Here is a 288,358-nt window from a genome sequence, read left to right on the forward strand (position 1 = left end):
GTGAGCATGTGTTGACTGCATGTCTGTGAGCATGTGTTGACTGCATGTCTGTGAGCATGTGTTGACTGCATGTCTGTGAGCATGTGTTGACTGCATGTCTGTGAGCATGTGTTGACTGCATGTGTTGACTGCATGTCTGTGAGCATGTGTTGACTGCATGTCTGTGAGCATGTGTTGACTGCATGTGTATGAGCATGTGTTGACTGCATGTCTGTGAGCATGTGTTGACTGCATGTGTTGAGTGCATGTGTATGAGCATGTGTTGACTGCATGTGTATGAGCATGTGTTGACTGCATGTGTATGAGCATGTGTTGACTGCATGTGTAGGAGCATGTGTTGACTGCATGTCTGTGAGCATGTGAGTGGCTCTGTGTTTGTCAGTGTCTGTGTATGTGGCCATATGATGCTTGTTGTGAATTCTGGCAGCTGGTCCCCAGCTCTACCATCCATAGTGTGGAAGTCATCCTATGTGATCATGATTCCCGCTGTAAAATAAAGTGCTCTTCCCTATTCTTTCTTCCTGTGTGCCATTTTACCATCTCCCCCTTCCGTATTTCCACTCCTCCCTTCTCCCTTCATCTCTGCTGTGTTTGAATTGGTCCATGGCTTCATGAAATATTTCAGACATTCTGCTGTTTTGAAACTATTGTTGTTATAATTAATTAATAACATTTTGTGGATCCATGATATGATTAAAGATGCCCTGGATTTAACAGAGTGTTATACAAAGTTATTCACATTTACGAAGGATAGAAGGACAAACATTTACCCTAACTACTAGTAAAAAATACAATTTCATTATCTTGTAATATTCTCTCTAAAATAAAACAATGTATTGAAATGCAAATATATGAGTTTAGCATAATTAATTCTTCTAATATACCAGTCTAAAAATATATTTTAAAAATATAACTTTTTGTACAATGAGTGTGTTCTTTTTTCATGTTCTTGTTGAGTTATATGCTTGTACAGTATTATCAATTGTACAAATGTGGAACTTTAAAAAATGGAAAATCTGAGTGTTTTCAGTACTTTCAATCCAGCCTAAATGGATGCTATTATCCCCTCCCCAGTATCAATGGTGATTGGATATGAAGTATGACAATCAACCACAAACACACATCTGAGAGAGTATTAAAATATAAAGGAGAGCGGGTTAAACCTAACCCTAACCTGTCTGGATAAAACACACACAATCAAAAACAAACAAAATAAGTAAACAAACAAAACAACAAAGAATACCCTGTACAGAATTGAAAATATTCGGTTAATGCGGTTAGTGCTACCCAGGAGGCGGGAGGTGGGAGGCAGAGGTGTGATGGGAATGAGGAAACAGACAGGAAATCAAAAGTGGCCGTTACCTTTCTAATGGCTGAACCAAACTGTTGATAAACAAGGATGAAAGTTCACCTCTCAGATAGAGTCATAAAATAACAGACCAAAGAAAATATACTATTTATATTATAAAAAAGGAAAACAATATACATAAAATACTGCATAACTGTGTGTGTATGTTTATCTGCCTATCATCCTGCATACACATACACCTACAGACATACAAACACTCGTGCACGCTATGCATACACATAGTCACATATAACTAAGGCCAGTTTTGAGGAAGAAAACTCAAGGAAATCAACAAAATTTCTTTTAGCACAATGCTGATTCAGTAATGCCTAAATCTACAGTGTGTGACCAGATCTGCAGAGTTATGCACAATGTCCTCCTGTTTGGGTCCTGACTGTACTATCTATTCCCTCCCCTACCTCACTTGCTCTCATTATGGGTGTTTGAACGACTCCTCTCTCCCCGGGAGAGCACATGATTCCCCTGTCCCCCACCTGACTGGGCCTCCAAGGGGAACACACTGTTACCCAGCATTCTCTGGGAGCCCTCCAGGTGGTTGGCCACGCGGTGGTGGCTGCTGTAGGAGCTGAGCTTGGGGCTGGCTTTTCCCAGAAGCCTCTGGGAGGCGTTTGTACCCGAGCTATCATGGAGGTGTTCCTCCTCGTCCGTGTCAGCATCAATGAACTTACTGATGGACGCGTCATGGAATGTGAAGACTGTCGGGATCAGGGTCTCATGGGGTGGAGTCTTGCTACTGGCAGTGGTGTAGACAGACACCTCAGGACTCATGAGGGAGAGGGCAGAGCTATCTGAGAGGGCCCCGCCCCCTGGCCCCTGTGGTAAGGAGGAGGAGGAAGGGTCTGCGTCCCCGCCTTTGAAGTTGACCTTGAGGGAGCGGTTCTTTAGCGGGTTGCTGAAGCGTAGGCCCCGGGGGCTGTCAGAGAACAGGCCGTGCTTGGAGCCTCGTCCTCCAGGGACCTTGGTGGCGCTGTGGGGGGACACCATGGCCTCGTGCTCCAGGGTGGTCTCGAGCACGGGGTTGGTGCTAACCCTCCCTGGAACAATGGTGCTGGGGCTGTGGGAGAAGCGAGCACTTTCGTTGAAGTCAGCAGCACAACTCATGAAGCTGTCAATACTGGACATGCTCCTCATGTCTGTGGTTGGGGCAGGCTCTGTGGGGATGATACCCATCTCTATCTCGTCTCTCTTCTTGGGCGCTTTAGACAAATGCCCCTTGTCCTTACTGTTCAGGTTAGGCTGAGACTGGGTCTTAGCCATCTTGTTGTACATCTCCTCCAGTTTCTGAGCGCTGAGTTTCTGAGGGCTGGCGGGATGGGCTTTGTCTGGTGAGCTGGGCTCTAATGACTGAGTGAAGCCCAACTCTGAGGTGGTCCTCTTGGGAGTCTCTTTCCTGTGGCTAAGAGACAGGTGGTTGTCCTGCACCTTCCCCATGTTCTCTCCATTATTTTCTACCACTACGTCCATGAGCTCAACACTGCGTGCAAACGCCTCCTTCATGTTCATGGAGATGATGCTGCCGTTCCTCTTGGCCCTCTCCAGGGCCTCCCGCCGTTTGATGGCCTTCTCCTGCCTCTTCTGCTCCTTGTAGAACTCTGAGAAGTTGTTGACGATGATGGGGATGGGCAAGGCTATCACCAACACTCCAGCTATGCAGCATAGACCCCCAATAATCTTACCCAGTAAAGTCTTTGGGTAGATGTCCCCATACCCCACCGTAGTCATAGTAATGGTAGCCCACCAGAAGGAGGCCGGGATGCTTTTGAACTTGGTGTCCTCCTCGTCCTTCTCGGCAAAGAAGACAAGGCTGGAGAAGATCATAATGCCCATGGCCAGGAATAGGATGAGCAGGCCCAGCTCATTGTAGCTCCTCCTCAGGGTGAAGCCCAGAGACTGAAGCCCTGTGGAATGCCTGGCCAGCTTCAGAATACGGAGGATACGCATGATCCTGAAGATCTGCACCACCCTCCGGACGTTCTGGAACTGTAAAACGCTCTTATTGGATTCAGTCAGGAAGATGGTGACGTAGTAGGGCAGGATGGCCAGCAGGTCTATTATGTTTAGTGGACCCTTGAAGAACTTCCACTTGCTGGGCGAGGAGATGAAGCGGAGCAGGTACTCCATGGTGAACCAGGCAATGCACACCGCTTCCACGTGAGCTAGCTGAGGGTTGTCTGTCACCTGGCCAAACTCGTCTATGTCCTGCAGCTCCGGGAGGGTGTTCAGAGACAAGGCAATGGTTGACAGCACGATAAAGAGGATGGAGATGATGGCCAGGACCTGTTGAAACACAACCAAGACAACATGCAAATGTCAGTGCATTGACATGTAGAACATTAATGCCAAATCATTTCAACACTTTTTTGTCTGAATCCAACTGTGGGACAAAATTACTTTTCAACGACGCTTTAAACTTCTTGATTATGGCTGCGGCAAATAATAACAGTCATTTTGTGAGGCTGACACCTGAAGAATATGATTAATTCATGACCCATTTAGCTCTCTGACTGATTCCTCCTGAACATTATGAAAAGGTTACTGTTATATCAGGACTACCAGCTCTTTAAGAGAAAAAAGGTCAAAGATAAATGTGATTTAGATTGCCTGGTCTGACCCACCTCCTCCCTCGAGCACCCCATTTGTTCATGCATGAATTCCCCCCCCCCCTTTTGCACGTCATCCTCATGCTTGTATGACACTTTTGATGTTCTGGATTTCCACTGATATGCGATTAAAATATTGGTATTATCTGAGTTTTTCGATGGCAAATGCCACTGTCTGCTGGTGACCTAGTAAGACAGACACCGGTATCACCCCCACCTCCCACCTGATGTGTACCACAGTGTTAGCTAGCAGACAGTGTCCTTCGCTCCTGCCTGCTAAGCACCTGGCCTCATTATCAGAACTGCAGGAAAGCAGTGCCCGAAAGGCGGGGCGAAGGTCACTGTTTACCGGTATCCTAGCTAGCCACCTACTGTACTGGAGCGCCCCTGCCTCCCGCCTTTGTACGGTAGTCTTAGCTTAAAAATGGACTCTTCTCGTCTTTTATGTGGCTTGTGATTGACAGAACACACATGAGATGAGGGTGCACATTGATCCAAAGATGGTGTGTGTATTACCAGCATTCCCTATCTGAGCAAATTTGCGGGCGTTAAACTCTTGGTGTTGAGGTAAAAAAGTGTTGTTTACATTTTAGTCATTTAGCAGACGCTCTTATCCAGAGTGACCTTCAAGAGCAATTAGGTTTAAGTGCCTTGCTCAAGAGCACATCGACCAATTTTTCACCTAGTCGGTTCAGAGATTTCAACCAGCAACCTTTTGGTTACTTAACCACTAGGCTATCTACCATCATTGAGTGTTGATGCTAGTGGGGTTAGTGGCGCAGCGGTCTAAGGCACTGCATCTCAGTGCTAAAGGCGTCACTACAGACACCCTGGTTTGATTCCAGGCTGTATTACAACCGACCATGGTTGGGAGTTAGAAATCATGAAACTTGCTTTAAAACTGTAACATTTGCTCTACACCCCATGGCAAAAATGAGTAGAATTGCTTGAAATGTGTTATAAAATTGCTAAATCTTCTCTCTGGCCCATGGCAAGATGTGTAGAATGCAGCAAACTTGCTTTAAAATTGTAACATTTTCTCTACACACCATTGCAAAATGTGTAGAATTGCCCAAAATTAACTCTAAACATTGAGTCATGCAAAAATGTTTTCTCTCTGTTTTCACTGTCTAGAGGGGGGCCATTCATATTAAAAACTGCAAACATTTCACTCCGCCCCATGGCGAAATGAGTAGAACTGCATGAAACGTGTTATGAAATTGCAAAATCTACTCTCCGCACCATGGCAAAATGTGTAGAAATCATGAAACTTGCTTTAAAACTGTAACATTTGCTCTACACCCCATGGCAAAAATGAGTAGAATTGCATGAAATGTGTTATAAAATTGCTAAATCTTCTCTCTGGCCCATGGCAAGATGTGTAGAATGCAGCAAACTTGCTTTAAAATTGTAAAAAAAATTCTACACACCATAGCAAAATGTGTAGAATTGCACAAAATTAACTCTAAACAGGACTGCAGCGTGCCTATTGAGTCATGCAAAAATGTTTTCTCTCTGTCTAGAGGGGGGCCACTACAATGTTTTGCTTGCAATGTGGAGGCTTTGGATGTGGGTACGCAAACCATATATATTTTTTGTGTGGCCTCCACCCCATCAAAGTTTCCCATCCCTGCCCTACAGTGTTAAAACAACACCCCAAAGCAAGTTACTGTAACACCATAGGTGTTAATTCCCTGACACTGAGAAAGTGTAACAGCATCAGCTCTAATAAAATGTTAATTTAAGTCGGATGTTGCCCATGGTTTTAGGGACCAAACATTCTTAGGGTGTTAGTTCATCAACACTTTAAAAGTGTTAGTTTAACACTATTTCGGATGGTCACATATACAGTACACACTAAGAGACTCTTAAATTTAACACTGTGGGTGTTACGTTTTTTTATTTCAAATTTGCTGTGCAGCTGTAAATTGTGGTGTCATATCCCTGTCAAATGTGTGACTTTGTTCCTCTCCTTCCTTCTGCCTATTCTCTCAGTCCCTCCCATCTGCCTCTCACCTTCAGACGGACTGACTCCCTCAGACTTATTGTCCTAGTTCTTCTACAAAGCACCTTGCAAAGTGAGTCTGTCCTACTAGCAGACTACTAGAGACCTAGATTCACAGCACAGCCTGTGACTCCCCTGCATGATAAGAGCATTTGAACCTGTGTGGAAGTTACAGGGGACAGGATGATGAGTACTACATGCTGAGTACATCAGGATCTGGACGAGGTGTTGTGGATTAACAGAGCGCATTCAGATCAGGGCCATGTACGCTGGGTGTGGCACACCTATTAGTCCTCTCCCAGCTAGTGTGTGTGTCATCTCGACACAAGGTCACAGTGGAGGTCCCTGTCCCAGTTCAGTGGAATGCAGGATTACTCCCTGGCACCGCTCAGCATTCATTAGCTTTAATTCATCCTGGCAGGTGAGGTGCCTGCAAACCCACCCTGGCCTTTAGGGAGAGGCTGAGCGAGAGAGAAAGAGACAAAGAGGTAGAGGCAGTCTGGGCTATAGTGTTCCAGCATCAGCTCAATGCCCCAGCTAAAATAGAGTGAATTAAAGGCCAGACAGTTCAAACTCAATCAGAGCCACACCTAACATGTTCTTCATCTTGTCAGGATCCTGAGGGACCAAAGTGATGTATAAAAATCTACAAACACATTAGATCCAAAGGGGATTTGCTCCCATTAACGATTCTCTCAACCAATCACCGTTAATGACTCAAGTTCACACCATTTCAAGTGTAAACTGCACTTTACCTATTGGCAAGGATGAAGTCTATCTGACCATTGAATATTGTCATTGTATGTCTCCTTATATTTCCAATGTGTTTATAAGGATACTGTGTAGAGGTTGATCTATTAATCGGAAAAAATTATTTTTTACACCTTTATTTATCCCTTATTTAACTAGGCAAGTCAGTTAAGAACACATTCTTATTTTCAATGACGGCCTAGGAACAGTGGGTTAACTGCCTTGTTCAGGGGCAGAATGACAGAATTTTACCTTGTCAGCTCAGGGATTCAATCTTGCAACCTTACAGTTAACTAGTCCAACCTCTAACCACCTGATTACATTGCACTCCACGAGGAGACTGCCTGTTACGCGAATGCAGTAAGAAGCCAATGTAAGTTGGCTAGCTAGCATTAAACTTATCTTATAAAAAAACAATCTATCAATCATAATCACTAGTTAACTATACATGGTTGATGATATTACTAGTTTATCTAGTGTGTCCTGTGTTGCATATAATCGATGCGGTGCGTATTCACGAAAAAGGACTGTCGTTGCTCCAACGTGTACCTAACCATAAACATCAATGCCTTTCTTAAAATCAATACACAAGTATATATTTTTAAACCTGCATATTTAGTTAATATTGCCTGCTAACATGACTCGTTGCGAACTGTGAAGACTATTTCTTCCTAACAAAGACATCCAACTTTGCCAAACGGGGGATGATTTAACAAAAGCGCATTTGCGAAAAAAGCACAATCGTTGCACAACTGTACCTAACCATAAACATAAATGCATTTCTTAAAATCAATTCACAGAAGTATATATTTTTAAACCTGCATATTTAGCTAAAAGAAATCGAGGTTTGCAGGCAATATTAACCAGGTGAAATTGTCACTTCTCTTGCGTTCATTGCACACAGAGTCAGTGTATATGCAACAGTTTGGGCCGCCTAATTTGCCAGAATTTTACGTAATTATGACATAACATTGAAGTTTGTGCAATGTAACAGGAATATTTAGACTTAGGGATGCCACCCGTTAGATAAAATACGGAACGGTTCCGTATTTCACTGAAAGAATAAACGTCTTGTTTTCGAGATGATAGTTTCCGGATTTGACCATATTAATGGCCTAAGGCTCGTATTTCTGTGTCTTATTATGTTATAATTAAGTCTATGATTTGATAGGTAGGCACCAGCAGGCTCGTAAGCATTCATTCAAACAGCACTTTGGTGCGTTTTGCCAGCAGCTCTTCGCTGTGCTTCAAGCATTGAGCTGTTTATGACTTCAAGCCTATCAACTCCCGAGATTAGGCTGGTGTAACCGATGGCTAGCTAGTTAGCGGGGTGCGCGCTAATAGCGTTTCAAACGTCACTCGCTCTGAGACTTGGAGTGGTTGTTCCCCTTGCTCTGCATGGGTAACGTTGCTTCGAGGGTGGCTGTTGTCGATGTGTTCCTGGTTCGAGCCCAGATAGGGGTGAGGAGAGGGACGGAAGCTATACTGTTACACTGGCAATACTAAAGTGCCTATAAGAACATCCAATAGTCAAAGGTATATGAAATACAAATGGGATAGTAAGAAATAGTCCTATAATTCCTATAACAACTACAACCTAAAACTTCTTACCTGGGAATATTAAAGATTCATGTTAAAAGGAACCACCAGCTTTCATATGTTCTCATGTTCTGAGCAAGGAACTTAAATGTTATATTTTTTACATGGCACATATTGCACTTTTACTTTCTTCTCCAACACTTTGTTTTTGCATTATTTAAACCAAATTGAACATGTTCATTATTTATTTGAGGCTAAATAGATTTTATTGATGTATTATATTAAGTTAAAATAAGTGTTCATTCAGTATTGTTGTAATTGTTATTATTACAAATGCATAAAAAATAAAATTGGCCGATTAATCGGTATCGGCTTTTTTTGGTCCTACAATAATCGGTATCGGTATCGGCATTGGAAAATAATAATCGGTCGACCTCTAATACTGTGTAGTGTTTGTGGTTCTTGAGTATTTCACTGACACACTTAAACTGACACACATTGGCTGATGTGGTCGTTAGGTATACTGTACCTCATGCATGACACATTACGTGTGCACATTACGCCTGACATCCAGACATGCAATACTGTAACTCTGCCTGTGGACAAAACATAAATGACATTCCACAACATTCCACACACTTCAAGACATAACACACCATATCACGTGAACATTATCACATCTTTAAATGTATTATGTTATAGCATTAAATAAAGCAGAGATATCTGCTTGCCCTACTGAAAGATTCATCCAACCTGCTCTCTGTGTCTCGTCTACATGTAGATGTTTATCTCTCACACTCTCACACTCAGTGTTGGGTTACAACGCCGGGATGGGGAGAGCTTAAGTTTTAGAACGTGGACCATGTAAAGCCATAGAGCCAGCTCCACGCACTGAGAATCCAGGTCAATTACACTGTACAAAAATATAAACGCAACATGCAACAATTACAGAGTTACAGTTTCTATAAGGAAATCAGTCATTTTAAATAAATGTATTAGGTCCTAATCTATGGATTTCACATGACTGAGAATACTGACATGCATCTGTTGGTCACAGATACCTTAAAAAAAAGCTAGGGGCGTGGATCAGAAAACCATTCAGTATCTGGAATGACCACCTCATGCAGCGCGCACATCTCTATGGGGTCAATTTCACGCCATATGTATTGAATTCAAAATAAAATAAATTGAGAACATGAAAAATAAAGTTGAGAATGTAAACATATTTTCGAGAATGGGTGAAATAATGGATGTCGAAATCAAAAACCAAACAATTGAAAGCAAAATGGATAGAATTGTAAACAAAAATAATACATCAAAAGCAAAACCCCAAAACTTGTAAGCAAATCATTTAAAAGCGAGAGCAAAACTGTCTGGCAAATGATTAAAGAAAATATTTGAAAACAAATGCAAAAATAATTTTCTGTTAACCTTCCCAGCAACCAATCCTATTGAATCAATTTTGCCTATGCTCTTGCCTGCATGTACAACCTTTTGGTTACACTACACGTATCTTTGCTTTAAATGTCTGTTTCTTTGCTTTCACTGCCAGTCTTTTCGATTTCGAGTTTTGGCATTATTTTTCCATGAAGGGCGGGGTTTAGAGGGAGGCGTAGACAATGAGTCTCTATTGGTCCGCTAGTTTTCGAGTGACGGTTCATCTTAACCCATCAATGAACATGATAGACAGGCTTTTTTTCTATTGCCTACTTAAGTAGACGTTCTGACGTCACCTTGTTTTAGTGTTTTAGCTAACGTACTTCAAAATTGTCAGTCACGTGTCAATAATGTATGGATATTAGAAGCATGTCTATCTAATACATTTAATGACAAACCATCTAACTACTTAGGTAGACATATGAATGACCTGTTTCACAACGTTCGGCGCAGGTGTATGGCGAACCAGTCACCAACACCTGCGCCAAACGTTGTGCAACAGGTAATTCATGTTCACGATTTATTTAATTTTGAATTCAATACATATGGCGTGAGATTGACCCCATACATCTTCTTCGCATAGAGTTGACTAGGCTGTTGATTGTAGCCTGTGGAATGTTGTCCTCTTCAAGGGCTGTGCGAAGTTCAATCCATTTTAGAATAAGACTGTAGCGTAACAAAGTGTGGAAAAAGTCAAGAGGTCTGAATACTTTCCGAAGGCACTGTATTGATATTTTTGACAACTTTTACTTTTCCCTCACTACATTCTTTAAAAAAGTATGAACTTTTAACTCCATACGTTCCTGACACCCAAAAGTACTCTTTGCATTTTGAATGCTTAGCGGGACAGGCATATTCACACACTTATCAAGAAAACATCCCTGGGTCATCCCTACAGTGGCTGATCTGGCGGACTCACTAAACACATGTTTTGTTTGTAAATGATGTCTGAGTGTTAGAGCGTGCCCCTGGATATCTGTAAATAAAAAATTAAATGGTGCCGTGTTTGATTAATATTTGGAATTTGAAATTTGTTATTCTTTTACCTTTACTTTTGGTACTTAAGTATATTTTAGCAATTACATGTACTTTTGATACTTAAGTATATTTAAAACCAAATACTTTTAGACTTTAAGATTCTACTGGGGGACTTTTACTTTTTCTAAAGTATGACTATTGGGTACTTTTTCCACCACTGGTGACAGTGTCTGGTGAGTATGCAGGCCATGGAAGAACTGGGACATTTTCAGCCTCCAGGAATTGTGTACAGATCCTTGCGACATGGGGCCATGCATTATCATGCTGAAACATGGGGGGATAGAGGTGGATAAATGGCACGACAATGGGCCTCAGGATTCCGTCACGGCATCACGGCATCTTAAAATTGCCATTGATAGCATGCAATTGTGTTTGTTGTTCGTAGCTTATGTCTGCCCATACCATAACCCCACCGCCACCATGGGGCACTTTGTTCACAACGTTGACATCAGCATACCGTTTTCTCACACAACTCCATACAGGCGGTCTGCCATCTGCCCGGTACAGTTGAAACCGGGATTCATCCATGAAGAGCATACTTCTCCAGCGTGCTAGTGGCCATCAAAGGTGAGTATTTGTCCACTCAAGTCGGTTACGACCCCGAACTTCAGTCAGGTCAAGACCCTAGTGAGGATGACGAGCAGATGAGCTTCCCTGAGACAGTTTCTGACAGTTTGTGAAGACATTCTTCAGTTGTGCAAACCCACAGTTTCATCAGATATCCGGGTGGCTGGTCTCAGACGATCCTTTAGGTGAAGAAGCCGGATGTGGAGGTCCTGGGCTGGCGTGGTTACATGTGGTCTGCGGTTGTGAGGCCGGTTGGACATACTGCCAAATTCTCTAAAATGTCATTGAACGCGGCTTATGGTAGAGAAATTAACATTACATTCTCTGGCAACAGCTCTGGTGGACATTACTGCAGTCAGCAGGCCAATTGCACACTCCCTCAAAACTTGAGATGTATGTGGCATTGTGTTGTGTGACATAACTGAACATTTTCGAGTGGCCTTTTATTGTCCCCAGCACAAGGTGCACCTGTGTAATTATCATGCTGTTTAATCAGCTTCTTGATATGCCACACTTGTCAGGTAGATGTATTATCTTAGCAAAGGAGAATGGCTCGCTAACATGGATGTAAACAAATTTGTGCATAAAAATTTAGATAAATCATTTTGTGCGTATGGAAACTTTCTGGGATCTTTTATTTCAGCTCATGAAACGGGACCAACACGTTACATTTTGCATTTATATTTTAGTTCAGTGTATATCAACTACAATCCAAGCAGCACAGTGTGGTGTGAATGGGAACTGTATGCACATCTCTCTGGCTAGAGTGGGTGAGTAAAGTAGCATACAAGGGAACAGGGAGCTCTTGGCTCCTGAGCCCTGGTTCTAAAACGGGCCTTTGAGGGGAACTCACACTGATCAGATCATGGCTAATGTGGCCTGACGAGCAGACAGGGCTGCAGCGTGCCTAATGACTCGTACTAAATACGAACGGCAGCCTTGAAACTGACTCCAGGTGTGTGTGTGTGCTAACTATAGAAGAGCAGCCGAAGCATGACAGCCCCCCTCCCCCTCAATCTCTCTCCCATAATGCATCTTCCCACTCCAGTCTGGGCGCAGTGCCAGTCCCAGCCAGCCAGGCAGAGAAGAGATCACAGTGACATGGATTCACTCAGAGAGAAGTATACCCAGGCCACTCATAGCAAAGACAACACTCTACAGAGGTGGATGGGTTAGACTAGAGTTACTGACTGAAGCAGGGAATCAGGCAGTGTGGCAGAAACGTGTGAGTTTCCTGGAGGAGGAAATGTGAGGTGTGTGTGTGTGGAGATGGCATCAGGGTCCCACAAGATGGCGATTTGTGTGGGTGTGGGAGCCAGGCAGTTGCCGGATCAGTGATGTGAGAGGAGTAGGGTTGATTTGTGGTAAGTGGGAGTGGGAGGTATTCTCAAGGTGACTGAATCATAGCGTGTGTGTCTGTAAGGTGGCCAGGCAGGGCAGCGGTGAAGGAACAGCAGGGTTGGATGTGTCCGTAAGGAGGCCAGGCAGTGCAGCGGTGAAGGCAGGGTTGGATGTGTCTGGATGTGAAGGAGGGTTGGATGTGTCAGGCAGTGCAGCGGTGAAGGAACAGCAGGGTTGGAATGTATCTGTAAGGAGGCCAGGCAGGGCAGGGGTGAAGGAACAGCAGGGTTGGATGTGTCTGTAAGGTGGCCAGGCAGGGCAGCGGTGAAGGAACAGCAGGGTTGGATGTGTCTGTAAGGTGGCCAGGCAGGGCAGCGGTGAAGGAACAGCAGGGTTGGAGGGTTGGATGTGTCTGTAAGGTGGCCAGGCAGGGAAGGGGTGAAGGAACAGCAGGGTTGGATGTGTCTAAGGTGGCCAGGCAGGGCAGCGGTGAAGGAACAGCAGGGTTGGATGTGTCTGTAAGGTGGCCAGGCAGGGCAGCGGTGAAGGAACAGCAGGGTTGGATGTGTCTGTAAGGAGGCCAGGCAGTGCAGCGGTAAAGGAACAGCAGGGTTGGATGTGTCTGTAAGGTGGCCAGGCAGGGAAGGGGTGAAGGAACAGCAGGGTTGGATGTGTCTAAGTTGGCCAGGCAGGGCAGCGGTGAAGGAACAGCAGGGTTGGATGTGTCTGTAAGGTGGCCAGGCAGGGCAGCGGTGAAGGAACAGCAGGGTAGGATGTGTCTGAGGAGGCCAGGCAGTGGGTAAAGGAACAGCAGGGTTGGATGTGTCTGTGGCCAGGCAGGGAAGGGGTGAAGGCCAGGGTTGGAGGCAGTTGGCCAGGCAGGGAAGGGGTGAAGGACCATCAGGGTTGGATGTGTCTGTAAGGCGGCCAGGCAGGGCAGGGGTGAAGGAACAGCAGGGTTGGATGTGTCTGTGAAGGAACAAGGGTGGCCAGGCATGGGAAGGGGTGAAGGAGGAACAAGGGTTGGATGTGTCTGTAAGGTGGCCAGGCATGGCAGGGTTGGATGTGTCTGTAAGGCGGCAGGGCAGGGGTGAAGGGCAGGGTTGGATGTGGAAGGGGCATGGAAGGGGTGAAGGAACAGCAGGGTTGGATGTGTCTGTAAGGCGGCCAGGCAGGGAAGGGGTGTAGGAACAGCAGGGTTGAAAGGACAGGCAGGGCAGGGGTCTAGGGTTGGATGTGTCTCTGGTGCAGGTCTAGATGTGTCTCTGGTGACTGAGTGTTACGCAAACAGGAAACGGGACGATATGTCCCCATGACCTCACTGCCTGTCATTAGGAGTAAATGATGAGGTAAAGGAGCTTGCGGATCCACTGCCGTTCACTACTGCTACATCTGGCAGATATTCACATACAAGACAGGACAAACATTAATTCAGGTGAGATGTAGACACATTCACTCCTGTTCACTTGTGTGCATACCACACACACAGTACATGTCTATAAATTCAGTAGCATACAGACACACACATGCAATCCTCCCCACCCTGCCCACATATACTCCTGTTTCAGTAAGCGCTAGCGGCCCCTCCCCTGTCTCCTTGGAGGCATTGTGAATATTTAATATGTCCTGAGGTGTGAGCAGAGCGATCCTCCTGTCCTGACCAAGGTATATGTGAGTGGGTGCTTAGTGGGGTGCGCAAAGAGGTAGCAGTTCAATCAGCTTCATCAAGCTTCATGGGGGTTGAAGGATGAAAAGAGGGAGGAAGTGGGAGAGAGAACTCCACTCCCCACCAGAGCAGGTAGTGTAGGAGCTCTGCTGTGGGGTTGTATGGAGATCTGTGCTATCATGTACTGTCTGCACCCCCCTGGGCGTCACATCTAGTTTTACCACCAGTCTGATGGGAGCTGAGGCCAGCCCAGGGCCAGGGGGAGATGTGAGAGAGGGGGAGGGATGGAAAAGAGGATACAAGAAACATGTCTGCCACCTGGAGCAGAGAGGACAGAGAAGGATAAATGTAATAGGATTGTATTGCTCTATAAAGCCTGCTATAAGATGGGAAGTTTTCTATCCCTCTCTCCTGGGCCACACAGTATGGACTCAGTTTCACTGCCCTTAATCATGGCTCTGCTCTCCCAGTTCACCACCTGATCTTGTCTGTAGAGGGAACGTTCTCTCTCTCTATTTATCTCTCTCTCTGGGTGAAATTGGCACACATAGGGTATTTCTGATCCTGTTATGTGTAGCGGTGCTATGATCTATGTACTGTTTGCGTGACCTCCTTCACTCCCCGCTTATTACTAGGTCGTACAGGCCACGGCTGGAGGATTCAGTGTCCCTTGTTTTTGTTTCTATTAATGACAATATAATGGAAAGGATGGATGGAATTACCCAGCCACTGCCAATAAACACTGAGTCTTCCTCAGGCCCGACGTGAGAATAGTATGGGGTAGAGAACAGTGTAGACAAAAACACCTACACCAATAGGGAACAGACTGGTCGGAAAGTTCCATGTTGGGAGTGACCCAGGTGTTTGCAAGTCTACCCTCAAACTCCCCCAAACTTGTCTCCCTTCCTCACCTACTCCTTTATCACCTTCCCAGAACCACTAACAAACAGCCTTATATGAGGCAGGTGGGAAGTGGAGTGGTAAAGAGACAAAGAGAGGCACAGAGAGAGGAAGAACACATAGAGAGGAAGGACACATAGAGAGGAAGGACACATAGAGAGGAAGGACACATGGAGAGGAAGGACACAGAGAGAGGAAGGACACATAGAGAGGAAGGACACATAGAGAGGAAGGACACAGAGAGAGGAAGGACACAGAGAGAGGAAGGACACATAGAGAGGAAGGACACATAGAGAGGAAGGACACATAGAGAGGAGAGATGGAGTAGTAAGAGAGAGAGAGAGGCTTGGATGCCAAACAAACAGTACAGCGAGACAGTTTCCTCTCCTCAAACCTCCTCTCTCCTCTCCTCAAACCTCCTCTCTCCTCTCACGTCCTCTCTCCTTTGTCACATTGAAGAGCTGACTGTGATTATGCAATCATGGGGAGATGACAGCAAATGTTACCCACCTTCCCCAACCTTCCCCTCCCACATCTGGGCCTGTCCTGATAAATGGGGTGCAGAGTGTAAGACAGAGAGATGGATGGCTGGTTTCCCAAGCAGTGGGCTGTGTCCTCTGAAGCTGTGAAGGTGGTGTGTCACCGGGAAACAGGTGTGTGTAGGTTTAGGTGGGTGGGTGTAACTCTGAGCTCATGCCTCTGCCTCTCAGCTGTGCTAAAGCACACTAGCTGGTTTAGACAGGTAAGAGAGAGAGAGTGTGTCTGACTGTGTGAATGCATAAGCATGGCCCCTTGTGGGTGGGCGGGTACAAGAGGGGAAATGGCTCCCTTGCGTGTCACTGGCCTCCACTAGAAGAGCTGGCCTTTCTCCCAGGACATCTGGCAGGAAATACTCTCTCTTCTGCAAGCATCAGGAGCATCTACTGGAGCAGGGTGGACATTCTCTAATGGGTGTCACAACTTTTACTTACACATGGGTTGCTATGTGGAGAAGGAATTTTAGAATGGTTTACAGCCAGAGAAAGAATTACAGTGCCTCCAGAAAGTATCCACAATTTGTCATGTTACAGCCTGAATTTTTTTTTTGTCTCTGGCCTATACACAACACCCCATAATGTCAAAGTGGAATTCTGTTTTTCAAAATTTGTACAAATGAATTAAACATGAAAAGCTGAAAGGTCTTGATATCACGTTCGTCATAAGGATAAGACCAAGGCCCAGCGTGGTATGAGTACATTTTCTTTTTAATGAATGAATGAACAAAAACAACAACAACAACAAAACAAGCGGACCGTGATGCTATACAAACTAGTGCTAACAGGCAACTAAACATAGACAAGATCCCACACTCGGAAAAAAGACCGGCCTAAATATGATCCCCAATCAGGACAACGATAAACAGCTGTCTCTGATTGGGAACCATATCAGGCCACCATAGATATACAAAAACCCCTAGACCTACAAAAACCCTAGAAATACAAAAACCCTAGACATACACAAACTAGAGTACCCACCCTAGTCACACCCTGACCTAATCAAAATATATAGAAAACAGAGATATCTAAGGTCAGGGCGTGACACTTGAGTCAATAAGAATTCAACCCTTTTGTTATGGCAAGCCTAAAAAAGTTCAGGAGTAAACATTTTCTTAACAAATCACATAATAAATTGTATGGACTTACTCTGTGTGCAATAATAGTGTTTAACATGATTTTTGAATCACTACCTCATCTCTGTACCACACACATGCAATTATCTGCAAGGTCCCTCAGTCAAGCAGTGAATTTCAAACACAGATTCAACCAAAGACCAGGGAGGTTTTCCAATGATTCGCAAAGAAGGGTAAAAATAAAAGTATCCCCTTGAGCATGGTGAACTTATTAATTACACTTTGGATGGTGTATGAATACAGCCATTCAGTACAAAGATGTATTTACTTATTTTCATTTCACCTTTATTTAACCAGGTAGGCAAGTTGAGAGCAAGTTCTCATTTACTATTGCGACATGGCCAAGATAAAGCAAAGCAGTTCGACACATACAACAACACAGAGTTACACATGGAGTAAAACAAACATACAGTCAATAAAAAAAAAGTCTATAAACAATGTAAGCAAGTGAGGTGAGATAAGGGAGGTAAAGGCAAAAAAAGGCCATGGTGGCGAAGTATTAAATACAATATAGCAAGTAAAACACTGGAATGGTAGATTTGCAGTGGAAGAATGTGCAAAGTAGAGATAGAAATAATGAGGTGCAAAGGAGCTAATTAAATAAATAAAGTAGGGAAAGAGGTAGTTGGACACCTATAGTCCACCTATAATTTAGGTGCAGTGATCTGTGAGCTGCTCTGACAGCTGGTGCTTAAAGCTAGTGAGGGAGACAAGTGTTTCCAGTTTCAGAGATTTTTGTAGTTCGTTCCTGTCATTGGCAGCAGAGAACTGGAAGGAGAGGCGGCCAAAGGAAGAGTTGGTTTTGGGGATGACCAGAGAGATATACCTGCTGGAGCGCGTGCTACAGGTGGCTGCTGCTATGGTGACCAGTGAGCTGAGATAAGGGGGGATTTTACTGAGCAGGGTCTTGTAGATGACCCGGAGCCAGTGGGTTTGGCGACGAGTATGAAGTGAGGGCTAGCCAACGAGAGCGTACAGGTCGCAGTGGTGGGTAGTATATGGGGCTTTGGTGACAAAACGGATGGCACTATGATAGACTGCATCCAATTTGTTGAGTAGGGTATTGGAGGCTATATTGTAAATGACATCGCCGAAGTCGAGGATTGGTAGGATGGTCAGTTTTACAAGGGTATGTTTGGCAGCATGAGTGAAGGAGGCTTTGGTGCGAAATAGGAAGCCAATTCTAGATTTAACTTTGGATTGGAGATGTTTGATGTGAGTCTGGAAGGAGAGTTTACAGTCTAACCAGACACCTAGGTATTTGTAGTTGTCCACATATTCTAAGTCAGAGCCGTCCAGAGTAGTGATGTTGGACAGGCGGGCAAGTGCAGGCAGCGATCGGTTGAAGAGCAAGCATTTAGTTTTACTTGTATTTAAGAGCAATTGGAGGCCACGGAAGGAGAGTTGTATGGCATTGAAGCTCGCCTGGAGGGTTGTTAACACAGTGTCCAAGGAAGGGCCAGAAGTGTACAGAATGGTGTTGTCTGCGTAGAGGTGGATCAGAGACTCACCAGCAGCAAGAGCGACATCATTGATGTATACAGAGAAGAGAGCCGGTCCAAGAATTGAACCCTGTGGCACCCCCATACAGACTGCAAGAGGCCCGGACAACAGACCCTCCGATTTCACACACTGAACTCTATCAGAGAAGTAATTGGTGAACCAGGTGAGGCAATCATTTGAGAAACCAAGGCTGTCGAGTCTGCCGATGAGGAAGTGGTGATTGACAGAGTCGAAAGCCTTGGCCAGGTCAATGAATACGGCTGCACAGTATTGTTTCTTATCGATGACGGTTAAGATATCGTTTAGGACCTTGAGCGTGGCTGAGGTGCACCCATGATACAGCTTTCTTTATAACTCAGTTGCCTGAGAGGAAGAAAACCGATCAGGAATTTCACCATGAGACCAAATGGTGACTTACAATCAGATACAGAGTGTAATGGTTGTGATAGGAGAAATGGATGGATCAACAGCATTGTAGTTACTCCACAATACTAACCTAATCAACAGAGGGGAAAAAAGGAAGCCTGTACAGAATAAAAATGACAAAACATGAATCCTTTATGCAACAAGGCACTAAAGTAATACAACACATTACTGAGTACCACTCTCCATATTTTCAAGCATAGTTATGGCTGCATCATGTTATGGGCATGCTTGTAACCGTTAAGAACTTTGAAGCTTTCAGGAAAAAAAAGCAATAGAGCTAAGCACAGAGGAAAACCTGGTTCATTCTGCTTTCCACCAGACACTGGGAGATGAATTCACCTTTCAGGAGGACAATAACCTAGAGCACAAGGCCAAAGAAGACAGTGAATATTTCTGAGTGTCCAAGTTACAGTTTTGACTTAAACCTGCTTGAAAATCTATGGCAAACCTGAAAATGGTTTTGAAAAGGAAAATGGGCAAATTTTGCACAATTCAGCTGTGGAAAGCTCTTAGAGACTTACCCAGAAAGACTCACATCTGTAATCACTGCCAAAGATGATTCTATAATGTTTTGACTCAGGGGGTTGAATACTAATGTAATCAAGATACAGTATATTAGTGTATTATTTTTCCTATGTTTTCTACAATTGTCTACAATTCGTTCCCCACTTTGACATAAGTGTATTTTGAGTAGATTGCTGACAAAAAAATAATTCAGAATTAAATCAATTTTTATCCCACTTTGTAACACAGAAAAATGTGTCAGAATACTTTCTGAAGGCACTGTACATGTTTAGCTCATCGGTGAGGGTCACGATTCCAGAGGCTTCTTTATGTGTATGTTATGTGGTGTGATAGTATGCTCCTTTTTCACCTTCTACCAATGAAGAACTGCAGTACTCTTACAATGGAACGGGTCAAGGTTGTGGAGTGGGGTCAGCAGGTGTGTAGATTGATGGCCCCGAGCACTTAGCTGACCATGGTGCCCACTTATACTGAGGGTCTAGAGTCACAAATGAAAGACTCTGACACAGGGATAAGACAGGGATGAATTCATGTGCTCCTAAGACAACAAATGACATCATCATGATAGATACAGATAGTCATGGCAGGAGACATGTTACATATGACTCATGGTTTATTAAGAAGCTATTTCAGCCCACATGCTCTGGTTTTCTATTAGCTTTGAGGGTGTTTTCTATAAGTTTTGACTGGTGAGTGGTTAAATGGTGTCTTTCTCTTGCTTTCTTTCTCTTTGCCTCTTTCTTTCTCCCTCTCCCCTCTCATTATTTCTCACCCCCTTCTATCCCCCCTCTCTCTCTCCTTCTCCCTCTCTTTGTGCGCTATCTTGGTATGGAGGAGGCACCTCTCGTTTTCTCTGAGTTCCTGTTTGGCTGCGTTTGCAGTGGGAACCCTCAGTTGACTGTCAGTGAGGCTTTCCTCAGGGCAGTGGAAAAACAGACAGATTGTGAGGCTCCCTCTAATGGAAGAAGTAGTGTGGCTGTGATCCTGATCTACGTGTGGTGGGCATGTGTCTGAGTGGGCCAGGAACACACAACACCAGGAGGCTCACAGCACTCACACTTTTCCTACTGATAAAGATATCTCACACCGCTAACATGACAAGTACTTAAAGACTGTTCTTTTTTCTTAATTCATGCATAAAGTCCAGCTCTCTTCTCTTGTTATGGTTTTGACACACGTACGGTATACCAGGGCTGGCAGTAGTGTCTATTGCCAGGATTTCTCTAGTGAACTAAGTGAGGACTAGGATATCTATGAGATTTGAGATTGCCACCCAGTAAACATATTTAAACAACACCCAGTGTGGGCCATCTGTCCTTAGTTGGCGGGCCGAGTGTGTAACATGGGGATTAGCTGATGGACAATATGAGGATTTGATCACGATTAAAGTAACTGAGGCATGTTGAAACTTCTGGAGTGACAGGAGGGCTATAAAACAACCATTGAGCTAGAGATGGCCACAGGACAATAAGAGGTTGATTGCAAACAATGATTAGGATCAGAGAGAACATACTGTACAAATCAGAGATTAAACTACACAGGGCTAAGGGCAAGGGTCATGACCCATGTTCGCATTAGTTAGACTGAGGTGAGCCGGAAACGTTGGTGTGCTCAACGTCACATGAGATACAATACAGACTCTTAGTGACAGCTAGATCTTTGCTGTTCTGCATCGATGTAAATCTCAAGATTTCCTGTGGCTAAACCCTGTTGTTTGATTGGTCATCTCCAATGTTATCGACCACAACCTGAAGCTCAATATCAGCCACTGCTGAAAGCTGGGTACAACAGGAAGCGATAAGATGCCTACGCTGGTCAGTTGACCACTAATTAACAGTCACTAATATATCCCGCTCCAGTGACCCTAGCGACCTGTTCAGTCCTGTTTTGTGTTTACCACAAAGAGAGGTGTCACTTGATGCAACAGCAGGTTGTCACAGCAAAACGTAGGTGGGATGGACCCACAGGTTTTTTTTCCTGAAACAGGAGAAGGCTTTGTGCACTCAGATCAGCGGGTCCTGCTGTCGGCAGGTCCACTATATTTTCCTCTAGACCTCTGACAAACAACAGCCCTGATGAGAGGTGGAGAAGGGTTCTCCTGTCCAGAAAGCTGTAGCCTGTAGAGGGCGTATTTAGAACAGTAGAAGTTTACCCACATAAATCCTTTAGAGCTTTCTTGACCCGTCAATTCACCAGAGACAGTGTCTCTATAGTCGCCTTACGGTCCAGCTGTGACCCACTCTTTGGGAAGCACAGGTGTAGAGCTCCCACAGTGGTCTGTCACTTGTGGGCACATCACCAGAAAATAATCATACTGTTGTTGCCACCCGACCCATCGCTCATTGTGGTCATGACAACCTACTCAGAGCTCACCAGGTGGTGATTATAGAGAGTTCCTGGACCATTACCAGTTTGACAAATCACTCTGCTCTTTCTATCTTTCTTTTTCTCACCACTTTTCTCGCCTTCCTATCCTGATCGCATGTTTTTGTCTGTTCTGTCTCAGATAAACGTTCCTTTTCAAAACCATGACCTGTTATGGTTGATATTGAAGCCATGGCGGCACTTACCTCTAACTGTCACTTTGGCAGCCATTTATAACATTTGTGATGTGAAAGAAAAACGAGCAGACATACAAATTGCCTGCAGTCTGTTTCTGACATCTAACAGCACTGACAAACTTCTCCCTTGGAGTATTATACATTCACCCGACAGCAGAAGACCTCACTACCTCTGGTAATACTTATTCTGAACTAAAGACACATTTTATCATACGACTAAAATCTCCTGTTACATGCAGATAAATGATTCCATGTGTCTCTCACCCAGTCTCACACATCTTTTTGCCATACTAATAACTCTTTCCCCTTATTTCACAATGAATATTAATATAAAATTATCTGTCCACAACTGCCAGCAGTTGCCTTCTTTCCTTGGCATGATGTGTTATAAATTGCAGGGTAATACCAAAGCAAAGAGCAGTATTTGCCATTTTCATTTGTTAGTTTACTATACTTCTCATTTATGCTATTAATACATGAGCAGTGTAATTGCTGACAGTGTAACAGAGTTCAAACTGCATCCTTTCTGTGTCTTCCATTAAGATACCAGTTGTATTTACAAAGAGATGTAGGTTCTGCATCAATCACATTACATACTGTGTTTGACAAGTAGCCCACGTCTTGTTATAAGAATAAATGTGAAAAGCAGCACTGAAATTGTTTGTATCACATGAAATGATTACCTGTCTTGTAATATATAATGATGGAACATGATCGATGTATGATGTAGGGTAATACAAATTATAAAAAATGACCATGAGATTGCTAATAAACACATTTTATTTGTATTATTTCAAATGCCACTTTTGAATGAATAAATAACAGCTTTAAGAATACATTTTAAACATATTTCCATGTTCATATTCACAAGAGGACCCAAATGACATTTAGCTACAATTGATAAAATGCTAAATAGTTACATTTCATTTTTAAGTAACATTTAATTTTTAAGTAAAACTTCTTCAGTGCTCTTCCATATCACTCCTCATCCTCAGCAATGCTGTTCACAGCCAAGTCATTCCAGAACTGCCTTCGATTTGCAGGCATCAGAGGACACAGCTTGGTGTTGATGTCCATCTTCTTGGACTCTTCTATCCCTCTATCCTATATACATAGTGTTGAGGGTGTCTCTAGAGTGACTTTCTTCATGATGAAGTCAAGCTCTGTGAAGTCCTTTTCTTCATAGGAGACTTTGTAGAAGAGGCTCCTGGATCCACGCCTCAGCTGGATCTCAGCCATCTCTGCCAGCTGTGGTGCTGCTGCCTTCTTCAGCTTGACGATGGAATGGCCAGCTTTCCATGCCAGGATGATTTCCTTTTTCATTTCGACCACCTCCACCTTGCCTGCATTGGAAGTGGCGACCACATGGAGGAAGTTCCCGAAGTCGTACACCACACCTCCAGGTCGAGCTTTCATTTCCTGTTCCATGCCATGGTGGAAACTGTCTGCACTCATGAATGTGTGTCCTGGCTCCAAGAACTTGAGGGTGATGTTCTCCATCAAAGTTGAGTCAGCATTGACAACACTCACCAGTGATCTTAGGAGGTACCAGTTTTTGTTTTGAGAAGTGCAGTTATCCACCCAATACACTGCATGCTTGACATCTCTCTCCCTCTCCAGTGCTGTTGCGTAAGATTGAGTAATCTCCTCTGCCTTCCGACCAGCTGTTCCTTCATGCCATTCCACGGAGATTGTTTACTTCTTCTTTTGAGACTCTTTTCCAATGGTGGCGAATGTCTCGTGATAGGCAACGATTCTTCTTGTGAACAATGCAGTTTTCACACCTGACATGCGAGGGAGCATGATGGCTTTTTGCATATCAACGCTCCTCACAGACCAGTCCTCAGGCCAATCTTTCTGTGCATCAGCCTGGTAATGGCTTCTGCTCTGCCCTGCAGACTTCTTATGTTCCTCATATTTTCTACATTGCATGCAGTCGGGGTTGGTGATGGTGAATTCAGGTGCTGCATCGCTGTTGTCTTGGCAGACTTGGGTTTCCATGGCCTCATTCTCCCTGTGCTCCATCTTCAGATGATGACCCTGCACCAAACAGAGCTCGCACTCCTCCTCTCCAAGCTTCACAAAGCTGATGTTCCTTCCCTTTACCGCCTTGCGATAGGTTTCATAACCGCAGCTGGCATCTTTGTTCTTCTCCTTGTAGTCATTATGCTTGAACCGAATATTGACGTCACTAGGGAGGTAGAGACAATGTGGGGCCTGCTCTTATCTGTAGTGGATGATTTGGGGATGGAAGGATTCAATGTGTTGCAGGATTGGATTCATGTTCAATTTGCTTGCTAAAGCTTTCTTTCCCTTCTGATCCTTTGGTGGAATCAGTTTGGTGGTGATTGACTTGCCCATCATTGTGACAATCAACCTATCATTTTTGAGCTGGTAGCCCAATGTTGTCAGAAAAAACACATTTTGCAAACCTGTTGTGCAATACCGCTCTGGTTTGGAAGATGGTACAGAAACGACCTGCTGCGTTGACTGTCCGCACCAACAGTGCTGTACCACCATGTGGAAGATCCATGTCCTCTTCTCTTTATACTTCATCTCCCAATACTTTTCCCATATTTCCTTTCGCCTAACCTCTGAAATATTACATTGCCTCTTGCATTTGGGACCACAAATGAGTCTGAACGCAGAGTGAAGGAAAAGCAGACAACAAGTGCTCAGCATATGTGGGAACTCCTTCAAGGCTGTTGGAAAAGCATTCCAGGTGAAGCTAGTTGAGATAAAAAGATAAGAGATAAGAGCCAAGAGTATGCAAAGCTGTCATCAAGGCAAAGGGTGGCTCCTCTGAAGAATCTAAATTTGTTCACTAGTATTCTTCAATGTAGAAAATAGTAAAAAATAAAGAAAAACTCTTAAATTAGTAGGTTTCTAAAACTTTTGACCGGTGGCGTACACACACACACACACACACACACACACACACACACACACACACACACACACACACACACACACACACACACACACACACACACACACACACACACAGTTAGCAGAACAGAACTTTTGACCGGTGGCGTACACACGCGTGCGCACACACACACACACACACACACACACACACACACACACACACACACACACACACACACACACACACACACACACACACACACACACACACACACACACACACACACACACACACACAGTTAGCAGAACAGAACTTTTGACCGGTGGCGTACACACACACACGCGCACACACACACACACACACACACACACACACACACACACACACACACACACACACACACACACACACACACACACACACACACACACACACACACACACACACACGCACAGTTAGCAGAACACACAAAACTTGAATATTACATTGTCGAGAGGGGACACACTTCTTCCGTGCAGCAGTCAGTCTGTGGTTGAATAATTCAGTGGGTAAGGACTGAGGAGAGGATAACTGGGTCTATATTTGAACCCTCCTGTCCTAGCAAATGGTCATAAATAGAAAGGGGATGTCTCTCTCATGGGTCAGTCTGAGACCACTGTCTCATTCGCATTCAGTTCCACCAGCTAGAGAAGAGCTCAGCTGCTCTCAAGTTAATATCTAGTTAGAATCCTGCAATTAGAAGTGCACACTTGGTGGCTACAGCCTCTTTATCAACTTTACGTTAGTAAGAACGACAAGGACTGCAGTGAGGACATTGCCATTTGTGTGTGTCTCTGTGTGCATGTGTACATCAGTGGAGGCTCAGAGGAGGAAGGGGAGGACCATTCTCCTCAGTGAATTTCATAAAATAAAAATAGTGAAACATTCAAAAAGTTATCATTTTAGATAAAACTATACTAAATATATCCACGTCACCAAATAATTGATTAAAACACACTGTTTTGCAATGAAGGTCGACAGTAGCCTCAACAGCACCCTGTAGGGTAGCACCATGGTGTAGCCAGAGTTTTTCACAAATGTATTTATTCAAAAATGAAGGAGAAGCAAGAGAGAGAAAGCTATCTATATTTCGTTGTATATCTTTTTTTTTCACTTTCACTTAGCCTTAGATAGTCGACCATTAGGGTCAGGGTTGATCAGGGAGGCCACCGCTCCTCTGGGCATGGTGACGCTGGGGGGTCACAAGGAGAGAATTAGTCTCTTCCTTAATGACTCTCCTGCGTTTCCCGTGGTGTTAGGCCTACCCTGGTTAGTTTGTCCTGACCCCTCCATGACACCTACAGCACACGATGTCACAGGAAAGCCAAAAAGATCATCAAGGACATCAACCACCCGAGCCACTGCCTGTTCACACCGCTACCATCCAGAAGGCAAGGTCAGTACAGGTGCATCAAAGCAGGGACCGAGAGACTGAAAAACAGCTTCTACCTGAAGGCCATCAGACTGCTAAACAGCAATCACTAACTCAGAGAGGTTGCTGCCCACATTGAGACCCATTCACTGGCCACTTTAATAAATGGATCACTAGTCACTTTATACAATGTACTCTAAATCATGCCACTTTAATAATGTTTACATCTTACATTACTCATATCACATGTATATACTGTATTTTATACCATCTATTGCACCTTGCCTGTGTCACGACTTCCCACGTCCCTCTCCTTGTTCGGGCGACGTTCGGCGGTCGACGTCACCGGTCATCTAGCCATCACCTATCCACCTTACATTTTCCGTTTGTCTTGTCTTGTCTTCCCACACACCTGGATTCAATTCCATCAATTACATGTTGTGTATTTAACCCTCTGTTCCCCACATGTCCTTGTCCGGTATTGTTTATTGTAAGTGCTTGTGCACTTTATGTCTGGGGTTTTTGTCCCATTGTTTATATGGTATTTGTCCACAGTGATTGTTATCATTAAACTGTGCCATTGTAACACAGTCTTTGCTCTCCTGTGCCTGACTTCTCTACCGTCAGTACGCATGCCTTACAGAATACCGGACCAAACTTATGGAGTCAGCAGGAGTAGGTACCCCGTTTGTAGGGGTGGAGGAGCGCATCCGATGGCACGCAGCAATGCTCCATCATCTTGGCACCGCCATGGACCGCATTGTCCAGACAATGGACCACTGGAAGAGACAGGGAGTTCTCCCAGCACCTCCACCAGCACAACCGGGGTCACCACTGCGCGCCCCTCCTTCTCCTGGTCCCAGTGGGATTCGTCTCTCCCTTCCCCAGGAATATGATGGGAAGGCTGCGAACTGCCAGGGGTTCCTATTACAGCTGGACCTATACCTTGCCACCGTCCACCTGGCTCCTTCGGGCCGTGAGAGGGTGTCCGCCCTCGTCTCGTGCCTCACCGGGAAAGCCCTGGAGTGGGCCAACGGCGTGTGGAGAGAGGGAGATGCGGTGTTGGACCAGTTTGAGGATTTCACCCGCCGTTTCCGGGCAGTCTTTGACCACCCTCCGAGGGTAAAGCGGCCGGTGAGCGCCTCTTCCATCTGAGGCAGGGGATGAGGAGTGCCCAGGAGGTGCGCTCACCCCAGGTGAGCCGGCACCATTCTCACCCAGAGCCCTCTGTCGCACATATGATTGTGTATGTCACTTTTCCTGAGTTTTCACCGCATTCCCAGCATAAGGCACTCGTCGATTCAGGCGCAGCTGGGAATTTTATAGATAGATTGTTTGCCCATAGTTTAGGGATCCCCATTGTTCCCGTGGCTGTGCCCTTCCCCATTCACGCCTTAGATAGTCGACCATTAGGGTCAGGGTTGATTAGGGATGCCACCGCTCCTCTGGGCATGGTGACGCTGGGGGGTCACAAGGAGAGAATTAGTCTCTTCCTTAATGACTCTCCTGCGTTTCCCGTGGTGTTAGGCCTACCCTGGTTAGTTTGTCATGACCCCACTGTTTCTTGGCCACAGAGGGCTCTCACGGGGTGGTTGCGAGAGTGCTCTGGGAGGTATTTAGGGGTTTCCGTTGGTGCTACTACGGTGGAAAGTCCAGACCAGGTCTCCACAGTGCGCATTCCCCTGAATATGCCGATTTGGCTCTCGCTTTCTTTTTGGAGAATTACTCTTCTTTTTTGGTAATTACTCAATTACCACCCCATCGACAGGGCGATTGCTCAATACATCTCCTGGTAGATGCTGCACTTCCCAGGAGTCACGTGTATCCCCTCTCACAGGCGGAGACGGAGGCAAGGGGGTACATTCATCAGGGGTACATTCAGTCATCCACATCCGCCTCCTCAAATGTCTTTTTTGTGAAGAAGAAGGAGGGAGGTCTGCACTGGTGTATTGACTATCGGGGTCTGAACCAGATCACTGTGAGGTATAGTTACCCGCTACCGTTCATAGCCACAGTGATTGAGTCAATGCACGGGTCACGCTTCTTCACCAAACTAGATCTCAGGAGCCCTTACAACCTGGTGCGTATCCGGGAAGACAGCTTTCTGTACCACCTCAGGGCACTATGAGTACCTCATCATGCCATACGGGTTGATGAATGCGCATTCAGTCTTCCAGCCTTTTGTAGATGAGATTGTCAGGGACCTGCACGGGCAGGGTGTAGTGGTGTATTTCAGACGTGCATAATTAGCCGACTCCCACCACGGTACAGGAGGTGCAGTGGTTCTTAGGGTTTTCCAACTACTACCGGACGTTTATCTGGGGTTTTGTAGCAGCTCCCATTACCTCACTGCAGAAGGGGGGGCTGATGCGTTTGCACTGGTCGGCTGTGGCCGACCTGAGGACTCTGTTAACCTCGGCTCCCGTGCTGGCTCATCCGGATCCCTCTTCGGCGTTCATAGTGGAAGTGGAGGCTGGGATAGGAGCTGTGCTCTCTCAGCGCTCAGGTATGCCACCGAAGCTCCGCCCCTGTGCCTTCTTCTCGAAAAGCTCATCTCGGCAGAGCGAAACTATGATGTGGGGGACCGGGAGCTGTTGGCTGTTGTCAAGGCTTTGAAAGCGTGGATACAGTGTCCCACTGGACATCTGTACGTCCCGTCTGCTGTTCGTGACCGATTGATCTATTGGGCCCACACATCAGCCTCCTCTGGTCATCCTGGGATCGGTCGGACAGTGCGCTTTTTGAGTGGGAGGCCTACCTTAGCTAAGGACGTGAGGGTTTATGTTTTCTCCTGCTCGGTGTGCGCCCAGTGTAAGGCTCCTAGGCACCTGCCCAGAGGGAAGCTACACCCCATACCCGTTCCACAACGGCCTTGGCCGCACCTGTCAGTGGATTTTCCAATCGATCTACCCCCTCACAGGGTAACACCGCGATCTGGGTCGTTGTGGATCGGTTCTTGAAGTCCTGTCGTCTCCTCCCTCTGCCCGGTCTCCCTAAGGCCCTACAAAGATGCCTGATGCCCTACAAATATTCAGGCACAAAAAGATGCCTGAGGATATAGCGTCTGATCAAGGTCCCCAATACACAACTAGGGTCTGGGAGGCGTTCATGGAACATCTGGGGGTCTCGATCAGCCTTACTTCAGGGTTTCACCCCAAGAGTAATGAGTAGGTGGGCGAGGGGCCGGCAGTATCTCGTGGAGTGGGAGGGGTACGGTCCGGAGGAATGTTTCCGTTTGTCTTGTCTTGTCTTCCCGCACACCTTCCCACACACCTGGTTTCAATTCCATCAATTACATGTTGTCTATTTAACCCTCTTTTTGTCCCATTGTTTATATGGATTATGTTCATGGTGATTTTTATCATTAAACTGCGCTGTTGTAACACAGTCTTTGCTCTCTTGCGCCTGACTTCTCTGCCACCGGTACACACGTCTTACAGCCTGTGACGCTCGGCCATCGCTCACCCATATACTTACATGTACATATTCTCATTCACCCCTTTAGATTTGTGTGTATTAGGTAGTTGTTAGGGAATTGTTAGATTACTTTTTAGATATTACTGTACTGTCGGAACTAGAAGCACAAGCATTTCGCTACACTCGCATTAACACCTGCTAACCACGTGTATGTGACAAATAAAATTAGATTTTATTCAATTTTACAAGCTTGGCACACCTGTATTTGGGGAGTTTCTCCCATTCTTCTCTGAAGATCCTCTCAAGCTCTGTCAGGTTGAATGGGGAGCGTCTCTGCAGAGCTATTTTCAGGTCTCTCCAGCAATGTTCAATCGGGTTCAAGTCCGGGCTTTGGCTGGGCCACTCAAGGACATTCAAAGACTTGTCCCGAAGCCACTCCTGCATTGTCTTGGCTGTGTGTTTAGGATCGTTGTCCTGTTGGAAGGTGAACCTTCGCCCAGTCTGGGGTCTGGAGCGTTCTGGAGCAGATTTTCATCAAGGATCGCTCTATACTTTGCTCCGTTCATCTTTCCCCCGATCCTTACTAATCTCCCAGTCCCTGCCATTGAAAAACTTCCCCACAGCATGATGCTGCCACCACCATGCTTCACAGTAGGGATGGTGCCAGGTTTCCTCCAGACCACGACGCTTGGCATTCAGGCCAAAGAGTTCAATCTTGGTTTCCTTAGACCAGATATTCTTGTTTCTCATGATCAGAGTGTCACGCCCTGACCTTAGAGAGACATTTTATTTCTCTATTTTGTTAGGTCAGGGTGTGATGTGGGGTGGGCATTCTATGTTTTGTTTTCTATGTTTCTTTATTTCTATGTTTTGGCTGGGTATGGTTCTCAATCAGGGACAGCTGTCTATTGTTGTCTCTGATTGGGAATCATACTTAGGTAGCACCTTTTCCCTCCTTCAGTGTGGGTAGTTAACTTTGTTAGAGGCATTATAGCCCTGTTAAGCATCACAGTCATTTTGTATTGTTTATTGTTTTTGTTGGCAACATTCCATAAAAAAGGAATATGCACACTCACCAAGCTGCACCTTGGTGCGCTTCTTACGAAGCCCGTGACACAGAGTCCTTTAGGTGCCTGTTGGCAAACTCCAAGCGGGCTGTCTTGTGCCTTTTACTGAGGAGTGGCTTTCGTCTGGTCACTCTACCATAAAGGCCTGATTGGTAGAGTGCTGCAGAGATAGTTGTCCTTCTGGAAGGTTCTCCCATCTCCAAAGAGGTTCTTGGTCACCTCCCTGACCAAGGCCCTTCTCCACCGATTGCTCAGTTTGTCTGGTGGGCCAGCTCAAGAAGGAGTCTTGGTGGTTCCAAACTTCTTCCATTTAAGAATGAGGGAGGCCACTGTGTTATTGGGGACCTTCAATGATGCAGAAATGTTTTGGTACCCTTCCCCAGATCTGTGCCTCAACACAATCCTGTCTCAGAGCTCTACAGGAGCTAGAAGCAGAACTGCCCTATCTGTCGGTGCCATCTTGCAACCGCAGGTCTCTCCAGAGGGTGGGGCCAAACACATCATCGGGGCCACACTACCTGCCCTCCAGGACACCTACAGCACCCAATGTCACAGGAATGCCATAAAGATCATCAAGGACAACAACCATCCGAGCCACTGCCTGTTAACCCCTCTATCATCCAGAAGGCAAGGTCAGTACAGGTGCATCAAAGCTGGGACCGAGAGATTGAAAAACAGCTTCTATCTCAAGGCCATCAGACTGTTAAATAGCCATCACCAGGCGGCTTCCACCCAGTTACGTAACTATGCACCCTTAGAGGCTGCTGCCCCAAATACATAGACTTGAAATCACTGGCCACTTTAATAACAGAACACGAGTCACTTTAGTAATGTTTATATATTTTTTGCTCTACTCATCTCATTTGTATATACTGTATTTCATTCTACTGTATTTAGTCTATGCCACTCCGACATTGCTCATCCTAATATTTATACATTATTTTACTTTTAGGTTGTGTGTTTTGTTAGATATTACTGCACTGCTGGAGATAGAAACACAAGCATTTCGCTACACCTGCAATAACATCTGTTAAACATGTGTATGTGACCAATAACATTTTAATTTGATTTACAGACAATTACTTCACCCTCATGGCACACAACTGTGGGGCCTTACATAAGCAGGTGTGTGCCTTTCCAAATCATGTCCAATCTATTCAATTTACCACAGGTGGACTCCAATCAAGTTGTAGAAACATCTCAAGGATGAGCAATGGAAGCAGGATGCACCTGAGCTCAAATTCATGTCTTATAGCAAAGGGTCTGAATATATATGTAAATAAGGTATTTTCTTCTCAAATATTTCCAAAAACCTGTTTTGGCTTTGTCATTATGAGGGAAAAAATATGTAATTAATTTTAGAATTAGGCTGTAACGTAGCAAAACGTGGAAAAGGTCAAGGGGTCTGAATACTTTCCGAATGCACTGTACTGTACATGTGATAATGTAGTCCTCTGTGGAGATCTCTCCTCAGGCAGGAGGCAAACAAAAACAACCTTTGAACAAACTGTATAAAATTATGGGTTAAGAATTAACATACCAGACCAGAGAAACGTAGAGCTGCAGCTTTACGTTTAAAAATGGTTTGAACTTTGAATATCAACACGAGGTAGAGATGATAAACTCACCACCCGGACAATCACTGGTACAGCTGACTAGCTGTCCTAAGGAAAGTATCTTCGAAAGCGAATTTAAGTAGGATCATTCTAGTACTCTGTTCAAACCATCATTTTACTCTACTCTCCTCACCCCACTGGGAACCATCGACACAGCTGGCTAGCTTATCAAAGAAGCATCTTCGAGAGCGATTGGAAGGAAAATGAACTCTGTAGTTCTGTTCAGGACAACACGACAAGTCACCGGCAACTAGACATTTTTTTTTTTTTTTTTTTTTTTACATTTTACCTTTATTTTACTAGGCAAGTCAGTTAAGAACAAATTCTTATTTTCAATGACGGCCTAGGAACAGTGGGTTAACTGCATGTTCATGGCAGAACGACAGATTTGTACCTTGTCAGCTCGGGGATTTGAACTTGCAAATTGCCTTACCTCACTACTATTTATTGCTTTACCTCCCTACTCTTCTACATTTGCACACACTGTACATAGATTTTTCTATTGTGTTATTGACTGTACGTTTATTTATGTGTAACTCTGTGTTGTTTTTGTCGCGAAAAGGCCCAGCCCCCTTTCCAATGCGGCCCGGTTCCAAGAGAGATACCCTGCAACCCTAGGCATTTCATGTAAATACATTCATGATTTCTCATGTCCCTCTCTCGCCCTCTCCATCTCTTTTGTAACAAGCAGCTATATTGTTGTTATTCCGCTAGGGACCTGTTTTTAACGTATTAAGTGTGTATGTTTATCCTGTGTTACCATTTAATTAGCTAGTAAATAAACAATTAAACAAATTTGTGTAGTACATAATCATAAGTAAGGTTCAGGTTTTTGCATATGCAAGGAGGTTACGACTGTTCAGGATGATGATGTGATACGAGGTTATTAATAAGTTGACTGTTTATAAAGGTGATAGGTAAAGACATTTTAGAGTTTCATTCGGGAGATGGTAACTCTTTAAAAACTGCTCTCGTGGTGCCCCAGACCCAACTGAGTTAACAATTATTGTTACATGATTAATTTAATCGGGTAACAATTAAACATAGTTGATTAGATAAATAACAGTCATCAGATTAATGTTAAAGTCAAGTCATGACCTATATAACCTTTAAACATGAACAGTCATTCTTGGCTTAGAGAGCTCGAGACACATAAATGTAGCCATTCATTACAAATAACACTTTAAGATGTACTTATTCCACACAGCCAGTGACTGTTCAGCCAGTAAAGCATATGGGACACAGAACATACACAATCAGCTCTTATACACCATATTTACACTGTGTTGCTCCAGTTTAATGTCAAGGTGACGTGTTTTCAACATATAAAGTAAGGACATGATGAATGGATGTCAATGTTTTCCCCTCCTATGACCTGCACAGGACCTCTCCCATAGGTTCTAGGGGTGCATTCCGATTATCTCCCTTTCTGCTGTAGTTCACACCCTTTTTTCACCTATTAAGACTCTCTCCAGGTAAGGTTTGTGCAGTCTGTGCATTCTGTAATTTATTTGATTTATTTCACCTTTATTTAACCAGGTAGGCAAGTTGAGAACAAGTTCTCATTTACAATTGCGACCTGGCCAAGATAAAGCAAAGCAGTTCGACACATACAACGACACAGAGTTACACATGGAGTAAAACAAACATACAGTCAATAATACAGTATAAACAAGTCTATGTACGATGTTAGCAAATGAGGTGAGATAAGGGAGGTAAAGGCAAAAAAAGGCCATGGTGGCAAAGTAAATACAATATAGCAAGTAAAACACTGGAATGGTAGATTTGCAATGGAAGAATGTGCAAAGTAGAAATAAAAATAATGGGGTGCAAAGGAGCAAAATAAATAAATAAATTCAATACAGTAGGGAAGGGGTAGTTGTTTGGGCTAAATTATAGGCGGGCTATGTACAGGTGCAGTAATCTGTGAGCTGCTCTGACAGTTGGTGCTTAAAGCTAGTAAGGGAGATAAGTGTTTCCAGTTTCAGAGATTTTTGTAGTTCGTTCCAGTCATTGGCAGCAGAGAACTGGAAGGAGAGGCGGCCAAAGAAAGAATTGGTTTTGGGGGTGACTAGAGAGATATACCTGTTGGAGCGTGTTCTACAGGTGGGAGATGCTATGGTGACTAGTGAGCTAAAGGGGACTTTACCTAGCAGGGTCTTGTAGATGACATGGAGCCAGTGGGTTTGGCGACGAGTATGAAGCGAGGGCCAGCCAACGAGAGCGTACAGGTCGCAATGGTGGGTAGTATATGGGGCTTTGGTGACAAAACGGATTGCACTGTGATAGACTGCATCCAATTTGTTGAGTAGGGTATTGGAGGCTATTTTATAAATGACATCGCCAAAGTCGAGGATTGGTAGGATGGTCAGTTTTACAAGGGTATGTAATGGACGTGTGCATTCTGTAATGGAAGTCCCTGCTGACTCTCTGTCTGTCTGTGTGTTTTACTGTGGAGGGGAACTCTCCTGCTGTAGCAGAGCAGGACAGCCAGTCCAGTGGGTCTTGGTCACACTGTGATCAGTCTGGACAGGGCTGTAAAAGGACTGGGGAGCATGGCCAGCTGGCTGTCACAGTCCTTATGGCATTTCTAAAACAATGCCCAGCCACCTGATAGGATGGGCATGGGGACATCATGGCATGGGTTTGTTGTCCAGTGGTTCCACTGGGCAAACGGTGGTTGAATCAACGTTGTCTCGATGTCATTTCAACTGAATTATTTTGAACCAATATGAAATAGATGTTGGGGTGTTTGCCCTCTGAAGATCATTGATAAAATGGTAGGATCTAAGCGATGGCTATTTTTTGAATGATGCGAAAACTAAACACAAGCACATGCACTTACCACATGCTCCAATTTGGAGAGAGACTGCAGCATCTTGGCTATAACTAAAGTAATAGTTTCCATGGTGACATGAGGCTTTTTTTTGCATAGCAGAGACACAAGGCATTCACAAAAACAGGACAAAACAAAACACAGAGGGAGGAGGATGGCCTGGAGGAATGACATCCCAACTTGGCTGTGAGACAGAGTGAGACAGGGAGAGAGACAGGGAGAGAGAGAGAGAGAGAGAGAGAGAGAGAGAGAGGGGGAGAGGGGGGAGGTGGGATATAGCAGTGAGAGTACATCTCTCAATCTCTACAGAAAAGCAATATGGGCTAAAAGGAGTGGAAAGAAACTCTCTTTTTAGTGGAGGAGTGATTACTGGGAACTCTGGCTTCAGGGAGCTAGTATAGCGCTCTGATGAATGGGAGCTAGTGAGTACGTCTATCACTACCGGTAAGATCAGTTGGACCTAAGTGGCCCAGAACACCCTGAAGAGACTGTGTGTCAGAGTGACTTCTTGATCACCTCTCCCAAACCTCCTTTCAATCTCTCAGGCTGCAGAGACAAAGAAAAAAAGAAAATGAGGGAGGGATTGGATTTCTCCACTCAAGTAGTGCCCTCAGTTGAATAATTAATAAGGAAAAACCTGAAGCTTCTGCTGTGAAGGAAAGGGAAATATACACACACACACACACACACACACACACACACACACACACACACACACACACACACACACACACACACACACACACACACACACACACACACAGAACAGCAGAACAGAACTTTTGACCGGTGGCACACACACACACACACACACACACACACACACACACACACACACACACACACACGGACACACACACACAACACATCACACAGTTAGCAGAACAGAACTTTTGACCGGTGGTGTACACACACACATGCGCACGCACACACACACACACACACACACACACACACACACACACACACACACACACACACACACACACACACACACACACACACACACACACACACACACACACACACACACACACACACACACACACACACACACACACAGTTAGCAGAACACACAAACTTGAATATTACATTGTCGAGAGGGGACACACTTCTTCATCTAAGTTGTCTACACTCCGTTGCCAATCCCATTCTGGCTGTGTTATATTGTTGTGAGAGTGATAAGGCAGGGGGCCAGCGGAGACTGTGGCTGGCTGCCCGTCTCCAGTCTGAACGGCCAGCGCATCCCGCTTGTATAAAGAGAGAGTGACAGGCAGGGTGATTTGCAAGGGGAATGAAACCTTAAATCACAACAGGAAGTGTGTAATGCAGTTGTCATTCCAAGGATCCTGGAGCTGCTGAGATAGAGGATGGGAAGGAGGAGAAAAAAGAGAGAGAGCAAAAGAGAGAGGGGGGAGTCTCTGTTTAAAAGAGAGAGATACATGTCCTTGAACAACTATGGGCATCTATAAAATAGGGATACAAGACAGAGGGGTATAGAAAGGCAAGGAGAGAGAGGAAGCCAAACATAGAGAAAATATCTTCCCAGTTCTCCAGCCATAGCTGTAGCTCTCCAGTCTCGCAGGCATGGTTAGTGAAGTGGGTTCGACACACTCCGGCAGAGGGAAGGCTAAACAGACGTCAGACTGGGGGTGACACACAGCACACTGCTTACATCCATCCAGCAGCAAGTAAACAGCCCGTCACTCTGGCACGCTGGCCCAGACAGCCCCTGCCATACATGGAGCCGTAACACTCCCTCACCAGCCTCCCCCTCTTCCTTTTCCTTCTCCTTCTCACCCCCCTCCCTTCAGTAAAAGTACATTACTGCCTCTCTCTAATGAGGACGCAATCACAGCCCCAAGCAGCCGAGACCACAACCATTCACTTTATGAAGTGAATCAATCATGGAGCCATGCTGAGACTTTTAATTTGCGGCTGTTATCCGCCTCTCCACCCCCTCCCCTTCCCAACACAATCCTACCCTGTCTGTATGTCTGATAGTATGTCTGATAATATGTCTGTAACTGTGTCTGTTTGGTATTGTATCTGTCTGTACACTGTTAGCTGTTGTTTTGTAATTTTAGTATTAAACAACAGTATGATACTTTATAAACAGAATACAGTAGATTACCATAGAATCCACAGTAAAATACAGTGCCTTGCGAAAGTATTCGGCCCCCTTGAACTTTGCGACCTTTTGCCACATTTCAGGCTTCAAACATAAAGATATAAAACTGTATTTTTTTGTGAAGAATCAACAACAAGTGGGACACAATCATGAAGTGGAACGACATTTATTGGATATTTCAAACTTTTTAACAAATCAAAAACTGAAAAATTGGGCGTGCAAAATTATTCAGCCCCTTTACTTTCAGTGCAGCAAACTCTCTCCAGAAGTTCAGTGAGGATCTCTGAATGATCCAATGTTGACCTAAATGACTAATGATGATAAATACAATCCACCTGTGTGTAATCAAGTCTCCGTATAAATGCACCTGCACTGTGATAGTTTCAGAGGTCCGTTAAAAGCGCAGAGAGCATCATGAAGAACAAGGAACACACCAGGCAGGTCCGAGATACTGTTGTGAAGAAGTTTAAAGCCGGATTTGGATACAAAAAGATTTCCCAAGCTTTAAACATCCCAAGGAGCACTGTGCAAGCGATAATATTGAAATGGAAGGAGTATCAGACCACTGCAAATCTACCAAGACCTGGCCGTCCCTCTAAACTTTCAGCTCATACAAGGAGAAGACTGATCAGAGATGCAGCCAAGAGGCCCATGATCACTCTGGATGAACTGCAGAGATCTACAGCTGAGGTGGGAGACTCTGTCCATAGGACAACAATCAGTCATATATTGCACAAATCTGGCCTTTATGGAAGAGTGGCAAGAAGAAAGCCATTTCTTAAAGATATCCATAAAAAGTGTAGTTTAAAGTTTGCCACAAGCCACCTGGGAGACACACCAAACATGTGGAAGAAGGTGCTCTGGTCAGATGAAACCAAAATTGAACTTTTTGGCAACAATGCAAAACGTTATGTTTGGCGTAAAAGCAACACAGCTCATCACCCTGACCACACCATCCCCACTGTCAAACATGGTGGTGGCAGCATCATGGTTTGGGCCTGTTAAAATTGATGGGAAGATGGAAGGAGCCAAATACAGGACCATTCTGGAAAACCTGATGGAGTCTGCAAAAGACCTGAGACTGGGACGGCGATTTGTCTTCCAACAAGACAATGATCCAAAACATAAAGCAAAATCTACAATGGAATGGTTCAAAAATAAACATATCCAGGTGTTAGAATGGCCAAGTCAAAGTCCAGACCTGAATCCAATCGAGAATCTGTGGAAAGAACTGAAAACTGCTGTTCACAAATGCTCTCCATCCAACCTCACTGAGCTCGAGCTGTTTTGCAAGGAGGAATGGGAAAAAATTTCAGTCTCTCGATGTGCAAAACTGATAGAGACATACCCCAAGCGACTTACAGCTGTAATCGCAGCAAAAGGTGGCGCTACAAAGTATTAACTTAAGGGGGATGAATAATTTTGCACGCCCAATTTTTCAGTTTTTGATTTGTTAAAAAAGTTTGAAATATCCATGTTTGTGTCCCACTTGTTGTTTATTTCTTCACAAAAAATACAGTTTTATATCTTTATGTTTGAAGCCTGAAATGTGGCAAAAGGTCGCAACGTTCAAGGGGGGCGAATACTTTCGTAAGTCACTGTATTTTACTGTGGATTCTATGGTAATCTACTGTATTCTGTTTATAAAGTATCATACAATTGTACTGTACCGTACAATTGCTTTACAGCACACTCTAAGACCTTTCTGTAATTTCAACAGTGAAACACTAAAATGCACAGTAAAATACCGGCAATGTGTTTTACGGCGTTAACTATGGTGCATTGTGGGAAAATGTTGTCGGCATGGAAACATATTTTAGCATATTTTAAGGCGTTCCGTGTAAGAGGCTATATTTGTTGCACTCGTGAGTGAAAATGCTGTACACAGAATATGGTAATATACTGTTTAGGAATTCTATAAACTGTGCACTGAAACGGCATAGTATTGTCGTTTTACATTCATTAACAATTTTGGAGGTGTGTCTTGTATGAGGCTATATTTGTTACGCCTGTTAAAGAGAGTACTGTACCAATTAAAGTGATATGTGGTAGTGGTTCCATGAAAAATATTATATATGGGACAGATCTGAGTGGCAGCAAGTCTCAAACCTTCAATGGTTGAAATCATGTATTTCATGAAATTGGATGATATTTGGATGAAACCAGATCAAATTATGATGACCAAGGTAGGAAAAATGACTTTTTCTTCTACATTGCTAAAGTTTGATCATAAAGGTACTGGTCACCTCCCCAATCTCAAACACTTGGATTCAGGAGGGGGATTTATTAAGGAGGAAACAGGAGCCATTGCATGCATTTATCTAATCACTTTTTACCATTAGACTCAGAGAATCCAGGATCAGACTAAGATTAGAAAGCAAATCCTGGGAGATTTTGTAACTCTGTGGCCATGCACCCAAGGTTTCCATGGAATAGACCCGGGGGATTTCCCTGTTAATACTGAGTTTGATCTGGGCTAAGGGGTGATAAACACTCACTTTCTAATCACCAGCCTCCTCATTTCCTCAGACCCTTGTCCTGTCCTACTGGAAACTCTGTGCCAGTGGCAGAGTGTACAGCATTACACAATGACATTATCAAGCAATGTCCTCAGTTAAAGTCCTCAGTCTCAAGTAAACCTTCACTTTGAAGTGACTATTCAGTCTTGAGGAAGAGTAAAAGAGAGAAGAAGAGGGAGATTGACATGAAAGTTTGATGAAGGTATTTTTGTCCTTTTGGGGGTGACAAGGTGACAGTGGAATGTCCTCTCACAATCATGGCCTTAATTAAGAGGTACCTCTCCAGTCTCCATGTGGTTACTATGGGCTCTGTCTATGGACGACTATGTGGTGTCCTGATGAAACTACACATAGTATGGGCCAATATGCAGAGACATTAAGTAGCAGCAAACAATGAGCAGGCATTCACAAAATAGTGTTGTTCCTGGAGCCTGTTGCAGTAGTGATAACCAAAAGATACCTGTGTTCTGGGATCTTTATGTATGTATGTGACTATTTAATGACAGATAAATCATCATCAGATAAATAATCAAATACTGAGAAATGTAATTTGTCAATTCTGCCGTAGTTGAGCAGTCCCTCAGCTCTCCATCTAACCAGATTGCTTGCTCTCTGGGCTGCCTCAGGAACCACAAGTGTGCTTATGTAATGGTTGGTGAGGGTGTCAGGTTTCCCACAGATCACTAACCCGTTCAATTGAAATCACACTGCTCAGTTTAGCTAAGGCCCATCCGCCCCTGAGCCCTCATTCTCCTGGGCTACAATACAAAGAAAATAAAATAAAATTTTATTCGACACATGCTTCATAAACAACAGGTGCAGACTAACAGTGAAATGCTTATTTACGGGCCCTTTCCAACCATGCAGAGAGAAAGAAAATGGAGAAATAATAGAAAAGTAATATTAAGTACACAATGAGTAACAATAACTTGGCTATATACACGGGGTAGCAGTACCAAGTCGATGTGGAGGGGAACGAGGTAATTGAGATATCACGAATATTACCGATGTTGGCTCCCCTTCTGGTTCGGGTGGCGCTTGTCGGTCGTCGTCGCCGGTCTACTAGCTGCCACCGATCCTTTGTTCTGTGTTCGTTTGTTTTTGTCTAATTGGTTTCACCTGTTTCTTGTTTGGTTGTTAGGGTGGGGTTATTTAAGTTTGTTTAGCCCGCTTCTGTTTGTGCGGGCTTGTTCTACTGTAATTGTGAGAGGTGTTAGTATTTGTGTTGGGTTTTTTCACTGTCCTAGTATTTTACCAAAAGGGTACTATTTGTTTTATAGTTACGCCTGTAAATACTATTTTGATCTTTTGATTTTGGACATTAAAGCGTTTTTTTCCCGCATCCTTTGCTCTCTGCGCCTGACTCCACACACACTCACTCATTGAGCGTTACAGAAGCCCGCACCAGATGAGATGGAGTCAGCAGGAGCAGCGACCACCCCTCTCCCCACCATGGAGGAGAGAGTCCTTCATCACACATCCATTCTCCATCGCATCGGATCAGCGATGGATCAAATGATGGAGAGGACGGATCGTTGGGAGAGGAGCGGTCTCCCTACTACCCCACCTACCCTCCCACCAGCAACTCTACCATCTCCCCCAGCGGAATCCGGTCCCAGCGCTCTGCGCATTACGCCTCTGAGGGAGTACGATGGAGCAGCGGCGGGGTGCCAGGGATTCCTGCTTCAACTAGACCTCTACCTGGCCACCGTTCGGCCGGCTCCCTCGGACAAGGAGAGCGTGAGTGTCCTCATCTCTTGCCTTACGGGTAGAGCCCATCTCAGGCAGGGGACGAGGAGCGCGCAGGACTTCGCGCTGGATTTCCGGACCTTGGCCGCTGGAGCAGGGTGGAACGACAGGGCCCTGATAGACCATTACAGGTGTAGCCTGAGAGAGGACGTCCGCAGAGAGCTGGCTTGTCGGGACACTACGCTTAGCCTGGATGAACTGATAGACTTGTCGATCCGGTTAGACCATCTGCTAGCTGCTCGCGGACGTTCTGAAAGGGTCCTGTTAGTTCCACCTCCTGACCCTCCCGTAGACCCCCCTTTTCCCATGCACTCTTTAGATAGTCGACCATTAGGGTCAGGGCTGGTCAAGGAGGCCACAATTCCTTTGGAGATGATTACGCAGGGGAATCATAAGGAGCGGATTAGTCTGTTTCCTTATCGATTCACCTGTGTTTCCGGTGGTGCTGGGGATTCCCTGGAAGGCTATTCACAATCCGACGATTTCGTGGAAACAGGGAACTCTCCAGGGGTGGTCTGATGAGTGTTCAGGCAGGTGTGTAGGAGTTTCCATTGGTGCGACAACGGTGGAGAGTCCAGACCAGGTTTCCACCGTGCGCATTCCCGCTGAGTATGCCGATTTGGCTATCGCTTTCAGTAAAAAGAAAGCGACCAAATTACCACCCCATCGACAGGGGGATTGCGTGATAAACCTCCAGGTAAACGCTGCACTCCCCAGGAGTCATGTGTATCCTTTATCCCAGGAGGAGACGTTGGCTATGGAGACATATGTCACGGAAGCTCTGGGACAGGGATACATTCGGCCCTCCATCTCACCCGTCTCCTCGAGTTTCTTTTTTGTGAAGAAAAAGGATGGTGGTTTGTGTCCGTGTATTGATTATCGAGGTCTCAATTCCATCACGGTGGGTTTTAGTTACCCACTACCTCTCATCACTACGGCAGTGGAATCATTTCACGGAGCGCAGTTCTTCACGAAACTGGATCTCAGGAATGCGTATAATCTGGTGCGTATTCGGGAGGGAGATGAGTGGAAAACCGCGTTTAGTACCACATCTGGCCATTATGAGTACCTCGTCATGCCGTACGGGATAAAGAATGCTTCAACTATCTTTCAATCCTTTGTTGACGAGATTCTCAGAGACCTGCACGGACAGGGTGTGGTGGTGTATATTGATGATATTTTGATCTACTCCGCTACATGCACCACGCATGTGTCTCTGGTGCGCAAGGTTCTTGGGCGACTGTTGGAGCATGACCTGTACGTCAAGGCGGAGAAATGTGAGTTTTCCAAATGATCCGTTTCCTTCCTGGGTTATCGCATTTCCAGCTCGGGGGTGGTAATGGAGGGTGACCGCGTCAAGGCCGTGCGTAATTGGCCGACTCCGACCACGGTAAAGGAGGTGCAGCGGTTCTTAGGGTTTGCCAATTACTACCGGAGGTTTATCCGGGCTTTTGGTCAGGTAGCAGCTCCTATTACCTCACTGCTGAAGGGGGGGCCGTTGCGTCTGCAGTGGTCAGCAGAAGCGGGATGGAGCTTTCCGTAGGTTGAAGGCGCTGTTCACTGAGGCGCTGGTGTTTGCGCATCCGGACCCTTCTTTGGCGTTCATAGTAGAGGTGGACGCATCCGAGGCTGGGGTTGGAGCAGTGCTCTCACAGCGCTCGGGTACGCCACCGAAGCTCCGCCCCTGTGCTTTTTTTTCGAAGAAGCTCGGGCCAGCGGAGCGGAATTATGATGTGGGGGACAGGGAGTTGTTGGCTATGGTTAAGGCTCTGAAGGTATGGAGACACTGGCTTGAGGGGGCTAAGCACCCTTTCCTCATCTGGACTGACCACTGTAACCTGGAGTACATCCGATCAGCTAGGAGACTGAATCCTCGTCAGGCAAGGTGGGCCATGTATTTCACCAGATTTCGTTTTACAATCTCGTATCGACCAGGTTCCCTCAACACTAAGGCCGACGCGCTGTCCCGCCTCTATGACACTGAGGACCGGTCCATCGATCCTACTCCCATCATTCCGGCGGCTAAGCTGGTAGCACCAGTAGTATGGGAGGTGGACGCGGACATCGAGTGGGCACTAAGGGAGGAACCTGCGCCTCCACAGTGTCTGGAGGGTCATAGGTACGTGCCGCTCGCTGTTCGTGATCAATTGATTCGATGGGCTCATAGTCTACCCTCGGCGGGTCACCCGGGTATTTCGAGGACAGTGCGAAGTCTTAAGGGGAAGTACTGGTGGCCCACCTTGTTGAGGGATGTGCAATTCTATGTCTCCTCCTGTTCGGTGTGCGCCCAGAGTAAGGCTCCTAGGCACCTGCCACGAGGGAAGTTACAACCCCTCCCCGTTCCACAATGGCCGTGGACCCATCTATCGGTAGATTTTCTTACCGACCTTCCCCCCTCTCATGGGAACACTATGATCCTGGTCGTTGTGGATCGGTTCTCTAAGTCCTGCCATCTTATCCCGTTGCCCGGTCTCCCTACGGCCCTGCAGACTGCGGAGGCTCTTTTCACCCATGTCTTCCGGCACTACGGGGTGCCCGAGGATATTGTTTCTGATCGGGGTCCCCAGTTTACCTCCCGTGTGTGGAAGGCATTTATGGAACGTCTGGGGGTCTCGGTCAGCCTGACCTCAGGGTATGACCTGGAGAGTAATGGGCAAGTGGAGAGAGTTAACCAGGAGGTGGGTAGGTTTCTGCGGTCATATTGCCGGGACCGGCCAGGGGAGTGGGCGAGATACATCCCCTGGGCAGAAATGGCCCAGAACTCACTAAGCCACTCCTCTACTAACATGTCACCATTTGAGTGTGTTAGGGTACCAGCCGGTCCTGGCACCATGGCATCAGAGCCAGACTGAGGCTCCTGCGGTGGAGGAGTGGGTGCAGCGCTCTAAGGAGACCTGGAGGGCCGTCCAGGAGTCATTACGCCAGGCGAGTGGACGGCAGAAGAAGAGCGCTGACCGTCTCCGCAGTGAGGCCCCCGTGTTTGCACCGGGGGACAGGGTCTGGCTCTCGACCCGAAACCTGCCCCTCTGCTTGCCCTGCCGGAAGCTGGGTCCGCAGTGTGTAGGGCCATTTAAAGTCCTGAGGAGAATAAACGAGGTTTGTTATCGATTATTACTTCCTTCGTATTATCGCATTAACCCCTCGTTTCATGTATCTCTCCTCAGGCCGGTGGTAGCTGGTCCCATGCAGGAAGGTGAGGTTCTGGAGGTCACTACAGACCCTGGTTCGATTCCAGGCTGAATCACAACTGGGTGTGATTGGGAGTCCCATAGGGCGGTGCATAATTGGTCAAGCATCGTCCGGGTTTGGTCGGGGGTAATTAGAGTTTGTCCTTAACTGACTTGCCTAGTTAAAAAAAGGTGGCCTGCTAGAAACATGCGGCCTTGTGAATGTTAACCTAGCTAAAGTTCTTACTCACATTTGCTACAGAGTGCGTCACCCGGAACAGCTGATGCTCTCATGCATGGTTCATTGTTACTTGCCTCAAAGCCAGCATTGAAGAGCGAGCAGAGAAGGCATTTAGCTCCACTGGTAGGTTCATGTCAATGGGCAGCTCGCGACTGGGTTTTCTTTTGTAATCCGTGATAGTTTGCAATCCCTGCCACATTCGTCGAGTGTCAGAGCCGGCGTAGTAGCATTTGATCTTAGTCCTGTATTTGCGTGTTGCCTGCTTGGTGGCTCATCAGAGGTTGTACTGGGACGTATTATAAGTGTCCGGATTAGTGTCCCATAGGGATGCTACGTTTGTCACCGGAGCTCTGAGGCATGCTTCAAAATCGGTAAGCAGTTTGCTTCGAAACAGTGTGCCGATGCTTGTGTCACTTTATCAGAAGCACGTGATCAATGACGTCTGTTTTGTCGAACAACCACCTGATTGGTTTGGTATTGGTTTCAGTAGAAGACAAAAGGCTACCCTGTGCATGCTCTACGGCGTGTGCGATGTCATCCATAATAATGTGGCTGTTCTAAATTCTTTTGACCAGCACGTTCCACTAGTGTACACTGCGTTGATCAAATCCTTGACTAATGAACCTATTTCCGACACAATTGGCTGGAAATACTCAATGCTTCAGGGAGCTTCGTTTCAGCATCAATCCTGTCCCACTCCTTGAAGGCAGCAGCTCAAGACTTTAGCTCAGTGCGGATGTTGCCTGTAATCCATGGCTTCTGGTTGGGATAGATATGTACGGTCACTGTGGGGACGACGTTGTCAATGCACTTATTAATGAAGCCGGTAAACTCCTCAATGCCATCGGATGAATCCAGGAACATATTCCGGTCTGTGCTAGCGAAACAATCCTGTAGCTTAGCATCTGCTTCATCGGACAACTTCCGTATTGGGCGCGTCACTGGTACTTCCTGTTTGAGTTTTTGCTTATAAGCAGGAATCAGAAGGATAGCGTTAAGCTCAGATTTTCCAAGTGGAGGTTGAGGAAGTGCTTTGTGCTCGTTTCTGTGTGTGGAATAAAGATGATCTTGAGTTTTGTCGCATCTAGTTGCATAAGTGACATGTTGGTAGGAATTAGGCAAGACAGATTTCGGTTCCCTGCGTGTTAGAATCACCGGCCACAAGGAGCACTTCCCTGGATAAGCATTTTCTTGTTTGCTTATGACATTATACAGCTCGTTGAGTGTGGTCTTAGTGCCAGCATCAGATTGTGGTGGTAAATAGACAGCTACGAAAAATATAGATTAAAACTATCTTGGTATATAGTACAGTCTACAGCTGATCATGAGGTATTCTAACTCAGGCAAGCGTAGTAACCTCGAGACACTTCCCCCCTTGAGCTTACCCGACAGAATCGGGTAAGCTCAGAGGCTGCCGTTCGATCCTTCCGATGCATAGAAAAACTAGCTAGATGTGCAGTGCATTCGGAAAGTATTCACACTCCTTGACTTTTTCCACATTTTGTTATGTTACTTATTCTAAAATGTATTAAATGTTTTTCCCCCCTCATCAATCTACACACAATACCCCACAATGACAAAGCAAAAACAGGATTTTAGAAATTTAGCAAATTTCTTAAATATAAAAAACAGAAATATCACATTTATATAAGTATTCAGACCCTTTACTAACTACTTTGTTGAAACATATTTGGCAGCGATTACACCCTTGAGTCTTGGATATGATTCTACAAGCTTGGCACACCTGTTTCTCCCATTCTTCTCTGCAGATCCTCTCAAGCTCTGTCAGATTGGATTGGGAGCATTGCTGCACAGCTATCTTCAAGTCTCTCCAGAGATGTATGATCAAGTCCAGGCTCTGGCTGGGCCACTCAAGGGCATTCAGAGACTTGTCCCCAAGCCACACCTGCGTTGTCTTGGCTGTGTGCTTAGGGTTGTCATCCTGTTGGAAGGTGAACCTTCACCCTAGCCTGAGGTCCCGAGCACTCTGGAACAGGTTTTCATCAAGGATCTCTCTGTACTTTGCTTCATTCATCTTTTCATCGATCCTGACTAGTCTCAAAGGCCCCACCGCTGAAAAACATCCCCACAGCACGATGCTGACACCACGCTTCACTACAGGGATGGTGCCAGGTTTCCTCCAAATGTGACTCTTTGCATTCAAGCCAAAGAGTTCAATCTTGGTTTCATCAGACCAGAGAATCTTGTTTCTCATGGTCTGAGAATCTTGTTTCTCATGGTCCTTTATGAGCCTTTTGCCAACCCCCGAGCTGGCTGTCATGTGCCTTTTACTGAGGAGTGGATTCTGTCTGGCAACTCTACTATAAAGGCCTGAATGATGGAGTGCTGCAGAGATGGTTGTCCTTCTGGAAGGTACTCCCATCTCCACAGATGAACTCTGGAGCTCTGTCAGAGTGACCATCAGGTTCTTGGTCACCTCCCCAATCAAGGCCCTTCTCCCCTGATTGCTCAGTTTTGCCAGGTGGCCAGAAGAGTCTTGGTGGTTCCAACTTCTTTCATTTAAGAATGATGGAGGCCACTGTATTCTTGGAGACCTTCAATGCTGCAGAAATGTTTTGATACCCTTCCCCAGATCTGTGCCTTGACACAATCCTGTATCGCAGCTCTACTTACAATTCCTTCAATCTGATGGCTTGGTTTTTGCTCTGACATGCACTGTCAGCTGTGGGACATTATCTAAACAGGTGTGTTTCCACACCTTTACTACAGGTGGACTACAATCAAGTTGTGGAAACATCTCAACAATGATCAATGGAAACAGGATGCACCTTGAATGGAGCTCATCCAGTTTGTTCTCCAATGATTGTACGTTCACCAATAGAAAGAAGCGTAGAGGCGGTTTATTTACTCGCCAACGTAGTTTCATCAGTGTTCCAGCACATCAGCCTCTCTCTATTTCGTCTCTTCCTTTTTCAAGTCTCAGGGATTAGGGCCTGGTCCGGTTTGAGCTGTAGCACCGCCGACTCGTTGAAGTAGAAATATTCATTCAAAACGCGGTTAGTGATCGCTGTTCCGATGCTCTTTTCGGTCACAGGAAACGATGGTGGAAACATTATGTACCAAAAAAGTTACGATCAGTACAAAAACACACAAGCTCCACCCACATCAGACTGCCAGATAATAACTTCTGGTCATTTATGAGGGCAAATAATAATAATAACACCAAATCAGTCTCTGTAAACACATGCCATGTGAGAGAGCTGCAGAGCAACGATATTCGGTGCATGTTCTGAGTCAGCAATGTGGCAGTGTAATCTTCATTACATAACTGTCAAGATTTAGGATGGGCTGGGAGGGAAAAACAGAGGAAAGAGAGATGTAAAAAGGATTAGGGAGGCTGGGGGGTAGAAAGAGGAAGGGGAGACACAGGGGAAAGACATAAAGAAACATAAAGAAGGAGCATAAGAGACAAGACAATGACAGTGAGAAATGGTTGGGAGAACAAAGAGATTCAGGAGGAGTGTACAGAGCACACGAGGATGTGAGGAAAAACTAGGGGAAGGAGGGAGAGAAAATAGAGAGGTGAAGGAAAAAAAGAAGGAGAGGAGGATAGTGTTAGGAGTGTGCCCACAGTTCAGGATCTGTGGTTGGTCAAGTGTCTCTGACCTGCTGCGTTGCATCTCCCCTCTCTTCTCCTTTAACCACCCCCCTCTCTCTCGCTCTGTGCCCAATCTCCTTCCCTCATCCCCAACTTTCACCTGCTTGCCCCTTCTCTCTCTTCTCACCCACTCTTATACCACATTTTCCTCTCTTTCTCTCCTCTTTTTTTCTTTGACTTCCTACACTTTGTCTTTCATCTTTCCTTTCTCCCTCCCTTTGTCTTTCATTGTCCTTCCCCGTTTCCCCTTCACTGTCTATCCTTTCTTTCTTTCTCTGGAGAGGCAGTCTATCTCGACTCAGCTCCTGATCCTTTTTGGGCTGTATATAGCACAGTGGCGGGAGCTGGCATGGCCCACTTAGCTCTCCTCCTAGACACAGTCAAGGAAACAAGCAGAAATATTCCTGTGTCCCGGCTGTTCCATAGTGACATGGGGAGAGGGGGTGGCGGAGGCTGGGGATGGGGGGTAGAGCAGAGCCTGAGTGGGATGGAGGCTACCCAGCCGTCTGCTTGGGAAGGGAAGAAAGGGGACTACTGGGACTCCTGCCTGCCTGCAGGAAATGGGATTGTGATTGAGACTCACACAGTCAGTCCACCCACACTACACTGTAATAGAGTCACACCGACACACAGCACTGACTCACATACAGGACACTACAGCAACAACACCTTTCCCACTGTTTCGAATAGGCAGCCACTTTGATTGGTTAGAAGAGCAGGACTCAATCAGTTAGATAATTAGAGAACATCCTTTAATGAGAAACGCCCTCAGATGTCAATCATTCCTTGTGCAGAGTTGTCATAGGGCTTCAGGTTGGTATTAGCCTACTGCATTGTAACTACAGGGTACTCCTCCCTGGAGATTGCCCTAGTAATGTCATGAGAATAGAATAGACTCCAACAGCTTTAATTGAGTGGGGATGAATGAGCCTCACACAGTCCACTTACACTACTTAAGTGATATGACACTATTCAGGTCACCGCCATTAGTACCATAGGCTTTAGCTCACATGTAGCCGGTACTGTAAGAGGCAGAGGGTCCTTGTTAAACAAAATGTCACGAGATTCAGAAGTACCACAGATATTAGCATAGAATGACCCCAGGGACACAACCTATGCTCCTCACTCCTCACAAATCATGCTCACATATGGCCCTGGCACTTTCGTAATGTATTTCTCCAGTTATTTCTCTATCTCTCCAAAGCAGTTCTAGCACAGTGAAGAAAATGTACAGAACACACACAACTCTAGAACACAAATACTATATCTGTTAAATGAGCATTGCTCCTTGGGAATGTTAGCTTACTGTTGGCTGAATGACCTCTGTTCTTATTTTCTCAAGCCCAAAATTTTAATCTGAATTACAGTATACCAATGTGAGGGCTTTTGCATTGCGAACTCATCCTGCCACAGAACCAATTCAAAACAAAATAAATGTGTGTCTTCATACAGTATGCTCCGTTTTAAATAGAAATGGAACCAGATACAACGCTTCCCTGTGCTGACCTAGAAAAGTCTCGATCTCATTCTCTCTCTCCCCCCTCTCTTTCACACATAGGTACACACACCACACACAGGCACAAACACACACACCCTCCATTCTTCATCCTCTGAGCAATACATTGTGAGATCCTAAGCGAATATGTTATCAATACAATTACATTCTTTAAAACGATAAATTACGTATTTCATAAGGCCTTATTTTGATGGCCTAGTTTTACACTAATGCCTGCTGTGGAGTTTTTCTGTTAATTGTCAGTGATACACTTCGAATTTTGGCCAACGTGTGCCAGCCAGTGCAGTGTGATGTTGGATATCCCTACTCTGTAGTGAAGGGTTGTTTGTACATTTTTGCAAAATTATTTTTAAAAATATATAAAAAATATTACATTTACATAAGTATTCAGAGTCTTCTTGGGTTTTCTTGGGCTTGGCACACCTGTATTTGGCGAGTTTCTCCCATTTGTCTCTGCAGATTTTATTGAGCTCTGTCTGGTTGGATGGGGAGTGTTGCTTCACAGCTATTCTCAGGTCAGGTCTCTCCAGGGATGCTCGATTGGGTTCAAGTTCGGGCTCTGTCTGGGCCACTCGAGGATATTCAGAGGCTTGTCCCGAAGGCACTTCTGCATTGTCTTGGCTGTGTGCTATGGGTTGTTGTCCTATTGGAAGGTGAACCTTCACCCCAGTCTGAGGCCCTGAGTACTCTGGAGCAGGATTTCATCAAGGATCTCTCTCTCTCTCCCAGTCCTTGCTGCTGAAAAACATCCCCACAGCATGATGCTGCCACCACCATGCTTCACCGTAGGGATGGTGCCAGGTTTCCTCCACATGTGACGCTTGGCATTCAGGCCGAAGAGTTCAATTTTAGTTTCATCAGACCAGATCATCTTGATTCTCAGAGTCATTTAGGTGCCTGTTGGCAAATTCCAAGTGGCTGTCATGTGTATTTTACTGAGGAGTGGCTTCTGTCTGGCCATGATACCGTAAAGGCCTGATTGTTGGAGTGCTGCAGAGATGGTAGTCCATCTGAAAGGTTCTCCCATCTCCACAGAGGAACTCTGGAGCTCTGTCATAGTGAACATTGGGTTCTTGGTCACCTCCCTGACCATGGGCCTTCTCCACCAATTGCTCAGGTAGCCAGGCAGGCAGCTCTAGGAAGAGTCTTGGTGGTTCAAAACTTCTTCCATTTAAGAATGATGGAGGCCCCTGTGTTCTTGGGTACCTTCAGTGCTGCAGAAATGTTTTGGTACTCTTCCCCATTTCAACCTCACGGCTTGGTTTTTGCTCTGGCATGCACTGTCAACTGTAGCAGTTTGTATAGACAGGTGTGTGCCTTTCCAAATCATGTCCAATCAATTGAATTTACCACAGGTGGACTCCAATCAAGTTGTAGAAACAGATATCTAAGAGGTATCTACCTCAATTACCTTGTACTCCTGCACATCAACTTGGTACTGGTACCCTGTGTAAACAGCCAATTTAATGTTACTCATTGTGTATTTATTATTACTTTCATTATTACGTATTATTATTTTAATTTTATTTCTCTATTTTCTTTCTCTTTGCATTGTTAGGAAGGGCCTATAAGTAAGCATTTCACTGTTACTCTTCATCTGTTGTTTTACGAATCATGTAACGAATATAACATTTGATTTATTTTGATTTGCGTGTCTGTTTGTGTGTGTGCTTACCTTCTGTGTACGCGTGTATATGTGGGGGAATACATTAGCTAGATCTCCACGTGTGTGTTCCTGTCTACGGCTATATATTTATAGAAGCCACGAGAGAGAGTGTGTTACACACACACACACAGCCCTCTACACAGACACACACATACTCCTTACAGAATCCCAGTCTAACTAGAAAGAGAAGCACACAGTATAATATTTACAGTACCAGGGCTCTCCTCTCCGGCATGGTCCTTCTAAATCTCCCTAAAACACACATCACATTATGTATTGGGCCAGATCCCCCAGGGAATAGGAACTAGGCTCACCACACTGATACATCCCAGGTCCTCCAGGTCAGAGTTTCCTGAGTGCACTATCTGGAATGTGATCTGTCAATACAGAAGCCATCAGACATGCAAACACAGGCAGATTTTGTTCCTGTTCTCTCTCTCCCTCTTTCTGATTTTTCATTTTGTTTTCTATCCATCGTTATTGACTGTCATTGTTTGAATAGGTCATTCCCCTGAAGAATTTAAGAGGGGTTAAAAGAGGAAACATTGATTGAGAAATCCAGTTGAACTCCCTCTTACGGGTTCCCTCTCACCAGCCGGCCGAGCATCGCCTTGGATACATAAACCCATCTCTGTGGCAACCACTGTTCGTCCCCCATTGGTGTAGGAGAATGAAAAGTCAGTAGATCAATGGAGGCCTACACACAGGCACCCCTGGATTCCCTTATCACCCATACTGGCCTTATCTAGATCAGAGCTGATCTATAGTTCTGGGAGGTCCCCTGACCTCACTCTCCTTCACACACAATCAACATGAAGACCACCATTATCCCACTAAAGTCTGCATCTAGCAACAAGTTATCAACAGCTCCATTAATCTTGTCATTAATTAACTGTTTTCACTTTGCAGGGGATAAAGGAATCATTATATGTCCAAGCACCATGAAATATATTTCTGGAAGCAATGAAAATATTTCTCTCCAAATCAGATTTGACTGTGTGACAGACCTGGGATAACTATAGTTAGATGCTTTGTGGAAAGTAACAGTTTTCTGGGCAGAAGAAATATTTACGTTAGAGGTGACTACAACTATTTCAATACAGAACCCAGTAACTACTTTTTCAAACTATTTGAATACAGATCTGAGAAAGCAAATACTTTAAAACATATATTTGAATACAGATCTCAGAAAGTGACTAGTTTTTAAAGCTATTTTAATACAAATCTGAGAAAGCAACTACTTAAAAATATATTTTAATACAGATCTCATGAAGTGTCTACTTTTCAGAAACTATTGGATATGCTGCCTTCAATTAATGGCAGGGCTGCATCTGGAACTGCATGTTGCAGATAGAAATTTGATGTCCGATAGATTTAAATATTATAGGACATTGTGTTTCTATCTGACAATAGATCATATTTGATCTACAAAATACATTTCTGTAAATGTCCATTCACCTGAACAGGTTTATATAATCAAGTCAAACCAATCAACCAATGATATTGTGTACAGATAAGTATAAACAAGTTGTGACACTATAAAACAAACAAATGAACACTGACAATTTTGATTCTGTGGACCCTTATAGACACTGGAATAGTGTTAAATTAACACACTGCTAAGTGTAAAGCCTTATTATTTATTTAACAAAACACCATACATATTTCATAAGGCCTAATTTTAAGGGCCTCGTTTATCCCACATGGAGCCCCACAGTGGAGGTATCATAATACCCATAAAACCTAGCGGTCAGACAGGGAAATGGTTCCAATTGTTTTTACACAATTTATTTTTCCCACTGGGGATTTTAGAAACACTTAAAATAAGGGATGTGTCTTGTGTAGGATCACCCTGGCGTGATCCTACCGTGTAAATCTCTCTCGGACAAGGTGACTTATCAATACATGACTTATAGATATATATGATTCTATTTATACTGAACAAAAATATAAACGCTAAAGGTGTTTGTCCCATGTTTCATGAGCTGAAATTAAATATCCCAGAAATGTCCATCTGCACAAAAAGCTTATTTCTCTCAAATGTTGTGCACAAATTTGTTAACATCCCTGTAGTGAACATTTCTCCTTTGCCAAGGTAATCCATCCATCCAAGCTGGGTAAACAGCATGATCATTACACAAGTTCACCTCGTGCTGGGGACAATACAAGGCCACTCTAAAGTGTAATGTTTGGTCAAACAACACAATGCCACAGATGTCTCAAGTTTTGAAGAAGCGTGCAATTGGCATGCTGACTGCAGGAATGTCCACTTGAGCTCTTGGCAGAGGATTGAATGTTAATTGCCTCCAACATTATTTTAGAGAATTTACAGCCTCACAACTGCAGACCACGTGTAACAACTCCAGCCCAGGACATCCACTTCTGGCTTCTTCACCTGCGGGATCGTCTGAGACCTGTCACCCAGACAGCTAATGAAACTGAGGAGTAGTTCTGTCTTTAGTAACGCCCTTTTGTGGGAAAAATCTAATTCTGCAGCGGAGCAGACATTGGTGGGCCTGGTAGGGCATAGGACCACCCATCTGGGAACCAGGCCCACCAATGTCTGCGCCGCTTCCCCAGTCATGTCAAATCCATAGATTAGGGCCTAATGAATTTATTTCAATTGACTGATTTCCTTATATGAACTGTAACTCAGTAAAATCATTAAAATTGTTGCATGTTGCATTTATATTTATGGTCAGTATAGTCTCAGATTCGAAAATGCTAATTAGCATCAAAGTAGACATCATGCAAAACTACGTCTGACACCTTTGCTAACAGGTATTTAAAACTTGCATAAGACAGTTCACATAATTGTCAATTTTAAGAAATGTAGCCAATTTATTCATTACTACATTTAGCTAATATTAGATAGTTAATCCAGAGATTTTTTTACCTTTGCCTCAATTTGACAGTCTCGTCCAGATCATCCGGACATTTGGAGTTCTTTATAATAGCCACATTAACAGATAATGAGCATTTCATTTTTGAGGGGTAAATACAGGCGAATATATTGATAAAAGTCACCTTTTTCCATGGTTATCAAAACGTCACGCCGGGGTAGGCCTATATGAAACACAGTCCTTATTTTAAGTGTTTCTAAAATCCCCTATGGGAAAAATGACTGGTGGGAAAACAATCAGAATCATTTCCTTGTTTGACCGCTAGATTTGATAAGTATTATGACTCAAACTGCGGTACTCTATGAAGGGACCTGAAAGTCATACACAGCACTTTGAACCAAAACCACGCCCATCGTTATCATATTTCCCATCAATATCTATGTTTGTGCATGTACATTGATTGATTAATTAATTAATCTTATGCTATTTAAATATAAATTACCAACAGTTTCTAAACTAATTCAAGATGTTACTTGGACTTATTGCAACCGTTACTAAAATGGTTGTCCCAGTTTATATGCTTTAGCTAGTATCATAGCTTCATCTACCAAACCCTGGCAGGCGTTCTGAATACAGGTGGTGGGTGATTAGAAATTCCAGAAAACTGTATAGATTCCAATAGGAATTAGACATCACTTTGCAAGCCAGCACAATATGACTTGCAGGCCTTTTGTGGCCTATAATTTGTGAGTTCCAGGACATTGTATTAGACTCTAAGAAAAAAGTTTTAGATTTGTTTGTAAAGGGGTACGAACACTTGTCACTGTAGTTGTACCCAGTAAAGTTATCATTTGTACCTTTAGTATTAAGTGCATCATTGGCCTGCAAGTATGGTCACAAAATCCTGTTTGAAGAATTTAGGATTTTCTGCTTCTTTTTGCTTTTTGTAACCTTATCTGCGAGTCACATTATGCTGGCTTGCAAAGGAATGTGTAATTCCTATTGGAATCCAGCCAGACTATCCAACAGTTGGAATTGTATTAACCTGCATTCGGAACAAGTGTCAGGGTTTATAACATTGTGAGGAGACTACCTAAGCCATGTAAACTGGAACAAACATTTCAGTAAGGATGCAAAGAAAATCTAACTAACTCATTGTATTAGTTTAGAAAAATGTATGTTATTTATCTTTGCGTAGCATATGATTAATCAATCAATAAATGTACATGCACCAACAGAGATAAACAAACAATTAGAAAACATCTACCTCCAATAGAGCCTGCTAGGAAATATAATAATGATAGGTGTGATTTTGGTTCAAGTGATGTGTATAAGTTTCAGGGCCCTCTATTAGGGTAAAACTAGGCCCTCAAAATAATGCCTTATGAAATATGTATGGTATTGTATTAAAAATGATACTTTTTTGATAACATATTCATTTGGGTTCCTGGATCCTTTCACAGCATTATAAAGCTTTGTTGAGACAATGACTTATCAATGACCCAAGCCCAGCTCAGTTAATCCCTACCATTGTGATGCTAAATTGTCATAATCCTTCAGCAAATGTACATTATACGAAGGGTGTTGGTAGACATAATGTAAGTAACCTATTTATGTCCCTCTAACTGCCCTGAATGTCTCTACTGATCCTACAGCTACTGTATGCAGCAATCATATGCCTATGAACCAGATGTATACTGTTAGCACTGAGGCGGTGTGCCCTATCAGGAAGTCCACTGTGTGCAGCTCACTCTGCACTAACATGAATATCATGAGCATATTTACTTACTGCTTTGCAGTAAAGTAATGAAAACAAGTGAGTATCCCAGAAAAGTACTCAAAATAGCCCACGTTAACATATGTAGCTTAAGAAACAAGGTTCATGAAATCAATCATTTTCTAGTAACAGATGACATTCATATTCTGACTATCTCTGAAACTGACTTAGATAATACATTTGATTGTACTGTACAGTGGTAGCAATGCAAGGTTATAACATCTACAAAAAAGACAGAAATGCCAATGGTGGCGGTGTTGCTGTTTATATTCAGAGCCACATTCCTGTAAAGCTTAGAGAGGATCTCATGTTAAATACTGTTGAAGTAATATGGCTACAGGTTCATCTGCCTCACCTAAAGCTCATTCTCTTAGGAAGCTGCTATAGACCACCAAGTGCTAACAGGCAGTATCTGGATAACACGTGTGAAATGCTTGATAATGTGTGTGATATCAACAGAGGTATATTTTCTGGGTGATTTTAATATTGACTGGCTTTGATCAAGCTGCCCACTCAAGAAAAAGCTTCAAACTGTAACCAGTGCCTGCAACCTGGTTCAGGTTATCAGTCAACCTACCAGGGTAGTAAAGAATTGCACAGGAATGAAATCATCAACATGCATTGATCACATCTTTACTAATACTGCAGACATTTGCTTGAAAACAGTATCCAGGTCCATTGGATGTAGTGATCACAATATAGTAACCAAAGGCTGGACCTAATATAGTGTATAAGATGTCTTACAATAAGTTTTGTAGTGACTAATTTGTTGTTGATGTAAAGAATATTTGATGGTCCGTGGTGTGCAATGAGGAGCAAACAGATGCTGCATTTGACACATTATGAAATTGCTTATTCCAGTTAAAGTGCCTTGCGAACGTATTCGGCCCCCTTGAACGTTGCGACCTTTTGCCACATTTCAGGCTTCAAACATAAAGATATAAAACTGTATTTTTGTGTGAAGAATCAACAACAAGTGGGACACAATCATGAAGTGGAACGACATTTATTGGATATTTCATACTTTTTTAACAAATCAAAAACTGAAAGATTGGGCGTGCAAAATTATTCAGCCCCTTTACTTTCAGTGCAGCAAACTCTCTCCAGAAGTTCAGTGAGGATCTCTGAATGATCCAATGTTGACCTAAATGACTAATGATGATAAATACAATCCACCTGTGTGTAATCAAGTCTCCTTATAAATGCACCTGCACTGTGATAGTCTCAGAGGTCCGTTAAAAGCGCAGAGAGCATCATGAAGAACAAGGAACACACCAGGCAGGTCCGAGATACTGTTGTGAAGAAGTTTAAAGCCGGATCTGGATACAAAAAGTTTCCCAAGCTTTAAACATCCCAAGGAACACTGTGCAAGCGATAATATTGAAATGGAAGGAGTATCAGACCACTGCAAATCTACCAAGACCTGGCCGTCCCTCTAAACTTTCAGCTCATACAAGGAGAAGACTGATCAGAGATGCAGCCAAGAGGCCCATGATCACTCTGGATGAACTGCAGAGATCTACAGCTGAGGTGGGAGACTCTGTCCATAGGACAACAATCAGTCATATATTGCACAAATCTGGCTTTTATGGAAGAGTGGCAAGAAGAAAGCCATTTCTTAAAGATATCCATAAAAAGTGTCGTTTAAAGTTTGCCACAAGCCACCTGGGAGACACACCAAACATGTGGAAGAAGGTGCTCTGGTCAGATGAAACCAAAATTGAACTTTTTGGCAACAATGCAAAACGTTATGTTTGGCGTAAAAGCAACACAGCTCATCACCCTGACCACACCATCCCCACTGTCAAACATGGTGGTGGCAGCATCATGGTTTGGGCCTGCTTTTCTTCAGCAGGGACAGGGAATATGGTTAAAATTGATGGGAAGATGGATGGAGCCAAATACAGGACCATTCTGGAAGAAAACCTGGTGGAGTCTGCAAAAGACCTGAGACTGGGACGGAGATTTGTCTTCCAACAAGACAATGATCCAAAACATAAAGCAAAATCTACAATGGAATGGTTCAAAAATAAACATATCCAGGTGTTAGAATGGCCAAGTCAAAGTCCAGACCTGAATCCAATCGAGAATCTGTGGAAAGAACTGAAAACTGCTGTTCACAAATGCTCTCCATCCAACCTCACTGAGCTCGAGCAGCTTTGCAAGGAGGAATGGGAAAAATTTCAGTCTCTCGATGTGCAAAACTGATAGAGACATACCCCAAGCGACTTACAGCTGTAATCGCAGCAAAAGGTGGCGCTACAAAGTATTAACTTAAGGGGGCTGAATAATTTTGCACGCCCAATTTTTCAGTTTTTGATTTGTTAAAAAAGTTTGAAATATCCAATAAATGTCGTTCCACTTCATGATTGTGTCCCACTTGTTGTTGATTCTTCACACAAAAATACAGTTTTATATCTTTTTGTTTGAAGCCTGAAATGTGGCAAAAGGTCGCAAAGTTCAAGGGGGCCGAATACGTTCGCAAGGCACTGTACTATTAAGCATCCACCTATTAAGAAAATTACTGTAGAACTGATAAATCCCCGTGGATTGATGAGGAATTGAAAAATTGTATGGTTGAGAGGAATGAGGCAAAAGTGTCAGGATTTGGCCAGGGTTGTTCCGGGTTTTGGTCAAGGCACTTTTTGACCTTACTTGTTATTAAGCATCCACCTATTATTTAAAATTAGTTCTGTGCTCTGTAGAACTGGATAAATCCCCTTTTTGTGGATTGATTTTTGAGGAATTAAATACAAAATTGTATCTTCTGGTTGAGAGGAATGAGGCAGGTTTGTAACCGGGTCCTGACAAAAAGGAGTGGCAAATAAGTCTGTCTGGCAAACGATTGGCAAACGTATTGCAAATTGAGAAATCATGTGACTAAACTGAATAAAAACAAGAAACTACACTATGAAACAAAAATAAATAAAGAATGATAGTAAAAAGCTTTGGAGCACGTTAAATGACATTTTGGGGGGAAAAGCAATCTCAGCTCCATCGTTCAAAGAATCAGATGGCTCATTCATCACAAAACTGACTGATATTGCCAATATTGCCAACTACTTGTTGAAAGATGAGCAAATTTAGGCATGACATGCCAGCAACAAATGCTGACACTACATATCCAAGTATATGTGACCAATTATGAAAGACAAGCATTGTAATTTTTAATTCCGTAAAGTAAGTGTGGAAGAGGTGAACAAATGATTGTTATCTATCAACAATGACAAGCACCCGGGGTCTGCTAACCTGGATGGAAAATTACTGAGGACGATAGAAACTACAATATGAATTAGCTAATGACAATTATTATTTATAATTTATCACATCACGGGTGAGCTCACCATTGATCGAAATAATTGAGTAATAATGCGCGCCGCCATGCTTGTTTTTTTCCGCATCAACCAAAGATAATAAGAGGAGACTAGATGAGTCTGGTCTGTTTATAGTATGCATGTTGAAGGGGGTGTGTCGTAAATGATCATCCACTTCCCTTCATTTATTTCCGAAGGTTTAACCAAAAAATGAGTGAACCATTCCTTCACCTCATTATACCATCTTTGGTCTGGCAGATTACATGGCACCCTGAATGCACTGTATAATGTCAACAAACATGGTGCCACACATGGATGGCAAATAGCTTAGCTCATTATAATCAGTACAACCTTCAAAAAAGTATTTTACACACATCATAGGTGTCCATTACAATATATGCAATAATCAGAATGCATTATTTGTCACCAGTAATTGAAAACATGTGAATAAAACTGTAAATACATTATGTTCCATACATACTGTATGCGCCTACAGTAGAAATGACAACACAGAAAATAAGGAACATGTCCAAAGTTATTATGTGTAAGGAAAACAACAAGGAAGACAAAGTGAGTGCCAGCAAGACAATTGTCCAATTCTTGTAAGACTGTGCAAATATATGCATACTTGATCTGCACAAACATGAGTGAAGTGTAGGGGGTTCTCCTGGAAGAGAGAAGTTTACCCAGCTCAGTAAAGCCACAAACATAAATTGTCCGCAACGCTGAAATGAACTACTTCTATGTGAATTCATGAGGAGGCGGAACACATCTCAATTCAAACTGTTGTTAGAAATTGCAACTTGTTGGAAATTATTTGAAATTGACAAGTTGAAACATAGCCTATAGATAATTAGCAGGCAACGTGTTAACTGTCCCATTGTGTAATAATCACATTTTGGAACAGTGAGAGCATTCTGACATCACGTGCATAAAACAACTCACGCTGGGGCGACCGAAGGTTAAGCTTACTGGAAAGTTTGGATCCCCAGGCCTGGGGAGAAGCAAAAGTCACTCTGCTACCTAAGAATAGTAAAGCCCCCTTTACCAACCAATCAGCCTGTTACCAACCATTAGTAACATTTTGGAAAAAAATGTGTTTGACCAGATACAATGCTTTTGATACAATGCAACTGACTGATGATACAATGCAACTGACTGATGATTGGCTGAGAGAAATTGATAAAACTATTGTGGGGGCTGTTTTGTTAGACTTCAGTATGGCTTTTGACATTATCGACCATAGTCTGCTGCTGGAAAAACGTATCCATTATGGCTTTACACCCCCTGCTATATTGTGGATAAAGAGTTACCTGTCTAACAGAACACAGAGGGTGTTCTTTAATGGAAGCCTCTCCAACATAATCCAGGTAGAATCAGGAATTCCCAAGGGCAGCTGTCTAGGCTCCTTACTTTTTTTAATCTATAGCAAATACATGCTACTGGCATTGAATAAAGCCAGTGTGTCTATGTATGCGGATGTCTCAACACTATACACTTCAGCTACTATGGCAACTGAAATGACTGCAACCCTTAACAAACTTCTTAAGCGCTAGCGGGACAACTTCAGGTGAAACTGGAGGATGAGCAATTCAAACAAATAATCCTAGAAATTAAGGATATTAAACATTTAGGTACATACAAGTGTCATATCGGTTGAAAGCTTAAATTCTTGTTAATCTAACTGCACTGTCCAATTTACAGTAGCTATTACAGCGATAGCATTCCATGCAATTGTTTGAGGATGGTGCCTCACATCAAAATATTTTTCCACCGGCACAGGTTTAATAAATTCACAAATAGTGATGAAATATTCAAAATATCCAAACTTTAACATGTATTGCCATTTTGTTAGATAAAATCCTTCTTTATATCCCAAAAAGTCTGTTTAGTTGGCGCCATCGATTTGAGTAATCCACTCGTTCAACATGCAGAGAAAGGAATCCAAAAATCTACCACTAAACTTTGTTTCAACAAGTCAAAATAAGTTTCTATTTACTCCTCAGATACCCTGAAATGTAATCAAACTATAATATTTCTTACGGAAAGAAGTATGTTCAATAGGAAAGGTCCTTTCTTCATGCCGTGCGCAAACAGTAATTTCCAAGTTTCCCTGTACTAAAACTGATCTTTCTTATTCGTTTTGGAAGTTACACGCCTGAAACCTTGAATATAGACTGCTGACACCCTGCGGAAGCCATAGGAATTGTATCCTGGGAGTTTGTAAGAGCATGGTCTATCTCTCTCAAAACGTTGGTTTTTCTTTGGATTTTCTCCTACCATATCTATTGTGTTATATTCTCCTACATTATTTTAACATTTCTACAAACTTCAAAGTGGTTTATTTCCAATGGTAACAATTATATACATATCCTGGCTTCAGGGCCTGAGCAACAGGCAGTTTACTTTGGGCATGTCATTCAGGTGGAAATTGAGAAAAAAGGGCCCTAGCCCTCAAAGAGCTGCAATTAGTTACAGAGTGGGTGGCAAGGAATAAGTTAGTCCTAAACTTTTCTAAATCCAAAAGCATTGTATCTGGGACAAATCATTCACTAAACCCTAAACCTCAACTAAATTTTGTAAAAAAATAATGTGGAAGTTGAGGTGACTAAACTGCTTGGAGTAACCCTGGATTGTAAACTGTCATGGTCAAAACATATTGATACAACAGTAGCTAAGATGGGGAGAAGTCTGTCCATCATAAAGCGCTGCTCTACCTTCATAACAACAATATCAACAAGGCTGGTCTTACAGGCCCTACTTTTGTCGCACCTGGACTACTGTTCAGTCGTGTGGTCAAGTGCCATAAAAAAAGGACCTTCTATGTGCACAGAGAGCTAACATTAATAATATGCCTGCCAACATCTCCTGGCTCAACGTGGAGGAGAGATTGACTTCATCACTACTTGTATTTGTGAGAGGTATTGACATGTTGAATTCACCGAGCTGTCTGTCTAAACTACTGGCACACAGCTCAGACACCCATGCATAACCCACAAGACATAGTACAAGAGGTCTCTTCACAGTCCCCAAGTGCTGAACAGACTATGGGAGGCGTACAGTACTACATAGAGCCATGACTACATGGAACTCTATTCCACATCAAGTAACTGATGCAAGCAGTAAAATTAGATTAAAAATACAGATAAATATACACATTATGGAATAGCGGGGACTGTGAAGCAACACAAACATAGACACATGCATGCACATACACGATAACATACGCACTATACACATGTACACATGGATTTAGTACTGTAGATATGTAGTAGGGATGGCCTGACTGTACACAGTGTGTTGTGAAATCTGTGAATGTATTGTAATGTTTTTTTAAATGGTATAACTGCCTTAATTTTGTTGAACCCCAGGAAGAGTAGCTGCTGCTTTGGCAGCAGCTAATGTGGATCCAAAATAAATACTAATAAATACAAATTCAATTGGTGAAATGTAAAAATGTATGACATTTTACATGTTTTAAATTTAGCAGACGCTCTTATCCAGAGCAATTTACAGTTTGTGCATTCATCTTAAGATAGATAGGTGGGACAACCACATATCACAGTCAAGTACTTCTTCACACAATAAAGTCAGAGCGAGTAAGTATTATTTATATTTTTTTATAATAAAAATAATAATCAATACAAGTCAAGTGAATGGGTTAGTTCACCAAATGCATTTTGAAAAGTATCTTAAATACAGTCATGGGGGGTAATATTTGAATGAGGCTTTACACTAAGCAGTGTGTTCATTTAAAACTTTTCCGGTGTCTATTTGGGTCCAGACTCCACACTTTGAGTATTGGTTTAACCCTCTCAGTGTTAATTATTATTATTATTTGTTTAAAAAATTAACAAAAATATGTCTTATCATAAGTCCATGTCCCAGGCCATTTGCTTGTAGTTCCATATACACTTAGTGTACAAAACATTAGGAACACCTTCCTAATATTGAGTTGCACTCCTCTTTGCCCTCAGAACAGACTCAATTCGTTGGGGCATGAACTCTACAAGGTGTTGAAACCATTCCATGGGTTTGCTGGCCCATGTTGACTTCAATGTTTACCACAGTTTTGTCAAGTTCGATGGATTCTTGATACACATGGAAACTGTTGAGCAATAAAAACCCAGCAGCGTTGCAGTTCTTGACACACTCAAACCGGTGAGCCTGGCACTTACTACCATAGCCCGTTTAAAGGCACTTAAGTATTTTGACTTGTGACATTAACAAGGGATCATATCTTTCACCTGGATTCACCTGGTCTGTCTATGTCATGGAAAGAGCAGGTGTTCCTAATGTTTTGTACACATGCCTCAATACTAAATGGAAAGATAAGTTTGATATAATTCCATGGTTTCATTATGTGCTTATCTTTTCCATTCGTTTGGGAATGAGGGATATACCTGAACCCACTAACTGTTCTGTCTTCTGCATGTGTGTGTTTGTCTAAGAGCAGAGGCCATAGAGAGAGACCCATCTGGATAGCTGCAGGTTTCCCTCTCACCCATCTGTCTTCACGCCTGCTTTGTTCTCTCACTCACTCACTGACTCAGTCAGGTGCGGCTGTAAATGCTGTTCTGCTCTACCTAACTCTGGTTGGTTTTCCATTTTCACTTTAGGAACTGCTTAGTGAAAGGGAAAAAGCATCAACAACAAAAATCTACTGTATATTGCTGCCAACTGAATTTGACAGAATGTAAGTGAAAACTGGTGAATTTATATTTATATTGTGCCTATACATAGCTAGGAGAGTATGAGAAATTGCTGAAAGTATGAGAGAATTGCTATAGTCAGTTGTTATAGTCTAAAAGCAACTGGAGTCTAACAGCACAATGGATGATACAAAAATCAGTCCACAATAAAGCTTTATTTAATCTAAAGTGTCTGCACCAGAAACATGACTCCCTGCAGCTTTATGCTAAGTCTACTATCTTGGTTCGTCGCTAGTTACCACAGTCACAAATGGCTAACCCCTGCCTATTTCTACAATTTACCTACTTAAAATATGATTTTAAACCTAACCCTAACATTGACCCTAACCTTAACCACACTGAAACCCATATGCCTAACCTCAATCTTCAATTAAGATCAAAAAGCACATTTTTGTTTTTATGAATTGTAACGATATATCCAATTTTGACTTTGTGGATGTGGTAACAACCATGATCTTATGTTAATTGAACATTTTTGTTTTATACTCCTCCATGGAGATTACCGGTGTTGGGTTGTGTACCAGCTTCATGTAATTACAGCTGCCAGGCTGGCAAGCACTGCAACACTATCCCCAACATGGCTGCCACACCTCTCTGGGTGATAGCAGGGAGGGACAGCAGGACAGAAGAGAGGTAAAAAGGGAAAAGCAAGGGGAGAAATATTGTGTGATTTCAATATGCATCCATTCAGCCTTGTCTGCCACAACACACCATGTGATCTTCCCCATCCGCAGTACAGAACAGAACAGAAAGAGGCAGAGTACTGTTATTCTAAAATAACATTCTGGTCAGTGGTCATCCACTGGAGCACAGTATCTGTCCTTGATAATAATGGCGCCGGAGGGGATGGCTGCCGTTTTACGGGCTCCTAACAAACCGTGCTATTTTATTTGTTTTTTTTTGCATTGTTTGTAACTTATTTTGTACATCATTTTGCTGCTCCCGTCTCTTATGAACGAAAATAGCTTCTAGATATCAGAACAGCGATTACTCACCTCGAACTGGACAAAGATTTTTTCTTAAATGAGTTTGACGTGAAGGATATACTGCTTTCCCAAAACCAGGCCCAAATCCCCATAATTCGCGCAGAGAAAAGACATAAATACAGGGGGCGGAGATCGGGGTACTTCTGAGAATTCGGCAGCGAGTGGGTAACCTGCCTCTGTTCTATTGGCCAACATGCAACCACCGGAATATAAACTGGATGATCTCCGTTGGAGATTATCCTACCAACGGGAGACTCAAAGCTGTATAAATGAATGTTTCACCTAGTCATGGCTGAACGATGACACGGAAAATATAGAGCTGGCTGGGTTTTCCATGCATCGGCAGGACATAACAGCTACGTCTTTTAAGACAAGGGGTGAGGGTGTTTGACTATTTGTCAAGAACAGCTGGTGCGCAATGTCTAATATTAAAGGATTCTGAGGTATTGCTCGCCTGAGGTAGAGTTCCTCATGATAAGCTGTAGACCACACTATCTACCAAGAGAGTTCATCTATATTATTCGTAGCCATCTATTTACCAACACAAACCGATGCTGGCACTAAGACCTCACTCAACGAGTAAAGTAAAAAAATATATATGAAAAGTAACACAAGAAAATGACATAACAATAACGAGGCTATATACAAGGGGAACCGAGTCAATGTACAGGCTAGTCGAGGTAATTTGTAAAGTGACTATGCTTAGATAATAAACAGCGAGTAGCAGCAGTGAAAGGCAAAGAGGGGGGGGTCAATGTAAATAGTCCAGGTTGGAATTTAATTAATTGTTCAGCAGTCTTGTGGTTGATGGTAAAAGCTGTTAAGGAGCCTTTCGGACCTAGACTTGGCCTCCGGTACCACTTGCTGTGCAGTAGAAGAGAGAACAGTCTATAACTTGGGTGACTGGAGTCTTTGACACTTTTTTGGGCCTTCCTCTGACAATGCCTAGTATATAGGTCCTGGATGGCAGGCCCTGTTAAGTGATGTACTGGGCCGTTAGTGATGTACTGGGTTGATCACAGCCTGGTATGGTACTGAGCCAGTGATGCACTGGACCGTTTACACTACCCTCTGTAGTGCCTTGCAGTCGGAGGCCGGGCAGTTGCCACCCCAGGCAGTGATACAACCAGTCAGGATACAGGATCTCGATGGTGCAGCTGTAGGACCTTTTGAGGATCTGAGGACCCATGCCAAATCTTTTCAGTCTCCTGAGGGGGAATAGGTGCTGTCATGCCCTCTTCACAACTGTTTTGGTGTGTTTTGGACCACAATAGTTTGTTAGTGATGTGGACACCAAGAAACTTGAAACTCTGGACCTGTTCCACTACAGCCCCATCAATGTTAATGGGGGCCTGTTCGGTCCTCTTTTTCCTGTAGTCCACGATCAGCTCCTTTGTCTTTCTCACACTAAGACAGAGGTTGTTGTCCTGGCACCACACTGCCAGGTCTCTGACCTCCTCCCTATAGGCTGTCTCTTAGTTGTCGATGATCAGGCCTACTACTGTTGTGTCGTCAGCAAACTTAATGATGGTGTTGGAGTCGTGCTTGGTCACACAGTCGTGGGTGTACCGCACTTTGAGATATCAGCTGATGTACGAAGGGCTATATAAATACATTTGATTTGATTTGATTTGTGTACAGGAGGGGACTAAGCACAGAGCACTGAGAGGCCTCAGTGTTGAGGATCAGTGTGGCAGATGTGTTGTTGCCTGGCCTTACCTCCTGGGGGTGGCCAGTCAGGAAGTCCAGGATCCAATTGCAGAGGGAGCTGTTTAGTCCCAGGGTCCTTAGATTAGTGATGAGCTTTGTGGGCTCTATGGTGTTGAGCGCTGAGCTGTATTCAATGAATAGCAATCTCACATAGGTCTTCCTTTTGTCCTGGTGAGAAAGGGCAGTGTGGAGTGTGATTGAGATTGTGTAATCGGTGGATCTGTATGCGAATTGAAGTGGGTCTAGGGTTTCTGGCATTATGGTGTTGATGTAAGCCATGACCAGCCTTTCAATGCACTTCATGGCTACTGACGTGAGTGCTATGGGTCGGTAATCATTTAGGCAGGTTACCTTCACTTTCTTGGGCACAGGGACTATGGTGGTCTGTTTGAAACATGCAGGTATTACAGACCCGGTCAGGGAGAGGTTGAAAATGTCAGTGAAGACACTTGCCAGTTGGTCCACACATACTTTGAGTACACGTCCTGGTAATCCGTCTGGCCCCACGGCTTTCTGAATGTTGACCTGTGTAAAGGTATTTTATGCTCGCTTGCCTCGAAGCGAGCATACAATTATTATTATTAATACGAATCAACACTGAGAGTGTTGAATCAACAACGAAAGTGTGCAGTCTGTGGACCCATGTAGACACTGGTTAAATTAACGCACTGCTTAGTGTAAAACTTTATTCAAACATTTCCCAAATGTACTATACATATTTCATAAGGTCTTTTTTTAGGGCCTAGATTCACCCTATTATGTAAATCAAATATGATCTATTGTCAGATAGATTGAAACATTATAGGACATTGTGCGTGCTCTATTCATAATATTTCTATCTGCAACATGCAGATCGATAGCCAATTCATGCTTACTCTGTGAATGCGATTCCGGACGATGCATTTCGATGCAAGCCGGAGCTTCCGGAGGCTTGCAGAGGCCCAATTAACCTCCGTACCCCATCGCCATTCGCCACATACATTTTGTAAGAATACAGAGGGCTCCGTATATAGCTCCGTAAGGCTCCGTAAAGCTCCACATTGACTTGATTGGTTGACGGTAGGTGGGTGCAGGAGGTCCTGTATAAACATCAACTCACTTCCTTGACATCTTCCTTCACTACAGCTGTGCTCTGCGAAGCGCATAAGTATGAATGCTCTGGCTTCTGCGGTGGCCGCATCGCTGTAAATGCTGTACAGCCACTGTAGACGGCAGATTGGTCATGCAGAGCCTTTTAGTTGAAGGCAGGAAATCCAATAGTTTCTGAAAAGTAATCACTTCCTGAGATTGGTATTCACATGTTTTTTTTAAGAATCTTGCTTTATTAGATTTATATTCAAAGATAGTAAAAAAAAGTAGTCACTTTCTGAGATCTGTATTTAAATATTTTTGGAAAGTAGTCATTTTTTCAGATCTGTATTCAAATAATTGTTGTCACCGCCAACATAACTATTTGTTCCGACAAAAAAGTGTTACTTTCCACAAAGCATATTTAAAACTATGATTGTCCCAAGTCTGGTGTGGTGTGTAGTTGTTGTGAGCAAATAAAAATGATTCAGCCATCCCTTTATTCTACTATCACAGGCTGATAACAATTAGGTTGAATTACATGTATTCCATTCACTTACTGTACACTGTCAAAACAACTTCCTGTAATTTTTACAGTCAATTACAGGCAGCACAGTAGGTTACTGTCAATTTACAGTAAAATACTGGCAGCACAGAAGCCAGTAAATCACTGCAGATTTACAAGACCTTTACTGAAACTTACATTTACAGCATATTACTGTAAACCCTGACTAGATTGTACCGCCCATTAGTGGAAGCACAGTCGTTAGTAAACTGTTGCAGATTTACAGTGCTGGCAGCTAGTCCCAATGATGGGCAGTACTTCTGTCACATGTATTTACACTGTGTCACGCCATGGTCTTAGTATTTTGTGTGTTCTTTATTTATTCTGTCAGGCCAGGGTGTGACATGGGGTTTTGTATGTGGTGTGTTTTGTTTTGGGGTTTTTTCATAGGTATTGGGATTGTAGCTTAGTTGTCACGCCTTGGTCTTAGTATTTTGTGTTTTAGATAATTAGTTGGTCAGGCCAGGGTGTGACATGGGTTTATGTTATTGTGTTGTTGTATTGGGGTTTTTGTAGGCATTGGGATTGTGGTTGATTAGGGGTGTGTTTAGTATAGGTTTGGCTGCCTGAGGCGGTTCTCAATCAGAGTCAGGTGATTCTCGTTGTCTCTGATTGGGAACCGTATTTAGGTAGCCTGGGTTTCACTTTGTATTTCGTGGGTGATTGTTCCTGTCTCTGTGTAGTTTCACCAGATAGGCTGTATTAGGTTTCACGTTCCGTTTTGTTGTTATTTATTTATATCAGTTATTTCATGTACCGCGATTCATTTGTTTCATTAAAAAACATGAGTAACCAACACGCTGCATTTCGGTCCAACTCTCATTCAACAAACAAAGAAGGCCGTTACACTTAGTGGGGTGTTCTAGCTTAGTCTATGGTTGTCTGAAGTGGTTCTCAATCAGAGGCAGGTGTTTATAGTTGTCTCTGATTGGGAACCATATTTAGGCAGCCATATTCTTTGAGTGTTTCGTGGGTGATTGTCCTTATGTCCTTATTTCTATCGTGTGTTAGTTTGCACCAGTATAGGCTGTTTCGGTTTTCACGTTACATTTATTGTTTTGTAGTGTTTCGTGTTTAGTGTGTTTTTCATTAAACATGAATCTCAATAGCCACGCCGCATTTTGGTCCGACTCTGTTTCACAAATAGAAAACCGTTACAGAATCACCCACCACAACAGGACCAAGCGGCGTGGTAACGGGCAGCAGCAGGAGCAGTGAAATAAGGATTTCTGGACTTGGGAGGAAATCCTAGACGGAGAAGGACCCTGGGCACAGCCTGGAGAATATCGCCGCCCCAAGGAAGAACTGGAGGAGGTGAAAGCAGAGAGGCGCTGGTATGAGGAGGCAGCACGTCGATGTGGTTGGAAGCCCGAGAGTCAGCCCCAAAAATGTCTTGGGGGGGGCTCACAGGAAGTATGGGGAGCCAGGTAGGAGACCTGCGTCAACTTCCTGTGGTTACCGGGGGGCTAGAGAGACCGGTAAGGCACTGTGTTATGCTGTGGTGCGCACGGTGTCCCCAGTGTGGGTGCATAGCCCGGTGTGGTACATTCCAGCTCCACGTATCGGCCGGGCTAGAGTGAGCGTCGAGCCAAATGCCATGAAGCCGGCTCTACGTATCTGGTCCCCAGTGCGTCTCCTTGGGCCGGCTTACATGGCACCAGCCTTGCGCACGGTGTCCCCGGTTCGCCTGCATAGCCCAGTGCGGGCTATTCCACCTCGCGCACTGGCAGAGTGACCGGGAGTATTCAACCAGGTAAGGTTGGGCAGGCTCGGTGCTCAAGAGCTCCAGTGCACCTGCACGGTCCGGTCTACCTTGTACCACCTCCACGCACCAGCCCTCCGGTGGCAGCTCCCCGCACCAGGCTTCCTGTGCGTGTCCTCGGCCCAGTACCACCAGTGCCAGCACCACGCATCAGGCCTACAGTGCGCCTCGCCTCTCCAGCACTGCCAGAGCCTTGCCTCCTCTCCTGCACTGCCGGAGTCTCCCGCCTGTTTAGCGCTGCCAGAGCCTTCCTCCTCTACAGCACTGCTGGAGTCTCCTGCCTGTTCAGCGCAGCCAGAGCTGCCAGTCTGCATGGAGCAGCCAGAGCTGCCAGTCTGCATGGAGCAGCCAGAGCTGCCAGTCTGCATGGAGCTGCCAGTCTGCATGGAGCTGCCAGTCTGCAAGGAGCTGCCAGTCTGCAAGGAGCTGCCAGAGCTGCAAGTCTGCAAGGAGCCTCCAGAGCTGCCAGTCTGTAAGAAGCCGCCAGAGCTGCCAGTCTGCAAGAAGCCGCCAGAGCCGCCAGTCTGCAAGAAGCCGCCAGAGCCGCCAGTCTGCAAGAAGCCGCCAGAGCCGCCAGTCTGCAAGAAGCAGCCAGAGCCGTCAGTCAGCATGGAGCAGCCAGAGCCGTCAGTCAGCATGGAGCAGCCAGAGCCGTCAGTCAGCATGGAGCAGCCAGAGCCGTCAGTCAGCATGGAGCAGCCAGAGCCGTCAGTCAGCATGGAGAAGCCAGAGCCGTCAGTCAGCATGGAGCAGCCAGAGCCGCCAGTCAGCATGGAGCAGCCAGAGCCGCCAGTCAGCATGGAGCAGCCAGAGCCGTCAGTCTGCCAGGATCCGCCAGTCAGCCAGACTCTTCCAGATCCGCCAGTCAGCCAGACTCTTCCAGATCCGCCAGACTCTTCCAGATCCGCCAGTCAGCCAGGATCTGCCAGAACCGCCAGCCAGCCAGCCAGGATCTGCCAGAGCCAACTACCTGCCTGAGCTTCCTCTCGGTGCTGAGCTTCCTCTCGGTGCTGAGCTTCCTCTCGGTGCTGAGCTTCCTCTCGGTGCTGAGCTTCCTCTCGGTGCTGAGCTGCCCCTCGGTCCAGTGGGGCCCTGGGTGGGGACTACTGGGCCAGGGTCGGCGGCGAGGGTCACCTATCTGGGGACGCGAGGAAGATGGACTGGGACTTTGTTGGAGTGGGGTCCACGTCCCGCGCCGGAGCCGCCACCGTGGACGGACGCCCACCCGGACCCTCCCCTATGGGTTTATTTCTGTCGTGTGTTAGTTTGCACCAGTATAGGCAGTTTCGGTTTTCACGTTACGTTTATTGTTTTGTAGTGTTTTGTGTTTAGTGTGTTTTTTTTCATTAAACATGAATCTCAATAGCCACGCCGCATTTTGGTCCGACTCTGTTTCGCAAATAGAAAACCGTTACACACTGCACGAAAATATAAACGCAACATGTACAATGTTGGTCCCATGTTTCATATGCACAAAAAGCATATTTCTCTAAAATGTTGTACACAAATTTGTATACATTCCTCTTAGGGAGCATTTCTCTTTTGCCAAGATAATCCATCCACCTAAAAGGTGTGGCATATCAAGAAGCTGATTAAACAGCATGATCATTACACAGGGGAACCTTGTGCTGGGGACAATAAAAGGCCACTCTGGGCCTCCCAGGTGGCACAGTGGTCTAAGGCACTGTGCAGTGCTAGCTGTGTCACTATGTTAGAGCCCAGGCTCTGTTGCAGCCGGCTACGACTGGGAGGCCCATGGGGTGGCACACAATTGGCCCAGCGTCGTCCGGGTTAGGGAGGGTTTGGCTGGCAGGGATATCCTTGTCCACCCCTTGGTGTGCTCAGGACTGGTTTGGGAAATGCTGCAGTAAAGGTTTAAGACTTCAACCACTCTAATTTGTCCACTATACTATACACTCAATTGTTAGAGCACTACTGCAACATATCAGTTCAATTGGCACAGATATAGGACAGATACTTTAAAACAAGCTTCCTTTTGATTTATTTTTGACTATCTGTTTTTGGTTTTTGGTACTTGACACCCAGTTACATTACACGGTCATATTTTTCATTTTTTTATTTCACATTTATTTAACTTGTCACGCACTGACCTTAGATATCTCTGTTTTCTATATATTTTGGTTAGGTCAGGGTGTGACTAGAGTGGGTACTCTAGTTTTGTATGTCTAGGATTTTTGTATGTCTAGGGTTTTTGTATATCTACAGTGCCTTGAGAAAGTATTCGGCCCCCTTGAACTTTGCGACCTTTTGCCACATTTCACGCTTCAAACATAAAGATATAAAACTGTATTTTTTTGTGAAGAATCAACAACAAGTGGGAAACAATCATGAAGAGGAACGACATTTATTGGATATTTCAAACTTTTTTAACAAATCAAAAACTGAAAAATTGGGCGTGCAAAATGATTCAGCCCCTTTACTTTCAGTGCAGCAAACTCTCTCCAGAAGTTCAGTGAGGATCTCTGAATGATCCAATGTTGACCTAAATGACTAATGATGATAAATACAATCCACCTGTGTGTAATCAAGTCTCCGTATAAATGCACCTGCACTGTGATAGTCTCAGAGGTCCGTTAAAAGCGCAGAGAGCATCATGAAGAACAAGGAACACACCAGGCAGGTCCGAGATACTGTTGTGAAGAAGTTTAAAGCCGGATCTGGATACAAATAGATTTCCCAAGCTTTAAACATCCCAAGGAGCACTGTGCAAGCGATAATATTGAAATGGAAGGAGTATCAGACCACTGCAAATCTACCAAGACCTGGCCGTTCCTCTAAACTTTCAGCTCATACAAGGAGAAGACTGATCAGAGATGCAGCCAAGAGGCCCATGATCACTCTGGATGAACTGCAGAGATCTACAGCTGAGGTGGGAGACTCTGTCCATAGGACAACAATCAGTCGTATATTGCACAAATCTGGCCTTTATGGAAGAGTGGCAAGAAGAAAGCCATTTCTTAAAGATATCCATAAAAAGTGACGTTTAAAGTTTGCCACAAGCCATCTGGGAGACACACCAAACATGTGGAAGAAGGTGCTCTGGTCAGATGAACTTTTTGGCAACAATGCAAAACGTTATGTTTGGCGTAAAAGCAAAACAGTTCATCACCCTGACCACACCATCCCCACTGTCAAACATGGTGGTGGCAGCATCATGGTTTGGGCCTGCTTTTCTTCAGCAGGGACAGGGAAGATGGTTAAAATTGATGGGAAGATGGATGGAGCCAAATACAGGACCATTCTGGAAGAAAACCTGATGGAGTCTGCAAAAGACCTGAGACTGGGACGGAGATTTGTCTTCCAACAAGACAATGATCCAAAACATAAAGCAAAATCTACAATGGAATGGTTCAAAAATAAACATATCCAGGTGTTAGAATGGCCAAGTCAAAGGCCAGACCTGAATCCAATCGAGAATCTGTGGAAAGAACTGAAAACTGCTGTTCACAAATGCTCTCCATCCAACCTTACTGAGCTCGAGCTGTTTTGCAAGGAGGAATGGGAAAAAATTTCAGTCTCTCGATGTGCAAAACTGAGAGAGACATACCCCAAGCGACTTACAGCTGTAATCGCAGCAAAAGGTGGCGCTACAAAGTATTAACTTAAGGGGGCTGAATAATTTTGCACGCCCAATTTTTCAGTTTTTGATTTGTTAAAAAAGTTTGAAATATCCAATAAATGTCGTTCCACTTCATGATTGTGTCCCACTTGTTGTTGATTCTTCACAAAAAAATACAGTTTTATATCTTTATGTTTGAAGCCTGAATTGTGGCAAAAGGTCGCAAAGTTCATGGGGGCCGAATACTTTCGCAAGGCACTGTATGTTGGCCTGATATGGTTCCCAATCAGAGACAGCTGTTTATCGTTGACTCTGATTGGGCATTGACATTTACATTTAAGTCATTTGGCAGACGCTCTTATCCAGAGCGACTTACAAATTGGTGAATTCACCTTATGACATCCAGTGGAACAGCCACTTTACAATAGTGCATCTAAATCATTTAAGGGGGGTGGTGAGAAGGATTACTTTATCCTATCCTAGGTATTCCTTAAAGAGGTGGGGTTTCAGGTGTCTCCGGAAGGTGGTGATTGACTCCGCTGTCCTGGCGTCGTGAGGGAGTTTGTTCCACCATTGGGGGGCCAGAGCAGCGAACAGTTTTGACTGGGCTGAGCGGGAACTGTACTTCCTCAGTGGTAGGGAGGCGAGCAGGCCAGAGGTGGATGAACGCAGTGCCCTTGTTTGGGTGTAGGGCCTGATCAGAGCCTGGAGGTACTGCGGTGCCGTTCCCCTCACAGCTCCGTAGGCAAGCACCATGGTCTTGTAGCGGATGCGAGCTTCAACTGGAAGCCAGTGGAGAGAGCGGAGGAGCGGGGTGACGTGAGAGAACTTGGGAAGGTTGAACACCAGACGGGCTGCGGCGTTCTGGATGAGTTGTAGGGGTTTAATGGCACAGGCAGGGAGCCCAGCCAACAGCGAGTTGCAGTAATCCAGACGGGAGATGACAAGTGCCTGGATTAGGACCTGCGCAGCTTCCTGTGTGAGGCAGGGTCGTACTCTGCGGATGTTGTAGAGCATGAACCTACAGGAACGGGCCACCGCCTTGATGTTAGTTGAGAACGACAGGGTGTTGTCCAGGATCACGCCAAGGTTCTTAGCGCTCTGGGAGGAGGACACAATGGAGTTCTCAACCGTGATGGCGAGATCATGGAACGGGCAGTCATATTTAGGCAGGCCCTTTTCCCGATCGAGAGCAACCATGCCTGCCAAACTATAAATTACGTCTCCGTAATCTAGCATGGGTAGGACGGTCATCTGAAATTCCTTTAGTTTGAAAGTTTGTTTCTTAAATCTTTTGTTGTTATTGTAATGAAATATTCACAGTCATGACTTTTTTAAATCATATTTTAAATAACTTGTAAATACACTCTTATCTGTAACAGAATTAACCAAAAATCTGTAACATAATGACAGAATGACACTATACACTTAAATACACATGGATTTAGTACTGTAGATATGTGATAGTGGTGGAGTAGAGGCCTGATGGAACACAGTGTGTTGTGAAATCTGTGAATGTATTGTAATGTTTAAAAATTGTGTAAACTGACTTAATTTTGCTGGACCACAGGAGGAGTAGCTACTGCCTTGGCAGCAGATAGTGGGTATCCATAATAAATACAAATACAAATACTGAAATTGAAATGGCTAAAAACAACAGTTCGGTCACCTGCTACTGTCCTCCCTCCCAATGGCATACTGCATTATGACCCTCCTGTGTCACTTTGCTTGGACTAAGAAAATGTACTTTATGATACTGTCAAGAAGCATTATGATCATCATAATCATAAACTGTAAGCCAGATAGGCCTATCACGTGCATGCCCTTATATCAGTCATCAGTCAAAAAGAGGATGTCCTGTCCTGCTCCTGAAATCTTCTCCTGCATTCATTCCAGTCATCAACAGCAGAGCATTGGGGTCGGTGCATGTCTGACATCAAAGGGTGCGCAATTACAAGGATAATTTAATATGGTCAATTTAAAAATATATACAGTACCAGTCAAACGTTTGGACACACCGAGTCATTCCAGGGTTTTTGTTTGTTTTTACTATTTTCTACATTGTAGAATAATAGTGAAGACATCACAACTATTAAATAACACATATGGAATCATGTAGTAACCAAAAAAGTGTTAAACAAATCAAAATATATTTTATATTTGAGATTCTTCTTGCCTTGATGACAGCTTTGCACAGTCTTGGCATTCTCTCAACCAGCTTCATGAGGTAGTCACCTGGAATGCATTTCAATTAACAGATGTGGCTTGTTAAAAGTTCATTTGTGGATTTCTTTCCTTCTTTAATGCTTTTGAGCCAATCAGCCTTGTTGTGAAGGTACGGGTGGTATACAGAAGATAGCCTATTTGGTCCATATTATGGCAAGAACAGCTCAAATAAGTCCATCGTGACATTAAGGCATGAATGTCAGTCAATATGGAACATTTGAATAAAGTTTCTTCATGTGCAGTTGCAAAAACTATCAAGCGCTATAAAACTGTCTCTCATGAGAACTGTCACAGGAAAGGAAGACCCAGAGTTACCTCTGCTGCAGAGGATAAGTTCATTAGAGTTACCAGCCTCAGAAATTGCAGCCCAAATAAATGCTTCACAGAGTTTAAGTAACAGACACATCTCAACATCAACTGTTCAGAGGACACTGCTTGAATCAGGCCTTCATGGTCAACTTCCTGCAAAGAAACCACTACTAAAGGACACTGATAATAAGGAGACACTTGCTTGGGCCAAGAAACATGAGCAATGAACAATGAGCAATGAGTCCAAATTGGAGATTTTTGGTTCCAACCACCGTGTCTTTGTGAGATGCAAAATAGGTGAATGATGATCTGCGCATGTGTGGTTCCCATCGTGAAGCATGGAGGAGGAGGTGTGATGGTTGGGGGTGCTTTGCTAGTGACACTGTCTGTGATTTATTTAGTATTCAAGGCACACTTAACCAACATGGCTACCACAGTATTCTGCAGCGATTTGCCATCCCATCTGGTTTGCGCTCAGTGGGACTGTCATTTGTTTTTCAACAGAACAATGACCCAAAACACCTCCAAGCTGTGTAAGGGCTATTTGACCAAGAAGGAGAGTGATGGAGTACTGCATCAGATGACCTGGCCTCCACAATAACCCTACCTCAAACCAAAGCTGTCAAGGCAAAGGGTGGCTACTTTGAAGAATCTCAAATATAAAATATATTTTGATTTGTTTTAACAGTTTTTTGGTTTCTACATGTGTTATTTCATAGTTTCGATATCTTCACTATCATTCTACAATGTAGAAAATAGTAAACATAAATAAAAACGCTTGTATGAGTAGGTGTGTCCAAACTTTCGACTGGTACTGTATATATGACATAAAAATACTGTTAACACGTAGGCTATGGTGTAATGGTATGTTTTGCCTTGTGTGGTAGGTTTTGTGGCTTTTGACACTGTTATGTAGGTGTCATAACCAGCCATAAAATAATGCAATATATGTCACAACAGGTCTAAATACATTATATGTGTCATGACAGCGTTATGACCATATTATAAAAGCTTATGACAAGTTATGTCAGCTATTATGACTTCTTATGACATGGTTATGACTGTGTCATAACGTTTTATAGTGCTAGCAGTCAAGTAAAGTGTTTCCATTCCAAATCATATTGCTAAATGATCCTTGATATGCCCATCTTAAAACAATTCCAAACAGTTCCTCCCCTCTGGCTTAGACTCTTAAGGATTAACTGGGTATCCGTCTGGGCTGAGGTTGACAGTTTTATGTGCTCTGTCAAGGTGAAGCCATCAACAGAGTTCTACAGCTCCCGCCAGGTCCCATATATTTACACCCAGTATGGGTTGACAAGCAAATTGTTTCTGCGGAGAAAATCGATGACAATTGCATTAAGATGAAAAGCAAGTTGGGTCAGGTGAGGACAGTCAGGACACACACTGGACAGACAGAGAGATAGAGAAAGGCTGAAAGGCAAAGTAACGTGCATGGACCGCTGGACCACTGGCTCAGCATGACTTGACGATGGATGGCCACACTAGAATTACAGTACATTAGCAGGCTGGGGTTTGTGTTATATAAATGATTGACACCGCAGATGCTTTATGACTACTAGGACATAAGATTAGACTAGGGATGGGTGGGTGGGGGTGTGTGTGTGTGTGTGTGTGTGTGTGTGTGTGTGTGTGTGTGTGTGTGTGTGTGTGTGTGTGTGTGTGTGTGTGTGTGTGTGTGTGTGTGTGCGCGTACCAATGATCGTGTGAACATGTGTGAGGAGTGGAGTATGCTGACAAGATGTGTGAGAGACTGTCCTATGATCTGTGTTGAAGGAGATGTTTTTGAGGGGTCGATGCTGGGTGATCGTGTCTGGCTGTGGTGCTGAGGTGCTTTCTGAATGCCTATAAAATCCATGGCACACAGCCTCTTCGCTGCCTTGCTGATTCAATTGCCATATATCTCCCACTGGCCTGACACCGCTATGCACAGTGACAGACAAACAGCACTGACGCACATGTTATCTTCCAGTCTCTCACGCTCTCTCGTCTCTCCATCTCGGCTCTCTCTCTCATCTCTCCATATCACCTCTCTCTCTCTCTCTCTCTCTCTCTCTCTCTCTCTCTCTCTCTCTCTCGTCTCTCCATCTCAGCTCTCTCTCCCCCTTACTCTACATCATTCATTCTCGTCCTTCTCTCTCCTTCCCTGTTTCTCATTCTCTCCCTCTCTCCGCTCTGATTACTGAGGTGAAAATAACTTAATCAGCATATTAGCACGTATTACCAGAGATAATGATATAACATTTCACCTACAACTGAGATGAAATAATTTATACAAACCATTTCATAGATATGAGGTAAATATACAAACATGCGCAATTATGCAAAATCACCATAACACTGGATCTATTACGAATGTCTTCTTCCTCAGTCAGTTTGTTTGTTTTGTTCCGATGTTTGTGGGATTTACGGTGGGGCTCAAAATACTTTATTGCTAATTTAACCATTCTCCAATTTGTTTCAAATGCAATTTTGAACTGCTAAAGTGTTACATAATAATGAAGAAAAAAAATGTTCCAAATTTAACAAACACCCCCACCTCTCTGTCATGTTTTTAAAAAATTTATATTCCATGTGGGTGCACTTTTCATCCTGGGACAATCCCGTATTTCAACCCCTTTTCAGTTGTCACAACTTTCTTTTTAACAAAAAAGGTTAATTTGTCATAAAGACGCATCAATTAATTCAGTCTACAAGAGAGTAGGCCTAATGACAATAGCTGAATGTCACTACACTTTCTGGTGTTCCATTCATCAAATGGCGGGTGCTGTTTGGATGCTAGAATTATTTTGGAGTGGGTGAACGTGCGCAGGTAAAGGTATGCTATCTTAATTTGAATAGTTTCTCACAGCAGGAAAATAATCCGGAAAATAAACAGGAAATGTGAATTATTATGTGGATTATAATTAATGGACATTTTAAGTGAAAATTATAAACTTTAGAAGCCTTTTTAAACATTGAATACACTACAGGTTTGTGTTTGCTGTTGTGCAGGCATGAACACAACCATGACAGGTTCATGCCACATTAATAATTAATACATTTTTACCGTTAAATGACATCTTTACAATTAGGCCCATATTTTTGTTTCAAACGCGTGTGCACCCGATAGAGGCCCTCTTGAATGTCATGGTATAATTTCCACTCTGTTCGATGTTGTTGTTTCATTTAATTATTCATGTAATTTCTTATTGCTCACTCTCAGTGCTTTAACAGACCAGAAATGGGGTACAGATGTTTAATTCACCTGCAGCACCCCACGCACAGCCAAGCCTATTGCCCCTGGGTATACTGTATAGATATGGTCTGAGAGACGCATCTTTCATATTAATCAACACTAGCATTTAGCTTTCTTTGTGGTGGTTGCCCCTGAGACCATTGCAATGCATGTGCATCAAGTGCATTGATTATTGATTTATACTATAAAAACATTTTATAACCCATTGTCTCTCAGAGTGAACAAGACATGGGAGGGGTCTTCATTATCATATTTCCCAGCATGCTTTGTTGCAGGTAGTTTTTTTATTATCCAATGATTCCTACATTAACATTTTAGCCATTTAATAAATACTTCTGCCATACTCAACAGCACACTAATAGATTGCAAGAACCATGTCTCTGTCACTAACAACACAGTCATGGGTGGGTATCTCTCACATTCACTTGAAGGGCATGCTAGGAAATATGCAAATACAGGTAGTAGTGTTTAAAACCTAAATGCCTTATGCTGAATAAACTGTTCATCTGTTTAAAGTGTTACAGTGAATAAACATGTTCTGGTGTTTACAATCTTAACACCGTGACGCGTTTTCATTTAAATCCTAAATGCCTTGAAGCTTTTAAAAGTGTTACAGAAAAAAATTGTTTTTACAGTGTATGGACCGTAGTATCAGTGAATTATTAAAAAAAAATCCCAAATAACATCAAGCAATCAAAAAATACATCCCGAAACAAATAAAACAGCTTTGTATGTTTAGTCACATGCTCAGGTCAACTCAAAGGCTGCCCCTGAGGAGCATAGTGAGCCAGGCAGGAGCTGCTGTCCATACAGGTAATAGATGACCTCCATCAATGGAGGAAGTTATTTATAGGTCACATACCCTGAATAGTGTCCCAGGGAACCACCTTCTTCACCACTCATAATCTCTATGGAGAGGAAACCGTAGCCCAAAGGTATGACCTCAATTTCAACACATTAACAACACATTTCTCCAAGACCCTATTCTGCCAAATAGCCACAAGGTTGATTTCAGAGGCAAGTTAATAAGGGAATATCTCGTACTGAATGCATCTGATTGACAGCAGAATATATGTTTCTTGCTGCCTCAGTAGTTTACTGTGATTTCAAAGAGACACAGTCTTTGAAGGCTTTAAAAAATCTACCAGGCTTAGAAAATATGGCACATATGGGAAACACTGGCAACAACACAAACAATTTAATCCTCTTTTCAGCAGCACACTGATGGAGGAGATTTTCTCCATCGATTACAGGCTCCTCTCCTTCTCCAGCCATGTCCTGACACACATTGATCAAATGATATCAAAGACGTGAAAAATCGATAATGTAAATGTTGGTTTGTGAAACAAGATGTGAAGAGGAGCATCTCTGAAGCCTGTGGCTTGGATGTCTCCCTGTGGTCGTGGATTTCAAATCTAAACTAAAAATAGACAAGGCTTAAAGATATGTCAGTAACAGGCTAAATCAAAAAGTTGTCTAATTGTCTGTTTATTTCTTTGAGCTATGCCTTTGTTTCAGCCACAAGCCATATTTTTTTCAGGGGGCCGGAACATAAATACAAATCATTTGAAGACTGCAAATTGACCACAAGAAGCCCAAATAGATATAATATTTGACTGAAACATAATAATTTCAAACCTTGCTTACATACGTATACGATTACAAATATTTCTCTATTATGCGCGGGAATACTTGGGAGCTGATTTCCTGGTGTTTTTACAGTCTTTATGTTGAACAATAACAAATTGCAACAAACAAAAAAAAGACTTGTTTTTTTTTGCTCAGAAAACATTGGTGGCCAAATCAAATCACCCGCGGGCCACCAGTTTGGGTACCCTGTTTTAGGGGCATATAGGGGATTACTGACACAATGAGAGAGTAACCAACAAGAACCACAAAGCACTTTCACCAAGGCTGCACATTTCTCTAAGAATATTGGTTAGGTCTGATAGCAGACAAAATATGTAAACGTCTTTGCTTCGGATTTCAAAGAAGATTCACTTTAAATCCTTGCAACACCATCTGGAGAAAGCATTGGAGAGGTTCTAAGGATAATGCGGTTCTTGGTGGAAACAGACAAACATTTACATAGAGAACAATACAAACAACATGCAGAGGATAACATGATAACATGTATCTTATCTCTATGGAAAAGCTAACATAACTACTCACTATCATAGCATATTGTAAGTTAATTACGTATATAGGTTATTACTTTCCTAAATGCACTTTCTGATAATGAGCCAAAAGTCCTTCCTAATATGGAACTGAGATCAGAAGAGAAAAGGACTAATTGACTGTTAGGCAAGGGTTTACCTTGCAGGATATAGGCTAGACACAGGCTGATGTTCTGTAATACCTTTGGACTGGGAAGGCTTCCCTTACAAATGTGGGGTTTCTTTCACATTTTAATGAGGACATCCAAATTAGCCGACAACAACTGACTGACTGTAGATACCTGTCATCATGGCTGGATTGATCCTCTATAAATGGAACAGATCCATCCTCAATGGGACGGATATTTTTGTACCGCTACAGTAATACACCATAGGCATCTGAATGTAGTAAATTAAGTAATGGGTTTAAAATAGCTTAATAAGTCTCTGCTTGCTAAATATTGTAAGGTCTGGACAGGTATAAATAATAACATCCAATTAACAAGGTAATCTCATTTGACCATAGGGTAAGTGGAAGAGACATCTGCTTTCTGTGCTTCCACAGTAGTCTGCCAAGATCAGTTTGACCCACTTGGGTTTGGAGCGGAACTAGGCAACACTGTACTACTGGCACTGGAGGGTATCCACCCAGAGAGGTGATCTACATAAGCTTATTGCCTAATGGAGGGAGCCACTAAGCCTACTGTATCAGAGTAACACTACTACCACAACTACACACAAACACACACACACACACACACACACACACTGACCAACCCTCTTATAATGCAGAGTGTGTTCTAAGACAGCCTGAATACCTTACAGTATGTAGCAGCTCCAAGCCGTTACTCACACACAGCCAGTGTACCCCAGGAGCGTGTCCTCAGCCCTCTGTTGTACTCCCTGTTTACCTACGACTGTGTGACTTTGCACGAGCCCAACTCCATCCTCAAGTGTGCTGATGACACCACGGTTGTAGGACTGATAACCAACAACGACGAGTCAGCCTATAGGGAGGAGGTAAGTGAACTGGCATGGTGATGCCAGGACAACAACCTCTCCCTCAACATCAGCAAAACAAAGGAGCTGATTGTTGACTTCAGGAAACAGAGGAGGAAACATGCTCCGATCCACATCAAAGGGATTGCAGTAGAGAGAGTCAGCAGTTTAATGTTCCTCGGCGCCTACATCACCGAGGACTTGTCATGGACCAACAACACCACCACTCTTGTCAAGAGGGTGCAGCAGCGTCTCTACTTCCTAAGGTGGCTGAAGAAATTCGGCACGCCACCCTGGGTCCTCTCCAAATACTAATGCTGCGCCACCGAGAGCATCCTGACCAGTTGCCTCACAGCCTGGTATGGGAATTGCTCTGTCCACGACCGCAAGGCCCTCCAGCAGGTGGTGGAGACAGCCCAGTACATCACTGGGACCGTCCTCCCACCCATCCACGATATCTACTCTAAACAGTGCCTGAGGAAGGCCTGCGCCATCATCAAGGACTACACACCCTAGCCATGAGCTGTTCACTCCCTTACCATCAGGCAGATGGTATCAAAGCATTAGGTCTACAAGCCACAATCTTCAAGCCATCAGACAGCTGAATACTTAAACCGGACTGACAGCCTGCTCCGATTCTGACTCTGATGCCCCCCCATCCCCCGTTCCCCAAAAGACGTGTAAATATTGGACTAGAAATTGAGATTCCTGTAATATACTTATCCTAAAACTATATTCTACTGAACTGTTTACTGTATGTTCATATTCTTATCTTTTATTATTTCTTAGTGTTGTTGCTTTGTCGAGAAGGAACCTGCAAGTAAGCATTTATTTGGAAGGTGTATACCGTATGTATCCTGTACATACAACTAATAAAACTTTTTAAAAACTTGTGTGGGTAGAAAAGTCAACTACTGCAGATAAGTTCCAATGGTGACATTTAAGAAGTGAGAGGTCAAATGTGAGGAGATGTGAACAGGGCCGCTGTACTGTAGGCTGCTGGAGTCCCTCATTCATTATTTACAGAGGACCTGTCCACCTGGCCATAATGTAGGCCTAATCATCATCACTCAACCAGAGACAGAGATGGGGGTTGAGTAAAAAACATGTTTCTGGAAAATAGGAGATAGAACCTAGAGCAGGTAACCGTAAATAGCAGTGGGTGACTGTAACTAGCACAAACCCATTCAGGAGTACAGCCAAGAGTTTACTGTGAGGGTCAGGGTTCAGGGATGCTCAGTCCTGTATGAGGAAAGTCCAACAGAAATATACTGTGGTAGTAAATCTATACATTAGCATTCATACTGAACAAAAATATAAACACAACATGTAAAGCGCTGGCCCATGTTTCATGAGCTGAAATAAAAGATCCCAGAAATGTTCCATACGCACAAAAAGCTTATTTCTCTCAAATTTTGTACACACATTTGTTTATATCCCTGTTAGTCATCATATATCCTTTGCCAAGATAATCCACCCACCTGACAGGTTTGGCATATCAAGAAGCTGATTAAACAGCAGGATCATTACACAGATGCACCTTGTGCTGGGGACAATAAAAGGCCACTCTAAACTGTGCAGTTTTGTTACACAACATAATGCCACAGATGTCTGAAGTTTTGAGGGAGGGTGCAATTGGCATGCTGACTGCAGGAATGTCCACCAGAGTGTTGCCAGAGAAGTGAACGTTAATTTCTGTGGGCCCACCCTTGTGAAATCTATAGATTAGGGCCAAATTTATTTATTTAAATGACCTGATTTCCTTATATGAACTGTAACTCAGCAAAATCTTTGAAATTGTTGCATGTTGCGTTTATATTTTTGTTCAGTATAGTTATGAAATAGTATTAACAAAATGGCTTTTTAACTACAGCTGAATGGTGCATATGGATCACGGCCAAGCACCACTGAATCATGGCTGTAACAGCATATACTCTGATTACAATGTCTGACGACTGATTTTCCAAGCCATTTATTTAATACCATACTAGCATCCTTTTTGCATAGCTAAAGTCCAATTCTGGGTCCAAACTGCAGTAGTTTTAGGTTGCTTGCCTTTCAGGGGATGGGGAGGTTGGAGGTTGGACTGGGGAGAGTGCTGTGATTGTATGTGGAGACGGAGAATCAGGGATGTCAGTGGAACAGGGCAGAGTGGACATATGGAAATATCACCAACAAATCACAACCGATAGCCACGACCAGGTGACTCAACAACCTGCTTGCCCCTGGTATGTTTTATCACCCAGCAGACATATCCTGATGTTGTATAGGGAAAATAATGCTGCCGTAGGACAATCAATGAAATATTGAATCAAACTAGTACTATCATTGATAGTAGCTTTGTAATCTGATCCTGTCTGTGTGTGATCTTCTCTTTAAACAGTGTTCCAATGTAAAGTAAGATGGAAGTGTACAGGCTACAACCCTCTGATGCACTGTGAGCCTGTCATATTGTATGGCCATGGTGCTGAGGGCACTGAGAGTGAACTGTGGTCTATGAGGCAGAAACATGCTGAGACAGGCTTTAGTGCAGCATCAGCCAGGTCTTCCATTCACAAGCTGCTTTCCATTTCCTCTCAGTGAATACACACAGTACACGCTTTGCAGACATACTGTAGGTATGAAAGGAGAATCATCTATAATGGATGAATTAATGATCTCCAACGTTTTGTTTCCAAGAGATTCTATATTTTTTGGGTGAATTATTCAGAATGAAAAACCCCAAATATGTCGACATGGAGACTTCTGAGAGTCTACAACCACATGAGAGCGTATCAAAAATACAGTAGTTCAATCAATGTTTTTCCCACGTCATTTCAATGAAATTACATTGAACCAACATGGAATAGATGTTGAATTGACGTCTGTGACCAGTGGGGAGGCTTGTGCATACACAGTGCCCTTCATTGTACAGCAGGTCTGACTATGAGGAATGTCTTGTCTCAGAGCCCATTTTCATATGTGTATTTTGTGGAGGTTATAACGCCAAAGGTCCAGGCACAGCCAGGGTGACGTCTTTAGTTATAGATACTGCAAATCGCACCTTCCCTTAACCCATCACCTGACACAAAGTCAAGAGTAATTCATGTGCAATTTAAAATGTATCTGCACTGAAAAATAAATTACGTGGAATCTGTGTTTAGAAACAACTTATTTTAATGATGCCACCCTTCAATTAAGCATGGGAAAACAAGGCCGTATCCGTCACCTGCCATTAGACCTCAGCATGACACTGTTATCCCCCTCTCCCCCGTTACGGAGGGAAAACAAGGCTGTATCCGTCGCCTGCCATTTCAAATATTAAGTAATGGAGTACAGAGCCAAAACAACACAACATGTACCACTGCCAAAATACTGTATTATATAATAGTAGGCAGAGCAGGTGAAAAATACTGAAGGTAGAAATCAGAGTGGGCATGATCCATGAACTCTACATGGTGCTGTCTTGGTTACAAGTAAGCAGAAAAAGGTCAACAACAAGAAAACAACACAACACTCACATTTACCAAGCCAGCTATATCATGATACCTGTGTAATATTGACCCCCACTCTCCCAATTATTACTCAATCTATTTACAGATGTAGTATTCAGAACATGTTATTGGCCTGTTATTAATCATGCTAATGAATTATTGACATAGTCAAACAGTAGTGGAAACACTTCACTTAAAATGCTGTTAATGTGACTGAATATGCCATTGATCCAGCCTAGTGAAATGGCCTTATTGCAGCAGCGTGATCAATGAGCTCATAAATGAGAGAAATTATGAGAGAAAATGCAAAGCTGGAAATGAGGCAGAGCGAGAGAGAGAGAGAGAGAGAGAGAGAGAGAGAGAGAGAGAGAGAGAGATTGAGAGAGAGAGAGGGAGAGAGAGAGAGAGATTGAGAGAGAGAGAGAGAGAGATTGAGAGAGAGAGAGGGAGAGAGAGGGAGAGAGAGAGAGAGATTGAGAGAGAGAGAGGGAGAGAGAGAGAGAGAGAGAGATTGAGAGAGAGAGAGAGAGAGAGAGAGAGAGAGAGAGAGAGAGAGAGAGAGAGAGAGAGAGAGAGAGAGAGAGAGAGAGAGGAGTGGGTGGGTGGAACCAAACACTGAAAATGTCATCAGGAATAATTTGCCAACAACAGACACTCATTATGAAATCCAAAGACAAGAGGGTGGGAGCAGAATAAGTTTAAATACTTGATAAACTCACTATAAATAGTTGAAGAGTTACATGTATGAAGTGGTTTTGATTCTTGCATCTATTTTCTCCAGTGCCCTGAGATGCATACCTCCAGTAAGAGATATTGCTCTCTCTCCTTCCTCTCTTGATTTACCTATACAAATATGAACGACCGATGTGTTCAAGAGACCTTTATAGGAATCACACTGGGTTTAACATCAAAGAGACTGTTGGAGTTTGAAAATGAAAAAGAGGGACAAGATAATTACAAAATGCATGTGTTCAATCACACACTGATCACAAACTGGTCTTTGTACCTGTGCCTTCCCACTTCCCAGTATTGCCCACTTGTCTCCAGACAAAACTCAGGTTTCTAAGTATTCAATATGAGGGCAAAATCAGCTGCATTGCATAGTATCAGATCAGTATGTCACGATGGAGCTAATGCTCTGTTGACACCTTCACCTCTCTATTGGTATTGACAGGCGACCTCTCAGTGACAGGCTACATTCATTCATTGGTACAGGAGAAGTGGAATAGTGCTTTCCAGGAGCTCTCCAGAGCCATTGAACATGACAGATTAAAAGCACTGGATCCGAGATATAGGGAGCCAGCCAGGCATCAGAGGCCACATGATGGTTTATGTCAACTTCAGTGAAGTCAACCTACAATGACATGCTTCCTCACAAATACACTCAAACTGTGAGTCATAACACTTACAAGTCTATAAACTTAAAGTTATGCTTGTCTTTAGTTATGACTTACCTCTTTAGAACAACTCCCACTTTTAAGGACAGGACATGTTATTGTTTAAATATGAACAATTTCAGCAAATGACGTGTCATAAACAAATGTCATAAAGAAAATGTAGCACCTTTTTATTATTTGTTGAGTATAATGCAAATGACTAAATTTAACTTTTCAAAGTGGCGGTATAATGTTTATCTAGGAGGACCTAGGTGAAGTTACATTAACTGGCGATCCACTTGCAGCAAGATGACATGCAATCCCATGACAGAGCAGTAAGACCATGCAGTGAAAAGTTCAGACAAACTTGAAGAGGTATACCTGACTTTGCTTACCTTAGCAGCTAACGATGAACTCGGCTTCTCCAGGAGATCCCACAGTTTCTTTTGTTTCTCAGAACAACATGTGGTATCAAAATCCTCGCCTTCCCTGCCCCTCATAGTTTCGGCCTCTCTTTTGAGCTCCTCGTTCATTTGTTCCTTCTTCTGGTGGTACCTGGCCTGACAGCAGGACTCCAGGTAGATCTCATCTATACCCCAGAAGTCCAGCTCCTGACTAAACGACAGGGCACACATCTCCTCCATCATGTGCAGTTTTCCCGTGCGGTAGAAATTCAGAATGGACGTGAAAGCCCCGGGGTGTCTGTCAAAAAAGTACTCATTATCATCCAAACTGTAGTCGTCGCATATCTCCATGAGAGACTCGTGGGTGTTACAGTCTCGTAGTTTGCCCAGCCTTGTTCGCGGCAACCTGTCCAGCGTTCTCCATAGAACTTCGTGGAGGAGACCACCAACATTGAGTCTAACCCGACGGTAGTGCGCCTTGCTCCGGATTATTTCCACCGGCTCCGGTGGTAGCGAGGTGGTCGACCGAGAGCCCCCTTTAATCATCCTCACTCAAGACGTTCAGTCACTTGAGAATGAATAATGTCCGAAACTATATGGCCAGACAGGTCCAGAAGACACGGTCCTACATTAGGGTCTGTTCTCCCCTATTCCAATGGCTACAAAAGGGGAAAAGCGAAACATCAGGGGTAACTATATAAAATTGCCATCGAGCCCGATGACCTACGGGCCTGATAGAGAACGCAATGTCAGGTGGTTTATCCACTCATCAGATAACCAAATAGATAATTTAATCCGCACAGCCGCTTTCCTCGCTGATGAGTGAGCATGGTGGGGGATGCGCAATGATAAACTCGACAACACTCGCGAGCGCTGTCCAGTGCTGAAAACGCCTATATGTCAGTATAGAAAACCATCTCATTTCCCCGCTGTGCGCAGTCACTATACTTCGGCTCTGAAATCATTTAACTTTAGCACCACACAGAAGAGCGGTGTTTCACAAGAGCGAGGCAGCCACGGCCTGACATTTGAAGGTGTTCTTGAACTGATCACCTTAAAGAGATTTTAGCCTAACACCGATAAGTAAGAGGGTCCAAACTCGGTGAAATAGTCTTCTACAAAGTGCATGTAGTTGTAAAAAAAGCTCAATGGTTCATAAAAGGGTGACGAGAAATGATGCAGTTGCTTTCTCTTTGTGCACCACTCTTGGCATTCTCTCAACCAGCTTCATGAGGTAGTCACCTGGAATGCATTTCAATTAACAGGTGTGCCTTGTTAAGGGTTAATTTGTGGAATTTCTTCCCTTCTTAATGCGTTTGAGCCAATCAGTTGTGTTGTGACAAGATAGGGGTGGTATAGAGAAAATAGCCCTATTTGTTAAAAGACCAAGTTCATATTATGACAAGAACAACTCAAATAAGTAAAGAGAAACGACAGTCCATCATTATTTTAAGACATGAAGGTCAATCAATACGAAACATTTCTAGAACTTTGAAAGTTTCTTCAAGTGCAGTCACAAAACAATCAAGCGTTATGATGAAACTGGCTCTCATGAGGAACGCCACAGGAAAGGAAGACCCAGAGTTACCTCTGCTGCAGAAGAAACATTCATTAGAGTTAACTGCACCTTATATTGCAGTCCAAATAAATGCTTCACAGAGTTCAAGTAACAGACATCTCAACATCAACTGTTCGGAGGACACTGCGTGAATCAGGCCTTTCGTGGTTGAATTGCTGCAAAGAAACCACTACTAAACGATACCAATACGAAGAAGAGACTTGCTTGGGCCAAGAAACACAAGCAATGGACACTAGACTGGTGGAAATCTGTCCTTTGGTCTGATGAGTCCAAATTTGAGATTTTCTGTTCCAACCACAGTGTCTTTGTGAGATGCAGAGTAGGTGAACGAATGATCTCCGCATGTGTGGTTCCTACCATGATGGTGTGATGGTGCTTTGCTGGTGACATTGTCTGTGATTGATTTAGAAATCAAGGCACACTTAGCCAGCATGGCTACCACAGCATTCATATATATATATACACTACTGTTCAAAAGTTTGGGGTCACAACAAATGTCCTTGTTTTTTGTCCATTAAAATAACATCAAATTGATCAGAAATACAGTGTAGACATTGTTAATGTTGTAAATGACTACTGTAGCTGGAAACGGCAGATTTTTTATGGAATATGTACATAGGTGTACAGAGGCCCATTATCAGCAACCATCACTCCTATGTTCCAATGGCACGTTGTGTTAGCTAATCCAAGTTTATAATTTTAAAAGGCTAGTTGATCTGTCAAGCCTGCTCCCGCTCTTCCCCTCTTCCCCAGACTGCCCTGCATTACGTACTCCTGCCACCATCATTAAGCACACCTGCCTTCCCTCGTCATGCGCATCAGCAATTTATTGGACTGACCTGGACTCAATCACTTGTTTATTAACTCCCCTATATTTGTCAGTTCCCCAGCTCTGTTCCTTGCTGCTGCATTGATTGTCATCTATCTTTGTGTTTCCCAGTTCTGACGCTGTTCCTGTCCTGTTGCATGTCCATTCCTAATTAAATGTCAACTCCCCGTACCTGCTTCTCTTCTGCAGCGTTGTTTCTTACAAGAAAACCCTATTGCAATTATGTTAGCAAAGCTGAAAACTGTTGTTCTGATTAAAGAAGCAATAAAACTGGGCTTCTTTAGACGAGTTCAGTATCTGGAGCATCAGCATTTGTGGGTTCGATTACAGGCTCAAAATGGACAGAAAAAAATAACTTTCTGATGAAACTCGTCAGTCTATTCTTGTTCTGAGAAATGAAGGCTATTTCATGCAAGAAATTGAAGATGTCGTACAACGCCATGTATTACTCCCTTCACAGGACAGCGCAAACTGGCCCTAACCAGAATAGAAAGAGCAGGAGGCCCTGGTGCACAACTGAGAAAGAGGACAAGTACATTTAAAATTTTTATTTATTTATTTGACCTTCATTTTACTAGGCAAGTCAGTTAAGAACAAATTCTTATTTTCAATGACGGCCTAGGAACAGTGGGTTAACTGCCTGTTCAGGGGCAGAACGACAGATTTGTACCTTGTCAGCTCGCAACCTTTCGGTTACTAGTCCAACGCTCTAACCACTAGGCTACCCTTCCGCCCCATTAGATTGTCTAGTTTGAGAAACAGACACCTCACAAGTTCTCAACTGGCAGCATCATTAAATATTACCTGCAAAACACCAGTCTCAACATCAACATTGAAGAGGTGACTCCGGGATGCTGGCCTTCGAGGCAGAGTTCCTCTGTCCAGTGTCTGTGTTCTTTTGCCCATCAGTCTGAGATATGTTTTTTTCTTTGCAACTCTCCCATGATGCGCAGCTCCAGCCACACGACAACGCCGGCCAGAGTGGCGGCTCCGAGGACGAGGAGCGGGCCGGTTTGGGTTGCAAACATGGAGATCACGGATGATGTTGTGATCCAGAATGTCCTCCACCAGAACCCAACACTGCTCCTCTGGACTGTATCCCTCCCAGTCCACCAGGTACTGCAGCCGACGCCCACAATGTCGGGAGTCCAGTAGGGATCTAGCGGCATAGGCGGGACCTCCCTCGACATCCACGGGGGGTGGAGGGGAGTCGTGGGGGACAGCCTCAGCCAAGGGACCAGGAGCCACCGGCTTGAGAAGGGAGACATGAAACGAAGGTGAGATGCAGTAGTCACTGGGGAGCTGTAATCTATATGTCACATCACTGACCCTCCAGAGAACCTTGAACGGCCCCACAAACTGGGGGCTCAGCTTTTTGCAGAGCAGGCGGAGTGGGAGCTTCTTGGTAGAGAGCCATATACGATCACCAGGATGGAACACTGGAGGCTCACTGTGGTGGCGGCCTGCCTGCTTCTGACAGTGGATGGCGTGCTGGAGTCTCAGGTGAGAGTCGCTCCACACTTCTGTGCACCTGAACCACTCATCCACCGCAGGAGCGCTGATCTGGCCCTGGATCCACGGAGCCAGGAGTCAGGACCGGTTGATAACCCAGAACACACTGGAAGGGAGTCAGGACCGGTTGATAACCCAGAACACACTGGAAGGGAGTCAGGACCGGTTGATAACCCAGAACACACTGGAAGGGAGTCAGGACCTGTTGATAACCCAGAACACACTGGAAGGGAGTCAGGACCTGTTGATAACCCAGAACACACTGGAAGGGAGTCAGGACCTGTTGATAACCCAGAACACACTGGAAGGGAGTCAGAACCGGTTGATAACCCAGATCACACTGGAAGGGAGTCAGGACCGGTTGATAACCCAGAACACACTGGAAGGGAGTCAGGACCGGTTGATAACCCAGAACACACTGGAAGGGAGTCAGGACCGGTTGATAACCCAGAACACACTGGAAGGGAGTCAGGACCGGTTGATAACCCAGAACACACTGGAAGGGAGTCAGGACCTGTTGATAACCCAGAACACACTGGAAGGGAGTCAGGACCGGTTGATAACCCAGAACACACTGGAAGGGAGTCAGAACCGGTTGATAACCCAGATCACACTGGAAGGGAGTCAGGACCGGTTGATAACCCAGAACACACTGGAAGCGAGTCAGGACCGGTTTATAACCCAAAACACACTGGAAGGGAGTCAGGACCGGTTGATAACCCAGAACACACTGGAAGGGTAGTCAGCCCGGTGGAGGAGTGATGTAGCAAATCTATTCTATTTTCTACATTGTAAAATAATAGTGAAGACATCAAAACCATGAAATAACATATGGAATCATGCAGTAACCAAAAGTGTTAAATAGATTTTATATTCTTCAAATAGCCACCCTTTGCCTTGATGACAGCTTTGCAAACTAGTGTACACATATATATTTTACAAGACTTACAATCTTGGCAAGGTACAATAGTTGCTTTGGTATCCCCTGCAGTAGGCATGATCAACGGCGAACATGTAGTACAATATGTATTTATTTTATTTCACCTTTATTTAACCAGGTAAGCTAGTTGAGAACAAGTTCTCATTTGCAACTGCGACCTGGCCAAGATAAACCATAGCAATTCGACACATACACCAACACAGATTTACACATGGAATAAACAAAACATACAGTCAATAATACAGTAGAACAAAAGAAAACAAAAAGTCTATATACGTGAGTGCAAATGAGGTAAGTTAAGGCAATAAATAGGCCATGGTGGCGAAGTAATTACAGTATAGTAATTAAACACTGGAATGGTAGATGTGCAGAAGATGAATGTGCAAGTAGAGATACTGGGGTGCAAAGGAGCAAGATAAATAAATACAGTATGGGGATGAGGTAGGTAGATATATGGGCAAGTTACAGATGGGCTATGTACAGGTGCTGTGAGCTGCTCTGACAGCTGGTGCTTAAAGCTAGTGAGGGAGATATGAGTCTCCAGCATCAGAGATTTTTGCAGTTCGTTCCAGTCATTGGCAGCAGAGAACTGGAAGGAAAGATGACCAAAGGAGGAATTGGCTTTGGGAGTGACCAGTGAGATATACCTGCTGGAGCGCGTGCTACAAGTGGGTGCTGCTATGGTGACCAGTGAGCTGAGATAAGGTGGGGCTTTACCTAGCAGAGACTTGTAGATAACCTGTAGCCAGTGGGTTTGGCGACAAGTATGAAGCGAGGGCCAGCCAACGAGAGTGTACAGGTCGCAATGGTGGGTAGTATATGGGGCTTTGGTGACAAAACGGATGGCACTGTGATAGACTGCATCCAGTTTGTTGAGTAGAGTGTTGGAGGCTATTTTATAGATGACATCACCGAAGTCAAGGATCGGTAGGATGGTCAGTTTTACGAGGGTATGTTTGGCGGCATGAGTGAAGGATGCTTTGTTGCGATATAGGAAGCCGATTCTAGATTTAATTTTGGATTGGAGATGCTTAATGTGAGTCTGGAAGGAGAGTTTACAGTCTATCCAGACACCCAGGTATTTGTAGTTGTCCACATATTCTAAGTCAGAACCGTCCAGAGTAGTGACGCTGGACGGGTGAGCAGGTGCGGGCAGTGATCGATTGAATAGCATGCATTTAGTTTTACTTGCATTTAAGAGCATTTGGAGGCCACAGAAGGAGAGTTGTATGGCATTGAAGCTCCTCTGGAGGTTAGTTAACACCGTGTCCAAAGAGGGGCCAGAAGTATACAGAATGGTGTCGTCTGCGTAGAGGTGGATCAGAGAATCACCAGCAGCAAGAGCAACATCATTGATGTATACAGAGAGGAGAGTCGGCCCGAGAATTGAACCCTGTGGCACACCCATAGAGACTGCCAGAGGTCCGGACAACAGGCCCTCCGATTTGACACATTGAACTCTATCAGAGAAGTAGTTGGTGAACCAGGCGAGGCAAACATTAGAGAAACCAAGACTGTCGAGTCTGCCAATAAGAATGTGGTGATTGACACAGTCGAAAGCCTTGGCCAGGTCAATGAATTCGGCTGCACAGTAATGTCTCTTATCGATGGCGGTTATATGATGTCGTTTAGGACCTTGAGCGTGGCTGAGGTGCACCCATGACCAGCTCTGAAACCAGATTGCATAGCAGAGAAGGTACGGTGGGATTCGAAATGGTCAGTAATCTGTTTGTTAACTTGGCTTTCGAAGACCTTAGAAAGACAGGGTAGGATAGACATAGGTCTGTAGCAGTTTGGGTCTAGAGTGCCACCCCCTTTGAAGAGGGGGATGACTGCGACAGCTTTCCAATCTTTGGGAATCTCAGGCGATACGAAAGAGAGGTTGAACAGGCTGGTAATAGGGGTTGCAACAATTTTGGCAGATAATTTTAGAAAGAGAGGGTCCAGATCCTTACCACAGGTCTACTCTGGAAACCGCAAATAAGTTAAAGGTATTTTACAAGATTTACAGTCTTGGCAAGGTAGCTGCTTTGGTGTCCCCTGCAGTAAGGCATGATCAATGGCCAACGTACATGATGACACAAAAACATAGAAGAACAAATCAAGCAGCAATAATGGGGTTCAAAAGCACTATTGTGCGCAACGGAGAGCAGGTGTCTATGTTACATAATTATTATGATATGCCTTCTATTGAATAGTATTGTATTGTATATCCTATTAGGCTGTTATAACAAAGTTATACAATCTGGATATTTGAGGGTCTCCAATGTTTGTCATTTGAGGAACCCTCATTGCACTTGGTACAACCAACGATGTGTACAGAACAAACCCTGAATGACTGACGGGGCGCTTTATTGAAGAAACCACACAGTTATCTTGGTACTCCTCCTCAATTGTAAAAAAGATTTTGGAAGCAATAGAAATGCATTTATTAATGTCTACATTCGTTTTTGACACCTTTATTATATTACAGACGCCTTAATGCATTCTTTGAAATTATATTACATGAACTAAACATAATTTTTTTTTTTAAATTCAAAACATTTTCCTTAATGTATTTTCTTTAGAGAGTACAAATAAAACTGTCCCCACTACAACAAACAAATACTTAAATACATGTGATTTTGTCCTTTTAATTAAAATACTGTAGAATTCCATTAATTCCTATGGAGGACTGCTCCTACTTGGGAGTGCCAATATGGCCGACCAGTGGTTTCCAAAGCCTCTCAATGGGCAATACATTGCTTCAGCAAGCCAGGGTTTATATACATCATGCTTTACAATTGCAACCTCTTTGTACATGCATAAGCTTACCACTCAATGTTATGCTGCTGGGATCCCCAGAAACCTGTTAGGGGGATATGGACTCAGCAATGTAAAGAGTGACTAAAAAGTAGGCCAACTCTTATTGGTCAACTGGGCTATTAATTATTTTCAAATGACATATAAATCTAAACTTTCCATTCACTCTGCCTCCGACCAGCAGGGCAATGTCAGTGTGACGAATGTGTGGTTAGCTCTGTTTAAAGAGTGGCCAGCCACCCCATTACTCTCAAAGCATCTACCAAATAGTTCTCTGATGCAATGGACACAACTGTCATGAGACTGGAGGGGATTTATGACACCAATGAATCACTGGGATAAGCTCCAAATTTGTTGTGAACATTAAAAAAAATATATATAATTGTAATTAGGTGGGGCAAGAGTTTATATGGAAAGCACTTTAAACACATGGGGCTGGTATTATTGAGCCAAGCTAATCATTGATACAGCATATTGTATAAACAAAATAGTGAAGAAAAAAAACAAACACTTTAAAGTGAAATATACAAATTATAATTCAAGATAAATAGCACAATAACATTACACTGTACATTTGTGTTGGTACAAAAATACATACAAGACTTTATATTGCCATATGTCAAACACTTTGAAATGAGAATAAATTGATGTCTGGTTTGAGAGATCTCCGCACCCGTCTCTGTCTTCAATGTGACCGTCTAGGTTGATATCTGATGGCCAGGTCTCCTTCGGGCTGCAACATTCCAAACCCATAGCGACTGGAGTTCACCTCTGGCATCTGAGCCTCTGGATCACACAGCTCCAGTTCTAGATGAGACAGCACCAGGTACACAAACCTGAACACACAGAGAGAGAGACACAATAGGTAAGTTGTTGACATAATACATTACAAACATGTCTAAACTGTAACATTTTCTATTTGCATATACCAGTTTTTGCATACCCCATTTGTATTTTCCTTTGGAATGGGCAATTTGCATAGACACCTGGAGGAGTCTGCGTAGTCACAAACAGCTGCTAAGCCTTCCATCTCCCCAAATCAATTGTCTGTCCCAGAATTTAGTTTGTCCCTGACTCTGGTAAGGTGGGGACCTCTGACACCCCCCCCCCTGATTCCTCTGCCCTCCCCTAACACCCACAGGGAACATCCAGACACTCACTGTCTGATTGAGCTGATAGCAAAGCGTTTGCCCACACAGCCATTGGTGCCCGCGCCCCATGGCATGGTGTAGTACTTGAGCCGTCTCCCTCCTTTAAAGAAGTCCTTCTTCACAGAACCTTCCTGGTTGAGGAAGCGGTCATACTTGAATCTCTATGACAGGAAACACAGGCAGGTAAAGCAGTGAATCCAGCTCATACTGACAAATGATGATCAAACATGACTGTTCCCCCACGCTTCCTGCAACACGCAACCATATCATATCAGATGGCAATATTAGCCTATTATTTCAATTTCCCTGAATATTCCACTAATTGGATGTTACTGTAGGGTGGAGAAGGACAACAGAATGACACAGCCGTGTAACTAAATCCCTTCCCATACAGGCTAATCCGCAGATGGACTTGAAAATAATCTTTATTGTCCATCAATTAGGGAGCTATTCTTTTATAATGTGGGAGGGACAAGTGACATCCATACTTGTGGTTCCTGGTGGATCTCAGGGTCCATCTGAGGGCTTATGAATGGAAACAGACACACTCTGTCCCCACTCCTGAGTTTGTACTCCTGCCCATCGGCCATGTGCAGGGTCTTTGCCTGCACTACCTCTCTGGTAATGAAGGGGGCAGCACTGAGCCTCAGCGTCTCTTCTAAGGCACTGTCTGGGATGGGGAGGGCAAAGAAAAGAAGAGGATGAACACTAATGTACTCATTAGGCATATCAAATCAAATTGTATTGGTCACATACACATATTTAGCAGATGTTATTGCGGGTGTAGCAAAATGCTTGGGGTTATGTAAGGGTTATGTCCTCATAATAGATTCACCAAGATCATTCTTATTTGATGACTCCCTGCAGAGGAATTGCACATTAAAAAGGGCTAGTCAGGTTACTATATTCAGGTTAGTGTCATTATTTGCACTAGAGGTTAGACCACCTGTTGATGGTGACATGGGAGCCATTAGCTAATTGAGAGCCTCTTTCATAGTCGGAGAAGGTGGATCTGCCCTGGTCTTTTAGTCATTGAGCTCATGGGAACAGTGTGTATGCGGTTGTATGTGTCTCTCTTTTCAATTTTCCTCTCCCCCTCTCAGCACCTCTCCATCTCTTTCCCCCTCCCCTCCCTCTATCATGATTTTAAACATAAATACCCTGTTCATTAGAGTACATGTGCCCATAGGGATGAAGTTCCTTGTCTTTGTGCAGATTACCCAGGAAACAAGTAACCCTCACCAAACACAGGTGTGTGCTGTAGCCTGTCCAGTAGGGGACACTGTGCTGAGTCCTGCCCTGAGATCTTGCTGAACTCCTTCTTCACCGCCCTCATGGCCTCAGGATTGGTCAACAGGAAACCCAAGAGCCAGAATGCAGCAGGTCCAACGTTACCCTGGCCACAAATGAAGATTGACATGAAGGCAATGACAGTGAGTTCCCTCTCCGATAGTTCACAGAGAGATTGTACAGGTAGCAATTATGTAATCGGAGAAGAGAACATTACACACTACATGACAGCTCTTATTATTTTCTCTCATAGTCGTGTAGTTCACACAAAGGGCAACCAACACTTGTCTGTACAGTTAAATCCTTTCCTGTGTTTCTATGATAGAAAACCACATTCTGGCTACTGTCAGGAAGTAAGTGCTGTAATGGCTTACTTCAAAAGGAAATACATTAGACACCAAACAGAGACTCAATATGGAGTGTTTGAGGGCACACTGGCCTGTCCATGGCCATCTCTCTGTGTTTGTACATGACTGGAAAGACCACAGAATTTACATTGCCTCTAGACCAAACAATGTTTGCTATGTAACAAACTGCACACAATATAATACCACAAGGAGGAGACCGGCTTTGGTGAGGATATTGTTGGTAACACCTTTTGTTTTTACTAAATTATTAGTGTTACTGAAAAAAGGGAACTGAAAGATGGCAATCAAGAGTTGCATGATGATGGTAGATCATGTGTCTGCGGGAAATGTTAGAGGCAATTATCAGTTCTCAATGGGTGAAGTAATGTCTACGCAGCAGGGTTGGGGTCAATTCCATTTCAATTCAGAAAGATAACATTGACCCCAACCCTGCTATGCAGAGTGTACTCAGAAAGTACTCAGTCTCAGAATGTGTTCAGATGCACTGGAAGACATCTGTGTTTACAGCCTACTTTTTCCATCTTGGGATTCAAAGGGTTCATTTAGCTGACATCATACACGTTTCTCTACATAAAGAGGCTACCAGTGCACTCTTGTGGTAAAGATGAGTATTAAACTCATGTCTGTCTTTCTGTTGTGAAGTACTTATTAGACCAGGAGGAGCAGACTGCAGTGTCACTGTGACAACAATTCCAGCACGGAAGAGAAATACAGCTTGAGACAATCCCACTGAGGCCATGTACCACTGGGACTTGCAGTAGTCTAACTTAGGGCAGATATACTCTCTTAGATAACAAAACTAAAATAAGGTCTAACTGTTCTGGGGCTTTTCCATACACTCCAGTGGTTCAGAATACAGAGTTAGTATTAATCTTAAAGCACTGCAATTATTTATAGTCTTTCAAGAATAATCACTTATTATAAAATCATTCTACAATGGTTGGACAAGGCGTAAAATGTGGCAGACAAACAGGCACAGTAGAATCAGAATTTGAAAGGCACACTGTGTTGGAAGCCGAATTTGACAAAGGCTCACCCTAACCAATCGAGACGAGCATCTGACATTGGCATGTGAGTGTCTTTGTATTGGAACATTGTCATGTTTAAGATGGCTGCTAGCCAGAAGGGTGTGCTGCTAAATAACTTGGTGTCATTGTTGGCCCACCTCCAAAAAGCTATTGAATAGAATGGAATTTTTCTATCTATGGATGTAATGGAACAACAGGGATTTTACCAATCGTTCATGACAACCGTTCATAACAGCTATAAATAGCTGGGCAGCTATCTTTGTATTGGAACATTGTCATGTTTAAGATGGCTGCTAGCCAGAAGGGTGTTCTGCTGAATAACTAGGGGTCATTGTTGAACCACTTCTAAAAAAGCTTTTGAATTGAAATACATTTTTCTATCTACAATGGGGAGAACAAGTATTTGATACACTGACGATTTTGCAGGTTCTCCTACTTACAAAGCATGTAGAGGTCTGTAATTTTTATCATAGGTACACTTCAACTGTGAGAGACTAAAATCCAGAAAATCACATTGTATGATTTAAGTAATTAATTAGCATTTTATTGCATGACATAAGTATTTGATCACCTACCAACCAGTAGGAATTCAGGCTCTCACAGAACTGTTAGTTTTTCTTTAAGAAGCCCTCCTGTTCTCCACTCATTACCTGTATTAACTGCATCTGTTTGAACTCGTTACCTGTATAAAAGACACCTGTCCACACACTCAATCAAACAGACTCCAACCTCTCCACAATTGCCAAGAACAGAGAGCTGTGTAAGGACATCAGGGATAAAATTGTAGACCTGCACAAGGCTGGGATGGGCTACAGGACAATAGGCAAGCAGCTTGGTGAGGAGGCAACAACTGTTGGCGCAATTATTAGAAAATGGAAGAAGTTCAAGATGATGGTCAATCACCCTCGGTCTGGGGCTCCATGCAAGATCTTACCTCGTGGGCATCAATGATCATGAGGAAGGTGAGGGATCAGCCCAGAACTACACGGCAGGACCTGGTCAATGGCCTGAAGAGAGCTGGGACCACAGTCTCAAACAAAACCATTAGTAACACACTACGCCGTCATGGATTAAAATCCTGCAGCACATGCAAGGTCCCCCTGCTCAAGCCAGCGCAGGTCCAGGCCCGTCTGAAGTTTGCCAATGACCATCTGGATGATCCAGAGGAGGAATGGAAGAAGGTTATGTGATCTGATGAGACAAAAATAGAGCTTTTTGGTCTAAACTCCACTCGCTGTGTTTGGAGGAAGAAGAAGGATGAGTACAACCCCAAGAACATCATCCCAACCGTGAAGCATGGAGGTGGAAACATCATTCTTTGGGGATGCTTTTCTGCAAAGGGGACAGGACGACTGCACCGTAGAGGGGAGGATGGATGGGGCCATGTATCACAAGATCTTGGCCAACAACCTCCTTCCCTCAGTAAGAGCATTGAAGATGGGTCGTGGCTGGGTCTTCCAGCATGACAACGACCCGAAATACACAGCCAGGGCAACTAAGGAGTGGCTCCGTAAGAAGCATCTCAAGGTCCTGGAGTGGCCTAGCCAGTCTCCAGACCTGAACCCAATATAAAATCTTTGGAGGGAGCTGAAAGTCCGTATTGCCCAGCGACAGCCCCGAAACCTGAAGGATCTGGAGAAGGTCTGTATGGAGGAGTGGGACAAAATCCCTGCTGCAGTGTGTGCAAACCTGGTTTAGAACTACAGGAAACGTATGATCTCTGTAATTCCCAAACAAAGGTTTCTGTAGCAAATATTAAGTTCTGCTTTTCCGATGTATCAAATACTTATGTCATGCAATAAAATGCAAATTAATTACTTAAAAATCATACAATGTGATTTTCTGGATTTTTGTTTTAGATTCCGTCTCTCACAGTTGAAGTGTACCTATGATAAAAAAATTATAGATCTCTACATGCTTTGTAAGTAGGAAAACCTGCAAAAACAGCAGTGTATCAAATACTTGTTCTCCCCACTGTATGTGTGTAATGGAACAACAGGGATTTTCACCAATCATTCATGATACCTGTTCAGAACAGCTATAAATAGCTGGGCAGCCCTTGCTTTGTAACAATGACAGAACTCACAGGGAGGTGAGTTCAAGGATTGAATGTGACTCACCTGTGTGGCCCAGAGCTGCAGCAGCAGGGCTCTCCTCTGTGTCTCCTCGTCAGCTCCCTCCTCCTGCAGAAGGTGCCTGTAGCATCTCAGCCAGGTGCTGGACCCCGAGCCCTCACCCAGCCCTGCCGGGGCCAACAGATCCCACAGACGCACCCGTACACTGTGGGCAGTTCTCTTCTCCTCTGACCGACAGACAGACACCCACACAAAAACACACAGGCACAGACAGTCAAGAGTAAACACAAAAAAACACACACACACACACACACACACAGGTTAAACAGAGTTAATGTGATTAGTGCCATGAAAAAGTATTTGCCCCCTTTCTGATTTTCTCTATTTTTACATAGTTTTACTGAATGTTATCAGATCGTCAACCAAAACCAAATATTAAATAAAGGGAACCTGAGTGAACAAATAACAACATTTGGATACTTTTTACATTTATTTAATAAATAAAGTTATGCAGGAGGAAACCTGGCACCATCCCGCCGGTGAAGCATGGTGATGGCAGCATCATGCTGTGGGGATGTTTTTCAGCAGCAGGGACTGGGAGACTAATCAGGATCAAGGGAAAGATGAACAAAGCAAAGTACAGAGATAGATCCTTGATGAAAACCTGCTCCAGAGCACTCAGGTTCTCAGACTGGGGCGAAGGTTCACCTTCCAACAGGACAACAACCCTAAGCACACAGCCAAGACAATGCAGGAGTGGCTTCGGGACAAGTCTCTGAATGTCCTTGAGTGGCCCAAGCAGAGCCCAGACTTGAACCTGATCGAACGTCTCTGAAGAGACCTGAAAATAGCTGTGGAGCGACACTCCCCATCCAACCTGACAGAGCTTGATAGGATCTGCAGAGAAGAAATGGGAGAAACTCCACCAAATACAGGTGCGCCAAGCTTGTAGCGTCATACCCAAGAAGACTTGAAGCTGTAATCGCTGCTAAAAGGTGCTTCAACAAAGTACTGAGTAAAGCCTCTGAATACTTATGTAAATGTGATATTTCAGTATTTATTTTTAATACATTTTCTAAAATGTTTTTTATTTTTTTATTCTTTGCTTTGTCATTATGGGGTTGTGTGTGTAAATTGATGAGGGGGAAAAAAGCGGTTTAATCAAATTTAGAATAAGGCTAAAATTCAAGGGGTCTGAATAGTTTCGAAATGCACTGTATTTTACTAATGTAAATGAGCATGACATAAATATGAAGCAATGAGTGAGTCATCGATGTGACATGAAACATCAATGATATCCACATGTCATGAATGGAAAGAGGTGACAATAGAGACACGGGTGGGGCAGACACTATCAGAAACAGGAGATATGTGGTAGTAACTCTGGAGGTAAAAACATATACAGTATGTATCGTGAGAAAAGAGTAAAATCATAGATAAGGGGATGGCAGGGACAGGTGACAGTGAAATGGTGAGAGAAGACATAGGTGTGTCAGGTGACATCAGATAGAGCCTGTAAGAAACAGGTGTGACAGGAGACATTTACATTACATTACATTTAAGTCATTTAGCAGACGCTCTTATCCAGAGCGACTTACAAATTGGTGAATTCACCTTCTGACATCCAGTGGAACAGCCACTTTACAATAGTGCATCTAAATCATTAAGGGGGGGGGGGTGTGAGAAGGATTACTTATCCTATCCTAGGTATTCCTTGAAGAGGTGGGGTTTCAGGTGTCTCCGGAAGGTGGTGATTGACTCCGCTGTCCTGGCGTCGTGAGGGAGTTTGTTCCACCATTGGGGGGCCAGAGCAGCGAACAGTTTTGACTGGGCTGAGCGGGAACTGTACTTCCTCAGTGGTAGGGAGGCGAGCAGGCCAGAGGTGGATGAAAAGGGCCTGATCAGAGCCTGGAGGTACTGCGGTGCCGTTCCACTCACAGCTCCGTAGGCAAGCACCATGGTCTTGTAGCGGATTTCAACTGGAAGCCAGTGGAGAGAGCGGAGGAGCGGGGTGACGTGAGAGAACTTGGGAAGGTTGAACACCAGACGGGCTGCGGCGTTCTGGATGAGTTGTAGGGGTTTAATGGCACAGGCAGGGAGCCCAGCCAACAGCGAGTTGCAGTAATCCAGACGGGAGATGACAAGTGCCTGGATTAGGACCTGCGCCGCTTCCTGTGTGAGGCAGGGGGCGTACTCTGCGGATGTTGTAGAGCATGAACCTACAGGAACGGGCCACCGCCTTGATGTTAGTTGAGAACGACAGGGTGTTGTCCAGGATCACGCCAAGGTTCTTAGCGCTCTGGGAGGAGGAAACAATGGAGTTGTCAACCGTGATGGCGAGATCATGGAACGGGCAGTCCTTCCCCGGGAGGAAGAGCAGCTCCGTCTTGCCGAGGTTCAGCTTGAGGTGGTGATCCGTCATCCACACTGATATGTCTGCCAGACATGCAGAGATGCGGTCGCCACCTGGTCATCAGAAGGGGAAAGGAGAAGATTAATTGTGTGTCGTCTGCATAGCAATGATAGGAGAGACCATGTGAGGTTATGACAGAGCCAAGTGACTTGGTGTATAGCGAGAATAGGAGAGGGCCTAGAACAGAGCCCTGGGGGACACCAGTGGTGAGAGCGTGTGGCGAGGAGACAGATTCTCGCCACGCCACCTGGTAGGAGCGACCTGTCAGGTAGGACGCAATCCAAGCGTGGGCCGCACCGGAGATGCCCAACTCGGAGAGGGTGGAGAGGAGGATCTGATGGTTCACAGTGTCGAAGGCAGCCGATAGGTCTAGAAGGATGAGAGCAGAGGAGAGAGAGTTAGCTTTAGCAGTGCGGAGCGCCTCCGTGATACAGAGAAGAGCGGTCTCAGTTGAATGACTAGTCTTGAAACCTGACTGATTTGGATCAAGAAGGTCATTCTGAGAGAGATAGCGGGAGAGCTGGCCAAGGACACACGTTCAAGAGTTTTGGAGAGAAAAGAAAGAAGGGATACTGGTCTGTAGTTGTTGACATCGGAGGGATCGAGTGTAGGTTTTTTCAGAAGGGGTGCAACTCTCGCTCTCTTGAAGACGGAAGGGACGTAGCCAGCGGTCAGGGATGAGTTGATGAGCGAGGTGAGGTAAGGGAGAAGGTCTCCGGAAATGGTCTGGAGAAGAGAGGAGGGGATAGGGTCAAGCGGGCAGGTTGTTGGGCGGGCGGCCGGCCGTAAGCGAGATTTCATCTGGAGAGAGAGGGGAGAAAGAGGTCAGAGCACAGGGTAGGGCAGTGTGAGCAGAACCAGCGGTGTCGTTTGACTTAGCAAACGAGGATCGGATGTCGTCGACCTTCTTTTCAAAATCATCTGCAGAGAGGGAGGAGGGGGGGAGGGGGAGGAGGATTCAGGAGGGAGGAGAAGGTGGCAAAGAGCTTCCTAGGGTTAGAGGCAGATGCTTGGAATTTAGAGTGGAAGAAAGTGGCTTTAGCAGCAGAGACAGAGGAGGAAAATGTAGAGAGGAGGGAGTGAAAGGATGCCAGGTCCGCAGGGAGGCGAGAAGCACTGTTCTGTGAGCTCGCAGTGAGTCGTCGAGCCACGGAGCGGGAGGGGAGGACCGAGCCGGCCTGGAGGATAGGGGACATAGAGAGTCAAAGGATGCAGAAAGGGAAGAGAGGAGGGTTGAGGAGGCAGAATCAGGAGATAGGTTGGAGAAGGTATGAGCAGAGGGAAGAGATGATAGGATGGAAGAGGAGAGAGTAGCGGGGGAGAGAGAGCGAAGGTTGGGACGGCGCGATACCATCCGAGTAGGGGCAGTGTGGGAAGTGTTGGATGAGAGCGAGAGGGAAAAGGATACAAGGTAGTGGTCGGAGACTTGGAGGGGAGTTGCAATGAGGTTAGTGGAAGAACAGCATCTAGTAAAGATAGAGGGAGAATTCAATCTGACGACATAGCGACCATGAGTAATATGCCAGTGTGAATCGGAATTAGGATTCAAACATATGACCCGCTCAGATTAAATAATTCACTGCAGTGATCGCACCATGGCAACCGGGAAACAAACCTAAAGTCCTTTCACTGATGAGGTCTCCACAGTGAGTCCATGGACAAATGACATATCAAAAACAGCCAGACGACTCAATGATACAAAAGCTGTCATATAAAGTGATAATAATACAGATTGAATTCTCCCTCTATTCAATCTTTATAATACATTCAAAATCAGGATAAAACATTCCATCTATAATACCACATTCAAAATTAATTGAGCCCTAAGATCGGACACAATTACTCTTTATTTTTATCAACTCACATCCATCTGCCATTGTACTTTTACACAGATTTAAAACCTTGTGGTTCATAATGTTTCTTTCAGAGACCATGTTTCATTTAGTCACCTGGTTTTAGCATGGTCCTGGCCATTTTGGTCAGGAGGTTGTCAAACTTCCGGTACTCCGCGTAAACGGCAATGGGGTCTGTTCTGTTACTTTTCTGCTCCCCTTCGAAATGTGTGAGGTACCCTGCCCTGAGGGAGAGAGAGTGGGTAGGTGAGTTTGTGGGTGTAGGGTAGTATGTAGTTTCCCTAGTCAGACAGGTTGCCTCCCACAATGTAACAATGTTCCGGCATGTTACCTGAGGTCTCGGATATACAGTGGGGCATAAAAGTATTTAGTCAGCCACCAATTGTGAAAGTTCTCCCACTTAAAAAGATGAGAGAGGCCTGTAATTTTCATCATAGGTACACTTCAACTATGACCGACAAAATGAGAAAAAAAATCCAGAAAATCACATTGTAGGATTTTTAAAGAATTTATTTGCAAATTATGGTGGAAAATAAGTATTTGGTCACCTACAAACAAGCAAGATTTCTGGCTCTCACAGACCTGTAACTTCTTCTTTAAGAGGCTCCTCTGTCCTCCACTCATTACCTGTATTAATGGCACCTGTTTGAACCTGTTATCAGTATAAAAGACACCTGTCCACAACCTCAAACAGTCACACTCCAAACTCCACAGACTGAATCTGCAATAGGTAAGCAGCTTGGTTTGAAGAAATCAACTGTGGGAGCAATTATTAGGAAATGGAAGACATACAAGATACACTGATAATCTCGTCGTGTTTGGAGGACAAAGAATGCTGAGTTGCATCCAAAGAACACCATACCTACTGGGAAGCATGGGGGTGGAAACATCATGTTTGGGACTGTTTTTCTGCAAAGGGACCAGGACGACTGATCCATGTAAGGGAAAGAATGAATGGGGCCATGTATCGTGAGATTTTGAGTGAAAACCTCCTTCCATCAGCAAGGGCATTGAAGATGAAACGTGGCTGGGTCTTTCAGCATGACAATGATCCCAAACACACCACCCGGGCAATGAAGGAGTGGCTTCGTAAGAAGCATTTCAAGGTCCTGGAGTGGCCTAGCCAGTCTCCAGATCTCAACCCCATAGAAAATCTTTGGAAGCAGTTGAAAGTCTGTGTTGCCCAGCAACAGCCCCAAAACATCACTGCTCTAGATGAGATCTGCATGGAGGAATGGGCCAAAACACCAGCAACCTTGTGAAGACTTACAGAAAATGTTTGATCTCTGTCAAAAGTCGCCTTTGACAATGGTTGACATTTTGTTGATGAGATTGTTCAGTCCCAGTAAGAGACTTTCCAGACTGATTTGAGAAACCATTGTTCCTATCATACTCAATCTGGGGATGCGGTAGAACGGGAAAAGCAAATCCTAAAAAATGTATTGATTAAACTGATTGGTGAAACAAGCCTGACATGGGTGAAGGTGCTTCCTTTGGCACTAATGAGCATGAGAGGCAGATCCCACACAGTGACTGGTCTCTCTCCCCATGAGGTGCTGACAGGGCAACCCATGAGACTAACACGCCATTTCTTCAAAAGAGGTTGCCGTTGCAAGGAATGGAAGAAGACTTAGGAGCATACTGAGTCTCACTTAACAATGTTCTTAAGACTCTTCCCATAGGTGAAGACTTCTCTGCCCAACCTATCAGGAGGAACTGAACATTGTCAGTGCCCTGAAGACTTCATGGTGTTAAAAGACTACAGAAGAAAGAGCTGGAAGGATCCTTGTTGGAGAGGACCATATCAGGTTTTGCTGACCACCCCGAACTACTTATTTTCCACCATAATTTGCAAATAAATTCATTACAAAATCCTACAATGTGATTTTCTGGATTTTATTTTCTCATTTTGTCTGTCATAGTTGAAGTGTACCTATGAAAATTACAGGCCTCTCATCTTTTTAAGTGGGAGAACTTGCACAATTGGTGGCTGACTAAATACTTTTTTGCCCCACTGTACAAGACTAGGTGGTATGCCAAACAAACCGAGCTTGCTAGTTTAGGTAGCAATTACGCATAGGAAGCCATGTCAAAGAGTAGTCATTACATTGATTGACGTTGCCTTAAGTGATGGCCAAGATTCATTTCCTATCAATGTCCTCCCACTTAAGGTCAACAGGTACACTTCCTGTGTTCCACTGCTCACCCACAAGATTAGTGTTCACAGCGTGGGCCATTACTAGTATAAACTTCTCTCACGCGAAAAGTTGTAATGGCTACATTATCTGCGTCGCATTAGGACGCTGAGTGTTTAAATGACCAACTCAAACATCTCTGGCATCGCTATAAATAAAAAGCCTTCTACAGTGTGTAGGTGTGTAGAGTGCTACAGGAAGGGCAGCCTAGAAGCATAGTTTTTGTGTGAGAGGGAGGCTCAAATAAGCATGGGTGGCACTACTCTTTCATTAGATGCCTCTTACGTGCCACTCAACATTCTTCCTGGTGTAACATACAAACAAAGTGGCTCGTGGAACGGGCTTGTGCGTAAACTGTTTATCCCAGGTGTTTGACGTAGGCCCTGGTTGACACGTTGTGAGTGAATGAGTGAGTGAGTGAGTGAGAGAGAGAAGAATAGTGTTGGACATTTTTTGTGTCCTCGGTGTCTCTGCAAATGCGGGACTACATGTAACGTGTTGAGTCCTGATTATTGTGTGAGGATGTTCTGTGACTGCTCTCAGGGAAGGGATAGAAGAACACAAAGAGGGGAATACATTGTTACTTTGCCCAATGCCCAGAAACAGTGTGTGCAAGGTCATTATCAGCCTATTTAATACTTACTTAGTTCTGGGATCTACATGGAAGTTCTGGGAACTCCGTTTAAGGATTTTAGAGAATTAGAGAATAGTACGTGATTGAGTGGAATGGAACAGCAATGGAACAGTAAAAGTATATATAAAGACCCAGATTGGGCACCAAAGGGACCCAGTAAAGTGATGGCAAAGAAATTTGGTAAGGGGCTACTGTGTCAGACAGAAGATTGGACAGCATGGACTGACCCTGCGAAAGATGCTGTGAAGTTTGAAGAAGAGGTGAGAGCAATCATTGCCATGTATACCCCCCCCCACCTGTGAAATTGAGGAAATACCCTGTCGGTGCTAGAAGTTCAAGTGGAACCAGTGTAAGGTAGGTTGGAACAGTGATGCAACCAGAGCCAACTGTGCTGACCAACTCATTGATGTGTTTGATAATGTAAAGACAACATACCCAAAAGCACACAGACTGGCAGAAATACATTCCACCATGATGAAGGCCGATGAGAGCTTTGAGGAATATCAGGAACGAATGGAGAATATCTTCCTCCACCACTTTGATCTGACCTCTGACCAAGAATGATATGGCAGCCTGCTGTGCCATGGTTACTAGCCTGCGACAAGACCTGAAGACAGCTGTGACCCCTACATGCATTTGGTGGGAGAAAAAGACCGTAGCTGATGTCAAACTTTAAATCACCCATGCAGAAAGACAGACTAAGTGAAAGAACTCCAAGACTGGACGCTGCACAGTTTATGTTTTTCACTGGAGGAAGAGGATACCGTGGAGGTGGAGGTCAGGGATGATGCTGAGAGAGGAATGGGAAGAGGGCGAGGAGTGCAAGGCACCTCTGGAGGAAGAGACTGGAGCTGCTACAACTGTGGCAAGCCAGGACATTTAGCAAATAAAATACAATTTTATAGAACCGTGAAATGCTTATTTACAAGCCCTAAACCAACAATGCAGTTCAAGAAATAGAGTTAAGAAAATAAGAACTAAATAAAAGGAACACAAAATAACAATAACAAGGCAATATACAGGGAACGCCGGTACAGAGTCAATGTGCAGGGGTACAGGTTAGTCAAGGTAATTTGTACATACAGGTAGTGGTAAAGTGACTATGCGTAGATAATAAACAGCGAATGGCAGCAGTGTAATAACAAAGGGAGCAGGGAGGGGGGGTTGATATAAATAATCCGGGAGGCCATTTGATTATTTGTTCAGCAGCGTTATGGCTTGGGGTAATTTGTATCTATTATGGGTAGAAGCTGTTGAGGAGCCTCCAGTGGTACCGCTTACCTTGCAGTAGCAGAGAGAACAGTCTGACTTGGGTGACTGGAGTCTGACAATTGCTTGGGCCTTCCTCTGACACCACCTAGGATATAGGTCCTGCACGGCAGGAAGCTTGGCCCCAGGGATGTACACACTACCCTCTGAAGCGCCTTATGTTCGGATTCCGAGCAATTGCCATACCAGTCGGTAATGCAATCAGTCTGGATGCTCTCGATGATGCAGTTGTAGGACTTTTTGAGGATCTGAAGACCCATGCCTCCCCTGAGGGGGAAAATGTGTTGTCGTGCCCTCTACACAACTGTCTTGGTGTGTTTAGACGATGATAGTTTGTTGGTGATGTGGACGCCAATGAACTTGAAACTCTCGACCCGCTCCACTACAGCCCTGTCGATGATAATGGGGGCCTTTTCAGCCCTCCCTTTCCTGTAGTCCACGATCAGCTCCTTTTTCTTGCTTACATTGAGGGAGAGGTTGTTGTCCTGGCACCACACTGTCAGGTCTCTGACCTCCTTCCTATAGGCTGTCTCATCGTTGTCGGTGATCAGGCCTACTACTGTTGTGTCATCAGCAAACTTATTGATGGTGATGGACTCATGCTTGGCAACGCAGTCGTAAGTGAACAGGGAGTACAAGAGGGGACTAGGCATGCACCCCTGAGGGGCCCCCGTGTTGAGGATCAACGTGGAAGATGGGTTGTTGCCTATCCTTACCACCTGGGGCGGCCCGTCAGGAAGTCCACGATCCAGTTGCAGATGAGGTGTTTAGTCTCAGGGTCTTAGTGATGAGCTTTGTAGGCACTATGGTGTTGAACGCTGAGCTGTAATTGATGAACAGCATTCTCACATAGGTGTTAATTTTGTCCATGTGAGAAAGAGCAGTGTGGAGTGCGATTGAGATTGCATCATCTGTGGATCTGTTGGGTCGGTATGCGAATTAGAGTGGGTCTAGGGTGTCCGGGAGGATGCTGTTGATGTGAGCCATGACCAGCCTTTCAAAGCACTTCATGGCTACCAACGTGAGTGCTATGAGGTGGTTGTCATTCAGGCAGGTTACCTTCACTTTCTTGTGCACAGGGACTATGGTGGTCTGCTTGAAACATGTAGGTATTACACACTCAGTCAGGGAGAGGTTGGAAATGTCAATGAAGACACTTGAGCATTGGTCTGCACATGCTCTGAGCTTTTAGCTAGGTGCAGATCTTGTCTGTAGTACATGGCTTCTGGTTGGGATATGCACGTAAGGTCACTGTGGGGACGACGTAGTCAATGCACTTATTAATGAAGCCGGTGACTGAAATGTTATACTCCTCAATGCCATTAGATGAATCCCGGAACATATTCCAGTCTGTGCTAGCAAAACAGTCCTATAGCGTAGCATCTGTGTCATCTGACCACTTCTGTATTGAATGAGTCACTGGTACTAACTGCTTTAGTTTTTGCTTGTAAGCAGGAATCAGGAGGATATAATATGGTTAGATTTGCCAAATTTAGTTTTTTTCCCTCTGGTTGCACATGTGACATGCTGGTAGAAAGGATGTAAAACAGATTTAAGTTTACCTCCATTAAAGTCCCTGCCACTGGGAGTGCCGCTTCTGGATGAGCATTTTTTTTTTTTTTTATTAGGGCCTTATACAGCTCGTTGAGTGCAGTCCTAGTGCCAGCATCGGTTTGTGGTGGTAAATAGATGGCTACGAATAATATAGATGAAAACTCTCTTGGTAGATAGTGTGGTCCACAGCTTATCATGGGGTACTCTACCTCAGGTGAGCAATACCTCAAGGCTTCTTTAAAATTAGACATCGCACACCAGCTGTTATTGACAAATAGACACACACTCCCGCCCCTCGTCTGACGAGACGTAGCTGCTCTGTCCTGCCGATGCATGAAAAACCCAGCCAGCTCTATATTATCCATGTTGTCGTTCAGCCACGACTCTGTGAAACATAAGAAATTACCATTTTTAATGTCCCATTTGTATGATTGTCTTAATTGTAGATCATCCAGTTTATTTTCCAGGGATTGCACGTTGGCCAATAGGACGGATGGTAGTGGCGACAAGTTCTCACAAGGTACCCCGATCTCCGCCCCCTGTATCTCAGTCTTTTCTTCATGTAAATGACAGGGATTTGGGCCTGGTCTCGGGTAAGCAGTATATCCTTCGCGTCGGACTCTTTCAAGAAAAAATCTTTGTCCAGTTTGAGGTGAGCAATTGATGTTCTGATGTCCAGAAGCTCCTTTCAGTCATAAGAGACTGTAGCAGCAACATTATGTACAAAATAAGTTACAATGTGAAAAAATAATAATAGCACATTTGGTTATGAGCCCGTAAAACGGCAGCCATCCCCTCCGGCACCATTATCTCAATGGGACTGTCCTGGTGATGGAGATGACCAGGGTGAATGGGAATGGCCAGGACTACCTGAAGATGTAAGGGTTGGAAATCCCTTTGGTGGAAAAAACATAGGATGAGGTGGAAACAGAAGAAGACTGATGATGAAGAACCACATGCTAGATGTTGAAACTTACCACCTTGCTGAAAATCCCCTGATAGGAATTCAATTCCTAGTAGACACCGGGGCTGCTATCTGCCCCTCTAAATAAAAAAATCTGTACTCCTCCGACTGCCCTGGGAAGAGATCTGATGTGCAAGATAAATCTGACCGCTGTATACACTGCTGAAGGCTTTTCCCTCCGTTCCCCTACAAATGAGATATACCCATGCATGTCCCAGTGTTATTATGCCTGGCATTTGAACGATCCTGAGGTGGAAGGTGAACTACGAGAGATCACTTACCTCTCCACACCACTGTGCATGGGAGGTCCCAGAACATTTTCACTGCACAGCAGCGGTCCCCTCGTGTGAAGAAGACCCTGAATATCAACAAAGATGGACAAAGCAGAAAAGCAGAATGGAAGTGACAATTGATGGAATATACTACGGTGAGGAATTTACAGGTGCCGGAGTTTTGCTGTCTGACAGAGAGCACTGTATGAAGTAACAGGTGCTGTCCCACACTGTAGTATTTTTTTAAATGAATAATTGAGAACGTAGAGATGTTTACCCTTGGATGAAGAGTGTGATGACAGCCACTGATTGGGCGGCCTGGGAAGGTGATGGGAAGTGGTCACCATCAACAGCAACCTTCTTCTCCTTTCTGGGCTACCACCCGAACGATACCAAAGAAATAACCTATTCCTACCGAGAATATGATAGTTGTGTCTCAAGATTACATCCAGCCATAGTATGTGGGAGTTGTGCCAGAACAGCTCTGGGCTGTCTCCAAGATTGATATTGGGAAGATGAGAGGTGCCACCCCAGTGAAAGTTGTCCCGAAGAATAATCACAGACCATATAAAAAAAATCAGTACCCTCTCAGCAAAGAAGCAGAAATGGGTATTATTCCCATCCATGAGACCCTGGTTGAAAATAGGTCTTTGATCCCATCCCCAAATTATCTGTGTAACCCTCCTATTTGACCTGTTAGGAAGCCATTTGGTGAATACCATTTTGTGCAAGATTTTACAACAGTTAAGAATGCTGTTCACGCAAGAGCACCCTTGGTGCTGAACACAGTTACTATTATTTCCCAAGTTCCCCCAGGGAGCTATTGTTTTTTGGTTAGAGTTTTGGCTAATGTATTTGTCAGCATCCCTGTTGACCCTAGGTTTGGTTCTCTTTTACGTTTCTTAGAGAAACAATTACTTGGACAGTGATGCCACAAGGCTACATTGAATGACCTGCCGTTTCTGCCCAGGAAATGGCGAGGAACCTGGAAGGTTGTATTCCCTCTGGATGTAGTACTGTGGTTGAATACATTGATGACCTGTTGTTCTGTTCCTCATCTGAGGAAATCTGTCATGAAGATACTAAGGCATTGTTGATTTTCTTAGCCGAAAATGGTCAACGGTGTCCCCTCTAAGATGCAGTTATGTAGAAGTTCTGTTAAATATTTGGTCATGACATTATTTTTGATGGTCACGCCCCCTCTAAAGATATTGCCTCAAGCTTAAAGTCCCTGCCTAAACCTGTTACTAAGCAGCACATGATGTCGCTGTTGGGAGTGGCTGGATACTGCCACCCATATTTGAAAGACTATGAGGAGACAGTACAGCCTCTTCAGGATTGTATTGCGAATCAAACTTTATTTGTCACATGCCAAGACATTCATGGCAGAAAGATGTAAATGTCTGAAGTGGTGGAATGGACCCCTGAGACTGAATTAGCCTTGATTAAGTTAAAGCAGGCTCTACTGTTGACCCCGTTTTGGGTTTGCCTGACCACACCAAACCATTCCATCTTTTTGTCTCTGAGAATCATGGGTTTATGTCTACTGTGTTGGCACAGTACCACGGAGTTGGCTATATGCATGTGGGATACTACTCTAAGCATGAAAATATATACTGTGCTTAACCCATTGACCATTGAGATGGACTGTAGACATAGGCTTGGCCTTAAAAAGACGTTCCTCTTTTTAATTCAGGAACGACAAGGGTGAACCTTTAGTAGGTTATGCAGTTGTCACCACTGTTCAAACTGTGGAAAGTGCTAGACTTCCCCCTCACTTGTCTGCTCATGCAGCAGAGTTATTTGGTTTAACCAGAGCATGTACGTTAAAGCTGATTGTGCAGCCAAGCTGGCTGCTTCCTCCTCTGTTTCCCCTTTCTACAGATGGCAGCAGTTCCTGTTCCCATTAACCCCTTCTCTCCTAATAATGTTGTTGTTTTGCAGGCAGCAGCTGATGCGACTGAGATAAGGCGTGGGCTGAATACTGCCACAAGGACCCCTCAGGTGTATGGCTTTGATGATTTTAATAGACCTGCCATGCCCCATTGTACTTTCCAATACCTTGTTAAATTGTCACATGGTCAAGACCATGTGTCAAAAGGAGGGATGGTGGATCTTGTAAATAAATTATTGGAGTACAGTAGGATTTACTGTGTTTGCAGAATTTTTTTGTAAGAAATGTGTGATCTGTATGACTAATAATGTTGGATGCGGCATTTCAGTAACCTACGTGTCCAATCCCTGGCCAGAGGGCCCCTTTGAGCACTTGATAATGGACTTCATTTTGTTGACCCCTTGTGAGGGGAACAAATATTGTTTGGTGATTGTTGACATATTTTCAAAGTTGATTGAAGCTTTTCCTTTCAGGAAAGCTACAGCAGCAGCTGTGGCAAAGGCTCTTCTGAGAGAGATCATACATACCAAGGTGGGGTCTGCTGTCAAAGTCGCCTTTGACAATGGTTGACATTTTGTGGATGAGATTGTTCAGTCCCAGTAAAAGACTTTCCAGACTGATTTGAGAAACCATTGTTCCTATCATACTCAATCTGGGGATGCGGTAGAATGGGAAAAGCAAACCCTAAAAAATGTATTGATTAAACTGATTGGTGAAACAAGCCTGACATGGGTGAAGGTGCTTCCTTTGGCACTAATGAGCATGAGAGGCAGATCCCACACAGTGACTGGTCTCTCTCCCCATGGGGTGCTGACAGGGCAACCCATGACAATGACTAACACGCCATTTCTTCAAAAGAGGTTGCCGTTGCAAGGAATGGAAGAAGACTTGGGAGCATACTGAGTCTCACTTAACAATGTTCTTAAGACTCTTCCCATAGGTGAAGACTTCTCTGCCCAACCTATCAGGAGGAACTGAACATTGTCAGTACCCTGAAGACTTCATGGTGTTAAAAGACTACAGAAGAAAGAGCTGGAAGGATCCTTGTTGGAGAGGACCATATCAGGTTTTGCTGACCACCAAGAACTACTTATTTTCCACCATAATTTGCAAATAAATTCATTAAAAATCCTACAATGTGATTTTCTGGATTTTGTTTCTCAATTTGTCTGTCACAGTTGAAGTGTACCTATGATGAAAATTACAGGCCTCATCTTTTTAAGTGGGAGAACTTGCACAATTGGTGGCTGACTAAATACTTTTTTGCCCCACTGTATGTTGGTGAATGGTAGCAATAACTGCTCTCTTGTAGTACATGATTCTGTTACAGGAGCACAAGGAAATGTGAGTTGCATGTGTATCGGAGGACGCATGACTTTCAACCTTCATCTTTCCCGAGCCCGTACGGGAGTTGTAGCGATGAGACAAGATAGTAGCTACTAAAACAATTGGATACCACGAAATTGGGGAGAAAAAGGGGCAAAATTCACACAAAAAAAGAGGGAGTGTAGTGGACATTTTTAGTGTCCTCTGTGTCTCTGCAAATGCATGTAGCGTATTGAGTCCTGATTATTGTGTTGGGATGTTCTGTGACTGCTCTCAGGGAAGGGACTGATAGAAGAACACAAAGAGGGGAACACATTGTTACTTTGCCCAACGCCTAGAAACTGTGTGTGCAAGGTCATGATCAGCTTATTGCACCCTGAGAGCAGAGACACCTAGTTTGTGCATGATTATAAAGAGTGCTGAAGGGAGAGCATCCCTTCAGGGCTTCTGACAAACTTGTACTTAGAGTATTAAGTTGGTTGTAACCTCTCCGGCCTTGATACTAAAGACCTGATCATTTAACTTTAAATCCTTAGTGGTAATTTCCATGACAATTTGAACTCCTCCAAAAATACCTGAAGAGAAGACTGTAACAGAAGCTGAAGAGCCCGTCCGTGTTCCAGTCAGTCTGGTTGTGACAGGGCCTCTGGGCTTGCAGCAGCAGGGACTGGAGATGGCAGTGCATAGTGCTGGTCAGGCAGGACAGGCTCTCCCCCTCAAAGTGCCTGAGGACACAAAGGTTTAAGTCAAGAAACTAAGGTCAAGAGAGAGGAACGTTCATCATCAAGACCAAACCCGTAATTCCCTCCTACCTAAATTATATGAATGTGGCAAAACACCATAAAACACCTGTGGTCCTAGAATTAAGAAACACTATCCTATGTCTGTGTAGTAAACATGTGTGGCAGGGTACAAAACACTGATACTGTGGTTTCAAAATCCACTACACAGAGCCAAGTAAGCACTATAGCACTGTAACCAACACAATGACGATATGGCTGAGATAGACGGAGGTAGTTCCACAACAGTGCCCAGCAACAGCATGGTGGGGGGTGAGCACATTTGTTGTATGCACCAGGGGTTGGAACTGGTTCAGGGAACAGAACAGAAAACTGGAAAATAATGACATTTTCAAGGAACAGAAACTGAACCTGGAATTAAAGTGATCCATATTATTCCAGAACAGAACCATTATTTTAAAAGCATGGGAACTGGTTAATAATGTTATTTTACCTTCCATTTTTTTCTAGTCCCACAACAAAACGCAACAAAGTACCTATGCAAAGTCCTCACTCTGTCCCTCAAACTTTTGTCAGTGTGTGCCTACAAGATGAAAATCTTAGCCTGTGTGTGTTTAGGTGACCTGCCCCTCCCCTCTTCAATTCAGAAGATAGGGAGAGATATTTTTAAGTGGCTAGAGAAGAATGGGTTAACTTTTTCAATGCTAGTTAAGAATACTATAGGCCGAATTATCATGTTTTGATAAGACGTGTTTTGAATTTTGGTGCCACTCTGCACACACAAGCTTGTTAGGTAGCTAGCTCAAAGGACATTAAAGGTTCCTCCATAGAAGCCTCCCTCCTATGTATAATTCTGTGGACCTATTTCAGATAATGCAAGATGCCCAGCTCTTCAAGCCTCCTCCTCAAACCTTTTTATGAGCATGGCCTTATTTCTATTACAGCATATTGGATGACTGTCATTCATATTCCATTCACTCCACTCAGCTCAATGTAACATCAATACATTTACAGTGCCTTGCAAAATAATTCATCCCCCTTGCAACTTTTCCTATTTTGTTGCATTACAACCTGTAATTTAAATTGATTTTTATATGGATTTCATGTAATGGACATACACGAAATAGTCCAAATTGGTGAAGTGAAATAACAAATAAAAAATGTTTCCAAAAATGTAAAATAATTAAAAACAGAAAAGTGGTGCGTGTACATGTACTCACCCCTTTGCTATGAAGCCCCTAAATAAGATCTGGCATAACCAATTACCTTCAGAAGTCACATAATTAGTTCAATAAAGTCCACCTGTGTGTAATCCAAGTGTCACATGATCTGTCACATGATCTCAGTATATATATATATATATACATATACACACACACACACCTGTTCTGCAAGGCCCCTGAGTCTGCAACACCACAAAGCAAGCGGTACAAAGAAGAAAAATGAGCTCTCCAAACAGGTCAGGGACAGTTGTGGAGGAGTACAGATCAGGGTTGGGTTATAAAAAAATATCAGAAACTTTGAACATCCCATGGAGCATTATTAAATCCATTATTAAAAAATGGAAAGAATATGGTACCACAACAAACCTGCCAAGAGAGGGCCTCCCACCAAAACTCACAGACCAGGTAAGAAGGGCTTCAGAGGGGCAACAAAGAGACCAAAGATAATCCTGAAGAAGCTGCAAAGCTCCACAGCAGAGATGGGAGTATCTGTCCATAGGACCACTTTTAGCCGTACACTCCACATAACTGGGCTTTACGGAAGAGTGGACAGAAAAAAGCCATTGCTTAAAGAGAAAAATAAGTAAACACATTTGGTGTTCGCCAAAAGGCATGTGGGAGACTCCCCAAACATATGGAATGAGCTACTCTGGTCAGATGAGACTAAAATTGAGCTTTTTGGCCATCAAGGAAAATGCTATGTCTGGCGCAAACCCAACACCTCTCATCACCCCGAGAACACCATAGCCACAGTGAATCGTGGTGGCAGCATCATGCTGTGGGGATGTTTTCATCAGCAGGGCCTGGGAAACTGGTCAGAATTGTAGGAATGATGGATGGTGGTAAATGCAGGGAAATTCTTGAGGGAAACCTGTTTCAGTCTTCCAGAGACTTGAGACTGGGACAGGTTCACCTTCCAGCAGGACAATGACCCTAAGCATACTGCTAAAGCAACAATTGAGTGGTTTAAGGGGAAACATTTAAATGTCTTGGAATGGCCTAGTCAAAGCCCAGACCTCAATCCAATTGAGAATCTGTGTTATGACTTAAAGGTTGTTGTATACTTGCGGAACCCATCCGACTTGAAGGAGCTGGAGAATTTTTGCCTTGAAGAATGGGCAACAATTCCACTGGCTAGATGTGCCAAGCTTTATAGAGACATACCCCAAGAGACCTGCAGCTGTAATTGCTGCAAAAGGTGGCTCTACAAAGTATTGACTTTTGGGATGGTGAATAGTTATGCACACTCAAGTTTCAGTTTTTTTTGTCTTATTTCTTGTTTGTTTTACAATAAAAAATATTTTGCAACTTCAAAGTGGTAGGCATGTTGTGCAAATTAAATGATACCCCCCCCAAAAAATCAATTTTAATTCCAGGTTGTAAGGCAACAAAATAGGAAAAATGCCAAGGGGGGTGAAAACTTTTGCAAGTCACTGTAGGTACTCACATTTTCCCTGTACCCATCACGAGGTTGCTTCAACCGAGCCTATGAACGAGTTTACAATGTCGGGTCAAAATAATTTTTTGTAATCAAGGTGACAGATAGTGACACATTCAATACTGCCTTTCACACTCTTGCCTGCATCTAGCTGATCTAGTGTGTAATCATTAATCCAACAGTTGCAAATGTGATTTTCTATTAGACAAATGTAGGTATGTTTATCCCCGTTTTGTTCCGTTTGCTTCCATTTAAGAAACATTTTACAACAGAATTGGCTGATTGAATACACCCCTGATCACACGCAAACAGAGTTCACTTTCATAGCAGCCACATTAAAACAGCATGATCACTTTGCTCATTGTATATATATATATGTTTGCTTCTCACAACTATCTACGCGCTCTCCTCTTCTCCTCCTCTTCGCTTGTGGACTTCAGTGCACAACACATACATCAGCTGTCTGACCAGGCAAAAAAACCTTTCCAAGCCAAACCTTCATGACCTCTAATTGCTACACACAGCCTACATCGTTGTCACGTCATAGTCACCATAGCTACTCGAACTAACGTGTTAGTAAACCCGCTACAATCATGCACTACAGTGTAAAGTCAGAAAGCAGTTACACCGGTGGGCTCCGGTGGCATTAATTAATAAAACTAAAAGCCACGTAGCTAACGTAGCATCCTTTTTTTAAATATAAATACAGCCAAATATAGCTAGCCAAATCTCTCTCGCTCTCTCTCAAAATAAATTAATTTGTTCAAAACTGTTCAACTATTGTCTTTCTCTCTCTCTTTGAGTCGACTACTCACCACATTTTATGCACTACAGTGCTAGTTAGCTGTAGCTTATGCTTTCAGTACTAGATTAATTCTCTGATCTTCTGATTGGGTGGATAACATGTCAGTTCATGCTGCAAGAGCTCTGATACTGTAGGTTGGAGGACGTTCTCCGGAAGTTGTCATAATTACTGTGCAAGGGGGTGAGGAAGGGGGTGAGAACTATATGCCTCCTAGGTTTTGTATTGAAGTCAATGGACCCAGAGAATGACAAACGCTAGCTGTCCTCAGGCTACACTATTGTGCTACCCTACAGAGTGCTGCTGACGCTACTGTAGAACTTCATTGCAAAACAGTGTGTTTTAATCAATTATTTGGTGACATGATATGTTTAGTACAGTTTTATCAAAAAATGATAACTTTTTAAATATTTCACTATTTTATTTTTATGAAATTCCCTGAGGAGAATGGTCCTTCACTTCTTCCTCTGAGGAGCCTCCATCTGGTGTACACATATGTTGCAGATGTTATCGCGGGTGTAACGAACTGCTTATGTTCCTAGCTCCAACAGTGCAGTAATAACCAACAAGGAGCTAGGAGCTAGGAACAGAGCGTCCATGTCTGTCGTTGTGATCTTGCTTACCATCTTACGCTAATGGTAGTGATATCTGTGATGGTTGATGTAGTATTCCCTGGTCCCAGACACCTCTGTCTCAGGGAGGGAAACATTTTGATTTAGACTACGGTGGAGCCAGGCAGCAACTTTACACACGCAGAGTTGTGTATTATACCTGTGTAAGGATTCAGTTATTGGCTGGATAAGGCTGTCCTCAATTGTCTTATTTAAAACATGTCATTTTGAACTCTGACCATATCAATATGCATGGAGAGCTGTTTTTGGGCTGCCCACATAAAAGAGCGAGTGACAATGTGCTAGGGATAAGGATAGGGACGTACTGTTTCATCATGGCCTTCTCTACTGCAGGGTTGTGATGGGGGAGCCGCAGGCTAAAGATCCTGTCCATGAGAACCTGTGCATAGCGTGTGAAGTCCAGGGACACAGAGTCCTCTATCACAGCATCATAAGAGTTGGGGTCCAGCAGCACTGTCACATAACGTCCAGCCACACGCACCTACACACACAGAGACACACAATTAATAAGGGTGACACAAACAAACACTCACCTTGAATGGTGAAGAATTTAATCTACTGTAGATGTATTCGAGAATTAAGCCAAGAACAGATGATCAGGTTAAGGTACATTTACATAGATGATATTGAGGCTAGTGTTTTATGTCCTCCTGAGACCCCAAAAAAGTGTTTGGGGTGAAATGAAAACGTTACTAAGATTGAGATTTTGTAAAATATTGTTATTTATCTTATATTGTAAGTACAAAATTGTCCCCTGTAACGGTCATTAGGACATAAATATGAAAACATTTAACATTACAGTCAATGGGTACAGTAGGTGAAAAACATAGTTGCGGCATCCGGTTGTCCACTACAGAGGATATAAGCTCTTATTTAATGTGAAAAAAATATTACACAGTCCTGACAACTCACTTAACTATTCCTGAGGTATTCACTTACTAGAAAACAATTTGAATATCAAAGTCGCAAAAATAATAATTACACACTTCTTTTCAAATTTCTATAAAATGTGCTAATTTTGACAGCAGCCATTTTTTTAGGAACCAGGAAGATAACGTTGTCAAAGTCACACCTTCACACGTGATATCATTGAAAAGCCCAGAATGTCATCTCAAAGGGACAACAGGACTTAATACTGTGGCTTATATGGCCTTAGAGATATGGACCAAGAATTGGGGCCCAAAATTAATTGCTGGGTGTCAGGAGGATATCGCCACTCTTACCGTGAAGATATCACCATGCTTCACCTTCATACGGGTTAGGAACTTGGAAGCATCTCTTCCAAACTCAAGGGCATGGCCTAACCACGGAATAACTCCTTTGTCTAAAGGTGGCTCTTTCTCTGACCTGTATAGAAAAGAACAGAATACAATTCATTTTGAACACCTAATATTCACACCTATATTTGTTCATATCAACATTACTGATTGCACATATTTTGTATTTTAATATAGTGACTGTACCCATATATCAATTTAATCAATATTTGCATGCCTGGCTCTTATCAGTACATTGTGTAACACAGCTGTGTGTAAAATATATACAGCTTTTCTAGGATGTTTTAAAGCCGGAACTCTCCCATTAACATTTAGTATAGAACAACTCCATCAGTTCCTCACAACCAAGGATACAGCAACAAGGATGAAAACAGATGTGCCTTCATGAACCTTTGATACAAAATCTTTGAGACACGCAAGATTACATTTAACTGGCCAGCAGAAATAGTCCTTAATTCGACAGAAGTCTGGCTGTTTAACCAAACTCCAAACACAGCGTTGAGTGGGAGGATAAATTGTTATATAACAGGCCACTAATAACAGATTAAGTCATGTTGTTTACTTCTTATAGTAAATCCATTGGTTTTAGGTTTAACTCAGAATTATCTAAATTGTGCCTCTCAAAAATGATTGACAGGCGACCGCTCATTTATATACATCGCTCAATACAACTATGATATTATCAAGATCTATTTAGATTATTTTAGGTTTATGGTAAATACTACTTTATGCTGGGTTAGTTTATACTGGGTAGGCAATACATATATTAATAAGTAGGCTAAACAAATATGCCCACAGGTGAAAACAAGTTTGAAAAGGCTACAATACCGTATTATACAGAAAGCATGCATGCTATGTTCAATGTATGCATTGCAAAAGTAGAAATTAAATCGAATAAAACAGTGATTTTAGAAAAGGGTACTCACCTAGAGCGTTTCGAAACAAGTATGAATAAGAAAAGGATGCCCTGGACAATCAAAAGAATCGTCCAAATCATAGCTCGTAGTCTTGACGATTTACCTGCACGTTGGTGCGCAGCAGTGAAAACATGAATAATTTAAGACGACAGGGTCCACCTGATATAGTGCCGTTTTATGTCATCCGATGACGGCGTTCCAGGGTGTTCCCCGACCTCACCCTGCATGTTTCCTCATCCATCTTCCTATCCGCAAGAGCTCACGTAGGACGCCTTAAAAGCCCATTTATGCTTGATCCGAAATTGTGGACGGAGGGTGTGACGCAATTGCAGAGTTTCTGGTGGCATGCAGAGGCCAAATCAAGCTCTGTAGCGTATTGCTGCGAGCCTTTCAAATGTAACAATGTGGAGGGCGCAGTTTAGCTCCACATTGAGATTATTGGTTGACAGTAGGTGTGGGCGGGAGGTCCTGTATAAACACAAACTCACTTCCTTGACAACATCTCTGCAAAGCGCAAAAAGTATGTTTTCTCTGACTTCTGCGGAGGCCGCATGCAGTAAATGCTGTATGGCCACAGAAGATGACAATTGACCATGCAGAGCCTTTTAGTGTGCAGTTCACTAAAGATTGGTTCATTTTGAATTACTCTTTTTACTGACTGAGAGTCACGACTCCTTCATTTTAAAGACAGGCTTCATATGGATGGTGTGAAGCAATTGCGGAGCCTCCGGAGGCATGCATAGGCCAAATTGAGCTCTGTACAATGGGGAGGACTCTGTATAGCTCGGCATTGACATAATTGGTTGACACAAATTCACTTCCTTGACAACTTCCTTCACAACAGCTCTGCTCAGCGAAGCACAATAAATATAAATGCCCTGACTTAAAGCCAATTTATGCTTGACCTATTGTTTTTTTGCTCAGAAAAATTGGGGGGCCAAATAAAACCACCCTCGTTTGCCTGCGGGCCACCAGTTGGGGAACCCTGCCCTATGGTGAACGAAATGTGAATGAGAGGCTCGTAGAATCTTACTCTTTTGGGTTTTCAGTTCATCGTTTGCCAGTAGGTGGGTCCTGCGTGCTCTGGGCATTGCTGACTCAAATGAATGAAATGAGTCAAAGATCAGAGTCAGTAACAAGAGCAGAACTTCCCATAACTAGTAGGACTATGACTAGATCTATTTTCAGATACATCTATGCCTAAACAAAACCAACCAACAAACCCACGTTTGATTGTAATCAGATTAAGTTGAATAAAATCCATACAGAATAATTACATTCCACTGATGAAGTGTCATCATGGATAGCCTCAATAAATTACACTGTTTACTAACATGTTATTCAAGTCAACATTATTAAACTAATATTTCAATCAAGTAAGATTTAATGTTCCTAGTCTGTCATATTTAGATAAAGCATGCATGAGAACATAGTCACTTTTATTTCAATTCCGGATGTGATATGATCATGGTGATGCGTGAAACTCCCAAACTTAAAATAAGGTAGACTTGTCACACTATCAATGGTGTATCTGTTTTGCAACAGCAGCAGACATAACAGAGGGGTTTACTATAAAGCAGGATCAATGAGTTAGCCAGCTAACTTCGTAAACAACCAGAAATAACTGTTGATTTTCTGATTCAACAAGACAGCTAAAGTTTTTGCCAATTTCATATCTTTCAACAAAATCTAAAGTTATTTCAGAATATTTAGGCAAGTTGGCTGACTAACTCCTTGATCTTGCTTTGTATACCCCTCTGATGTAAAGATGAGACACTTTAGTCATTGTTTATGCAGCTGGGTGATACATAAGTGTGTGCAGTCTGTGTCATGAAAAAAGTCCATTACATCAACATTAAAGGGGCAATCTGCAGTCGCTTCATCCAATTTTGGACTCCTGAATTAAATAAATGTACCCATTGATTCTTGAAGAATATTACTTATGACTCAAGAGCTTAGTTCAACTGTTGTACCCCATCAGAAGCCAAAGTATAAGCTTGTAGTAAATGTAAACAAACACAATAGCCTAAAAACATGGTAAAAACTATAATGTGTATTTCATGGATGGTCAGTCCTTGCATCTATAGCTCTGTCTCCAGCACTACCCCTCAGCTTTGTCCCAAAACAGGGATAGAGAGGATGCTTTATTATTGTTTGTTTAAAAAGATACTGCCCCTAAAAAGCAACTTCTGGTTTTGAAAATGGCATATGTGGCATTGATATGTGTCTGACACATTTATTATCGTGTCAAAATTGACTACAAGCTGTAAATTGGATCATTTGAGTCATCCAGTCTCATCCGAAACTGAGGTATATCATGGAATGAAGGGTACCATAACAGTTTTCTATGTGTTGGATTTATTTTAATCCTGCCCTCATGCCCCCAGCACCCAAGTAATCATACAATCAGAGAACAGCTGCACAGAACCCAATCGTAATGCCCTCCGTCAATTTGGTTTGACATTTGATATCCCTATGGGGCTAGTTATGGACCATCAGTAAATTATAAATTTGATTTTTTTATTTCACCTTTATTTAACCAGGTAGGCCAGCTGAACAAGTTCTCATTTACAACTGCGACCTGGCCAAGATAAAGCAAAGCAGTATGACAATAAACAACAACACAGAGTTGTTGTGGGATAAACAAAAGTACAGTCAATAACACAATAGAAAAATCTATATATAGTGTGTGCAAATGGAGTAAGGAGGTAAGGCAATAAATAGGCCATAGTTGCAAAGTAATGACAATTTAGCAAATTAACACGAGTGATAGATCTGCAGATGATGATGTGCAAGTAGAAATACTGGTGTGCAAAAGAGCAACAAAAAAAGTTAATAAAAACAATATGGGGATGAGGTAGGTAGTTGGATTGGCTATTTACAGATGGGCTGTGTACAGCTGCAGCGATCGGTAAGCTGCTCAGACAGCTAATGCTTAAAGTTAGTGAGGGAGATATAGGTCGTCAACTTTAGCGATTTTTGCAATTCGTTCCAGTCATTGGCAGCAATTACATAATGTACATGGGACAATATTTTAACTTCTCTATGGTAGGGGGCAGCATTTGGAATTTTGGATGACAAGCATGCCCAAATTAAACTGCCTTCCACTCAGGCCCAGAAGATAGGATAAAAAAAAATGTTTACCTTTATTTAACCAGGAAGGGCTCATTGAGATTAAAATCTCTTTTTCAAGAGCGCCCTGGCCAAGATAGGCAGCACCAAGTCATTACAAACAAATTACAGAAAGACAACATGAAAAACTACAAGTAATCTAGTAAAAACCATTGAATTCACAAGAGTATAAAACAGAAAAATTAAAAACATTGACAGGTCAGGGAATCAGCCTCAAAATCCTTCATCAGTGATTTAAAAACACCAATCGGGACAAGTTCTTCCAGTTTAAAAGTATTTTGTAAGGTGTTCCAAGACGATGGCGCAGAGTACATGCAATCCCTTTTACCAAATTCAGTTGGGACATTTGGAACAGTTAGCAGGATAAAGTCCAGCGAACGAAGAGAGTACCCACCACATTTCTAAACAATAAAAATGCACAAATAAAAAGGTAGTAAACCAAAAATGGCTTTGTAAATAAAAGTATACCAGTGACTGTGACTAGAGAAGGTCAGCCAACCCTGCAGTGGTGCGTAAGGGTTTTGCAGTTTAAAATAAATCTCAAAGTGCCATGGTAAAGAGTGTCAATTGATCTCAAACAGTGAGCGGAAGCATTCATATATAAAATATCCCCATAGTCTAGTAAAGGCATAAATGTAGCTGATACTAGCCTCCTTCTGGCTTCAAAAGAAAAACCTTATTAAAGCCTAATTCCTAAAATAAAATCCCAATTTCAGCTTCAATTTTTTTTGTAAGTTGTTGAATATGCAATTTAAAAGAGAGACCGTCATCAATTAAAATTCCAAAATATTTATATGAGGTTACAACCTCAATCTCCTTTCCCAGGTAGTAATAGGTGAAAAGTTCAGAGGTCTATTTCTTGCAATAGAAAACACCATTAGTTTAGTTTTGTCAGTATTGAGGATAAGCTTCAATTGACACAAGGTATGTTGAACAGTATAAAAAGCAGTTTGCATGTTCTGGAAAGATTTTGTAAGAGACGAGGCACAACAGTACATAACAGTATCATCAGCTTAAAAATGAAGTTGTGCATTTTGGACATTTTTGTCTAAATCATTTATATAAATAGTGAATAAGAGAGGACCAAGTACAGAGCCTTGGGGCACGCCATTCAAGACAGCCAATTTAACAGACATAAGCCCATCAAATTGAGTGCACTGAGTTCTATCAGACATAGTTAGCAAACTATGCAACTGCATGCTCCGAAAGACCTACACTCGACAATCTCTGCCTTAGTATAGCATGATCAACTGTATCAAAAGCCTTAGAGAGATCAATAAAATGCGAGACACAGTGCTGTTTTTTGTCAATAGCTTCAGTGATATAATTTAAAACCTTCATGGCTGCTGTAATTGTGCTATGCTTCTTCCTGAAGCCCAATTGGTACATTGATAAAAATAGAGTTAGTAAATAAAAACTCTTTCAGCTGTTCACTTACAAGGGTTTCAAGTATTTTCACCAGGGGTGACAGCTTTGAGATTGGCCTATAATTATTTAAGAGTTGGATCTCCCCCTTTTAAAAGTGGTAGGACAAATTTCATTACATTCCAGGGTTAGATTGAACAGAGATATAAGTGTTTCAGCTATGAAATGCAATCTCACTGTGCAATCTCACTGGATGTTGGCCAGGTGGGACCCTAGAGAGGTTAAAAGGTCAATAGTTCCAGATTTCAATGACTTATAAAGATCCAACTATACATTTTAGAAATGTATATACAAATATTGAAAGCGTTGAATGAGATAAATATTTTCTCCAATTTACATTGTGCAATTTATTGACAGTCCCTAACTATCCTCAGAGATAGGCTATCCAAAGTCAAACCAATTTTGCCATGGTCTGACACCAGCCGGCAGAAGCTAATTGGCGAAATAACATTTTAAAAAGGATGAAATGTTCCTCGTCTGTCATATTTATACAAACTTGCATGAGAACAGTCACTTTTATTTCAGTTCATGATGTAATATGATCATGGTGATGTGTGAAACACCCAAACTTAAAATGAGGTAGACTGATGTCACACTATCAATGTTGCATCTGTTTTGAAATGGCAGCAGACATACCAGAGAGGTATACTACAGTCATGGCCAAAAGTTGAGAATGACACAAATATTAATTTTCACAAAGTTTGCTGCTTCAGTGTCTTATGATATTTTTGTCAGATGTTACTATGGAATACTGAAGTATAATTACAAGCATTTCACAAGTGTCAAAGGCTTTTGTTGACAATTACATGAAGTTGATGCAAAGAGTCAATATTTGCAGTGTTGACCCTTCTTTTTTAAGACCTCTGCAATCCGCCCTGGCTTGCTGTCAATTAACTTCTGGGCCACATCCTGACCAATGGCAGCCCATTCTTGCATAATCAATGCTTGGTTTGTCAGAATTTGTGGGGTTTTGTTTGTCCACCCACCTCTTGAGGATTGGCCACAAGTTCTCAATGGGATTAAGGTCTGGGGAGTTTCCTGGCCATGGACCCAAAAGATCAATGTTTTGTTCCCTGAGCCACTTAGTTAGCACTTTTTCCTTATGGCAAGGTGCTCCATCATGCTGGAAAAGGCATTGTTCACCACCAAATTGTTCCTGGATGGTTGGGAGAAGTTGCTCTCTGAGGATGTGTTGGTACCATTCTTTATTCACGGCTGTGTTCTTAGGCAAAATCGTGAGTGATCCCATTCCCTTGGCTGAGAAGCAACCCCACACATGAATGGTCTCAGGATGCTTTACTGTTGGCATGACATAGGACGGATGGTATCGCTCACCTTGTCTTCTCCGGACAAGCTTTTTTCCGGATGCCCCAAACAATCGGAAAGGCGATTCATCCTAGAAAATGACTTTACCCCAGTCCTCAGCAGTCCAATCCCTGAACCTTTTGCAGACTATCAGTCTGTCTCTGATGTTTTTCCTGAAGAGAAGTGGCTTCTTTGCTGCCCTTCTTGACACCAGGCCATCTCCAAAAGTCTTCGCCTCACTGTGCGTGTAGATGCACTCACACCTGCCTGCTGCCATTCCTGAGCAAGCTCTGTACTGGTGGTGCCTCGATCCCGCAGCTGAATCAACTTTAGTAGACGGTCCTGGCGCTTGCTGGACTTTCTTGGGCACCCTGAAGCCTTCTTCACAACAATTGAACCGCTCTCCTTGATGTTCTTGATGATCCGATAAATGGTTGATTTAGGTGCAATCTTACTGGCAGCAATATCCTTGCCTGTGAACTTTTTTTGTGCAAAGCAATGATGACGGCACGTGTTTCCTTGCAGGTAACCGTGATTGACAGTGGAAGAACAATGATTCCAAGCACCACCCTCCTTTTGAAGCTTCCAGTCTGTTATTCAAACTCAATCAGCATGACAGAGTGATCTCCAGCCTTGTCCTCGTCAATACTCACACCTGTGTTAACAAGAAAATCACTGATATGTCAGCTGGTCCTTTTGTGGCAGGGCTGAAATGCAGTGGAAATGTTTGTTTTTTTAGGATTCAGATTATTTGCATGGCAAAGAGGGACTTTGTAATTCATCGGATCACTATTCATAACATTCTGGAATATATGCAAATTGCCATCATACAAACTGAGGCAGCAGACTGAAAATTAATGTCATTCAAAACTTTTGGCCATGACTATACAAAGCAGGATCAATAAGTTAGCCAGCTAACTTCAATAAACCAGAAATAACTGTTGATTTCCTGATTCAACAAGAAAGTTAAAGTTGTGTGTTGTTGAGTCAATTACACCATGCCAATTTCAAGCTTATCTTTCAAAAAAAAAATCTAAAGTTATTTCAGAATATTTGGCATATTGGCTGACTAACCCTTCTGATGTAAGAAAAGAGTACCCACCACTGAGACACTGTTGTCATTGTTTATGCAGCTGGGTGATGCATGAGTGTGTGCAGACACATGAGTGTGTGCAGAATCTGCAGTAGCTTCATCCATTTTAAGAGGACTTCTGAATTAAATACATGTCCACATTGATTCTTCAAGAATCTCTTTGGGCTAACTCTTCCCACTTGCAAACCACAACCTGAAAACAACTGACATTTGATTTCAGTCAGGGCAATTAACATTTCTTAATAAAACAAATAAAACGAGGCCAAATTAGGAAGTACAGTCACCCTTTAACGCATGTTTGGAAACAAGTTTTATTTACCATAAAGTCTCATGTTACAGAAACTGCCAACAAGTCATCAATGGAGTGGAGAGGTGTGGTCATTTGAACTGATTCCCTCAACACAATAGGCATATAAATCAATAGTCTTGCTTACCTACAGTAGCTAAAAGAACAACGGATGATTAATGACTTACATTCATATAACTGGCACTCAGGTGTAGCAAGACAACTTTTTATAAAGCTGGGTTTAAAATGAAAATTAAACTGGTTGTAGTAAGTAGGCAGTCAACTTTTTTTCACTTCACCAAAACCTTGTCTGTCTATAACACAGTAAAACTTAGGAAAGGTTTCCCTTTGAGACACTCACTTTTGGACCGTCAACAAATAAAACAGCAAAATAGATTAATCAAATAAATAATGGCAAAAGGTAATTTCTATGCCATTTCTAAAGTATATTATGTATAGGTGGGGCTTAACTCGGTCACTTAACCTCCTTTTCCCTTTCCTCTGCTGTTTTTTCCTTCCCTGGTTGCTCTTCTAGGGGTTCCCTGACATCTTCTGGGGTTTGGCCAAAGATCCCTGCTGTGCGCTTGAGGAGGAACACCCCTGCGTGTAGGCCCCCTACGTTGACCCAGACAGTGTGGTGCTTCCGCCAGAGTCCTCCCATCCTCGATATGGCCTGAGCGAGACAGATGCACCCGGTCACAAGACACTCATGGCACAAAGTCATTAAAGTTGACACACCACAGTATTGCTTGAATAAACACCATCTGGCCAAGGGACCACCTATTTCTTTTGATTTATTTCACCTTTATTAAACCAGGTAGGCCAGTTGAGAACAAGTTCTTATTTACAACTGCGACCTGGCCAAGATAAAGCAAAGCAGTGCGACAAAAAAACAACAGCAACAGTTACACATGGGATAAACAAACGTACAGTCAATAACACAATGGAACAATCTGTATACAGCGTGTGCAAATTAAGCAAGGAGGTAAGGCAATAAATAGGCCATAGTGGTGAAGTAATTACAATTTAGCAATTGATACTGGAGTGATATGTGCAGATGAGGATGTGCAAGTATAAATACAGGTGTGCAAAGAGCAGAAAAACAAAAACAAATATTGGGATGAGGTAGGTAGTTGGATGGGATATTTACAGATGGGCTGTGTACAGCTGCAGCGATCGGTAAGCTGCTCTGACAGCTGATGCTTAAAAAGTTAGTGAGGGAGATATAACTCTCCAACTTCTGTGATTTTTTCAATTCGTTCCAGTCATTAGCAGCAGAAAACTAGAAGGAAAGGCGGCCAAAGGAGATGTTGGCTTTGGGGATGACCAGGGGAAATATACCTGCTGGAGCGTGTGCTACGGGTGGGAGTTGTTATCGTGACCAGTGAGCTGAGATAAAGCGGAGCTTTACCTAGCAAAGACTTATAGATGACCTGGATCCAGTGGGTTTGGCGACGAATATGTAGCAAGTACCAGCCAATGGGAGCATGCAGGTCGCAGTGGTGGGTAGTATATGGGACTTTGGTGACAAAACAGATGGCACTGTGATAGGCTGCATCCAATTTATTGAGTAGTGTGTTGGAGGCTATTTGTAAATGACATCGCCGAAGTCGAGGATCGGCAGGATGGTCAGTTTTATGAGGGTATGTTTGGCAGCATGAGTGAAGGAGGCTTTGTTGCGAAATAGGAAGCCAATTCTAGATTTAATTTTGGATTGGAGATGCTTAATATGAGTCTGGAAGGAGAGTTTACAGTCTAGCCAGTCACCTAGGTATTTATAGTTGTCAACATATTCTAAGTCAGAACCGTCCATAGTAGTGAAGCTAGCCGGGCGGGCAGTGATTGGTTGAAGAGCATGCATTTCATTTTACTAGCATTTAAGAGTAGTTGGAGGCCACGGAAGGAGTGTTGTAGGGCATTGAAGCTCGTTTGGAGGTTTATTAACACCGTGTCCAAAGAAGGGCCAGATCTATACAGAATGGTGTCATTTGCGTAGAGGTGGATCAGAGAATCACCAGCAGCAAGAGCAACATCATTGATATATAGAGAAGAGAATCGGACAGAGAATTGAACCCTGCGGCACCCCCATAGACTGCCAGAGGTCCGAACAGGCCCTCCGATTTGAAACACTGAACTCTATCAGAGAAGTAGTTGGTGAACCAGGCGAGACAGTTATTAGAGGAACCAAGGCTGCCGAGTCTGCCGATAAGAATACGTGATTGACAGAGTCGAAAGCCTTGGCCAGGTCGATGAAGACAGCTGCACAGTACTGTCTTTTATCGATGGAAACCGTGTAGACTCTGTCCATACCATACACTAACAATAAATGTTTGTTCACAGATATTGGCATGGACTAATTTAATTTAATAAGACACCACAACCTCCTCAACTACTCATTCTCTAGTTATCCTGGAATTTCCTATTGATGACCGAGCCTTCAGGTACAGACAGGTTAGGACACTCCATCTACCTCAGATTACACAGTCTTACTGTATGTGTGGTACATTACCTTTTGAAAGCATTTCTTATCCTGGGTCAGGATGACGGCCTTCCCTGAGCCTGGTCTGGACACCCGGGCCATCTCTCTCAGACAGGGTGGGTAGAGGTCCCAATTCTTCTTCCTGGAGCCCATTCTATAATAAAACCACACAATGTACACCTCAGCCACGGAAACATACCAATACATTCCACGCAGAAATTAGCAATATCTAGGACGTTTAGTCAATGTTGAGTGTAGGTCCTAATTGAAATAGTTCTTTGGTTCCTACCTCTTCCCAAAGGGCATGTCAGTGATGATGATGTCCACTGAGTTGGTTCTCATGGGTAGATGGCACAGGTCCCACTGCACTGTGTCTATGGGCAACCCTGGCGTACTGCAGGGTTGGGGAGTAAATGGAGTTAACACAACTAACGATCAAATGGGTCTCATCACTTTGTCTTGCATTTCTTCTTCAAAGTCTGACTTTGAGGGGTGACTAATTCAGATAAAGTAACTTGTGTATGGTTTGATTTGTTGTGTCTCACCTGCTCTTGTCTCGTCTCTTCTTCTGGATGTGACAGATGTTGTTGACTGTGCGGCTCACTGCCATGTCATTGTTGTCTCCAGCCAGGTAGAATGCCTGCTGCCATTCAATGGCTCCCTGATCGAGACAATCAATTACTCAGTAGGCTATACTATCTGATTACTACTTCATGGAAGGCAAAGTCAATTACCGTAGTCATATTTTCTCTTTTTAATAACAGTGTATTGTGATTCTCCTTCTTACCTCTAAAGGTATTGCTCCAGTTCCACACATGGGATCAAGTATAACATCAGATGCCTGAGGCTTAGAGAGTCTGTCCAATGAAAGAGACAAATATCACAGTTGTCATTTGATTTTCACAAATTTGAATCAATTAGAGGCAACATACTTTAATGAAGCACTACAATTGCTATATGTGTTGTGTATATCAAAATAGGTTGCATCAAGAAATCACAGAACGGGGTTATTTTATCACAATCCGTATTTCACCCATGTATTATCAAAGTGCAGGTATGAGGTAGAGAGAGCTTTCCGTTTAGCTTGACTGTACTGAGTGTGAATGGAGGGAGAGTAGGAGACCTGAGCATGCCATAGCACAGGGTGGAGCGCAGCGTGGTGGGTCCAAAGTGGGTGATGTTTCTTCTGTGGAGACTCTCCTCTGTCAGGGCAATGCCAATCACCACCTCAACGTTATGTATGTTCAGAAGGACCTGCCAACACACACACAAAGACACAGTGAAATCATAATGAAAACACACTTTAATTTCACATTATGTGACCCCACCTATTTATTTTAAGGTCAAATATTTACTCTCAGAACTGTTATTCCTACCCTGTTTGTTTTCTTTGTAATGTAATCAATTAAGTTGTGTCTCGCAGGCTTATCTTGACAAGCCTGGCTAGGGCAGAGGAATTCAGTGGGTGCCAGTCCCGTTGGAACAGCATGCAATGTTATGTTATTTTTACCTCAATATCAAACTTGGTCATGTCTGCTTTCCACTGGAAGAAGTCTTGCACGGCACCACCAAAGTCCCTGGCGGCCTCGTTGGAGGAAAAGCTGTGCTTGTCTCCTGCTCGGCTGCACGTCACACGAAACTTCAGGACCTTTGGTCCGGGCTCCTGTCCCTCCACCTCCTGCTGCTCACCCAGGGGGCTTTTCTCCAGGTCAGGTGACCCGCCCCCTTGGCCTGTAGTCGGTGCCTGAGGCTCCAGCTGCAGCTTCTCTATCTCTGCGGTGACCGTCTCCATGGTGTCCATCTCCACAACGTCTTTGTTGGCTTTGCCTCTATCTCTGAAATTTCTGCCTCTCCGTCCCTTCCCCTTAGGACCTTGGGGCCGTCTATGGGGTCCCCTCTTCTTCTTCAGAGAGGTGTTCAGTTTCCAGACCTTTAGTGCGTTGGTCCATTGCAGATTGGAGGCCAGCTTCTGCAAGTCCTCCAATGTCTCCTCCTGTTGGACAGAATTGGTAGTGTTTCTATCAAATACCCTAACAGGGAAAAAGCATGGTATAAAGTGTAGGGGACTTCTCTTTTATTACCAACATGAATGTTATAATTGAAGTGAATGTGTAGAGGCTGTATGAATTCAGGTTGGCTGTGCTGTAATGAAAAGAGACATACCTTTGAGTCTTTAAACTGATAGTTGTCATACTCTTCAACCACAACAAACAGGTTGTCCACAGACCTCAGATTATGGACCTAGAAAGAGGCGGCACAGGTAAAAAAGCTAGGTTATATTTTGAATTTACTCAATGGTACTGTAACAGCCAGGTGAACAAACCATTATGAATGTGTAAAAATTAATCAAAAGTTTGATGCATTGTATTTTGGCAAATCTGACCACAATTCTATCCTCCTGATTCGTGCTTACAAGCAAAAACTTAAGCAGGAAGTACCAGGGACTCACTCAATACGGAAGTGGTCAGATGACGCGGATGTTACACTACAGGACTGTTTAGCTAGCACAGACTGGAATATCTTCCGGGATTCATCCAATGGCATCGAGGAATAATATGTTGTTCTGCCCCTGAACAAGGCAGTTAACCCACTGTTCCTAGGCTGTCATTGTAAATAAGAATTTGTTCTTATCTGACTTGCCTAGTTAAATAATAAATATATTTTTTAAATACACCACATCAGTCATCGGCTTCATCAATAAGTGCATCGATGACATCGTCCCCACAGTGACTGTACGTACATCCCAACCAGAAACCATGGATTACAGGCAACATCCGCACCGAGCTAAAGGCTAGAGCTGCCGCTTTCAAGGAGCGGGAGACTAATCCGGATGCTTATAAGAAATCCTGCTATGCCCGCAGATAAACCATCAAACAAGCAAAGCAACAATACAGGATTAAGATTGAATCCTACTACACCGGCTCTGACGCTCGTCAGATGTGGCAGGGCTTGAAAACTATTACAGACTACAAAGGGAGATCCAGACACGAACTGCCCAGTGACACGAGACTACCAGATGAGCTAAATGCCTTTTATGCTCGCTTCGAGGCAAGCAACACTGAAGCATGCACTAGAGCACCAGCTGTTCTGGATGACTGTGTGCTAACGCTCTCGGTAGCCGATGTGAACAAAACATTTAAATAGGTCAACATTCCCAAAGCCACTGAGTCAGAAGGATTACCAGGACGTGTACTCAAAGCATGCGTGGACCAACTGTCAAGTGTCTTCAATTACATTTTCAACCTCTCCCTGACCGAGTCTGTAATACCTACATGTTTCAAGCAGACCACCATAGTCCCTGTGCCCAAGGAAGCAAATGTAACCTGCCTAAATTATTACCGCCCCGTGGCACTCACATCGGTAGCCATGAAGTGCTTTAAAAGGCTGGTCATGGCTCACATGAACAGCATCCTCCCGGACACCCTAGACCCATTCTAATTCGCATACCGCCCCAACAGATGCACAGATGACGCAATCTCAATCGTACTCCACACCGCTCTTTCTCACATGGACAAAATGAACACCTATGTGAGAATGCTGTTCATCAACTACAGCGCAGCGTTCAACACCATAGTTCCTACGAAGCTCATCACTAAGCTAAGGACTTTGGGACTAAACACCTCCATCTGCAACTGGATCGTGGACTTCCTGACGGGCTCCCCAGGTGGTAAGAGTAGGCAACAATACGTCTGCCATGCTGATCCTTAACACTGGCGCCCCTCAGGGGTGCATACTTAGTCTCCTCCTGCATTCCCTGTTCACCCACGATTCCGTGGCCAAATACTACTCCAACACCATCAATAAGTTTGCTGACGACAACAGTGGTAGGCCTGATCACCGACAACGATGAGATGGCGTATATGGAGGAGGTCAGAAAACAGGCAGTGTGGTGCCAGGACAACAACCCCTCCTTCAATGTGAGCAAGACAAAGGAGCTGATTGTGGACTACAGGAAATGTTTTCTTCTTGAACTGCACTGTTGGTTAAGGGCTTGTAAGTAAGCATTTTACGGTAAAGTCTACACTTGTTGCATTTGGCGCATGTGGAAAATAAAGTTTGATTTGATGCCCACACAAAGAATAATAGGCTTTTTATCAAGCATTTAAACTCGGCTTAAATGACATCTGTATTTCATCATATTCACAACACTCTTGTAATAGTCATATTAAAGTAGCCAAAAAAGGTGGTTTTGCAATACTCGTAAATCAAGATGAAAGGAAATTGACTAATTCTGCAGTTACAGTAATAGGAAATGTAGGTTGGGTCGTTCCACAGATAGTGTTTTTCGGGCCGTGTAATTTGGTAAAAGAAAACAAATTATTTCACCTAATTTTAACATTCTGTCATAAAGTACACATGTTCAACTTTATAAAAAACATGTTTTCCCATCTCAAGAGGTTAAATTAAGAAAAATTACAATTAGTGCCAATTAAAGTAACATATTTGATGTAACAGGATTGAAATTATCATAACTCCCCTTGTGACAGGAGAAATGGAAGCTTGCTGTGTGCTACAGGGAGGGGCAATTGAATGCAAGCTTCACATTTTTTAAACATTTCTAGCCTATCTATCTATGGGTAACGGGGTTGACGTGTTATGCTCAACCCGCTCAGTTTTCCTCCACAAAATGGCCAAAAAGAGCAGAACCAGCTCACCTGCATGTTTCTTTTTTAAAAAAGGAATAGTTTCACCATAGTAAAAGGAGAGTTAAGTTCACGTAACAGGGTTGACCTTTACTAAACATTATTTACTAATCACGTGAAATAAATCAGAATCTTCAGAAATGACTTTGTTGTTTTGACACCAGGCATACCCTGTTGGCAAAGCCAATGGCATCTTACCTGTGAGAGCTTATCTGTGGTTATTTGGAAGTATATTCGACCGCGGTCCTTGCTTATTGTTGCATCAGCCCCAATCTTCTCCTGGACTTCCTCTGCAGCAGTGTTTTCAAACCCTGTGGGGACTGTTGCTCCAATGGTGACCGTAATGACCTCACAGTCTGTCTCCCCATCACTGGCAGACTGGCTGCTTGTCTCCACACCCACCGCCAGGGGGCACTGCTGCCCCTCACTACTGTCTTGTGAAGACATGGTACTGTAAGCTGCAAATCACTGGATAAATAATGCACTTTGATGTTCCCAGTGACTACACGAAGCAGGAATGTACCTGGAGAAGATATATAGAAACACCATTGTACACAAATAGTACAAATCACTACGGGGTTGCTGTAGGCTTGACTGAAATATTCTCTCAGCAAGCACATGTCAGATATATCTGCTATTATGGCTAGCCAGCTAATTGGCCGTAGCTACTCTTGAGTCAAAACATCTGGCAACAGCTATCAGCATTCCTTTTAATCAAATGGTGTTTGGTGAAACCTACCGGTGTTTTGCTGTTTAAAAGCTCAGCTCATGGCTTGTTCACTGCACTCTCATGGTTCCTCAAACAACTGCAAACGGAAACCCATGTGGGTAACAGAAGTACTTCCGGGTTACAGCAACGAAAATAAAAAGTTCCGCGTTTCATATTCCTTTCTGATTTATTACTAGTTGTGGATTAATACAAATGGGTCAGTGGATAAACGTATTTTCGTTGACGTGTTATTATTATATTAGCATGGATAAAGTTGCTTAGCGAACATTATATAGCTGTATCTACTAGCTTGTATAGCAGCTGGTGGCAAAAAGGTACATTTCCGGTAAATTTCCAACGGACTGTTTGTAATGTTGGGAATTTTAGAAGCACTTCTGTATTTTTAATGTGGAGAAACACGGTACTCTTTTTGAAAGGAGCCATTCTTTATACTTCAGCAATACATATATTATATTTGCTACATCAGGACAGGATACCATTGTTAACGATATCCTCCCTAGTGAGTAAGGTAAGTTGATTATGATTTTGATTGATCATCTTGTTCTTTAAATAACTACACACTTATCTATTTCCACACAAGCTAAAACATATGTATATAAAAACATTTCAAGCCCAATAGGCTAATCATACTCCCAACTTATTGTTTTATTAATTTCCCAGTGCATACTGTAGGCTGCCTTTAACATTAAATGTTGTTTCATGCTGTTATGTGTTGGCTAATTTAAACATTCCCACTTTATTTCTTTAGGGGGAAGAATGCCACGTTTAGTATCAGATGTGTGGAAGCATTTCACCCCAGCCATTAATGACGATGGGAAGACTATGTACATGTGCAACTACTGTACAAAGCAGTATGTAAAGAATGCCACAAAGTTGCAGGTGCATTTAACCAAATGCAAAAATGCAACATTATATCAAAGCGCACAAGAACCATTGTTCTGCCATACAATGGAAGACCACAGCCAAAAGAATGCCGATGAGTGCCTGGCTCGAGCTGTATATGCAACAGGCTCACCCCTCATGCTCAGTGAGAATGTGTACTGGAAGAGATGTTTCAATGTTATTTGCCCTGGATACTCTCCTCCGAACAGAGATGCTCTGTCTACTAATTTACTGGAAGCTGAGTTCAACAGAGTGCAAGGAAAGGTGAAGGAAACAATAGAGAAGGCAGACAGTGTTGCTGTTGTCTCCGAAGGGTGGTCAAATGTACAAGGTGATGGCATCATAAACTACATAGTCTCTACTCCTCTACCATTGGTTTTCAAGACGACAGACAAAAAGGACAACACACACACGAGCACTCACATTGCTGATGAGCTGAAGGCTGTAATCAATGACGTTGGACCACAGAAGGTGTTTGCTGTTGTTACTGATAGTGCTGCAAACATGAAGGCTGCCTGGGCACAAGTGGAGGAGGCCTACCCTCACATTACACCTATTGGGTGCATGGTTCATGGGCTTAACCTACTCATCAAGGACATCATGAGTTTGCAAACAATGGAAACACTATACAAGACAGCCAAGCAAGTTGTACAGGATGTCAGGAGCAAAGAGGAAGTGTCAGCAACCTACAGCAATAAAAATACAAAGAAAAATAACTCCACACTGAAACTGACCTGCAACATTAGATGGGCTGGGGTTGTCACCATGTACAGCAGCCTTCTAAAAGACAAGGAGTCTCTGCAAGAAATGGCAAGATCACAGTCTGTGGAAATTGAAATCTCCATCAGGAAAATACTGCTTGATGATGTGTTTTGGGAGAGAGTGGTTCGCAATCTTACGCTACTCTCACCGATCGCATTTGCCATTGATCAGATTGAAGGAGAGGATGCTGTCTTGTCAGATGTTCTCAGGCTTTTTGCTGATTTAAAAGACAAAATCAGCACAGCCCTCCCTTCAGCCTTGCTACTCAACACAGAGGAGACGGCAGTTGTTCGATTTCTGGAGCTGTGTGGAGAGTTTTGTATCAAGCCAATTCACGCAGCAGCATACATGCTGGATCCAAAGCATATTGGGAAACAAATACTTTCTGGAGAACAGATCAACAGCGCATACTATGTGATTTCTACCCTCTCACACCACCTCAATCTTGATGAGGGCAAAGTTCTGGCAAGTCTGGCAAAGTTTTCTACCAAGCAAGGCCTTTGGAATGGGGATGGGATATGGCAATCATGCCAGCACATTTCTCCCTACACCTGGTGGAAGGGTCTCTGTGCATCTGAGGCCCTGTCACCCATCGCCTCTGTAATCCTTCAGATCCCACCAACATCAGCAGCTTCTTTGCGCCTCAGAGCATTCTTTGGGAAAACCAAAACAAAGGTGGGCAACAGTTTAACAAACAACAGAGTGGAGAAATTGGTGGCTATTAGGGCGAACCTTAACCTTTTTGAGCCAGGAATAGAGCTAGGGTCCAGCACACAGCTTCAGAGTGACACAAAGGAGGAAATGGACATTAAATCAGAGTCTGAGTGAACAACTGAGGATGAAAAAGGGACAAAATATGAACAACGAGCTTAATAAGTGGACAGGTCTTTTTTTTTTTTTTTAGATGCCTTTTTTTGGGGGGGGGGGGGGGTTCAGGTGCACATGAGATATCATTTGAAATTGATAGTTTTGTTTAAATAATGTTTTTGGGATGGATAATTTGAGCAATGTTACAAAGTAGGCTACAAGTACATTGTTAGGCTGCTCTTGGATTCTAGCTTGAAATATACTTGTTCATGTTACCATACCATAACTTATTGATTACTTTACATGTATAAGGAATGTGTTAGGGTCAATGAATGGTACAGAGGAACTCTGTGTGTGGAAAGTTACTGAGTGATATGGAAAGTTACTGAGAGAGAAAAGGGGAAGTGCAGAAAGTTGATATTCTGTTCAAATATGTTATTGTTGAATATGAATGTTCCTAAGGAGGGAGGCAAAGGGCAACAGTAGTCTAGTTTTAGTACCTGATAAGGCAGGCCAGTTGCTGCGGAACCAGGACCACGAGGGATGTGGAACTCAACTCGAGATAAGGTCAACAGTTGAAGACAAAAGACACTGCTGGGAGGGGGCCACAGAGGCCCACCATGAAGGCCATCTGAACACAGTCCTATCTCACGCACACATATTTCCAAGCCCATGAGGGTCCTAGACTTAGGCAGGGCCATGACAATACCAGTAAGAGGAATCTACTATGTTTCTGCCTAACAACAGACACTACTTTCCTATCTTAGACATGCAAGGAGATGACTCTGCCTAGTTGGAAGGTATAAAGATGTGCTTGTGTGACTTGTATGTTGTCTTTGCAGCTGTATGACCCAGTGGGTGAATAAACTTGGTTTGAGCTTTTCCTAGTTGTTCGTTTGAGTTTTTACTTTGTTCAGAACCTAGCACTACTTAATTGAAGTTCGAAACCTAAGTAAATCCTGTTATTTGTATGGAAGAGTAAGTCTTATTTGATGACAAAGAGAACAAAAGAGTAAGTCAGTGTGCAAAAAATCCACACAAAAAGTCCCATGGTATATTTCCCATTTGGAGATTTCCCAGGATTTCACAACCCTGGGCAAAGATTATAGGAGGCAGGAGTTTACGATAAATCACCAGAAGAGGGTGGTAGTGAACCACAGGTGAATAGCCTAGATATAGGCATGCAGAACTGGCAAGCAGATAAACAGTCAACTGGAAATTTAAATATTGATTTGTTGGTTGTCTGATTTGAAAAAAACTCCAACAAAGGACTTCACATGTTACAGTGACAAGAATGGCATTATACCACAAATAGCTTTACATGCTATAGGCCTAAAGTTATTTGCAATCTATCTGGATGTGAGCAATAACTTATGTAACTTAAAGTTACATTAAGAATACCACACCTGGCCCTTGCCAAGCCCACCGTTATTGGCTAATCCCAATCGAAGGGAATTGTTTTGCTATGCTTCATTAAAAGCAGTTTTGTACTATAAACATTTTCTAGCCTTCCTAGAAAAGGAGGGCTGAACAGGCCCCCATTAACATCGACGGGACTGAAGTGGAGCGGGTCGAGAGTTTCATGTTCCATGTCACCCAAGTCAAAGACTGTTCCCTCTGCTACCGCAAGGCAAGTGATACTGGAGCGCCAAGTCTAGGAGCAAAAGGCTGCTTAATAACAGCTTCTACCCCCAAACCATAAGACTGCTGAATAACTAATCAAATGGCCACCCTGATTATTTACATTGACACTCCCCCTTTGTTTTTACACTGCTGCTATTCACTGTGTATTATCTATGCATAGTGTAAGGGTTGTCGTTGGTGGAAGAAGGATCGGACCAAAGCGCAGCGTGATAAGTGTTCATGATGATATTTAATTGAAACGAACTGAACACTGAAATACAAAACAATAAACGATGTGAACAAAATGAAAACCGAAACAGTACCGTGTGGCCCAAACACTCACACGGAAACAAACACCTACAAACCAAAAGTGAAACCTAGGCTACCTAAGTATGATTCTTAATCAGAGACAACTAACGACACATGCCTCTGATTGAGAACCATACTAGGCTGAACACAAAAACCAACATAGAAAAACAAACAGAGACTGCCCACCCCAACTCACGCCCTGACCATACTAAAACAAAGAATAAACTAACAGAACTATGGTCAGAACGTGACAGGACCCCCGCCCAAAGGTGCGGACTCCGGCCGCAAAACCTGAACCTATAGGGGAGGGTCTGAGTTGGCGTCTGTCCGCGGTGGCGGCTCTGGCGTGGGATGTGGACCCCACTTCACCATAGTTTTTGTCCGCCTTCTGAACCGCCCCCATGGCCTCTTATGAGCGGCGACCCTCGCAGCCGACCTCGGACTGGTTACCCTCGCCACGGGTCCCGAATGGACGGGAGATTCCGGCAGCCTGGACAGGTGGGAGGCTCCGGCAGCTCCGGAGTGAAGGGAGATTCTGGCATCGCCTGGCTGACTGACGACTCTGGCGGCTCCTGGCTGACTGACGGCTCTGGCGGCTCCTGGCTGACTGACGGCTCCTGCCTGGCTGACTGGCGACTCTGGCGGCTCAGGACAGACGGGAGACTCCAGCGGCTCAGGACAGACGGGAGACTCCGGCGGCTCAGGACAGACGGGAAACTCCGGCGGCTCAGGACAGACGAGAGACTGGCGGCTCAGGACAGACGGGAGACTGGCGGCTCAGGACAGACGGGAGACTGGCGGCTCAGGACAGACGGGAGACTGGCGGCTCAGGACAGACGGGAGACTGGCGGCTCAGGACAGACGGGAGACTCCAGCGGCTCAGGACAGACGGGAGACTCCGGGGCTCAGGACAGACGGGAAACTCCGGCGGCTCAGGACAGACGAGAGACTGGCGGCTCAGGACAGACGGGAGACTGGCGGCTCAGGACAGACGGGAGACTGGCGGCTCAGGACAGACGGGAGACTGGCGGCTCAGGACAGACGGGAGACTGGCGGCTCAGGACAGACGGGAGACTGGCGGCTCAGGACAGACAGGAGACTCTGGCGGCTCAGGACAGACGGGAGACTGGCGGCTCAGGACAGACAGGAGACTCTGGCGGCTCAGGACAGACGGGAGCACCTGTAGGGAGGAGATGGAGCGACAGCCTGGTGCGGGGGGCTGCCACCGGAGGCCTGGTACGTGGAGGTGGCACCGGATAGACGGACCGTGCAGGCGCACTGGAGCTCTTGAGCACCGAGCCTGCCTAACCTTACCTGGTTGAATGCTCCCCGTAGCCAGGCCAGTGTGGCGAGGTGGAATAGCCCGCACTGGGCTGTGCTGGCGAACCGGGGACACCATGCATAAGGCTGGTGCCATGTACGCCGGACCGAGGAGACGCACTGGAGACCAGATGGTCAGAACGTGACACATAGTTACTTTACAAATTACCTCGACTAACCTGTTTCCCCCAACATTGACTCAGTACCGGTACCCCCTGTATATAGCCTCATTTTTATATGTATTTATTGTGTTACTTTTGATTGATAATATTTACTAAATACATTTGTTTCTCTTAACTCTATTTCTTGAACTGCATTGTTGGTTAGGGGCTTGTAAGTAAGCATTTCACGGTAAGGTCTACACCTGTTGTATTCGGCGTATGTCGCAAATAACATTTGATTTGATCACCCTAACTTAACACTGAGTGGGTGAAAATGAATGCATGAGTTGAAATTCTAAAAAGAGAAAAGAGAGAGAAAGAATAGAAACAACACCATGGCAGCCTGTATCACAGGACTGGGTTTCTGTTTTCCAGATAGGATTGTTTGTTGCTCCCTGCTGGATGGGCTCAAGCTGCCTGCCCACCTGAAAGATCCATCCACCAAACATGATCCTCTGTTAACCCTCACACACTCCACTTTGTCAGCCATTCTACACACACACACACACACACACACACACACACACACACACACACAATCCCAAACAAGAAAAGAAAGGGGGTAAAATATAGAAAGAATGAGAAATAATAAGAACAAAAGAAAAATAAGAAAAATATATTTTTTAAAGTGGGTTACTTATCAAAACTGCTGTATTTGTTTGACATCTTTCTCCCAGGCTAATATACGTTTCATAGCGAACGTTCTGTTTATAATTAGGGGAACCTGACAGCTTGCCCAGGAAAATGAGCTCTCAATGGAATGGTGGCCATGAGAACTGTATTTCCTCTCAGTCTATCCACTGTTTTCCAGAAATGGAATGAAAAAGTAGGTCTAACTGACATTAGCAATATTTATGTTCGATAAAATGGCCTATTATTATGCTGTATATGACATGCCATATCCAAGCAGGAGGGATGCAAGCCTATAATGTTTAAACAGTGTCACCTCTGCTTTCTTGGGGAATCATGCATTCGTCTTTTTTATGCTTAGGATATATTGCATACACCCCTTTATTTGTTTGTTCAGACCATAGTTGTAGTCTGGTCAGTCCTACACATCTGGGGTTTTGAAAATCAATCATCACTTTCCTTTCACCACCCATCCTTAGCACTTATCCATACTTATCCAGTAAATGGGGAGTAGAATAACTGTTCCTGTATGTCACATCTACATATTTGATTAATTGTCCCTTGTGAAAGTGTGACGAGACGAGCAGCTGCGATTGTCATCGGCTGGAAGTCTAGTTCAGTGCTTGAGTTAACTCTCATCTATCATCGATCACCAGACCAGCTATACTGTATATTGGGGAACATCCCACAGAACGTGCCTTTTTTTCTTTGTGAAAAGTGGTGAACAGATAGTGGTATTGCAACTACATGTTACAACTAGCCAGGTATAATAAGGGCTCAGAGTTTTCCCTGGTCATGGTCAGGAAAAACTCAGGGCTCTAATTGTAACTAAGTTTGCAAGAAGCACACCATCCAGCACTATTCTTAATACTGTACATGTGAAGCCATAACAATCAAACATCATTTGAGTTTGCTAATTAAGCAAATAGAGTTTTGTACTCCTCCGTGTTAAAAGTTACACATAGATTAGTCTCTGTGGAGTCTGAGAGGACCGTGGGTGTTTGTTGACGCCAGAGAAAAAACACTCCCACACAGCAGGTGGCTACATGGTGCTGCAGACAGAGGGTCAGAGAAATCTATACAAAAACAATCTCAAACTGCAGGAACTTTAAACATATAGGTAAGTTCTAGATCAAATCCATCAGCATTATATGAAATAATGTTATTAGCCAAATAAGTGATATGAGAGGAGGATAGATAGAGGCATATAAAAACCCAATAGAACACAGGGTGAGATCTGGTAACTCATCTCAGGGTTAAGTATGAGGTACCTCTATGTGTTTGTACCAAACAGTCCTGTCCATCCCTATTATAGTCCTCTGTCAGCATTCCACAGCCCTGTGGTCACTCATAAGGGGCCACAGTGACACTCTCCTTTTGTCTGCCCCTCCCCTCTGGTCCATCCAATCAGCACAATTAGAGCATCCACTCCTGCCACTTCTGCTGAGTGTCAGATGGCCACGGAGTGTCTGTCTGGATAACTATACTCACACTCAATGTACGTTCCAAATGGCACCCTATTCCCTATGGGCCCTGGTCAAAAGCAGTGCACTATAAAGGGAATAGGGTAACATTTGGGAGGTACCCTCTGACACTTCTCCTCTATTCTCAGTGTTGGGCCTATAATCTCCCACTGAGTGAAGCTGAGAATGCAGGCTCTGGCTCTCCAGCATGACTTTATTCACTAGCATGAAATGGAGCTCTAAGCAATCACGTATGATAAAGGAAAAATCCTTAGGGATTTAGAGGGTTTTTGGTGAGAGTGTTCCACAGGGTCTCTCTCAATGTGGTATTACTCATAAGGGGATAAGTGACTGCTAGACGAGCTGTGCTAATAAGATTCTATACCTACCGGCTCTTTGAAGTCAATATGATCACATATGCACTTCGTTTCTGGTTTGTAGCATTGACCAAACACTGCATGGTTTAAATGGGTATACATATTTGTTATACATACAGAGGAGGAATACTGAGGATTCTAGTTTCAAATGAATCAGGTAATTCAAAGGGTCCCACTGGATGTTTTGTCATATTACTATATTTACTTGTACTTCATGTACAAAAGCACTAGCTCTTCATTTTTATACACAGGGCTCCTCACAACTTTGTGTGTGTTGTTTGCCATCTGGGGAAGTTAAGTAATGAGAGCTGAAGACACATTTATTTTATTCACTGTACCATGGAAAATAAAGATGTAGTCAGGGCTGTGAAACGATATAAAACATTTAACAGAGTTAATTGCATGATTTGCTGTGATTAACTATGACTAAGAGTCTATAATCCAAGTAACATTAAAAAAATGTGCATCAAAATCTGTCAATCTAAGCTACAGATCTCTGTGTCTCAGTCCACCGAATCTGCCGATGTTGGCCATCCGCATCTGCAGTGGAAGGTGGCCGAACCGTGAGACATCCTGAAAATGTAAAAAAATATATTAAAAAAATTGGTCTTCTCACGTCTGTAGCATCCAAACGGTTTGGTCTGCAAATTCAAATGACCACTCTGTGGAAACAGAACACGATGGTGTTCTTCATTTTGATCTATGACCCCCACAAGTGTCACGGGACTCATCTGAAGGTAACCCATATAAATTAATGGAAGTATGGAGGTAGTTTTGTGCCAACAAAAATGAGGGGTTAAATGTGTGTCCAAAAAAACTACAATATATTACTGAGCTTTCTTTAGATCTCCTAAATATAGGACAGGCACTTCAAAACCTTATTATTACTATTGGATGTCTTTTTAACTGACTTTTTTCCATTCATGAATGTGTTATTCAATGCGTTTCTATGGGCTATAGTAGAGAAAAAAGAAGAAACCCGCACACTGATTTTGCTAGTATCACTGCTCTTTATTAAGCTTTACGTATTGGCCCACTGGTCCTCGCCAGAGCTTCTGTGCATGTTTACAATCTGCACCCCTATGCAGCCATCGCTCCCTATGGGCAAAATTCAATATGTTTTCAAATAATATTTCTATATAAGGCATTACAAGAATCATGAAAAATGGTGCACTAAAATTACAAAAAGTTAACTGATTAACTTTGACAGCCCTAATTGTGTTACGTTGTACTAAGCATTTGCAGAAACCTGGCATCAGGGACATTATCAGGGAACTCCTGAAAATGATTGCCCATAGTATTAGACCGCCACTCCTCCCCCTTGGATTTCAGTCAAGGCCTTAGAGTAAACTAGAAAGAGTCACGAGCCTCTCTCACTTAGTTGAACAAATTAAATTCAGTGACTCATAAACTGAATTCACTTAACAGTGACAAAGAACAATACAGAGCCCAGTGCAGCTGAGATCCAGATGTGGATCATAAAATAAAAACTTTGAGGCCAGTTTTATGATGCAGGAAATATTTAAGATTTCTAATGAGTGTACAGGGGCACGTATGTCTTAGGTAATGACAATTAATGGGACCATAACAAGACATGTTTCTTTTCTGTATTTTCATAAGGTGGAATAGAATGGGTCACTAACAATGCCAACGAATAGGTATTGTTATGGAATTCCCCTCCCTGTGTGTAACTTTGAGGTTGCCTTATTCCTGCGATGCTAGCGGGTCACAAACCAGCAAAAACGGCGAGCAGGGTCGCTCTCTTTCAGGTATCATTTTTTTTTTTTTTCCAGTGAATATTGTTATTTTATAGTAATTATTTGGCATGGATTTTTCATTTTTCACCAAAGATATCAGCTATGTTAGCAGTCATCTCATGCATATTTCTTGTCACTGTAAAGGGCAGACCTTTGAGAAAATGTCATTTTGGTGAACTGAGAGAGAATCTAAACTTAATCAATATGAAGCGAATGCAACCCAACGCTGGCACCCACCGCATCGAATCAATAGACAGAAAGTGACATGACTCATTTTATTTTCAATTCAGGTATGACATGTCTATTGTGAGTAACAATGTTTTATGGACTGTGAGGAAACCAATCCTACACTGGAGAAAGTACTGTATATAGCTCTCATTAGGGATTCCTCTGAGCCTGGGAGTGTACAGCGCCTTAGTCATTTCTCAGGGATTATTGGTAATATGAAAGGCTATAATGTCCATGCAAAGCAATCCCTGGATGGATTAAGTGAGCGAGCGAGTGAGAGGAGAAGAGATGAGAGGAAAATGATGGATCTCTCCTGGAAGCTTATCCCCCTCTCTGCAATCTCATACCTCTGATGAGCCCTGACTTCTGACCTCCAGCAGTCAAAGGTCAAGTCGGGTATTCACACTCTCTCACTCCTACCTCTTTACTTCAACAGATGATTACACTCTCCTTTCTCCCAGTGGTATAATATGTACGAAATGTATTATTAATTTAGCTACTGATCCCAATGTGTTATATTGCTGGATTTTACACTATTTGGATATTTCACTTAGTTTTTTGGGGGAATATTCCCAAGCAGAGATAATATGCTGCATTTGTAAAGAGACACCACTTTTTCATATCCAGTTGTATAAAGTTAGTTGTAATAGTTGTTTTTCGTATGAAAAGCTAATTATGTAGCATATTATAGAAAGTATCTACAGAGAAACACCACAGCACCACAGAAATTAACCTCAATGTAGGGTTTCAAATACCAAAGTGTTATATTATATTCATTATTTCTCTCTCTTAGAGTATGATTCTAATTCTGTTTCTCTGACAAGGCCCAGACAGAATCCCTGGGTGTGAACATTGTTTCCCTTGTGGCTCAGTTTGATGTGGAGACTATCAGTGGCTCCCACTCTGGCTCTTTAGAATGAAATACTGAACATGCTTCACAATGGATCTTTGTGTCTGAAAAACAGTGAAGTCATAGTTTCCCAGGCTTCCTCCCCCCTGAGATGCCTAGCAATGAGGGGGAGAAGGGAGGGGGGAGAGGCTCAGACTTTTTTGTGGTAAACAAAGGATCGGAATCCATCAGGGTGTCACTCTGGTCTTCTAGGGGTCTTCTTCTCCAAGTCTCTTAGCGCTTCAACACAGCTGGTCAGCATCACAGGTGAATAATGGGTCTCCCCCTCCTCTTTTCTCTGTTTTCCTCACTGACCAGTGACTAGTTCAGTTTAGAAGCTGTTTTTAGAGAACAACCTCACTTCATACAAACTTATCAACATTAGCAGTAACATGAGTAGCTAAGCGCACTCCTGAAATCTCTTTTTATGCTCTGACTACCACAAATGATGCAGTGGAGATTGCCACATTTGGAGAATTTGCAACGGTCAGCACAGCCGGAGTGCAGCAGCTGAGCCTCTCCCTGGGTGAACCTCCTTCATGATTAAGGTGTCTGCCCTGCCAGGTAAGTATATCTGTATTTTCATTAATGTATTTTTAATTCAGACACTATGGTAAAAGGTCACAATGATGTTAATGCATCAACTCATACAGCTACTATTACTTACTGGGCTGTGTATTCTCCTTAGGCAGGTGTTCATCAGCCAGAAAACATCTTCAGACAGCACTGGGCCGGTAAGCAGGGTGGAGGGAGAAACCACATCCTATTTTTGGCATCTTTATTCCTGAGGCATGAGGGGCATGTTCAGAGTTTGCCCAGATAAGTGGGAATTTACGTTCTGGGGGCTTAGAGAGCCACTCTCTCAGATCAATTAGACTCTCCAGAAAGACTGTTTCATCTCCACATCTAATTTATGTACTAGCATGTCTTCATAGGAGGAAGCACTGTGCCAAGCTCATGTCGCAACCCACTCCCACTGACAAGGCTCAGGCACAATTATGAGCTTTACACTTGAGTGCCATCACGGTAATTTAAAAGCCATTATCTACCTATATTCCAAGAATGAATGGAGGGTGATACGTAAACAGTTTGCGCTTCTGCTAAGACAACCTCTGACTCATCTTGTAGGGTGGTAATGCGATTGATGGACATTATTTTCCAATTAAAAGTGTCAAGAGAGGAGGGTCTCGTTTTACTCTACCTTACATTGGTCTGCAGAGTCCATATCTGGAACAATTTGTACATAAAATCTGATGTATATAAAGATGTGAGACAGTAAGATGTATCACGGCCAAGGGAGATGGCAGGAAGTCTTTCAGGTGAAGTCAGGCGTTTCTTATAGAGCAATGTGCAGTGTTCAGCAGAATACTTGGATATTTACAAATGGATCCACAAAAAGAAGAAAAATATATAATAAACTCAGGACTGTGGAGACTGGGATGAAAAAGGCATGTAGGAACCACCTGGAATGAAGTCAAGAAAACCGCCCAGAACAGAATTTGCTGGAGATGCACCACTGAGGCCCTTTGCTCCACTAGGAGCTGAAAATAACAAGTCAAGCAAGTCAAGTTATGCGCATACATGACTGCCATCCCCCATTTAACATAGCAGACAGATGTACAGGAAGGAGGAGCCAGCCTATTAACAAAGATGACAAATGTTGACACTACTGTAAAACATCAAGCGCATATGTGGTATAGGTTTAATTGACTGAACACTTGAACCAAAAGTGAGAATCAGATGTGTGTGAATGATTCAGAATGGAGCACTGCTATTTTTCATTGTGCTGTTTAGAATAACGTAATAGTACTTTATCTTTATAGATGTCTCCAATCAGAGTTTTGAGTTTCATCAATCCTACAGTATATTCCTTTGCTTCTAATGTGTGTTAGACCATTTTTCACACTCAGATCCAGAGCCAACACAATGTTTAGGACTCAGTTTTAATAACATTGGCACAGCCAGCAAAACATTCACATCTTTGCTGCCATGCCTATAATCATCATCTTCTGCATGTGTAACACATTGCAGTACTTGCATTTATGACGCCTCCATTTAGCAAAACAACCTACAGATCCAACATACAATGAGTGAGTGTTTGTGTGCAATCCTTCATGTGAGGATTTTTTTTCATCTAACCTTTATTTTATTTATTTATTTATTATTACATCTAAACAGAGCACAGAAAGATGGGCAAGTCCTGGAATGAGATGGAGAAGACTGCCCAAAGTTAAGTTTGCTGGAGAAGCATCGTTGACGGCCTACTGTATGTTGTTTATGGGGCGATGGGCCTAAATAAATCAATTATTAATCTTTATTTAAAGCAGGAAGTGCCATGAAGACAAAGAATGATTTCCAACAGAGACTTGGAATTGAGTTTCAATGATATTAAAGAGGTGCCGAAGGAGTTGATGTATAATCCCAGTCACAGTGACGGGCTAGGATTCATGTAGGGTAGTCTAGTGATTAAGAGTGTTGCCCCAGTAACCAAATGGTCTCTGGTGTGAATCCTCAAGCCGTGAATAATCTGTAGATGTGCCCTTGAGCAAGGCACTTAACCCTGAAACAAACAGCACAAGCCTACCTTTAATTATCAACACTACAATGACCTTGCACACCTATGTACCCCTTACACACACACATTGGCTTTCTACTTGCATATTAAAGCAACATGCAGTCATGTACAGTTCCCACACGGACTTGCATACCCCCCAGACCTTTTCCCCTCACATCCCCCACCGATACATGACTGCTGCCCTGCCACCCCACTACAGGACCTATTAGCATCCAAGATGGCGTAGTAGTCGGACGTGTGTTTTGTCTTGTCCCGTGTAAATATTGTTTTATCTATCGTTTTCCTCATATTCTTCGTATATATTTTAATCTCACTTTCCATCTACAGACTGAATATACACTCCTGCAACCCACCTCACCCAATGTGGTACGGATCTGCTATTTTTATACTTTAGAACCAGAACCCCCATCTGAAGCTAGCCAGCTAACTTGCTACTAGCTAGTTGTCAGTTAGCCACTGCTAGCAGTCTTCACCGTTAACTCGGACACCAGCCAGCCTCAGCTCGGTCAATACCTGCAAGTCTGCATAGCGCGATATTGTCCCAGAGCATATCGGAATGCTTCATCTCTACCACATCTCTGGATTTATTCCTCAAGCTCTGAACCTTTACACCGGATCATCGCAGCTAGCTAGCTGCAATCCGAGTGGCTACTCCTAGCTAACGTCTCTGTCCTGAAGCAAGCACCAGTTAGCCTTGAGCTAGCTTCGAGCTAGGCCCATCTCCCGGCTTGCCAAAGAGGTCCACCAGCTAATTCCTGGGTACAATACCTCTTTTGCCAATTGGCCTGGACCCTTTACTGCCGACACAGAGCCCCGCCGATCCATCACGACTGGTCAGCCGACGTAATAGTCCGAGGTGGTTTCAACAGGCTCTTCCGTTGCAACATCGCCGATGGCCCATCTGCTAGCTCCAGCCAGCTAGCTGTCTGAATCGCTGTGTCTCCAGCTCGCCTCGCGTAGTAGCAATTACTGAATCGGCTCCCTGATTCACATATTGCTACTCATTGGACCCTATGATCACTCGGCTACACATGCCTCTCCCTAATGTCAATATGCCTTGTCTATTGCTGTTTTGGTTAGTGATTATTTTCTTACTTCACTGTAGAGCCTTAGACAGCGCTTTTGTCCCACCCCCCACACATGCGGTGACCTCACCTGGCTTAATTGCTGACTCTAGAGACAAAACATCTCTCATCGTCACTCAATGCCTAGGTTTACCTACACTGTACTCACATCCTACCATACCCTTGTCTGTACATTATGCCTTGAATCTATTCTTCCACGCCCAGAAATCTGCTCCTTTAACTCCCTGTTCTGAATGCACTAGACGACCAGTTCTTATAGCCTTTAGCCGTACCCTTATCCTACTCCTCCTATGTTCCTCTGGTGATGTAAAGGTTAACCAAGGCCTTGCAGTCCCCAGCACCACTCCCATTCTTCTGTAACCATAAAAGCCTTGGTTTCATGCATGTTAACAGAAGCCTCATCCCTAAGTTTGTTTTATTCACTGCTTTAGCACACACTGCCAAACCAGATGACCTAGCCATGTCTGAATCCTGGCTTAGGAAGGCCACCAAAAATCCTGACATTTCCATCCCCAAATACTACATTTTCCGACAAGATAGACATGCCAAAGGGGGCGGAGTTGCAATCTACTGCAGAGATAGTATGACAGAACTCTGCAGGCTATCCAGGTCTGTGCACAAGCAGTTTGAGCTTCTACTTTTAAAAATCCACCTGAAACAAGTCTCTCACCGGTGCTGCTTGTTATAGACCCCCTCAGCCCCCAGCTTTGCCCTGGACACCATATGTGAATTGATTTCCCCCCATCTATCTTCAGAGTTCATACTGCTAGGTGACTGGGATATGCTTAACACCCCGGCCGTCCTACAATCTAAGCTAGATGCGCTAAATCTCACACAAATTATCAAGGAATTTACCAGGTACAACCCTAAATCCGTAACAATGGGCACCCTCTTAGATATCATCCTGACCAACCTTCCCTCTAAAGACACCTCTGCCATCTTCAACCAGGATGTCAGCGATCACTGCCTCATTGCCTGCGTCCGTAATGGGTCCGCGGTCAAACTACCACCTCTCATCACTGTCAAACGCTCCCTAAAACAATTGAGTGAGCAGGCCTTTCTAAATCGACCTGGCCCGGGTATCGAGGAAGGATGTAGACCTCATCCGTCAGTAGAGGATGCCTGGTTGCTCTTTAAAAGTGCTTTCCTCATCATCTTAAATAAGCATGCCCCATTCAAAAAATGTAGAACTAACAACAGATATTGCCCTTGGTTCACCCCAGACTTGACTGCCCTTGACCAGGTCATCTATAAGTCTTTGCTAGGTAAAGCCCCGCCTTATCTCAGCTCACTGGTCACCATAGCAAAACCCACACGTAGCACGCGCTCCAGCAGGTATATTTCACTTGTCATCCCCAAAGCCAACACTTACTTTGGCCGCCTTTCCTTCCAGTTCTCTGCTGCCAATGACTGGAAATATTTTCAAAAATCACTGAAGCTGGAGACATATCTCCCTCTCTAACTTTAAGCATTAGCTGTCAGAGCAGCTTACCGATCACTGTACCTGTACACAGCCAATCTGTAAATAGCCCCCCCAACTACCTCATCCCCATATTGTTATTTATCTTCCTGCTCTTTTGCACCCCAGTATCTCTACTTGCACATCATCATCTGTACATCTATCACTCCAGTGTTAATGCTAAATTGTAATAACTTTGCCTCTATGGCCTATTTGCCTTACCTCCCTGACCTTCTACATTTGCACACACTGTACATAGATTTTTCTATTGTGTTATTGACTGTACTTTTGTTTATGTGTAACTCTGTGTTGTTGTTTGTGTCGCACTGCTTTGCTTTATTTTGGCTAGGTCGGAGTTATAAATTAGAACTTGTTCTCAACTGGCCTACCTGGTTAAATAAAGGTGAAATAAAAATAAATAAATATCAAGTGTGTGTGATAACAGTGTGTGATGTCTGCACACATTAACGTGAGAGTCCGATGACAGCAGAGGTTCCCCTCACCACAATGGAGGAACAGTGCTGTTGGTATTACATATGCCTCTATAAGGGCCACAGCCATGGAAGCAATGTGAGTTAGCACAGCTGGAGGGGGGTTTCCATAGCAATGAGCACTCCATTGGGTTTGCTATGTTTCTCTCTGAATAGATGATTAACAATATGTTTTGGCCAACGCAGTTTAAATAAAAACATGAATGTGAATTTAATTTATTGGTTAACACACTACAAAGCAAAACAGGAGTATAAAAAATGGATACATTGAAAAATGAACTGACAAAGCTTCTAATAGCAGATCCTGTCACCTGTGTAATCATGCCGTTGATTGCAAAACAATTAAACAGAACCATTTAATGGCGCCGGAGGGGATGGCTGTCATTTTATGGACTCTTAACAAACCATGCTATTTTTTCAGTTTTTTCGCATTGTTTGTAACTTACTTTGTACATAATGTTGCTGCTACCGTCTCTTATGACCGAAAAGAGCTTCTAGATATCAGAACAGCGATTACTTACCTTGAACTGGACGAATAATCTTTCTTTACTGAGCCGGATGAGAGGGATTTACTCCAGACACCCGAACAGGCCCTCATCCCCGTCATTCGAAGGAGAAAAAGAAGGCGATATTGCGGAAGGAGATTGGGGTGCCTTGTAAGGATCTGTGGCTAATCTGCCTTTGCCATCGGTACAATTGGCTGGATAATAAAGTGGACGAACTACAAGTAAGTATATCCTACCAATGGGACATTAAAAACTGTAATATCTTATGTTTCACAGAGTCGTGGCTGAACGATGACATGAATAACGTTGTGGAAATATTCAGTCAATAATATTTCACAAATACCGGAGCCGGAGTTCAAATAGACTTTTATTACGACATAATAAAAGTCGAACTGGTTCATGAAAACAACTAACTTTCCAGTCTTGGCACACACTTCTTCTAAATGTTTTCTCTTCACGTCACACACAGTAACTCCTCTTAATGACTCATTCCCTCTGGCATTTAGCCACCGGTATCTTATTGCCTTGCACTAATTTTTGTTTGGTTTCATATTAGGGCATGGAAACTGTAGAGTCACAGCAATAGTTAAAAAATACACACATGTTCTCGACTAAGACAGGTGCATGCATGTAGGACCATAGCAACAGTTTATTGATACATTTTACAGAAATAACCAGACATGTCATCCTGCTAGCTCATCTGAAAGGAACACCCATGTTCTGGATAAGTCCCAAGAGGTGTAACCATATCAAAATGACATATTAGGCCATACCACTTGTTACAGAAATAACCAGTCATGTCCACTCCCCAGAGAGGTGCATGTCTAATGCAGTGCACTAGTCTTGCGGACCATCCTGAAATGTATAATGGCCACACGTTATGGAGAACTTTCCAGAACAACATACAGCTGATGGGTTACACACTGTATCGGCAGGATAGAACAGCAGCCTCTGGTAAGACAAGGGGTGGCGGTCTATGTATATTTGTAAATAACAGCTGGTGCACGATATCTTAGGAAGTCTCGCCTGAGTTAGAGTATCTCATGATGAGAATAAAACCATCTATATTCTTTGTAGCTGTCTATTTACCACCACAAACCGATGCTGGCACAAAGAATGCACTATACGAGCTGTATAAGGCCACAAGAAAACAGTAAAAAAGATCATCCAGAGGTGGCGCTTCTAGTGAACGGGGACTTTAATGCAGAGAAAGGTAAATCTGGTTTACCAAATTTCTACCAGCATGTTAAATGTGCAACTAGAGGGGGGAAAAAAACTCTAGACCACCTTTACGTCACACACAGAGACACGTACAAAGCTCTCCCTCACCCTCCATTTGGCAAATCTGACCATAATTCTATCCTCCTGATTCCTGCTTACAAGCAAAAACTAAAGCAGGAAGCACCAGTGACTTGGTCTATAAAAAAGTGGTCAGATGAAGCAGATGCTAAACTACGGGACTGTTTTGCTAGCACAGACTGGAATATATTCTGGGATTCTTCTGATGGCATTGAGTACAACCACATCAGTCACTGGCTTCATCAATAAGTGTATTGATGATGTCGTCCCCACAGTGACTGTACCTTCAAATCCCAACCAGAAGCCATTGATTACAGGCAACATCCACACTGAGCTAAAGGGTAGAGCTAACGCTTTCAAAGAGTGGGACTCTAACCTGGAAGCTTATAAGAAATCACGCTATGCCCTCCGACGAACCATCAAACAGGGAAAGCATCAATACAGGACTAAGATCGAATTGTACTACACCGGCTCCGACACTCATCAGATGTGGCAGGGCTTGCAAACTATCACAGACTACAAAGGGAAGCACAGCCACGAGCTTCCCAGTGACACGACCCTACCAGACGAGCTAAATTGCTTCTATGCTCGCTTTGAGGAACGTAACACTGAAACATGCATGAGAGCATCAGCTGTTCCGGAAGACTGTGTGATCACGCTCTCCGTAGCCGATGTGAGTAAGACCTTTAAACAGGTCAACATTCACGAGGCCGCAGGGCAAGATGGATTACCAGGACGTGTACTCCGAGCATGCGCTGACAAACGGGCAAGTGTCTTCACTGACATTTTCAATCTCTCCCTGTCTGAGTCTGTAATACCATCATGTTTCTGGCAGACCACCAGAGTCCCTATGCCAAAGAATACTAAGGTAACCTGCCTAAATGACTACCGACACATAGCACTCATGTCTGTAGCTATGAAGTGCATTGAAAGGCTGGTCATAGCTCACATCAACACCAGAAACCCTAGACCCACTCCAATTTGCATACCGCCCCAACAGATCCACAGATGATGTCATCTCCATTGCACTCCACACTGCCCTTTCCCACCTGGACAAAAGGAACACCTATGTGAGAATGATATTCATTGACTACAGCTCAGCATTCAACACCATAGTGCCTTCAAACCTCATCACTAAGCTAAGGACCCTGGGACTAAACACCTCTCTCTGAAACTGGATCCTGGACTTCCTGATGGGCCACCCCCAGGTGGTAAGAGTAGGTAACAACACATCAGCCATGCTGATCTTCAACCCCTCAGGGGTGCGTGCTCAGTCCCCTCCTGTTCACTCATGACTGCATGGCCAGGCACGACTTAAGTTTGTCAATGACACAACATGGTATGCCTGATTACAGACAACAACGAGACAGCCTATAGGGAGGAGGTCAGAGACTTGGCCGTGTTGTGCCAGGACAACAACCTCTCCCTCAATGTGATCAAGAGAAAGGAGATGATTGTGGATTACAGGAAAAGGAAGACCGAGCACGCCCCCATTCTCATAGACGGGGCTGCAGTGGAGGAGCAGGTTGAGAGGTCCAAGTTCCTTGGTGTCCACATCACCAACACACTAGCATGGTCCAAGCACACCATGACAATCGTGCAGAGGGTATGACAACACCTATTCTCCCTTAGGAGACTGAAAAGATTTGGCATTGGTCCTCAAAGTTTGTATTGCTGCACCATTGAGAGCATGACTGGTTGCATCACTACCTGGTATGGCAACTGCTCGGACTCTGATCGCACTATGGCACTACAAATGGTAGTGTGTATGGCCCAGTACATCACTGGGGCCAATCTTCCTCCTATCCAGGACCTCTATACCATGCGGTGTCAGAGGAAGGCCCTAAGAATTGCCAAAGACGCCAGCCACCCTAGTCATAGACTGTTTTCTCTGCTACTGCACGGCAAGCGATATCGGAGCACCAAGTCTAGGTCCAAGAGGCTTCTAAATAGCTTCTATTCCAAAGCCACAAGACTCTTGAACATTAATCAAACGGCTACCCAAACTATTTGCATTGTCCCCCCCTTTTTTGCTGCTGCATACTCTCTGCTTATTATCTAATAAATCTACCTACATATTACCTCAATTACCTCGACTAACTGGTGCCCCTGCACAATACTGCTGCTATTTAAATATTTGTTACTTTTATTTCTTATTTCTTTGGGTATGTTTCTTAAAACTGCATTGTTGGTTAAGGGCTTGTAAGTAAGCATTTCACTGTAAGGTCTACCTACACCTGTTGTGACAAATAAAATGTGATATGATTTATGACGGAATAAGACCCTAACTGGCAGAATCAGACACTATTTAGCCGATATTGAAAAAAATGCAAGAAATCATATCAAATTAAAGAAAAAAAACTGCCTAACAGATACCACTTTTCTTGCAACAAAATGTGTGAGTGAGTGAGAGTAAGAGAGAGAGTTCTACAACGGGAGGAGACTCGCGTGACGTTCGACTCAATTCATCTGTCCCTGCAGCGCAAATTCTCGGAGCGCACAGCTAATCAAAGACTGGTCCACTGCGAACGCACAAATATTAATTTTTGGGCACTCTAGAAATAAAGAAATCATCGAAATGGGTGAACGCCTAGCCTACATCCACGATCATTCTATTTCCATTATTTTCTTGCTTTGAGTAGAAGGGTTTTGTTTTTCTCCGCTGCAGCTTTTGCATTGGATGGCATGCTTTATCAAGAAAAGCGTAGTACTTCTCTTCAATATAAAATAGACATAGCCCTCTGCAGGTGAGCATTAGGGAGCTCACTATAGAATTTTGCGTTTCATTTCTTCATTAAGTGATTAGCATTACTTAAAACTTGAGTTTACATTTTTTGCATTGAGCTAATCGGACACAAAGAGCAGAGGACGGAGAACAACGCTGCTGGAGTCGAGAATCATCACAGAGGACCTCTTGCGCAAGCCCACACGAAAAATGTCATCTCAAACCAGAGTCAAGAAGGACAAGGAGATCATAGGAGAATATGAAACGCAAGTCAAAGGTGGGTAATAAAGGATATGCAAATTCAGAAATGTGTTGACCTTGTGGAGCTGCATCAATAGCCCTGCAAGCTAAATGACACGAGACAGAATTGGGGAAGCATAGGCTGGAGTTTCATCATTAAATTTCAACGAATCATAAGTAAATTGACGTTTAGCTTTTGTGCCTACTTGGTCCCCTTACCAGTGCTGAGGGCTCGTCAAGTAGTAGACATAGCGTCCATCACTGTGGTTTGTTCACCTTTTCATCAGCATCCCTATCTATGTAGCTATTTTGCATATAATTATATTGTACCCAGCCTTCAGGTGACAGGTTATCTGTCAATTAACTTCTGTAGGCCCATTGATGAGGCTGCTGGACACGTGTTTGAGAGACCACGAACGTCCGAAAGCAGGTATCATATTACTGAGGTCAATTCTTATATTCACCCTAGAAGACGCCAGGGTAATAGACAAGGTTTAGAAACTCTGAGTCGGTCATGGGCTTTTCAGTCTGGTTCGATTTAGGGTCAGTGTGTTTGAAAGGCTGCATGCTTTGTTGCTGGGTAGAACGATCTGTGTACTGTCATGGTCCCTGGGGGGATCCGTTAATTGCGCTCCTTTGTTTACATTTATTGAGCCTTTGAGTTCAGCCACACCACATTGCCTCTATATTAATGTCACTGGAGAAGCTAATAGCATCAATTTATATTGGTTATCAATTATATTTGAATACATTGTCTAAGTACAACATCACTACAGTCCCTGGTTCGAATCCAGGCTGTATCACATCTGGCCGTGATTGGGAGTCCCATAGGGCGTTGCACAATTGGCCCAGCGCTGTCTGGGTTTAGGCTGGGGTAGGCTGTCACTGTAGCTAAGAATTTGCCTAGTTAGATAAAGGTTAAATAAACAAATAAAAAATAAACATAGCATGACACCACTACAGCATGGGGGCTCTGGTGGCATTCTCTCTCTGTCTGTCTCCTCTCTCTGTCAGGAAGAATATCCTGTAGGACAGGGATCATCAACTAGATTCAGCCGCTGGCCAATTTGTTTTTTTGAGCGGATGGCAGAACATAATTACAAATAATTTGTAGACTGCAAATTGACCTCAAGAAGCCCAAACAGATGTAATATTTGACTAAAGCATAATCATTTCAAAACTTGCCCACATTTGCATAGTATCACATACACTGAGTGTACAAAACATTAGGAACACCTGCTTCGTCCATGACAGATTGACTAGGTGAATCCAGGTGAAAGCTATTCCTTATTGATGTCAGCTGTTAAATCCATTTCAATCAATGTAGATGAAGGGGAGGAGACAGGTTAAAGAAGGATTTTTAAGCCTTCAGACAATTGAGTATTGTGTATGTGTGCCATTCAGAGGGTGAATGGACAAGACAAAAGATGTAAGTGCATTTAAACAGGGTATGGTAGTAGGTGCCAGGGGCACTGGTTTGAGCGTGTCAAGAACTGCAGCGCTGCTGGATTTTTCATACTCAACAGTTTCCCATATGTATCAGAATCGCCCACCACCCAAAGGACATCCAGCCAACTTGACACAACTGTGGAAAGCATTGGAGTCAACATGGACCAGCATCCCTGTGGAACGCTGTCGACAGCTTGTGGAGTTCATGCCCCAATGAATTGAGGCTGTTCTGAGGGAAAAAGGTGGTGTAACTTAATATTAGGAAGGTGTTTGTAATGTTTTATACACACAATGTGAATATCTCTATGAATGGGAATACTTTGACACAGATTTCCAAAGTTAATATCACTTGGAGCTGATTTGCTGGTGTTTTTACAGTCTTATCCCCCCCAATTTGTATTTTTTTTTTTAACAGAAAACTTACCCGCAGGCTGCCAGTTGGGGATCCCTGCCATACAGTATGTGTGTTTTCTGCCTGGCTGGTGTTTACAAAGTGACAGTGCACCCTTTAGAGCGTCAAGGTAGTGTGTGTGCGTGTGTGAGAGAGTGAGGCGGAGGGGAGGACGGTCTGTGCTGTCTCCAATCAAGTTGTAGAAACATCTCAATGATGATCAATGGAAACAGGATACACCTGAGCTCAATTTCAAGGCTCATAGCGAAGGGTCTGAATACTTATGTAAATAAGGTATTTCTGTTTTTGATTTGTAATACATTTGCAAACATTTCTAAAAACACGTTTATACTTGGTCATTATTGGGTATTGTGTGTAGATTGCTGAGGATTTAAAAAAATGTAATCTATTTTTGAATAAGGCTGTAATGTAACAAAATGTGGAAAAAGTCCAAGGGTCTAAATACTTTCCGAAGGCTCTGTATGTACATAGATCTGTTTCATTGATTTCAAAGTCTGAGATTATGGAGCTAATAATGGATCACAGACTGAGAGATTCGATTGGTATTTTAGGCCTGAGGTAAAGGCTTTTAGGGAATTCTGTCAGGGTTGCAACTGGGGATTTGTAGTTTGTATTTATTATTGTCAAGCGTGTTAATCTGTCATTCACCATGTTTATCACTGGGCTTGGCGAGACATTAAAAAATTATATCAATGATGCAATTTCATCCAGTGCCATCCTAGATAATTCAGCCCGTGCTGCTGTCACTGTGTTCCTATGCATCTCAGGGTAGTGGCCGTGGGGTGAAATACAAAGGAGGCAAATAAGAGATTGAGCTGAATCATTGAGAATAATACTGTGAATTGTCTTCTACTACTGTAAGAATGGGAATACAGGGAATATTTTAGCATGCTAGAGAACCTGAACTCCTCAGAAATTCTGTGTATAATGTAAGCCGTCCAAATGAACCATAAAGACAGAGGGGGTGGCATATAACAATAAGGATGAACAAGACACTGAACAGGCACCAAGAGAATGAGGAGAACCATCTTAAGCATCAGTGCTGCTAAGTGGGTTGAGTGGCAGTGTCAGTAAGCGAGAGAGGGAGAATTCCTCCCACCCACCCAGTCTTAGTTACTGTGCTGCAGGGGTTTATGGTTAATGATCCCCTGAGTCAACCCTCAGACGCTAGGCTCGGAGGAGAGCAGAGTGTGAACTGCTACTGGAGGATTATGGGTTGCTCTACAGCACCACTCTTACTTCTACTGGCGAAGGGTTGTAATTTCTATTACTGCTGGTAATAATGGTAGTGAAACCTAATGTTGCCTTATATGGTGGTGTGACTTTAAATGATGTCTAGTAAATAACATCTTGTCTTCAGCTTGCCATTGGCCAGACTTCTCCAGTATGGCTCCTCTCTCTCTCTACCATGGCACTGTGCCGACTGGAAGGCCTTTTTGTTCATTCAACCATCTATTATTCAGCATACATCTGAAGCTGCCATGGGAGCCATTCTCTTGTTCTATAAAGCCTGGCTGCGTGTAAGACAAGGCCTTGAAAGAGAGCAAGGAAGAGACTGATGCTAATTTATGGAGAAATCTGCCTCTTCACTCATTCTCAGCTGCTCAACCACACAGAGGATCTCCAGCAATCAACACAAGGGGGCTCCGACATCCACGGCCTGTTGGTTTTGTTCATCAGTTGGTTAACAACAATGGCAGCGTTTTGGGTCTCTTTCTGTCTGTAAGGCCCAACCACTGTGCTACCATAATGAGCTTCAGTTTAGAGATGGCACCTGACATGGTGAGTCATTGCGTTTTTATGTATGGATGATGTATACGAGAGAGAGAAAGGGTGTTGATGATCAGTGTTGCCTTTCTGATAGGCCATGGCACAGCACAGCTGTTGCTTGGCTTGCATTTATTGATAGATTGATTTCAGTAAGGCATCAGTGAATCATTTTAATAGTAATTTGAGCTTGAGGATGAAGACGTATGAGCCAATAGGAAAGGGCAATGTTATCACTGTGATTGGTCTCTGTTTCCTCTTAAATGTATGCGTTTTTAAATGATTCACCAAGCAAGAAAACAACTTCACATCGCCAAAAACATTTTGCTCAAAAGATATGTGAATTTCATAAGTCAACTTCTCTTTTGGCATCACTGCAAATGCAGTGTTATTCCCTGCAATGGAGACGTATGAGACAGAGAGGAGAGGATTCTAAAAGAAAAGCCTTGCCTCTCGCAAGAAGCTCAGAGACCGCATGGATCAAAGGTCTTGGGATCATACTGTACATGCACTAGCTGGATTGCACACAGACGTGCAACACAGTACACACAGCATGTGTGTATGTCTCTGTAATCTCCGTTTCTTGTTCATCTGTTACATTTTACAGGGAAGCTTCTCTACTTCCTTCTTATGCTAGATTGGCTTGATAACCTAATACTGAGGCATTTCCACTGCTTGTTTTCACCCCTTTCATAATCCCTTCTAAACCACTCCGTTGTGTAGCCGGGCCATGCGGTGAAACTCCTATGGCGTGGTTGTCTTGTGAGTGGTTAGCTTTTTATTAGATTTGTCTGTTATTTGTCTGTACTGTTCTCTCCCCCCCCCCCCCCCCCCCACACACACACACACCCGGCCCTGGCCGGGGGACAGCATGTTGCCTGTCCTTTTGGCAGCCTTCCTTGGCTTTGGCTCTGGTGCTGAACCTGATCCCGTTGCAGGAGAAGTGCTACAGAGCAATCTCCTCAGACTCCTTTTGTTGTTTTTTAGAACAGTGAACCCTTAATGAACAGGATGCCGGAGCTTTGAATAACATGCCCACCCAAATCTGCTCCAAAATGTTCTGTATATTAGTTTATGTTGATGGCTTTTCTCCACATTAGTGTTTTTCTGTAGCTGTGATGCTGTCTTTATAAAGGGTTGTTTATGGTGCTTATGAGAACATCATTGAAGGTGATGCAGTTACAGATCTGTAGTTCCCTATTAAACTCTTCCATTTGTTAGTACTTGATGGATAATGTCACCATGTACACTACAGGCTCTAACATTCATATCATGACCCAGTGAATACACACACATATTCATTATTTGCCTTCCATAGAAAAGACAGAGTTTACCTTGTAGCATAGCATTCCCTTGTGGCCTCTTTCTCAGGTCACAGCTCGCTAATGACCGGTACACCCTCTGTCTGTCTAACCCTGGTGATACTCATGTACAAGCATGCCGGCAATTTCCTGACTAATAGCGCACACACACAGATAGACAGAGGAAACAGGGTCATGTTGCTGCAGGCAGGCAGCACTCTGTGGTCTGGTCAAGGGAGTTTTCAGTTGTCACACCTTTGGACTCAGGTTTCTGCTACTGGGCTGGTGATAAGCCCTTCTCTGCAGGTTGTCCTCAACCAGACTAAAAGCAAACAAACTCAACCTGCTCTGCAGAGGCAATAAAGTAAGTGGGATTTGATTCACATCTCACATAGCAGGTACAGTGCCAGTTAAACGTTTGGACACACCTACTCATTCAAGGGTTTTTCTTTATTTTTACTATTTTCAACATTGTAAACTTTGAAATAACTCATATGGAATCATGTTGTAACCAAAACAGTGGTAAACAAATCAAAATATTTTAGATTCTTCAAAGTAGCCACCCTTTGCATTGATGACAGCTTTGCACACTCTTGGCATTCTCTCAACCAGCTTCACCTGGAATACTTTTCCAACAGTTAAGGTGTTCCCACATTTGCTGAGCGCTTGTTGGCTGCTTTTCTTTCAATGTGTGGTCCAACTCATCCCAAACCATCTCAATTGGGTTGAGGTCGGGTAATTGATTCATCCAAGATGGCATAGCAGTTCAGACGTCTTTTGTCCTCGTCTTGTCGTGTCCCATATATATATATATATATTTACAACTTTGTTCACATACATTTTTTACATTTTCCATAAACTCATCTTCAAAACACTCTCCTGCAACCCGCCTCAATTTATATTTATAAAAAATTATTATTTACCTCAAATCTGTAATCCTCCAAGAAGCTAGCCAGAAACTCCAAGAAGCTAGTTCAGAAGCTAGTTCAGAAGCTAGTTCAGAAGCTAGTTCAGAAGCTAGTTCAGAAGCTAGTTAGCTTCTTTACTGGCAAATCGTTAGTATTCAGCTGACCACGGTTTGTGGTCATCAGCTATCCTTTAGCTCGAAAATCTATCGCCAGTTTTGTACGGCGCAGCGCGGCTCGGAACGGAACATACCGGACCAATTTTTCTCTCCATGTCCCTGGATTTCAACATTCATACCTGGATCTCACAGCTAGCTAGCTGCTATCCGTGCGACTATCGGCTTTCGTCGATTCCGGAGCAAACATCAATTATTCCGGAGCGAGCCAGCTGAAGAGTTCCATCAATCACTCCTGGGCTGCAGTCACCTATCCGGACCCGTTTTACTGCCTACGCATAGCCCCACCGGGCCTTCACAACTGGACTGCTGACGTTATCTACCCGAAGGAGTTATCCGGCTGGCTCCTCCGTCGCAACGTTTCCTGAACGCCCATCTGCGGCCTGCTAACCGTTAGCTGTCTTATTGGCTGCTATCTGAATAGACAATCGGACAATTTATATATTTATTATTTTTATTTTCTCTTCTTGGGTCTCTATAACTATATCTATTGTTTTTTGTTGTTGTTGTGTGATTTGGATGAATCCCCTTTACCACACGGAGCCCCACTAATCTACTGACGGAACGCAAGAGGTGGCTAATAACAGACCTCCATCCTATGCTAGCTTGCTACCGATGGCCTGGCTAGCTGTCTAAATCGCCGTGACCCCCAACCAACCTCTCCACTCACCGGACCCTTTTGATCACTCAACTAAGCATGCCTCTCCTTAATGTCAATATGCCTTGTCCATTGCTGTTCTGGTTAGTGTTTATTGGCTTATTTCACTGTAGAGCCTCTAGTCCTGCTCACTATACCTTATCCAAACCTCCTTTTACTCTCTGTTCCAGACGTTCCAGACGACCAATTCTTATTGCTTTTAGCCGCACCCTTATTCTACTCCTCCTCTGTTCCTCTGGCGATGTAGAGGTGAATCCAGGCCCTGCAGTGCCTAGCTCCACTCCTATTCCCCAGGCGCTCTCTTTTGATGACTTCTGTAACCGTAATAGCCTTGATTTCATGCATGTTAACATGAGAAGCCTCCTCCCTAAGTTTGTTCTATTCACTGCTTTAGCAACACTCTGCCAACCCGGATGTTATAGCTGTGTCTGAATCCTGGCTTAGGAAGACCACCAAAAATTCTAAAATTTTAATTCCAAACTACAACATTTTCAGACAAGATAGAACTGCCAAAGGGGGCAGTGTTGCAATCTACTGCAAAGATAGCCTGCAGAGTTCTGTCCTACTATCCAGGTCTGTACCCAAACAATTTGAACTTCTACTTTTAAAAATCCACCTCTCTAAAAACAAGTCTCTCACCGTTGCCGCCTGCTATAGACCACCCTCTGCCCCCAGCTGTGCTCTGGACACCATATGTGAACTGATTGCCCCCCATCTATCTTCAGAGCTCGTGCTGCTAGGCGACCTAAACTGGAACATGCTTAACACCCCAGCCATCCTACAATCTAAACTTGATGCCCTCAATCTCACAACTGATCAATGAACCTACCAGGTACCTCAAAGCCTTAAACACGGGCACCCTCATAGATATCATCCTAACCAACTTGCCCTCTAAATACACCTCTGCTGTCTTCAACCAAGATCTCAGCGATCACTGCCTCATTGCCTGCATCCGTAATGGGTCAGTGGTCAAACGACCTCCACTCATCACTGTAAAACGCTCCCTGAAACACTTCAGCGAGCAGGCCTTTCTAATCAACCTGGCCGGGGTATCCTGGAAGGATATTGATCTCATCCCGTCAGTAGAGGATGCCTGGATATTTTTTTTTAAATGCCTTCCTAACCATCTTAAATAAACATGCCCCATTCAAGAAATTTAGAACCAGGAACAGATATAGCCCTTGGTTCTCCCCAGACCTGACTGCCCTTAACCAACAACCCCACAACCCCAGTGATATGCAGCTGTTCAGAGAAGCTAGAAACCATTATACACAGGCAGTTAGAAAAGCCAAGGCTAGCTTTTTCAAGCAAAAATTTGCTCCCTGCAACACTAACTCAAAGTTCTGGGACACTGTAAAGTCCATGGAGAATAAGAACACCTCCTCCCAGCTGCCCACTGCACTGAAGATAGGAAATACTGTCACCACTGATAAATCCACCATAATTGAGAATTTCAATAAGCATTTTTCTACGGCTGGCCATGCTTTCCACCTGGCTACTCCTACCCCGGTCAACAGCACTGCACCCCCCACAGCAACTCGCCCAAGCCTTCCCCATTTCTCCTTCTCCCAAATCCGTTCAGCTGATGTTCTGAAAGAGCTGCAAAATCTGGACCCCTACAAATCAGCCGGGCTAGACAATCTGGACCCTTTCTTTCTAAAATTATCTGCCGAAATTGTTGCCACCCCTATTACTAGCCTGTTCAACCTCTCTTTCGTGTCGTCTGAGATTCCCAAAGATTGGAAAGCAGCTGCGGTCATCCCCCTCTTCAAAAGGGGGGAACACTCTTGACCCAAACTGCTACAGACCTATATCTATCCAACCATGCCTTTCTAAAGGTCTTCGAAAGCCAAGTCAACAAACAGATTACCGACCATTTCGAATCTCACCATACCTTCTCTGCTATGCGATCTGGTTTCAGAGCTGGTCATGGGTGCACCTCAGCCACGCTCAAGGTCCTAAACGATATCTTAACCGCCATCGATAAGAAACATTACTGTGCAGCCGTATTCATTGATCTGGCCAAGGCTTTCGACTGTGTCAATCACCACATCCTCATCGGCAGACTCGACAGCATTGGTTTTTCAAATGATTGCCTCGCCTGGTTCACCAACTACTTCTCTGATAGAGTTCAGTGTGTCAAATCGGAGGGTCTGCTGTCCGGACCTCTGGCAGTCTCTATGGGGGTGCCACAGGGTTCAATTCTTGGACAGACTCTCTTCTCTGTACACATCAATGAGGTCGCTCTTGCTGCTGGTGAGTCTCTGATCCACCTCAACGCAGAATACCCCATTCTGTATACTTCTGGCCCTTCTTTGGACACTGTTAACAACCCTCCCGGCAAGCTTCAATGCCATACAACTCTCCTTCCGTGGCCTCCAATTGCTCTTAAATACAAGTAAAACTAAATGCATGCTCTTCAACCGATCACGACCTTCACCTACCCACCTGTCCAACATCACTACTCTGGACGGCTCTGACTTAGAATACGTGGACAACTACAAATACTTAGGTGTCTGGTTAGACTGTAAACTCTCCTTCCAGACCCATATCAAACATCTCCAATCCAAAGTTAAATCTAGAATTGGCTTCCTATTTCGCAACAAAGCATCCTTCACTCATGCTGCCAAACATACCCTTGTAAACTGACCATCCTATCAATCCTCGACTTTGGCGATGTCATTTACAAAATAGCCTCCAATACCCTACTCCTCAAATTGGATGCAGTCTATCACAGTGCAATCCATTTTGTCACCAAAGCCCCATATACTACCCACCATTGCGACCTGTACGCTCTTGTTGGTTGGCCCTCGCTTCATACTCGTCGCCAAACCCACTGGCTCCATGTCATCTACAAGACCCTGCTAGGTAAAGTCCCTCCTTATCTCAGCTCGCTGGTCACCATAGCATCTCCCACCTGTAGCACACGCTCCAGCAGGTATATCTCTCTCGTCACCCCCAAAACCAATTCTTTCTTTGGCCGCCTCTCCTTCCAGTTCTCTGCTGCCAATGACTGGAACGAACTACAAAAATCTCTGAAACTGGAAACACTTATCTCCCTCACTAGCTTTAAGCACCAACTGTCAGAGCAGCTCACAGATTACTGCACCTGTACATAGCCCACCTATAATTTAGCCCAAACAACTACCTCTTTCCCTACTGTATTTAATTAATTTATTCATTTTGCTCCTTTGCACCCCATTATTTTTATTTCTACTTTGCACATTCTTCCATTGCAATTCTACCATTCCAGTGTTTTACTTGCTATATTGTATTTACTTTGCCACCATGGCCTTTTTTTGCCTTTACCTCCCTTATCTCACCTCATTTGCTCACATCGTATATAGACTTGTTTATACTGTATTATTGACTGTTTGTTTTACTCCATGTGTAACTCTGTGTCGTTGTATGTGTCGAACTGCTTTGCTTTATCTTGGCCAGGTCGCAATTGTAAATGAGAACTTGTTCTCAACTTGCCTACCTGGTTAAATAAAAGGTGAAATAAATGAATAAATAAAAATTGTGGAGGCCAGGTCATCTGGTCAAATACCCCTTACACAGCCTGGAGGTGTGTTGGGTCATTGTCCTGTTGAAAAACAAATGATAGTCCCACTAAGCGCAAACCAGATGGGATGGCGTATCGCTGTAGAATGGGAGCCATGCTGGTTAAGTGTGCCTTGAATTCTACATAAAACACACAGTGTCACCAGCAAAGCATCCCCACACCTCCATGCTTCACGGTGGGACCAACACATGCAGAGATCATCCATTCACCTACTCTGTGTCTCACAATGACCAGACATCTCAAATTAGAACTCATCAGACCAAAGGACAGATTTCCACCGGTCTAATGCCCATTGCTCGTGTTTCTTGGCCCAAGCAAGTCTCTTCTTCTTATTGGTGTCCTTTAGTAGTGGTTTCTTAGCAGCAATTTGGCCATGAAGGCCTGATTCACGCAGTCTCCTCTGAACAGTTAATTTTAACATGTGTCTGTTACTTGAACTCTGTGATGTTTTTTAGGCTGCAGTTTCTGAGGTACAGTTAACTCTAATGAAATCTGGGTCTTCCTTTTTTTATGGCGGTCCTCATGAGAGTCAGTTTCATCATAGAGCTTGATGGTTTTTGCGACTGCACATGAAGAAACTTTCAAAGTTCTTGACATTTTCCGGATTGACTGACCTTTATGTCTTAAAGTAATGGACTGGCACACCTGCTAATTGAAATGCATTCCAGGTGACTACCTATTGAAGTTGGTTGAGAGAAGCCCAAGAGTGTGCAAAGCTGTCACCAAGGAAAGGGTGGCTATTTGAAGAACCGCAAATATAAAATATATTTAGATTTGTTTCACACTTTTTTGCTTACTACATAATTCCATATGTGCTATTTTATAGTTTTGATGTATTCACTATTATTCTACAATGTAGAAAATAGTAAAAATAAAGAAAAACCCTTGAATGAGTAGGTGTGTCCAAACTTTGGACTGGTACTGTATATCCAAAATCATTCTGTCTGTGTAATGTCAATGTTACCCAGAGGTCTGCTAAATACCACTGGGATAGTTAGAGTAAAAAAGTATTGTTTTAGCATAAGAACAAATCTAGCCTCCTATTTCTACAATACAGAATGCAAACAAATGCACATGTCCTCTGCTAGAACCATAACCACAGTCCAACTATGTCTTACTAAGGTTAGAGAGAACCATACTGTGTATATCATGTACTGATGGCCTCCCATAATATTAACTCTCATGCCTCAGGATTCTCCCCAGGCTACCCCTGTTTGATTCATGCAGAGCAGAGGGCTTTGATGAGTTTCAGTTGTGATCCCAGCACACCCAAAATGGGAGAAAGTGTTATGTTTTATTAGAAGGGCTCAAGAGAGAGAGCAGCCAATATGAAAAGCATTCCAAAGAAACCAACTTCTTGCCAAGTGAGAGCCAAGGGGATAGTGTTCACACATTGGGTGGATAGACAATAGTGTAGACTATAGGTGTTGTTACTCCCAGTGATCACACTAATACAATTACTGAGATCAGAGATGTGCACTGTACTGCACAGATGCAACTAGTCTTCCGCCTTTTAGTGAAATGTGGATCGTTTGAGAATACATACTATTTTGCACATCTGACAATCATTTCCTATTAAGAACTTTTGGTAAGCTTAGCTTGGATCAGAAAAATAATATGCCTATATATTTTCCTGATTGTACCTCCTGTGTTCTTCTGTTTTGCCTTAGCATATTATAGCTAAAGGTTTGTTGTATTGCAATATATCATATAATCATTTGAAGTCTTTGACATAGAATAATTGGTTCCAGAATATATTTTGTCATCCAGAACTGCTGGCACATGAAAAGTTATGAAGGAATGTGGTCATTTCCATGTAAAAAGCCCCATGAGCACTAAAATGTGAAGTTCATAGGAGCACATCACATTTAGTGTCAAATGAAAGCTAAGAGTCTATATTTTTGAGAAATTAAGGCATATATAAATGTTTCAACCATTTCCCATCCTAAAAAATTGGAATAAACAAAGGCTTTGATTTCTGGTCAAACAGATGGAAAAGGGGTCTTAAACAACATCTAGCAGAAACAGTATTTAATAGGTATTAGAAATGCATCAAAACAAAGTAATATTGAAGAAAAGACCCCTGCCAACTAATATCAACGTTTATATTTTGTTTTGCAGAAATTATTTGCTTTCTGAAAGTTATGTTACAGCCGTATTCTAAAATTGCTTAAATTGTTTTTCCCCCTCATCAATTTACACACAATACCACATAATGACAAAGCAAAAACAGGTTTTTAGAAATTTTGCAAATATATTTTAAAATAAAAAAAACTTATGACATTTACATAAGCCTTCAGACCCTTTACTCAGTACTTTGTTGAAGCACCTTTGGCAGCGATTACAGCATCGAGTCTTGTTGGGTATGACGCTATTTGGGCACACCTGTATTTGGGGAATTTCTCTCTGCGAGTCCTCTCAAAATAGCTGGGCAGCGACGCTCCCCATCCAACTTGACAGAAGGTTGGATGGGGAGCGTCGCTGCCCAGCTATTTTCAGGTCTCTCCAGAAATGTTCAAATTGGGTTCAAGTCTGGACTCTGGCTGGGCCACTCAAGGAAATTCAGAGACCTGTCCCGAAGCCACTCCTGCGTTGTCTTAGCTGTGTGGTTTGAGTCGTTGTCCTGTTGGAAGGTGAACCTTCACCCCAGTATGAGGTCCAGAGGGCTCTGGAGTAGGTTTTCATCAAGGATCTCTCTGTACTTTGCCCCATTCACCATTCATCCCTTGATCCTGACTAGTCTCCCAGTCCCTGCCACTGAAAGACATCCCCACAGCATGATGCTGCCACCACCATGCTGCACCATAGGAAGGAATGGTGCCAGGTATCATCCAGAGGTGATGCCTGGCATTCAGGCCAAAGAGTTCATTCTTGGTTTCATCAGACCAGGGAATCTTTTTTCTCATGGTCTCAGAGTCCTTTAGGTGCCTTTTGGCAAACTCCAAGCGGGCTGTCATGTGCCTTTTACTGAGGAGTGGCTTCCGTCTGGCCACTCTGCCATAAAGGCCTGATTGGTGGAGTGCTGCAGAGATGGCTGTCCTTCTGGAACGTTCTCCCATCTCCACAGAGGAACTCTGGAGCTCTGTCAGAGTAAACAGTGGGGTCTTGGTCACCTCCCTGACCAAGGCCATTCTCCCCCGATTTCTCAGTTTGGCCGGGCAGCAAGCTCTGGGAAGAGTTTAAGAATTATGGAGGCCACTGTGTTCTTGGGACCATCCTGAAGGGACCATCTATGAAGCGAGGGCCAACCAACGAGAGAGTACAGGTCGCAATGGTGGGTAGTGTATGGGGCTTTGGTGACAAAACGGATGGCACTGTGATAGACTGCATCCAGTTTGAGGAGTAGAGTGTTGGAGGCTATTTTATAGATGACATCACCGACATCGAGGATCGGTAGGATGGTCAGTTTTACGAGGGTATGTTTGGCAGCATGAGTGAAGGATGTTTGTTGCGATATAGGAAGCCAATTCTAGATGTAATTTTGGATTGGAGATGCTCAATGTGAGTCTGTAAGGAGAGTTTACAGTCTAACCAGACACCTAAGTATTTGTAGTTGTCCACGTATTCTAAGTCAGAGCCGTCCAGAGTAGTGATGCTGGACAGGCGGGTAGGTGAAGGTAGTGATCGGTTGAATAGCATGCATTTAGTTTTACTTGCGTTTAAGAGTAGTTGGAGGCCATGGAAGGAGAGTTGTATGGCATTGAAGCTCGTCTGGAGGTTAGTTAACACAGTGTCCAAAGAGGGGCCAGAAGTATACAGAATGTTGTCATCTGTGTAGAGGTGTACCAGAGAATCACCAGCAGCAAGAGCAACATCATTGATGTATACAGAGAAGAGTCGGCCCGAGGATTGAACCCTTCACCCTCCAAAAATGTCCCGCCAATAAAAGCATATCTATAATCACTCGGAACCATTTGTAAGGATAAATGTGTCCCTCGCTATCAAATTAACGTCTGAATTCAACTTTTGTCCTAACTGCACAACAATCCTGCTGTGTTAGACAGTGGGCTGCCATTAGACCACGCACTTCACACAAGACTTCCTACAATATCATCTACCACCGTTCAACTTTTATTTGATTGCGAGGGACACATTTAACCTTACAACTGGGGCGGCAGGGTAGCCTAGTGGTTAGAGTGTTGGACTAGTAACTGCAAGGTTCAAATCCCCGAGCTGACAAGGTACAAATCTGTTGTTCTGCCCCTGAACAGGCAGTTAACTCACTGTTCCTAGGCCGTCATTGAAAATAAGATTTTGTTCTTAACTGTCTTGCCTAGTTAAATAAAGGGAATAAAATAAAATGAAGTAGTGTTGCTAGACGTTATCAATATTCTTTTGTTGATGCGAAAGCCGGACATATGAGATTAAGTTTATTTTCCGTTGCTAGTCATTTCAACCTTCTTCAACGAGGATACTTCCCGTCCTGCAAGAACCAAATTTGGTCATGTTTGGGGGCGGAGCTCAAACATACAAAGGAGGATATTTAATTGTTCTACCTTTGTGTACATACTCAGGATATGTCACCATAAAGAGAATGACATTCATAATTATGCATTTCTGCATAGTATAGATCAGGGATCCATGATGTCTTTCTGTTACTATCATTCTGTTACGGGTGTTAATCCACTTCATTTACTATAGTTCAATAACCAAAATAGATATTTTTTTAAACTCAATGTTTCATATCACAGCTCACACCCCATTCTTTCTGCAGACATCTTTGAATCTTAATCGGAGTAGATATTTAACAGAGTTTTAAACACCCATGTGTTTATTTGATATCAAGCAGCCTCAATATTAGTTTAAATCGGGCTGATTTTATTGACTATGAGCTTTGATTTAACAATGATGACATCCCATTTGAATTATGCGAGGTTGGGAGTGTGTGTTTGTTTTAACTCCAGATTACAAGGCAGCTTTTCTGTAATCAGACAGAGGAGATCAATGCAGCAAACCATCCATGCAGTGTTGGGCATTAAGGCAACATCCAAGTGGTAAACAGCCTCAAATGATTGCAATAGATTTGCACTGATTAGCTCATATTTCATATTGGTCTTTGGCAATATTCATCAGATCATCAAAACAAGGTTTCTGGTCACAGTGTACTGAGCCTAGAGTGAAGTAATTGGGCCGTGAGAATCAACCAGTGGGTCCCAACCAATTATGTAGTCTATATGGTGTCTATGGTCCCCATGTTCCAAACCACCATGTGAAACAACAGTCTAGTTTAGATCACTGTAAACTATGACCAGGCCATGCGTCTCCATAAAGACCAATATGCTGGCAAACTCAGTCAATGCAATCAGTGTTGTTATCTCTACTGTAGTTGTCCTGGTCCCAATTGGCCAAATCTGAAGTGACTGCAGCTGCTCACAATAAATTGCTAGTTTGTATAAATTGTTCCGTGGATTTCAGAAATAATCAAATCAAATGTTTTGTCACATGTGCCGGATACTATAGGTGTAGACCTTACTGTGAAACGCTTACTTATAAGCTCTTTAACCAACAATGCAGTTCAAGAAATAGAGTTAAGAAAATATTTACTAAATTAAAAAAAGTAAAAAAGTAACAAGAAAATTACACAACCCTAACGAGGCTATATACTGGGGATAACAGGGCTGAGTCAATGTGCAGGGGTGCAGCTTAGTTGAGGTCATTTGTAAAGTGACTATGCATAGATAATAAACATCGAGTAACAGCAGTGTAAAAACAAAGGGGTGGGGGGATCAATGTAAATAATCCGGGTGGACATTTGATTAATTGTTCAGTAGTCTTATGGCTTGCGGGTAGAAGCTGTTAAGGAGCCTTTTGGTCCTAGATTTGGTGCAGCTGTAGAACTTTTTAAGGATCTTGGGACCCATGCCAAATCTTTTCAGTCTCCTCAAGGGGAAAAGGTGTTGTCGTGCCCTCTTCACAACTGTCTTGATATGTTTGAAACATGATAGTTTGTTGGTGATGTGGACACCAAGGAACTTGAAACTCTCAACCCGCTCCACTTAAGCCCCGTCGATGTTAATGGGGGCCTGTTCGGCCCTCCTTTTCCTATAGTCCACAATCAGCAAATTTGTCTTGCTCACATTGAGGGAGAGGTTGTCGTCCTGGCACCACACGGCAAGGTCTCTGACCTCCTGTCTCATCGTTGTCAGTGATCAGGCCTTCCACTGTTGTGTCGTCAGCACACTTGATGATGGTGTTGGAGTCGTGCTTGGCCACGCAGTTATGGGTGAACAGGGAGTACAGGAGGGGACTCAGCAATCACCCCTGAGGGGCTCCAGTGTTGAGGATCAGCGTGGCAGCTGTGTTGTTGCCTACCCTTATGCTGATAGAATTTAGGTAGCCTTGTTCTCAAATTTGCTTTGTTAAAATCCCCAGCTACAATAAATGCAGCCTCAGGATGTGTGGTTTCCAGTTTACATAGAGTCCAGTGAAGTTCCTTGAGGGCCGTCTTGGTGTCTTCTTGATGGGGAATGTACACAGCTCTGACGATAACTGACGAGAATTCTTTTGAGAGGCCGGCATTTGATTGTAAGAAATTCTAGGTTGGGTGAGCAGAAGGATTTGACTTCCTGTAAGTTGTTATGATTACACCATGAGTCGTTAATCATGAAGCATACACCTCCGCCCTTCCTCTTCCCAGAGAGGTGTTTATCTCTGTCAGCGTAATGCATGGAGAAGCCCGGTGGCTGAACCGATTCCGACAACATATCCCGAGATAAATACTTTGAGGCACCTGGGGGCGGCCCGTCAGGAAGTCCAAGATTCAGTTGCAGAGGGAGGTGTTTGGTCCCACGGTCCTTAGCTTAGTGATGAGCTTCATGGGCACTGGTGTTGAACGCTGAGCTGTAGTCAATGAAAGGCATTCTCGCATCGGTGTTCCTTTTGTCCAGGTGGGAAAGGGCAGTGTGGAGTGCGATTGAGATTACGTCATCTGTGGATCTGTTGAGGCGGTATGCAAATTGGAATAGGTCTAGGGTTTCCGGTATGATTTTGTTGATGTGAGCCATGACCACCCGGCTTTGTGAATGTTGACCTGTTTAAAGGTCTTGCTCACATCGGCTACGGAGAGTGTGATCACACAGTCGTCCAGAACAGCTGGTGCTCTCATGCATGCTTCGGTGTTGCTTGCCTCGATTATTAAAAGGCATTTAGCTCTTCTGGTAGGCTCGCGTCACTGGGCAGCTTGCTGCTGGGTTTCCCTTTGTAGTCCATAATATTTTTCAAGGCCTTAGTAGTAAAGCAAAAGCTTCTATTTAATGAGTAATCTGCGGATTATTAATTTGTCTGTTACAATAACAGATTAGTCCCCAGGTTTAATCATTGTGTTTGCTTCGGCATTGGTGAATTACACATGGGCCTCCTGAATATTTACTGCCCTTTCATTACATGATCTCACGTAACTAAGCATGCAGGCAGTTTTCTATGCTCAAAATAATTCTAAATGAGACAAAAAGCACCAAAAACCAATACAGAAAGGGAAGAAAAAAATATCCAAAATATTGTGTATGCAGCAGTGAGTAGCAATCCTAGTTGGAGCACAGCCAGGCAGGGGAAATGATGGTATGGTATTTAGGCCACATTAGTTCCCAGCCAAGGAGTTTCCATGGACGACACAGCGGGCTACTCTACTTTTCAGATGATTTAACCTCTGTCACTGAGACGGTCAGCGGTGAGAAGTGCTAAAACAACAGTGGCCTCTGACAACCAGTAACATTAGCAACAGCACACTGCCAACACTTAGCTGCATGGACTCTTTCCTACCATACCAAATAGAAAGGGGGGAGAAAAAGTTAGCCATTTTAGTCATTAATAAACTCCTAATTACACTGACCTGGCTGATTAACAATATGATATAGCAATATGTAAGACTGATTATGAATGAAAATACCATTGAGCTGAGGCAGCTATTAGCAGCACAGCAGTCCTTCAGCAACCTCCACTGAAGATAGAGATGTACTGTAGCATCGCAGCACAGGCTCCCATTATACATTACTGAAGACCTAGAGAAGCACAACTGTCAAGTGAATTAACACAGGTGGCAAAACTTCTAGCAGTCAAGATGGATGTAGAAGATCATAGGGCACTCTGGAGCTAAATCATCCGCTTATAGAATCCACTTGACATCCCACATACATTATACTGCACCGTGGCTCAATGATGAATCCATGTGTAGAGAGGATTGTCTGGGCCCCTTGGAATGTGTGGGGCAGGCTTATGACTGTGGAGCCCAGGGAGGTAGACCTAGGCTGTGTTTGGTGAATTGCTCCACAGGTGAGCCCCACTGCAGAACAAATCCCAGCACTGACATGATGTCATGATGCAGTCTTTCTATGGATGGGGTCTCCAGGGTCATGCTCTGCTCTCTCACACTTTTTCAACTGACTGGTCTCAGTGGCCTCAGTATAGTGCAATCCAAAATATTGACATTCATCACTGTCAGCTTTTCACACTGGCCTGGGACTCCCAGCACAGCAGCTATATGCCTTGGTCTTGTCTGTCATCACCACTGTACTGTCTCTGATCAGGACCCCCAAGTCACTCCTAGCAAACACAGAGAAGGATTGCAGTTAATAATTGTTGACTATCTCTGGAGGAGGCAATTATTTTCCTTAAAAGGGGAATGAGAGACAGAAGAGAAACTCATCTGTTGAGGTTGTCTAAGTAAGAGCTTTCAGATCTACATCCTTAAATAGAAAGTACATAACTGGTGTTTAAAGTAGACTACTAGACACCCAGTGGCCTTGTTGTTAGTGTCCACCCTAAGATTTGAAGGTTGTGATTTCAATCCCGTCTGAGTCATACCAAAGACTGTAAAAATGGGACCTTATGAGTCTCTACTTGAGACGCAGCATTAAGGAGATTAGATTGGGGTTATCTCCTGCTACAGAAACAGGAGATAGGCTCCCGCTCCAATGAGCTGTTCTGGCTCACACAAGCCTAAGCTTGAGCAAGACTACTTACTCTTTTTTACTAGATACTCTTGGTTTGGAGGCAATGGTACACTGGAGGTACGATCCCATAAATGCAGTTATTTTTGAGAGCATGTTTGCTTGGTCAGTTGGTTTGAGCTCTCCAGAGACTGGACTGGAGTTGGCCAGAGTGCAGCGTACATGGAGGATACTGGACAGGAGGCACAAGGCTATCTCCTTACTTGTCCCTGAGTCTCTCTTTGTCTCTTTGTCTCTCTCTCTCTCTCTCTCTCCAGGCCCTCAGTCTTCTGTTCTGTAGGAAGTTCCTCTTTCTGCTGTAGCTGCTGTATGTAGCTGTGGTGGTGGTACAGTCTACTCCCAGAATACATAAGCTCTCCCTGTGGTTTCTGTTTACTGTTCTGAGGCACCAGGTGACCTTGGCCTCTGTGGAAACTGTCTTGCGCTAATGGGTGAGCAATAGTCTGGCAGGATGAACACTTTGGCTAAAAATACATGTTTTACCATACAGCAGTAATATCATAATGGCTAGACCTGTTAAATGGCATGTATGGTGTATTTGATAAATTATGGGATTGCAGAATGACATATTGTGCATAGAGGATCGCTGTGTCGTTCCCAAGCATGTTCAGCCTGGGTTACTGCTGGGAGATAAAGCCATTTTATTTACTGATTCTGTTAAGGGATGTGTTTCAGAGCAGCAATAATACAAAGTAATTAAACAAGATTATGATTTATGTTTACCTTATTTGATCCATCCAAAGCCTCCGCTTGCTACACATCCAGAGACAGAAAGAGAAATTAAAATATTCATGTCATGTCACAAGGAGTGAACCTACACATGCATTCTAACCCCTCTTCCCCACCTATCTGCATCCCCCCACCCTGCTCTCCTCCAATCAGCTGCTCCCAAGGGATGTGTGCAAGCCCATGTTGTCATGGAGACACCATGCAGTCTATTTTTCTTGGTTCTCCATGGCAGCTGGTGCCGGGATACGGCTGTGATTGACGGCTGGTGTTGTGAAAGGGCATGTCTGGTGCGCTGGGGCCTTGGCTTCCTTGAAGCTCCAGTTCTGTGTAGCATGCTGACACTGTGTTGATGATACTCAGGAAGGAGAGAAAATCAATGGTGAGGAAGGATGAGAGCAAGAGAGAGTGGGTGACTGTTTTTCATCTCTCACTGTGAAGTGGTCTGTCTGAACCTCCGGACCTGTGATGAGAAGCTGTCACATTTCCTTCCTTTTAGTATACACCACAGCACTCCACTTGACAGGTGACTGTTTGAAGAAATCGAGATTTGAAAATTAATTGGCAATTGAAAGGGAATCAGATATTTTGCCGATCAAATAATACCCCCTAAAGTAATCTTCATAGTATTATGATTGATCAAGGTCCACCTGAAATTGGACATTTTAACCCATTCTCCCTCAAAATACAGACATACACATAGATATACAGTACATACCGTATACAGGTTTTGGAGAGGTGCAGGGGGCTGCCACACTGGGTGCCCGGGGGGGGGGGGGTTAAGTGCCTTGCTCAAGGGCACAAGGTCACTACAGTAGGTAGGCAATGGCAACTAGGATTTGATACCAGCAACCCCCCAGTTGCCAGTCCACTTCCCACCAGATTTGTTCTGTCGAACCCTGGATTCGAACTGGCTGCTGGCTCGCCTTTCTAACCACTGGGCTACCTACCACGATTGGCAGATCTACTCCATATCATGCAAGAACACGGCTACTTCGTGGCTACTTCATCTATCAGCATGTGACAAACGTTTATTCCATTCAGTGGGAAAATGTATCCCTGCCTGGGTTGAACTGTATTGATCTAATTTCAACAGGAGTTCCTGAAAAGGAAGTGACCATAAACCAGATGGTAATGACCTGGGATACATGATAAACAGGCTGACAGAGCAGGCAGGCAAACAGAGCAGGCAGTCAGACAAACTGACAGACCAGGGAGAGATGGACTGATACAGAGCCCTACAGCAGGGATCAGTGACAGAGGAAGAGTGGAAAACTGAGCCTGGATGAGAGGGTTGCACAGAGAAGGATGCCATGCCTACCACACCCACCCAAAGGCCAGGTCTGAAAAAACAGTCAGCAATGGAAAACGTCCTAGAAGAGGATAAGGCAGCCTTCCATTTGGGTGCGATGATGAGGTTAGGCTACTGTCATTGGGCATGTGCAGTGTGAGAGTCTACTCCAGGCTGATTTTCACGAGCATTTGGCACCTAATGTAGAGAGCTTTAAGGGGACGGTAAGCTCTGCAGTAGATAGGCCAGAAAAGCTGTGTAGGGGATTAGGTGAGTGAATTTGGCTTTCAGGCAGACGCTTTTGTCTGCTGCGTACATGTACGTATATGTTGTGTGTGCGTGCTCTCGCTTGTGTGTGTGTAATGTGTAATCCAACAGGGATATTGTTGCCAAGGAGGCCAATTCCTTCTGAGGCTGTTTATTTTTATGCGGCACACACAGATGTTACACAAACCCAGATGTTACAACCCAGATGTTACACAAACCCATGAACCTCGTGTTTCCCTTTACCCCACAACGCTCTGACTCATTCATATTCATATCGGATGTGTTGATGTTCTCCACTCACCATAACAGGCCTCAGTGTTTGAGGTGACAATGGGGGGCTGTAGTGCCCTGAGGTGAAACGAACCATGTTTAATGCTGCATCTTGTGTGTGGCATGGGGTTGATGGGGAATGGCTGCTGCTGTCTGTCTGGCTGTAAGTGGCCTTTGTGAGATAAAATTACCCGGGCTATCAGGCTAAAGCAGTCTGCTCCACTGCACTCTGGTTGCACAGGCTGGCTTACTGTGCCTCTCTCCACAGCCAAGCCACCCCGAGGATGCTATGCAGGAAACACACACACACGTTTACATTTCCTCACATTTGTGCACTGTTCCGTGGAGAGCTGGAAGACGAGGTTGAGCAGGTTTACAGTGCCTTCAGAAAGTATTCATACCCCTTGACTTATACCATATTTTGCTGTGTAACACCCTGAATTCAAAATTGATTAACTAGATTTTTCCCCACCCATTTACACACAATACCCCATTATGACAAAGACAAAACATGTTTTTAGAAATGTTTGCAAATTGATTTAAAATTGTAAAGAAATATCAATTTTGCATAGTATTCACACACACCTGAGTCAATACGTGAAAATCACCTTTAGCTGTGATTACAGCTGTGAGTCTTCCTAGGTAAGTCTAAGAGGTTTGCACACCTGCATTGTAAAATATTTGCACATTATTCTTTTTAAAATTCTCCAAGCTCTGTCATGTTGGTTGTTGATCATTGCTAGACAGCCATTTTCAAGTCTTGCTATAGATTTCTAAGTGGATTTAAGTCAAAACTGTAGCTAGGCCACTTGAACATACATTGTCTTGGTAAGCAACTCCAGTGTATATTTGGCCTTGTGTTTTTGTCTTTGTATCTGTTGGAAAGCAGACTGAACCAAGTTTCTCTGGACTTGCTTAGCTCTATTTTGTTTCTTTTTATCCTGAAAAACTCCCCAGTCCTTGCCGATGACAAGCATACCTTTTGGGCTTTCCCCGATTCAGTTTCAACTTAATTGCCTGGAGTCGTCGTTATGTAATCTTGCACAAAACTTCTGCATCGGTGCATTGTCCTGGAATGACTTCTAGGAAGAAGAGGTTGAGCATAGGATAATTTTATTTTAATTTTTTATTTCACCTTTATTTAACCAGGTAGGCTAGTTGAGAACAAGTTCTCATTTACAACTGCGACCTGGCCAAGATAAAGCATAGCAGTGTGAACAGACAACAGAGTTACACATTGAGTAAACAATAAACAAGTCAATAACACAGTAGAAAAAAAGTCTATATACATTGTGTGCAAAAGGCATGAGGAGGTAGGCGAATAATTACAATTTAGCAGATTAACACTGGAGTGATAAATGATCAGATGGTCATGTGCAGGTAGAGACACGGGTGTGCAAAAGAGCAGAAAAGTAAATAAATAAAAACATCATGGGGATGAGGAAGGTAAAATGGGTGGGCTATTTACCGATGGACTATGTTCAGCTGCAGCGATCGGTTAGCTGCTCAGATAGCAGATGTTTAAAGTTGGTGAGGGAGATAAGTCTCCAACTTTTAATTACATACCCTCTGATGTTTGATGTCTTTATTACTGAGATAGATAGATAGATAGATTTTGTATTGAGAGAGACAGATTCTGTATACTCACACTAGAGACTTTCAGAAGCCACGATTCTTTCAGTTGTGAAACGAAAATATGTTAATTGCATTTACCCTCGATAAAGCCTTGGTTAAATTCCTGACCAATATGGTGCCTTGTTCTGCGCTTCCACACTGCAGCTGTGGGCCATTTTCCAGATTTTCTGTAGGGAACCACAGAGGAAGATAAAAACATCTCGGATAAGTGTGATTTTATAACTTGAGGGGAGTTAAAACATGGAGTAAAGTAGGTCCACTCTCTAACCTGGGCCTGGCCTGGTCTGGGCTAACTACTTATTTTCATTCTGTGTCCCCTGGCCCACTGCTCTCTGGCCGGCTCAAATCAAATGTTATTCGTCACACGCTTAGTAAACAACAGGTGTAGATCAACACTGAAATGCTTACTTATGAGAGCCCTTTCCAACATTGCAACAATGCAGAGAAATAATAGGAAAGTAAAACACTTAAATAATAAATACACAATGAGTAACGATAACAGGGTACCAGTACCGAGTCGATGTGCAGGGGTACGAGGTAATTTAGGTGGATGTGTACATATAACTAGGAATAAAGTGACAGATAATAAACAGTAGTAGTATGTAATGAGTTAAAGAAGGGTCAATGCAGGTAGCTACTTAGCAGTCTTATGGCTTGGGGTTAGAAGCTGTTCAGGGTCCTGTTGGTTCCAGACTTGGTGCATCGGTAAAACTTGCCATTCGGTAACAGAGATAACAGTCTATGACTATGACTTGGGTGGCTGGAGTTTTACAATTGTTACGGCCTTCCTCTGACTGCCTGGTATAGAGGTCCTGGATGGCAGGGAGCTCGGGCTCAGTGATGTACTGGGTCATATACATTACCCTCTGTAGCACCTTGTGGTAAGATGTCAAGCAGTTGCCATACCAAGCGGTGATGCAGTCAAGATGCTTTCAGTGATGCAGCTGTATAACTTAAGGATCTGAGGGCCCATACCAAATCTTTTCAGCCTCCTGAGGAGGAAGAGGCGTTGTCGTGCCCTATTTACGAATGTGTTGGTGTGTGTGGGACATGATAGAGCCTTAGTGATGTGGACACCAAGCAATTTAAAGCTCTTAACCTGCTCCACTACATCCCCGTCAATGTGAATGGGGCCATGCTCGGACTTTTGTTTCCTGTAGTCCACGATCAGATCCTTTGTATTGCTGACGTTGAGGGAGAGGTTGTTGTCCTGGCACCACACTGCCAGGTCTCTGACATCCTCACTACAGGCTGTCTCATCGTCGCCGGTGATCAGGCCTACCACCATGGTGTCGTTGGCAAACATAATGATGGTATTGGAGTCGTGCGCGGCCACTAAGCACGCCCCCCTGACGGGCCCCAGTGTTGAGGGTCAGCGTGGATGATGTGTTGTTGCCTACCCTCACCACCTGGGGGTGGCCCATCAGGAAGTCCAGGATCCAGTTGCAGACGGAGGTGTTGAGGGATCTGTTCAGTCCCAGGGTTCTTAGCTTAGTGATGTGCTTGGAGGGCATTATGGTGTTGAACACTGAGCTGTAGTTAATGAATAGCATTTTGACATAGGTGTTCCTCTTCTCTACGTGGGAAAGGGCAGTGTGGAGTGCAATAGAAATTGTTCTGAATTCTGAATGTAAACCTGTTTAAAGGTCTAACTCACATTGGCTACGGAGAGCGTGATCACACAGTCGTTTGGAACAGCTGGTGTTCCCATGCATGGTCAGTGTGGCTTTCCTCGAAGCGAGCATAGAATACATTTAGGTTGTCCGGGCAGCTCGCGTCACTGGGCAGCTTTTGGCTGGGTTTCCCTTTGTAATCTGTGATAGTTTGCAAGCCGACGAGCAGCAGAGCCGGTGAAGTAGAATTCGATCTTAGTCCTGTATTGACGCTTTGCCTGTTTGATGGTTCATCTGAGGGCGAAGAAAAATGTCTTATATGCGTCCGGATTAGTGTTCTGCTCTAGCCTTTAGCTCAGTGCGGATTTTGCCATTAACCTATGGATTCTGGTTGGGATAGGTGCATACGGTCAATGTGGGGATGACATTGTCGATGCACTTGTTAATGAAGCCGGTGACTGATGTGGTGAACATCTCAATGCCATCGGATGAATCCCAGAACATATTCCAGTCTGTGCTAGTGAAACAGTCCTGTAGCTTAGCATCTGCTTCATCAGACCACTTCACTGATACTTCCTGTTTGAGTTTTTGCTTGCGAGCAGGAATCAGGAGGATAATCTTATGGTCAGAGTTGCCAAATGGAGAGAGAGGGAGAGCTTTGTATGAGTTTCTGTGTGTAGAGTAAAGGTGATGTAGAGATTTATTTTAGCCTCTACTTGCAAAAGGTGACATGCTATTAGAAATGAGTTAAGACAGATTTCAGTTTCTCTGCATTAAGATCACCGTCGTCCAAAATCAAGTGGCGCCACTGGATGAGTATTTTCTAGATTGCTAATGGCCCTATACAGCTCGTTGAGTGTGGTCTTAGTGCTTGCATCGGAATGTGGTGGTAAATAGACAGCTACAAAAAAATATAGATAAAAACTCTGTGAATAGTATGGTCTACAGCCTAACATGAAGTGTTCTAACTCAGGCGAACAGGACCTCGAGACTACCTTAATATTAGAGATGGTGCAAAGACACACACCTCTCCCCTTTAGTTTAACTTCGTTTTCCCATGACTGGCAGGGGCACAGCAATGGGTGGGCCTGGAGGGCATAGGCCCACCCACTGGGGAGCCAGGCCCATCCAATCTGAATGAGTTTTTCCCCCACAAAAGGGCTTTATTACAGATATAAATACTCCTCAGTTTCATCAACTGTCCGGGTGGCTGGTCTCAGATGATCCCGCAGGTGAAGAAGACTGAAGTGGATGTCCTAGTCTGGCGTGGTTACATGTGGTCTGCGGTTGTGAGGCCTTAAATTCTCTTAAACAATGTTGGAGATGGCTTATGGTAGAGAAATTAACATTCAACTCTGTGGCAACAGCTCTGGTGGACATCCCTGCAGTCAGCATGCCAACTGCATGCTCCCTCAAAACTAGAGACATCTGTGGCATTGTGTTGTGTGACAAAACTGCACATTTTAGAGTGGCCTTTTTTTGTCCCCAGCACAAGATTCTTGACATGCCACATCTGTCAGATGGATGGAGAAATGCTCACTAACGGGTGTAAACAAATCTTTACCCAACAATTGAGAGAAATAAGCTTTTTGTGCATATGGAACATTTTGGGGAACTTTTATTTCAGCTCATGGGACCAACACTTCACATCAAATCAAATGTTATTTGTCACAATGCGCCGAATATAATAGGTGTAGGCCTTACCGTGAATTGCTTACTTACAAGCCCTTAACCAACAATGCAGTTAAGGAAATAGAGTTAAAAATAAAAAAATAAAAATAACACAATAACATAACAATAATGAGGCTATATACAGGAGGTACCGGTACTGAGTCAACGTGCGGAGATACAGTAATTTGTGCATGTAGGTAGGGGTAAAGGGACTATGCATAGATAATAAACAGCGAGCAGCAGCAGGTTAAAAACAAAAGTGTGGTGGGGGAGGGGGGGTTAGAACGCAAATAGTCTGGGTGGCCATTTGTCTTATGGCTTGTGGGTAGAATCTGTTAAGGAGCCTTTTGGACCTAGACTTGGCACTCCGGTACCGCTTGCCGTGCAGTAGCAGAGAAAACAGTCTATGACTTGGGTAACTGGAGTCTTAGACTATTTTTTGTGCCTTTCTCTGACACCGCCTAGTAAAAGTAATGATGTAATGATGGACTGTCATTTCTCTTATTTGAGCTGTTCTTGCCATAATATGAACTTGATATTTTACCAAATAGGGCTATCTTCTGTATACCACCTCTACCTTGTCACAACACAACTGATTGCCTGAAACACATTAAGAAGGAACGGTGTGTATGTGTGTGCCAAACTTTTGACTGGAACTGTATTATCCATGTCGATGATCAGCCACGACTCAGAGAAACAGGATATTACTGTTCTTCAGGTCCCGTTGATAGGGTAGTCTCGAACAGAGCTCGTCCAGTTTTATTCTCCAGTGATTACCCTTCGTTCTATTGGCGAATGTACAAAGGTGGTTTATGTACTCACCGACGTAGTCTATTTTACAAGTCTCAGGAATTAGTCCCTGGTCCGGGGTGAGCAGCACTTCCTGCGCCTTGGACTCGTTGAAGTAGAAATCTTCATCCAAATCAAGGTTAATTATCGCTGTTCTGATGTCCAGAAGCTCTTTTTGTTCATAGGAAATGGTGGAAACATTATGTACAAAAAAAGTTCAAATCAGTGGGAAAAACCCCCACAAAAATTGCAGAATTGTTCAGGATCCCATAAAACGGCCTCTCAGCAAATGACGGTCAAAGGTCAAAGTTCAGGGATCTCCTACATCCTAGTGTTTTTCTAAGAGGTCGCTGGCTTTTTAATTCTTGTCCTGTCCTGAGACGTTGTCCCAGACGTGTAGTGATCATATTGAGCAGGTGCCTTGTGGTGGGGATGATGGTGGCGGTGGGGGTTTAGGCTAGGCAGTGATTATGATAATGTATTGTCTCAAGGTCAGTGTAAAGTGATCCCTTCTTATCTCTGCTGTCCCATCTGCTCTCACAGGGCTGGTTAATGAGCTAGGACCACTCCTGACTGCAGATCACACCTGCATGATAACATTTGCCATACACAAACTACTGCAGTTAATATCATGTGTGAGTGGAACAAAAACAATGCAAAGTAACAGACTTGGGCAACTTCATCACAAAGATTTAAGTAGATGCATTAATTAAGCAGGGCATTTGGCTGTGATTTAGACATGCCTGCCAAACTAAAGATATGATTCTTGGAGAAGTTACTTGGTGTAAGATATAGGCATAAAGAGAGCCAAGCCAAGCTGAGGTCCATGAGCGCTTATCTGCTTCCGATGGTGGGAGGTAATCTATAAGCTGAAGAACATGTTTTACATTAGACAGAGTTTACCAGCATGTACATTGAACACCAGTACAGGCTTTCATACTTAACTGACAACATTTAGGAAACACTAACATAGTATCTTAATAGGGCGTTGGGCCATTGCAAAGCCACCAGAACAGCTTCAATTCACTTTGGCATAGATTCTACTAGTGTCTTGAACTCTATTGGAGGGATTTGACACCATTCTGCCACAAGGAAGTCCATAATCTGGTGTTTTGTTGATGGTTCTCCCATAAGTGTTCAAGTGGGGTTGACATATGGTGACTGAGACTAACACACACACAGTGCTTTATTTTCTAGAAATGTATTTTTGTGGAGTATATATGTTTGACCATTAAAAAAAAAAAAAAAAAAAAAAAACTCTTTTCCCCAACCCTGCCCTAACCTTCACCCCAAAACCTAACCATTAAGCTTAAAATAGCATTTGAACAAATTCAGGACGTTAAAAAAAGTTTAAAAAAAGTGTTTTTCCTACCTTGTCAGGACATTGGGGTCCTGATAAGATAAGGAAACAAGTACACACAAACTTTAAACTCCAATGCTCCTTTGAGACCCCTCTTTCAAAGTCACTGAGAACTCTTCCTCTAGCCATGGTAGCCAAAATAATGGGCAACTGGGCATTTTTATACATGACCCTAAGCATGATGTGATGTTAATAGCTTTATTAACTCAGGAACCACACCTGTGTGGAAGCACCTGCATTCAAGATACTTTGTATCCTTCATTTACTCAAGTGTTTCCTTTTATTTTGGCAGTTACCCGTACATTCAGAGAAGCAGTCATACTGTACTGACAGAGAGCATTCTCTTTCGCAGACTTATTCACGTTACGTACAGTTTCATTAATACAGAGGAGACTGTTCAGGGATAAACAAGTGGTTGTGGATTGATGCCTCTACACATAGGCCTATCTGTCTGCGTGTTCTACTGCATAATGAATGAAGCCTGTGACTCCAATAGCTTTCAGGGAGAGCCAGTAATACCATATCAGCACTTTGGCTTACCAGAAAAGTTGCATTCTATGTTCAGTAGTAACTGAATTGGATTCATGCAATCCTTTGATATCAATATACACTGCAGAGAATCATGACAATTGAACATTAGCTCAATATAGATTGCGCCATCATTGCACATTTTCTGCAGTCTTGATACGTTTGTTTGCAAAATACATTTACTAGAGTAGGGGTGCATCCATCATTGATGATCTTACTGTTAGGTATTTGTGCTGATTTAGAATATTTGCTCTTGTATCAAACTGAGACAGTCAATGGTGGTTAACTTTCAGATGAAGTAGCACAAATAGACAAAAGGATAGCTGTTGTAGAAACAATGTTGTTCAGTTACTAGCCTCTCTCCCCCATATGTAATTGTGGTAGAATTTCCTCATCAGGATATTTCCATCTCCCCATCCTCTTCCCCTAATTTAAAGACTTTGTATAGCCCTCAAAAGGAGGGGTTTTGTATCCCTTTGGTGTTGTTCCTTATGGGCGTGGACGTAGTGATGAAGGATGGACCCTGTGGTTAACTACCACTGCATCTTCCCCTCACTCCCTTGCCCCCCCTCCCGCTCAATCATGTACTCTTTTTCTGAGGTTGCCACCCCAATGAGCAGACACATCCACAAATGGAAACATGTGTAGAGAAGGCATGCTGTGCGCCTGCCGTATGTAATTGCTGCATTGCCTAATCAAACAATGGCGTTAAAGCCAAGTAAATTGTACCCTTCAATTAAAGGTTGTGCTTATGGCCTAGATCTAATTAGTGGAGCTCCTGTTTATTTTGAGGAGTTGAATTACCTCCATCTTCCCTCCCCCAACACTGGGAGTAGTCAGTGCTTGTTATCCATACGAACGCATGAACAAGTGAACCAAACACTGTTTGAAATGCACATTTTTATTTCAAATGGGGGACTCATAACCTCGAACGAGCTCCTTTTTTTAATAACTTGATTGCTCTCAAAGAATTGGGCCGTAGCCAATAATCAAACAGTAAACGTTTGTCATGGATTCCTTTTCATTCCATGAAACATTGATGTTTATACGTAATCCAGAACATTCACATTCTTTTTTCTAAAAGGTCCATTTTGAAAATGTTTATTTGAACTGATGTCATGCTGGCTACAAGACTTGTTTTGGTTCTGTTCAAAAAGGGCAAAGCATCATCTGTAACTGCAGGCCTAAATTCGCAGCATTCCTCCTCTTCACAGATTGAGAAGAACCACTAAGGCTTCAGACACTTCAAATAAACCACAATGAAGGCGCTATGCAAGGAAACGAGAATACTGGGGAATAATTCTGCAATTGCTCATGGTTTCTAAGAGGTGAGGACACACTTCTGGCGCGAGTGACCTATTTTTCCAAACTCTGTCAAATCCACCATTGCAGCTGCCGGTTCACAGTCGGCCATTTTTTACGAGAGTGTTTTAAAAAGTCCTCCCTGCCATTCATGCGGATCATTGTCAGATTTTTCTGGGGCGTTTCTCCTGGCTCCTCTTGTTTTGCCACTGGATAGCCTACATGTAGAGAGAGAAAACGAGAAAAGGTAATGGAAAGAAAGGAAGAAAACAATCCTTCATTCAGTCTGGGAAGAGCTCAGAGTCCCTGGAAGTAGGGGTTGGAATGTGTTTGTTGTAGGAGCCAGGCATGTCCAGGGCTGGTGCTGGTTATATGAGACCTAGGCCCATGTAGGCTGATGGAGAGCGAGGGAGGCCCATGGGTAAAAGGAAGGGCTGGGACAGTGGTTAACCACAGATTGTAGGATGCCGCTTGGGGCTGGGGCCAGGCGGCGCAACATCACAGGGACAGAAACCATCCCCTGCACAAGATCACTGCTCCAGTTGCTAAACACAAATGGCCAACTTCCCTTCGCTAAGTCACAGACTGTATATATCCACGGGAAGGGCTTGGCTGACCAAATTACACCCTCTGCAGCATGGAAACATGGTCTTTGTCATTGCTGTGGTGGTGCTGTGCAGTTAACAGTACATCTGCCGTACAGACTGTCACCCCCATGGCCTGTGTTATGTCTAATGTCCTATGACAAAGCTACTTCACAGGGACCTCTTATAGTTTTGACCTTGCCTGGAGTACTTGAAGCCACTGTGCTGTTGACCTCAGACAATTCCAAGACTCAAACTATTCTCTAAGCCTCAGCAAAGAAATTGTCCGCTCACATTCTGTCTCCAATCAGTACTTTGAAGCCTGCAGCAGCGAACGAGCTTCACCTTGTATTACAGAACACAAACCTTTCTGGGCACCAGGCAAAGGGACGCTGCCAGTCCTATTTAACATCAAACTGCTCTGCCCCCGCCATCCCATATTTATATTATTTAAGCTTACTGGACCAGGAACCTCTGTGGAGAAAACCAAAAGAACACAATATTGTTTGATGCCGATACAAATGGTATGGCACATGAAAAAGCTTGGATTCTGCGAGGTCTTTCCTTTCTGTTGACTAGTGATACCACCTTTCAATCCGGTAGCTAGTCAGTATTACTTTCAAATCATATTTCCCCTTTATTCCATTTGTTTACAGTAGCTGTTTTATGAAGATCATAAAGAAGCATCTCAGATTTGCTGGGGGTTTTTCTCAGTTAAATAGGCCATTCTTTGTTCTTCAGTCGAGGCAGAGTTGGGGCTCAGTGACAACAGTACAAAGCCGATGAACTCAGGTTTCTCTCCTGGGTACCCACCAGCGTCGAGAATCTTCAGTGAGACTGCCAGTGTCAGGTTCCCCTCGTAGGGTTTTAAGCACCATTGACAGCATTTCGAATTCCTGAAGCCCGTTCTCACACAGCTCATCTTAGCTCAGCTCAGCTCTGGAGCCATTACGCTACATTACATTTAGCAGGCAGTCGTTTCTCATCTTCCTAAAGAGATATTCAATAGCCCAGGGTGGAACCAGGGGAAACAGTCTGTTTGAATACAGAAAAGACTGCTACAATACAAACTCAGGGACCAACATTAAGCTTCCAACTCTTTCAGACATGATGTGTGGTGCTGATTGACAGCTTTGCCTGAGGGATGTTAGAGAGAGAAACACTTTGTTAACACAGTGAGATGCTTGGAAATATGTGACAGGACATTTCATGGTTGTTAGGTGTGCAAGGTGAAAACCGTTATTTCCAGCCAACTTGTAGTGATTCGAGGCAAAGAACAAGCCCAGTTTATAAAAGTAGAAAATGTGTGAATGTTGATGAGATTTCAGTGCCCTCCGTAACCCATTTCACGGTTGGAAAATAATCCTTGGCGCAACTATCATAACAGAATTATGATAAACCCATAATAAGATAAAGTATTAAATGTCTCTTTTACACTTTAAAACAAATTTATCTTGAATAAATCCACAGAATGGTTTAGGGTGCTGTAAAACAAATCTACTGACCGAAAATATAAAAGCAACATGTAAAAAAAGAAGCTTAATTCTCTTAAATTTTGTGCACAAATTTGTTTACATCCCTGTTGGTGAGCATTTTTTCTTGGCTAAATTAATCCATCCACCTGACAGGTGTGGCATATCACGAAGGTGATTATTGTATGATCCTTACATAGGTGCACCTTGTGCTGGGGACAAAAACATGCCACTTATAAATGTGCAGATTTGTCACATATGTCAACATTTTTAGGGAGCCAGCAATTGGCATGCCGACTGCAGGAATGTCCACCAGAGCATTTAATGTTAATTTCTCTATCATAAGCCACCACCAACGTAGTTTTAGAGAATTTGACAGTACTTCCAACTGTCCTCACAACCACAGACCGTGTGTAACCGCGACAGCCCAGGACCTCCACATCCGGCTTTTTCACGTGCGGGATCATCTGATCTGAGACCCGTCACCCGGACAGCTGATGAAACTGAGTATTTCTGTCTGTAATAAAGCCCTTTTGTGGGGAAAAACTCATTCAGATTGGCTGGGCCTGGCTCCCCAGTGGGTGGGCATGGCTCTCAACTGGGTCCCCCTGCCCAGTCATGTGAAATCCACAGATTAGGGCCTAATGAATGTATGGCAATTGACTGATTTCCTTACATGAACTGTAACTCTGTAAAATAGTTGAAATTGTTGCATGTTGCATTTATATTTTTGTTCATTATACATAAACTCTTCTCAGATAAATGTTTTCAGACTAAGACTTTTTGGGGGAGAACATTTGAACAAAGATGTCAAACACGGCAGGGTTGACTGAATCCAGCCCTATGCCCTGATTTTCTGGAGATGATGACTCTGTTATGACTTATTGACTCGTCCTGTTTTGTGTTTTGATGCATAGAGATCCGTAACCAGCTGGTGGAGCAGTTCAAATGCCTGGAGCAGCAGTCCGAGTCTCGTATCCAGCTGCTACAGGACCTGCAGGACTTCTTCCGCCGCAAGGCTGAGATCCAGCTGGAGTACTCCCGCAGCCTGGAGAAACTGGCCGAGCGCTTCTCCAACAAGATCCGCAGCTCCAGAGAGCACCACCAGTTCAAGTGAGTTTCCCTCCCATGAAGAGATGAGACCACCACACCGTTAAAGACCACCTAGCTTCAAACTGAGCCAAACATTTAAACTGTATGTGAGACAGCAAGGGATTGTGTGTGTGTGTGTTCATGCAAGTGTGTGTGTGTCTACTTGCCTTGCCAGAGCATGTCTACTCTGTTTGTGTGTTTGCTTGGGTGTGCAGATTGAAATTTTTATATTGTCTCAGAGCGTGTGAACTTGTTGAGTACACATGGAGTTACATCCGTTCTTGCCAAGTTTTTCTCCACAGATCTCAAACTACTCCACCCTATTTTTCTCACTTTAATCTGTCCAAAAACTACTTTTGCTGCATTTTAGGTTCACTAAAATGAATAGCCTTTGGATATAAATGTCCTTCTTATAATATGCAAGCGATAATGATTTTACTCCTTAGAAATCTCAAACCATCCAAAGGCGATAGAAAAGTAATCTCATTCTGGATGAAACCTCAATTTTAATTGGCAAAGCTGATGTTCAGCACAGTGCAGAATCTCCCCATATAAAGCTCTTGTTCCTGTAGCTCTGGGCTGAGGAGGGACTTAAAGCCAGCCAGGCCTTACCGGTATTATCCTATAGGGTCGAGGCACAGCTGAAGCCATGCATGCTACGTGACTGTGCCTTGTTTTCCCTCACATCAATGAATAAATGGATTATTCTCTGCCATTTAGGGTGGCCAGTGATGGATTTACAGCTTGCTAGCTAGTCCCAGCCTTTACATTGGAGCGTTTGAGTAAAGTGCAGTCTTATGCTGCAAAATGTACTCCTCGTCCTCTGCCTGTACAGTATGTGCTGTACTCCAAACGTTTGAATATGATTGTAAGCTACATCTTTAACACATTCTAAAGGTTAACTATTTGAATATGATAACAGTGATCATAACAGTAGTTATGAAACCTTAAAATGTCAGTGCAGGCAGTAGAGTAGAGGGTGTGTTTCAGAGGGCTTTGTGTCATCCAGTTAGTTCAGGCCCTGGTGAATTCAATGGGGATTTGACTCAGTAATTGAGGCCAGCTGTTTTAGAGCAGGCAGCTTGCACCAGGGTCCCTAAGGCCATGCTGACAGTAGACAGGCCTGTGCTGCTGCAGATGCTATGGCTTAACCAAGACAGTTACTGTATAGTAGAGCTTCTAGTAGACCAGTTCAAACAGTTCTTGAAGAGCAGGCACCAGCCACATAGTTCTTACCAGACTCAGCATCTCATCTTCCTCTGCCACCTCAATGCCTTCGCCAAGACTGCCTGAACCACTGTACTCACACTCATAGGGCTTCAGTGTAAAGCAGCCGTCTAGAAGTCTGTAGCCGCAGAGTCTTTGGCTGTGTGTAGTTGTCTGTCCACACACACACACACACACACACACACACACACACAGAAGATCTGTGTGTTGGCAACAATGAAGTGTGACATTTTGATTACACACACTTCTTTATGAGGGCCACGATGGCTTCCTTTGGACTCCATTAACCCAAACAAACAACCATAAAAATGTTCAACCAATTAGCTTTGACAGTGTCCTTGTTAAAGACCCTCACTTCGTAAATAAACCCTGGGCACAACAAGTACTGTATATACAGTACCAGTCAAAAGTTTGGACACCTACTCATTCCAGGGTTTTTCTTTATTTTTACTATGTTTTACGTTGTAGAATAATAGTGAAACCATTAAAACTATGAAATAACACATATGGAATAACGTAGTAACCAAAAAAGTATATTTTAGATTCTTCAAAGTAGCCACCCTTTGCCTTTGACTGCTTTTCACACTCTTGGCATTCTCTCCACCAGCTTCATGAGGTAGTCACCTGGAATGCATTTCAATTAACAGGTGTGCCTTGTTAAGTTAATTTGTGGAATTTAATTCCTTTTAATGCATTTGAGCCAATCAGTTGTGTTGTGACAGGGGTGTTATACAGAAGATAGCTCTAGTCGGTGAAAAACCAAGTCCATATCATGGCAAGAACAGCTCAAATAAGCAAAGAGAACCGACAGTCCATCATTACTTTAAGACATGAAGGTCAGTCAATCCGGAAAATTGCACTCACAAAAACCATCAAGTGCTATGATGAAACAGGCTCTCGTGAGGACCGCCACAGGAAAGGAAGATGCCGAGTTCTCTGGTGCAGAGGATAAGTTAGAGTTAACAGCCTCAGAAATTGCAGCCCAAATAAATGCTACACAGAGACACATCAACATCAACTGTTCAGAGGAGACTGTGTAAATCAGGCCGAATTGCTGCAAAGAACCCACTACTAAAGGACACCAATAATAAGAAGGGACTTGCTTGGGCCAAATAACACGAGCAATGTACATTAGAACGGTGGAAACCTGTCCAAATTTGTAAAAAAATTCGAAATTTTTGGTTCCAACCGCTGTGTCTTTGTGAGATGTAGAGTAGGTGAACGCATAATCTCTGCATGTGTGGTTCCCACCGTGAAGCATGGTGGAGGAGGTGTGATGGTGCTCTGCTGGTGACATTGTCAGCGATTTATTTAGAATTCAAGGCATACTTAACCAGCATGGCCAACACCATTCCGCAGTTATACGCCATCCCATGTGGTTTGCGCTTAGTGGGAGTATCATTTGTTTTTCAACAGGACAATGACCCAACACACCTCTAGGCTGTGTGAGGGCTATTTGACCAAGAAGGAGAGTGATGGAATGCTGCATCAGATGACCTGGCCTCCACAATCACCTGACCTCAGCCAACAAGTGCTCAGCATATGTGACTCACCACCTGGATTAGGTTTTATGTAGCAAAATGGTGTTTCTTACATTGGATAAAGTAGAGACTCAAAATGGTGTATCATACACTGCATTGAGGAACAATGGGAAAGTAATTCCACTTTGATAGTTGATCAACTTGTAAACTAGGGAGCCAGCCAGCTAATGTTAGCTAGCTCGCGAACAGTACAATTTAGCTTAACCTCTAGCGTCGAGCAATCCCGTATCCAGGAGCGTAATCATAGCCTCAAGCAACGTTAACTATTCATGAAAATCGTAAATGAAATAAATATATTGGCTTACAAGCTTAGCCTTTTGTTAACAACACTGTCATCTCAGATTTTCAAAATATGCTTTTCAACCATAGCTACACAAGCATTTGTGTAAGAGTATTGATAGCTAGCATAGCATTAAGCCTAGCATTCAGAAGGCAACATTTTCACAAAAACAAGAAAAGCATTCAAATAAAATCATTTATCTTTGAAGAACTTCGGATGTTTTCAATGAGGAGACTCAGTTAGATAGCAAATGTTCAGTTTTTCCAAAAAGATTATTTGTGTAGGAGAAATCTCTCCGTTTTGTTCATCACCTTTGGCTAAGAAAAAAACCCCAAAAATTCAGTCATTACAACGCTGAACTTTTCCAAATTAACTCCATAATATCGACAGAAACATGGCAAACGTTGTTTAGAATCAATCCTCAAGGTGTTTTTCACATATCTATTCGATGATAAATAATTTGTGGCAGTAGCCTTTCTCCTCTGAACCTAATGGAAAAGTGGACGCAGCTGGAGATTGCACAATAATTTTGACGGAGGACACCAAGAGGACATCTGGTAAATGTAGTCTCTTATAGTCAATCTTCCAATGATATGCCTACAAATACGTCACAATGCTGCAGACACCTTGGGGAAACGACAGAAAGTGTGTAGGCTCATTCCTGGCGCATTCACAGCCATATAAGGAGACATTGGAACACAGCGCATTCAAAATCTGGGCATTTCCTGTATGAAATTTCATCTTGGTTTCGCCTGTAGCATTAGTCCTGGGGCACTCACAGACAATATCTTTGCAGTTTTGGAAACGTCAGAGTGTTTTCTTTCGAAAGCTGTCAATTATATGCATAGTCAAGCATCTTTTCGTGACAAAATCTCGTTTAAAATGGGAACGTTTTTTTATCCAAAAATTAAGAGCGCCCCCTATAATCGAAGAAGTTAAGACATATAGCAAGCGAGGTAAACAATCAACCTAGCTAGGTAAACAACGTTTAAGATCAGCCAGCTAACTTTAGCTAGTTAAACAACAATGAACAAAGTGCCAACATTGCCACAGTGCTGGGAGCTAACCAACCAGGTGCAATGTTAGCTAGCTAACATTAGGCTCTAACTAGAAAAACAAACAGCTTTGGGAAACTAATAATAACGTCAGCTAGGGAGCCAGCTAGCTAATGTTAGCTAGCTAACAGTACACTTTAGCTTGAAATGAAACCACTTTGTCAAAATTAGAAACATGTAATATCTGAAAATGTAGCTAGCTATCTTACCTGTATACATCATCATGCATGATGGACGTGCCTCACTATCAGGAATGCCATACCACGGTTGCCCTTAGTTTGAAGATGTAATCCGGAGACAGGTGTTTTCTCCATCTTTTTAGCTATCATACTCTAATTCCACTGATTTCCAAACTTGATCTTCCATAAAGTCGAGAGCAACACTTATGCAGTTCCACTAAACAATAAATTTAAAAGAAGCTGCGTTCATCAGGATTACCAACACAGACTGATGAGCTCAAATAGACAGAAGCCTTAAATATGGCAGACCAATCCAAACTCCTCTCTCGGCATGTCCAACCCACTCATTATCTCAGCCAATCATGGCTAGTGGTAAGGTTGCTCACTTTCTGTGGCTTAACCAACAAGGCTCGTAACTTAACAATTTTATTTGTATTTACAGATGGCATACAAGTTTGTTATTAAGGTACATGAAAGTTCACATGTTCGAGAAGGCATTTCTGCCCCCCAAAAATATTTTTTATATTCAAATGGCTCTCCTGTGAAGTTGTGACATACACCTAGTTTCCTGAATCGGGTCACATATGGGAACTTTTCAAGACTGTTGGAAAAGCATTCCAAGTGAAGCTGGTTGAGAGAATGCCAAGTGTGCAAAGTTGTCATCAAGACAAAGACTGGCTACTTTGAAGAATCTAAAAGATAAAATTATATATATTTTGATTTGTTTAACACTTTTTTGGTTACTACATGATTCCATGTGTTATTTCATAGTTTTGATGTTTTCACTATTATTCCACAATGTAGAAAATAGTAAAACTAAAGAAAAGCCATTGAATGAGTGTGTGTCCAAACGTTTGACTGGCATTGTCTCAAATATGCATGCACTCACGTGTCCTGTCTTTCACCGTGGTCTCACTATCTATTTAGTCTAGATACAAATAAGCCCCAACTCTGTTTTTCCCCTGATCTTTTGTCCCTCTGTGGATATTTCTGAGTTTCCACAGCAGCCCAGCTCTCTGTGGAAGGATATGCCATGAGCAGCATGACTTCTCTGGTGCCTAGCAACTCATGCATGGCTGTCCCTTGCCTCTGCTATACACTGCACAGAACTATCGGAAATGAAAACAGCACAATTAGACTCTGTTCAGCCAGGCAGAGGTCCACATTGAGCTGCTCGGTCACTGCCCCAATCTTATTGGCCTAACCCAAACCATACAAATATGGCTTTATGAGCTGAGTTTATGACAGCAATCACTGATGTGATGCTCAATGCCACTGTAGTTTACAGCTGCACTGCCATGATGCTGTCTGTTTGCTCAGTCTCCTCTTGGCTCATCTACAATTCGACAATTCTCCCGGATCCGGGAGAATTGTCATCATTAATTAGCATAACACCACAGACAAAAAAATATTACTAGAAAATATTAATATTCATGAAATCACAAGTGAAATATATTGAAACACAGCTTAGCCTTTTGTTGATCACCCTGTCATCTCAGATTTTGAAATGATGCTTTACAGCCAAAGCAAGATAAGCATTTGTGTAAGTTTATCGATAGCCTGGCATAGCATTATGCCTAGCTAGCAGCAGGCAGCTTGGCCACGAAAATCAGAAAAGCAATCAAATTAAATCATTTACCTTTGATGAGCTTCGGATGTTTTCACTCACAAGATTCCCAGTTAGACAGCAAATGTTCATTTTGTCCCATAAAGATTATTTTTATAGCCGAAATACCTCCGTTTGTCCTTCACGTTTGGTTGAGAAATCCACCGGAAACTGCAGTCACGACAACGCCGAAAAATATTCAAAATTAGATCCATTGTAACGGTTCTCTTGAGTTGAAGGAGAGGCGGACCAAAATGCAGCGTGGTTTCTATTCATGGTTCTTTAATAAAGAAAAACTATACATGAATAGACTAACAATAAACGTGCGAAAACCTAAACAGCCCTATCTGGTGCAAACACAGAGACAGGAACAAACACACAGTGAAACCCAGGCTACCTAAGTATGATTCTCAATCAGAGACAACTAATGACACCTGCCTCTGATTGAGAACCATACTAGGCCGAAACATAGAAATACCCAAATCATAGAAAAACAAACATAGACTGCCCACCCCAACTCACGCCCTGACCATACTAAATAATGACAAAACAAAGGAAATAAAGGTCAGAACGTGACATCCATAATATAGACAGAAACATGGCAAATGTTTTTTATAATCAATCCTCAAGGTGATTTTCAGATATCTATTTGATAATATATTAATATTAATATATTAATTTGATAATATATTCTTAGTAGGAAAGAGAGAAACAATGGCCGCATTTGTCTTTTACGCACAAAACACTCTGAGAGCCTCCAGCTGACCACTGACGCAATGTTGTCGTTCAGGCTCATTTTTCAAAATAAAAGCCTGAAACTATGTATTGTGACACTAGACACATTAGGGAAGCCATGAAAAAGGGAATCTGGTTGATATCTTATTCACTGCTCAATAGGGACGCATAGGAACGCAGAGCTTTCTAAATAAGAGTCCCTTCCTGATTGGATTTTTCTCAGGCTTTCACCTGCAATATCAGTTCTGTTATACTCACAGACAGTTTTGGAAACTTTAGAGTGTTTTCTATCCTAAGCTGTCAATTATATGCATATTCTAGCATCTTGTCTTGACAAAATAGCCCGTTTACTTTGGGAACGTTATTTTTCCAAAAATGAAAATAGTGCCCCCTAGTTTCTTAACATATCAGGCAGCTCTAGTGTGTCTCAACTAATTAAGATGAGGGTGAAGTATACCAACACCCGCCTCTGATTGGCCACATGAAGGGAAAAGCTGAGGGCATCAGTATGCAAGCGATACCTGCAGCTCAGCTCAGCCCCTACTGTTCCAGCCTGCCTGGATCTCTGCTTGGAATCTGTCAGTCTGGTTCCAGTCAACTCACCCAACCCCCACCAAAACACCAATCACCAGAAGTCTATTTTCTACTACGTCAAATAGTGGCCTCAGAGAGTGAGGGAAGGCTTGCACTGCCCTTTAAATGGTCCCTAACTTTTTCATTTTTTACATATAGCTGGATCTACACAACAGACGTCAAGATAAGTCCACGTCACATGAGACCACTTGAAGATCAAACAAACTTTGATTGTTGAGTGAACTATCACTTTAATCCATTTCATCCGTGGGGCTTTGGGAACTTCCTATTGCTCCTAGAATTATCTTCAATGTCTATGAGACAGACAAAATAAATTGGTTGAGGAACTATTTTGGGGTTTATCATTAAATGGGGATTTTAATCACCACCTATTAAACTAAAATGTCTGAATATGGTCTATCAGTCAAAACAGGCATTATCAACAGCAAGCAAGCCATTTGAAAGCAGCTCATGTTATATTGAAAGGAGACATAACCTGTCTGAGAAAGATAAGATAAATCTTGCATTAATGTCCAATCCTGTGTGTTCATGTGTTTGTGTGTGTGTTTCTGCCTGTGTGCAAGGGTTGTGTTGTGTGTGTCCGTGTATATGCGTGTATGCATGTTTGGGTAGGAGGGGGTCATTAATGATTGTCCTGGTATCGTGCTGAGCCAGATTGTCTCCTCCACGCTCGTTCTGCTTGACTACAAACACTGGTGGCCTTCTTATTTTTCTTAAACCTAGTTCCATTTGATGTTGCTGCCTGAAATCTCTGTCCAGCTCCCTGTCTGGCTTCAAAACACACCACATGTACACGTTACTGAAAAACATGAGACTGACATTTCATGGTTTTTCATTAAGAATAAAAACAGTACAGTTTCGTTTTCAAAACATGACCAGACCATACTGCAATGCAATATGTAGCTACAGCCCATAACTGAGTTTTATTGATTGCCTTTGACATTTAATCCAATATGCATTTTATTAATCGGTCCAAATACCGATCCCTTCGTGAACTGACACTCGCACTTGACTTTTCCCCCCCTGACCTTGCTGATAGCTACTTTATTGAGGAAAATGTACAACTATGACTGTGATATGTGGCTGTCCCACCTTACTGTCTTAAGATGAATGCACTGTAAGTCGCTCTGGATAAGAGTGTCTTCTAAATGACTAAAATGTAAATTTGATAAATGGATTTCAGATAACTCAATCAGCAGGAAAGCCTTATTAAGCTTGAGCCTACATCATCTGTAAGGTTCATAATTGATGCGCAGTATTCATGGCCATGTGCCAGTGATTCCTTCACTAATTATTCATAATATTATGAATAAGAGAGAGCATCAACTACCCAGTGACTCCCAGCAGACTGCTAAGCGTTATGCATGAGGTTGCTTGGTTGGTGTACTTGCCTGTGGGGCAGAGGCAGACCAAGAGCTGCCAATCTGCATTCCACCAAATACTTAGAATTAATATTTATTAGGCTAGACCACAGTACATACTATACATAATATTCTGTCTACACAGATTGCTTTGCACCATTGCATTTCTAATTTACGGACATTAGTGAGAACCAAGCAGCCTCTGTTCTGTGTGCCCACCTGTCCAAACCAGCTCACTGACTGTACAGCCCCTAATCATCTGCACAGCCCACATCACTGAGTCTTTCCCCGGTGGTCTAGCGTTAAAGTTAAACTATAGTGTTAAAGGTTCAGAAAGAGAGACTGGGTGTGTTAACAGCAAACATCAAACTCCTCTCCAAGGGAAAGTGTGAGATGCTTGTAGTCCCATATCCCTTTGATTTACAACCTCAGCTGGATGACATCAGTATCTGCAGAAGCAGGCAGGGTTATTTTGTTTGTGTGCCTGTAAGTAAGCAGGTCACTGTTAGTCTTCACCAGTTGTTTACAAACACCTGTTTAGACTAACAGTGACATGCTTACTTACGGGTCCTTCCAAACAATGCAGAGAGAAAAATGATAGAAAGATAATGACACGGGGAATAAATACACAATGAGTAATAACTTGGCTATATACACGGGGCACCCAGTACCGAGTCGATGTGCAGGGGTACAAGGTAAATGAGGTTGACGTACTGTGGCTTGCAAAAGTATTCACCCCCCTTCACATTTTTCCTACTTTGTTGCCTTACAACCTGGAATTAAAATATATTTGGGAGGGGGGGAGGTTGTATCATTTTGATTTACACAACATGCCTACCACTAGTAAGAAGAAATTAGACAAAAAAACAGAAAACTTGTGCCTGCATAACTATTCACCCCCCCCCCAAAGCCAATACTTTGTAGAGCCACCTTTTGCAGCAATTACAGCTGCAAGTCTCTTGGGGTTTGTCTCTATAAGCTTGGCACATCTAGCCACTGGATTTTTTGCCCATTTATCAAGGGTGGGTTCCGCTGGTGTACAGCAATCTTTAAGTCATACCACAGATTCTCAATTGGATTGAGGTCTGGGCTTTGACTAGGCCATTCCAAGCCATTTAAATGTTTCCCCTTAAAACCACTCAAGTGGTGCTTTACCAGTATGCTTAGGGTCATTGTCCTGCTGGAAAGTGAACCTACGTCCCAGTCTCAAATCTCTGGAAGACTGAAACAGGTTTCCCTCAAGAATTTCCCTGTATTTAGTGCCATCCATCATTCCTTCAATTCTGACCAGTTTCCCAGGCCCTTGCCGATGGAAAAACATCCCTACAGCATGATGCTGCCACCACCATGCTTCACTGTGGGGATGGTGTTCTCGGGGGAATGAGAGGTGTTGAGTTTGCGCCAGACATAGCGTTTTCCTTGATGGCCAAAAAGCTACATTTTTTTCTCATCTGAAGAGAGTCCTTCTTCCATATATTTGGGGAATCTCCCACATTCATTTTGGCAAACACCAAATGTGTTTGCTTTTTTTTCTTTAAGCAATGGCTTTATTTTGGCGACTCTTCCATAAAGCGGCAGGGTAGCCTAGTGGTTAGAGTGTTGGACTAGTAACCGAAAGGTTGCATGTTCAAATCCCTGAGCTGACAAGGTACAAATCTGTCGTTCTGCCCCTGAACAGGCAGTTAACCCACTGTTCCTAGGCTGTCATTGAAAATAAGATTTTGTTCTTATCTGACTTGCCGAGTTAAATAAAGGTAAAATTTAAGGTAAAAATTAAATTAAAAAGCCCAGCTCTGTGGAGTGTACAGCTTATTGGTCCTATGCACAGATACTCCAATCTCTGCTGTGGAGCTTTGCAGCTCCTTCAGGGTAATCTTTAGTCTCTTTGTTGCCTCAGATTAATGCCCTACTTGCCTGGTCCGTGAGTTTCGGTGGGCGGCCCTCTCTTGGCAGGTTTGTTGTGGTGCCATATTCTTTCCATTTTTTTAATGCTGCTCTGTGGGATGGTCAAAGTTTCGTATACTTTTTTTATAACCCAACCCTGATCTGTACTTCTCCACAACTGTTTGGAGAGCTCCCTGGTCTTCATGGTGCCGCGTGGTGCCCCTTGCTTAGTGATGTTACAGACTCTGGGGCCTTTCAGAACAGGTGTGTATATACAGTTGAAGTCGAAAGTTTACAAACACTTAGGTTGAGTCATTAAACTCGTTTTATCAACCACTCCACAAATTTCTTGTTGACCAATTATAGTTTTGGCAAGTCGGTGAGGACATCTACTTTGTGCATGACACAAGTCATTTTTCCAACAATTGTTTACAGACAGATTATTTCACTTATAATTCACTGTATCACAATTCCAGTGGGTCAGACGTTTACATACACTAAGTTGACTGTGCCTTTAAACAGATTGGAAAATTCCAGAAAATGATATCATGGCTTTAGCAGCTTCTGATAGGCGAATTGACATCATTTGAGTCAATTGGAGGTGTACATGTGGGTGTATTTCAAGGCCTACCTTCAAACCCAGTGCCTCTTTGCTTGACATCATGGGAAAATCAAAAGAAATCAGCCAAGACCTCAGAAAAAAATTGTAGACCTCCACAAGTTTGATTCATCCTTGGGAGCAATTTCCAAACGCCTTAAGGTACCACGTTCATCTGTACAAGTATAAACACCATGGGACCACACAGCCGTCATAATAGTATGCAAGTATAAACACCATAGGACCACGCAGCCGTCATACCGCTCAGGAGGAGATGCGTTCTGTCTCCTAGAGATGAATGTACTTTAGTGCAAAAAGTGGAAAATCAATCCCAGAACTACAGCAAAGGACCTTGTGAAGATGCTGGAGGAAACTGGTATAAAAGTATCTGTATCCACAGTAAAACGAGTCCTATATCGACATAACCTGAAAGGCCGCTCAGCAAGGAAGAGGCCACTGCTCCAAATCCGCCATAAAAAAGCCAGACTACGGTTTGCAACTGCACATGGGGACAAAGATTGTACTTTTTGGAGAAATGTCCTCGAGTCTGATGAAACAAAAATAGAACTGTTTGGTCAGAATGACCATCGTTTTGTTTGGAGGAAAAAGGGGGAGGCTTGCAAGCCGAAGACCACTATCCCAACCGTGAAGCACAGGGGTGGCAGCATCATGTTGTGGGGGTGCTTTGCTGCAGGAGGGACTGGTGCACTTCACAAAATAGATGTCATCATGAAGGAGGAAAAGTATGTGGATATATTGAAGCAACATCAAGTCGTCAGTCAGGAAGTTAAAGCTTGGTCGCAAATGGGTCTTCCAAATGGATAGTGACCCCAAGTATACTTCCAAAGTTGTGGCGAAATGGCTTAAGGACAACAAAGTCAAGGTATTGGAGTGGCCATAACAAAGTCCTGACCTCAATAGAACATTTGTGGGCAGATCTGAAAAAGCACGTGCGAGCAAGAAGGCCTACAAACCTGACTCAGTTACACCAGCTCTGTCAGGAGGAATGGGACAAAATTCAGCAACTTATTGTGGGAAGGTTGTGGAAGGCTACCTGAAACGTTTGACACAAATCAGACAATTTAAAGACAATGCTACCAAAAACAAATTGAGTGTATGTAAACTTCTGACCCACTGGGAATGTGATGAAAGAAATAAAAGCTGAAATAAATCACTCTCCACAATTATTCTGACATTTCACATTGTTAAAATAAAGTGGTGATCCTAACTGACCTAAGACTTTGAATTACTGCTAGGATTTAATGTCAGTAATTGTGAAAAACATGAGTTTAAATGTATTTGGCTACGGTGTATGCAAACTTCCGACTTCAACTGTAGATTATGTTAATGCATCAGAACATGCAACTCATGTAATGAACCAGACAATAAAACAATTTTCAAATAATGGCCAAAATAACTTGTGGGAAAACACCATTTTAAACAGCGCACGTGATAGCAGTTCCATATGTGACAGAGATGAAAATCTATTTCAGGAACTTACGTAGAAAGAGGGGGAATCTAAAGATGCAACAAATAGGATAGGTTGCTAATATGACTAGGATTCTGCCTTTGGCTTCTGGAAAAGGAAAGAAAATTGATAATTAAAACAAATGGAACAGGAGATTAATGGCATAGTGTTGTGTCCAATAGGGAAGTAAATGCAAATAAATATAATTACTCCTGTCTATACACAAGCTTGTAGGTCTATGCCTATTTGGGAACCCCAGAATTTGGACAGCTTGCATGGCAATAGGCCTTGCTGATTATTTGCAGCTGTCAGTGAAAAGCATCTAAAATGTGTGAAGATAGTGTCTTGAGAATAATTTAAAATGTTGAGGCAAGAAGGGCAGGGGTATGGGGCAAAGACATAGGCGAGTATCCGCTGTCTCCCGCCAATTATTGTGCATTCATTGTTTCATTGTGTGAGTTATTTGCCCTTAGATTATTTGTTTTAATCAATTCCCCATTACATATGTCACCTGTAGTAAATGTACCGTTAATTCCCATCATTTGGTTACATGAATTTATTACAGTCATTTACCATTCTCATTCTCAGAGTGGAAACATTGCTACACTTCTGAGAAACATGTTTTGGTTTATTTCATAACTATTTATGAGATTTGTATAAAAAAATAATTTAAAAAATTGTATTTTCTTTGGAGTGCTCCACATAAGCAATGAGCATGTGTCTGGTTTATCTGGCAGCAGTCCAAACACATAAAATACACACCCTCATACACTTACCCTCGCCTTATGCCCTTGGGGGAATCCCCGTTTCCATCTTGGTTGGTGGCCCAAATGATTAGCTAAGCAAGGGAAGATTGCAATATAAGCCCTTCAGCCCTCGTTTTTAGTCGGCTTTGGGAGTGTAGTTATGTTCACTCCGGGGCCTGAAACTCCCCATAATTCAATTCGCGGCAATCCTCTAAGAAAAGTCAGCTACTAATGCACATGATGGCACAAGCAAGTCTCTAAAAAGTTAATGTTTTTGTTTGGTTGTCCTTTGGAAATTGTATAAATAAAACATTTTCCTTCTTCAGAAGTTCCAGCTAGGCAGCCTAACGTTAGTTAGCTAATTAATTTGCTAGCTATCATACAGTATGCGTATATTAATAATTATATATTTAATATAAGTAGACATGCACTCATAATTGACTGTAGCGCATATAATGCAACCACAAGCTACCGGTGGCTGAAAACACAATCATCTCCGGATGAACGAGTGACGAATTTCTGGCCAAGGGTTGTCCTTTTAAAAATCATTCCTTCCTCCCTCCCTCGCTTTTTTATTTTTTTAAATGTATTATATATTTATTTTATTCAATTGTATATGTAGCCGATGTGAAATGGCTAGCTAGTTAGCGGTGGTGCGAGCAAGTGGCGTTTCAGTCGGTGAAGACACTTGTTCTGAGACCTTGAAACTGTGGGGCGATGGGTAACGATGCTTTGAGGGTTGACTGTTGACGTGTGCAGAGTGTCCCTGGTTCGCGCCCAGATCGGGGCGAGGAGCCTGATGTAAAGTCTGTACTGTTACATTGATGCTGTTGACCCGGATCACTGGTTGCTGCGGGAGGAGGTCAAAAGGGGGGTGAGTGTAACCGATGTGAAATGGCTATCTAGTTAGCGGTGGGTCGAGCAAGTGGTGTTTCAATCGGTGACGTCACTTGCTCTGAGACCTTAATGTAGTGGTTCCCCGCTGCTTTTGTGGAGCGATGGGTAACGATGCTTCGAGGGTGACTGTTGACGTGTGCAGAGCCTCCCTGGTTCGCGCCCAGGTCGGGGCTAGGGGACGGACGTAAAGTCTATACCGTTACATATACTCGTCAGATGTCATCAGAAGTGTTCACTTAATTTGAGGGCTGAGGGGATAAGGTGTGTCTTTTAAGTTTTTGGACTGCAACCACTGTCCTAATAATGTTGAGGGAGAGCGCGCGCCTGAGCACGTATAGACATACTTGGCCTGCTGCATGGAAATGTGGGAAAGTGCTGTTGTTCTTTAACATTGACTGCTAATGAATGATAATATATTAATTAATTAGTTCCTCACTATTGGAAAAAGTTATTGGAAAAATCTTTCCAACAATCTCCCCCTTAATAATCACCAATCCTCGATGTGAAAGAGCAATGGAAGTTATAGGCCTATTGCTGCATTGGCCTATAGAGTATGAGTTCCATGCGCTAATTTCTTTAGTTGCCATATTACAAAGGCTGTTGATCTTGAGGTGACTTTTAACTTTTAGAATTTTATCATTTTAATTTAGAATGTTATGATTAACCACGTGACAATGCTTTTCCGAAACTAAAACGTTATTATTGAAAGGGAACTGTTCCATGAAAATGCATCAAACTTCTGCATCAGACTAATTTCCACTCAAATGAGAATTCACGCATGGACATTTTATCAGCAGACAACACTCTGACTGATGTGTAGCTACTCTTCGTTGTAGCCATCCTACTTTTTTACGGTAAAATGCAAGAGTAACTTCAAGAATAACATTAGGAAATGTATCTGGCTACATTCTTTCTACAATAAACAGAAATATGATGTCCATGCATAGTTTTTGCAAAAATGCCTTGTTTTTTAAATTGATTGCTCATTTAACATACTTGTGTGGCTGACAGCAAAATAGCGTTGCACATCTGTTGTTAACTGATGGAAATTAAGCTATTTTCTGCGAATGTGTTCCACAAATATATTTTCTGTGAAGGAAAACTATAGTTGCATGTCCCTGATCACTCAATTGAATAAAACCCACACTGTTGACCCCTGTCAATACACAGCTGGACTCAACTGCTCCCGCTTTATCCAGTTGTGCCATTTACAAACAAGCACGTGACTGAACTACGGTAAGCTTCATAATGTAAAATAATGTTATAGGTGGAATGAAGAACGCAATCTTCTAACATATTGCACAAGTTAACTGCAGGTATTTACTTAAAAAGTAGTTACAAATATGAAAATGTATAGTATAACTTCAAGGAAATAGTTTAGACAATATTGATGGTTTTGAAAAACCAAATACCCTAGTATACTGAATATATGGTATACCACCTGAGCCTACTGAGGTCTGATTTAGGATCATACTGTCTGTCTGATAAGGAGGCACTGTTATAGTAATGCTAGAGTTGTGACCTGTGGGTTTACAACCCACTGTTCCATTACTATAAAACCAGGGCTGCATTTATCACTCAGTGAAAATAATCAGCTCCCTTCCTTTCTCTCTCTCTCTCTCTCTCTCTCTCTCTCTCTCTCTCTCTCTCTCTCTCTCTCTCTCTCTCTCTCTCTCTCCCTCCTCTCTCTCTCTCTCTCTCTCTCTCTCAGAGCAGAGATGTGTCCTGCTGCAGCCACACAGGCCTAATTGCTTGTCTTTTTGCTCCAAGTTTCTGTGAAATGAGGAAGGCAGCTGGGGAGAAGAGAGCCTGTGTCCTTTTGTCTCTTCCCTCAGGAAAAGGGTTTAACCCACAGCACAGAGAAACAGCCTGGCCAGATTCTCAGATGTTTCTTTTCGGAGGCTCTGCTTATAGTTATGGTCTCGTGGTGTGGGTGGGTGGGTTTTTGCAGTGTTGGCAGTTTCAGTGCTGCATTGAACATCACAATGAATAGGCTGCTTTGTCACAGAGCATTGGAACTCCCTCCCCATCTCTGTCCGTCTGTCTGTCCGTCTGTCCGTCTGTCTGTCTGTCTGTCTGTCTGTCTGTCTGTCTGTCTGTCTGTCTGTCTGTCTGTCTGTCTGTCTGTCTGTCTGTCTGTCGCCCTGAGCTCCTGTCATGGTAAACAACTGACTTTTTTTTAATATTCAGGGAAAATAGGTGACTTTACGAGCAGATTAATATTTTATCAGGGATTAAAGTTTGGAGGTGCCTGCTCAGCATTTTTGACGAAACATTTGGAGGAGGAGTACAGTACTATTGACAGAGAGCCTTGTGAATGGAGTCTTGTTGCTTGGATGACTAAGGCGTGTGTGTGTATGTGAGAGAGCCTGGTTGTGCTTAAGGAGGGGATTAAGCATCTCTGGCCACTCTAAGGGATTAGGAGAGGATAGAGGTGCCTGGTCCCTAGGCCTCTCATCCACAAACACCAATTACACAGCGAGGAGCTACGACTCTAACAGCCAGATAGTTCACTCAACCGGAACTGTTACGGAATGAGGGCTGTGCTGAGACAGAAAATAGGCCATCCCAGAAGGCAAGGAAAACATGATTCATCACATTGAGTTTTTATTGTAGTTAGAGAGTCACCCCCGGTCTATTGTTTCCTCTATCTAGTCTCTCTGAGACAATTAATCACTTTGCCATAGCAACAGAAAGTTCAGTTTAATCATTCTATTATCACTAGTGACCTCTTGATTATTGAACTGGCCCCAATTTGGTTTAATTGGGAGATTTTCTCATCTCATTCAAATTACTTTCCCATTCCTTTTGATTCCAAACCTGTAAAAGTCATTTTTAAACCGTGATCAGCTGGAAAATGCTCAATCAGACCTGTCTCAGCAAATGCAGAAGTCTGAAAACCTGCTTTCATAGTATAATATTAGACACATCCATTTTCTGTCGAACTTCTTTTTCGCACCGAGCATCCTTCCTCAAACGGTGAGTTGACCTGCAATAGCATCTTGCCAGAGTCTTAGAGAGTATGTATATATGGTTGTGGTAGAACCATATGGCTGTACAGTATATTAGCTGTGTCCATTGTGGTGTCTTGCTGTGGGGGTAAGTGGGGGAATAATGGTAACAGCACTCTAGAGCAGACATATATCAGCTTCTTAGAGGTGATTAGCATTGCGGAAGCTCTCTGTAGAGGGGAGCCTTTGATGTTAATGCTCATCATTTTTCTTTGCAGTAAGTACATGTGCAGTTTTCACCACGGCTCAGTGAAACCCTCTGCTGCTATCAGTGTGTGTGTGTGGGGGGGGGGCATTGTGTTTGTGTGTGACTGTGTATGAGTCCACGTGTGTGTGTGTGAACATACACTGGAGGGGGATGTAGTGAAAGCTGATTACGCTTCAGTCAGAGCCCATGCCTCTCAGGGTCATTATGGTAACCAGCGTTAAGGATTTAAGCAATCAATGCCGTGTCAAACTGGAGCGCTGCGAGGAGAAACTAATGGCATCTATTCTAGGCTAGCGCCATCACTGTAGAGCAGGGGAGTCAAACTCATTCCATGGAAGGCCTAGTGTCTGCAGATTTTTGTTTTTTTCCTTTCAATTAAGACCTAGACAACCAGGTGAGGGGAGTTCTTTACTAATTAGTGACCTTAATTCATCAGTCAAGTTTGGCCCTCCATGGAATGAGATTGACATGTGCTGTAGAGGGAGGGAAAGAGAGCGGGAGAGGGAGGGAGGGAGAGATGGCGGAAAGGGAACAGAGATATATAAGGAGGGAATTAGATGAAGAGAGACAGAGAAAGAGAAAGTGGGAATAAGTGAGGGGGAATAAGTGAGAGAGGCAGAGAAAGCGAGAGTGTAGTGTGATGTCAGTGTGGTTAAGTCTCTGCAGTCAGCCAACAATGGGATCATGTAGCAGCTGTATTGTTTACTTGGAACAGGAATCGGTCTCAGAACCCCTATTTGTTTACTCCAACAATGCTTGTGTGTGTGTTGTGTTGCCTGTGTGTTGTCTACCTGGTGCACAAAATAAATTATTAGGGTGAAGTCGAAGACTTCTGCTGTGGGACAGACAGATATTTGTTCTGACCATCAACTTTGTCTGTTTATACGCCTATGTGTTGAGCCTGTTGAATAGACATGCTAGTCAGGTAGTAGCCCTTAGAAATATTGAAATGATGAAAGCAGAGACAACCACATGTATGTACAGTATGTTACAGTAACCTTTGCTGATCACTCTAACGTCACCTCCTCTCTGTGTTGTGTTCAGGAAAGACCAGCACCTGCTGTCCAGTGTGAACTGCTGGTACCTGGTACTGAACCAGACCAGGAGGGAAAGCAGGGACCACGCCACCCTCAACGACATCTACACCAACAATGTCATCGTCCGCCTCGCCCAAATCAGCGAGGATGTCATCCGCCTCTTCAAGAAGGTCTGTCTGTCTGTCATCCTTCTGTCCGTCTGCCTGTCTCTCTCTGTTTACTCCTCTCCTTATCACCTGTGCTCATGTGTTCAGAGTTGAAGATACAAATGAGCACTATCTTTTATCGTTCGCTTGCTGACCAGTAATGGGCATGATGTCAATTGTCCTTTCTCTAAGATCCTAATCATATACAAATAACACCAGATCTCATTGCTCTTTTGCTTAAGGTTACTACCACATTCAAAACAGTTTTCACCTGAGCCTTTGAAATGAGTGAAAGAAACCAATTTTCCTCTATCCTTTCCATATTCCATCTTTAGTATACCAATTTGATGGTTGAGACTCTGTAAGCAGTGATGTTTTTTGAGAAGCTACATTATCAGCTGACCCGTATTCCAGCACATTGGATTTGTATACCTCTGTCGGGCATAAATAAGTTCCATGTGGCCTGTGGAGTAGTAGTGCAGCAGTAGGGTTAAGATAGAGCAGGGCAGGGTACCCCCTGGCCCCCTAACCACCCATGGGCCCCTGCTGGTGTGAGCAGCATCTGGCCCTGTGTCAGCACATAGCAGAGATGACTGAGGTCTAACCCAAACACCAGACCCCTGTTTACACCTGGCAGGCTTTCCTAGAGGTGAGACCCAACCCGTGCTGCCAGCCTCCATTCACACACTACTGAGCGTGTGTGTATGTGTGTATGTGTGTGTGTGTGTGTGTGTGTGTGTGTGTGTGTGTCAGCAGGAATGTGAATGGGGGAAACAAGCAACACTTGCTTTAGGGAGCACCAGTCAGGGCTGAAAACAGAACAACACAGCCTCCTGTTAGTCAGTACAGTTCCCTCAAGTAGCTTTTCCTCTGGCTGGTAATATGAATGGAGCTACACGTCCTTGCTGGCAGGCCTCGCGGGGACAATGGATAACATGTCAAAGAAATATGCTGCCTAGCTTTGTAGCTGTCAAGTAAATGCATGGAGGAGAGAGCTGAATAAGTCGATCGCACCGCCCCGATGATGAAAGAAAGAAAGACCCGGTGTTGCCCAAGATTTCTGATATCCAGATAGTCATAAATGAATACTCCATAAATAGGGCATGAGTTTTTCCTGACCATGTCATCTAAACTTTGACCTGACCACGGAAAAACTCTGTGCCTTTTCTAGACAGGATCTGTTCTGGGAAAAATACACAGGTCTTTGTTGTAGTATTTCTCTCCTCAGTTAGGTGTTCTCTGTTGGAGGTTTAGTAGCCTCAGAGTCTGGTTGATTTTGTCAGCCAATCAAATCTGCTCTACAGTCAGAGGTTCCATGTCTAGAAAGTACGCCGCCAGGGACTCAATCTTTGGAGGGAGTTGAAAGTCCGTGTTGCCCAGCAACAGCCCCAAAACATCACTGCTCTAGAGGAGATCTGCATGGAGGAATGGGCCAAAATACCAGCAACAGTGTGTGAAAACCTTGTGAAGACTTACAGAAAACGTTTGACCTCTGTCATTGCCTAAAAGGGTATTTAACAAAGTATTGAGATAAACTTTTGTTATTGACCAAATACTTATTTTCCTCCATAATTGCAAATGAATTAATTAAAAAATTTAATTAAATTTTTTTTTAAATCTGGATTTTTTCTCATTTTGTCTGTCATAGTTGAAGTGTACCTATGATGAAAATTACAGGCCTCTCATCTTTTTAAGTGGGAGAACTTGCACAATTGGTGGCTGACTAAATACTTTTTTGCCCCACAGTATATGGATATCCCAAAACAGTGGCAAACCGCTGCTAAATTGTTGCCACCGCTGCAAGAAATATGATGTAATTGAAAAAATATATATATTGCTGCTGAGACATATTTTTATAGTCGTTGACTCAATGATTGAAAGTCTATGGGAACATCTAGCATGTCCTCCTGCTACACTTGTCACCACTGTTGAAAAAAATGCTAGGGGAAACACTGTGATTGTCTAGGTCAGTACTTCCCAACCAGGGCTACGAGGACCCTTGGGGGTACTTGACCTATCCACAGGGGGTTCTTAAGAAGACTTTTGAGACCATAGACCTACTTGTAAAATGGGGGTACTTCAGGGGTACTCCGGCAGAGCAATTGGTGGTACAGTAACAGTTGGTGGTACAGTAACAGAAAATAGTTGGGAACCACTGGTCTCGGTTGCCTGTCTGGTATGGTAATGTCTGGTTTCTCACATCCATGGGAACATTATCAAGGTCTCACAATCTGTTTAACAAAGAAGTAATTGACACATGTACAGGTAATTAGGTACAATTTTCAGGTAGTTATTGGTGTTTAAAGTACTCCTGTCAAGCCATGGCTCAGTCGAGAACTGCAAGATCTCAGTGGGGTGCACAGTTCAAAATTTGGTCAAGAAAAATAGGACACACCATTTCAATCAGGCTCCACTGTGTTCATTTTTTCTCTATTTTTAGAGAGATAAGAGAGAATTTCATGAATGTATTATTTTTGTCTCGACAGCCAATGCAGTTTTAGGCCATCGCTATCTGACTTGACACATCCATATTCTTACTTGTCCACTCTCTGCTCTGCTCCCTCAGTGCCTCTGCAGTACATTCTCACTCTGCAGTATGTCTGACATCAGAGCCACCCATGCATACAAATGCCATTCACCAGCTGCCAGGAGTCTTTCACATATTTCTCTCCAAAAGAGGTTCCCACTTATCATGTTCAGGCCAAGGCACTTTCATATCTGATTTAACATGACATATTTCCTGTCCTCCTTGGGAGTTTTGATGATGAAGGTAAAATAAAATAACAATTTGCCTCTCTCTCTCTCTCTCTCTGGCTTGCTATTTTTGCTCAGTATAGTTTAAAGGGCGGACCACAGAGGGACGCACAAACATTGTCCAATCAAAGAAAGCTCATAAAATTCCATCTCAGCTGGCCCCTCCTCCTGTTGCTATGAGCCCCTCTCTACATGATTGATTGCACATTCCAATTTTGACTCATCAGCCTGCGTATGTTAGGGCTTGGTTTTGATGGTTAGAACTTCTACCTGGTTGGCATAACCCATACAAAGATGTGCGGTCAAGTATGAAAAGGGTGTGTGTCTGCCTTCAGGCAAGCTTACTTGCATCTACCTGTAACTCTCTCTCTGTGTGTTCGTGTGCGCGCATGTTTAGAGATTAGCCCTGGTGCTTGGCTCTGTGCTGTGGAGTCAGAGTGTAGCAGTGCTGCTGGCTCTATCGATCCCACAGTTTTACCCTCCATATGATTTATGTCTAGGGAGGGCCACCATAGCAGGCAGAACCATAAATCCTAGCAGACATGGATGTATAGGGACCATATATCAGATTCAGTATACCTAGAGCTAGGGCCTGGAACATTATGGCGTCTTAGACAGCGGAGGCTTTGGGTACACTGTGGGAGTGTGAAACATCCTTTAGGTGTGTGTGGGTATTATTAAAGATACTGTTAACAATGAAATAGAGTTTGAGATTAAATACTCAAGGTATGTGCTCTAGAAAAAAACTTTTCTGAAAAGGTTAGTCAGAGTCGTACTTCTGTGAAGTAATTAAAGGTGTTATATCCTTTGTGCCTACTTGATTTTCTGCGAAAACCCAGTAATGTGTGATGTGGGTGGATTCACATGCCCCTGTAGCCTCAATCTAAGAACAGTTTGTTTTCTGTGGCATGTACCACCGTGCTAGCAATTACGTTCTCTCACTGAGCTCCCACAATACCAGGTGTGTTCCCCACACTCATCATCACTAGATAGGTTGTGTGGGATGGGTGTAAATGCTGCAGTATTTCTGTCCTCTGTAAAACACATGACTTATAGTCCTCCTCCATCTTGAAGGCTGATAGGAAAACTGACTGTCACTGACAGGTCAAGCTTCCATCAGTTACAGCTTCTTTCTCAAGGCTCCTTTTGAAAAACAACACTGTACATGACATGACAAAATGACAATCTGGATATTGTTTGACAACAGGAAAAAGATGAAACGGCTGATTGAGCCTTTTCTCAGTTTGAGTCATTACTGATGTTATCTACTTAATAAATCAAATCAAATTGTATTAGTAACATGCGCCGAATACAACAGCTTACTGACGAGGCCCTAACCAACAATGCAGTTGAAAAAAATATGGATAAGAATAAGAAATAAAAGTAACAAGCAATTAAAGCGCTGCAGTTAAATAACTATATACAGGGGGGTGCCAGTACAGAGTCAATGTAGAGGCTATATACAGGGGGGTACCGGTACAGAGTCAATGTAGAGGCTATATACAGGGGGGTACCGGTACAGAGTCAATGTAGAGGCTATATACAGGGAGGTACCGGTACAGAGTCAATGTAGAGGCTATATACAGGGGGTACCGGTACAGAGTCAATGTAGAGGCTATATACAGGGGGGTACCGGTACAGAGTCAATGTAGAGGCTATATACAGGGGGTACCGGTACAGAGTCAATGTAGAGGCTATATACAGGGGGTACCGGTACAGAGTCAATGTAGAGGCTATATACAGGGGGGTACCGGTACAGAGTCAATGTAGAGGCTATATACAGGGGGGTACTGGTACAGAGTCAATGTAGAGGCTATATACAGGGGGGTACCGGTACAGAGTCAATGTGCAGGGGCACCGGTTACTATATACAGGGGGGTACCGGTACAGAGTCAATGTATAGGCTATATACAGGGGGTACCTATATACAGGGGGATACCGGTACAGAGTCAATGTAGAGGCTATATACAGGGGGGTCAATGTAGATATACGGTACCGGTACAGAGTCAATGTAGAGGCTATATACAGGGGGTACCGGTACAGAGTCAATGTAGAGGCTAGATACAGGGGGGTACCGGTACAGAGTCAATGTAGAGGCTATATACAGGGGGGTACCGGTACAGATTCAATGTAGAGGCTATATACAGGGGGGTACCGGTACAGAGTCAATGTGCAGGGGCACCGGTTACTATATACAGGGGGGTACCGGTACAGAGTCAATGTATAGGCTATATACAGGGGGATACCGGTACAGAGTCAATGTAGAGGCTATATACAGGGGGGTACCGGTACAGAGTCAATGTAGAGGCTATATACAGGGGGGTACCGGTACAGAGTCAATGTAGAGGCTATATACAGGGAGGTACCGGTACAGAGTCAATGTAGAGGCTATATACAGGGAGGTACCGGTACAGAGTCAATGTAGAGGCTATATACAGGGGGGTACCGGTACAGAGTCAATGTAGAGGCTATATACAGGGGGGTACCGGTACAGAGTCAATGTAGAGGCTATATACAGGGGGGTACCGGTACAGAGTCAATGTGCAGTGGCACCGGTTACTATATACAGGGGGTACCGGTACAGAGTCAATGTGCAGGGGCACCGGTTAGTTGAGGTAATATGTAGGTAGAGTTATTAAAGTGACTATGCATAGATGATAACAACAAAGAGTAGCAGTGGTTTAAAAGAGGGGGAGGGGGGGAATGCAAATAGTCTGGGTGGCCATTTGAATAGATGTTCAGGAGTCTTATGGCTTGGGGAAAGAAGCTGTTTAGAAACCTCTTGGGCCTAGAATTGGCGCTCCGGTCCTGCTTGCCGTGCGGTAGCAGAGAGAACAGTCTATGACTAGGGTGGCTGGAGTCTTTGCCAATTTTTAGGGCCTTCCTCTGACACCGCCTGGTATAGAGGTCCTGGATGGCAGGAAGCTTTGCCCCAGTGATGTACTGGGCCTTTCGCACTACCCTCTGTAGTGCCTTGTGGTCGGAGCCCGAGCAGTTACCATACCAGGCAGTGATGCAACCATGCTCTTGATTGTGCAGTTGTAGAACCTTTTGAGAATCTGAGGACCCATGCCAATTCTTTTCAGTCTCCTGAGGGGGAATAGGTTTGCTTGGACCATGTTAGTTTGTTGGTGATGAGAATGGAGACGTGCTCGGTCCTCTTTTTCCTGTAGTCCACAATCATCTCCTTTGTCCTGGTCACATTGAGGGAGAGGTTGTTGTCCTGGCACCACACGGCCAAGTCTCTGACCTCCTCTCTATAGGATGTCTCGTTGTTGTCGGTGATCAAGCCTACCACTGTTGTGTCATTGGGCAAACTTAATGATGGTGTTGGAGTCGTGCCTAGCCGTGCAGTCATGAGTGAAGAGGGAGTACAGGAGGGGACTGAGCACGCACCCGAGGGGCCCCTGTGTTGAGGATCAGCGTAGCAGATGTGTTGTTACCTACCCTTATCACCTGGATGCGGCCTGTCAGAAAGTCCAGGATTCAGTTGCAGAGGGAGGTGTTTAGTCCCATGATCCTTAGTTTAGTGATGAGCTTTGAGGGCACTGTGGTGTTGAACACTTAGCTGTAGTCAATGATTCGCATTCTCACGTAGGTGTTCCTTTTGTCCAGGTGGGAAAGGGCAGTGTGGGGTGCAATAGAGATTGCATCTTCTGTGGATCTGTTGAGGCGGTATGCAAATTGGAGTGGATCTAGGGTTTCTGGGATAATGGTGTTGATGTGAGCCATGACCAGCCTTTCAAAGCACTTTGTGGCTACAGATGTGAGTGCTACGGGTCAGTAGTCATTTAGGCAGGTTACCTTTGTGTTCTTGGGCACAGGCACTATTGTGGTCTGCTTAAAACATGTCAGTGAAGACACTTGCCCATTGGTCTGCCAATGCTCGGAGTACACATCCTGGTAATCCATCTTGCCCTGCGGCCTTGAGAGTGTTGACCTGTTTAAAGGTCTTAATGACATCGGCTGCGGAACAGCTGGTACTCTCATGCATTTCGATGTTATTTGCCTCGAAGCGAGGCTTCCGGGGTCCGGGTGAGAGTCCCGCTCCTTGAAAGCGGCAGCTCTAGCCTTTAGTTCAGTGTTGATGTTGCCTGTAATTTTTAGTTTATTAATTTTTTATTTATCCGTTATTTTACCAGGTAAGTACATATGGTCACTGTAGGGACGACTTCATCAATGCACTTATTGATGAAGCCAATGAGTGATGTGGTGTACTCCTCAATGCCATCAGCAGAATCCCGGAACATATTCCAGTCTGTGCTAGCAAAACTGTCCTGTAGTTTAGCATCTGCTTTATCTGACCATTTTTTTTATTGATCTAGTCACTGGTGCTTCCTGCTTTCATTTTTGCTTGTAAGCAGGAATCAGGAGGATAGAAATATGGTCAGATTTGCCAAATGGAGGGCAAGGGAGAGCTTTGTGTGCATCTCTGTGTGTGGAGTATAGGTGGTCAAGAGTTTTTTTCCCTCTTGTTGCACATTTAACATGCTGATAGAAATTTGGTAAAACGGATTTAAGTTTCCCTGCATTAAAGTCCCTGGCTACTAGGAGTGCCACCTCTGGGTGAGCGTTTTCTTGTTTGTTTATGGCGGAATACAGCTCATTCAATGCTGTCTTTGTGCCACCCTCAGTCTGTGGTGGTATGTAAACAGCTACGAAAAATACAGAAAAAAAATACAACTCTCTAGGTAGATTTTGTGGTCTACAGCTTATCATGAGATACTCTACATCAGGCGAACGATAGCTTGAGACTTCCTTAGATATCGTGCACCAGCTGTTATTTGCAAAAATACATAGTCCGCCGCCCCTTGTCTTACCAGATGCCTCTGTTCTATCCTGCCGGTACAGCGGATAACCAGCCAGCTGTATGTTGATAGTGTCGTCGTTCAGCCACGACTCCGTGAAGCATAAGATATTACAGTTTTGAAAGTCCCATTGGTAGTTTAGTCTTCCGCGTAGGTCATCGATTTTATTCTCCAAAGATTGCACGTTTGCTAGCAGAATGGAAGGAGGTGGGGGTTTATTTGATCGCCTATGAATTCTCCGAAGGCAGCCCGCCCTCTGGGCCCTTTTTCTCTGCCTTCTCTTCACGGAAATCATGGGGATCTGGGCCTGTTCCCGAGAAATCAGTATATCATTCGTGTCGGGCTCATCAGACTCGTTAAAGGAAAAAAAGGATTCTGCCAGTCCGTGGTGAGTAAGAGACGGTAGTGGCAACATTATGTACAAAATAAGTTTTAAAATTGTCACAAACAATGCAAATAAATGAACAAAAAAACACAATCGGTTGGGGACACGTAGAAGGTCAGCCTTCTTCTCCTCTGCCATTTTACAAAGACATCCATTAACTGCATGAGTGTGTTTCACCACATCATATACGCCAGTAATGTGGTAACACTATAAATGCTGATGTTGATGGTTCAGCCGTTTTTAGAGGGTGTTGTCCCAATGCATTCAGTGCAGATCACAGGTGGCAGGTCAGAAAGAGAGGGATGTGACATTTACCCACCAAGCACCACAACTAAACAGCAGCTTTAACAGTCAGCAGCACATCATCTGTAGCTAAACATAGCCCACGTGTAATAATCACAGGAAACGGCAGCGTGAGGTGGAATATGAAACCACACATACTCCAGCCCTCTTCAGACATAGAGGGAGAGAGGCCAGATGGGAAGTTCATTCACTAGTCTAGGGGTTGATTGTGTTCCACTGGCTTGTCTGGCTGGCAGTCTCTCTTTTAGAGTAATGTATGTCTCTGTCCATCCATCACATGTACAGTGCCTTTTTCCACATTTTGATACGTTACAGCCTTATTCTGAAATGTATAAAATATTTTTTTCTACACACAATACCCCATAATGACAAATCAAAAACAGGTTTTTAGAGATTTTTGCTAATTTATCAAAATCTAAAAACTGAAATTTTACATTAAACATAAGTATTCAGACACTTTACTCAGTACTATGTTGAAGCACCTTTGGCAGCCATTACAGCCTCGAGTCTTCTTGAGTAAAGTGCTACAAGCTTGGCACACCTGCATTTGAGGAGTTTCTCCCATTCGTCTCTGCAGATCCTCTCAAGCTTTGTCAGGTTGGATGGGGAGCGTTGCTGCACAGCTATTTTCAGGTCTCTCCAGAGATGTTTGATCGGGTTCAAGTCCGGGCTCTGGCTGCGCCACTCAAGGACATTGAGAGACTTGTCCCGAAGCCACTCCTGCATTGTCTTGGCTGTGTGCTTAGGGTTCTTGCCCTGTTGGAAGGTGAACCTTCGCCCTAGTCGGAGGTCCTGAGCGCTCTGGAGACATTTTTCTTACCAAGGATCTCTACTGTACTTTGCTCCATTCATCTTTGCCTCGATCCTGACTAGTCTCCCCGTCCCTGCCGCTGAAAAACATCCCCAGAGCATTCTGCCACCACCATGCTTCACCGTAGGGATGGTACCAGGTTTCCTCCAAACGTAATGCTTGGCATTCAGGCCAAAGAGTTCAATCTTGGTTTCGTCAGACCAGAGAACCCTGTTTATCATGGGTTGAGAGTCTTTAGATGCCTTCTGGCAAACACCAAGTGGGCTGTCATGTACTTTTTACTGAGGAGTGATTTTCGTCTGGCCACTCTACCTTAAAGGCCCTGATTGGTGGAATGCTGCAGAGATGGTTGTCCTTCTGGTAGGTTTTCCCATCTCCACAGAGGAGCTCTATCAGAGTGACCATTGGGTTCTTGGTTACCTCCTTGACTAAGGCCCTTCTCAGCCAATTGCTCAGTTTAGCCGGGACGGCCAGCTCTAGGAAGAGTCTTGGTGGTTCCAAACTAGTCCATTTAAGAATGACAGAGACCACTGTGTTCTTGGGGACCTTCAATGCTGCAGAAATATTTTGGGTACCCATTCCCAGATCTGTGCCTGTCTCAGAGCTCTACGGACAATTCCTTCGACCTCTTGGCTTGGATTTTGCTTTGACATGCCATGTCAACTGTAGGACCTTATATAAACAGACAGGTGTCTGCCTTTCCAAATCATGTCCAATCAATTGAATTTACCACAGGTGGGCTCCAATCAAGTTGTAGAAACATCTCAAGGATAATCAATGGAAACAGGATGCACCTGAGCTCAATTTCGAGTGTCATAGCAAAGGGTCTTATGTAAATAAGGTATTTATTTTATATATATATATACATATATATACATTTGCTAAAATTTCTAAAAACCTGTTTTCGCTTCGTCATTATGGGGTATTGTGTGAAGATTGCTGAGTTTTATTTGTATTTTATTTAATCCATTTAGATTAAATGTAACAACATTTGGAAAAAATCAAGGGGCCTGAAAACTTTCAGAAGGCTCTGTATGTTTAAGCTGTTGGTCACTGTACTGTAGGAGCACTTTATTAAACTGCTGTTAAGATTTAAACCAATCCAGACAGGGTCTCATCGCCACCAACACACTGAAAAACATTGCCTGTCAGTTTGTTGTTACAGGATGTTCATCACTATTTTGACTATTTGTTGATGCACTTTATCCACCTGGATTGATTGATGTGCATTGGCCCTAACTGCTTTCCAACCCATTGATTTTCAGAGCAAGGACATTGGGATTCAGATGCACGAGGAGCTGGTAAAAGTGACCAACGAACTCTACACTGTGAGTACAACAAAACCCATCTTCTTTTCCCCTGTCAGAATCGATTCCTTCTCTCCTCTTGTTGCATCCCTACATCCAGACACAGCCAGTATCAAGGCCTCTACTGAGGGCAATGTGATGAGACTAGCGTTCCTCTTTCTCTCGCTCTCTCTCTCCCTTCTCTCTTCTTTTGATCTCCCCTCTCTCTCTTTCTCTCTCCAAACTGCAGTGTTATTCTCAGATGTAGAAGATGATATGGAGGAGGAGGTGGGTGATTGTTATGATGATGTAATGAAACGTTGCATTTCTCTCCAAGTGAGCCAGTTGCAGGCTGCAGCTCAAATCACTTCCACATTGCAATATTGTTCTGGTGCCAGTGGCTGGGCCCACAGTAAAAGGAAGGCAAAACACCCCTCGCTTAACCATCGGGTCTACTGTATCTATGTGTCCGTCAGGGCTTCTCTCTATGCCTTTATTAACTCTTCTGTAAACTTTCCTTTGTGACCAGGGAGAAATCAAGGGCACACTGTGACACTGTGCTTCTGCCCTCCTGTCGCGTTGTGAAGCTCATACTGAAGGAGACACTGTGCCTATGTCTGGAGAAGCTCCAGGCAACTTCAGCTGTCCTCTTGCTCCCCCAAGAAGAGAAGAGACTTCGATGACTTATTCATCTGATGTCATGAGTGACAGGCTATCAAAGGACAGGGCTGGCACAGATGCCATCTCTCTCTGATTGGACCATCTGTCCACCATGACACAGTAAAAAGGGGTTATAGAGAGTTAGAATAGAGGTTATAACTCCTTTTAAAGGTGAAGAGAAAGATCATCAACCACGATCAGGGCCACAGGACCAAAGACAGACCTCTTTATACCATTTACCAAGTGAAGCCTTAACCAAAATATAGCCTGCATAATAATGATAAATGCTGTTTTGTTATACCAAGTCACTTAAGTATCTTTACATTACATTTAAGTCATTTAGCAGACACTCTTATCCAGAGCGACTTACAAATCTGTCTAAATGTGGTATGTTACATTTGACAAACTCATGTATTCTCTCCACTGCAGACTATATGTTATTGACTGAATCAAATCGCCACGTTCAATCACTGCCTCTAGTCTATGCTAACTGACCCACTCTCACCCTGCACATTTCCTAACCCCCCTGTACACATTAAAGGCAAGGATATTAGAGCTCACGGCTCCATCAGCAGCACCTCTATCTTCCCTCAAGTCTGCCAGGCTTTCCCCACCAGGTTTATGAATGAGACAGAGATTGTTTTTCCTCTTAAGCGGCTGGTGTCCTAAACCCTACCCTGTGCGGGGTACGGCCCTGGGGGCTCGCTCCAGCAGCAGTGTGCATTTCAAGGTCACAGCCAGAGGAGTCCAAATGCATCAGGATGCAGACAAGAAAACAGATCATTACTCTGCTCCTCTCCCTGCTCTTCAACAGCTAGGGCCAGCCATGGCTTGGTTAAACATGTGGGCTGCTATCAGATTGAATGGCCATGATCATGTTTTATGATTGTTCCTCTCTTCTTCAAGCCCCATTTGACTCCTGTGGTGCCCCATTTCATTTTTGCCCCATCTCAAAAATCAAACTAATCAGAATCAGAAACCCACAGATGTGACATTTTCTCGAAATACTGATGATAATGATGATTGTGGTTTTGGCTGTTGTTATATTTATTCATTGTATAAAATGGCAGTTAAAAAACATGGGAACAGTCGAAGCTTTTAGCTCATTGGTAATCAGATGACAGAGCTTATGGACTGGAAACAACAATGCATTTTGCCAGAGGTAGAATTGCAGAAATCCCTTGTGAATCCCTTTAAAATCAAATCATATCAAATGTAATTGGTCACATACACATGGTTAGCAGATGTTATTGCGAGTGTAGCAAAATGCTTATGCGTCTAGATCCGACATTGCAGCAGTATCTAACAGGTAATATCTAACAATTCCACAACAAAACCTAATACTCATAATATTGTAAAGGAATGGGATAAGAATATATAAGTATAAAATATATGGATGAGCAGTGACAGAGCGGCTAAGATGCAATAGACAGTAAAGAATAGATAGTGAAGGATACTGAAGTGTCTATACATATGAAATTAGTAATGCGAGATATGTAAATTATTAAAGTGGCATTATTAAAGGGACTAGTGTTCCATTTATTAAAGTGGCCAATGATATCAAGTCTGTAGGTAGGCAGTCGCCTCTCTGTGCTAGTAGTGTCTGTTTAACAATCTGATGGCCTTGAGATAGAAGCTGTTTTTCAATCTCTGTCCCAGCTTTGATGCACCTGTACTGACCTCGCCTTCTGGATGGAAGCAGGGTGAACAGGTAGTGGCTCGGGTGGTTGTTGTCCTTGATGATCTTTTTTGCCTTCCTGTAACATTGGGTGTTGTAGGTGTTCTGGAGGGCAGGTTGTTTGCCCCCAGTGATGCGTTGTGCAGACTGCACCAACCTCTGGAGAGCCCTGCGGTTGTGGGCGGTGCAGTTTCTGTACCAGATGGTGATACAGCCTGACAGGATGCTCTCAATTGTGCACCTGTAAAAGTTAGTCAGGGTTTTCGGTGAAAAGCTACATTTTTCAGCCTCCTGAAGTGAAGAGGAGCTGTTGCGCCTTCATCACCACACTGTCTGTGTGCCTGGACCATTTCAGTGTGTCAGTGATGTGTACGCTGAGGAACTTAAAACTTTACACCTTCTCCACTGCTGTCCCATCAATGTGGATAGGGGGGTGCTCCCTCTGCTGTTTCCTGAAGTCCACGATCATCTCTTTGGTTTTGCTGACATTGAGTGAGAGGTTATGTTCCTGACACCATACTCCGAGGGCCCTCACCTCCTCCCTGTAGGCCGTCTCGTCGTTGTTGGTAATCAAGCCTACCCCTGTACTGTTGTCTGCAAACTTGATGATTGAGTTGGAGGCGTGCATGGCTGAGAATGCGCTTGTGGGGCCCCAGTGTTGAGGATCAGCGGAGTGGCAATGTTTTTTCCTACCTTCACCACCTGGGGGCGGCCCGTCAAAAAGTCCAGGACCCAGTTGCACAGTGCGGGGTCGAGCCCAAGGGTCTCAAGCTTAATGATGAGTTTGGAGGGTACTATGGTGTTGAATACTAAGCTGTAGTCAATGAACAGCATTCTTACATAGGTATTCCTCTTGTCCAGATGGGATAGGGAAGTGAACAGAGTGATGGCGATTGCGTCGTCTGTGGACCTATTTGGGCGGTAAGCAAATTGGAGTGGGTCTAGGGTGTCGGGTAGGGTGGAGGTAATATGATCTTTGACTAGTCTCTCAAAGCACTTCACGATGAAAGAAGTGAGTGCTACGGGGCGATAGTCATACCGTAGCTTTCTTGGGAAAAGGAACAATGGTGGCCATCTTGAAGCATGTGGAGACAGCAGACTGGGATAGGGATTGATTGAATATGTCACATTCACTAACACAGGGTCTAGAGATTTAAGAGGGTTTGGCTGAAGCCATTGTTCAAACATTATTTAAGTATCTGCTGCTGGTGCTACTGAGACAGCTATTGATTTGAGGGCATGAGGCTTGATGCCTGTGGCTTGAATTATATGTAGTGAATCTGAAATGAGAAATGAGAGTAAAAAAACAGCAATTTCTTCATTGGATCACAGAGTCAATTATTCACCTGGCAGCTCTGATCCATTTAACAACATATATATATATTTGTAAAGTTTTTTTGAATTAACCAGACAGTACAGGAGCAAGAAGTCCTGCTGCAGTATTCTTGGTTCATTTGTTATTAAACTCTGCCACACTAGAGGCTGATTGTTTAATGAATGCAGCAGCACGCCGCCCTGGTAGTAAGTTTGTTACAATACATTATGGAAATGATGGAGATGTTCTGCTCTCTGTTTCCACCCTGGGTCTGAGATGGGCAGTACAGTCTGATACAGACCGTCCCAGTGCAGTGACTTACAACAAGTCTGGTTTTTCCATCTCTCTCCAGTTTCATTCCGGGGTGCTCCTCTGACTGTCATGGTAATTGTGTTAGCCATAATGGCCATGTGTATTGTAACAGGTCTCTTGAGATAACACGTTCATATTTTTCCAATTGACAAACTATAGGAAACCAATTTGGTTTTAATACACAGGCTTATAGAACACAGAATCAAATATCAGTGGCATATAATTAAATGTAACCTTCATTTAACTAGGAAAGTCAGTTAAGAACAAATTCTTATTTACAATGACGGCCTAACCCGGCCAAACCCGAACGACGCTGGGCCAATTGTGCGCCGCCTTATGGGACTCCCAATCACGGCCGGATGTGATGCAGCCTGGATTCGAACGAGGGACTGCAGTGATGCCTCTTGCACTGAGATCAATGCTGCAACCACGGTTCACTTTAAGTGGAAGTCACGTCTGTCTGTATTTCCACAATTAAATATGTTAATTGTAGCTTTCATCAGTGCAGAAACAGAACAGCCCCTCAGGCTATTGTTTGAGTGAAGACAGTAACCACATACACACACCTCCCAGAAGGTAGACCCTGCCTCACCTCAATGTTCCTGCAAATGACATTCTGTCTTTAGCTGTTGGTCTTTTAGTTGTGCTGCTCGAAGTTGCCTGGAAACCCTGTTTTCTTTTCACGCTGTTGGAGAAATGGGTTGCCAGCCTTGGGAGATGCGCACTGCTAGCCCTAGTTTCCCCAAACACTGAAGTGACTTCTTTCTACTGTGTACTCTGTCATATACCAGAATAGACAAGAGTTTGTTTTTGCTTTGCGTTCTTTCTTTGAAGTGTTTGCCTTTCAGATCTTTGTGAGTTTTTTCTTTTACTCTCCTAAGACTTGTAGCGCCTTGTGCAGTGGAGCTCTGTTGATGAAAGCATTGACTGGCTGGATGATAAAAATAAGCTGTTCTTCTGACTAAGAAACCTTATACAGTAGCAGTCAACTGGAAATAGTAGAGATTCTGTGTGTGTGTGAGTTGACATAAACCCAACCCATTAACCCTGTGAAGTTCTTATAACCTTCTTTTTCATACAGTAGCAGTCAACTGGAAATAGTAGAGATTCTGTGTGTGTGTGAGTTGACATAAACCCAACCCATTAACCCTGTGATGTTCTTATAACCTTCTTTTTCCAGATTAAAGGGAGTCATACCATCCGGTCAGATGATACTATACAAAGTGAGCATTAACTACAGTAAGAGAACAAGCTAGCTTTAATGTTAGGCTCTCTGTCTGTCTAACATCGAGTTATAGTACTGGATCTTGCTGCCGAGTTACACGCACAGGAAGCATTTTAAGACGCTGCACACATCTGTGCTGAACTTTACAAGGCTGCTGAATGAGCTGCTAAGACCTCCTGAGGCCAGACCACATAACAGTGGGCCTAACCCTCAGACAGACAGAGCGACAGACAGCAGAGTGGGTCTAACCCTCACAGACAGACAGACAGACAGACAGACAGACAGACAGACAGACAGACAGACAGACAGACAGACAGACAGACAGACAGACAGACAGACAGCAGAGTGGGTCTAACCCACAGACATACAGCACAGAACAGTGAGAGAGCTGCTTTGCATGCTTGACACCTTATAGATGATGCTGCAGCGGATAGTAGCCATCTTACAGGCTCCTGACCAAGTCTGCTATGTTGTGATTTTTTTATGCTATAATTTCCTTTGATTGGAAACAGCTTCTGGACATCAGAACAGCCATTACTAACCTTGATTTGGATGAAAATATATACTTCAACGAGTCAGCAGCTCTGGACGTTCTACTTACTCCGGACCAGGCCCTAATCCCCGGGACTCGAAAAAAGGAGGCGGTGGAGAAAGAGAAGCAGGCGAGTCATCATCCTGACGAGATTATGTCGACAAGCAAATAGACCACCATTCTATTGGCGAACATGCAGTCACTGGAGAACAAACTGGATGAGCTCTGTTCGAGACTATCCTATTAACGGGACCTGGAAAACTGTAATATTCAATGTTTCTCAGAGTCGTGGCTGAACGAGAACATAGATAATATACATCTCGCTGGTTTTTCTATGTATAATCAAAACTGGATGGCAGACTCGGGTAAGATGAAGGGGGGAGGGATGTATCTCTTTGTTAACAAAAGCTGGCGCGCCATCTCTAATGTTAAGGAAGTCTCAAGTTACCATACTATTTACCAAGAGTTTTCATCTATATTTTTTGTAGCTGTCTATTTACCATCATAACTCGATGAAGGCATCTAGACCGTACTCAATTAGTTGTATAGGGCCATAAACAAACAAGAAAATGCACAGCCAGAGGCATGGTTTCTCGTCGCCGGTGTCTTTATTGCAGGGAACCTGAAATCTGTTTTACCCAATTTTTACCAGCATGTCACCTGTGCAACTATAGGTGCCAACTTTAAATCACATGTACAAGGCACCCTCTCTCCCTCCCTTTGACAAATCAGACCATAACTCTATCCTTCTGCTTTCTGCTTACAAGCAAAAACTCAAACAGGAAGTACCAGTACTGCGCTTAATATGGAAGAGGTTCGATATAGCGGATACTAAGCTACAGGACTGTTTAGCAAGCACAGACTGGAATATGTTCCGGGATTCATATGATAACATTGAGGAGTGTACCACATCAGTCACCAGCTTCATTAATAATTGCATCGATGATGTTGTCCCCACAGTTGTCCCCACAGTACGTACATACCCAAACCAGAAGCCATAAACTACAGGCAACATCTGCAGTGATCTAAAGGCTAGAGCTTCTGATTTCAAGGAGTGGGACAATAATCCGAAAGCTTATAATAAATCCCTCTATGAACTCCAACTAGCAATCAAACAGACAAATCGTCAATAAAGGACAAAGATCAAATCCTACTATGTCGGTTCTGACACTTGACGGATGTGGCAGGGCTTGCTAACTATGATGGATTAAAAAAATTAAACCCAGCCGCGAGCTGCCCAGGAACGCGAGCCCACCTGAGCTCGCTTTGAGGCAAGCAACACTGAACCATGCATGAGAACACCAGCTGTTCCAGACATTCACAAGGCCGTGAGGCCAGGCGGAATACCAGGATGTGTACTCAGAGCATGTGCTGACCAGCTGGCAAGTGTTTTCACTGACATTTTCAACCTATCCCTGAACCGGTCTGTAATACCAACATGTTTCAAGCAGACCACCATAGTCCCCGTGCCCAAGAATGCCAAGGTAACCTGTCTAAATGACTATCGCCCCCTAGCACTCGCATCTGTAGCCATGAAATGCTTTTAAAGGCTGGTCATGCCTCACATCAACACCATCATCCCAGACACCCTGGACCCACTCTGATTCGCATACCGCTCCAACAGATCCACAGATGATACCCACCTGGACAAAAGGAATACCTATATAAGAATGCTGTTTACTGACTACAGCTCAGCTTTCAACACCATAGTTCAAGCTCATCACCCTGGGACCAAACGCCTCCCTCTAAAATTGGATCCTGGACTTGCTGACGGGCCACCTCCAGACAGTGAGGGTAGGCAACAACACATCCGCCACCATCAACAGGTCAAGAGCTTCAAGTTCCTCGGTGTCCTCATCACTAAGGAATTGACATGGTCCACAAACACCCACATAGTTGTGAAGTTTAGCCTAATGGGAGGGTTAGGTAACCTGAAAACTAGCTCTTATTGGCAGAGGTTTGAAACTCTTTTTGTTATTGGTCAATTAACTTATACCGCCTGGTGATCAAATCAAATCAAATTTTATTTGTCACGTACACATGGTTAGCAGATGTTAATGCGAGTGTAGCGAAATGTTTGTGCTTCTAGTTCCGACAATGCAGCAATAACCAACGAGTAATCTAACCTAACAATTCCACAATTACTACATTATACACACAAGTGTAAAGGGATAAAGAATATGTACATAAAGATATATGAATGAGTGATGGTACAGAACGACATAGGCAAGATGCAGTAGATGGTATTGAGTACAGTATATACATATGAGATGAGCAATGTAGGGTATGTAAACATAAAAGTGGCATAGTTTAAAGTGGCTAGTGATACATGTATTACATAAAGATGGCAAGATGCAGTAGATGATATAGAGTACAGTATATACATATACATATGAGATGAGTAATGTAGGGTATGTAAACATTATATTAAGTGGCATTGTTTAAAGTGGCTAGTGATATGATGCATTTTTTCCATCAATTTCAATCAATTTCCATTATTAAAGTAGCTGGAGTTGAGTCAGTATGTTGGCAGCAGCCACTCAATGTTAGTGGTGGCTGTTTAACAGTCTGATGGCCTTGAGAGAGATTGCTGTTTTTCAGTCTCTCGGTCCCTGCTTTGATGCACCTGTACTGACCTCGCCTTCTGGATGATAGCGGGGTGAACAGGCAGTGGCTCGGGTGGTTGTTGTCCTTGATGATCTTTATGGCCTTCCTGTGACATCGGGTGGTGTAGGTGTCCTGGAGGGCAGGTAGTTTGCCCCCGGTGATGCGTTGTGCAAACCTCACTACCCTCTGGAGAGACTTATGGTTGTGGGCGGAGCAGTTGCCGTACCAGGCGGTGATACAGCTGCTGCGCCTTCTACACAACGCTGTCTGTGTGGGTTGACAAATTCAGTATGTCCGTGATGTGTACGCCGAGGAACTTAAAACTTACTACCCTCTCCACTACTGTCCCGTCGATGTGGATAGGGGGCTGCTCCCTCTGCTGTTTCCTGAAGTCCACAATCATCTCCTTTGTTTTGTTGACGTTGAGTGTGAGGTTATTTTCCTGACACCACACTCCAAGGGCCCTCACCTCCTCCCCGTAGGCCGTCTCGTCGTTGTTGGTAATCAAGCCTACCACTGTAGTGTCATCCGCAAACTTGATGATTGAGTTGGAGGCGTGCATGGCCACGCAGCCGTGGGTGAACAGGGAGTACAGGAGAGGGCTCAGAACGCACCCTTGTGGGGCCCCAGTGTTGAGGATCAGCAGGGTGGAGATGTTGTTACCTACCCTCACCACCTGGGGGGCGGCCCGTCAGGAAGTCCAGTACCCAGTTGCACAGGGCGGGGTCGAGACCCAGGGTCTCAAGCTTGATGACGAGTTTGGAGGGTACTATGGTGTTAAATGCTGAGCTGTAGTCGATGAACAGCATTCTCACATAAGTATTTCTCTTGTCCAGATGGGTTAGGGCAGTGTGCAGTGTGCAGTGTGGTTGCGATTGCATCGTCTGTGGACCTATTGGGGCGGTAATCAAATTGGAGTGGGTCTCGGGTGTTAGGTCGGGTGGAGGTGATATGGTTCTTGACTAGTCTCTCAAAGCACTTCATGATGACGGAAGTGAGTGCTACGGGGCGGTAGTTGTTTAGCTCAGTTACCTTAGCTTTCTTGGGAACAGGAACAATGGTGGCCCTCTTGAAGTATGTGGGAACAGCAGACGGGGATAAGGATTGATTGAATATGTCCGTAAACACACCAGCCAGCTGGTCTGCACATGCGCTGAGGACGCAGCTGGGGATGCCATGTGGGCCTGCAGCCTTGCGAGGGTTAACACATTTAAATGTTTTACTCACGTCGGTTGCAGTGAAGGATAGTCCGCAGGTTTTGGTAGCGGGCCGTGTCAGTGGCACTGTATTGTCCTCAAAGCGGGCAAAAAAGTTATTTAGTCTGTCTTGGAGCAAGACATCCTGGTCTGCGACGGGGCTGGTTTTCTTTTTGTAATCCGTGATTTACTGTAGACCCTACCATATACCTCTTGTGTCTGAGCCGTTGAATTGCAACTCTACTTTGTCTCTATACTGACGCTTAGCTTGTTTGATTGCCTTGCGGAGGGAATAGCTACACTGTTTGTATTCGGTCATGTTTCCTGTCACGTTGCCCTGGTTAAAAGCAGTGGTTCGCGCTTTCAGTTTCGCGCAAATGCTACCGTCAATCCACGGTTTCTGGTTTGGGAATGTTTTAATCATTGCTGTGGGTATAACACCGCCGATGCACTTTCTAATGAACTCGCTCACCGAATCAGCGTATTTGTCAATATTGTTGTTTGACGCAATGCGGAACATATCCCAATCCACGTGATCGAAGCAGTCTTGAAGCGTGGAATCAGATTGGTCGGACCAGCGTTGAGCAGACCTGAGCGCGGAAGCTTCTTGTTTTAGTTTCTGTCTGTAGGCTGGAAGCAACAAAATGGAGTCATGGTCAGCTTTTCCAAAAGGAGGGCGGGGGAGGGCCTTATATGCGTCGCGGAAGTTAGAGTAACAATGATCCAGGGTTTTACCAGCCCTGGTTGCGCAATCGATATGCTGATAGAATTTAGGGAGTCTTGTTTTCAGATTAGCCTTGTTAAAATTACCAGCTACAATGAATGCAGCCTCGGGATATGTGGTTTCCAGTTTACATAGAGTCAAATATGGTGGTGATGTCGCCAGGCCGGCCAAAACTCCACCTATGCTAAACTAGCTGAAATTTCAGGCAGTCTTTTCAAACAACTCTTACACTAAAATTGTATTATCATCATTTTCACAATTTCACAGTATTATTCAATTCTGTATTATTCTGAAACATGTAAAATAATGTTTTTAAGTGCACTGCCCTTTTAACAAACAGACTTAAGATGCATCTAAGTATTCAATTAGACAAGTTGTATTGCCAGTATTTTTGGTGGAAGGGCTATACTATACATCCCATCCATTACAGTTATTTATTTTGATTTGTGAAAGAGGGAATATTGAGTGTCTGACTGCAGAGAGATCACAGTAGGGAGGGGAAAGGCAGAGAGCACAATGGTGTCATTATGCCACACAAATGGCATGGAATGAACAACCATTAGGTGATGAACAGTTTATCCTGATTTACAAACCCAGATCCAGGAGGAGAAGGGGGTGGAGAGGGGGTGTGGATGTGTCAAATCTGGCCAAGATGAGATGAGCTATATTACCACACACAGCCCTGGGCCCCCTGATTCAATCAGTCCACCATTGAAAACATCAACTGAGTGTGAGTGTGTGTGTGTGTGTGTGTGTGTGTGTGTGTGTGTGTGTGTGTGTGTGTGTGTGTGTGTGTGTGTGTGTGTGTGTGTGTGTGTGTGTGTGTGTGTGTGTGTGTGTGTGTGTGTGCTCACTGAGCTTAGGCCAACAAAGGAGCAAATAACAGTTTCCATATGTGTAAAAGTTGAAGAGCGTATATCATGCAGTTTCTCATCAAGTCGTTGGATCTCTGGATGCAGACTGGTCTGTGGATGTGAGATAAAGGAGCTGTGATGTCCTGTGCTTTGCCTGGCCCTGTTATGCATATTCATGGCCAGCTGTGGTCCTGATAAGAATACTGATGTGATCCTGTTCCCTGTCCTTGTCGCTGGGTGAGCACCTGCCACCATGGATGAAACACAAGCCCCTCATGCAGTATTTTATGAAACAGACCCATTCTCACTGCAAGTCATTATTTCAAAGGGAAAGGGTTCAAAAGACGTAATATGGTTTTTGTTAGTTAGGGCACAGATTGTAATGAAACTTTTCAAACTAGCTGTCACCTCAGATCACCCATTTGCTTGCTCTGTCTGCTGTTTTGAAGTCTTATATGAAGACTATGTCCAGTTATTGTTGCAACTTCCTCATCCTTCCTCTGTGCTGCTCCTGCTCTTCCAGGTCATGAAGACCTACCACATGTACCACACGGAGAGTATCAGCGCTGAGAGCAAGCTGAAGGATGCTGAGAAGCAGGAGGAGAAACAGTTCAGTAAGTCTGGAGACCTCAATGTCAACCTGCTGCGCCACGAGGACCGGCCCCAGAGACGCAGCTCCGTCAGGAAGATCGAGAAGATGAAGGAGAAGGTGAGGCTGACATCAAGGCTTGTAGAGCTGTCCCCGACAAAAAAAAAAGAAAGTTGTCTGTTCTTTCAACCAATCGATTGGTCGAAATTTTAAAAGTTTTTTTCTTTCTATTTATAGACACACCCTATGTTTGTATAAAATCAACTATATGTAGGCTACTAAGCTTGTCTGATGCTTTAAGCACTGTGATTAAAAATGAAGACACACAAAGGGAGCCAGAGATCAATATACTGTAGCCTAACCAGAAGAGAAAAAAAACTGCTCTCGACCCTCCTTCTCCTGCTGCCTGCTGCCTCTGGCATTCGCATATTCTGCAAAGCTCCTGAAGTTGCCGGTAAAAGGTTAAACCAGCGGTCGGAAACCTTTTCCAGTTGGAGTGCCAAGTTATCCTAACATTTCTACTGATCTACGTGCCAGTTATGATTTTCATATGCACATTTTCGTGGAACAGTTTAATTTAATTTATAATGAGGTCTTCATATCTCAAATCTAATTGTTTTGGTCACATACACATATTTATCAGATGCTAATTCGGGTGTAGCGAAATACTTGTGTTCCTAGCTCCAACAGTGCAGTACAAAGTATCTTAACAATTCACAACAATACACACAAAATCAATGTTGTGGTTAATCAAACCTCTTATCTAAATAAAAAAGATACAAATCTAAAAGTAACTTCTGTTGCCATCGCCAATATGTACAAATAGCCTATATAAAGCCAAGCAATAATAATATTACAGCCCTCAGGTAGAAAATATCCTGATTAAAAATAAATATCCTATAAATCACATTGGCTACGCATGGCCTGTCTGCAACGTTGCATCAACTATTAACTTGATCAGCCCAAAGCTCATGCTAGCAAACTTGCAACATTCTATAAAATATTCTGGGCCCTCAGAGCTTCCAGAGTCAGTGAGCTCCGGACAGACAGATACAGCTGTAGGCTATTTGCGCAAGGGATAAGAAGTCATCAGGTAGGCCTATTTTATGACGTTTCCACCGACCGGATGTTTCCCCTCCCTTTCATGCTGAGTGGTTATCAAAAGGGAGAGAGCTGGAAAGATTTTTCAAATAGGCTGTGTTCAGGAAACAGAGTTAGTTAGTTTATTTACTGTTTGAGGCGAAGAAAGAATTACTCTGAGAAGCTCCACAGTGATGGTGAGTTAAGACAATCAGAAATAGTATCAGATTCCCAAATGGGCACATTTATAGGTATATATATATAAAAAAACTTTATTTAACTAGGCAAGTCAGTTAAGAACAAATTCTTATTGTTGTTAACCTGCCTGTTCAGGTTCTTGAACTGCCTTTTCAGGGGAAGAACGACAGACTTGTACCTTGTTAGCTCGGGGGTTTGAACTTGCAACCTTCCGGTTACCAGTCCAACACTCTAACCATTAGGCTACCCTGTGCCCCAGGTATTTGTGCGCAGGCCAAGTAGCCTAGGTCTAGTTCTATGCATAATCAAGTGTGTGTTCTTCCTCAAGATTGACAGGAGTGCTCCAAATGGAACACGTAAATGGAAATAAAATTGACCAAAACCTTTTTCTCACAAGTGTAGCCTAGGTTATGCTCTCTGCAATTAACGTGTCCACTCCTACAATGACAACAGTAAGACTGCAATAATAATACTGTATATTGAATGCATTAACATAAATTACTGTAACCAAACAAATGTAGATTAGAAATGATGGGAATTAACAGTAAATGTACTTCTGGTGATACTGGTGTGCCGTCCCTGCAGCCTCCGCAATGGATTAGTCCACTCAAACAGGCGGGAATCAGACAGGTGTCTCGTGTGACATAATTGTTGTTATATATATTTGCCACTGCTCGAATAAACAATCGACCAGTCGACTAAATGGGGTCAGGCTTGATGACCATAGTGTCTCCAACAGCTAGTGCTGTTGGCTGGGACTGCTGCTAATACTGTACATTGTCAGCCTAGTCACTTCTGGAAAGTGATATTTTGTTCGGCAGGTAGAATCATTTTAGCTGGCTAAGGCCAGAGGGACCCTCTCAGTATTGTGTGAATGAAGGCTGTGTGAGAGTGGGTGCAGGTCCATTGTGTAAGCCCACGAGAGAGGGAGAGAGCGAGAGAGAGAATTGCCATAGCATGGGTCTACACACACAGACAAATGGTGACTTCCAGGTCAGTGATCCAACTGCACAGTCTCTCTAGCTCATCCATGCCCATGACTCTAATTCATGTTAATTCTGCTTATTACCACACACTCTACTGCACTGTACTTAAGACACTGTACTTCAAACATGCATATTTCAGTCTGGATTCTCAGGGGGAATTTCTTCATTAAAATGCGTCCATTATCAGTGCAGCTCAGGGAATCAAATGGCTGACAGCTTTCCTCCCTCCTCAGGCTGCCGTCTCCAGAGATGCTGGCAGGAGAACTGTACCGTCCCCACAGACTATTTATAACTTGCTGTAGTTATGAACATACTTTCTCTCTGCGTTGTGACCTGATTTTGCCGGCTACAATAGCATTGTCGTTCAGAATCCTAGCTACCTGCAAACAGAGTTGAAGAGGGAGAGGAGACAATCAAGCCATAATCCCCATTTCCCCGATGCACTGTTTTAATTTGCATGATAAGGGACATGGGACATTGGTGTTGGTGAACCATGTTTATATGAAGTGCAAAGTGTATGTATTTGAAGGACATGCTATCCAATAGTCCCCAGGCTGCTGGAAGAGGTTATAAGGAGCGCGTTCAAACACAGACACGCAGACACACGTCAATGTGTTGTTGTTTCATTGGCTCTCTTTAATCCTGCTTTGTGAGCCAAGTCTCAATGATTCTGTGTCACTGCGTTCCATTTGAGTCAATTGTTTTTGTCAATACCATTATGTATTGTCTGTTAACGTCCATTATCGATGCTATGTGAACAACAGATGACTACATATTCTTTTTGATGAAAAATGTCATGTTTCCCAGCTGGATGCCACGAGCAGATGCAGCATGCCCAGTTAACCATAGCAACAAAGACTGTGCACCATTTAAAGCTACAGTACCAGTCAAAAGTTTGGACACATCTACTGATTAAAGGGTTTTTCTTTATTTTTTTACTATTTTCTACATTGTAGAATAATAGTGAATACATCAAAACTATGAAATAACACATATAGCATCATGTATTAACCAAAACACTGTTTAACAAATCAAAATATAATTTTATATTTGAGATTCTTCAAAGTAGCCACCCTTTGCCTTGATGTACAATTAGAGCACACTAGAGTGGATGTTTGTTTGAGTCTGTTTTGGTTAGCAAGCACACTGCACCAAAACAGTATTTTATATGGCTGTTTCATTGTTGACATCTGGGCTGTACATTTTGTTGTGCTGAATTGAATTGTGACTCTGACTGTGAATGTCCAGCCTGGGTGGAACAGTTATGATGCTGTTATTATCTACTACAGGAAGGTTGTCAAGAGCCTCTCTTATAGTGGATCCCTCTGACCTTTTTCCTGCCAACACTAAGCCAGGCCATCAGGCTGCACAGAAATTCTCCGATGTTATTGTGCAAATACCATTTAGCAAACTCAACGTTGCTTAATTTCATTAACTCCCCACCCCCCTCTGTTTCTGTTTTCTCTCTCACTCTCTCTCTTTCGCTTTCAATCTCTCTCTCTCTCTCTTTCTTCTCTCTGTCCCCCAGAGACAAGCCAAGTACTCAGAGAACAAGCTGAAGTGCACTAAAGCCCGCAATGACTATTTGTTGAACCTGGCAGCAACGAATGCCGTTGTGGCGAAATACTACATTCACGATGTCTCTGATATGATTGATGTAAGTATGCGATAGGCACACAGGTTTCATTGCATCTCTCAGCTGGGATGGTCTAACGTTGGTCTAACGTTGGTTGCGACACTAGATATTCTCACCATCTGTTTTAGTGTTCGCAGCCCATTTGCTGTATTGCTACAGGCTGCTCTGAAAGTGTTTACCTCCCTTTTGTGTCTCTTAATCTCAAACAAAACAGTTTGATTCTGAGCCAGTCGGTAGTACTGTTGTTAACTGTCTAACTGAATGGCTTTGCCAGATGTACATTGCGATCCTACTGTATGTTACCACCCAACATGCATTGTTAGGATTCTCCTGGAATATACATGATGACATCCTGTCATGGGAATGGATCAGTGTTGACAGTCAGAATGCCTTCCTGCTGGTCTTCTCTTCCCCCTGTTCTCCTCTCCGTGCGTGTGTGTCTGCCTGTCACTGTCACACACCCCACTATCCCAGGGAGCCAGGCAAAACACACTGATGGTGAAACATGACCCTTGGTGACACAGACACATGCACACCCTCATAAACGTACAGAAACTCCTCTGGACCTTCCTACTTCTACAGGGCAGAGGTGGAGAGGAACCACAGCCACAGGAAAACTGGATTGACAGGATCGAGAAGGGAGAATCTCATCAGAATCTATTTACCTCAAATCTGCAGTACCTCCAGGGTTTCCACCCTCTTCTGTTGGTCCGTATCTAATAAATAATGTGTTCCGTTTAACAGTATGCCACTTCCCCTTCAAAGTATCAATTGGATTAGAGAAATAGAGTTACATGACAGAAAAGACCATACCTAGGTGAACCACCATCATAATTCAAAATGCAAAGCCAACACACCCCAGCAGCAAGCCTGTCTGGGAAGTCTGATTACAGTTGGTGAACGAGTTTGCTTTGTAGACCACTAATGGCTAGAGGAATGAAACCCTAGCCAGGGTCTGGGTGCAGGCTCTGTGCAGACAGGCAGCAGTGTGGCCAGTGTGGTTGGCAGGGATCATTCATCCCCAGGTTACCTGGTGGTTCTTGCAGGGATCATTCAGCCCCAGGTTACCTGGTGGTTCTTGCAGGGATCATTCAGCCCCAGGTTACCTGGTGGTTCTTGCAGGGATCATTAATCCCCAGGTTACCTGGTGGTTCTTGCAGGGATCATTCAGTCCCAGGTTACCTGGTGGTTTTGGTGACTCTGCCAGATGTGCCCCCTAGCCCCTCCCTCCCTGTCTACTGTGTGTGTGTGTGTGGAGGGGGGGGGGGGTACTGTGGTATTGGCCTAGGCATGCATGGCCAGCTCTAAAACTCTCCACTGGTTGGAGAGTTGGCTACAGAGATCCTGCATATTTACAGAATGCATATGATGTGATTGTACTTAGAGGCTTGAGGCTGGCTAGACTTTAAACAGTTCTAAACATCAACTGTGTGAAGTGTGAAGGAGCTGGCCTGGAGCTCTAGGTTACCCAGGGTTCCGCCAGACAGAGACCTCTGATTGGTGGCTGTGTCTCTATGCTGGGTCACTTTGTTGGAGCTGCTTCCTGTGTCTGGCAAGTGAAAGGGGACATGTCATTGCAAATCCTGCCGTCCTGCAGGGAAAGGGATTGTGAGCATGACTCGCTGTGCTGGGTCTTGCCGCCACAAGCTGGACAGAGGATAAGGGCCTGTTTGTCATGCCACACAGAAACAGTCACTAGCAGCCAGACATCAAAACATGCATCCACACCGCAATAAGTCAGTCCTGTCTATTAGAATCAATGGAAATAGATTGCAGATGTCTTTTGCATGCAACTAAACAATGTCATCAGTTTTACAGTACCATTATTATGCCTGTCAGCACTCCTGCTACAGTATACTTATGATAGAAGGGCCCTGGTGAAATCAAGGTATGAATCTCATTACAGCCTGCCAGTGTTGAAATAAAACTCTGTACCTTAAAGGGCTCTGTGCTGCCATATCCTTCCTGATTGCACACTGACCCTATTATAAAATAACCGCTGCTATAGGGATTTATCCTTGGAGCCGAGTGCAACTTCCGGTGCATCTATTAAAGAGCGTTTAGAGAATCACAGAGCAGTCTGACTCTGGCCCCTCCAGCCTCGAGGCAACCCACTCAACGCTCTGCTCTGCTTGGCTGCAGTAATTAGGTTAGTTTATGCAGCTCCATGGTTGAGCTAATTATCTTAGGTGTCCTACTGTGCTTGCTCTTCTAATTCGGTGTATTCTATTATTCTATTTAGGCCTGTTAACCGATAGCAGTGTCTGATTTGGAATTGAGTTCATGTTGAAGGTCAGGTTAGTAACGCGCTTGTAGGAAATGAGAGGAATCATGTAACTGAATCATGTAACTGAATCGTGTGAATGCTAAAGGCTGAGTTTATCCCATTGACTTGTGTATAATGGATTCAGACTGCTATGTCAGGTTGTCCATAATTAGATCCAGGAGGTTCTTAGTCACATGACCTGAGCCACAAAACTCTGGACCCTTGGTGTAGACTTACAGTCAGGTCATGTGGTCAAGAAAAAGGCCTATATTATATTCTACTCCTATATTAGTTATTGTATTATACTATACTATAATGAGTGTTTTTCCTGTATCTCAGTGCTGTGACCTGGGCTACCACGCCAGCCTTGCGCGTACCTTCAGGACCTACCTGTCAGCTGAGTACAACCTGGAGACAAGTCGCCACGAGGGCCTGGACATTATGGAGAACGCCGTGGACAACCTGGACTCCCGCAGCGACAAGCACAAGATCATGGACATGCACAACCAGGTGTTCTGCCCTCCCATGTGTTTCGAGTACCTGCCCCACATGGGGGACGAGGTGAGAGGGGTCAAATGACTGATTTGGTACATTTATAGATTCATACGATATTGACTGTCATTATTGAAACTGATTCCGAGTTGCAATTACAGCCAGTAGATTTGTTCAACCATGGAAAGCACGTTCAAGCCAGCACAAACAACGTTTCTAAGCATGCTTTTTCCAATTCTGTAAGGTACACTTAATGAAAATCCAAGTGCCCAGCCCATACCCCTGTCTACGTGTGCCCCCTCAGGTGTGCCAGGTGAGTGCCCAGCAGCCTGTGCAGACTGAGCTCCTGATGCGCTACCACCAGCTGCAGTCCCGTCTGGCCACGCTCAAGATCGAGAACGAAGAGGTGAGGGCTCACGGTAGCGTCCATCCCCCCCCCCCCCCAGTGTGTCTGCTGCATCACCCCGCTGAGATCGTCCTGTTGCCCCCTGTTTCCCAAGTCTCTGAAATGCCAGAACTCAGGTCTATAGATACAATCAACTCTCATTGCAATTTCAATATAATGGCCCACACACACTTCCTGGGAGCTGAGAATGTATCTTTAGCTTGTGATTGTGAGCTTGTATGATAACCGTAATGGATGCATGTTCCATGTAGATACAGTACATCCCTAATGATGGCATGTTGTGCATGGTGAGGAGTGGTCCTTCTCAGTGGGAGCAGCAGGCAGCACACACACACAGCTCTCTCTCCCTCTGAGTAGATGCAGGTGCTAATGGAGATGCTAATGACCCTGGCTGGCTAGCTACAACCTGCCCTGATGGCTACGCCTCGGCTCCGTCTCATATCGCCCTGGTTCTCATCGTGTCTCATAACGTTTCATATAACTTCCGGGTAATGGATGAGTCGTGCCACTCTGGGAATGAGCCTGATCAATCACAGTGTTGTATAGAAAGAGCCCGCAGACCTTTTACATACAGCCGGGCCAGATGCTCTTCATATTCTGCTGTTATTGTGATGAATGGCTGACTGGCAGGTCATCTGGTACGCTGCCTAGGAATGAACCGTGTACCTGCCTTAGGAGGTGAAGGCTGTTTGGTGTCAAACAGCTACAATCAAAGGTTATTCGTTGTTATTCGGGGTTGATTTGTCTTTGAAATGGGATATGCCAGTGATCACTCACATTTTGACCTTGTAAGTGGCATAGGATGTTTTTACTTTTATGTTCAAAAAGACCGGAATCAGATGACTTGAGGAGGAAATCCTGGTTCTTTTTGTTGTGGTTTGAGTTGCTGAATCTCTGCCTTTGCTGTAGGTGAGGAAGACTCTGGACGCCACCATGCAGATGCTCCAGGACATGCTGACTGTGGAGGACTTTGATGTGTCTGATGCCTTCCAGCATAGCCGCTCCACTGAGTCCATCAAATCGGTGGCCTCCGAGACCTACATGAGCAAACTGAACGTGGCCAAGAGACGGGCCAACCAGCAGGAGACAGAGGTCTTCTACTTCACTGTGAGTACCTGCCTGTTATACATAGCTGTCATACCTGCCTGTTATGGATAGCTGTCATACCTGCCTGTTATGTATAGTTGTCATACCTGCCTGTTATGTATAGTTGTCATACCTGCCTGTTATGGATAGCTGTCATACCTGCCTGTTATGTATAGTTGTCATACCTGCCTGTTAAACATAGCTGTCATACCTGCCTGTTATACATAGCTGTCATACCTGCCTGTTATACATAGCTGTCATACCTGCCTGTTATGGATAGCTGTCATACCTGCCTGTTATACATAGCTGTCATACCTGCCTGTTATGTATAGTTGTCATACCTGCCTGTTAAACATAGCTGTCATACCTGCCCTGCTATACATAGCTGTCATACCTGCCTGTTATACATAGCTGTCATACCTGCCTGTTATACATAGCTGTCATACCTGCCTGTTATACATAGCTGTCATACCTGCCTGTTATGGATAGCTGTCATACGTGCCTGTTATGGATAGCTGTCATACCTGCCTGTTATGGATAGCTGTCATACCTGCCTGTTATGGATAGCTGTCATACCTGCCTGTTATGGATAGCTGTCATACCGGCCTCTTTTGCCCTAAGATATGCATCCATGTCTCAGGGCAACTGCCTGTTCTATCGGTTTCACACTAAAGTGACAAACCTAGCTGTACTACCATAGTCTTTTTCCCTGACAAAAAGGACCTTTAGCATCAGTTTAGTGCACATCAAAGCCATCAGCCATCACACTATTCCACAAAACACGCATGCTTTGGAAATCACATGGAAATTAGATTATCCTTGGAACAGATTGAATTTGTGCCATTCAGAGTGAGACTGAATGTCTTCTCTGGCCTTTGTGGTGGATGGCGGCCGGCTCTGCCTGTTCCAGTCACATCCCATTAACACTGTTCACTCACTGACACTTTCATCTGGTCTGTCTGGGTTTGCAGAAGTTCAAGGAGTTCCTGAACGGCAGCAATCTCATCATTAAACTGCAGGCCAAGCATGACCTCCTGAAGCAGACATTGGGAGAAGGTAAGGGCCCTAAGTCTCTCCACCAATGACGTCATGTCTATAGACATCAATGTTAGTTCGACATCCCTTCTCTTAATGTTCCTATTTCTTCTGGTCACAGTGGCGTTAATGACAGGCGCCAGGCCTAGTCTGTCAACCCCTAGCTTATTATGTGCCAGGGTTCCCTGGGAAAGGTGATGGGTCTGTAAAATGGCCGCCTTCAGGGCAAGTAGTGTTGTGGTGCGCTTATCTAATGAGGAGAGCTGAAACAGGCTGAAGAGCGAGGACACCATAGGGACTTGTGTCCCCTCAATGGGCAGTAAAACAGTGAAGAGGAGTTCAGTTCATATTCAAAGGCGAGGACTGTAAGTACATCAAAGGTATCATAACGAAACATTATAACATCACAATCACCTCTACTCTCTGTATGTTGTGCTGTAGCCTCTAGCAGGGTCCTGGAGGAGTCTGGATAATAGAGACCCCCGCCCCTCTCACAGAGACCCCTCCCAGGGGGACCCTTGTCACCTCAGCCGTGAGCAGTTTACGCCCAATCAATCAGGCTGTCCCAGCTCCCAGCCGCACAGTCCTATCTCCACAGCTGCTGCTGTACCAGGGGTTCACCTAATAGAGAGGGACAGCAGGAGCAACCAGCTGGGGCCGTGTGTGTGCACAGCCGTACTCATTCACTCACTCACTCACTCACTCACTCACTCACTCACTCACTCACTCACTCACACTCAGTGTTTCCCCTATGATTTTTTTTCAGCAGTGGTGGCAAGGGTGGGTGCATTGCTACTATTATTAGCGCAATGACATGCTAGCTGTTCCCATAGACTTCCAGTCATTTAAGTAAACGACAATCCATTTAAAAGGGTGTTTCGGCAGAAATACATAAACAATAACATCATATTTTTTGCAGTGGTGGCAACAATTTAAATGAATATAGGGGAAACACTGCACTTACACTTACACTTGCACATACACGCACACACTCCCCCTATTTCAACTCATACACACATTCGTGCACACTCTTGTTCAACATGGATTTTTCTCTTTCGTTTAGGCCTCCCGAATGTTCCTCTGTCATCTTCAGATCTCTATGAACTGATAGCTTGAGCATGTTTTCATGTGAACATAGCCCACAGCTGGTTTGTTTGTGTGATTGTGGCTAGGAGCTAGAAACAGCGCAAACGTGTCTGCCTGCGCCATCTTGTTTGTCCAGTGCTGCTGCTGTGTGTATGGGAGTGACATACGGCGTCTGCAGGTACCAAACATGTTTCATTATTGAGGTGATCAGTCAGCCCTGCTCATTAAGCATGTGTACGTTCAATCAGGCCTGCTCATTAAGTGTGTGCGTGCGCGTGCGTTATTAGTGACCATGGAGAATACCACATGGTGCACACATCAGACCTAGCTGTATGGATTACTAGAACACTATGTCTACATTGAAACTACTCAACATGGCTAGGACAGCTGCATACCCTACTGGGTTCTAGCTGGAAATCACAGATCTCCATGAATATCTACAGTTAATGCAGGTAGAATTCACAGACAGCTATAAAAAAACACACCATTGTGTTGATTAATTGCCTATTATCATGTTATGTAGCTGTAGGTTGATTTGTTGGTTTAGAATACTGAAACCTTGAGTTAGCAGTTTTTACATAAAGCATTCGGCTCATTTAGCAAATGTACTTCAGTCACCAATTGATCCTTTATTAAGCCCCACCCCATAATTTGGGGCAATTTATCGCAATCGAATTAATAGCAGCTGTTGTCAAGATGACACCTTGGACATGCTCACGTTTAAATCCCATGAAAGCCAGTTAGGGCTAGGGCAAACATTTAGAGTTTTCTTTTAAAAAAAATAAACATTTTAATGGCTAAATAATTGAATAGTGCACCAGGAGTACTTGCTACTCTAATTCCTGAAATGCAGAACCTGTTAATTAAGTATTTTTTGAATCCAGAATTATACTTTTTTTAAGCTTCATTGTTTGCTGGCTCTGTTGGTTAGCTAGCTCTCTGTCTCACTAGCCACTTAATATAACTTGTTTTCTCAAATGTATGTTCCTAACATTGCTATCTGCTGTCAACATCAGGATACGATTTGAAGGCACTAGTTAGCTCCAAAAGGGATTATAGCTTTGACTTTATGCTGACAGGTAATTACACAAACATAATTTTACCAGGTTCCCGTGAAGCAATTGGAATGATAGTCCACCACAACATATCCAATAGTTTCCTAATTAACAAGGGGTAGTCTGTGTTTAATTTCATTGTGCATTAAAAACACAGTTTGAGATCATTGTGAGGGGATTTCACCAGTGGTTTAATGGGGAATTGGGCTTTCGGAAAATTTGTCCAAGGTTGCAACAGTAACCAAAGGGAGCGGAGTTTAGCAAAGGGTAAAATACTACTGTGTTCTTGCAGTTACAATGAGACTTAAATACTTATGTTTAGATATTAAATTAAAACTGAATTTGTATAGCCAGCCTGTGCTTTGTCCATGCTGGAGAAAAGGGGTGTAATTTCTGGGTTCATTGAGCTGAGCTAGGCTAGACTATCACTCACTGGAATGACTGGCAGGAAATGCACTGTTGTTTCTCCACATGAACGCTCCAGAGACCACACTGCTAGTCTCATCTCCTGCCAACATTATGCATAGAGAAATGGGTCAGTCATCACTCTCGTCTCTCATTCTAAAACTGATAGAAAGGGAACAACAGAATGCTAGAATAGTGTGCTGTTAGAGCTTGTTGTACACAATGAGGCGCATTCAGTCAATGCTCAATGGATTATATTTAAAAGACAAAGGGCCTTTCTCCACGCCAGCTAATAAACTCTATTTATTAACTATTGGCTGTTAAAGCTATGGTTAGTGGGGGGACCTTTCTGACACATACGAATAACAGTAATAAGGACTGACTGACTTCTTCATTGCCTAACCTATACTCAATGTCTTGTCTTTACCTGAGGCTCGCCTAGCAAGGTGTGTTGGTTGTGTGTGCGTCTGTGTGCCTGTGTGTGTGCGTGCGTGCATGTGTGTGTGTGAGAGAAAGACAGAGGGAGAACATTTATTTGTGAAAGTGTGTGTGTTTGGGTTGGGTTTGATGTTTTTGCGTGCCCATGTGCTACTGTGTGTGTGTTGAGACGTGCGCAGGGCTTCGGGACAAAGGGCTCAGTGAGCTGGTGCAGACATCGCTCAGTGTCACCAGTTAGAGATGCACCCCTGGTCCCCAGAGCCCCTTTTCTTCCTTGAGGGAGCTGGCCTGCACCCTACAGGATCCCCTATGAGGTTTCTATGGTGAAAGCTCAATGCATTTGTCTCGAGGATGCTGTTGTCCCTAGACCATTCAGCTCTCTCTCAATAGCTCTGACTAGTCCCATGAAATCCTTCACTGAGCCCTGGTAGAGGAGCTGAAGTTAGCCTGCGCACTGTGCATATTCTTAATGACATTTCTTTCTTGTTCTGTGTTTGCAGGAGAAAGGGCTGAATGTGGGACTACGAGGTAAGGTGTCTTAAGATAACTAAACCATTTCAAATACCCTGCCTTTGACCGAACTACTCTCATGGTGCATACAATATAATATATATTATACGGTTATTTGATTTCAGTGGGTGTCTAATAGAAAATAAAGAAAAAAACTACTGCAGATCATACAGTATGGAGTTCTCGGAGCATCTTGTTCACAGACATCCATTGTTTAATACTTCATTAACCTTATTGCCAGGAGTTAATACAAATCTAAGCATCATGTGTTGCAACGATGAGCCACAATGAACAGAATGGTTGAGGCTGTGTTTAGAGTTCCGGCTGGATGGCAGAGAGGAGAGTGCTGTGTGTCACTGATCTGTCCGTCCCTGGGAAGGGCTTCAGGGCCGCAGTGCAGATGGATCAGGAATGCTGGGTAGCTGTTAGTGTGTGTGTGGGTGGGTGGGGTTGGGGGGCAGGCCCTGAATAGGAAACCTGAACATTGTCAGCTCTACCTCCCTCTGAGGGAAAATTACCAACTCGGTGTGTGTGTGAGAGAGAGATATTAATGAAGGAAATCCCAAGGTGTATTTTAACATCTTTGTCATGTTATTCTAAGTTTCGATAAGGCTTAAATAAGTGTTTGGAGTGCTACTTTGGTTTGCCCTGGCCGTGACGGGACTTGCTGAAGTACCACTGGTCTGCTAACCACACTGTCAATTATTTGTGAGGGATAACCTGAACTTTCAGCAGGTGTGCTTGATTTTATTAGTTCTGGTTAATAATGTTTACATTATGCTATACATTAGGAGTCAAGTTTTCAATACGTCGGCCATAGTGGGATTTATAAGGGGCCCGAAGCCTCCGGCCATAGAGCCACTCAGGGACCTCCCAGCAGCAAGGCCTAACGCAGACTAGCACTGCTTAGGGGTTAATTACAGGGCAGAGCCATCAGGTTTAAATAACACACATCAGTAATAAAACGTCTCGTTTTGGTTGAATTTTCAACATTTAGATGTGGATCACTTCCTCCTGCCTACACACATTTCCTCTTGATCAACAGAGTACAGGGGGACATTTTGGAAGGTGGAAGTCAGGTCTATTGAGAGATGATGTTTTTTCATACCTGCATTTCAGCCTTGCGTGTTCATTTCACAGCATATGGTGTTTTTGTTCCCCTCCTTACCCACCATCTCCTCAGGCCCCCCACTCTCCCCCCTAAACCACAGAAAATGCGGAAGCCTAGGCCGCGCTCAGTCTATAACCATAAGCTGTTTAACGGCAATATGGAGACATTCATCAAGGTACCCCCCCACACACACGCACACAATGGGTTGTGTGAATGAGCGACCCTGTGGGGCTAAAGGAGGAGGCCCGCTCTCCTTCTCTCTCCCTCTCTCTCGCTCCTCCTGCTCACTGCTCTCCCTTATCCTGTAACCACTGTCCTTAACCTCACCTCCACTTCCTCTGGTCCCTTGGCTCTGACGATGCACACAGGCAGGGTGGCAGTGGGTTAGTGTCCCTATTCTTTCAGATGGAGCAGTAGCACAGACTCTCCTCTGCTTATCTTCAGACGGGAGGATACTGCGTATCATAGTCCCCATAATGGCTACACAGAGGTCCCTGTGTTAGTTGATTCCCTCGATGCACCTACATCTCACTGCAACTCAAGCCCTCCCAGTGGCCCCTGACCTGTGCTTATCCTCCAGGCCTCCGAATGGGGCTCTTTCTGTCTATCTGTCATCTGTGCTTCTCTAACTGTGTTGCCTCTCTGCCTCCCCCCCTCTGCACCTCCTTGCTGTGCTGCTTTCTGTCCCAGGGGAAGACGGAATGCCCGTACCCGCAACCAGGTACTATCAGTGGGGGTTGGTAGGATGGGAGGTAGGGCGTGTGGCACGGTGCTGTAGAGTGGGCCGACTGAAAACTATTACCACAAACAGCTCTACATGCCTATTCCTACTTTCCTCCACACGCAGTCGTACTAATGAGCTCCAATAGCATGTCACTGCTGCTCCTCTTGTTTCATGACTGCTTGCTTGCTGTAACAGGGGGCTGTGAATAGTAATGATTTCTATCTGTCATTTTAATCCTGCTCATATGAATGCTGGTGGACACTGCTGTTTATGAAGGATCGGGAAGAGGCATTTGTTTCTTTATGACAGGGTGCAGGGCAGGCTTAGAATAATCAATGCTCTGCCTCTTCTTTTAGTATAATGTGAAGTAAGGCCTAATTGGTTGTTATGTACAGTATGCTAAAATGTTTTTATTATGCTGTGCTGCTTCACGTAAGCAACAGAATCTATCAATATGGCCAGTATAGAATGTGTGGTTTTCTAGTCACTGTATAAGTGTGAGTCATCCATGCTTTGCTCTTACTATTGCCATGATTTATTTTTCAGGACTCCGGTCAACCTATTCCACTTGTGGTGGAGAGCTGTATTCGACACATCAATTTGTATGGTAAGTCTAGTAGAATCACACCTTACTGATGGCTTCTACCATTTAACAGTATTCAAAACACCAGTAGAAAGCTGTGAACTCCGCTGTGAACTCTTCATATCTCATAACAGATGACAGAACCTCTGGGTAGAGGTAATCCATTTACTAAAACATCTCCAGGTGTTGAGACAAACCTGCTATGATTTAAAACCTCAGCCCCATGTGCTCTCAGCTTGGAAAGCGTGACAGTAGCATGGCAGCACATCACGCATAGGGACTTCTGACAGGACCCTTGGTCTTTGTTTACTAAATCAGTCCAATCTTCCCTTCCTCCCTCCTCATATCTTCATCCTTCTGTCCACCTCCACATCTGACTCCAGCCAAAGTGGTGGAGCCTCCAGGTTTGTAACCCCCACCCCTCCCCCACCCTTCCCTACCCCCTAGACCTAATGAAACCCCCACAAACTGATTAGGGGTTCTCTAACAGAAACCATATGCGGCAGACCGACCGAGGGGCCCTCTCCTGGAAGAAGAAAAAACACACGTCCCGTCACGACTAAATTACATTTCCTGCTCTCTGTTGTGTGTTTTCCATTGGTCTTTCATATAGCGGCCATTTGGGTGTGGGGATAATGGTGGGTTCAGTCTCAGTATTATGTTTCTATGTCTTGTTGCAGGGCTCCAGCAGCAGGGCATATTCCGCGTGCCTGGATCCCAGGTGGAGGTCAATGATATTAAAAACTCATTTGAGAGAGGTAGGTCCCCAGTGAGATTGGGGGTAATTGGTAACAGATTAGATTTCTGTTTCTCTCCTACAGCTCAGGATCAATAACATGACAAACCCATTGAATGTCAGCCACACAGTAGATACCTGTTATTTTCTATAATATAAGATCTACGTGTAGCAAGCAATCAGTTTTTATTCAGATTTACGGTAATGAAGTCTTCATTGTTTCACTGATTCAGTTCTGTTGCTGTGGTCAGAACTATGAACTCTACTCTGCTCTATTGTTTGGCTAGGTGAAGACCCATTGATTGATGACCAGAATGAACATGACATCAACTCAGTGGCAGGGGTCCTCAAGCTGTACTTCAGGGGCCTGGAAAACCCTCTGTTCCCCAAGGAACGCTTCCTGGACCTCATGTCTACTATCAGTGAGTAGACTCTAAAGTCCTACCTTATACTCTTGGTCAATGTAGTAAATGTGTTCAGGGTAACTGAAACCCTACCCATCTGGCTGGTTACAGTACATGCCTTTTGGATGATTCCCCGTCCGTCACTGAGTAGAGATTGAGTCAGAATAGAAGAGGGAGAGAAGCCAACATCCGGCTCCAAAGATACATCATCAATCCCCACCACAACACCCTAATCACACTGCTTTATGGGAGGGGTAAGTTAGGGACGAGAGGCACGCAGCGCAGCACATGGAAACAATCTCAACACCACGGCTGTCTGCCTGCCTGTGATTTAATAGAAACCCAATAGGAAGAGAGGAGCGAGGGGGCCACGACAGTCTACTAACTGAGCACAGCCTTGTTGTATTTCCCGCTGCCCCAGATAGCCCAGTCACTCAAATCACCATATCCTCTGGTTTAGACGAGGTGGGGATATCTATTAATGATAGGACTGTTCGTGTTGTCATTACTGTACCCGCAGTATGACTGCAAGGCCCTTGATAAGGTCGACTCATTCTGTGTATTCAGTAGATCATGGCGGTGTAGTGGAGCATAATGTTGCCCTGTATTAATATGGAGTGTTTTTATTTTCCTCCCATGTCATGACACTCTCTGATCCTCCTCTGTTTCAGAGCTGGAGTCTGGAGCTGAGAGAGCGCATCACGTCCAGCAGATTATTGTGACTCTTCCTCGCGCCGTTATCATTGTCATGAGATACCTGTTCGCTTTCCTCAATCAGTAAGTCGGCGGTATTGACATAAGTCACGTTTTACAGTCCTCTGTTTTTTAATAGAGTCCCTGTACCAGACTACCTATACACTAAGGGCATACAGTTTAACCGGATGGGGTAAAAGTATGAAAGAGTCATTTGAGAGTCTTGGGGAATAGAAAAATCACTGTACTGCACTACATCAGCAAGGCTTGTGAACCTCTGCTGCAGCAGCCAGAGGAAATGGCATTACTTTCCAAAGAATTGAACAGCCCTACTGTTCACGTCCTATTGACCACCGCGTCTGTCGGCAGAGCTTTAGAACATGTTTACGGGCCCGCTTGGAAAGTCATCCCTCAACCCAGTAATATACCTGCCCTGTTTTATTGGGCTGTTATTTTATACTCCTTTTTGCTTGGTTCCCCTGCAGAACAAAGAGTTTGATTCCACATCCTGACTTTTACCTCCGTGTTTGATCCCCCCCCCACTCAGACAGAGTTTGGCTCTGGGCCAGCTGTAGGTCTTTACTGCTTCTCTCCAGCGCCACACCACTCTGCTTGGATCATGAGCCCCTCTTAAAGATGAGGGTGAAGATACTGTAGGCCTGCTACCTAACTAGGATGCTGCTGGAAGGAAGGATGGTCTCACTGCCCCCCAAACCAGGATGGCTTATTAATATTGGCTACTATTTGAGGCGGTAGGTAGCCTAGAGGTTAGAGTGTAGGGGCGGTAGGTAGCCTAGTGGTTAGAGCGTTGGGCCAGTAACTGAAAGGTTGCTGGATCGAATTCCCGAGCTGAGAAGGTAACAAATCTGCCGTCCTGCCCCTGAGCAAGGCAGTTAACCCACTGTTCTCCCGTAGACCGTCATTGTAAATAATAATTTGTTCTTAACTGATGTCGTGTCTTTGGCTATGCCGGATTAAGTGATATGACATGCTATTCTATAAAATCCTTTCTCCGTAATTAATATTACCTGATTGAGCTAATCATGTAAATGTAATTAACTAGAGAGTCGGGGCACCACAAAATAATATTTATAGAGCTGTTATCTTCCGAATAAACTCTTAAAGACCTAGTAATATTTTACATCAATAGCAGTCAATATTAATTGTCACCTTAATTCAGTCTCATCTGAAATTTGTTAATTCTTGGTTATCTTCACGAACCCTGGCTAACAAGTTAAATCAGCAATACAAAATTGGGTTTAATTATGTATTTACTAAATACCTAACTAATCACACAGAATTACACATACACATAATTAATCATAACTTGATTACAAATGACGTCATAAAGAAAAACATCCCGAGCGGGCGAAACAGATATGACAGCTTGTTACACAAAATAAAAGGGCTGGGTTTGAGTGAAAGAGTGGGAAGACTGAGTAACAAAAGAAGAAGCTGTGCTATCATAAATACAGTATCTTATGCATTCTAAATTACCGCCCATTTGGAAAAGGAAAATGCAATAAATATTTACTCCGAGCTGCGCTTCAGTAGGTTGGTGGTAGATGGAAGGCCGTGTTGCCAAACCGAGTCCTTTGTCCTTTGAAGAATGTATCTGGTGGTCAATTGAATACGTTGTAGTAATGTCATTGTGTGATAGACGGGATACTTTGCCTGTTCTTCCTAACCCTCGTTTGCAGCTGCTGTTGCTAACTCAACGGCTAGGAGGTATCACTTCTGTAGTGAACAAGAGTTCAAAGTTCATACCATTCGCAACCAAAGCTCATGATGATGTTGGCTTTGTTCTGTAGTTATCATCTGAACCATTCTGACATCAGACTGTCATCCTCACATCCTCGGAACAGGAGGTTACATTTTCATCAGGGCTTTATATAGTGGAGCGAGAAGGGTGTGTCTGAAAAGTTTTATAACCCATGACTCTTCACAGGGGCGGGCCACTGATTGAGCAGAGCCCTAACCTTATGAAAACACAATTCTCACATTTTAGAAGCTAAAATCACATTTCATCCCATCACAAATCATTTCATATTCAAACATTTAAATTAAACAACAATTCCATGTGAATCTGATAACTCTGATGTGTAGACTTTCCACGGTAGAGTTTATGTCATCTTATCATTGATGAGAATGTCTCAGATGACAACCGAACTGACATCATATTCATTAAGTACCACTGCATATGTTCAATTGGTCGGGTTACCAGAATATAGTTAATTTCCCCCCACCTTCTGATGTTCCCAGAATCTCTATGTTAACCAAGGGGTTTTCAAATGTAACATCAGTAGGGTAGAGAGAGGAAAAAGGGGTGAGAGGTATTTATGACTGTCATAAACTTATCCCCCAGGCCAACATCATGACACTGACTTGCCTAATTAAATAAAGGTTCAATTTAAAAAAGTATATATAACAAAAACAATCGGCCTGTTAAACTGTGAAGTTAGAAGGGCAGGCTTGTTAAAGCTGGATAGGTGTGAGAATCTAGGTGACAACTAAACAGGGAGACTGAGGAATGTTCTCGCTAAGCTGGGATGTTGAGGGTTAAGGTAATGAGGTTTAAGGATGTACTTACTAAGCTGTGGTTGAAGACTGATGCCAAGCCAACAGGCAGTAGAGGAGATGATGTAGATCTCAAATCTGTCTAGAGTCCAGACTCAAAGCACAGTGTAAGCATTTTGGAAATGTATATATTTTATTGGCAAACAAATAACTATAAGTACGTTTAAAATGGAATCACCCGTCAGCCAGATTTCCACCTCTTAATGTAAACACGACCTAATTGTTCACCCCACTCACTCAAACCTCTTCCCTTCCATCCAGTCTGTCCCAGTACAGTGATGAGAACATGATGGATCCCTATAACCTGGCCATCTGCTTTGGCCCCACCCTGATGCCCATCCCGGACGGCCAGGACCCTGTTGCCATCCAGGCACACGTCAATGAGGTCATAAAGACCATCATCATCCACAACGAGGTCATCTTCCCCAGCCACCGAGAGCTGGACGGGCCGGTCTATGAGAAGTGCATGACTGGAGGAGAGGAGTACTGGTGGGTAGCAGCTAGACCTGGGAGGACAAAACCTTTAAGACAAGCACTGAAGACATACAGTATGGCTAAGGCTGAAGCAGTAATACTGCTGCTGGTGTAACCCTGGGTTTAGCAGCAGTACAGTAATACTGCTGCTGGTGGATCGAGCACATGGTAGGATCTCAGCCATACAACAGCTACATTATGAGCCTTTAGAGTGTAGTAGATGTGGTATTTTCTTCAGCACTTGTTTTACAGACATGGCTTAGATATAATACCCTAAGATAATTACTTTTATTTAGGGGCTGGAAATGTAGAATGGTATACATTTACTTCAAAAGCCAATCTGTCCGGAAAGATACATTATGTATCTGTTTAAATTGTCTTTTCTCTTTCTTGCCTTTTATCCCATTGTTCATGATACAAATGCTCCAAAGTAAATGTAGAACGGAATATTTCCAGTGCACAGACTGCAATATTACTGCTTGGAAATGTTTTGCATCTCAAAACTCATAGGGATGGCGTACAAGCCAGTATGTACAGTTAAATGAATACCTTACCTGGAGCTGGTCCAACTAACATGTAGCTGGTACTTCCTGGAGAAATATGATGATATAAACGCCCCCTAGTTCAAATAAGAATTCACTTTGGAACAGATCCAAGTATGACCTGTAACTCATCTTTCCGGGAGGAGGCATTAGTTTAGATTAGTTAGCCTATGCATGTGTCGTAGGTGTGTCTGAGTTTACCATTGATTGACTGTCCATCTCTCTCTCTCTCTCTCTCTCTCTCTCTGTCCACAGTGACAGCCCCCACAGTGAGCCAGGCACCATCGATGAGGCTGACAATGGGACTGAGCCACACACCAGTGAAGACGGTCAGTAACAGGGAGTTCCTTTACTTATTCAGACCCTGGTACCCTTGAGGAGATGTTTGGGTGATTGACTTAGATAAATGTGTAGCAGCTAGCTGGCTACACAGCTTGTCTTAATCAAGCAGTTTGCTGTTGCAGAACTCCAAAAGCTTCTGTTGTCTCCCATTTCACTAGCTACTCTCTATGTTGTGTTTGGTTTTGTAATTGAATTGCTGTTTAGCCATGTGGTCATACTTTACACTACTAAAGTATGACATAACAGCATAGTCTGTTCTGTCTATGTTAAAGATGGAGGGTTGGTTGTGTCTGGTAGTCCTGCTGTCGGTGTCTGTCTGCCTCCCCAAGCAGGTACTCTGCTGTGTACTGCAGCACTGTAGGTCTGTGTCTGGTCTGGACCTCCCATTTTAATGTAGCGGTGGGTTAACGTTCAGCTTAATATATACATTCATGCAATGAGCCATTCGGTATTAAAGAGGTGAGGCAGGACAGGGGCAGTGATTTATCTATGTACCTCTAGATGTCTCCCATAGAGACGGACAGATTGATCTGTAATATCAATTACAACAGCAGATGAATCATACATTTGAGCTAATGAGCCCTTGATATAAGGTTGTAAAAGTTTGTTTTTTAAAGTTGTATGTGGTTGTTTCGAAGCCAGAGGTATTCCGTGTGATGGTTGAATGGGCTCAGTATGAATCTGATCTGGAGTGTAAGAAGGCTGTGTAGATGGAGTTGCCCTGAGCTCTGACTGACCTTATTCTGTGTGTTCTTTAGACTGAAGGAGAGAACTAGGCACAGCTCAGACTGTGACAGCTTAGGGCTGCAAAGGAGCACATCATGCTTGAAGGCAGAGACAAGGTTGTGTGTACATTGTGGGCAACCCCCACTCTCTCTCTCTCTCTCTCTCTCTCTCTCTCTCTCTCTCTCTCTCTTCTAGCTCTCCCCTTGTAGTGCCCCTCTCTCTCTCTCCCTTGTAGCGCCCCTCTCTCTCTCTCCCCTTGTAGCTCCCCTCTCTCCCCTTGTAGCGCCCTCTCTCCCCCTTGTAGCGCCCTCTCTCTCTCTCTCTCTCTCCCCCTTGTAGCGCCCTCTCTCTCTCTCTCTCCCCTTGAAGCCCCCCCTCTCTCTCCCCTTGTAGTGCTCTCTCTCTCTCTCTCTCTCTCTCTCCCTCTCCCCTTAGTAGCGCCCCTCTCTCTCTCCCCTTGTAGCGCCTCTCTCTCTCCCTTGTAGCGCCCCCCTCTCCCCTTGTAGCGCCCTCTCTCTCTCCCCTTGTAGCGCCCCCTTTCTCTCTCTCCCCTTGTAGCGCCCTCTCTCTCTCTCCCCTTGTAGCGCCCTCTCTCTCTCCCCTTGTCTCCCCTTGTAGAGCCCTCTCTCCCTTGTAGCGCCCTCTCTTCTCCCCTTGAAGCGCCCCTCTCTCTCTCTCCCCTTGTAGCGCCCCTCTCTCTCTCCCCTCCCTTGTAGCGCCCTCTCTCTCTCTCCCCTTGTAGCGCCCTCTCTCTCTCTCCCCTTGTAGCGCCCTCTCTCTCTCCCCTTGTCTCTCTCCCTTGTAGCGCCCTCTCTCTCTCTCCCCTTGTCTCTCTCTCTCTCTCCCCTTGTAGCGCCCTCTCTCTCTCTCTCCCCTTGTAGCGCCTCTCTCTCTCTCTCCCTTTCTAGCGCCCTCTCTCTCTCTCCCCCCTTGTAGCGCCCTCTCTCTCTCTCTCCCCTTGTAGCGCCCTCTCTCTCTCTCTCCCCTTGTAGCGCCCTCTCTCTCTCTCTCCCCTTGTAGCGCCCTCTCTCTCTCTCTCCCCTTGTAGCGCCCTCTCTCTCCCCTTGTAGCGCCCTCTCTCTCTCTCCCCTTGTAGCGCCCTCTCTCTCTCTCTCCCCTTGTAGCGCCCTCTCTCTCTCTCCCCTCGTAGCTCTCTCTCTCCCCTTGTAGCGCCCTCTCTCTCTCTCTCTCATTCCCTCTCATCTATCTTTCCCTCTCATCTATCTTTCTTCAGCAATAGTAAACAGGTCCCATGGGACTTCCTCCTTTGTGCCTTTGTATTTTCCTGGTAGTCCTCATAGCCCTGACAGAATAATTGGGCTAAAGCTTAACACACTCAGGGAAACCATAACACTAGTCAGTCACAACACCAGAGATACTACTGTATCTGCTGGCTCTCAATGGTCAGACCCAATCATACTGCTTTATGCCAGGCTAGGGTAATAATATCGGGGAGCCCCATCTGTAGTGATGGGTGTGTCAGTAATGAGTGCTGACACCCTCCCCAGCCATCTGAACCAAACAGCAGAACAAAGGCTGACTGCCCCACACTACATGTGGAGAATTGGGAGGAGAGTACAGAGGCACAGCCAGCCAGGGCAGGGCCCTTGGCGCTGGATTGTGGTCTCCCTGTTTAATTAGTGTGCTTGGAGAGAATGAGAGTCACATGGTCCTGTCTTGGCTCTTCTCAGACCTGAGGCGATACTGCCCTCCACAGCCCGGCCCTCAAAATGAGTCTGGAGAAATGGCCGCCCAGCAAGACACAACCACACTTTCTACTTGAAGCTAGAACTAAAGGACTACATGAATACTATATAAATCAGAGAACCACAAAGTGGGCCGAGTTTGACTGTTGTGGCCTTCAGCTTGTATGTTGATTCTGAGTATTTGTTGTTTATTGGAGAAGAAAATAGTCATATTTGCCAAAATAACTGCCATAACTGCCAAAATAAACTTAAAGTGTCTTAATAGAGCGTTGAGCCACCAAAACAGCGTTAATGCGACTTGGCATAGATTCTATAAGTGTCTGGAACTCTATTGGAGGGATGTGACACCATTCTTCCACGAGAAATTCCATCATTTGGCGTTTTGTTGATGGTGTTGGAAAACGCTGTCACAGGCAGTTCAATTGAGTTGAGATCTGGTGACTGAGATGCACAAACTCACCCTTTAAAACCCCTTTGAGACCCCTCTTTTAAAGCCACGGTAGCCAAAATAAGCATGATGGGATGTTAATTGCTTAATTAACTCAGGAACCACATCTGTGTGGAAGCACCTGCTTTCAATCTTTGTATCCCTCATTTACTGAAGTGTTTCCTTTATTTTGGCAGTTACCTGTACATGTGTTATTGTGTTTCTGAGGAAGAGAGCGAGAGCTCTACTTAAGTGGTCTAAAAGCCTCAGGCTGAATCTACTCTTGGAACTAGGGGGACAAAGAGAGACAATGTTACCCTGTCTCTGTCCTTCTATCTCGCTCTCTCCTCCCCTTTCCTCCTCTCTCCTTCTCCTCTTCCTCCCTCGCTCTCCCTGTTTCTGTAGGTAATTTCACCCCTGGATGGAGCTCCTAATGAACTGATTGGGCTTTCTGGTTGACTTGGAGATTTCCTGCTGGGAGACTATTTATTTTATACATGTGCTTAACCCCGGCTGACTCCTGCTCTGTCTGTCTGGTCTGGCCCATAGAGACACAAGGAGGCGTGGCTGTAGTACCAGTGGCCAAGGCCATCCTGCCACGCACACACACATCCCCTCCACCCGGTCAGGGAAATCTGACAGCCTGGGGACTAGCTTAGATCCCTTTAGCATTTTGAACACTCACTACATGTGCATATCTCTATGGGACATGTCCCCAAGCAAAAATGTGTTTATCTAGGTTGTGTGTGTCCCAAGTCATCAGGCTCTTTGTGTGATTGATATCAGCTTGGACGCAGGGTGTGGGCATGCGTCCGTGCATGCGTAGCAATACCTCCCCCTCACCCGTCATACCCCCTCCCCTGGCACCGTCCCTGTGGGATAGAGGTCTTGTAGCAGAGACCAGTCTGCTAATCTCCTCTGGTCCAGTGTTGAATGGTGACTGATGTTTGCTTATGGACAACTAAAGCCTGTGCCTTTGTGCGTCTGTTCTCTCAAGAGGCTAGCAACAGCGTGAAGGTTGGTTCTTCTGGCTATTGGTGTGTGCTCAGTGTGTGAGTAGTTTGGTGTGTTGGGACCCATAATGCCATTAAAGGACCAAGTCATTGGATTGTCAACCAGTCTATTAGCTGTTAGGATAGTAGTGTTCACTGATCAGAATACAGTGTTACCCTTGAGCAGAGTTGTGATGTCCTCATTGGTGTCACTGGTGTTGATTGCACAGCAAATGCTCCAGTTTTAAATAATCACTGGCAGTGTTACATTTAACACTGGGCAGGTGTCTATACAGGTCCACACTTTTCAATGTTAAATTAACACTGCTTAGTTCTGACGCTGTTACACTCTGTCAGTGTTAGGGAATTAACACTTTTAGGGTTATGCAATAGCCCTTAAATAATTTTTAACCATTACGCAAAGACGTCCGTATCTCTTGACAAGGTCGCTCGTGTTGGATTAAGGACATTTGTTAGTGACAGAGCAATGGTTGTTGAATTCATTCATTTTCAGTCCTGTGGACTTCAAGTGAGTTCCTACTGGAGGCAAATGTTATCATTCAAATTAATCTCTTTAGGACACGACATTAAATATCGTAAGGCCTGCTGTGTTAGGAACCTCCTGGTTTACAGGCCACATCAGGACTGCAAGTCACATTATGCTGGCTTGGAAAATCTGATAATGATGGGCGTGGTTTTGATGAGAAATTTTTACTCTCCACAGAATAAAACTGACACAATCACACTCAACACTGGGGTTCTTTTATACCAGAGTGAATCAACACCAGAAATGTTACACCGAAAAATCAACACTAGATAACACTGGCCAATTTGCTCGGTGGAACTCAATGACAGGTCATCCTCAACTCACAACAATGCTTGGAATCTAAGTGTATCACTCAAACAGTATAACCATCCCCTCTGTTAGAAAATTGTTTATATTGTAAAGCTGCATCTCGTTTTATTTCTCTTCAACTCAGATATTTCCTCTTCTCGCTCTTTGTGTCTCAAAGACTTCTGTGTCTTTTGAAGGTCTGAAGAACAAACTCAGCCATTAAATTGAGCCCCCAGGCAATCACAACTCTCTACTGTCCTCTGGAGTTGATCACAGACCACGAGGCCTGAGGCCATTGTCTGAGAACATGAAGACATATTCTCATTGTTTGGCCACATGGTTTAGGTCTTAGTAATTAGAGCAAGGGGCTTCCTTATTCCTATTAATGAACTCAGGTCAGGCTACTCTGTCCACACATCTCAATGGGGTGTGAGATATGTTATAACACCTGGAAATGAAGCTGGTCCAGGTTGTGACTGATGTTTCTCTCCCTTTGTTCTTTATTTCCACAGAGGTGGAGCAGATTGAGGCCATAGCTAAGTTTGACTATGTGGGACGCACCCCCCGGGAGCTGTCCTTTAAGAAGGGGGCGTCGCTGCTGCTGTACCACCGCGCCTCTGAGGACTGGTGGGAGGGCCGGCACAATGGCGTGGACGGACTGATCCCACATCAGTACATAGTGGTGCAGGACCTGTGAGTAACAACCATTCATAAACATGAACATCAGCGATGGATGAAGAGCAGTTTGACAATAAATCTGTCAGACAGTCAATTATTCTGTCAGACAGGCAGGAAACAGCCAGTCAGTTAATCAGGTGTTTTATAAACCGGGGAGTAATTTCAAGTGGCAGGTGTATCAAAAGATTTCTCTTGTGTTTTGATGTCATTAGCCACACACCAATAACACTCATGGAAGATCCTTGACTGAATATCACAAAGGCACAGATAAATAATTCAAATCATGCCTGATATGTTAGCTCAAAGACACTTCACTGACAATTGTACCTTTAGTGGTAACAGTATGTTTATTTCACCTTTATTTAACCAGGTAGGCAAGTTGAGAACAAGTTCTCATTTACAATTGCGACCTGGCCAAGATAAAGCAAAGCAGTTCGACACATACAACGACACAGAGTTACACATGGAGTAAAACAAACATACAGTCAATAATACAGTATAAACAAGTCTATATACGATGTGAGCAAATGAGGTTAGATAAGGGAGGTAAAGGCAAAAAAAAGGCCATGGTGGCGAAGTAAATACAAAATAGCAAGTAAAACACTGGAATGGTAGATTTGCAGTGGAAGAATGTGCAAAGTAGAAATAAAAATAATGGGGTGCAAAGGAGCACTTTCTCCTCCCTCCTTAATCCTCCAGCTCCTACCCCTCCCTCCTTCCTTTCTGCAGACGACTTTGTCAACCACTTTGAAAATAAGGTTGATGATATCCACTCCTCATTCACTCAGCCTACTGAGTCCACTGATCCCACTCACACAGAAGTACCCTACGCCTTGACCTCTTTCTGCCCTCTCTCTCCAGATCCTGCGACTAGTGATGTCCGGCCGCCCAACAACCGGCCCACATGACCTCATCCCCTCTTCCCTTTCCCAGATAGTCTCTGGAGACCTCCCATTCCTCTCTTCCTTCAACTCATCCCTTACAAATGGCTGCGTCCCTTCTGACTTCAAGATGGCCAGAGTTGCTCCCCTCAAGAAACTTGACCCCTCTGATGTCAAAAACCACAGACCAGTACCTCTTCTTTCTTTGCTTTCTAAAACACAGTCTGCTGTCTCTGACCAACTCTCTCGATATCGCTCTCAGAATGACCTTCTTGACCCTAATCAGGTGGACACCGTAAACCATCAGATCCTCATCCAAACCCTTGAGACCCTTTCAGGTCTTTCCTACCTGGCAGGTCATTTTTACCAGGTGGCATGGAGAGGATCTGTGTCTGCACCACATGCTCTCACTACTGATGTTCCCTCGTTAGTGCTGATCGATTAACAGAAAATGTTGTTGACCAACGTCAGTTCAATTATTTTAATTGCATTTAGTTTCTCGAAATCAAATAATTCACTAGATAAATCAAGTCAATAACTAAGTGGGATGCTGGGCTGAAGGGAGTTTTCATTAAAGCTGACAAGGTACAAAAACTGTTGTTCTGCCCCTGAACAGGCAGTTTAACCCACTGTTCCTAGGCCGTCATAGAAAATAAGAATTTGTTCTTAACTGACTTGCCTAGTAAAATAAAGGTAAAAAAATAAAAAATAAATTATTCAACCTAGTTCAGCACAGAAACGTGGTAATTAACTACAATGACCATAATCAATTGTGCCTTTTTCCGTCTCGGACAGAGATGGATACACTTTTAAGCCTGTTACGTTAGGTTAGATAACCACAGACCGCATGAGAGAGGAGTGTACAGAACACCAATATGAGAGAGAGGGATATAGAGACAGTTTGTGAAAGTATGCCTTATTTACTTTGAAGAACTAGTAAAAATGGTTTGTCAGACAGCTCTGCAGCATGCTAGCCTAGCTAAATAGGATGACTGAAGACAGTAAAGTATTGGGAACATGAGATAAAGTTGGCTGGCTGGCTGCTACTGCCTGAGCAGAGAGAAGATGATGACTTTAAGGAATTAAAAATAATAGTCATAAAATATAAACAAAAGTAATATACACAACTTAAATATTGTATTCGTTCATAGTAGTTTCCTACTTGTCTTTTGATGTCTACCCGATTTGGGCCTGATCAGCGACAATGGAATATTTTCAATGTTTTGGCAATTTAATGTTCACTTTTTATGGCATTGGAATTTCCTTTTCATTATGCATTTAAAAAATATGCCGTACCTGTCAGAAGTTTGGACACACTTACTAATTCAAGGGTTTTTTCTTTATTGCTACTATTTGCTACATTGTAGAATAATAGTGAAGGCATCAAATCTATGAAATAACACATAGAATCATGTAGTAACCAAAACAAGTAATAAACAAATCAAAATATATTTTATATTTGAGATTCTTCAAAGTAGCCACCCTTTTCCTTGATGACAGCTTTGCACATTCTTGGCATTCTCTCAACCAGCGTCATGAGGTAGTCACCTGGAATTGTTTTCCAATAGTCTTGACGGAGTTCCCACATATGCTGGCAGCTTTTCCTTCACTCTGCGGTCCAACTCATCCCAAACCATCTCAATTGGGTTGAGGTCGGGTGATTGTGGAGGCCAGGTCATCTGATGCAGCACTGCATCCCTCTCCTTATTGGTCAAATAGCTCTTACACAGCCTAGAGGTGTGCTTTGGGTCATTGTCCTGTTAAAAAACAATTGATAGTCCCACTAATCGCAAACCAGACGGGATGGCGTATCGCTGCAGAATGCTGTGCTATCCATGCTGGTTAAGTGTGCCTTGAATTCTAAATAAATCACCAGCAAAGCACTCCCACACCATCAGACCACCTCCTCCATGCTTTGTGTGGGACCCACACGTGCGGAGATCATCCGTTCACCTACTCTGCGTCTCAGAAAGACACAGCGGTTGGAAACAAAAATCTCAAATTTGGACTCATCAAACCAAAGGACAGATTTCCACTGGTCTAATGTCCATTGCTCGTATTTCTTGGCCCAAGCAAGTCTCTTCTTATTGTTGGTTTTCGTTAGTAGTGGTTTCTTTGCAGTAATTTGACCATGAAGGCCTGATTCATGAAGTCTCCTCTGAACAGTTGATGTTGAGATGTGTCTGTTACTTGAACTTATTTGGCTGTAATTTCTGAGGCTGGTAACTCTAATGAACTTATCCTCTACAGCAGAGGTAACTCTGCATCTTCCTTTTCTGTGGCGGTCCTCACGAGAGCCAGTTTCATCATAGTGCTTGATGGTTTTTGCAACTGTAATGTTTCATATTGACTGACCTTCATGTCTTAAAGTAATGTTGGACTGTCGTTTCTCTTTGATTATTTGAGCTGTTCTTGCCATAATATGGACTTGGTCTTTTACCAAACAGGGCTATCTTCAGTATTCCACCCCTATCTTGTCACAACTCAACTGATTGGCTCAAATGCATTAAGAAGGAAAGAAATTCCACAAATTAACTTTTAACAAGGCACACCTGTTAATTGAAATGTATTCCTGGTCACTACCTCATGAAGCTGGTTGAGAGAATGCCAAGAGTGTGCAAAGCTGTCATCAAGGCAAAGGGCTACTTTGAAGAATCTCAAATATCAATATATTTTGATTTGTTTAACACTTTTTTGGTTACGACTTGATTCCATATGTTGTTATTTAATAGTTTTGCTGTCTTCACTATTATTCTACAATGTAGAAAACAATAAAAATAAAAACAAACCCTGGGTAGGTGTGTCCTAAGTTTTGACTGGTACTGTATATATATATAAAAATATATACACACACACAGTGGGGAGAACAAGTATTTGATACACTGCCGATTTTGCAGGTTTTCCTACTTACAAAGCATGTAGAGGTCTGTAATTTTTATCATAGGTACACTTCAACTGTGAGAGACGGAATCTAAAACAAAAATCCAGAAAATCACTGTGATTTTTAAGTAATTAATTAGCATTTTATTGCAAGACAAGCCACTTTATACATCAGAAAAGCAGAACGTAATATTTGGTACAGTAACCTTTGTTTGCAATTACAGAGATCATACGTTTCCTGTAGTTCTTGACCAGGTTTGCACACACTGCAGCAGGGATTTTGGCCCACTCCTCCATACAGACCTTCTCCAGATCCTTCAGGTTTCGGGGCTGTCGCTGGGCAATACAGACTTTCAGCTCCCTCCAAAGATTTTCTATTGGGTTCAGGTCTGGAGACTGGCTTGGCCACTCCAGGACCTTGAGATGCTTCTTACGGAGCCACTCCTTAGTTGCCCTGGCTGTGTGTTTCGGGTCGTTGTCATGCTGGAAGACCCAGCCACGTTTCATCTTCAATGCCCTTGCTGATGGAAGGAGGTTTTCACTCAATCTCGCGATACATGGCCCCATCCATCCTCCCCTCAATACGGTGCAGTCGTCCTGTCCCCTTTGCAGAAAAGCATCCCCAAAGAATGATGTTTCCACCTCCATGCTTCACGGTTGGGATGGTGTTCTTGGGGTTGTACTCATCCTTCTTCTTCCTCCAAACATGGCAGGTGGAGTTTAGACCAGAAAGCTCTATTTTTGTCTCATCAGAACACATGACCTTCTCCCATTACTCCTCTGGGTCATCCAGGTGGTCATTGGCAAACTTCAGACGGGCCTAGACATGCGCTGGCTTGAGCAGGGGAACCTTGCGTGCACTGCAGGATTTTAATCCATGACGGCGTAGTGTGTTACTAATGGTTTTCTTTGAGACTGTGGTCCCAGCTCTCTTCAGGTCATTGACCAGGTCCTGCCGTGTAGTTCTGGGCTGATCCCTCACCTTCCTCATGATTATTGATGCCCCACGGGGTGAGATCTTGCATGGAGCCCCAGACCGAGGGTGATTGACCGTCATCTTGAACTTCTTCCATTTTCTAATAATTGCGCCAACAGTTGTTGCCTTCTCACCAAGATGCTTGACTATTGTCCTGTAGCCCATCCCAGCGTTTTGCAGGTCTACAATTATACCCCTGATGTCCTTACACAGCTCTCTGGTCTTGGCCATTGTGGAGAGGTTGGAGTCTGTTTGATTGAGTGTGTGGACAGGTGTCTTTTATACAGGTAACGAGATATATATATTAGTGCCTTGCGAAAGTATTCGGCCCCCTTGAACTTTGCGACCTTTTGCCACATTTCAGACTTCAAACATAAAGATATAAAACTGTATTTTTTTTGTGAAGAATCAACAACAAGTGGGACACAATCATGAAGTGGAACGACATTTATTTCAAACTTTTTTAACAAATCAAAAACTGAAAAATTGGGCGTGCAAAATTATTCAGCCCCCTTAAGTTAATACTTTGTAGCGCCACCTTTTGCTGCGATTACAGCAGTAAGTCGCTTGGGGTATGTCTCTATCAGTTTTGCACATCGAGAGACTGAAATTTTTTCCCATTCCTCCTTGCAAAACAGCTCGAGCTCAGTGATGTTGGATGGAGAGCATTTTTGAACAGCAGTTTTCAGTTCTTTCCACAGATTCTCGATTGGATTCAGGTCTGGACTTTGACTTGGCCATTCTAACACCTGGATATGTTTATTTTTGAACCATTCCATTGTAGATTTTGCTTTATGTTTTGGATCATTGTCTTGTTGGAAGACAAATCTCCGTCCCAGTCTCAGGTCTTTTGCAGACTCCATCAGGTTTTCTTCCAGAATGGTCCTGTATTTGGCTCCATCCATCTTCCCATCAATTTTAACCATCTTCCCTGTCCCTGCTGAAGAAAAGCAGGCCCAAACCATGATGCTGCCACCACCACGTTTGACAGTGGGGATGGTGTGGTCAGGGTGATGAGCTGTGTTGCTTTTACGCCAAACATAACGTTTTGCATTGTTGCCAAAAAGTTCAATTTTGGTTTTATCTGACCAGAGCACCTTCTTCCACGTTTGGTGTGTCTCCCAGGTGGCTTGTGGCAAACTTTAAACAACACTTTTTATGGATATCTTTAAGAAATGGCTTTCTTCTTGCCACTCTTCCATAAAGGCCAGATTTGTGCAATATACGACTGATTGTTGTCCTATGGACAGAGTCTCCCACCTCAGCTGTAGATCTCTGCAGTTCATCCAGAGTGACCATGGGCCTCTTGGCTGCATCTCTGATCAGTCTTCTCCTTGTATGAGCTGAAAGTTTAGAGGGACGGCCAGATCTTGGTAGATTTGCAGTGGTCTGATACTCCTTCCATTTCAATATTATCGCTTGCACAGTGCTCCTTGGGATGTTTAAAGCTTGGGAAATCTTTTTGTATCCAAATCCGGCTTTAAACTTCTTCACAACAGTATCTCGGACCTGCCTGGTGTGTTCCTTGTTCTTCATGATGCTCTCTGCGCTTTTAACGGACCTCTGAGACTATCACAGTGCGGGTGCATTTATACGGAGACTTGATTACACACAGGTGGATTGTATTTATCATCATTAGTCATTTAGGTCAACATTGGATCATTCAGAGATCCTCACTGAACTTCTGGAGAGAGTTTGCTACACTGAAAGTAAAGGGGCTGAATAATTTGGCACGCCCAATTTTTTTAGTTTTTGATTTGTTAAAAAAGTTTGAAATATCCAATAAATGTCGTTCCACTTCATGATTGTGTCCCACTTGTTGTTGATTCTTCACAAAAAAATATGGTTTTCTATCTTTATGTTTGAAGCCTGAAATGTGGCAAAAGGTCACAAAGTTCAAGGGGGCCGAATACTTTCGCAAGGCACTGTGTATATATATATATATATATATATATATATATATATATATATATATATATATAGAAATTGAAAACAGTGATTATTTTGTAATAATCTAACCAAAATTACCTCAAAAAGCACTAATTGCTCAGCACTACCCCCAGGGCTCAGTTCTAGGCCCTCTCCTCTTTTCTCTGTACACCAAGTTTCTGCTCTGTCATATCCTCTCATGGCCTTCCTATCATTGCTATGTGGATGACACTCAACTACTCTTCTCCTTACCCTCTTCTGACACCCAGGTGGCGACACGCATCTCTGCGTGCCTGTCAAACATCTCAGCTTGGATGTCGGCCCACCACCTCAAGTTCAGCCTCAACAAAACAGAACTGGTCTTTCTCTCGGGGAAGGCCTGTCCACTCCAAGACCTCTCCATCACAGTTGACAACTCCACGGTGTCCCCCTTCCAGAGTGCAAAGGACCTTGGCATGACCCTGGACACCCTGTCGTTCTTTGCAAACATCAAAGCAGTGACTCGCAGCTGCAGGCTCATAATCTAGGCACTTGTCATCTCCCATCTAGACCAGTAGTTCCCAAACTGTGGGGTGGTCGGCAAGGGTGGGGTCTTTTAAAAATATATATATATTTATGAACTCAGTCCGGCTGTAAACTTACTCTTGAAAGTTGTAATAGCAGAATGCACAAGATGCAATTTCCAAATTGGGTAGTGCATCATCAGTTCCTCTTGTCATGTTCGTCATTGCATACCTTACATGCTGACCAGAGCGAGCGTGCAATCTCGCACATGTTGATTTTGTCCACCTACACCAGACGTGATAAGGATACGCAGGTTGAAATATCAAAACAAACTCTGAACCAACTATATTAATTTAGGGTCTGGTGGAAAAGCATGAAACATTTATGGCACTTTAGTTAGCTAACTTGCTGTTGCTAGCTAATTTCTCCTGGGATATTAACATTAGGTTGTTATTTGACCTGAAATGCACAAGGTCCTCTACTCCAACAATTAATCCACAGATAAAAGTGTAAACCAAGTTCGTTTCTCGTAATCTCCTCCTTCAGGCTTCTTCTTCGGACTATATGGCAGTTGGCAACCAACTCAGTTTCAATCTTTCCATCACCCACGTGGATACATGCTCCTAAACACCAATCAGGAGATGGGAGAGATGGGACTTGTAGCTCGTCATGCGTCACAAATTGAACCAAGTTTTATTTTAGCACCTGCTATGTAGACGCGCGTAAGCAGTGTGGGTGCAATGATTGAATAACATGTGTGTGTAAATTTATTTTGCAATATTCTCACGCACGCGATGTACTTTTTTTTTTAAAAGTATGGATATTGTTGTAATATGTTTGTCCCTCAAATATCACATGAATACACATTATACATGGCAATATGTATAGAATTGCAAGAAAATGTGCTTTAAAACTGCCAAATGTTCTTTGCACCCCATGACAAAATGTGTAAAATTGCAGGAAATACACTTTATACCTGCATAATTCTCTCCATCAATAAGAGGGGTGTGAACAGTTTGTGTCATGAACAGTGCTTGTGCCCATAGAAATAGACGTGGCGCGTGCATGCAGGGGGGGTGCGGGGTGTTGCCCTGAGAGAAAAAAATTGTGAACCCCTGGGTTAGACTACTACAACGCTCTGTTCGCTGGGCTCCCCTCTTGTACCATCAAACTCTGCAACTTATCCAGAATGCTGCACTCCTCCGCACACTGCACTGGCTTCCAGTTGAAGCTCACATCGTCTTCAAGACCCTGGTGCTTGCTTACGGAGCTGCAAGAGGGACTGTCCCTCCATACCTTCAGGCTATTCTCAAATCCTACATCCCAACCCGAGCACTCTGTTCCGCCACCTCTTGTCTCTTGGCCCTTCCACCCCTACGGGAGGGCAGTTCCCGCTTAGCCCAGTCAAAGCTCTTTTCTGTCTTGGTTAAATAACTCTTGCGGCATCCCCGACGCCCCCTCCCAAATAATAATAATAATACTTATAATGCTGATAATAATAAAAAGAAAGCACTTGTCTTTTCCTACTAGCACTGACTTTGCTGATGGAAAATTACCTTTATACGATTCTTATGTGTTGTTGTCTCACCTAGCTATCTTAAGATGAATGCACTAATTGTAAGTCGCTCTGGATAAGAGCATCTGCTAAATGACTAAAATGTCTGAAATGACTAATCATTGCTGGTGTCTGTTTAATGAATCCATTTGGATGTTGAGTGGGCAGTAAGGCCAGAGTCTCATATTGCTACTTTTTGTGTTAGGAGGAATACATTGGAATGATCAATGTTAAAAAGGAGGGGCTCCAGAACTGTCTGGAACAGATAAACTGACTGCAGATTGAAAACCAGAGCCCTGTGTAAATATGGACCAATTAGTTTGAATAAACAACAGTCCAAATAAGATCTCTACCAACTGTATGAATAATGTTCATTCTCTCGCTCTCCTCGCAGGGATGATGCGTTCTCGGATAATCTCAGTCAGAAGGCGGACAGCGAGGCGAGCAGTGGACCACTGCTGGATGACAAGGCCTCATTCAAAAACGACGTTCCATCACCGTGTGAACACTCCCCCGACTCCAACTTTGGAGGAGTCATGGGGAGGTGGGTAATGACTGACAAGGACTCCATATTGAAATGTAGCCCTTCTCGTTCTAGTCTCCATGTTTAACTCACTCTGGGTTACTTATATGCAGAAATATAAGATCAGTTTAAAACCTCTCCAAATGCTAATCTTAACCATTTATGGAGTAAATAGTCAATGTTTCAAACTGACCGTAGATCAGTGTCAAGGGCCAACCTAATCCTACTCTGTGTGACTGTGATGTCATCTCTCTCCTCAGGGTGCGGCTACCTTCTGACGGGGCCGCCACCCCTCGACGCCACAGTGGAGAGACCCACAGCCCTCCTCGGGGCACTGACACACCCCCGCGGGCCGCAGCCTGTCCCAGCAGCCCCCACAAGGTGGCAGTTAGCAGGAGCCGCATGGAAAGCCCAGAGAAGAGGCGCCTGGGAACATTTGGCAGCGCGGGCAGCATCAACTACGCTGACAGGAAAGCCTATCCTGAGGGCCACCCCCTGAGGCCTGTAGCAGGGGCCACACGCCACAGTAGCCTGGGGGACCACAAGTCACTGGGGGCTGAGACACTGGCAGAGGTATGGACCTTATTTCCTATCAGCCCCAGGTTCTAAAGTATTACCTCGGCCCAATATAACTGCATAACCTCTTTTCCCCATGTCCTGTAGCCTTATCAGTCATAGAACTCAGACAATATGGAATATGGAATGGAATCAATAGTGGTGCGCAAGTGATACTTTGTGTGGCCTATGAAAACGATAGCTATTTGTCTTACCTTCCCGAAATATCACACAGCAGAGCCAATCAGAGAATATTAATTCCCTAGAGACCAGAGCGAAATGCTTTTCATGGCGATGCTGAAATGAAGTAAATTACACAGAGTACTAATGATCCTTCATATCGGCAGCACAAGCCCAGCGCTGGATACATGGAAAATGAATAGAGATACAGAGGCAGCTTTAGAAATGGCAGAGCTATGATCAGTGCAGCTAATGATAGTGGTCTCCTATCAGAGCCCTATTTCAGACTGAGCCCATGTTGATGACCCTGCACTGTCAGGGCCTGACTAAACCCAGTCTTTGATCTTTAATTATTCTCCACTCATCAATTAATCTGTTATTCAGACAGAGGGAGTGTGTGGGGGATTTAGAGAGGGAGTGTATGTGTCTGTGTGTGATTGTGACAGTGGTAATGAGTGTGCAGCCATAACCTCTTGATACTCCCCATCCCGGATCCGGGATCGTGAATAAAGCCTCAGGCTCATTAGCATAACGCAACGTTAACAATTTCTGAAAATCGCAAATAAAATGAAAATAATGCGCCTGCTCTCAAGCTTAGCCTTTTCTTAACAACACTGTCATCTCAGATTTTCAAAATATGCTTTTGAACCATAGCAATTCACTAATTTGTGTAAGAGTATGCAAAGCTAGCTTAGCATTTTGAGTAGCATTTAGCACGCAACATTTTCACAAAAACCAGATAACCAAATAAATAAAATAATTTACCTTTGAAGAGCTTCGGATGTTTTCAATGAGGAGACTCTCAGTTACATAGCAAATGTTCAGTTTTTCCTGAAAGAATCTTTGTGTAGGAGAAATCGCTCCGTTTTGTGCATCACATTTGGCTCCCGAAACGAACCGAAAATTCAGTCACCAACAACGTCAAACTTTTTCCGAATTAACTCCATAATATCGACTGAAACATGGCAAACGTTGTTTGGAATCAATCCTCAAGGTGTTTTTTCACATATCTCTTCATTGATATATCGTTCGTGGAAGCCTGCTTTCTTCTCTGAATTCCATGGAAAAATACTTGCAGCTGAGGTTTGCGCACCAATTTCGGCGCAGGACACCGGGCGGACACCTGGTAAATGTGGTCTCTTATGGTCAATCTTCCAATGATATGCCTACAAATACGTCACAATGCTGCAGACACCTTGGGGAAATGACAGAAAGGGCTGGCTCATTCCTCTCGCATTCACAGCCATATAAGGAGACAATGGAAAACAGAGCCTCAAAAATCCTGCTGATTTCCTGGATGTCGTTTCATCTTGGTTTTGCCTGTAGCTCACGTTCTAGGGCACGCACAGAGAATATCTTTGCAGTTCTGGAAATGTCAGTGTTTTCTTTCCAAAGCTATCAATTATATGCATAGTCGAGCATCTTTTTGTGACAAAATATCTTGTTTAAAACGGGAACGTTTTTCATCCAAAAATGAAATAGCGCCCCCAGAGTTTCAAGAGGCTAAAGCGGGGATATTATTTTCTTCATTTGGTGCTGTTGGGCTCTACTGTGTGAGGAGAGGGACCAGAGAGCGGCTACTAGAGAGGCTAGTTAGAGAGCCGCTGGTGTCTGGAAGAACAGAGCGAGATGTGATGTCCTGCTGTACTGCCTGTGTGTGTGTGTGTCTGGGTGAAGCAGCCCCGACTTAGTGTAAATGTCAGAGACAGTCTGCAGCTCCAAGAAAGACCTACAGTACCAGTCAAAAGTTTGGACACACCTACTCATTCCAGGGTTTTTATTTTTTTTACTGTTTTCTACATTGTAGAATAATAGTGAAGACAGCAAAACTATGAAATAACAACATACGGAATCATGTAGTAACCAAAAGAGTGTTAAACAAATCAAAATATATTTTATATGTCAGATTCTTCAAAGTAGCCACCCTTTGCCTTGATGACAGCTTTGCACACTCTTGGCATTCTCTCAACCAGCTTCATGAGGTAGTCAACTGGAATGCATTTCAATTAACAGGCGTGCCTTGTTAAAAGATCATTTGTGGATTTTTTTTCCTTCTTAATGCGTTTGAGCCAATCATTTGTGTTGTGACAAGGTAGGGGTGGAATAGAGAAGATATCCCTGTTTGGTAAAAGACCAAATCCATATTATGGCTTGCCAACAGCTCAAATAAGCAAAGAGAAATGACAGTCCATCATTACTTTAAGACATGAAGGTCAGTCAAATTGGAAAATTTCAAGATCTTTGAAAGTTTCTTCAAGTGCAGTCGCATAAACCATCAAGAGTTATGATTAAACTGGCTCTCATGAGGACCGCCACAGGAAATGAAGACCCAAATAAATGCTATTTTCAACCATACAATGACCCAAAATACACCTCCAGTCTGTGTAAGGGCTATTTGACCAAGAAGGAGAGTGATGGAGTGCTGCATCAGATGACCTGGCCTCCACAATCACCCGACCCCAACCCAATTGAGATGGTTTGGGATGAGTTGGACCGCAGGGTGAAGGAAAAGCATCCAACAAGTACTCAGCATATGTGGGAACTCCTTCAAGACAGTTGGAAAAACACTCCAGGTGAAGCTGGTTGAGAGAATGCCAAGAGTGTGCAAAGCTGTCCTCAAGGCAAAGCATGGCTACTTTGAAGAATCTAAAATATATTTTGATTGGTTTAACACTTTTTTGGTTACTACATGATTCCATATGTGTTATTTCATAGTTTTGATGTCTTTACTATTATTCTACAATGTAGAAAATAGGTAAATTTATGAGTAGGTGTTTCCAAACTTTTGCCTGGTACTGTACATCATGGGAATGGAGCTGAATTCAGAAAGAAAACACCACATGTACGTTTGACCATTTATTCGAAAAGATAACAATGCATGTCTTGGCGTTAGGGCTCTGTTCCTTAAGGTTAGCTCACTGTCAGAGCGAAGCTTCATATGAAGATGATAATACAACTACAGGCAGTGAGCACGATATTCTATATCAAATACCCCAAAGGCGGAAACACTCAGCCCATGCAGGTAGAGGCTGGGGTGGTGGTGGGATATCAAAAACAGCAAGCATAGGGAGTAACAGCTAGTTACAACAGCAATGCAGCAAGACACACCAACACATGCGAGCGCGTGACATCTGGTATTGAGGAAGCATGTGTAAAACTGGTCGACTTAAATGGACCGCGTGCAATTAAAGTATGAATCCAGTTAGTGCAAAATCTGCTAATGCAATCAGCTGATGCCACCACACTCAACTTTCCCTTCTGATCTGGCTATGCTTTATTAAAAATATAATATTTTCTGTGTGTTTTGTGTATGTCAGGACATAAAGAAGACCATGACCACGGCCCTACACGAGTTGCGTGAACTGGAGCGCCAGAACACGGCCAAGCAGGCTCCAGACGTGGTGCTGGACACCCTGGACACCACCATGAAGAACCCTGTGAACTCAGAGCCCGGCAGCCCCCTCCACACCATCATGATCCGCGACCCAGATGCCGCCATGCGCCGCAGCAGCAGTTCCACCTCTGAGATGATGAGCACCTTTAAGCCCACCCTGTCAGCCCGTCTGGCCGGAGCCCAGCTGCGCCCCCCGCCCATGAGGCCCGTCCGCCCGTCCCCCACCGGGCACCGCTCCTCCAGCTCCAGTTCCTCTGGGGTGGGAAGCCCTGCTGTCACGCCCACCGAGAAGATCTTCCCCAACAGCACTGCCACGGCCAGCTCTGCAGCCAATGCAGCTAACGCAGCCGGGGACAAGTCCGGCACCATGTAGCTCTGAGGGAGAATTAGGGTTGTCATGTTGCAACTGTTTGACACAGAGGAAAACCGATAGGAATGGGATGATGCGTTGTTGATGTGTTCTCTGAGAACAGTTTGGGATGTTTCCTTCCTCATTTTGGGTTTGACTTTATTTCTTGAATTCAGGAAGCTCCTGGAGTGAGCCTGAGTTGCCATGGTGATAGCAGGCAGAGAAGCTGTAGGGCTTTGCCTATCAACACAACTCTCTGTGAAGCTTGATTTAAAACCAGACGTGAAAATAATGAATAAAATCACCTCTAAGTAAAACTTATTTTTTTATTTTTCATTTTTTACCTCAAAATTAGAAGTATGTGGCCAGGTCCGGCTTTTTAGTGATTAATTGACTGCAAAGCGTGAAGAAGTACTTGTGTAATTTTCCCATTGGTTTTCATCCTGCACTGGTTGTCCAGATGATGTCTCATCCCTTGCTGGTGGATTGGACACTCACCAATAAGTGTCTCATCCCTTTCTCTCTGGATTGGACACTGTCTACCAGCCTGTGTCTAAGAGACTGCAACCAAGATGGTCACCGGCCTTTTGGCTGTAAATAAAGACTTACTTGAAGTTGTTATGCCTTTTTGTTTGTACTGTAGTATAAGGGATGTTCAACAAAGTAACACCATAGAAACATTGTACGTATATGAGATGCGGAAACTGAACCAATATACCAATTCAATGTAAGAAACCTAACCTGTGGTAAACATGTAGTTGAACTTGTATATAGTTTATGTATTTTTTTATTTTTTTGGTATAAATGTTGTACAGGCCCAGACAGAACAAGCAAGATGTGAATGGCATTGTCAAAAAACAAACAAACAAAAGAGTCAACCTGCAAACAAAGACAACACATCAAAAGTTTCTGCTTCCTTTGTGTTGTTTTCATAATTTTCTGCTTGAACACACGTACTCGACACAGCACTGATGGTTGTGTTAAGAATATGTGGTCATGGGGATGTCAACATCATACCACACATTGTATTTATGAGTTAAAATTCCATTTGCACTCACATGGATCCTGACGTTCTCTCTATTATTCATATTTAAGACAGTAAAGGGAGTGTATTATACCATTGTTTTGCCACAGTAAGGTTTGAAGCCACTTTTATTTTGTAATACTGTGAGAATACTGTTGACCATGGCCCCTTACCCCATAGTCCCTCATTGTTCCAACAGCTCTAGAAAACTACACAATAACCTGTGTGAAGTCAGTCCACAACCAGACTGACTGATTTTGGTTACCAGGCTGATGTTGGGTGTTCTAGTGGCCAGTCCTGAGCACTGTTTGGACTGAGCCTGACGCTTCTCTAAGTTGGATGAGAGCTCACAGACTCGGTCCAAATCTGTCAGCCTCCATCCACTACAGTCCAACAGGCTTCCCCTGTGAGCCCTGTGTGGCATGGATGGTGGAGATACCCATACAAAATAGGAACTCTGCCCATCTGACCCAAATACCCATACAACTTTGTGCCCATGAAAGCTCTTCAGACACACATTTTTACATCACATTTTAGCAGATGTTCTTATCCAGAGCATCTTACCAGAGCAATTAGGCTTAAGTGCCTTGCTCAAGGGCACATCAACAGATTTTTCAACTTGTCGGCTCGGGATTTGATCCAGTGACCTTTCATTTACCGGCCCGACTCTCTTAAACGCTAGGCTACCGGCCGCCCAAATCAGATTTCATACTGTACACTTTGCCATCTTTAAAGCAACCTCTTGCCTGTTCGAGTCTGATATATGTCATGCTTTTAACATGCAAAATATGCTGGAAAGTACTGTTACAATATTCCTTTTAATCTAAAATGTGATACCTTACCTAGACATCTCCAGTGATGCTTGAGCAGTTCGCGGTAAATGTGGTGAAATAATAACAGCAGCACAGTGGTCTTACCTTCCTTACCTCTTCTCCCCGTGGGTATAACATCCTGACTGTCATGTCCCGGTGTCTCATTCCACTTCTTGTTTTTAGTCCTTCAGCAAGGAAATGTGAGCACGTACTGGCCTATACTGTAGCTGCCATGTTGAATTATATCATGTGCTGGCCCAAACCCGCTCCTGCCACTCTGCTCAGTCATACAGTTGTGTGGTTGGATTGCCTTGTATACGGCATGCCCTGCTCTGCATGTTTTATGCTGTACCATTCGACTCATACAATATGACACTTCAACAATGGCTGTTTGCGGAGTCTTTCCTCTGTAAAACACACCATTGACTTATAGCGTAGTCATGGGGGTGGGCTACTATACCCTGTTAGTCTAACCTTTTTGGAATATGAGAATACCTGTTGTCACTAACATGTAGCGGTATTGTGTGGGCAATGGAATTGAATTGTCAGCTGAGGTCGATTTAAAAAATCTGATTTAGCAGCATGAATCTCAGGCTGTGATTCCATTATCAATCATATCAGCATCATTCAGTCACTGTTGTAATGTGTACAGATCTTGATTTCATACACAGTTTACAATGAGATACATACTTTCATTTGAAAAACGTGTCATCCCTGTCTGTAGTTTGTCAACCCTGCCCTCCTCTGTCCATTACACTGTCCCCTGGTTAGATTCGAGCCTACATGCAGGGCACACAGGGACATGGAAAGCAACCAAAGTTATACACTTACACCATCTGCTGGTCATATATGGTATTGCTTAAAGTACAAGTACCCTGTGGATAATTGTCTGGTATGTGTGAACTCAAGATGGACAGATCTTTCCAACAGGAGAATAATGGGCAAAGAATTAGATGATGAAAACAAATGCATTTCAATTCATTCTGTGTATTTTATTGCAAATAAATAAGTCATATGGTTTTAATAAGAAAATCAATAAGAACATTAAACTATGAGAGTGCTCTCTGTCGAGAGGAGCTGTCACCAACAACTAAATCATGTTTTTTTCCAACAGGAATTACATAACATTTTTCTTAACCACATTTCTCATCAGTAAAACTGAAGCGTACATTCAAGTACATTTTTTCTCAAACATACATAAGCTATATTTTCAAAGATAAACATTTAAAGTCTGTGCTTTGCTTTATTTGCAAAAGTAAGATTAGCATCTTTATGTACAACCAGACTGTTCACATTTAAATGATTTTTTAAAATGTGTATTTTGTTTATTTATACCTTTTGTCTTAAATGAGTATTTTTAAAGTGCCTTTTGTGCACATCATTCATTTTTAATGAACTTGTTCAATTACTTTTTTAAACTATATGGTATGTTGTCAGTCATGTTTGGTATAAACCTTTATCATATTTTTCCCTTCAGTGTTACATCACACACATAATTTCACCTGAGGAATATGTGGAAACAAGAATGATGTAGATATGTACTGTACACTTTGCTATAGAGGAATTGCTACTCTTCAGATGTCTACTAACAGAATGACTGAAATGTAGTATTTACTTGTAGAATGTATTACCTAATATGCTCTAGGTGATTCATGGAAGGGTAATAGATTTATGAAGAAGACTACTGTACACTCAACAATAATTTCATATTTTTTTCAGTTCTCTCTTATACTGATCATCCTCCTTCATAGCTCAAGCATCATTGCGTTGTTGTAGGCAACAGTGGGTCTGTCAATATATCCTAGCTCCTCTACTTGCACGGTTTATAAGACACTTGGTGCACTCTCTTTCCTCTCTTTCCTCTCTAAGCTCTGTGATTTCTGGAATGTATGGTAAAAATAGGTCATGTCTTTTGTATGTTGGATAAGATTACAATGCTTACAAAGTGGTATTCAGAGACCGGCTGAGTGCCTATATTGGTTAGTGTGAGTTGTTGTCATACTGTTTACCCTCTTTCTCTCTCTCTCTCTCTCTCTTTAACACGTGTCTAGTGATGCTGTCTGTTCATGAGTGTCTGATTGGTTGAATCCCTTGTGATGTAATGGATGTTGAGAACCCTTATGTCCAAATAAAAACAAATGTTTCCCTCTAATGTTGACCTTTTCTGACTGTTTTATCCAGCAGGTCAAACAAATTAATTAACTATACTAGCAAATACAAACGCCCATACCTTGACTAATAGCCTTGTTGATCAATTACCTTGGTGTCTGCAGACGTGCATGAATCTCTATGAATTGGTATGCTAATAGACGGGTAATACCTAACCAATTCTGCAATTTTGGGATATTGTACCATATCGATGCTCAGCTATCTTACAGTGTCTGTGTCCAATTTGTAAGTCGCTCTGGATAAGAGCGTCTGCTAAATGACTTAAATGTAATGTAATGTATGTGTAAATAGACCAGCTAGCTCACCTCTGTACAGGGAGATCAAGCCCCAAACTTCTTATGACTGAGACTGCAGTTCCATCTGAGGCCACATGATGGAGAAACTACGGCACAAAACTACTGCTGTGCTACTTGCCGGAAATTCAGGGAGAGGCGATCTGAGTGTGGTAGAGTGGTAGAGTGCAGTGCAGACATGAGCTGTACAATTAGTTTACAATGTGTGACCTTTGAGGTTGATTATTATGTGTTAAAATAAATATAAATATAAAGTTAGATCAGCAATATATCAGTCAACAACCAACCATTTACGCATGAAATGGAGAATTTAATTTGTTCCAGCCCAGAGCCTTTTAATCATCAGAGACAAGACAAAAGCCCTGTTTATACCTGGTTCAAACATGCATGCATTGTCCTGATATTGTCCACATTCTGATTGTGCCCACATATTCAGACAGGTGTATATGATTAAAAGATGCATTGTGATCTGATTGTGATGTGATCTTCTTGACCACCTCTTGGAGGTAGTCAGGCACACATTGTGTAGACACATATGGATGGTGAAACAATCATTATCCTATTAAAAATCATTGACAGTTGGAACCATTTACTCATGGTGTCAATATGTGTCTTAAAATCTGTCAAATAATTTGCATACAGAGAGGGATCAGGAAATCTGGTCACAATGCAGACACAGTGGACGGATATCGACACATTTTTATACCATGTATAGACCTATTTTTTAAAAAGTGAGGCACAATCAGAATGTGGACAAGGACAAAGGACGCATGTTAGCAGCAGGTATAAACAAGTCTTATCACACATTAAATTATGCTCACATTTTAGAGCACTGAGGAAGTAACACTATTTTTGCCCACATTAAAGCTGTGTTGTTGACTTTAGCGTGTACGCTTCTTTTTTTAGAGTTAACCTAGAGTCTATTGACACACCGGTGCATCAATCTAAGTAACATAATAAAGAAATCCCCATCAAAGTCCGTCAATTTAAGCAGGAGATATATTTGTGCATGGGCTGTTTCTCAAACCACCGCTTCTTCCGACGTCGATCTTCCGCACTGCAGTGGAAGGTGTCTTGAGATACGTCTGTGTTTGTCAGATTATGAGACATCCCAAAAATCTGTCTCCTCACAAAAACATCTGTAGCGTCCGACCAGTTTGGCCTAAAAAAGTAAATAACTCTAACCCTAATCCTATATGTAAAGAGAAGACTTTGGTGGTGTTCTCTGTTTTGCTCTACGACTCTCACACTTGTCATGGGACTCGTCTGAAGGTAACCGACACCATACCCTCCCACCAAATGGGTTAAATATGTGTAAAAGAAGAATATATATATATATATATATATATAGGACACACACTTGAAAACTTTATTGCTTATGATTTCCTTTTGGACTGTCTTTTTTGCCATTATGAATGTTATTCAATGTGTTTCTACAGGCTATAATTATAAAGGCCAAATGCAATACTTTATTTATTATTATTCATCTTAAAATGGTCATACACTACATGACCAGGGGTATATTGACACCTGCTCATCAAATGTCTCATTCCTAAAATCATGGGCGTTAATATGGAGTTGGCCCCTAATTTGCTGCTATAGCAGCCTCCACTCTTCTCCACTCTTTCCACTAGATGTTGGAACATTGCTGCGGGGACTTCCATTCAGCCACAAGAGCATAAGTGAGGTCGGGCACCGATGTTGGGCAATTAGGCCTGACTTGCATCCGCCAAACCCAGATTTGTCTGTCAGACTGCCAGATGGTGAAGTGTGATTCATCACTCCAGAGAATGCGTTTCCACTGCTCCAAAGTCCAATGGTGGTGAGCTTTACACCACTCCAGCCGAAACTTGGTATTGCGCATGGTGATCTCAGGCTTGCGTGCAGCTGCTCGGCCATTGAAACCCATTTCATGAAGCTTCCCGACGAACAGTTCTTCTGCTGAAGTTGCTTCCAGAGGCAGTTTAGAACTCGGTAGTGAATGTTGCAACCAAGGACAGATGATTTTTAAGTATTACGGGCTTCAGCTCTCAGCGTTCACGTTCTGGCAGCTTGTGTGGCCTACCACATCGTGGCTGAGCCGTTGTTGCTCCTATACTTTTCCACTTAACAATAACAGCACTTACAGCACAGAAATTTGACGAACTGACTTGGAAAAGTGGCATTCTATGACGGTGCCACATTGAAAGTCACTGAGCTCTTCTGTAAGGCTATTCTACTGCCAATGTTTGTCTATGGCGATTGCATGGCTGTGTGCTCAATTTTATACACCTGTCACAACAGGTGTGGCTGATTGCTGAATCCACTAATTTGAAGGGGTGTCCACATACTTTATGTATATATTGTACCATGGATCAGACTTTTAGAAGTTAAGTTCATAACAACCTGCTACTCATACCATATCATAAATAGTTTGAAGTGAGTTGTTGCAGCTGTTTTTTATAGTTATAATTCTGATCAGATTAGTCAGTTGGATGGCCATTGTTAGTCTTTATTGTTATGTTCATCGTGTTCTGCCAGACTAGATTAGTAATTCATCTGACCATGTAGCTCTAACTGGTTTTCGTCTTCAAATATCGGAACCAATGAATTTTTATTTAATTAATTAAATGATGGATTATCTTGGCCAAGGGATGTAAACAAATTTGAACACAACATTTGAGAAAAATAAGCTTTTTGTGCATATGGAACATTTAAGGGATCTATTATTTCCACACATGGGACCAACACCTTATATGTTGCATTTATATTTTTGTTTAGTGTAATTATACAAACTACTTTGATAGAGATCATTATTATGTTTTGAAGTCTCAGAGAGAGGAACAAGACTTTGGACTGTGAATATACTGCAAAAGTACCAGTGCTTGTTGGGATGAGCGAGTTGAAAACTCAGTGGAAGTGGCTGATAAGGTTCAAACTAGGAGTGGATTACTGTAAAGAATTGTTCAAAGCCTTGGGTTAGTAAGTAAAGTAAAGTAATCATTTCTCTCTCCAGAGATATTGGTATTCACTGTTCACTGTGACAATTGTAGCATCAGGAGGATGCCGGGGAACCTGAAATCAAAATTCAACTCTTACAACTTAAAAGGGCTATATTCAATTCATATCACGGAAGTTCAGCTTTATAGCGTGATTGAAATTTAAAGGCAATGTTCCCGTGTTAGCGAAGACACTGCATTTGTAGGATCAATCAGAAATAACCTTTACATTTATATTACGCAATCTGTAACGCTTCATCGATACAGAATGAATAGAGCCCTTAAAGCGGCAACCAGCGGTTGAAACAATAACACATAATTTACCACACCCATGTTTTGGTAAAAAGCTGAGGGCTGGAGCTGGATAAATGTAACCACTCTCAAATGCACAGACAGAGCTACGGATGCAAGGATTGACCATCCATGACAGTATTACTCACTATTTTTTGTACGGGGGCCACTTTGGGTTGAGACAATCATTCAGAGGGCCGCACACATCTTTCATTTGTTCTACTTTTTCTTCCAATATTATCAAGTATTAATTGAGAGCAAATTCAGAATAATAGAGCACATGCAATTGATTTTATGTACAGCACATCACAAATATATACATGCACCCATCAAATAGGCTACATCTCATGTATAAGACCCATATTAAGGGTTACCTCTGTAGTTGGATGAGCAAAAATGTCCCTTCTGCTCCTTGACTGAATTTATTCTAAACATATAGTCCGTTGTTGCTATCCTTGTGTGGCAATCAGGTGTGCATTGGTCAGTCTTTTTCTCTGTTTTTGTTTCCCAGTGTTCATTGTTGAAAATGTTGCTTCACATGAATAAGTGCTGACAAAAACTAATGTCACCTTTTGCACACACTGCTTCAGAAGTGGATACTCTGTGTCTGACACAAGGCTCTAGAAATGAGTAACACCTGATCGTAGTTCATCTTGCAATGTGTCATTTGCCTGCAGCACCATTATCTCACTCCCTATTCCAGCACTGTCAGGACACCAGGCTGTGATGACTGGGGGTCAGAGATGACACTATCTCACTCTCTATTCCAGCACTGTCAGGACACCGGGCTGTGATGACTGGGGTCAGAGATGACACTATCTCACTCTCTATTCCAGCACTGTCAGGACACCGGGCTGTGATGACTGGGGTCAGAGATGACACTATCTCACTCTCTATTCCAGCACTGTCAGGACACCGGGCTGTGATGACTGGGCGTCAGAGATGACACTCTCACTCTCTATTCCAGCACTGTCAGGACACCGGGCTGTGATGACTGGTGTCAGAGATGACACTGGCACATGAAAGGGGTTCTCAATAAAGTTGAAAAAAATCCTTGTACTCCATGATATCCTTGAATCTTGACTCAAAAACTTCAACTCTTCCAACACACGCACAAATGCATCATAGCTAAAATGTTGAAGTATGTCTGGGTTGGATGTGGTGACTGCTCTGAGTTTTGGGAAATGAACAAATTCTCTGTCAGGTATGAACAGTGTGGTGTTTTTATTTTGAAATGCTGTGACCACACGCATCATTTTGCCAGGAGTTTTAGCTTTCCCTTGGAGTTAGAGATTCACCGTGTTCAGGTGGCAATGTATTTCAGTTAAAAAAGCCAGCTTTAATATCCACTGTGGATCGTCCAGCTCTGGCTCCTGAGGGAGAGAGAGAAATCTTTCCAAAACTCTGCCATGAGACAGCCATCTCACCTCATTGTGAAATATCAAGATGGCGTATTCTGTCTGGTATTCCTCCAGCAACTCGCAGACTTGCCGGTGATTCAGTGCCGTCGAAATAATAATGTTCACCACACGCACGACTTGCTGCATCACATTCTGTAATTCAGTCTTTGAGTTTCCTGATGAATGATACAATGAAACGTAAGATATTTGGGAATATCCGCTCTCTTTCTCATCAGGCCTATGAGTCCCTTTTCCTTCCCTTGCATGTTTGGGGCGCTGTCAGCACCCACAGATGCCAGATTTGACCAGTTAATATTATTATCAGCAGAAAATGTAACAAGGACTTTCAGAATGTCCTCTCCTTGTGTTTATCCCTGAAGGGGCAGTAAACATAAAAGTTCCTCTCTGAACGACTCGTTTTGAGGGAAGCGGACCCAAACACATAATTGGGCAATGTCACTTACATCAGTGCTTTTGTCTAGCGAATTACTAAAACCAGGCGCCACGGATATGTCAGTAATCAGTTGTTTAGCAATGTCCTCACTGATGTCTTCTATGCGTCTTGTTATGGTTGAGTCCCTTAATTTGCTTTAAAATAGCTTCCTTGTTTGTGAAATCAGCATACAATATTTAGGCTGAGGACAATTAAAAAAAAAGTTTTTTTGGACAATCTCCGTGTCTGTGAAGGCCTTCTCATATCAATCTCATAGGTTGCCTCTGTTGTTTTCTCTGCAACAGTGCTGTACATCATTGTTGACCTTTGTGCTGTCCTTTGAGTTGCGCTATTTTGTTGTTTCTGAGGTTGCTTTGTGGCAGATATTTCGTCAATGTGGGCATGGTGTGACTGGAAATGTTGCTCTAAATTTGCTTGTTTAAAACAATTGACTGCCTGCTGGCAAATAAGACAAAGTGAGCTAGTCCCATCATGCAGTACAAAAAAATACATGTCTGTCCATGTCTCTTGGAACTTTCTGTGTTCTTGAATCAATCGTATCATTCTCTTAGCCACGTTAGTTACGTTAGCTACGTTAGCAAGCTGCATTTCGCCGCCGCCATCTTCCTGATTTTCTTGCATCTCCGGTGGTTGTTCGTTCATAGCTTTCACGTTGTTCTCCAGCTCTTCCCCCTCATTTTCAATAGATTTGTTTATTTTTTACAATAAATTGATCTATGTCGACCAGACTGAAAAATGAGCTAGTAGCAAACTGATGTGTGTCAGTCCACGCAATGAGTACCACTGATCCATGATATAAAAATTATAATTTTAACCAGGTTTAGAGGCTATATAGTGTTTGTTTACATTTACTTTGTTTATAAAAAGAATTGTAAAACAAGCCTTTATTTGGGTTCTGATGGGGTACGATAGTTGAACTAATCTCATGAGATATTTGTATTCTTAATAAATCAATGTGAGTGACTGGTTGCCGGGAAGTCAGGCGCAGGGGAGCAGAGATGGGTGATAACAGGAGAACTTTAATATACACCCTGGCCCAAAGGCACAGGTGAGGCAGCACAAAGCACAACCACGGTAACATGAACCGGATTAAACAAAACAAACAAACCTAGGTTTGAAACAAACCTAGCATAAGTCAGCCTGTAGCCTAACACCCTACACAAATAACAATTCCACACACAGACATGGGGGAAACAGAGGGTAATATATACATTTCCCTCTGATGAGGGAATGTGAACTAGGTGTGTGGGAAAACAAGACAAAACAAATGGAAAATGAAAGGTGGAGCGGCGATGGCTAGAAGACCGGTGACGTCGACCGCTGAACGCCACCCGAACAAGGAGAGGGTCCGACTTCGGCGGAAGTCGTGATACAATGGGTACATATCATTCATTTATCAGTCCAAAAATGGATGTAGCAAATGCAGATTGCACCTTTAACTTCCCTTCCTGATCCTTCCTGTAGGGCGATTGACATCCATTCACAAAACCCAATTAAGTAAGATCAAAACGTGATATATTGTGTGCTAATTACCTCTTTAGTTGAGATAGAGAAAGAAAGAGAGATCAAGGAGGAAGTAGCTTGTTATCAGACACAGTCCCATGGATGCAGCAGTCACAAACGCTTCTCAGCAGAGCCAAATTCAGTGTGAACCCCAACTGTATGTGGGAAGAGAATGGCCCCACAGGCCTCCAGAGGGTAGAGGATGTTCAAAACGTCCAGATTGGTGGAAAGGGGACAAGTAAACTCAGGTCACAAATCATATTGAGATGGTTCCTGATACCCTCTCTTACTGTAGAGGGTAGAGACTATAGACAGAGGATTCAGGAGAGAATAGAAAGACATAACATCGCACATAATGTAGGAAAACATAACCATCAACCCCACCCGCATTAATATAATTGTGTAGGAAAGGCAAGGAGTACAAGTTAATAAATCAGAATAATTGGGAAGATAAGAAAGAGAGCGTACAATGAAACAGCTTACAGAGGGCACTGTCGATAAATCTTGCAAAGCTCAATCTCCTGTCACACTGCATTTCTATCAAACTGTTTGTGGTCCCACACAAGCATACAAATAAAGCACATTCTCAGGGACATTTACTGTAGGTTTATCTCTGTTTTCCAAAGTCTTGTGTTTATACCCCTAAAAGGAACTGTGCGTGTTCTTTGCATTCTTTGAACAAGGTTTGCTTTATATTTACTTCTACTTTCTTCAAACTTTGTTAAAGACAAAGTTTCAAGAATTTGCATGAAGGTGATATGGGTTTTGGAATACAGTTGAAGTCAGAAGTTTACATACACCTTAGCAAAATACATTTAAACTCAGTTTTTCACAATTCCTGACATTTAATCCTTGAATTTTTTTCCTGTCTTATGTCAGTTAGGAACACCACTTTATTTTAAGAATGTGAAAATGCCCGAATAAAAGTAGAGAAAATTATTTATTTAACTTTTATTTCTTTCGTCACATACCCAGTGGGTCAGAAGTTTACATACACTCAATTAGTATTTGGTAGCATTGCCATTAAATTGTTTAACTTGGGTCAAACATTTCAGGGAGCCTTCCACAAGCTTCCCACAATAAGTTGAGTGAATTTTGGCCCCTTCCTCCTGACAAGAGCTAGTGTAACTGATTCAGGTTTGTAGGCCTCCTTGCTCGCACACGCTTTTTCAGATCTGCCCACACATTTTCTACAGGAATGAGGTCAAGGCTTTGTGATTGCCACTCCAATAACTTGACTTTGTTGTCCTTAAGCCATTTTGCCACAACTTCGGAAGTATGCGTGGGGTCATTGTCCATTTGGAAGACCCATTTGCGACCAAGCTTTAACTTCCTGACTGATGTCTTGAGCTGTTGCTTCAATATATCCACATAATTTTCCTCCCTCATGATGCCGTCTATTTTGTGAAGTGCACCAGTCCCTCCTGCAGCAAAGCACCCCACAACATGATGCTGCCACCCCCGTGCTTCACGGTTGGGATGATGTTCTTCGGCTTGCAAGCCTCCCCCTTTTTTCCTCCAAACATAACGATGGTCATTATGGCCAAACAGTTCTATTTTTGATTCATCAGACCAGTGGACATTTCTCCAAAAAGTATGATCTTTGTACCCATGTGCAGTTGCAAACCGTAGTCTGGCTTTTTATGGTGGTTTTGGAGGAGTGGCTTCTTCCTTGCTGAGCGGCCTTTCAGGTTATGTCGATATTGGACTAATTTTACTGTGGATATAGATAATTTTGTACCTGTTTCCTCCAGCATCTTCACAAGGTCCTTTGCTGTTGTTCTGCGATTGGATTGCAATTTTTCCACCAACGTGCGTGTCACACCCTGGTCGAAATATATTATGTTTATTCTTCATTTATTCGGTCAGGCCAGGGTGTGACATGGGTTATTGTGGTGTGTTTTTGTCTTGGGGTTTTGTGGGATGTCTAGCGTTAGTCTATGGCTGCCTGAGGCGGTTCTCAATCAGAGTCAGGTGATTATCGTTGTCTCTGATTGGGAACCATATTTAGGCAGCCATATTCTTTGTGTGTTTCGTGGGTGATTGTCCTTAGTGTCCTTGTTCCTGTCTCTATGTTAGTTTACACTAGTATAGGCTGTTTCGGTTTTCGTTACGTTCTTTTTGTTTTGTAGTATTTGTATTGATTCGTGTTTTATGTTTTTTCATTAAACATGGATCGCAATCTACACGCTGCATTTTGGTCCGACTCTCCTTTGCCTACAGAAAACCGTTACAGAATCACCCACCGCAAACGGACCAAGCAGCGTGTTAACAGGCAGGTGCAGCGAAAGGAGGAATGAACATGGGAAGACGTTTTGGATGGCAAAGGTTGTTACACTTGGGAGGAGATACTGGCTGGAAGAGATCGCCTCCCATGGGAACAGGTGGAGGCACTTAGGAGAGTAGAGGCAGCCGGAGAGAGGAGCCGGCGATATGAGGGAACACGGTTGGCAAGGAAGCCCGAGAGTCAGCCCCAAAGATTTCTTGGGAGGAGGCTCACAGGGAGTAGGGCTACGCCAGGTAGGAGACCTGTGCAAAAGTCTGCAAGAAGCAGCCAGAGCTGTCAGTCTGCAAGAAGCAGCCAGAGCTGTCAGTCTGCATGAAGCAGCCAGAGCTGCCAGTCTGTATGGAGCAGCCAGAGCGGCCAGTCTGCCCGGAGCAGCCAGAGCTGCCAGTCTGTATGGAGCAGCCAGAGCGGCCAGTCTGCCCGGAGCAGCCAGTGCCGCCAGTCTGCCCAGCGCCGCCAGTCTAACCAGCGCCGCCAGGGCCGCCAGTCTGCCCAGCGCCGCCAGTGCTGCCAGTCTGCCCAGTGCCGCCAGTCTGCCAAGAACCGCCAGTCAGCCAGGATCTGCCGGAACCGCCAGTCAGCTAGGATCTGCCGGAACCGCCAGTCAGCCAGACTCTTCCAGATCTGCCAGTCAGCCAGACTCTTCCAGGTCTGCCAGTCAGCCAGACTCTTCCAGGTCTGCCAGTCAACCAGACTCTTCCAGATCCGCCAGTCAACCAGACTCTTCCAGATCCGCCAGTCAACCAGACTCTTCCAGATCCGCCAGTCAACCAGACTCTTCCAGATCCGCCAGTCAACCAGACTCTTCCAGATCCGCCAGTCAACCAGACACTTCCAGATCCGCCAGCCAGCCAGGATCTGCCGGAGCCAACTACCTGCCTGAGCGTCCTCTCAGTGCTGAG

The 288,358-nt window shown here is 43.6% G+C and overlaps 5 protein-coding genes and 1 non-coding gene across 8 annotated transcripts; 2 read left to right on the top strand and 4 right to left on the bottom strand.

Annotated features, from left to right (window-relative positions):
• Nucleotides 1-1,768: 1,768 nt before the first annotated feature.
• LOC135527441 (potassium voltage-gated channel subfamily B member 1-like) lies at nucleotides 1,769-89,056 on the bottom strand. Its single transcript, XM_064955970.1, has 3 exons — nucleotides 89,044-89,056; nucleotides 88,234-88,793; nucleotides 1,769-3,646 (listed from the first exon to the last, which is right to left on the bottom strand). The coding sequence occupies exons 2-3, from the start codon at nucleotides 88,786-88,788 to the stop codon at nucleotides 1,769-1,771; spliced, it is 2,433 nt and encodes an 810-aa protein (XP_064812042.1). The 5' UTR covers nucleotides 88,789-88,793; nucleotides 89,044-89,056.
• Nucleotides 89,057-95,476: 6,420 nt separating this feature from the next.
• On the bottom strand, nucleotides 95,477-123,573 carry LOC135539926 (prostacyclin synthase-like). 2 transcript variants are annotated; one of them, XM_064966191.1, is made up of 10 exons: nucleotides 123,229-123,573; nucleotides 122,249-122,372; nucleotides 121,331-121,506; nucleotides 116,766-116,915; nucleotides 106,179-106,306; nucleotides 101,862-102,043; nucleotides 98,298-98,451; nucleotides 97,544-97,725; nucleotides 97,065-97,186; nucleotides 95,477-96,740 (listed from the first exon to the last, which is right to left on the bottom strand). In XM_064966191.1, the coding sequence occupies exons 1-10, from the start codon at nucleotides 123,297-123,299 to the stop codon at nucleotides 96,590-96,592; spliced, it is 1,440 nt and encodes a 479-aa protein (XP_064822263.1). In that variant the 5' UTR covers nucleotides 123,300-123,573; the 3' UTR covers nucleotides 95,477-96,589. The 2 variants fall into 2 exon arrangements, with proteins under 2 accessions (XP_064822263.1, XP_064822262.1); XM_064966190.1 differs by having other exon boundaries at nucleotides 97,065-97,216; nucleotides 123,229-123,572.
• A 6,894-nt stretch (nucleotides 123,574-130,467) lies between these two features.
• Nucleotides 130,468-138,422, bottom strand: thumpd3 (THUMP domain containing 3). Its single transcript, XM_064966194.1, has 10 exons — nucleotides 138,322-138,422; nucleotides 137,781-138,105; nucleotides 135,103-135,180; nucleotides 134,450-134,932; nucleotides 134,063-134,193; nucleotides 133,727-133,796; nucleotides 133,485-133,600; nucleotides 133,229-133,333; nucleotides 132,970-133,093; nucleotides 130,468-131,133 (listed from the first exon to the last, which is right to left on the bottom strand). The coding sequence occupies exons 2-10, from the start codon at nucleotides 138,027-138,029 to the stop codon at nucleotides 130,936-130,938; spliced, it is 1,554 nt and encodes a 517-aa protein (XP_064822266.1). The 5' UTR covers nucleotides 138,030-138,105; nucleotides 138,322-138,422; the 3' UTR covers nucleotides 130,468-130,935.
• On the top strand, nucleotides 138,407-140,874 carry LOC135539927 (uncharacterized). Its single transcript, XM_064966192.1, has 2 exons — nucleotides 138,407-138,820; nucleotides 139,061-140,874. Exon 2 carries the CDS (start codon nucleotides 139,069-139,071, stop codon nucleotides 140,782-140,784), a length of 1,716 nt encoding a protein of 571 aa, XP_064822264.1. The 5' UTR covers nucleotides 138,407-138,820; nucleotides 139,061-139,068; the 3' UTR covers nucleotides 140,785-140,874.
• A 9,057-nt stretch (nucleotides 140,875-149,931) lies between these two features.
• On the bottom strand, nucleotides 149,932-150,092 carry LOC135540585 (U1 spliceosomal RNA). Its single transcript, XR_010455871.1, has one exon. It is a non-coding gene; the product is annotated as a U1 spliceosomal RNA (small nuclear RNA).
• Nucleotides 150,093-159,402: 9,310 nt separating this feature from the next.
• Nucleotides 159,403-278,233, top strand: LOC135539929 (SLIT-ROBO Rho GTPase-activating protein 3). Of its 2 annotated transcripts, none has more exons than XM_064966195.1 (22): nucleotides 159,403-159,937; nucleotides 193,504-193,699; nucleotides 212,113-212,275; nucleotides 222,578-222,640; nucleotides 234,225-234,410; nucleotides 238,083-238,211; nucleotides 240,796-241,017; nucleotides 241,253-241,354; nucleotides 242,264-242,461; nucleotides 243,412-243,496; nucleotides 246,960-246,987; nucleotides 248,153-248,255; nucleotides 249,351-249,411; nucleotides 250,068-250,145; nucleotides 250,411-250,545; nucleotides 251,199-251,304; nucleotides 254,059-254,286; nucleotides 255,069-255,142; nucleotides 260,354-260,534; nucleotides 269,639-269,788; nucleotides 270,028-270,340; nucleotides 273,820-278,233. In XM_064966195.1, the coding sequence occupies exons 1-22, from the start codon at nucleotides 159,871-159,873 to the stop codon at nucleotides 274,267-274,269; spliced, it is 3,318 nt and encodes a 1,105-aa protein (XP_064822267.1). In that variant the 5' UTR covers nucleotides 159,403-159,870; the 3' UTR covers nucleotides 274,270-278,233. The 2 variants fall into 2 exon arrangements, with proteins under 2 accessions (XP_064822267.1, XP_064822268.1); XM_064966196.1 differs by lacking the exon at nucleotides 248,153-248,255 and adding an exon at nucleotides 248,771-248,801.
• Nucleotides 278,234-288,358: the final 10,125 nt, after the last annotated feature.

This window comes from Oncorhynchus masou, chromosome 5, assembly GCF_036934945.1.
Source record: "Oncorhynchus masou masou isolate Uvic2021 chromosome 5, UVic_Omas_1.1, whole genome shotgun sequence".
Lineage (NCBI taxonomy): Eukaryota > Metazoa > Chordata > Actinopteri > Salmoniformes > Salmonidae > Oncorhynchus > Oncorhynchus masou.

What these genes read in the sequence shown, in the direction of transcription:
- LOC135539927 (XM_064966192.1), top strand. Translation starts at nt 139,069, where the DNA reads ATGCCACGTTTAGTATCAGATGTGTGGAAGCATTTCACCCCAGCCATT.
- LOC135539929 (XM_064966195.1), top strand. Translation starts at nt 159,871, where the DNA reads ATGTCATCTCAAACCAGAGTCAAGAAGGACAAGGAGATCATAGGAGAA. An exon ending in GAAGCAGACATTGGGAGAAG is followed by an intron (nt 243,497 to 246,959) that starts GTAAGGGCCCTA and finishes CTGTGTTTGCAG; the next exon opens with GAGAAAGGGCTGAATGTGGG. An exon ending in GGACCTCATGTCTACTATCA is followed by an intron (nt 250,546 to 251,198) that starts GTGAGTAGACTC and finishes CCTCTGTTTCAG; the next exon opens with AGCTGGAGTCTGGAGCTGAG.
- LOC135527441 (XM_064955970.1), bottom strand. Translation starts at nt 88,788, where the DNA reads ATGATTAAAGGGGGCTCTCGGTCGACCACCTCGCTACCACCGGAGCCG. An exon ending in GTTCATCGTTAGCTGCTAAG is followed by an intron (nt 3,647 to 88,233) that starts GTAAGCAAAGTC and finishes GTGTTTCAACAG; the next exon opens with GTCCTGGCCATCATCTCCAT.
- thumpd3 (XM_064966194.1), bottom strand. Translation starts at nt 138,029, where the DNA reads ATGTCTTCACAAGACAGTAGTGAGGGGCAGCAGTGCCCCCTGGCGGTG. An exon ending in TGACCAAGTTTGATATTGAG is followed by an intron (nt 134,194 to 134,449) that starts GTAAAAATAACA and finishes GTGTGTTGGCAG; the next exon opens with GTCCTTCTGAACATACATAA. An exon ending in CTGTGCTATGGCATGCTCAG is followed by an intron (nt 133,797 to 134,062) that starts GTCTCCTACTCT and finishes TTCATTGGACAG; the next exon opens with ACTCTCTAAGCCTCAGGCAT.
- LOC135539926 (XM_064966190.1), bottom strand. Translation starts at nt 123,299, where the DNA reads ATGATTTGGACGATTCTTTTGATTGTCCAGGGCATCCTTTTCTTATTC. An exon ending in GAGAAGGCCATGATGAAACA is followed by an intron (nt 116,916 to 121,330) that starts GTACGTCCCTAT and finishes TTGTGTCCTCAG; the next exon opens with GCACTTTGAGGGGGAGAGCC. An exon ending in AGATCCACCAGGAACCACAA is followed by an intron (nt 97,217 to 97,543) that starts GTATGGATGTCA and finishes TTCCTGTCATAG; the next exon opens with AGATTCAAGTATGACCGCTT.